At 40.3% G+C, this 288358-nt stretch overlaps 3 protein-coding genes, 1 non-coding gene and 1 pseudogene across 8 annotated transcripts; 3 read left to right on the forward strand and 2 right to left on the reverse strand.

Moving 5' to 3' along the window:
- The first annotated feature begins 16532 nt into the window (after positions 1-16532).
- On the forward strand, positions 16533-102867 carry ARL13B (ARF like GTPase 13B). 2 transcript variants are annotated; one of them, XM_070406038.1, is made up of 10 exons: positions 16533-16844; positions 40111-40181; positions 51398-51647; positions 82817-82922; positions 83963-84165; positions 86987-87101; positions 92219-92441; positions 96130-96246; positions 97222-97290; positions 101048-102867. In XM_070406038.1, exons 1-10 carry the CDS (start codon positions 16786-16788, stop codon positions 101122-101124), a joined length of 1290 nt encoding a protein of 429 aa, XP_070262139.1. In that variant the 5' UTR covers positions 16533-16785; the 3' UTR covers positions 101125-102867. The 2 variants fall into 2 exon arrangements, with proteins under 2 accessions (XP_070262139.1, XP_070262140.1); XM_070406039.1 differs by lacking the exon at positions 97222-97290 and having other exon boundaries at positions 16534-16844.
- On the reverse strand, positions 59848-77203 carry STX19 (syntaxin 19). Of its 3 annotated transcripts, XM_070403508.1 has the most exons (4): positions 77145-77203; positions 76921-76993; positions 65910-66095; positions 59848-61400 (listed from the first exon to the last, which is right to left on the reverse strand). In XM_070403508.1, the coding sequence occupies exon 4, from the start codon at positions 61385-61387 to the stop codon at positions 60503-60505; it is 885 nt and encodes a 294-aa protein (XP_070259609.1). In that variant the 5' UTR covers positions 61388-61400; positions 65910-66095; positions 76921-76993; positions 77145-77203; the 3' UTR covers positions 59848-60502. The 3 variants fall into 3 exon arrangements, 2 of the variants coding, with proteins under 2 accessions (XP_070259609.1, XP_070259610.1); XR_011470122.1 differs by lacking the exons at positions 59848-61400; positions 77145-77203 and adding an exon at positions 61407-61509 and having other exon boundaries at positions 76921-77134; XM_070403509.1 differs by lacking the exons at positions 65910-66095; positions 77145-77203 and having other exon boundaries at positions 76921-77134.
- A 3975-nt stretch (positions 102868-106842) lies between the features above and the next one.
- Positions 106843-175248, forward strand: NSUN3 (NOP2/Sun RNA methyltransferase 3). 2 transcript variants are annotated; one of them, XM_070406042.1, is made up of 7 exons: positions 106843-106935; positions 107685-107794; positions 123262-123605; positions 136511-136665; positions 137431-137552; positions 170663-170896; positions 174157-175248. In XM_070406042.1, the coding sequence occupies exons 1-7, from the start codon at positions 106921-106923 to the stop codon at positions 174161-174163; spliced, it is 987 nt and encodes a 328-aa protein (XP_070262143.1). In that variant the 5' UTR covers positions 106843-106920; the 3' UTR covers positions 174164-175248. The 2 variants fall into 2 exon arrangements, with proteins under 2 accessions (XP_070262143.1, XP_070262141.1); XM_070406040.1 differs by lacking the exon at positions 174157-175248 and having other exon boundaries at positions 170663-172760.
- LOC139004539 (U6 spliceosomal RNA) lies at positions 172562-172668 on the reverse strand. The gene has a single exon (XR_011470417.1). It is a non-coding gene; the product is annotated as a U6 spliceosomal RNA (small nuclear RNA).
- Positions 175249-218565: 43317 nt separating the features above from the next.
- LOC139002586 (peptidyl-prolyl cis-trans isomerase A pseudogene) lies at positions 218566-219049 on the forward strand (annotated as a pseudogene).
- Positions 219050-288358: the final 69309 nt, after the last annotated feature.

Genomic DNA, 288358 nt, shown 5'->3' on the forward strand with positions numbered 1-288358 from the left:
GCTATAAGAGACAGGGAAGGAAACTCTCTTTAAATATTGGGAGTACAGGTATAAATTGGCTACTTACCACCAATGCTGATAAATATGAATGAGCATATCACCTAAGTGGGTTAATTAAGTCTACCTTAATAATTTTTATCCTTAAAGATAAAATAAAATATTCAATAAGAAGAACAGAAATTTTAAAAATCACACAGGGATGATCACATTTACAAAGCAAAACTAATCTCAAGGTTAATGATAAAGAAAAATGCCATTTTAAGGTTACAGCAAATTGTTAATAGTTTATGTGCTCAATGGGTTATTCACATCTATATATGGAAATATAGGTACAAAATTTTGTGTTATTTAAGTATGCTTTTTCCAAAAATGTCACATTCAATTATATATTTCTGTACAATCACACAAACACAAACTAGTGGAAGTCACTCTTTTTTTTCAATTTTTTTTATTTCAAGAAAAATGATTTTAAATATAATAATCTTACATGCAATAAACACCAATTATTCAAGAAAAATGATCTTACATATAATAATATTACATGCAATATACATTAATATTTCAAGAAGAAAAGAATTTTAAGTATAATAATATTACCAAATCTGTACTAACATAGTATATCACAAAAGTTGTAGGAAATATTAAAAATCTGCAAATAACAGGATTACTTCTATTATATTCTAGAATATTTTACCCCCTCTGGCTCTATTTTTGTTCATCAGTTTATGTTGTTCACTAGATACAGCCACAGCAGCTGCCTCAGCCCTCACAGCCCCGGCTCATCTAGAAGGTCATCTGGAAGGATGTCTGAAAGATTGTTATGTTCGGCTTTCTGGTCTAATTAACATATTACGCCTTTATTATTATACTAGAGGCCCGGTGCACAAAAATTTGTGCACTGGAGGGGGGGGGGGTCCCTCAGCCTAGCCTGCCCCCTCTCACATACTGGGAGCCCTCAGGGGATGTCCTACTCCCTGCTCCCTGCTCCCCTTGGGGAGTGGGCCTAAGCCACAGTTTGGCCTCCCTTTGTGGGAGGCAACCGGGCTGATCAGGGGAAGGCACCAGCCCCATCACCCCACTGTTGCAGCCACTGACAGTCACCGCAGCCACAAAGGTGTTTTCATCAACACGGACTCCAGTCCCTTCACCATGAAAATAATGACAATTTTCTTTAGGCATTTTTAAGATGTGCCTTTCTTCCTTCCTTCCTTCCTTCCTTCCTTCCTTCCTTCCTTCCTTCCTTCCTTCCTTCCTTCCTTCCTTCCTTTCTTTCTTTCTTTCTTTCTTTCTTTCTTTCTTTCTTTCTTTCTTTCTTTCTTTCTCCTCACCTGAGGATATGTTTCCATTGATTTTTAGAGAATGCGGAAGAGAAAGGGAAAGACAGAGAGAAACATCAAAGTGAGAGGAACACTTTGATTGGTTGCCTCCTGCATGAGCCCTGACCTGGGCCCCGGCCAGGGAGGAGCCTGCAACCTAGGTACATGCCCTTGGTCAGAATTGAACCCAGGCCCTGTGGTCGGCAGGCCGAGGCATTATCCACTGAGCAAAACCAGCTAGGGCAGGATATGACATTTCTTAGCCCTCCAGCAGCGGACCTTCGTATTTTTCTCCAGGAGTGAGGTAGAAAAACCCTACATCACCTTATTGGATTCTTATTACCCAAGTTACTAAGAATATTACCAGTGGCATACCGGGAACTTAGCCAATGAGCAGTCAGAAAAGATATTTCCTCTGTAGTTCACACCAATTGCCGGCTCTGCCCCTGCCCAAGCCTAACACCTCTGGCCAAGGTGTTAGGCCTGGGCAGGGGACCCCCAGCTCTCCACGATCTTCCGCTCCGCCCCTGCCCAGGCCTAACGCCTGTGGCTGAGTCCTTAGGCCTGAGCAGAGGACCTCCAGCTCCCTGTGATTGCTGGCTCTGCCCCTGCTCCCCGTGATCACCGGCCTGCCCAGGCCTAAAGCCTGTGGCCGAGGCATTAGGCCTGGGCAGCGGACCCCCAACTCTGTCCCTGCTCCCTGTGATCGCTGGCTTTGCCCCTGCCCAGGCCTAACACCTCTAGCCAAGGTGTTAGGCCTGGGAAGGGGACCCCCAGCTTCCCACAATTGCCGGATCCACCCCTGCTCCCCACCATCGCTGGCTCTGCCCCTGCCTAGGCCTAATGCCTGTGGCAGAGGTGTTAGGCCTAGGCAGGGGACCTCTCAGCTCTGATTACAGGCTCTGATCACCGCTGGGTGCCTACATATGCAAATTAACCGCCATCTTTGGTTAATTTGCATTCTCATCTGATTGGCTGGTGGGCATAGCAAAGGTATGGTCAATTTGCATGTTTGTCTATTATTAGGTAAGATTCATGCACTGGTTGGGTCCCTCTGAGTGGCGGGTAGGGATCAGGCCAAAACCCGCAGTCCAACGCTGCCTGCAACTCCTACCAGCCGCTCCCGCTCATCCCGGCCTCATTGTGCCTGCTGTGGGCTCATGCCCGAGTAGTCCTGATCAGAAGAGCCCTGCGTTTGGCACCCTCCCAAGGGGAGTGGCCTGGGGGATCAAACTGAAACTGGCTCTCTGACATCCCCTGAGGGGTCCCTGATTGAGAGAGGGTGCAGGCCAGACTGAGGGACCCCACTGGTGCATGATTGGGCCGGGGAGGGACCGCGGGAGGGCTCCAGGGTGTGTTCGTCCCATCTCACTCAGTCCTGATGGGCCAGACCCCAGCAGCAAGCTAACATACCAGTCAGAGCATTTGCCCCATGGTGGTCTGTGCATGTCATAGCAAGCGATTGAGCAGCTTTAGCATATCATTAGCATATTACGCTTTGATTGGTTATTCTACCATTTGGTCCATTTGCATATTACCCTTTTATTATATAGGACTAGAGGCCCAGTGCACAAAAATTTGTGCACTTGGGGGGGAGGGTGGGGTCCCTGAGCCCAGCCTGTGCCCTCTCGCAGTCTGGGACCCCTCAGGAGATAACGACCTGCTGGCTTAGGCCTGCTCCCAGGTGGCAGAGGGCAGGCCCAATCCCTAGGTGCAGCCCCTGGTCGGGCTCAGAGCAGGGCTGATTGGCGAGTTGGGGTGCCGCCCCCAGTCATGCAAGAGCAGGGTGGATTGGGAGGTTGCGATGCCACCCTCAGTCACGCTCAGGGTAGGGCCAATTGGGGGGTTGGGGCACCGCCCCCTGTCACACTCAAGACAGGGTCGATGGGAGGTTGCGGCATCACCCCCTGTCATGCACAGAGCAGGGCCAATCAGGGGGTTGGGGAGTTCCCCCCTGTCACTCACAGAGTAGGGCTGATAGGGGAGTTGGGGCACTGCCCCCTGTCACACACAGAGCAGGGCAGGTCAGGGGGTTGGGACGCTGCACCCTGTCACACTCAGGGCAGGGCCGATGGGGAGGTTATGGCTCTACCCCGTCACACACAGAGCAGGGCAGGTCAGGGGGTTGGGGCGCTGCATCCTGTCACACACAGAGCAGAGCCGATCAGGGGTTGGGGCGCTGCACCCTGTCACACACAGAGCTGCAGGGTGATCAGGGGGTTTGGGCGCTGCCCCCTGTCACGCTGATCCCAGTGCTGGGAGGCCTCGCGGCTCCGCTGATCCCGGTGCTGGGAGGCATATTACCCTTTTACTATATAGGATAGAGGCCTGGTGCACGGGTGGGGGCTGGCTGGTTTGCCCTGAAGGGTGTCCTGGATCAGGGTGGGGGTCCCCACTGGGGTGCCTGGCCAGCCTGGATGAGGGGATGATGGCTGTTTGCAGCTGGTCACACACCCTTCAGGGTGGGGGTCCCCACTGGGGTGCCTGGCCAGTCTGGGTGAGGGGCTGAGGGCTGCTTTCAGGCTGGCAGTTTTTGACTGAAGCTCCCAACCGCTCCTTTTTTTCTTTTTTCTTTTTTATTCTGGGCCAGCTTTAGCTCTGAGGCTTGGCTCCAGCTCTGAGGCCTTGGCTGCTGAAAGCAGGTATTTGGTTTGTTTGGGTTCTATAATTGAAACACTGTTTCAACTCCAGCTCTGAGATCCTGGCTGGCTGAAAGCAGGTTTCTGGGGTTTTGTTTAGCTCCTATATTTGTAACAATGTTTCAAACTGCAAGCTCAGAGGCTGGCAGCGGCAGGCAGGGAACATTGTAGTCCTCCGTCACTGAAGCAAGCAAGCCTCCTGTTAGCTTCAAGCTGCCTGGCTGCTTTTAAATGTTTTCACCAAGAAGTGACACAACTACTACCACACACATTTTACTGGAGGAAAAAAATCCATGACTTTGAGAGGGTGGGGATAACTATTTCATGTGCTTGTGAGGAAAAGAGAACTAGAAATAGTGAGCACACTTATGCTTACCAAATCACTTACTATATTGAAGCTAATAGTCAACTTAATTAACTAACTGACGGACTGACTGTATGTTGGCACCACAAATGTTTGTTACTGGATCACTATCAGAACTAGGAAAGCCATGAAGTAGAGCTGGTTGAGAATATTTTTGGAAAGAGGGTGTTGAGTATGGATCCAAATGCTCAAGCAACATCACATAATAAGTCCCACAGAAACAAAAGTAATCATTGGATTCTCTAAGAGAAAATTTTCTTTAAGGGAAGGCAGAGAGTCTTAACCGGTGTGGCTCAGTGGGCTGAGCATCATTCCATGCACTGAGAGGTCACTGGTTCTATTCCCAGTCAGGACACATGTCTAGGTTGTGGGCTGGATCCCCAGTAGGCAGCTGATTGATGGTGCTCTCTTATTGATGCTTTTTTCTCCCTCTCTCTCTCCCTTCCTCTCTCTCTCTCAAATCAATAAAAACATATTTTTTTAAAAAAAAAGAAAAAAAGCAGAGGGATATGATTGGATCTTGAAAATACACATAGGAAGCTGAGAAGGAATGACCAGTGAGATCAGAAGGGAACCAGAATAGTGCATTACTGTGAAAAGCTGAGGGAGGAAAGAGCTTTAGAAGAGTTAACTGTATTAAAAGTATTAACTGATGTGAAAGAAAATGAGAACTGATTTGGTAAGGAAGACATAAGTTATATAAAAATATGTTTTGAGTAGCTAGATGGGACAGAAACCTAATCACAGTAAATTGATCAAAACACTTGAACAGGAGGAAGCAAGATGGCGGCGATATAGGCAGACGCGTCCCAGGTCTTGTCCCGGAGCAAACGGAGTAAGCAGCTGAAACTAATAACACCCACCCCGAATTGGCAAATTTACTCAGCTGGTGAGACGGCTTGCAGCCTGGAAGGGCAGACCTCCCCTGGAAAGGTTAAAAACCAGGGATCTGGGCAGGAAAGTTTGCCAGACCTGAGCCCAGAGGGTCGGAGGGAGACCGCATGGCAGACAGCCGCGTCTCTTGGGACAGACACAGACCCTGACCAGGGTAAGGAGTTCCGCGGGTTTGCTGGCGCCAGGAGATTTGAGATTTGGATTTTGTGATTGCGGAGAACTGAGACTAAAGGGGGCATCCTGAGGAGCTGATCAGACCATGCAGTGCCCATAAGAGAGGAGCGTTTCCCAGACCATGCAGTGCTGGTAAGAGGAGCGTTTCCCAGACCGGTAAGAGGAGCGTTTCCGCGGCCGGCCGGCGTTTGTCTGTTTCTTTGTTTTCACTGAACCCTGCTCATAGGACAGTTCGGATACAGACACTCACCTGTGCTGAAGAGAGGGTGAAGGTGCAGACGAGGGGAATCTGGGGAGAGGCTGAGGAAAGAGGGGGAGCCGGAGGAGGTGGCAGCGAATTGAGTGCTGAGACCCCCCTGGGCCCAGGACTGGGGCAGCCATTCCTCCAGAGGGTGGAATTCCTCCCCCCAGCCCCCCAGGCAAGGAGCACAGCCACACCCAGATTCCACCCTGTATGAGATAAAGGACTAAAACAAGCTGATTAGTCCCTGGGAGTTACCAGGGTCTGGCCTATAGAGGGATTTTCAGTCCCACCAACAACACAGAGCAGGGTAAGGATTAAAAAAGGATAGAGAAGCTGTATAGCCTCAGAGGCCAACCCAAAAACACTGCCACCCAGAGGTTGAGCCACAAACTGACTCTTAGGGGAATACAAATTAAGGCAGACTGGATCACAAATACGGCCTGCTTTAAAATCAGGACTGTGATTTACAACACGGAGGAACAGTGTAATGCAGGCAACACTCTCCTAAATACCTGGCAGGACCAAGGCGAACCAGGCTGAAGAGTAGAAGAACCGAAAGACCATCACTACTGCAAATTTTTTCTTTTTCTTTTTCTTTTTAATTTTTTCACCTTTTTACTAAGAAACCAATTTTTTTTTTCTCTTTTTCTTCTTTTTCCATCACCTGATTTTACCCTTTCAATTACCACATTTTTATTTTTAACCAGTATTATTACTCCTACCATTTTACCATTTTTTAAAGTGCCATTTTATTTTCTCTTTATTTTCTTTTGGGATTAGTGTTCTCCATTCTATTTTCATCGTTCCTTTAGCATTAATTTTCCCTATCTCAATTCCACCTCTTTGCTAAAACCCTCTTCCTTACTTTTCCCCTTTTGGTGTCCTGTTTCTCTTACCCTATTCCTGCTCCAGACTTTCCCAATTCCCTCTTTTTACCCCCTGTCTAATTCCACCCTACTTATATATCCTATTTCCAATCTACTGCTCTAAATCCTTATACACCTATTCTTTATCCTTCTTCACTTTCCAACCATTTTTTTTTCTCTCTTATCTTTCTATTGTTTTCTTGATTGTTGAATATATTGGGCTTTTTTTTTTTTTTTTTTTTTTTAATTTGTTTGTTTGTTTTGTTTTGTGTTTTTTCTTCTTTTTTAGGACTGGTTGTGAGGTTGTTTTTCTTTTTCTTTTTCTTTTTCTTTTTTTTTTCTGCTGGTTTTTCCCTTCCCTCCCCCACCCCACCCCAGCTATTTTTGTGCTTCTGTTTTCCCTTACCCCTCTGGATATTATTGGTGGTTTGTAGTTTGCATTCATCTCCAGGGATCTGTTGCTGGAATTTGTTGAGATTAGTGGCAGTTCTATTGGAGTTTGCTCCTCATACGGGGAGTCTCTTCCCCACTTCTACTTCATTCTCTTTTTTCGCTCTCTTTTTTTCCCCCCTCTTTTTTCCCAATTCTATTTTTGCACTCCTTTTTTGTTTGTTTTTTTCTTATTTTTCTTTTCTGTTCTCTCTTTTATCTTCTTCTCTTCTTTCTCCCTTATCCCCTAATTCTCTTAATTCGGGTGGTCACCTTTATTTGGAGTTATTAATATTGTGAATATACTTGTGTTCAGTGCCTGGTACGTTGTGCCTTGCTCTGTTGTATTTTGTGCCTTTAAATCAACGCAGCAGATCCAAGCAACAGCAGCCCCCTGATCACCGCAGCCTCCTGATCACCACAGCCTCCTGATCACCACACCCTCTGTCTGTGGAACAGCAACTGTACGTGAAGCCTCCCCCCACCAGCCAGAAGAGCCAACACAGCTGTGAACAACACCCACCAGAGGAGCTGCTGCCAACTGGAAAGCAGCTGCTACCGCAACCGTCTGAGCAGCAACCACAACCCAAGGAGCCCCTGCCACCCAGGGAGCAGCCACTGAACACCTCAACATCTACATATGTCAGCGAGATCAAACATGGGTAGGCAAAGAAACCCCCAAAGGAAAGAAAAGGAGGACTCGCCAGAAAAGCAGCTAAGTGAGACAGAGATATGCAACATGACGGAAAAAGAATTCAGAATAAGGTTCCTAGAGTACATGCACCACATGTTCAAGAAGCAAGAAGAAACAGATGAAAAACTCAACTACTTATGCAAGAAGCTAGAAGAAACAGATGAAAAAATCAACAACTTAAGTAAGTCCCAAGAAGAAATGAAGAGTGACATAGCTTCAATAAAAAACTCCATTGAAAGTATCAACAGTAGACTGGGAGAAGCGGAGGACCGAATTAGTGAATTAGAAGACAAGGAAGCAAAACACACTCAAACTGTACGGCAAATGGAGAAAAAAATTAAAAGACAGGAGGAGAGCCTAAGGGAGCTTTGGGACAACATGAAACGAAACAACATACGAATAATAGGGGTGCCAGAACAACAGAAAGATGAACATGGATTAGAAAACCTATTCGAAGAAATAATATCAGAAAACTTCCCTGAGGTGGGGAAGAAAAAAGTCACACAAGCCCAGAGAGTCCCAAACAAGGTGAACCCGAAAAGACCCACACCAAGACACATCATAATTACCATGGCAAATGTTCAGGATAAAGAGAGAATCTTACAGGCTGCAAGAGAGAGACGGAAAGTAACATACAAGGGATCTCCCATTAGATTATCAAATGATTTCTCAACAGAAACACATCAGGCCAGAAAAGAATGGACGGAAATCTACAAAGTGATGCAAAGCAAAGGACTGAATCCAAGAATACTCTATCCAGCAAGGCTATCATTCAAAATTGAAGGGGAAATAAGAAGCTTCACAGACAAAAAAGGGCTAAGGGAGTTTATCACCACCAAGCCAGCCATGCAAGAAATGCTAAAGGGACTGGTGTAAAAAGAAGAAATATCAAGCTCAGAAAGAAAACAGCCACACACACACACACAAAAAGAAATGGCTACAAACAAATACCTTTCAATAATAACTTTAAATGTAAATGGACTAAATGCTCCAACCAAAAGACATCGAGTGGCTGAATGGATAAAAAAACATGACCCATACATCTGCTGTCTACAAGAGACCCACCTCATTAGAAGGGACTCACACAGACTGAAAGTGAAGGGATGGAAAAATATCTTTCACGCAAATGGAAAGGAAAAGAAAGCTGGGGTAGCAATACTTATATCTGACAAAGTACATCTCAAAGTGAAGGCCATAACCAGAGATAAGGAAGGCCACTTCATAATACTAAAGGGATCAATACAACAAGAAGATATAACCCTGGTAAACATATATGCACCCAATGCAGGAGCACCCACATACATAAGAAAACTTCTGGAAGATATCAGGGGAGAGATCGACAACAATACAATCATAGTAGGGGACTTTAATACACCACTGACATCACTGGATAAATCCGCTAGACAAAAACTCAGCAAAGAAACAGCAATCCTAAATGACTCACTAGATCAGATGGACTTAATTGACATCTTCAGAACACTTCACCCCACAGCTGCGGAATATACATTCCTCTCAGGTGCTCATGGGACATATTCAAAAATAGACCACATATTGGGTCACAAGCAAAGTCTCCACAAATTCAAGAAGATTGAAATCATAAAAAGCTTCTTCACAGACCACGATGGCATAATGTTAGAAATAAACTACAATAAAAACAACCCAAAATACTCAAACACTTGGAAGCTGAATAGCATGTTATTAAATATTGATTGGGTTACCGATGACATCAAAGAAGAAATTAAAAACATCCTGGACACTAATGACAATGAAAACACAACAATCCAAAACCTCTGGGACACAATGAAAGCAGTCCTGAGAGGGAAGTTTATAGCTCTACAGGCCTATCTCAAAAAACAAGAAAAAATGGTAGTCAATCATCTAACTCTACAACTCAAAGAATTAGAAAGAGAGCAACAAGAAAACCCCAGAGTGAGCAGAAGGAAGGAGATAATAAAGACTAGAGCAGAAATCAATGAAATAGAGACCAAAAAAACAATACAGAAAATCAATGAAACCAAGAGCTGGTTCTTTGAAAGGATAAACAAGATTGACAAACCCCTAGCCAGGCTCACCAAGAAGCAAAGAGAGAGGTCCCAAATAAACCAAATCAGAAATGATAGAGGCGAAATAACAACAGACCCCACAGAAATACAAATGATTGTTAAACAATACTACGAGCAACTCTACTCCAACAAACTGGACAACCTGGAGGAAATGGACAAATTCCTAGAAAAATACAACATTCCAAAACTCAATCAGGAAGAATCTAAAAACCTCAATAGGCCAATAACTATGGAAGAAATTGAAGCAGTCATCAGAAAGCTTCCAGCAAACAAAAGCCCAGGGCCAGACGGCTTCACAGGGGAGTTCTACCAAACATTCAAGGAAGAACTAAAACCTACCCTCCTCAGACTACTACAAAAAATTCAAGAGGAAGGAACGCTTCCAAGCTCGTTCTATGAAGCCAGCATCACCCTAATACCAAAACCAGGTAAAGACATCACAATGAAAGAGAATTACAGGCCAATATCCCTCATGAACATAGATGCCAAAATCCTCAACAAAATCTTAGCAAATCGGATCCAGCAGTACATCAGAAGGATCATACACCATGACCAAGTAGGATTCATCCCAGAGATGCAAGGATGGTACAACATCCGTAAATCAATAAATGTGATACATCACATAAACAAATTGAAAGAAAAAAACCACATGGTCATATCAATTGATGCAGAAAAAGCATTCGACAAAATCCAACACCCATTTTTGATAAAAACTCTCAGAAAGGTGGGAATAGAAGGATCATACCTCAACATAATAAAAGCCATATATGACAGGCCCACTGCCAACATCATACTCAATGGACAAAAACTAACACCATTTCCCCTAAGAACAGGAACAAGACAGGGATGCCCACTCTCACCACTCCTGTTCAACATAGTACTGGAAGTATTAGCCATTGCAATTAGGCAAGAAGAAGGAATAAAAGGCATCCAAATTGGAAAAGAGGAAGTAAAACTGTCCTTATTTGCAGATGACATGATATTATACATACAAAACCCTAGAGACTCCATCAAAAAGCTACTAGACTTAATACATGAATTTGGCAATGTAGCAGGATACAAAATTAACCCCAAGAAATCTGAGGCATTTCTATACACCAACAGTGAACTTTCAGAAAGGGAGATCAGAAAAACAATCCCATTTACCATCGCACCAAAAAAATTAAGATACCTAGGAATAAACTTAACTAAAGAGGTTAAAGACCTCTACTCAGAAAACTACAGGACGTTGAAAAAAGAGATAGAGGAAGACATAAACAGATGGAAGAACATACCATGTTCTTGGATTGGTAGAATCAACATCATTAAAATGTCCATACTACCCAAAGCAATCTATACATTCAACGCACTTCCCATTAAAATACCAATGGCCTTCTTCAAAGATCTAGAACGAACTCTCCAAAAATTCATCTGGAATAAAAAAAGACCCCGAATAGCTGCAACGATCCTGAGAAAGAACAAAGTAGGTGGGATCTCAATGCCAGATATCAAGCTGTATTACAAAGCCACTGTTCTCAAAACTGCCTGGTACTGGCACAAGAACAGACATATAGATCAGTGGAATAGAATAGAGAGTCCAGAAATTAGCCCGAACCAATATGCTCAATTAATTTTTGACAAAGGAGGCATGAACATACAATGGAGCCAAGATAGTCTCTTCAATAAATGGTGTTGGGAAAATTGGACAGACATATGCAAGAAAATGAAACTAGACCACCAACTTACACCATACACAAGAATAAACTCAAAATGGATAAAGGACTTAAATGTACGACAGGAAACCATAAAAATTCTAGAAGAATACAAAGGCAACAAAATCTCAGACATATGCCAAAACAATTTCTTCACTGATACAGCTCCTAGGGCAGTTGAAACTAAAGAGAAACTGAACAAATGGGACTACATCAAAATCAAAAGCTTCTGCACAGCAAAAGAAACCATCAACAAAACAACAAGAAAACCCACCTCGTGGGAAAACATATTTGCCAACGTCATATCGGATAAGGGCTTAATCTCCAAAATTTATAGGGAACTCATACAACTTAACAAAAAGAAGATAAACAATCCAATCAAAAAATGGGCAAAGGATCTAAATAGACACCTTTCAAAAGAGGACATTCAGAAAGCCAAGAGACATATGAAAACATGCTCAAAGTCACTAATCATCCGAGAGATGCAAATCAAAACAACAATGAGGTACCATCTCACACCTGTCAGAATGGCCATCATCAACAAATCAACAAACGACAAGTGCTGGAGAGGATGTGGAGAAAAAGGAACACTTGTGCACTGCTGGTGGGAATGCAGACTGGTGCAGCCACTATGGAAGGCAGTATGGAGGTTCCTCAAAAAATTGGAAATGGAACTCCCATTTGACCCTGTGATCCCACTACTAGGAATATATCCCAAGAAACCAGAAACACCTATCAGAAAGGATATATGCACCCAGATGTTCATAGCAGCACAATTCACCATAGCTAAGATCTGGAAACAGCCTAAGTGCCCATCAGTAGATGAATGGATTAGAAAACTGTGGTACATCTACACGATGGAATACTATGCTGCTGTTAAAAAGAAGGAACTCCTACCATTTGCAACATCATGGATGGAACTGGAGAGCATTATGCTAAGTGAAACAAGCCAGTCAATGAAGGAAAAATACCACATGATCTCACTCATTCATGGATAATAAAGACCATTACAAACTTTTGAACAATAATAGATACAGAGGCAGAGCTGCCTCAAACTGATTGTCAAACTGCAGTGGGAAGGCCAGAGAGAGTTGGGGGGCAGGAGGGAGGGGAGTAAGAGATCAACCGAAGGACTTGTATGCATGCATATAAGCATAACTAATGGACATAAGACACTGGGGGGTAAGGGAGGGTAGTGGTTTGTCAAGGGCGGGGGGGGGAAAAAGGATACTTATGTAATACCCTTTGTAATACTTTAAGAGGAAAATAAAAAAAAAAAAAAAATAGTGTGGTGGATGCCTGGGGCGTGGGGTGGGGGGTGGGTTCAGGCTAGAATGGGTCAATGGGGAAAAAAGGAGACATCTGTAATGTTTTCAACAATAAAGATTAAAAGAAAAAAAAAAAAAAAAAAAAAAAAACAAAACACTTGAACAGCAAAAAATAGTGCTTTAGGGTTTGTGAACCATTAGTTTAAGAAGTTGGGTTGTGAAATTAAAGAGTTAGCAGAACAGTAGTAACCTCATAGTTAAGGAGGAATTGTAGCCTTATCTTGCTCTGCTCTCTCACCTCCATCCCACCCTGGTGACTATAGCCTAAGATCTAGGGGGAAAAATGAGGAGGGATATATTTAAAATGTTGGAGGAAGAAGAAATAATTGAAGGATGAGGGTTTCAGAAAAGTGGAAAATTATGTTTGTCAAAGTCCCAGGAAAGTAGTTAACCATGGAAAAGAGGAACTATAGATATCTTGAGATATTAGAATTTAAGAACAAACAGGAATAACAGAGAAGGAAGAAAATGTGTGGAAGGTGTCATTCAACTTTCTTCATTAGTACTGTATTATAAAGACATTTTAGTATATGGACAGAACAGTCTGGGCAGAGGCAGCACCTCTTGTTGATGAGGAAGGCAGGTTAAATTATGAAAATCAGTAAAGGTCATACATCCATGAGTAATCAAAAAGAAAGTTGAAGTTATGAAGGCAGGAGAGTGAGAATCGATATCTTCTACAGTAATAAAAGAGAAACATGGTAATTAGTGTATGACCGCTACCCTTCCCATTGGCTAATCAGCATATCCTTATGCAAATTAACTGTCAGCCAAGATGGCGGCCGGCAGCCAGGCAGCTGGAAGGGAACATGAGGCTTGCTTGCTCCAGTGACTGCAGACTCCAATGTTCCCCGCCTGACTTGCCGGCCTCTGAGTTGCAACTCTAAGAAACTTTGTAACAAATATAGAAGCTAAACAAAACCCCAGAAACCAGCTTTCAGCCAGCCAGGATCTCAGAGCTGGAGTTATACATTGTTTCGATTATAGAATGCAATCAGCAGCGGAAGCCTCAGAGCTAGAGCCTGAGCTAAAGCTGGCCCAGAATAAAAAAGAAAAAAGAAAAAAAGGAGCAGTTGGGAGCTTCAGTCAACAACCGCCAGCCTGAAAGCAGCCCTCAGCCCCTCACCCAGACTGGCCAGGCACCCCAGTGGGGACCCCCACCCTAAAGGGTGTGTGACCAGCTGCAAACAGCCATCATCCCCTCATCCAGGCTGGCCAGGCACCCCAGTGGGGACCCCCACCCTGATCCAGGACACTCTTCAGGGCAAACCAGCCGGCCCCCAGGCCTCTATCCTATATAGTAAAAGGGTAATATGCCTTCCAGCACCAGGATCAGTGGAGCCGAGAGGCCTCTTGGCACCTGTTCAGCGTGACAGGGGGCAGCGCCCAAACCCCCTGATTGCCCTGCTGCTCTGTGTGTGACAGGGGGCGGGGCCACAACCTCCCTATCTGCCCTGCTCTGTTCGTGACAGGGGAAGGCGCTCCAACCCCCTGATGGGCCCTGCTCTGTGTGTGACAGGGTGCGGCGCCCCAACCCCCCCTCCCCCACGGGCCCTGCTCTGTGTGTGATGGGGTAGAGCCATAACCTCCCCATCGGCCCTACTCTGTGCATGACAGGGGGGAGCTCCCCAACCTCCTGATGGACCCTGCTCTGTGCATGACAGGGAGCAGCGCCCCAACCCCCTGATGGGCCCTGCTCTGTGTGTGACAGGGGGCGGTGCCCCAACCCCCCAATCGGCCCTACCCTGAACGTGACTGAGGGTGGCATCACAACCTCCCAATCCGCCCTGCTCTGTGCATGACAGGGGGCGGCGCCCCAACTCCCCAATCAGCCCTGCTCTGAGCCCGACCAGGGGCTGCACCTAGGGATTGGGCCTACCCTCTGCCACCTGGGAGCAGGCCTAAGCCAGCAGGTCGTTATCTCCCGAGGGGTCCCAGACTGCGAGAGGGCACAGGCCGGGCTGAGGAACCCCCCTCCCCCCCCCCCCCCCCGCCCCAAGTGCACAAATTTTTGTGCACCGGGCCTCTAGTATATATATAAAAGGCTAAGTGATCATCTGACCATCTGGCTGGCTGGTAGCTATGACACAACTGACCACCAGGGCCAGACACTCAACGCAGGAGCTGCCAAGCTGCTGTGACTTGGTAGTGGTGGTTCTCTGGTGATGCACCCCGGAACCAGAGAGGAGGGAGCTCTCACACTCCGGGACACCTTGGGGGGTGTCGGAGAGCTGGTTCTGGCCTGATCCCCGCAGATGAGCCCAAGGGACCCCACCTGCTAGAGGGACCCTGCTCACTCCGCAGACACCCTTTGAGCCACTGTGCTACCCCAGGTGTGGCAGCCAGGGAAGGACCATGGGAGGTTGGCTCCAGGGTGTGTCTGGCCCATCTCCCCCAGTCCTGCCCCGCCGGCCACCTTCTAATTAATTTCCTTTCAATGTGCAGGAATCCATGCACAGTGTCACTAGTGGTAAATAAGATCCTAGCTGTTTGGAAAGAGGTACGAGGATATGTGCCATTAATGTTTCTGAGACAGGTAACACCAACTTCAAAATCTGCTCTCATTTGGTACAAATAGCACTTGAGCTTTATTTCTCTCATTTCATCATCATAGCAACCTTGTAAAGGAGGTATTATTATTCTCCTTTTATAGTTGGGGTACTTTGTTTCAGAGATAGTAAACTGTAAGTAATGTATATGAGTTTGAATTAGGATTACATAGTAAAGACAGAGAATAATTTAAAAACTCTAAGTTCCAAACCACTATTTTCTCCTGGTTACACTGGGTTTCCCAGGGCCCTCTCTCCTTTTACCAGGATTTGAAAATATATTAGTAGAAACTGAATGCATACACAGGCCCTTATATATTATGCATGATTTTTTCCTATAGGAATGCACTTGTCATTTGTTTTTCCAAGAATATTAAAAAAATATATCACATATCTCTTTAAATAATACAAAACAGGTTGCAAAAGAGCCAGTCGATCACCAACTCCATCTTTCAGAAACCAAATAGCTAGCAATCTATGTATCTAAAATACCTGGAAAGAACATATATCAAAATGTTAACACTTGTTATCTTTGGGTAGTGACATCTTATTTTCTAAATCTTATTCCTTTTTTAGTGGTTTTTATTTTTTTTACATTTTCTACAATAAACATATATTTCTTTAGTAATCATACCTCCCCACACAATAAATAGACAATTCCATTTCACATTTATGTAACAAATAGCAATAACATTATACAAATGAACATGTCACTCTCATCTGAACTATTGATATAATTAGGAAGTGAGTTTTTCCCCTTGTCTTCGTAATAATTCCCCCAATGCATTGTTTCTATAGTTGTGCAGTCAGTCTGCTGTAATCCCAGTGGATCCCTATCCCTGGTGCATAAAACAAAACAAAACACGCACAAGACCTGAGATCTTTGGATCTCAGCTGTGACTGGAGACGGAGGAGGAGCAGCACCCTCGGCTGTAACACACTGTTGCATGGATGCACAGGTAAACCTCGCCTGAGATTTGTCCGGGATCCCTCCGATCATCGCTGGACGCTCCCGTTGCCTAGTAACGAGAATCATCTTCCCGGGACAACACCTCCTTCTTCTAGACCCCTCCCCCTTCTTCCTCCCACCTCTCGGGCAGAAACGGGGGGGGCGGGAGGGGAGGAGAACCTGGCCCTCCAGCCACTCAGAGGCCCCCACCGCCGGCCCGCGAACGATGATTGGAGGGGCGTGTGGGCGGTGCTTGGAAGGGCCCGCCACGCCGGGGAGGGACGTCAGCGCGTCAACGCGGGGGTTTTCTCCGGTCGGCCCGCTACCCAGCTCGGGTCTGTGAATCTGCGCCTCTTCCTCCGCCGTCCCCGGCCGGGAGCGCAGTCGTCGGCTCGCGGGCCGGCGCGATCATACCGGCTTCTGCTCGGACTGACCGTCGCCCTCACCCCCCTCCTGCCCTCTCCTCCGAGGCTCACCGCGCTGAGGCTTTTCGTAGTGAAGGCTGTTCGGGACGCGGCCCGGGGCCACTAGGGGCCCATCCCCGCTCCAGGCTCGGATGGGAGGCGGAGGGAGGAGCGGCCTGGGATGCTGAGGCTGATGGCCAATTGCTGCAGCTGGTTCAAGCGGCGGCAGGAGCCCGTCAGGTAGGCTGAGCCGCCGGCCCGCGCCTTCCCGGGGACCGGGGGCCGCTGCGCCCCTCGGCGAGCAGTTGGGCGGGGAGCCGCCCCTCTGGGCCCGGGCGAGCCTGTCCCAGGCCGCGGGGGATGCTGTCGCTCCCGGTTTGATTGGTCCCCGGAGGGAAGGACAGAAGGATGCCGCCTTCTTGCCGAGCTGCGTTAAGGCTTCAGCAAGAGCGCTTGTTGTTATAATTTAAATGGGTTCAAAACACTTTAAGAGCTGTGGATTTTGTACACGTGTGTATTAATCCTCTGAAGTTTTTGTAATGAGGATTTTCTTTTTTTAAGTAGAGAAGCATGGGATATTGTTTTCATAACATTCACACACCCCTTTCCAACACAGTCACACACGTTTTGTTTGAGGACTTCCTTGGGCTTGAAATCTGGCTCCACTACTTCATAATTACAGTGTATGACTTTATAGATTTTTTGGCCCCACCTTCCTCATATATTTAATGAGGGGTGATCACATCTGTGCCTCAGGAGTGTTGTATTAAATGCGAGTAACTGATGGAAAGGGTTTTCTTAACTGTAGGTTCGCTTCAATTGAAATCTAGTTAATCCTTTTCATTGAAAGAGTCTAATTCTTAACTTTTTATTTTGAAATGCCAGATATATTAATATTCATTGCCCGATACCAGATATTCATTCATCCACTTCTCAACAAGTATTTGTTGAGAAAATCTTATGTGCCAGAGGCACTGTACTAGGAAGGAATCAGTGAAAATGATGTTTTGGTTTTTTTTTTAAATTGAGGGGCTCAACCTATAAAGAAAGCTTAAGTTGGTTACTCTTTATAAAAAATAACGACTTCTTACAGTTCTACTTTGGAATTAGGCCAAGGGTAAATTGTAGTAAAATTTTTGTGTGTTTTTTTTAAATTAACATTTCAAGCATAGTGTTTGCAGTAAGGATGAGCTATCCTTTAAAGAGTAAATCTGAAAAGCTATACTTGTATGTTATAAGGAAAAAGTGTATGTCTACATTTGGAAAAGAAATGTGCTCTAAACAAAACTTTTAAAATTATTCCCTCTTAATTGGATTTGAATGTTTTGTTTTTTTTAATATATTTTATTGATTTTTTACAGAGAGGAAGGGAGAGAGATAGAGAACTAGAAACATCGATCAGCTGCCTCCTGCACATCCACTGGAGATGTGCCCGAAACCCAGGCACATGCCCCCAACCGGAACCGAACCTGGGACCCTTCAGTCCGCAGGCCGACGCTCCATCCACTGAGCCAAACCGGTTTCGGCGGATTTGAATGTTTTAAATATAAGTAATATGATTGACTGATAGAGTCAAAGATGTGTTTGGGTGTATAGATTTGTTCTAATCATCTTATGTGCTCATAACAGAATCTCTACTGAGATTTGAGGATCACTCATAATAAATGGTTTCTCTTCTTTTTTTCCCCTATTTCTGCTTTTTTAAAATGTATGTTGTTTTTAGAAGAGGGCACAATACCATGTCTTCTTTTAACTAAAACACCCAAAAAGCTTGCACTCCAAAGAAGTTTTCAGTTTAATTCATCATTCTTTGTATTTGCTTCTCTTAGCAGGTATAGTGTAACATCGGGGTTAATTGTTTAAAGAAAAGATAGAGTTCAGAGAAAGGAGAATGTATCTTTGTCTAAGTAGCATCTAGAACTGTGTTGTCCAGTAGAGTAGTCACTTGCTGCATGTGGCAGTTGAGCATTTGAAATGTGGCTAGTCCTAATAGAGATGCTGAAGTATATAATATAATACAAAGTGGATTTAGAAGATTTATTATGCAAAAAATAAAAAATAAGTAAATATCATGTCTTTTTTTTCAGCGTGATTACATGTTAAAATAACTTTTGCATGTACAGGATTAAATGAATTATAGTAAAATGATTGCATCTTTTATTTTCACTTTTAAAATGCAGTTACTAGAAAATTTAAACTCACATATATGGTTTACAGTGTAATTCTATGGGAACTCCCTGATCTACATGGCCTAATGTAGAGGCATAGGTAAATACTAGTATCTCTCACTGTTGGATAGAGTTAACAGCCAAAGGAATTAAAAACAAGTTAGATTACACCCATCTTTTAAGTATCATTGTTCAATGCCTACTTCATAATAGTGCCTAAATAAATATTTGCAAAATATTGTATGTATTTTGATCACTCCTTAGCAATAATCATCTTATGTAAATAATATTGGCATATGTAGTTGCAGTTACTGGAATAAATGAGAAGTGAGCAAACTGATTTAAAGTATATATGAAATTTTTGCTTATCATGCCAGGTAATTATCATGCCAGATAATTCAGGGACAATAGGCATGCTATTGTTAACCAACAGTCAGAATCTGAACTAGGCTTTCAATCTATGTAAATTACTTTTGAATAGACTAATAGCTAGACCCATAGTTATATAAGTGTCGTGCTCCTATAGAAGCAGTGCAATGTAGTGTTGGGCTTTTATTTTTATTTATTTTTTAAAATATATTTTTATTGATTTTTAGAGAGAGATAGAAACATTGATGAGAGAGAAACATCATCGATCAGCTGCCTCCTGCATGCCCCATACTGGTGATCGAGCCTGCAACCTGAGCATGTGCCTTGACTGGAAATCAAACTGGTGACCTTGGTTAATGGGTTGATGCTCAGGCACTGAGTCACAACAGCCAGGCAGTGTGGGTTTTTAAAAAACTAACTTTTATTTTGAGACCACAATATAGTGGTCAAAGCTAAGAAATTAACTTTGATACAATGCTATTAACTAAATTATAGACTTTATTCTGAGTTTACCAGTTTTAACACCTAATGCCCTTTTTTTAGTCAGAGATCTATCCCAGGATTCCATATTGCTTTGCCATGTCTCTTTGGTCTCCCTCAATCTGTGGTAGTTCCTCAGTCTTTCCTTGTTTTTTAAAACCTTGAGACTTTGAAGAGTATTTGTTTGTTGTTTTGTAGAACCCCCTTCAATGTGTTTGGTGTTTTCTTGTGATTTGGTAAAGGTGTTGTTGCATTAGTTGGGCAGAGGGATACCACAAAGGTGAGGTGTCCTTCTCAGTACAATACATCCAGGAGTGTGTGATGTTGATATGTCTCGTGACTGGTGGTGTTTACCTAGGTCACTTGGTATGGTGGTGTCAACCCAATTTCTCAGTATAGTGTTTTGAGTCAAACAGATTCAAGTTTGAATCCTAGGAGTTTTGGCAATTTTTTTTATGTGTCAAGTGTGGATAATTTCTGTCATGCAGCATTTTGAGAAAGAAAATTTACCCAAGTACTTGATGCTTTGTACATAGTATTTACTCAGTAAATAACACCTATGATTCTAGGACACACGTGCTGATTAGTAAATTATCCTCCTCGATTCATTTTATACTTATCATTTTCTATGTTAATGGAAGAAGGGTCCATTTTCTTTTCTCAGGCTAATTCTTATGCCTGTGCTCTTTATTTCATTTCTTCCCACTTCCTGGTGAACTTTAGTTGCTCAGCATTTGGCTAGAGATCAGTGATAGGACTTCTGGGATGCAGGAATCAATCTAAACTTTTATCCCAAAATTTATTATTCAATTTTATTATCCAAACTAAATAAGTCTTTCTGTTTTTCCCTCAGAGCTTCGCTTCTATTTCTTCTTTAGTACATAAACATGTTCAAGCTTCTCTTACTGTGGTTATAGAACAGGAAGAGTTTGTTCACTCGGCTCTAGCAAAGCCAAACACTAGACCCTGAGAATTGCAGTGGAGAAAGACTATTTTATTGATGAATGGCACCATCCAGGAGAATGGGAAGCGAATGCTCAGAAGCTGGAACTCCTCTGTGGCGTGTAGGTTACAGATTATATAGGGCAAAATCTCAAGACATGGTGGATTAGGGGTTTGGGTTGAGCTGGGAGTTGATTGGTTGGAGGTGGAGTAAGGGTAGTGAATCATCACTTCAGGTCATGAGGACAGCTCTGCGGTCTTTTCCAGTGTCTGTCTGGTCTCATGGGAAAATAGCCAGTGGTGGTTCCACCTTAGGGCTCAGGAACTGAAATGTTATGGGTCAAGATGTTGTGGTTAGCCCGCCAGAGGTCCAGATGGTGTGATCATTTGTCAGGTCTAGGCTACTGTCTTCTGCCTTGGGGGTTGCTGATTATGTGGGGGAAAGCCTGGGTCTCTGAGGGGTATATATAGAGATAGATATGATTTCTAGAACTAGGATTTAAAACTAAATTTAATTAAAGTCATAAAGACCCTCAGCTTCCTTACCTAAAAAAAGCAAAGCAAACTAAATGTTTCTTTTTGCTGCTGTAGCAAATTATATTCACTTAGTGATTTCAAGCAGCACAAATTTATTATCCCATAGTTTTGACTCCAGAAGCCTGAAATTGGTCAGCAGAGTTGCATACCTTCTGGAGGGTCTATGAGAGAATCTTTTTTTCTTTGTCTTTTCCACCAAAGGAAGAGGCTGTCTGTTATTTGGCCCATGTCCCTCCCTCCAACTTCAAAGCCAATAGCATAGCATGTTCTCCTCTGATCTTCTGTCTCTCCCTTATAAGGAATCTTGTGATTTCCTGGATGCTCAAAGATATACTCCCCCTCCAAGAACCTTAATCATTTTGGCAAAATTCTTTTGCCATGTATGGTAACATATTCACAAATTCCAGGGATTAGGATGTGGACATCTTTGGGGGCCATTATTCTGTGTCTACCATATTAAATAACCCTCTTTCCCTCTTTCTCTTACCCTTTCTCCTTCCCTTCACCCCAAACTCAACAGTTGGCAATGGCTTACAGGCACAACCAGCTCCCTCCTCTCTCATATATTCCTTAACATCTTTCATTAGAAGACTTCTCCTAGACCAAGCATGTCAAACTCGAGGCCCACAACGAATATTTTTGCAGCCCAGCCAATATAACAGTATGTATGAAATCTATAATAATAAAAGTGTAATATGCAAATCCACCGAACGGCTGAACAGCAGAACGACTGTTTGGATGACCTTCCAGATGAAGCCGGGGCTGTGAAGGCCTACTTTTGCATGAATTTTGTGCATTGGGCCTCTAGTCTATATATATAAAAGCCTAATATGCAAAGTGTCCCCTTGGGAGTTCGATTGCTCACTATGATGTGCACTGACCACCAGGGGGCAGCATGGAATGAAGGGAGGCCCCGGTTGGCAGCCGCTAGGGACCCTACCCATGCATGAATTTCATGCACAGGGCCTCTATTGTTTTAGTAAAAATTTCATAACTTAACTTTTACAATATCCTTTATACATAATTATTAATAACAAACTATGTTTGCTAATAACTGATTACTGTAATCGTGTTGCATCCATTTCCCTTATGTGCAGGTGCACCATTTCTCTTCACTAATACTAGCAGTGAATATTTTAGCAGCCAATTGGCAAGTCATTAGTCTTGTTCTGACTTGTTTGGTGTGCACAATAGGAAATATTTCGCTTTTGGAGAACAAGAAAAATAGGTTTATTTGCATTATGCTTATTTGTGCAGTTATTCAGTGTCTAGCAAGTTAATGTTCAAGAAAAAATATCAGTTTTTATTAAAATGTTCTATTATTTTATGTTAACAATTACTCATTTATTTCAGCCCTTTGTATTCAGCATGTCTCTATCAAAATAAACCTATGTTTCTATGAAAATTGAAGCTTTTGTTTTTTTGCAACACACATAAACTTAAACCTTATATATTTGGCCCACGTTAGCCTTTGAGTTTGACATGCTTGACATAGACCCTTCAATTCAGTTGTTTGTACTATATTAGATGCAGCATGGTTATTATATACAACTAGAGGCTTGGCGCACAAAATTTGTGCGCAGGTAAGGTCCCGAAGCCTGGCCTGCCATCAGGGCCATCTTCCCCAGCTGCCTGCAGCCTGCCCCTCTCCCCCCGACCCACCCCCGGTTCCCCGTTCACTGTTGGGTGATTGGTGCCTGATGGCCGGGGGAAGGGACTAAGAGGTGGTCAGTGTGCCTCATTGTGACTGGTCCAGCGGTCGTTCTGTGGTTAGGGTCAATTTGCATATTAACCTTTTATTATAGAGGATGAATTATTTTCAATCTCTTGGCATCATCTATACTAATAAAAGGGTAATATGCTAATTAGACTGGGTCGACCAGCCATCTTCCGGACATCCGACTTCCTTCCGCACAAAACCATGATGGTGGGGGCCAAGTCAGAGGCAGTTAGGAGCGATCAAGCCGGCAGGGGAGGGCAGTTGGGGGCAAGACCAGGTTGGCAGGGGAGAGCAATTGGGGGGGCGATCAGGCTGGCAGGGGAGGGCAGTTAGGCGCGATCAGGCAGGGAGGCAGAGGCAGTTAGAGGGATCAGCCAAGCAGGCAGGTTAGAGGCAATCAGGCAGGCAGGCAGAGGGGTTGGGGTAACCAGGCAGGCAGGCAGAGGCAGTTAGGGGCGATCAGGCAGGCAGGTGAGCAGTTAACACTTGGATTGCGGGAAACGAGTTAAGTCGGCTCGCGTGAATTGCACGTACTCCGCGGGAGCCGTCTTAACTCGGTTCATATAGATTTGCGGTGGAGTGCGGGAAACGTGTAAACTCGGGCCGATTGTAACTGCGTATTACCAAATATTTGTTTGTTTGCCGTTCACAAAGATACCTACCTGCGTATGCGAACCGTTTCATACCCATACTTCGAACCCATACTTCAAAAGATATAGGCATTTTAAACTAACTCTGATTTTGCTCGGGAAACCTAAATAATTGCCCGCGCCATCTTATATTTTGGCGGGAAATTCACCCGACACCGTAGTGTTAAGAACCAGCGGTCCCAGATTGCGAGAGGGATGTCCGACTGCAGGGATTGGGCCTAAATCGGCAGTCAGACATCCTCTAAGGGGTCCCTGATTGGAGAGGGTGCAGGCTGGGCTGAGGGGGAACCCCCCCCCCCCCCCCCCCCCGCACAAATTTCATGCACTGGACCACTAGTTTGACATATAAAACCAATCTCTTATTGAGGAGAACCAAGATGGCAGTGTAGGTAAATGCCGGTCCATGCCGCGTCCCACAACCACATCAAAATTACAACTGAAATACAGAACAGTCATAATTTAGAACCTTAAATCTGGCTGAGTGGAAATCCTACAACTAGAGAAGTAAAGAAGAAAGCACATTGAGACTGCTAGGAGGGGTAGAGGCGTCGAATGTGCTGGTCTGACACCCAAGTGTGTCATTTTTTAAATTAGGAGTGATATATAGGCTGCAGTGGTTTTAATAGAAGCAAGGGGTCTCACCCCACACCAGACGCCATTAGACCAGTGCTGGGAAGAGAAACCCTTGTAACTTCGGGCTATAAAAACCAGTGGGGAGAGTGACTGAATGACAGGGAGCTTGCTGGAGTCCCACACAGTTCCTCTTAAAGGGTTGGTGCATGGACTTACTCAGACTTGCTCTCTTTAAGCTCCAGCACTGGGGCAGCGACTTGGGGGACCTAGGGACATACTGGGAGGAATTAGCTTGTCTGGCAGCAGGCAAGAACTTGGGGGAGCCTTTCTCCCAGACGAACGTGCTGGCAGAAGTCATTGTTCTGATGCTGAGTCCTCCCCCTTTACAGAGCTGACTGGCAGGTACTATATATGAGTTTCCATCAGCCTAGCTCACACTGTTCACTCCACTTTGATGATTCCTTGACATCCCACCCCAACCAATTTGCAGCACCACCCAAGCTGTTTGCAGCAGCTTTTCCATATGAATGGCCTGTCCTGGCTCAGGCTTCAGACTTTCCTAAAATCTCTCAAGTAGCAGCTGGCATCAGCATGCCCCATACCACTCAATAAGTGGCCCCAGACCCAGAACTAATAGCAGCCTGCTTTGTTTCACAGATTGGCCTCTCCTGGGCACTTCCAAGCCTAATATAATTATCAGCCATCTGAAGATCACTCTGTAACTCCTGATAGGTGACTCCAGGCAGGGCATAGGCAGTGGCTGACTTTGCACCTTCATGGGGACCCAAGATACAATGCACCAGTGGACAGCTTCAGACCACACCAGATTACAGCTCTACACATCCACGAGCAACACACTCGGGACAGACTCGCTGAGCACCAAGCCCCACTGAAGCAAGTCCTGCCCTGTAGTGATGTCTCCTGCACAGCAGCTCTTCCACCATAGTCACAGCTGGTCCTCACAGCCAGTTGCCCTGGGGATCAGTTCCGCTGATCCCAGTGCTGGGAGGCCTCGTGGCTCCACTTGACACCGGGGCAGTGAGGCCTCGCTGCTCAGCTGATCCCGGTGCTAGGAGGCCTTGCTGCTCCGCTGATCCCGGTGCTGAGAGGCCTCACGGCTCCGCTTGACACCGGGGCATGAGGCCTCGCGGCTCTGCTGATCCCGGGTTTGGGAGGCCTCGTGGCTCCGCTGATCCCGGTGCTGGGATAGAGGCCTGGTGCACGGGTGGAGGCCTGGTGCACGGGTGGAGGCCAGCTGGTGCACGGGTGGAGGCCAGCTGGTTTGCCCTGAAGGGTGATCCGGATCAGGGTGGGAGTCCCGCTTGGGTGCATGGCCAGCCTGGATGAGGGGATGATGGCTGTTTGCAGCTGGTCGCACCCCCTTCAGGGTGGGGGTCCCCACTGGGGTGCCTGGCCAGTCTGGGTGAGGGGCTGAGGGCCGTTTTCAGGCTGGTGGGTGACTGAAGCTCCCAACTCTCCTTTTTTTCTTTTTTCTTTTTTTACTATTCTGGGATTTATTTACCTTCTATGGCTGTTACTGGAACTGAGAGCTGGCTTTAGCTCTGAGACTCGGCTCCAGCTCTGAGACCTCAGCTGCTGAAAGCAGGTATCTGCTTTTGTTTGGCTTCTATAATTGAAACACTCTTGCAGCTCCAAGTCTGACGGCTGAAAGCAGGTTTCTGGGGTTTGTTTAGCTCCTATAATTGCAACATTGTTTCTTATAGTGCAAGCTCAGAGCCCAGCAGAGGCAGGCGGGGAACCTTGACTTCCTCCATCACTGGAGCAAGCAAGCTTCCTGTTTGCTTCAGCTGCCTGGCTGCCGGCCACCATCTTGGTTGGCAGTTAATTTGCATATCTCACTGATTAGCCAATGGGAAGGGTAGCAAAGTTACGGTTAATTACCATGTTTGTCTATTATTAGATAGGATATATATGTATATATGTATATATGTATATATGGATATATGGATATGTATGTATATATATTCATATTATAAAGGTTAAAGCAAAGAGAGAATCTTAAAAGCAGGAAGAGAAAAGCAGTTAGTTACCTATAAGGGAGTGCCCATACGACTATCAGCTGATTTCTCAACAGAAACTTTGCAAGCCAGAAGGGAGTGGAAATAAATATTCAAAGCGATGAATAGCAAGAACCTACAGCCACTCTACCCAGCAAAGCTATAATTTAGAATTGAAGGTGAGATATAGATCTTCACAGACAAGAAAAAACTAAAGGAGTTCATCAACACTAAATCAGTATTACATGAAATGTTGAAGGGTATTCTTCAGGAAGAAGAGGAAAAGAAGGAGAAGAAAAAACATGAACAATAAAATGGCAATAAATACATATCTATCAATGATTTAATTTAAAAATCAAAATAAATAAAGAATCTAATGAACAAAATAAATTGATGAATAAAATAGATCCAAAGGCATGGAAACATGGAACAGACTGAGGAATCTCAGAGGGAAGGGGGTGTGGGGGAGAAGTAGTTAACCAAAGAACATATGCACGTATGCATTAACTATGAACACAAAAATTAGGAAGGCCTGGGGCAGGGTGGGAACTTGGTGGAAGTGGATATTACATTTGTAATACTCTCAACAATAAGTTTCCTGAATTTTTAAGTCTTTGCTTTTCTGCCTTTTTCCTTTTCTGTGTCTACTTGCCAGTTAGCCTTTCTTCATCTGACTCCCCAGGTTTGCCCCAGGGTTTGTCTTCAACTATTTTCTTCTACATATTCTCTCTTTGTGGTCAATCTCACCTAATATTGGACTTCAGCTACCACCTCAACATTCACTCCCAAGTACAAGTTTCCAGCACAAAGACTCATCTACCACTTGAAGACTTACATAGCCAGTTCACAGAACCCTCAATCCCACCACATCCAAATTGCGCTTAAGTCTCTGATTTCCATGACAAATTGCTTTTGTCCTTCTGTTACCCAAATCAGAGGCCAAGAGTAATCCTGGACACCCTTTTGTGTTTTATTCTCTTAAATCATTAGAATCCTTTGATTTCTACCTGTTGTTTTAACCACTTAATTATCTTGCACTCTTTTCAGCTTTGCCATACCCAATGCTCTATCCATTATTCCATTCTCTCCCAGATTTCTTTTTTTTTTTTAAAATATATTTTTTATTGATTTCAGAGAGGAAGGGAGAGAGGGAGAGAGATAGAAACATCAATGATGAAAGAGAATCATCGATTGGCTGCCTCCTTGCACACCCCACACTGGGGATCAAGCCTTCAACCAGGGCATGTGCCCTGACCAGGAATTGAACTGTGACCTCCTGGTTCATAGGTTGATGCTCAACCACTGAGCTAAGCCTGCTGGACTCTCCCATTTCTTTGGCAGATTTTCCACTATCCCCTTTTGATTAATCCTTCACACTGCGGTCAGTGGTCTTTTGTAGTATACAACGGATTTTAAGTCTTCAAAATCTTTCCTAATTGCCTTAGGAATAGCATCTAATCTTATTACTTACAAGTTACTCATGATTTGTCCTTAACTGGCTAAGTGGACTGTTCATAAGCCATTCTTTCTCCTACTGTCATGCCAAATTTGGGATACTTAAGTTCTCTAGTTCCCCCTTTCCTCCAGATGCCTTTCTTCTTTGGCTGTTCCTTATCATGCTTCAAATTTCAGCTGGGAGATTCTTTTTTTTTTTTTTAATATATTTTCTTTTTAAATATATTTTATTGATTTTTTACAGAGAGGAAGGGAGAGGGATAGAGAGTTAGAAACATCGATGAGAGAGAAACATCGATCAGCTGCCTCCTGCACATCTCCAGTACCTGCACAACCCAGGTACATGCCCTTGACCGGAATCGAACCTGGGACCCTTGAGTCCGCAGGCCGACGCTCTATCCACTGAGCCAAACCGATTTCGGCCAGCTAGGAGATTCTTTTCTTTAGGAAACTGTCTTTGAATTCCAGCTACATTATTCACCCTTTTATTGTATTTACCTAGCACCTTGTATTTGTCTCTATATTTAATCATTTATTATAGTGAAACGTTTAATCTTTTCACTAGTTCTCCAAGATACCTTGTAGGCAGGAGCTATTGTTATTTTTCAAACATTTAAAAATAATTTATGTTTATTGCTATTTAAAGCTAATGTATGTTTATTGGAGAACATTGAAGGCTCAGTTAAGCTAAAAGTAGTATACTAGTATTTAAGTTACCCATAAGCTCATGCCTCTAGAGATTACCATTTTTAGTATTTTAAGTGCAGAATTTCTTACATACATGTAAATTTTAAAACAACAATGAAGTAATAGTGCTGTTTCACAGCTTTTTATTTTTGCTTTAATGTATAACTCATATATTTTTGCATCCTTACATATTTTTTCAACATCTTTTTTTAATAGCAGCAGAGTAGTGTGTTGCATACATTTATTAAAGTGTGTTTAATCATTCCTGTTATTATATATTTAGAATGTTTAAAATAGTTCACTATTTACCAACAATGCTTTGGGGAGCATTTTTACATAAATATCTTTGAAAATTCCAGATCAAATAATATGAAAAAGTTTAAGGCATTTGATATATATTGTCAAATTGCTCTTCAGAAAAGCTTTTTTTTTTTTTTTTTTTTTAAATATTTTATTGATTTTTCACAGAGAAGAAGGGAGAGGGATAGAGAGCCAGAAACATCGATGAGAGAGATCAATCAGCTACCACCTGCACGTCCCCGACTGGGGATGTGCCCGCAACCAAGGTACATGCCCTTGACCGGAATCGAACCTGGGACCTTTCAGTTCGCAGGCTGATGCTCTATCCGCTGAGCCAAACCGGTTTGGCAGAAAAGCTTTTTTTTAAAAACTAATTTCTACTCCTACTAGCAGTGTTTAAGAGTGCTTTCTTTTCCCTTAAAAAGTTGGAGTCGTTTTGTTAAAGGAAAACACTAGTTTTAGTTTTTTTCTTTTTTAAAAAATATATATTTTTATTGATTTCAGAGAGGAATGGAGAGGGAGAGAGAGAGAGAGAAATATCAGTGATGAAAGAGAATCATCAATCAGCTGCCTTCTGCATGTCCCCTACTGGGGATTGAGCCTGCAATCTGGGCATGTGCCCTGACCCAGAATTAAAATGTGACCTCCAGGTTCATAGGTTGAAGCTCAACCACTGAGCCATGCCGGCCCGGCAGTTTTTATTTTCATGTTTACTGGTAAGATTAAACATTTTTTCCTTGGACATTTGTATTGTCTGGGGAATTTCCCAATGATTCTCTTTGATGTTTTTCTATTGGGGCAGCTGCACTCATTTTCTTATTGAATTTTCTTAGTTTAAAAGAGGATTTTGTTTATCATAGGAACTGTTTCTCTGTAGTATATGTTGAATATATTTTTCTTCTATTATGGTTTGAAATTTTTTGGTGGTTTTTGTGAATCATAAAATTTTAAAATATTTTATTCAAATATATCATTCTTTCAGTGTAAAATTAGGAAGTTCATTACTACTCCAAGATTATATTCACTTATACTTTTTTCTAGTACACTTATGTTTTAACTTTTAACATTTAGATCTCTATTCATATTTATTTTGTGTATCGGGAGCAGTCTTCATCTTGGGCTCAACACAAGGTCTGTTAAACCATGCTGCTCAGTAAATATCTGGACCAGTAAATATCTGTAAGCAGGTCTTCATCCTTAGTCTTCATCCTTACATATTATCACCTACCTACTCTGAACTCCTATTTTTATATCAAGTAGCATCTAGTTGATGAAATAGTGCATATAAAGTATGATAGAATATTCAGCAGTTGAAAGATGATCTTCAAGATTTTTATCAGGAATTGGTAGCAGGATTTTGGGAGGGATTTAATTTACCTGGGTCATGAAGAAATTTGTACTCCCTAAGCTTACTATGAGCATGATTTCAGGAATGGCCCACTTATGAGAAGCAGACAATTCACAGTAATTTAAGTGAAAGAATGTTTACAACAAGAATTTAATGTAATACTAGAGGCCCAATGCATGAAATTCATTCTGCTATTTGGTTTAATTAACATATTAGCTCTTTATTATATAAGACTAGTAGCCCGGTGCATGAAATTCGTGCACATTAAAAGGGAATCAATTGCCCTGACCAGTTTGGCTCAATGGATAGAGCATCGGCCTGTGGACCCAAGGGTCCTGGGTTTGATTCCGGTCAAGGGTATGTACCTTGGATGTGGGCACATCCCCAGTAGGGGGTGTGCAGGAGGCAGCTGATCAATGTTTCTCTCTCATCGATGTTTCTAACTCTCTATCCCTCTCCCTTCCTCTTTGTAAAAAATCAATAAAATATATTTTTTTAAAAAGGGAATTAATTAGCAGAGATGTTTTAATATTGCTATTTGCCCTTTCTCTATAATAGAAATGTGAGAGATGAAAGGAAATTAGTAAAATGTGTATGAAAATAATATATAAATTTATTAATAAATAAACAGTAACAAAAGGATATAACAACAACAGAGGCATGATATAAAAACGACAAAAACATGATATGAGAACAACAAAAATAAGATATAAAAACAACAGGGATGCAAACAATGACTGATAAAGTGATTAAACTTATTCTAATATCTCCTTGTACACCACATTAAGAGTGAAAACACTTTCGGAGTGCTTGACTAATTTCCCTTTGTGATGAAGTACTTAGAACTTTAACTGTAACATCACATGCTCTTCAGACTCGAGAGAAAGCAACATATAACTGACCATGTGCAAAAACAGGTTGAGGTAGGAATATGCCTACTTTGTCTAGAGTTTGTCCTTGTGATTTATTAATAGTCATCACAAATGCTGGCATCATGGGAAACCGCTGTTGTCGAATCAATTTAAATGGGAGGCCAGTGTCAGATGGGGACAAATTAATTCTTGGAATCAGAACAGCCTCTCCCTCTGCAGATCCTGTTAATACTTCAGCTTTGATAATGTTAGGTTGTAATCTTTTTGTTTTTTAAATATATTTTATTGATTTTTTTTACAGAGAGGAAGGGAGAGGGATAGAGAGTTAGAAACATCGATGAGAGAGAAACATCGATCAGCTGCCTCCTGCACACCCCCTACTGGGGATGTGCCCGCAACCAAGGTACATGCCCTTGACTGGAATTGAACTTGGGACCCTTCACTACACAGGCCGATGCTCTATCCACTGAGCCAAACCGGTTAGGGCTAGGTTGTAATCTTTTGATAATAAATCTGGTACCATTACAAAGACCCCATTTACTATTGAGATTTCTCAATAGCATGATGATTGCACCCACTTTCAATTTTAATTTATGACACGGCATTCCCGAAGGAGTAATACTATTAAGAAATTCAATCGGAAAATTTTCCTTTTCAGCATCATCTGTGGAATCAATGGAATCATCACTCAAATATGTGTGAAAATCTCCATCAAGTATATCCAAATTTTCTTCATTTAATTTTTGAACATGCTCATTTTTTGGAGAAAGAATTGCACGTTTAGATATATTTTTAATATTATCTATAGCAGTGGTTCTCAACCTTGGCTGCACATTAGAATCACCTGGGAATCTTTTAAAAATCCTGAATCCTGGGCCTCATCTTCCGGAAATTGTTTCTTTGTTATGGGGTGGGGCCACAACATCAGTAACAAAGAAACAGAATTAAAACTTTATTGTGGGGAGCCGCTACAGTGTTTTGGACAGGTTCAAGCTTTGGACTGATGAGAGGGCACAGTCCTCTCATTGCCACGTGCAAGTCCCAGCTTGGAGGGCAGGGCCCTCCCAGCACAATTATAGCCAACAGCTATAGTTGTAAGCTTGAACCTATGGTCCGAACACGTGGCCCCATCTGCCTGAGTGATGTAGGCTTGATAGAGTTCAGGTGCATGTAGTTGAGTAGGATTGAAACCCAGGAGAATGTTGTAAACATCTTGGTCATGCCCTTATTTTGCCTCATAGCATCTGCTATAAAATAAAGGCATGGCTGTGGGCATGGTTGCTGTCTCTCAGAGAAGCAGCGTCCCATCGAGACGCAGATTTCATTCTCTGTCTTTTCTAAGCCTTTCAGCTGCCCACACTCAGGTTCACCCCGGCTGTGCTGGCATGGCACACTTTAGAAAGATATGCCTCCATGCTCCCAGGGCGGGTTCCTGCCTCAAACCTCGCCCTTACAGGAAACAGCTCGGGAGGAGGGCGCAGCCGTTGCCAAGACAACCCCTGCAGGACTGACTTCCTTCCGTTTGGTCAGGGCGGTTGTGGTCGTGATGAACACCACCCGTGGTTTTTATATAAGTAGATTATAATGTAAAAATAATAAGAGTATTTTTACCATCATTTAAACAAAAAGAAAAATATAGTAAGTACTCATGTGCTTATCACCTAAGTTTTAAGAATATTTATCTTTGCTCATGAGATGTCATTTTTTTTTCTAAAGAAAAGGCAATAAATCCTTGAAGTTCCCTGCACTCTATTCATCTCCTACCATTCCTCCCCACAGTTACTCCCTGGAATTACTAGTTCCTTGCCCATCTGTTTTTTTGATGTCATATTTCAGACAAGCAAAGCTTTCCTTCAAATTTCTAAGTAAATTGCTGTTCACTGTGACCAAGTCTGAAGGAAGAGCCTCAGATGTCACAGTAAGCAGTGTGCATTGACCAGTGTGGTGTCTGGGAAACATACAGTGATGTGCAATGTCATCCTTGCTGTGAATTTTTTTTCAGTGGGGGAACAGTTAGTACTCTAATAGCCATCTTTCTTGTTCTAAATAAATATAACTATAAATCTATACCATTTCTAGAAATTGCTGAGTTCCTAATTTTTTTAAATTAAGCTGTACATACAGATTAGCAGGGATTATCTGATGTGTTGTATGCAGAACTGGAATATCTTACATTTCTTTTTATCCCCCTACAACTTCTTGTTTATTCAAATTAAGAATTTTAGAATTTCAGGGTAGGCTAGGACCTAGAGATATCCTGATTCTATCCCCTTATATTTTAGAAATCGACAAACTGACACTAAAAATTTCATTTGATCAAGATTTAAAAGCATATGATCCCAAGTTTGATCCTCTTACTACTTATTAGTACTCCATGAGTCCAGATAGTGTTTTTGGTGTGCTGTTGTCCTGGGCTGTACTATCTGAATTAAAATCTCAGAAAGTCATACACTTGCACAATAAAATCACATCATAATTTTTTTCATTGTATCATTTTCTTTGTGGTAGGTTTTTTTCATTCTCTTAACTATCTGTTATAAAACAGTGTTTCCAAATCCCTTTCCATGTATGTATTTGTTACTTGTAAATTTAGAACCTGCTCCATATAGTTTTAAATATTTTAGGTAATACATATCAGTCTTGATGTCTCAAATTTTGTTTTTTAATGAAATATTTTATTTTGACTTGTATAATATTTTTTTAGAAATAGCTTTTATGTAATGACCTCCTTTGAAGTATTGTCTTCCTTAGTTGGCAGATGCAGTTTAGAGTTGTAGATGTTCAAATGATTGCAGTAATGTCATTCAGAAAATATTCAAATTCAAGTGTTTTTTGAATCTAAGTTAAAACTTCAATATTATGTTGCTTATATTTCTGGTATGCTACGTTGTACATTTTTATATAAAAAGAGACCATGAGATAAAATATATAAAACAGGCCTTTACTCTCTTAATCCCTACTTTCCTTTTTTTTTTTTTTTTTTACTGGAAATTATTTCAGTTTTAAAAATATTTTTCACTGTTAATTGAAATAAACACTGTTAATTATTACCCCGAAACCATGAGCTTGTAAACTTTTTCAGAACTAAACTTTTTTTAGTCAGTTTGATGTTAGAAGATATGTGATTTTAATTACATTCTTTAATACTGAACTTTTACCTTGAGGTAAAAAGTTTTATAAATTCTATATGTACCTTTTTGCTTAAAGTTATATATTTTAATTTAGCTTAATTTTTACTCAGCAAATGGGGGAATGACACATTATATTTATGTTTTTTCATTCAGTAAAGATGCCTCACACATTTGATCCTGGGGCTACAGAGTTGATGAAGAGAGCTTTTAGTAGAGGAGACTGTATGATAAGTTGCACGACAAAGTTAGGATCTATTTACTGTGGTCGCAAGATAGTCAGGAAGGACTGGGAGAATTCCTGGTCTTATAGGCCTGCTGGGGAGTGGCAGAAGAAGAGTATACAGAGTTTGGTCTTGATTCTGTTTAAGGACTTTAAACAGAAAAATACTATGACTTGATTTTCATCAACATCATGGGTAGCTTTTATTTATTTATTTATTTTTATTTTTTAAAAAATATATTTCATTGATTTTTTACAGAGAAGAAGGGAGAGGGATAGAGAGTTAGAAACATTGATGAGAGAGAAACATCTATCAGCTGCCTCCTGCACACTCCCTACTGGGGATGTGCCTGCAACCAAGGTACATGCCCTTGACCGGAATCGAACCTGGGATCCTTGAGTCTGCAGGCTGACGCTCTATCCACTGAGTCAAACCGGTTAGGGATTTTTTTTTTCCTATGGGTAGCTTTTATTAACAGTATGCAATTTATGACTTTAGTTAATTTACCTATAACTAGGTAATATACCTTCTATTACGTCCAGGAACTAGGTTATGATTCTGATGGGCCTAAATGTGGGGAAAAAATTATAAATTATCTTGATGGAAATGAGGCAGACCACCTGGATACCTGATGTCCTAGTATATCTATGTGTATATCTAATCTAATAAAAGAGAAACATGCAAATTGCCTGTGCCTCCACTATGCCGCAAGCCATGCCCACCAGCCAAACAGAGTGACTATATGCAAATTAACCCAACCAAGATGGTGGCCGGCAGCCATGGAGCTGGAGCAAGCAAGGACGCTTGGTTACCCCAGCGATGGAGGAAGCCAAGCTTCCCGCCTGACCTGGCCGACTGTGGCCTCCGCTCAAGGCAGCAAAGTTTCCATTATAGAAGCTAAATAAATCCCAGATACCTGCTTCCAGCCAGCCTCCACTGGGAGCTTGGGTGGCTGGGGGCCGTGGCCAGCTGAAAACAGCCATCAGCCCCTCACCCAGGATGGCCACACCTTCATGGGGTGAGGGTCCCCGCTGGGGACTTAGCCAGCCTGCAAACAGCCATCAGCCACTCACCCAGACTGGCCAAGCACCCCAGCAGGACCTCCCACCCTGAAGGGGGTGTGACCAGCCTACAAACAGCCATCAGCCACTCACCCAGGCTGGCCAGGCACCCCAGCGGGGACCCCCACCCTGAAGGGGCTGTGGCCAGCCTGCAAACAGCCATCAGCCACTCACCCAGGCTGGCCAGGCACCCCAGCAGGACCCCCCCTCCCTGAAGGGGGTATGGCCATCCTGAAAACGGCCCTCAGCCCCTCACCCACACCGTCCAGGCACTCCAGCGGGGACCCCCACCCTGAAGGGGTGTTGCCAGTCTGAAAACGGCCCTCAGCCCCTCACCCAGGCTGGCCAGGCACCCCAGTGGGATCCCCCCCCCCCCCGATCTGGGACACCCTTCAGGGCAAACCAGCCGGCCCCCACCCGTGCACCAGGCCTCTATCCTATATAATAAAAGGGTAATATGCAAATTGACCCTAATAGCAGAAAAATTAGAAATGACTGGTCATTATGACACACACTGACCACCAGGGGGTAGACACTCAATGCAGGAGCTGCCCCCTGTAGATCAGTGCGCTCCCACAGGGGGAGCTCTACTCAGCTGCAAGCCAGGCTGACGGCTGCCAGTACAGCGGTGGTGGTGGGATCCTCTCCCGCCTCCTCAGCAGCGCTAGGGATGTCAGACTGCAATGGGGACCCTTACCCCATGGAGGTTTGGCCAGCCTGGGTGAGTGGCTGATGGCTGTTTTCAGGCTGGCAACACCCCCTTCATGGTGGGTGGTCCCCACTGGGGTGCCTGGCCAGTCTGGGTGAGGGCCTCAGGGCCCTTTTCAGGCTGGCCAAGCCCCCCGGCGACGGAAGCTCCCAGCCTCTCCTTTTTTTTCTTTTTTTTTATTCTGGGATTTAGTTACCTTCTATAATTGAAACTTTGTTGCCTTGAGAGGAGCTCAGAGCTGGCCAGGGCGGGCGGGAGGGAAGCCTTCTGCTTGCTCCAGCTCCGTTCCCACGGCCGGCTGAAAGTAGGTATCTGGGATTTATTTACCTTCTATAATTGAAACTTTGTTGCTTTGAGTGGAGCTCAGAGCCACCGCGGCAAGCGGGAAGCTTGGCTTCCTCCATCATTGGGGCAACCAAGCCTCCTGCTTGCTCCAGCTCTGTGGCTGCCGGCTGCCATCTTGGTTGGGTTAATTTGCATATAGTCACTCTGATTGGCTGGTGGGCGTGGTTTAAGGCATAGCAAAGGTATGGTCAATTTGCATGTTTGTCTTTTATTAGTGTAGATATGCATAACCCATGGACACAGACAATCAACAATTGTGTGATGAAGGCCTGAGGGCGGGGTGGGAGTAGGATAAAGGGGGTTAACTGGGGGGGAGGGGAAGAGGAACATCTGTAATACCTTCAACAATAAAGATACATTTAAAAATATTTATTTTTATTGATTTCAGAGAGGAAGGAAGAGGGAGAGAGAGAAATATCAATGATGAGAGAGAAGCATTGATTGGCTGCCTCTTGCACACCCCCTGCTGGGGATATTCCCGCAACCAAGGTACATGCCCTTGACTGGAATTGAACCTGAGACCCTTCAGTCCTTAGGCCGATGCTCTATCCACTGAGCCAAACCAGCTAGGGCAAGATACATTTTTAAACAATGAAAACATTTAAGGTAAAAGCTAACATTCTTGGTAGCTAGCTTTAAGAACAATGTGTAATAGTAATAATTTGGAATATTTTTACAAAAATATTTTCAGAGAGTGAGGAAGAGGGAGGGAGGGAGAGAAAGACCTTGATGTGAGAGAGAAACATGTATCAGCTGCCTCCTGCATGTCCCCCCCCCCCCCCCCCCCCGGGGATCGAGCCTGCAACTCAGGCATGTGTCCTGACCAGGAATTGAACCATTGATCTTTTTGGTACACGGGATGACACTCAACCAACTGAGCCACACCAACCAGGGCTGGAAGTTTTTTTAAAAACTGAAATATTAACAAGGATGGAGTTGGGGAGGTGGACATAAGATGCTACCCATTTAAGAGAATGAGGGGCCATTTTCTTTAAAAGGTAACTTAAGATGTTTTACTTTGTCTTATAAGGGATGTGAAAGGTTTTATGATGTTTCTAGGAACTGCTGACCCAGCTGCTGCATATTTGTAGTGTGGTCTTCCTTGACTTCCAGAATAGGCACAGTTGCCTGTTATCTCTTCCTGTGGCTGCCTGTGCTTTCCCTCGACAACAGTCATCACACATAATTACCTCTCCATCGCCTATTTTCTTGCCAGGCTCTATGGTTTATGAGGGCTGGGGATTGTGGATGTTTATTTGCTATTGTATAATAGGTGCTTAATCAATATTTATAGAATAAATGGTGCAAATAAGCAGTGAATGGTGATTTGTTCCCAAAAGTAATTGTTTTGGCTCATGGAGATGTTAGTAGCACTGTAGATCTTGAACTGCATTATAAATTAGTAAAGAGCAATTGAATTAACTTTAATATAATTTTATTCTAATTCATTGTATATGTAGTGTCTTGAATTTTCTAAAATATTGCTTAAAATGCTACATTATTCACCTTTTTTAGTATAGTCATTTACTATATTTTGTTTAGGAAAGTATTTTGCATTTAAATCTCATTCCTTAATATTTGGTAGTTACAACTTCTTCAAACAAAATAATAAATTATACTCTAAATACCTCACAGCTTTCTCAAGAAGTAAACTGATATTTTTCAAAATTGATAATGCAGGTAAAATTTTCACATGGATAGTAGTACCTACATACTATCTCAGCTCCTTAAATTCATAATCTGCTGTTGATCTCTTTGGCATTCTTTCTGATCCCGGCACTGGCTGACTGGTCATGGTGTATGGGGATGCTGCTAATTGTGGCTTGCTTTGTTCTTTCACTGACTCAAGCATAGACATCCTTCCAGTTATTCCCCATTGTGGGTAGAGATGGTTGAAACATTTGGAAAAGACTAAGGCTTCAGGATAACAAAGGAAATTAACGTGGAGAGTACATTAATTTCACTCACAAAAGCCAAAGTCCTCACCCTAGTGTATAAGGTCCTGCATGATCTTGCCTTTGATGTGTTTCTGATCTGCCCTTCCCTGCCCCTTTCTCACTGTTTTGTTTTGTTTTAACCCTCATTGGAGAATATGCTTTTATTGATTTTAGAGAGAGGAAGGGAGAGAGAAAGAGAGGAGAGAGCGAGAGAGAGAAACAAACATCAATTGGTTGCCTTCCATATGGGCCCTGACTAGGGATGGAACCTGCAACATGGGTATGTGCCCTGATCGAGAATTGAACCTGCCACCTTTTAGTGCAGCGGGCGACTCTCTAACCAACTAAGCCATCGGGCCGGGGCTCTCACTGAGTTCTACCACAGTGGCTTCCTTGCTGATACTGGAACATGCCAGCATGTCCCCACTTCAGTGCCTTTGGTCCAGCTGTTCTCTTTTGCCCCAGATGACTAACTCCCTCCTTCAAGGCCTTGCACAGGCTTTACCTTTTCAATCAGACCCACCCTGGTCACCCTACATAAAACTGCAACCCACCTCCTATCCCCACTACTGCTCCCTTTATCCTGCTCCGTTCTTTTTCCTATAGTACTTAATCACCTTCCAACATACTATATAACTTATAATTTACTTGTTTTATTTTTTGTTAATCCTCACCTGAGGATATTTTTTCCATTAATTTTCAGAGAGAGTGGAAGGGAGGGAAGAACAGAGAGAGAGAGAAAGAGAAACATCGATGTGAGAGCAACACATTGACTGGTTGCCTCCCATAGCCTTGTGCTTTTTTTTTTTTTTAAATATATTTGTATTGATTTCTGAGATGAAGGGAGAGGGAGAGAGAGAGAAACATCAATGATGAGAGAGAATCATTGATTGGCTGCCTCCGGCATCTTCCCTCATTCCCTCCCCCCCACTGGGGATCAAGTCCGCAAACCGGGCATGTGCCCTTGACCAGAATCAAACCCAGAACCCTTCAGTCCACAGGCCAACACTCTATCTATTGAGCCAAACTGGCTAGGGTGCCTTGTGGTTTTAACCCAGCAGCTAACTGTGTTATGCTGTGGCTTTCTCTCTGTATTCTCAAATCCATGCTGTTAATGGACGGTCTCATCTCATATTGTGCAGTAGTGTAGCCTAGAACAGAAAAGAGTTTTAGGGATGGACTGAATTGTCATGTTAATAGGACCAGTATAATAGGTTTGTTCCTTTGTACCTGTCCCAGATTAAAGAATTTTCTAGGATTTAGGTGAATTAATTAGGTTTTGGTTCTCGTTAAACCTATTCATTGTCTTACGTCTTCCAACCCTGGGCTTATGACTTTTCAGCTGTAAAATTGAATTAGACTGTATTTTTTTTCTGATTCTGTGAAGTTTAGCTATATCATCAGATACACTTTAAGCTTTATAATTGTAGTGCTTTTTGAAAATATGTTAGCACTTAATAGTCATGTGACTATACTATATGTAAGATTTGTACTTGGTAAGGTGCTACATATTTCTAAAAACAGAGTTTAGCACACAAGTAGTGCCTAGAATATAACAAAATTCTTTTCTTATGTAATTTCATAAGAAAAACAGATTTCTGATAATCCTTAGAATTCAATTAACTAGAACATTTAATCTTTAGTCATGATATATAACTCATGTCAGAATCCATCTCCCTCTCTCCATTTTTCTCTTTTTTTTCCTTATTTCTTCTCTATCCTTTGGGTTTCTATTGTACAATCCAACCCTCCCCCCTCTTTTTTTTTTTTTTTTTTGCTTAGAGAATGAAAGAATAATACTTTAAAGGTATTCTTCATGAATTTTGCTTTTTAATCTACATTTATTCATCATTTTACCCTTAATATCTAGCTGATTGTCTTGTATAGCAGATCCTCCTAAATGTTGCTTGAATGAATGTATTTGCTTTTATTTTTTCCAGTATTGAATTAACAAAGTAATTTTTAAATTTTTGTTCTTTTAAGAAAGGTGACTCTTGTGATGGTGGGACTTGATAATGCTGGTAAAACGGCAACGGCAAAAGGAATCCAAGGAGGTAAGCAGAAAATATTTATTACTAAATTATTCCGATTTATTTATCTATTTACATTCTCTGTTACATATTCCTTGAGTACAGGTAGCGTGCACTCTGTTATTTTATATTCTCACTATACTGTGGCTAACGTGGTGAATAGACTCCACCTTTATAATACCAGCCTGTTTTCATGTTTCATATTTGAATAAATGCAAAGATGCAGAGGCTCCTTGAGGTCTTTTATCAGCTAATAGGGATTACATTGATCTTCTAGCCCATAGGAAGGAAAAGTAAAAAAGCTACATGCCCCTGTTTTTAAGGATACCCACCTTCTACTTTTATTTTCTTGGCCAGAATTTATTCACAAGGCTAAACTAAATGAAAGGGAGGTAGAAATATAATAAGCCAGCACAACTGTCTGCATCTTTCGATTTTTTTCAATAGGATATGTAAGTTTTAGAATTATTTTAAAGACTAGGGGCCCATTGCACGAATTCGTGCACCTTGAAAGGGACTGTGGGCCGCCAAGCTGCGGTGGGCACAGGAGTGGGTCTTGGCCCATCCTCTGCGCCCTCGCCTGGCCCCTCCTGCTGGGGCCTCTGGTCCCCTGTCTGCCGGCAGCCCTACTCCCGCTGCTGCCGCTTCTACATGCTGACCTTGCCAGCTCCGCTTGCACCCACTGATGGCGCACATTGATTGGGGTTGGTGCCAGCAGTGGGTGCAAGCGGGGCCGGCCCTGTCAGCGGGAGCGAATGGTAGCTGCTGCCCCAGTAGCCCCTCAGGAGCAGGGGGAGGTGGAGAGGTCCTGAGGGGCACTTGGGGCCGGCAGCCGCCGCTCGCACTTGCTGACAGGGCTGAGCGATCGGGGATGGGGCCGGCGCCAGCAGTGGGTATGAGCGGCGGCTCTGGCACCAGCAGCGGGTGCAAGCAGGGCCGGCACCGCAGCAGGTGCGGGTGCCGGGCAGAACCGCCGTACGTGGGAGCAAAGAATATTTAGTAACAGTCAGAGACTCGCCCCAGTGACAGTGACCAGTGCCCCACCTTGGTCTGACGCCCCTGCTCACCTGATCCACCATCCTGCTATGGCCAATGCCTGCCATGTTCTGCACTCTGCCGCCTGCTGCCGACGCTCACCATGTTCCGCACATGCTCCTCCTGGTGGTCAGCACACATCATAGGAACCGGTTGTTCGGTCTATTTGCATATTAGGGTTTTATATATAGACTAGAGGCCCGGTGCACAAAAATTTGTGCACTCGGGGGGGAGAGGGGGTCCCTCAGCCCATCCTGTGCCCTCTCGCAGTTTGGGACCCCTCAGGAGATAATGACCTGCTGGCTTAGGCCTGCTCCTGGGTGGCAGAGGGCAGGCCCAATCCCTAGGTGCAGCCCCTGGTCGGGCTCAGAGCAGGGCCGATTGGGGAGTTGGGGCGCCGCCCCCTGTCATGCACAGAGCAGGGCGGATGGGGAGGTTGTGATGCCACCCCTAGTCACGCTCAGGGTAGGGCCAATTAGGGGGTTGGGGCACCGCCCTCTGTCACACTCAAGGCAGGGTCGATAGGGAAGTTGCGGCGCCACCCCCTATCACGCACAGAGCAGGGCCGATCAGGGGGTTGGGGCACTGCCCCCTGTCACACACAGAGCAGGGACCATCAGGGGTTTGGGGAGCTCCCCCTTGTCATTCACAGAGCAGGGTCAATCAGGGGTTTTGGGAGCTCCCCCCTGTCATGCACAGAGCAGGGCTGATCAGGGGGTTGGGGAGCTGCCCCCTGTCATGCACAGAGCAGGGCCAATCAGGGGGTTGAGGAGCTCCCCCCTGTCACGCACAGAGTAGGGCCAATAGGGGAGCTGGGGCACCGCCCCCTGTCACACACAGAGCAGGGCCCGTGGGGGGGGGGGGGGTAGTTGAGGTGCCACACCCTGTCACACTCAGGGCAGGGCTGATGGGGAGGTATGGCTCTACCCCGTCTCACATAGAGCAGGGCCCGTGGGGGGGTTGGGGTGCCGCCACTGTCACACACAGAGCCGCAGGGCAATCGGGGTTGGGGCGCCGCCCTCTATCACCCACAGAGCCACAGGGCCGATCAGGGGGTTGGGGCGCTGCCCCCTGTCACACACAGAGCCACAGGGCGATCAGGGGGTTTGGGCGCTGCCCCCTATCACGCTGATCCCGGTGCCGGGAGGCCTCGCAGCTCCGCTGATCCCGCCCGGCAGGGTCACAGATCCGGGTCCCAGACCGCAGACAGCCTTGCCTGCTGCCGCCTGCCTTCAGTGTGCAAATTAGCCGCCATCTTGTTGCTTCAGGGTGGGGGTCCCCACTGGGGTGCCTGGCCAGTCTGGGTGAGGGGCTGAGGGCCGTTTTCAGGCTGGCGGGCAACTGGAGCTCCAAACCTCTCCTTTTTTTATTTTTTTTTTATTCTGGCATTTATTTACCTTCCATGGCTGTCACTGGAGCTGAGAGCCGGCTTTCTCTCTGAGGCTCGGCTGAAAGCAGGTTTCTGGCCTTTGTTTTCTGTATTCGAAACAATGTTGCGACTCCAGCTCTGAGATCCCGGCTGACTGACAGGAGCTTTCTGGAGTTTTGTTTATCTTCTGTAAATGTTACTATGTTTCCAACTGAAGCTCAGAGGCTGGCGGGAACGTTGGAGTCCACAGCAAGCAAGCCTCCTGTTAGCTTCCAGCTGCCTGGCTGCTGGCCGCCATCTTGGCTGACAGTTAATTTGCATAAGGATACGCTGATTAGCCAATGGGAAGGGTAGCGGTCGTACGCCAATTACCATGTTTCTCTTTTATTAGTGTAGATAGGACCTCTGTATCATTAAAGGGTTTTATGCCATCTACACTAATAAAAGAGAAACATGGTAATTGGCGTACGACCGCTACCCTTCCCATTGGCTAATCAGGGAGATATACAAAGTAACTGTCAGCCAAGATGGCGGCCGGCAGCCAGGCAGCTGATGCGAACAGGGAGGCTTGCTTCCTTCAGTGACAGAGGACTCTAACGTTCCCCGCCGGCCTCTGAGCTTCAGTTGGAAACATAGTAACATTTATAGAAGATAAACAAAACTCCAGAAACCTCCTGTCAGTCAGCCGGGATCTCAGAGCTGGAGTCGCAACATTGTTTCGAATACAGAAAACAAAGGCCAGAAACCTGCTTTCAGCCGAGCCTCAGAGAGAAAGCCGGCTCTCAGCTCCAGTGACAGCCATAGAAGGTAAATAAATGCCAGAATAAAAAAAAAAGAAAAAAAGGAGAGGTTTGGAGCTCCAGTAGCCCGCCAGCCTGAAAACGGCCCTCAGCCCCTCACCCAGACTGGCCAGGCACCCCAGTGGGGACCCCCACCCTGAAGCAACAAGATGGCGGCTAATTTGCACACTGAAGGCAGGCGGCAGCAGGCAAGGCTGTCTGCGGTCTGGGACCCGGATCTGTGCCCCTGCCAGGCGGGATCAGCGGAGCCTCGAGGCTTCCCGGCACCGGGATCAGCGTGACAAGGGGCAGCGCCCAAACCCCCTGATCGCTCTGCAGCTCTGTGTGTGACAGGGGGCAGCACCCCAACCCCCCCCCCCCCCCCACGGGCCCTGCTCTATGTGAGACGGGGTAGAGCCATACCTCCCCATCGGCCCTGCCCTGAGTGTGACAGTGGCGGTGCCCCAACCTCCTGATCGGCCCTGCTCTGTGTGTGACAGGGGGGAGCTCCTCAACCCCCTGATCTGCCCTGCTCTGTGCGTGACAGGGGGGAGCTTCCCAAACCCCTGATTGACCCTGCTCTGTGTGTGACAGGGTACGGAGCCCCAACCCCCCTGATGGTCCCTGCTCTGTGTGTGACGGGGCAGCGCCCCAACCCCCTGATCGGCCCTGCTCTTTGCGTGGCAGGGTGTGGCACCACAACCTCCCCATCGACCCTGCCTTGAGTGTGACAGGGGGCGGTGCCCCAACCCCCCAATCGGCTCTACCCTGAGCATGACTGAGGGAGGCATCGCAACCTCCCCATCCACCCTGCTCTGTGCATGACAGGGGGCGGCGCCCCAACTCCCCAATCGGCCCTGCTCTGAGCCCGACCAGGGGCTGCACCTAGGGATTGGGCCTGCCCTCTGCCACCCGGGAGCAGGCCTAAGCCAGCAGGTCATTATCTCCCGAGGGGTCCCAGACTGCGAGAGGGCACAGGCCAGGCTGAGGGACCCCCTCTCCCCCCCCCCCCCCCCCCCCCGAGTGCACAAATTTTTGTGCACCGGGCCGCTAGTTTATATTATAACTTATTGGATGTATTTATTTAGTCTTAATTCAGTGCTTTGTACTACAATCTATATATATAAAAGGCTAATATGTAAAGTGTCGCCTCGGGAGTTCGACCAGGAGTTCAATTGCTCGCTATGAGATGTGCTGACAACCAGGGGTTGGCGCAGATATGGTGGGAGACCAGCAATGGTGGCAGCGGGGCACTGAGGGAGGGAAGGAGGAGGCGGGGAGGCAAGGAGGTGGGGAGGTGGGGAACCTGATCGGCCCTGATCACCACCCAGGCCTAGGGACCCTACCCATGCATGGATTTCATGCACTGGGCCTCTAGTATAGAAATAACTGTGCTAGGGAGTTTTTGTGTACTTAGGAGATATAGCATCAGCCAGGTATCTGAAGGGAATGAAGTGGGAGAAAACCTAACATATATTTGTTTCTGAAAATGGATGTTTCAAGAAGATACCATGTATACAGACAGTCAGGGAGCTTTTATTTATGCAAGTTTATAAAAGAAAATTAACATTTTGCAAAACTTGTTGTTGGAGAAAAATACTTTGTCACCCCAAATTTTACTATGTGACATTAGATGTAAATGGCATATTGTCTGTGGATTCTTCTAAAGCAGCGGTTCTCAACCTGTGGGTCGCGACCCCTTTAGGGGTTGAACGACCCTTTCACAGGGGTCGCCTAAGACCATTGGAAAGCACATATATAATTACCTATTGTTTTTGTGATTAATCACTATGGTTTAATTATGTTCAATTTGTAACAATGAAATTGGGGGTTACCACAACATGAGGAACTGTGTTAAAGGGTCGTGGCATTAGGAAGGTTGAGAACCACTGTTCTAAAGCTTTTATGGTACCTTCATGCTATTTCCTAGATATTGTAGAGCACTCGCTGTCATCATCTAAACCAGGCTTGGCAAACTTCTGCGGAGCCAGATAGTAAATCTTTTAGCCTTTGAGGATCATATGCTCTCTTCCAACTATACAGTTCTAACATACTAGTATGAAAGCCATCCATACACAGTGTGTAAACAAATGAGCATGATCATGTTCTAATGAAACTTTATTTGGTGTGTTATGAACTTTTCTTTTTTCTTTTTTTGCAATTATTTTAAGATGTAAAACACATTCGTAGCCTGAGAACTCAAAAACTGCAGTCATAAGAGCAGAAAATGAGAGAGGATTTACACATTCTTTGCTGTAGGCGCTCAATGAAAAAGTCAATGGCAGGCATTTGGTGCCTTTGGAAAATTAGAGATAAAATTACACAGGCTCCTATATTTCAGAATCAAAGATTCTTGCAGCAAAGTATGTGATGATCAACACCTGTTAAAAACAAACAAATAAACGAAAAGTTGGCAAGCCGTAGCTGGTTGGCTCAGTTGGCGTATCATCCCATGCACCAGGTCGGGACATGTGCCGGAGGAAACCTATTGGTGTCAATCCCACATCCATGTTTCTCTCTCCCTCCTCCTCCTCCCCCTTTCCTCCCCCTTTCCTTTCCCCTCTCCTTTCCCCTCTCCCTCTAAAATCAGTAAAAGCATATCCTCAGATGAGGATTAAAAAAAACAACAGCATTGGTGAGCCAGATTTGGCTTTCCAGTCATGACTCCTTTATCTAAACATCTTCCCTTCTTCTATTCTTTCGAAGTCTTAACATTGAGGGGAACAGATTCTAGGAATCTGCTCATCAGATCATCTAATTTGTTATGTGTACCTAGAGTATCCTCCTTCCATTAGACCAGGGGTAGGGAACTTCAGGCCTGCGGACCATATAAGGCCCACAAAATCGTTTGGTCTGGCCCTGCCAAGGCATTAGCTGTGAGTTAATTAAATGTTTGATAAAATACTGGCTAATTTTTAAGTTGATAATTTTGTAAGGCCCACAAATGATGTTATAAATATCTAAATGGCCCTTGGCAGAAAAAAGGTTTCCTCTCCTATGGACCTTCCTCTTGTGATTTCCACCTTCATGTATCCATTAGTTTCTTTATCGGAGTTAGAAAATGTTCAAGGTGTCAAGTGAACAAATAGTCAAAACTACCTTTAACTTTGGCTCTGATTTTGTTCTTTACCTCATATTTACTATTCAGCATACTCCAGAGACTAATTTTTTTCTTTTTTAAAGATTCCAGTTATATAGAACTACTTGAACTTTTTCAAATTGAGCCTTTAAGATAGAATAGCTACTTATTTCTGAATATATATTTTTGTAATACAGTCTCCTTCTTAATGAAATCCTTTCTGATCTTCTGCTGCCCTCATCTGTTATCATGAGTAGAACTATTTCCTCTGTTTTGGTCTACTCTTACCTTTACTAAACTTGCTTGAATCACTACTTAATTGCCTTTTTGTTTATGTATCTCTCCACCTCTCCAAACTGTAAATTCCCAAAGGATAGTTTTATTTGTTTTACAGTTTAGGCCACATCTTAAGTGTTGCAGCCAATATTCTTAAAACATTTTACTCATGACTTCTTTTCAGCTTATTTCTGGCTCTTCTCTGTTTGTTTCTTTGTTTTTTTGATATTTGCTTGTTTCTTTTGAGATATATCTCCTTCCTCTTTAACTGTATTGCCATTGTCTAAATCCAGACCTACAGTGTCTTTCATCTATAGCATTACTATAGCCTCCTAAACTAAGAATACTTTCCCTATCTTGAGCTTAATTTCTCTCTTTTTAAAAAAAGTCTTCATTGTTGAAAGTATTACATATGTCCCCTTTTTCCTCCCATTGACCCCTTCCAGACCACCCCCACCCCAGGCCTTCACCATCCTATTGTCTGTGTCCATGGGTTATGCATCAACTTCTCTTCTTCAGGGTTGTCAAAATGTTTGTATTAATTGGGTATAGCTGTGGTTGTTCTAACAGAGACCTAAAGTACCAGTGACTTTAAAAATAGAAGTGTATTTCTCTCTCATAACAATGCAGCCAAAAGCAGTCTATGGCTGGTATAGTAGCTCCATGGTGTTAGGGACTCAAGTTCCCTCTCCTGTTTGCCATTACAAGTATTCTCCCTTGCCTACGCGGTCCACGGTGGCTCATGACCCTAATGCATTTCAGCTGGAAGGAAGAGATAAAGGGCAAGGGGAGGCCATCCTCCTTTCCTTTAAGTGTGGGACCAGAAGACACCACCTGCCATTGACTGGAATCAGTGGTGTTCTGGATCTGGCTCCTACTTGTGCTTATTGCCTCTTATCAGTTAAGCAAGAGCCAAATGTGCACATTTCTTTTCCAACTCTTTCTTCTGGTATCTCATGTTGGTAGTTTGAAATTGTCCATAGTGGGAGTATTTTCACCGTGGACATGGTAAACACTACCTATCAGAGTTCCACTGACCCAATTAAACGTCCAACAATATACCACCAGCACACTACCTAGAATCTGCTCTCTCAGCCACACCTGACTGCTATAGAGACTAGGGACTGTGTAGTCTTTATCCTAAAAAGTCATGTGCTCAGATAAAATAATCCAGGATTCTCTATCCAGTGTTGTTTCCTAAAATTTCCTAAAGAACTATCGGTATTTTGGGTGGGAAAATTCTTTGTGTAAATTGGTCCCTACGATTGTTGGATATTAATACACATTCATTATATTATAGTTATTTGTTTATATATGTTTCCTCCTATTTTTCTTATGTAATAGCTTTTTAAGATCAGACGATTGGGCCTTATTAATCTTTATATACCTAGTACCTTACACAGTGCATAGCACATAACAGATGTTCAATAAATAGTTATTGATTATGTATTTTCATTTTATCTTAGACTTTATAGAGATTGTTTTCTTAACACATACTGTATGAAATCCTCAGGGTTGGGAACCATATGTTTTTTTTATCCCTGATTCTTGTATGATGCCAATATATAACAGGCCCTCAATAAATAATTATAAGCATGGGTGGATGGATAAATATATGGAAGGAAAAAGAAGGATGGACATAAGGATAGCAGCTTCAGCTATCTTAGCAGTCTGGTGTTATGGATTGAGCCACTATATGCTTAGTGCTGAATGCTAAGCCTACAGAGATAGGTCCCAGGTATTAGGAAGGTATAGGCTATTGTGAAAACCAGCAAGAAGAAAATTTATGATGCTGAAAGTAGGAAGGAATCGCCAGAGAAAGATTTAGGGGAAGATTGTAACCTGAATATTTAGTCTTGAATCTTGAAACACAGAATCATGCGTAGGAACCAGAAGAAAGAATAGAGAAGGGTAGGACGTTCGATGTATCAAAATAAGCAGGCTTTTAAAGTCCTGTATTTGAACTGGGGGGGTGGGGGTGGCCAGGGAGTGGTCAATGGGGGAAAAAGGAGACATATGTAATACTATATGTAATACTTAAAAATACTTAAAAATAAAGAATTAAAAAAAAATAAAGTCCTGTATTTGAGTTCTGGCTCTGCCTACCATGTGACCTTGAAAAAATTAATCTTCATTGGGTTCCTGCGAATATGGCCATCATTTTATCTGTGTTTACATTGGTTTCCTGTCTAGAATGTTCTTCTCCCTTCTTTGTTATAATTTTGTAGCTTTTCAGACTTTAGTCCCATTTCCTTTCCTTTCTGAAGCCTTTCTAGACCATAACTCACCCCTTTTTTTTATCCCTTTCCTCTTGAATGCCCTCTGTTTTAGTTTGGGCTGCTGTAATAGAATGCCATAAACAATGCTCACTGTCTTATTAGTTGGATTGCTATAACAGAATGCCATAGACTGTGGCTTCAGAAACAAACAGTTATTTCTCAGGATTCCAGACACCGGAAGTCCGCAGTCATGGTGCCAGCACGGTCAGATTCTTGGTGTTTCCCTTTTCCTGGCTTACGGACAACCATCTTCTCATTGTGTCCTCAGGTGGAAGAAGGAAAGAAGGGAAACAAGCTCTCTGTGTCCTTCATAAGGACACTAGTCCCATCATGGGGGCTTCACCTAAACCTAGTTACCCCCCAAAGGTCCACCTTCAGATATCATCACATTCGGGGTGGGGTTTAACATAGAGTTTTGTGGGGACACAGAAATGCAGTCCATAACCCCTTCACAGTCTAATGTATTGGTTCTTATGCTAAAATCGTGCTAATATGCTGTCTCTGTATTGAACTGTGTATTCTTGGAGGACAGCAACCCTATCTGACTTACCTGTACATCCTAATGCCTAACAAATCCTGGTACAGTAGGTGTTCTGTACATTTTAGTTCCCTTGTCCCTACTCCAGCATAGTTATTTATTTTCACTGATAATGTCCTGAGGCTATCTCTCAAATCCTACTCAAAGACCAGCTGCCTATTTTAACTGTGGAAAGCAGTTCTGGCCTGGACTAGATTTCACATTTTTAAATGTCTAGTGTAATCCTGTTTTTGGAATATCTGGCTGCTTATATTGCTTCTAAACTTGCCTTTTTTCCTTCTAAATAAGGAAGTCTTACAAAAATGTGACCTGTAACTTCTCTAGGAAGCTGCGTAAAGTGCCCTAGAGTGCTTAGTGGAAGGGAGTGGTGCATTGCAAGTCTGTTTCTCAGTCACACCTAAGCTTAGCAGCAGAAGCCTTTCAAATTATCTTTGTAATGCACATGTTGAGGGGGCGGGGTAAGACCCTCTAAACCAGGGTTATTCATTAGAGCTTTCTGCAGTGAGGGGTATGTTCTAGATTGGCTGTGTCCAGTAAGGTGGGCAACGAGCCACATATGATTTTTGAGCACTTGAAATGTAGCTAATACAGCTGAGGAACTGAATTTTTTATTTTATTTGATTTGATTGGTTTAAAATTTAAAAGCCCCATGTAATTTGCAGCCCTGCAAGTGTAAACAAAGTCCAATGGAATAATATTGGTTGTGGATTTCAGTGGTGGAGAGAGAATGGAAGAAACAGACATGCAATTTAAACTTTTCTCCATAACCATTGAGACACCAGGTCCTATTACTCTTTCATAATCTGTCTTTTTATTTTCATTTCTCTTTGAAAAGTGGCTATCACTTGTATTTATAGTCAATTTTGTAGACTTTTGCAAAGATGAATCTTAATAAATCACACTTTAGTCACCTTAATTGTATTATTGGTCTGCTCAAATATCTTCTATGGCTCACAATTCTCTCTCTTCAGAACCCTCTTTAGTCTGCATTAACAGTCTTAAGGGTTTGCTCCAACCACGGTGTTCAACTTGTCTGTACTTCTTGCCTTTACCATTTCTGTTACTTAGATCACTTTTCTGTCTAAATCCTTCCTAGCTTTAAGGTATAAATCCCAGCTTCTAGTTGGTCTTTCTTGAACCTTAGTGATCTTTTAAATCTTTTATTGTCATTACCAATCCTTAGTAGTTATAATCATATACTTCTAGTACAATCTTGGACATATACAGAAGTAAAAAAATTCAATTATAAATTTACAAGAATATCCAAAACATGTTCCTGTAGAAATAATGAAATCTACTTTTTATATTGATAAGCTGCCCTCACAAGTCTTATTAATTCTAATTATAGCTTGAATTCAGTTAATTAAAAAAGAGTGATCCTTAGCTTCTGCCATTCTTTGGTTCTTTTAAACTGTTCTCTAAGTGTTCAGATTTTAAAAAAATAACTGTGTAGATGTTGTTATGGTTCCTGGAGATGTCTGTGGTGTTGAAAGATCGAAATTTTTGTTTGTAACTTGGAGAGTAAATATCTTAAAGGCAAAAGTCCATTTATTTATTCATTCTACAGATACTTATTAAGTACTTGTTATACAGTAGGGATGATTCTAGGAGCTGGGTATATATTAATAAAAGCAAATGAATAAAAACAGACAGAAACTCTTATCTGCATGGAGTGTGAATTCTAGTTGGGTATTTTATATTATCCACCCTTCGCCCAGACCAGTATGCTTAGATGTAATGCTCATTGTGTAAGGAAATAATAAACATTCTATTCCAACATTCCATTCCATCACATTCCATTCCATTGTACGTTATTTAAGTTGTGAAGTTAAATTGTTATTAATTTAAAGTCTAAAGATTTTTTCTTTCATATCATTCAAAACAGAATATCCTGAAGACGTAGCTCCTACTGTTGGATTTTCCAAAATTGACCTTAGACAAGGGAAGTTTGAAATCACCATCTTTGACTTGGGAGGTGGAAAAAGAATTCGGGGAATCTGGAAGAATTACTATGCTGAGTCCTATGGGGTAATATTTGTCGTGGATTCTAGTGACGAAGAGAGAATGGAAGAGACAAAAGAGACAATGTCCGAAGTGCTAAGACATCCTAGGATATCGGGAAAGCCTATATTGGTGTAAGTAATGTTAGTGTCATTGCAAATGTACCTGCAGCAGCATTAGCCAATGAAGAAATTTACGTAAGTTACAAAATACTGAATAAGCTAAAATAGTCACACCCTAGTATAATAAAATGTTTTTTAGTTACCTGGGAGCTCTTAATCTACTGAGGCCTTGTTATAATGCTATCCATAGGGATTAAGGGTTGAGGCTATGTTATGAAAAAGCCTTATAATTATATCTCCTGGGTATTCAAAGATAAATTCTTTGAGTTATTTGATAATTTACTTTTATCAAATTTTACATTTTGAAATGGTTTATTCACAGAGTTCTAGAATGTTTTTCAAATTTTTCCTTCTTTAATAACTAATTTGCCTTTGTCCTTTTTTTCTTGAAGAGTATTCTTGTTTCAAAGTTATTTAAATGGTTTATTCTTCTTATGCCACCTTGATTTATCAACTTTCCTTCTATATTTCAAAATTAAACATGTGATCTGTCACTTAGTCATGTGCTTATATCATTTTGTCCAGCTGCCTAAATTTTTTTAAAAAGCTGACAAGATTTGCATTATTTGTTCTCATAGCATTTCTGCATAGTAAACACTAGAGGGTGCCATAACTCCAAGACACAGTAAAGTAGTTTTAAATTGCTCTTATATTTGAAGTTGAATGTGTGCCCTTGCCTTCTTGTGCATTTGCCCTCATTCTTGTTGTTCATTACTAACGATTAAGAAAACTAGACAAACGTGGTTAAATGAGAAATTGTGAGCATGGTTTCTCAGTGTCCTCAACCACAAATGAATATCTTTAAATAAGACAGTTTGGTATCTCTAATTACAAAAAGTGAAACTTTATTGCATCATTTATTGGTAAAGCTTATACTGTTTAATTTTTATACATTTAATTAATTAGAGATATTATTTTCTTAATACGATCCTCACCTTTTTGAATCTAAAGAAAACTTTAATAGATATATATAAGAAGAATGAACTTTATTGAACCCCATAGGCTAAATTAGTCTCTACAAATGTTTAAGCGGAAAATCAGCAACTTCTAAAGTAGAAAATAGTAATGACTGATATTCATTTGTAAAGTAATTGCATGTGATTGTTTAAATCTAATAGTTATTTAATTTATTCTTTCATGCATTATTCATTTATGCATATGTTAATTCAACAAATATTTATTGAGTATCCATTATGTGCTAGTAGTGTTCTGGTGCTGCGGACACGTTTGGGAACAAAAACAATAAAAATCCATGTATGACTTCAGGAACTTATATTCTAGGGGGTGAAACACACGGAATAAAATAAATAAATTATGTCACATATTAGGGGATAAGTGCATTGAAAACAAAGCAGGTAAAACAATATTGGGAATCCTGTGGTGGTGGTGGTGACAGGGACACGTTATTCTTATAATCAGGATAAACATAGTAGATGTTATTGAGAGGATGACACTTGAGATGAAAGAGCCAGTCACACAAATGGAAGTGGAAAAGTCCCTAGGCAGGAGCATGCAATTCATAAGTGACTACAGTGATTACTGAGTAATCCAATGACTGTTGGCAATTCCATCACCTCTCTCAGCTGTGAATTTCTAGACCAGAAAAAGAAGACCCACAGCTAGGGTGATTGCTTCACCATTCCAATTTCATAGTCAATGAGATCTCACAAAGACATGAAAATTAATTATAGTAGTATAACGTGTTATGAAATATGGTTTGCCATTTGGTTTGACCAATTTTTCTCAAGGGAGTTTTACAACCATAGAATTTTTATTAAGAAGGTAAACTGCTTTTGAAATGAATGTGCTTCAAAAATATACAGAATGTATAAAATGTATATTTTTAATAAATTTAAGATTCAGGGAAGGAGTTTTTTTTTTTAAATGATTGACTTACCATATAGAGCGAACCACTTCTATTTTGATGAATTCCTGTGCTTATTTTTGTAAAAATATAATGTATGCAGTGACCACATAATAAATACAATTTTGTATCCTATTCTTTTTTATGTTTATATTCCTCTTGAATATCTCCCCAAGTCCCATATTTGAAAGTTCTCCTGCTACTTCTTCCTCTTGATGTTACTGACTGAATATTGTTCATAGCCCTCCTACTTTCTGTTCCCTTTGTTGTTACCTTCTTTCATCCCTTCATCACTTCCTCCATGTCACTGAGAGCAGTGGTTTTCTAACAAGTTTCTCTCCCTGCCAGCAGACTCGCCTATTCTCCAATCTCCTCTATGTTTCTAGCAGGAGCTCTTTTATTTGATGTTTTTAAAATTAAAAAGCCGGTATATGCTTTTAGATTCTTTAACAAGTGATATAAAGCAAGTGATATGAAGAATATGAGCTTTCTTTTTTAAAATGCAAATTTGATCATTTTGCTGCTCCTCTGCTTAAAGACCTTCAGGTTGCCTTCATAGGGTCATGCAGCTAGTAAATTCTGTTTTTTAACTGATATAACTCTAGCACCTACTAGTTGTAGCATTGGAAAGTGTAGTGGATAATAAGTGGGAAGGGCCTCCAGCTGAATCCTACTAAGCTCAGTGCTAAGGGCTGGTAGATTATGGAGAAGTATGGGGAGGGCACCTGACTTAGGAGGCAGTCTACAGTACTCCTTGTTGCACACAGCTGCTTCCTTCCTGCCCACAGACATTTGGGCCTCTCAACTGCAAAATCCAATTACAGCATTGATTTCTTCTGTTCACCCCTTGTCTGAGCCTACACTAGTTTACTAGTAGGTCCCACAAAGCCTCTTAGAGCTCACTTAAACACCTAGATAATTTTCTTTTCCCACCCTGTTATGAGCACATAGAGAACAACCACAGACCTCAAGAAGAGCCAATCATTCAACAGAAGAAAAATAAACCTGAAGAATGAGAATCTTGTCTATAATCATAAAATTACAAATCGATAGAGCCAGATTCATTCATATTATGGGAAGCAGGGTAGATGACCACAGAGGTCCTGGACAGTCTACCTCTGCCTACCTTGCTCATGCACATGAGTCTGACAGCAACTGTCATTGCAAATGAAGCCTCAGCCAAATTTCACTTTATGTCATAGACTTGAGGGTTCTCCTGAAAGATCAAAATCATACAATATCACTAGGCTTCTGCGTTTTATTAGCTCAGAAGTTCTGTTCTGCAGATAGTGGTTGAATACCTCTTCTATAATAAGAGCAGCTGTAAAGTATTGTAATTATGCATTTGCATTCCACCATATATAGTAACATGAACCATACTGTAGTTATCCCAAGAATCCATTTCAGTAAAAAGGTAAAAGTGATTTGTATTCCTTCTAAAGAGAGCAGAAATAGATGCCATGCAAACATTCTGTTCTGTAATTAACCTGTTTATTTTCTGAGAAAGTCTTTTTCTCTCATATCTATATAGAGATGAACTTTAGCCTATATTCTGATTTATTATGGTGTGAATTATGTTATATACCCTCGTGCCTATTTATAACTTAATTTTAAACCTAAAACTTGGTCATCTTGACATAAAGAAAACATTTCCAAGAAAAAGTAAATAACTTTTGCAATTTTAAAAAGTACTAAAATCAAGCAGTAATTCCAAATTTGAAGCTCAACATCCACCATAAAAAGTTTCCATTTGTTAATGATCCATGGAAAGAACTGAGCTAGGAGCTATTTTAAACATCTCGGCCTATTGAATTTTCAGAAGCCCAAGGTTACACTGGTGTTATAAGAAGGAACATGCTCTTTCTACATCTCCTCTCTCTTGTGTAGTCTTGAAAGTTAGCCTCAGAGAAACAGTAAATTACCCTCCTTTCTTATGGCTGAATCTCCTAATATTTGTGATTGGAATAATGCTGGAGATCCAGTTAAAATTTCCTCCCAGGATAATAACAATTCTACCTGTGTTAGCACATTTGAACTCTTGGAACGGCGCCACTGTCTCATTACATACTGCCTGATTTTCTGTGGAGTCATATGACTTAAGTTTTGGCCAAATCTCACAAATTGGATGCTTTACAACAAAAGTGATGAATAAGAGGGATTTCACTAAGGGAAGAAAACATAATATCTCTGACATGATCTTACTAAATATTATGAACATTTCAATAAAAAAAGACTTTTTCCACATTCAAAATTCATTTATTAAGTCCCCTTGTTCTCATTCAGGAGATATCAGAGGGGCCTGGGTACTTGTTCTGGAAGCAGATGGATGACACAGCATCAATATCTAAAAAAGGGATTTTTGATTTAGAGGTCTGTGTACCTGGGTGGCCTCCCGGACCCTGTGAAATCACATACACAATTCTAAGTGCATGGACATTTTTCCTGGGAGCAGAATGTAGCTCTCATCAAACACTGAAAAGAGTTTATGACCAAAAAGCTTAAAAACTATGACAGTGAGTTTCCATATTAGATGACACCATAACTAAACTTTTATTATTACTTTTTCCAATATGGGATTTTCATCTCTGATCTTTATATGCCTACTTGACTCACCTTCTTTCTAGATAGTATTAACAGGCAAATATTACTTTGCAAGTTTTGGGTTTTTTAAAAAAAGTCATATTCTTTATCCTATGTATCCAGAAGAAGTTAACTAGGTTATGATTTTACTAATACTCTCACTAGAATTTGAGTCAAATGTACTTTTACTAAGTTAGACCTTTAAATAATAAGTAGAAGGACCTGGGTCCTTTATAGAGTGCTGGAGACCCAGAGGTATGCAAGTATGGATTACCTATGTCACTGATTCACTTCATCCTCAGATCCAGTGTTGAGTCCCCTAATTTACTATTGTTACCATCTGAAACCCCTACTCACTAGATTGATAGGGTCCATTGACTTAACATTTCTCTTATTTCAGTGAAACTTTACCAAGCTTTCATGTTCATAAATCTTATGCTGTTGATTCACCTCCACACTTCCTTGCTGAGGGCTTCCTTTGTCTCAGGGCATCCAGCTTCACTCTGGCAGCTGTAGTTCACACTAAAGCCTCTCAGTTCGTTGATTTCCTAGGTAATTTATGCACAAGCAACCTGCATAGGTGCCCATCCTTCCCCACCCACATCCCAACACATTCTATTTAAAGACAAAATAACAAAGAAAAGCTTGTTCACAGGGTTGTTAGGCAGCAAGATGTTGTTCAGGGAATGCCTGCTTCAGTATCAGCCCAGGCCCCTAAACTTGAGAGGGTGGGGCCAGGAATACATCTGTTTTTCTTTCACACGTTTTCCCCAGATAATTCTGGTACACAGCAAAAACTGAGAACTCCTGGGATATGGGAAAGTGTGGGCTTTGGAGTCAGTCCTTTGATAGCTTACTTAATCTTTCTGAGCTTCTGTGTCTCCACTTGTAAATAAGGTTTTTAATGCCTGTGTCGTCATGCCAACTCCAAATACTGTGCTTAAAGCACCTAGTGTAGTATTTTATTAGTGTTCTATAAATGTGATAGTGGATATGAATAATTACATTGATGATATGTTGTGTCCAAATGGAGATGAATTAGGAGATTCAGTTTGGCAGTGTCTCATCATATGAATTTAGGCAACATGAAGCTTCTGATTAGAGGAGACAGTAGAGTGGGTAAGAATATGAGCCCAAGTACTCATAATACTTTTATTTTTAATATGGCATACTTTCAGAACTAGTAGTTTACTAATATTTTGTGCCTCCGATGATTAAGAATTTTTTCCCATTAAGGTAGTGATTTTAAGGAAAAATTACTATTAGTGCCTATTAAATATGTGAATAAAATATACAAAATGTTCAGCAACTAATTAGTTAAATATCATGTTATTTTTGTTGCTTAAGTTAGGATGATACTATGGTTTTAAAATATAGCAAAGTTGTATGTGATTACATTGCTGTGAAAATTTCTGTGCTGAAGTCTTGCTTTAAAATGCGAAGTATAGCTATAAGTGCTGTTAGAAAATTATTATTTTATAAATCCATCTGGATATAATTATGCTAATGAACATTACATAGTACTTAATATTCTCTGTTTTCATGATAAAAAAATTAGGAACAGTTGTTAACAAATATGGGGAAGGCACTAGATAAAAGGATAGAGCACAGCTTTGGAAGGGGCAGAAGAAATATATCTGCTACCTCTCATTACCTGGAGAGTTCATCATCAGTTCTACATTTATCTTTGTTATAATGTTCCTGAAACATTTAAAGCTGGCATATGTGAAACATCTTTTTCTTCAGTAATAGTTGATAATTGACAGAGTGGAAAGCTCTTCAATTTCTTTATATTTTATAAATTAAAAATTACAGTGTTAGGAGGTATGTGTATGTATATTTCTGTTCTCTCTTAATCCGACTGTGCTTTCAGTTACTAATTTTGCCTCATGCTTCCTTGAGGAAATAGAAACCGTCATTTATAAGAATTCTCACTTCCCACACCAAATTTGCTCAACTATCCGATTTCATTCCTAGCCCTCTCCTTTCTTCCTATAATATGGAATAATTATTTCTGCTCCTATCCTAGGCCAGCTTCTCCATTTGTACTCCAGATCCCACCCCTTTCTACTCCTCCATGTTCTCTCTTACCTTTGTTATTTTAAGAGTTTCTCTCTGGATTATTCCCAATAGCAGAATGTGCTCTCATGTTTCTTAGCTTTAATTATTACAGAGTCCTGACTCCACATCCCTCCCCAGTTCTTGACTCCTTTTTATAGTCGTCTATTCAAACTTCTGGAAAGAATTGTCTGTAGTGGCCATTGTAGTTCTTCATATCATATTCTTTCCTCAATATACTCCACTTGTGCTTCCATCCCTAAAATTGCTTGAAACTGCTCTTGTTGGATTCAGCAAAATATCCCCATGTTCCCAAATCCCCTGTCACTTTGCCATTCTTGTTTATCACTTGGCCAAACTGTAAAATTGACAGTTTCCTCAACTTTGTTCCCCTTAAACACACTTCTTTTGCATTTTGTAGCACATTTCTTGGTTTCTACATTATTGATGGTTTCTTCTCAGTAACTCCTTTTATGCTTTAAATACCCCAGGCTCCTTTCTGGGCCTCCAGTTTTTTTAATATACTTTTTAGATGACTTCATCCTAAAGTCAGCTGATCTTAAATACCATTTATTTACTCAGATAACCCAAATCTATACTTTCAGCCCTGAGTTGCTACTGATTTAACTAATATCTTAGAAACTTCCACTTGGACATTTTATTATCATCACAGATTCCCTTGATCAAACCTTCATTTCTGTCTTTTCCCATCTCAATAAATGGCAATATCATCTAATCAGTACCCTGTAGTTTCTACCTCTTAAATCTATCACAGTTTAGTCTAATTTTTTTTTTTTTTTTAAATCACCACTGTGTAGTATATTGTAGTTAATAGCTGATTCTGGAATCATACTGCCTGAGTTCAAATCCTGATTCTCCACATACAGTTTCTGTGACTTGGGACAGGTTACTTAACCTCGCTGTATATCTGTGTTCTTGTTGGTAAACTTGTGAAATTATTAGAACTATGCTGGAACATAGCAAGTACTTTATTCATCTTGAGTATGAGTACTGCTTCTACTACCATCACCACCTCCATTCCCATCCTAGCATAAGCCTCTGTCATCTCTTATGAGGACTACTTCATTAACCTTCCAATTGTTTTCTATACCTATATGCCTATTTTCCACTCACCTGCCCCAAATCCATTCTAACCTACTCTGCATACAATAGAATGACTTTTCTCAGATATAGATTATATAACATTTGCAGGCCAAAAAATAATCTGCGGGCTTTTCATTGATTATACTTGCTGTAATTTTCAGACTTACATGACTCTTAACTGTAGCCCCTGCTGATCTTTCTTAACTTCATCTGTTGCCTTAGTGCTCTTCTAGCCACTGTGATATAGCTGTACTATTCATTTTTCTTTGCCCAGAGTAAATTACCCTCCTCAGGGTCTTTCTACTGTTTGTATCCTATGCCTGGAAGATACCATCCCTTGTCCTCATCATTGAGATTTTCACTTAATATTACCTTTCTTACCACCCAGCCCAAAGATGCCACTCTGGTAGTGATATTCTCTAACTCACCATACCCTTATTTTAAGTTTACCAAGACAGCATGATCTGATATTTGTATTTGTTTGTTATCTGTTTTCTCCACTAGAATGTGAATTACAGATTTCTATGCCTTTGTGAGTTCCAGTTATATCCCTAGCCCCTAGTGTAGTGTCTGGCTTTACAAAAAAGTGATGGAGAAACTTTTGAGAATACCTTTATTTTTTACTTCGTTTCCCAACCTTCCTGCTCTGTATGTTACACGGTGTCCTGCATGAACCCAAGTTCAGGAAAACAGTGCCTTAATTTGCCTTCTTAGGCTTTAAACTAGATTCAGCTCCCAGTTACCAACTAGAGTCTTCATCAAGTACATAGCTGGATTTTATCAGGATTTAGTTGACCACTGAATTATCTGCAATATCTGAACATAAAAGATTTGATACAGCTGCCGTTAAATTTGCTTGAATATAGTATCCTTTGAGGTCTTATTTTAAACAATTCTTACCTACCAAAATATTCTCAAATGAACCAAAAGAATGTTTAACTAGTTGTCACTTACTGATGTTCATCTCCTAAAGACATTGGAAATTACAAAAACATATGGTAGAGCTTGATACCTGATTAGAAACAAGATCATTCACCTCACTTTCAACAGCTAAGCATAATGTTTTTAATTTAGTAAATGAAGATGTTTTATGTCACTGGCTTTGGAAGGGTATGCAATTCTAGTGGGTAAGGACCAAAGGAGGAAATTATAACAATAATAAGAAAGTATGTGAATGAATCTGTGAAATGAAGAAAAACAAGATACTGAAATACAGGGCATCCTTCATTCTAAAGCTGAAGAGTTTTCTAAAACAGATTCTTTATTTTGAGCCACAGCATGGACAACACCAACAACACAGTGCCCTGCAAAGATTTCTTTTTTTATATTTCACAGCTAGGCCAAATTTCTCTTTAGTAGTGTTAACATACTCTTTTGTACCATTCACTGTCATTTCAATATTGTTGATGTTTTCTCCTTGTTCTTCTACTAAAAGAGATATGTGAATGAAAAGCTCCCTTAAATCCTTCATTTGGTTCTCCAAATTAACAAGTTCTTTGTGTCTCTGTTCTATCTCTGAGAGTTGTGCTTTAGTGATATTGATTTCTGTAAGCAAGCTTTCATTGAAAACTTCCCATTTTCCTTGATGAAGCATATCATTTACTTCTTCTTCGGGCACTTGCTTTCCAGCAACTTCAAGCTGACGGAAAATAAATTTCTTGCACTTCTCTTGTTTTGCTGCTATTGTGTCATTGTATATCAACATGGTTTGCTGAAAGTGGTGGAACATTGCGGCATGCTGAGATTTAAGTATCCTTGTGACCACTGATGATGGACCAGTTTCAGCCTCTGATTTTTTTGCTTCTTTTACCAAATCATCCAAACCTCTCTTGATGTATTCTGCTTGGATTTTAATCTCTTTCGTAATGCCCGACTCTCTCTTAAGGAGACTAAATCTTCTCATTGAAGCCAACAGACTTTTCTGTTGCTGCCCAAATTTTTGAACATCGTCTGTCAAACTGTTAATACTCTCCTGAAGTTTTTGGATCTCATGTAGGTGTCTCTCGGCTACAGGCTCTCTTTCATAAATAACAGCTTGCTGCAGGATCCTTCCTTGTTCCTCTGCTTCTGTAGTTGACACATGCCTGTCTCTAGAGAGTTCGAGTTCCTTTGTTCTTTGCTTTAGTTCTTGAAGTCGATCCTTCATCTTCCCTTTATTCCTAGGAAGCAAAAATGGTTGAGTTGAACAAAGAAAAGGTGGGCATTTCCCCATGGATCAGTTGGCTTCACAAAGCTGTATCTATATCCCAGAGAAATCCTCCTAGTCTTCTGAAAAGAGGTTAAAAAATTAGAAAAATCAGTAAGAATTTCCTCATAAGCATCAATAAAATAGTGATGTAAAATAATGTCTAAATTACTTTGCATGATTGTGGGGCTACTGTGAGTCCATTCAGTTGTGTGAAGTAGCTGAGAAAGTAGTGACAGAGATAGAACTGCCCCAAAATAATTTTAAATAAGTTATTTTTTATTGATTTTTAGTGAGAGAGAAAGGGAGAGGAAGAGAGATAGAAACATGGATCAGCTGCCTCCTGCACACCCCCTATTGGGGATGAGCTTGCAATTGGGGCATGTGCCCTGACTGGGAATAGAACTGGTGACCTCTTGATGCTTGCATTGATACTCAGCCACTGAGCCACACTGGCTGGGCTGCCCCAAAATAATATTTTGTGTCATGATGCTGTCACATAATAATAGATTTTTTTTTATATGGGAAGATATGTCCTAGAATGGAAGATTCTACTTGACCATATCTTTAACTTTTAAAGTGGAAAGGGCACCTGGATGTGCCCTTATTACTAAAGCTACTGTTATGGGTTAATTTGGTCCATGTACTCATTTTGCTAAATATACTTGATTTAATTAAAACCAGTATAGTGACAGGGAAGATTTCATATGAGAGGTTTAAGCAATATAGATAATGTTAAATTTATCTTAAAATAACTGAGGCTTCCAGAGTAACACACTATTTGATATAGTTTTGTTCTCTTATCCATTGCATACGTATGGAAACCTAGTCTTGGTCTGATTTTGCTGATTTCTCAATTGTAGCATTATTCTGCAAAGATATCCAGACTGTCTTAGAACAAAATTTATATTAAGAGAATTTTTACAAACATGAGAATATCTACACTAATAAAAGAGAAACATGGTAATTAGCATATGACCGCTACCCTTCCCATTGGCTAATCAGCATATCCTTAAGCAAATTAACTGTCAGCCAAGATGGCGGCCGGCAGCCATGCACTGAAGCGAACAGGGAGGCTTGCTTGCTCCAGTGATGGCGAACTCCAACGTTCCCCGCCTGACTTGCCGGCCTCTCAGCTGCAACTCTAAGCAACTATGTTGCAAATATAGAAGCTAAACAAAACCCTAGAAACTGGCTTTCAGTCAGCCGGGCTTCAGCCAGCCGGACCGCAACATTGTATCAAATACAGAAGGTAAAGGCCAGAAACCTGTATTCAGCAGCTGAGGCCTCAGAGCTAAAGCTGGCCCAGAATAGAAAAAAGAAAAAGAAAAAAAGGAGCAGTTGGGAGCTTCAGTCACCCGCCAGCCTGAAAACGGCCCTAAGCCCCTCACCCAGACTGGCCAGGCACCCCATTGGGGACCCCCACCCTGATCCAGGACACCCTTCAGGGCAAACCAGCCAGCCCCCACCCATGCACCAGGCCTCTATCCTATATAGTAAAAGGGTAATATGCCTCCCAGCACTGGGATCAGCAGAGCAGCGAGGCTCCCAGCACCGGGATCAGCGTGACAGGGGGCAGCGCCCAAACCCCCTGATCGCCCTGCGGCTCTGTGTGTGACAGGGGGCGGGCCACAACCTCCCTATCTGCCCTGCTCTGTTGGCGACAGGGGAAGGCGCCCCAACCCCCTGATCAGCCCTGCTCTGTGCCTGATAGGGGGGAGCTCCCCAATCCCCTGATCGCCCTGCAGCTCTGTGTTTGACAGGGTGCGGTGCACCAACCCTCTGATCGGCCCTGCTCTGTGTGTGACAGGGTGCGGTGCCCCAATCCCCCCCCCCGCCCCCCCGCCCCCTCCCCACGGGCCCTGCTCTGTGTGTGACAGGGTAGAGCCATAACCTCTCCATCGGCCCTGCCCTGAGTGTGACAGTGGCGGCGCCTCAACCCCTGATCGGCCCTGCTCTGTGGGTGATAGAGGGTGGCGCCCCAACCCCCCTCCACGGGCCATGCTCTGTGTGTGACAGGGTAGAGCCATAACCTCCCCATTGGCCCTGCCCTGAGTGTGACAGGGTGTAGCGCCCCAACCCCCTGATCCGCCCTGCTCTGTGTGTGACAGGGGGCGGTGCCCCAACTCCCCTATTGGCCCTACTCTGTGAGTGACAGGGGGGAGCTCCTCAACCCCCTGATCGGCCCTGCTCTGTGAGTCACAGGGGGCAGCGCCCCAACCCACTGATTGGCCCTGCTCTGTGAGTGACAGGGGGCAGCGCCCCAACCCCCTGATCGGCCCTGCTCTGTGCGTGACAGGGGGTGGCGCCGCAACCTCCCCATCGACCCTGCCTTGAGTGTGACAGGGGGCTGTGCCCCAACCCCCAATCGGCCCTACCCTGAGCGTGACTGAAGGTGGCATCGCAACCTCCCGATCCGCCCTGCTCTGTGCATGACAGTGGGCGGCGCCCCAACTCCCCAATCGGCCCTGCTCTGAGCCTGACCAGGGGCTGCACCTAGGGATCGGGCCTGCCCTCTGCCACCCGGGAGCAGGCCTAAGCCAGCAGGTTGTTATCTCCCAAGGGGTCCCAAACTGCGAGAGGGCACAGGCCGGTCTGGGGGACCCCTCCCCCCCTGAGTGCACAAATTTTTGTGCACTGGGCCTCTAGTCCTATATAATAAGAGCCTAATATGCTAAGTGTCCAGTTGTCCGGTTAGCTGTTCAGCCAATCAAAGCATAATATGCTAATGATATGCTAAGACCGCTCAACTGCTTGCTATGACATGCCATGACCACCAGGTGGCAGACAGTCGACCAGTCGACGTGATGTACACTGACCACCAGGGAGCAGACGCTCCGACTGGTAGGTTAGCTTGCTGCTGGGGTCCGGCCGATCGGGACTGAGCAAGAGGGGCAGGACAAGCCCTGGAGCCCTCCCACGGCTCCTTCCCAGCTGGCCAACCTCCCACATCCTCCCCTGGCCCCGATTGTGCACCGATTGTGCACTGGTGGGGTCCCTTGGCCTGGCCTGCACCCTCTTGGAATCCGGGACCCCTTGGGGAATGTCGGAGGGCCAGTCTTGGCCTGATGACAGAATGACCGGTTGCTATGACACGCACTTACCACCAGGGGGCAGACGCTCAAAGCAGGAGCTGCTCCCTGGTGGTTAGTGTGCTCCCACAGGGGGAGCGCCACTCAGCCAGAAGCCCTGAGCCTGGCTCACGACTGGCGAGCGCAGCGGCGGTGGCGGGAGCCTCTCCTGCCTCCGTGGGCAGTCGGACATCCCCTGAGGGCTCCCGGACTGCGAATTTCGTGCAGGGCCTCTAGTATTATTATAAATTCTTATTTTAGGGGCACTGATAATATTGATATTGTGTTGGTAGTTATCCACAGGATTAAGTTGATGTGCATAATTTATATGTAATGATATATACTTATATATATATATCCGAAATGAAGTGAATAAAAAGCAATCTTTGTTAATAAAATATTTAATTTTTATAGAGCATCTTGACTTTAGAAAGGCATTTAATAGTATCTTTCATCATATTTTTGCAGCTAAGAAGAAGCTGTTAAGGGAGCTACAAATAGCTCATTGAACTACACATTGAATCAATATCAATCACAAGAAAAGAACTCTAATGTTATGCTGTTATGCTATGGGACTCAGTTTTAATATATTTATGCAAATATTTTTTAAATATATTTTTTATTGCTTTCAGAGAGGAAGGGAGAGGGAGAGGGAGATAGAAACATCAATGATGAGAGAGAATCATTGATTGGCTGCCTGCTGCACACTCCTTACTAGGGATTGAGCCTGCAACCTGAGTATGTGCCCTTGATGGGAATTGAACCTGGGACCCTTCAGTCCGCAGGCTGACACTCTATCCACTGAGCCAAACTGGCTGGGGCTATTTATGCAAATATTTTATCAGTGATTTAGATGTTCTTATAAAGGCATGCTTATCAAATATGTTGATGGCACAGAATTTGGAGGGGTCTTTATTATGTGGAAGTACAGAGTTGAGATTCAAAGATTAAAATAACATGGAACTCTATACTAAAAGTTACAACAATGTGTTTAATCAGGGTAGATATAAAATGTTCACCAGTTGTTTAGAAAACAAACTCACATCTACAAAATGAAAATTACTGGAGATTTTAGTTAAATACAAGCTTTCTATCAGAACTATCGGAATAGTCATTTTGCTCTCATGAGTAATAGTGCTAAGAAAGGTATTTGTTCCACTGACTCTGTTAGCCAAAGCAAATGGGAGAGGGATTGTGTTAAGTTCTGAATGTGGTATTTTGTGACGAAAGTTCATAAATTAGAAATTTCCAAACTGTCATGGAAAGGATGAGATTGGAAGACCATACGTAATATATGGAGAATTATTCAAAGAAATGGAAATATTTGTCCTGCAAAAGAGAAGATATGGGCAATATCTACAACTGTTTTCTAAAATGTGTAAGACTGGATATGTAAAAGGAATTCGACTTACTTGGCCTAACTCCAAAGGTCGAAATTATATGGAGAGAGGTTTAATTTAGTATAAAGAAGACTCTTCACGCAAGCAGAACTGTCCTGAGATGGAATGAGCTGCTTCATGAGGTAATAAGCTTGCCATCACTGGAGATGTTCAAGATGATCTTCAATGATGACCCAGTTGAGGATGTAAAAACGATGCCTGCATTGCATAAAAAGTTAAACCAATGTCCTGATAATATTCCTTTGTTTTTAAAGGACTGATGTTTTAACAATTAATTACTATGGCTTACTATATGCAAAGTTTTAAGTGCTGTATTGTATTTTCAATAATACCTGTCCTTGAATAATTTACTATCCAAGGGGAGATGGACAATATACAATTAAAAATGAAACTATCACATTGATGTTTCTCTCTCTCTGTCTCTTCCCCTCCAAACAAAATAATCCAGTCAGAGAAAGACGAATATCATGACCTCACTCAAATATGGAATCTAATGAATAAAATAAACTGATGAACAAAATAGATCCAGAGACATAGAAGCATGGAACAAACTACTGAATCTCAGAGGGAAGGCAGTGGTGGAATTAACCAAAGGACTTATATGTACACATGCATAACACATGGACACAGACAATAATGTGGTGAAGGCCTGGGGCAGGCCGGGCGGACAGGGAGTTGGGGCAGGCTAGAAGGGGTCAAAGGGGAAAAAAGGGAACATCTGTAATACATTCAACAAAAATAAATTAAAAAAAAAAACTGTAAAAGCAAAAAATAGAAAATAAATTTCTTGAAACCGTTAAAAAAATATGAAACTACACCACCAACTTACACCATACACAAGAATAAGCTCAAAATAGATAAATGACTTAAATGCAAATCGTGAAGCCATAAAAAATCCTGGAAGAAAACATAGGCAATAAAATCTCAGACATCTCTCGTAGCAGAATTTTCATTGGTACATCTTCTAGGCCAGTGGTCGGCAAACTCATTAGTCAACAGAGCCAAATATCAACAGTACAACGATTGAAATTTCTTTTGAGAGCCATTTTTTTTTAACTTAATCTATATAGGTAGGTACATTGTTATTAACTTAATTAGGGTACTCCTAAGGCTTAGGAAGAGCCACACTCAAGGGGCCAAAGAGCCGCATGTGGCTCGCGAACCGCAGTTTGCCGACCATGGTCCTAGGCCAAGAGAAATAAAGGACAAAATAAACAAATGGGACTACATCTAACTAAAAATCTTCTGCACAGCAAAAGAAACCATCATCAAAATGAAAAGGGATCCCACTATGAGAGAACATATTTGCTAATGATATATCTGGTAAGGGATTAATTTCCAAAATATATAATGCAACTCAACAAAAGGAAGACAGTCCAATCAAAAATGGGCAAAGGAGCCCTAACCGGTTTGGCTCAGTGGATAGAGCGAAGGCCTTCTGAATGAAGGGTCCCAGGTTCAATTCCGGTCAAGGGCATGTACCTCAGTTGCGGGCACATCCCCAGTAGGGGATGTACAGGAGGCAGCTGCTTGATGTTTCTCTCTCGTCGATGTTTCTAGCTCTCTATCCCTCTCCCTTCCTCTCTGTAAAAAATTAATAAAATATATTTTTTTTAAAAATGGGCAAAGGACCTGAATAGACACTTCTCCACATAGGACAGACAGATGGTAAATAGACATAAAAAAATGCTTGATGTCACTAATCATCAGAGAGATGCAAATTAAAAATCACAATGAGGTATTGCCTCATGCCTGCCAGAATGGCTACCATCAATCACCAAACAACAAGTGCTGGTGAGGATGTGGAGAAAAGGGAACCCTAGAACACTGCTGGTGGGAATGCAGACTGGTGTAACCATTATGGAAAACAATATGGAGTTTCCTCAAAATATTAAAAATGGAACTGCGTTTTGACCCAGTGATCCTACTTCTGGGAATATATCTTAAGCAACCAGATACACCAATCAGAAAGAATATATACATTCCTGTATTCGTAGCAGCATTATTTATATAGCTAAGATCTGAAAATAGCCAAAATGCCCATCAGCAGATGAATGGATTAAAAAACTGTGGCACATCTACACAATGGGATACTATGTTGCTGTAATAAAGAAAGGACTCTTATAATTTGCAACAGCATGGATGGGCGTGGAGAGCATTATGCTAAGCAAAATAAGCCAGTTGTAGAAAGATCCAGAGACATAGAAGCATTGAATACCATCAAACCTCAGAAGGAAGCATGGGAGGGGGGAGAAGGGGTAGGAGATCAACCAAAGGACTTGTATGCATGCATAGAAGAAGCATAACCAATGGACACAGACACTAGGGGGTGAGGGCCTGTGCTGGGAAGCCGGAGTGGGCTGGGAGAGGTCAATAGGGGAAAAAGGAAACATATGTAAAACTTTAAACAATAAAAGAATTAAAAAAAAAAGCTGTGGTACATTTACACATGGACAACTATGCAGGTGTAAAAAAGAAGGGTCTGTTACCCTTTGAGACAGCATGGATGGACCTGGAGATTATGCTAAGCGAAATAAGCCAGTCAGAGAAAGATAAATGCCACACGATCTCACTTATATGTGGAATCTAATGAACAAAATAAACTAATGAACAAAATAGGTCCAGAGACATGGAAGCATGGAACAGATTGACAGATCTCAGAGGGAAGGGTGGGGGCTGGAAGAGATTAACCAAATAATTTATATGCATATATGCATAACCCAAGGACACAGATAGTAGTGTGGTGAAGGCCTGTGGTGGAGTGGGGGCTGGGTGGGAGGAAATAAAGGGGGGGGGGGGGGAGAACAGAGGACATCTGTAAGACAGTCAACAATAAAAGATAAATTTTAAAAATTAAAAATTTAAAAATATATTTTTAAAAAGTGTTTAAGATATCATGTCACTTTTGATATAGCCATAGCTTTTCCTTTTTTAAATTGTTGCTTTTTAAATTTTTTTTATTTTTCCTGCCACCATTTATCCCCTCTATGCCCTCTTCTACCTCCACCCATCCCCTCCCCTCTTGCAATCACCACACTATTGTCCTTAGCAATGAGTTCTCTCTTTTTATTTTTATTTGTTCAGTCTTCCATGCCCCACCCACACCCACATCCAGCTGTTAGCCTGCTCTCTATGAGTCCGTCTCTATTTTGCTTGGTAGTTCAGTTCATTAAATTCCACATATGAGTGAAATCATATGGTACTTACTAGTGTCTTTCTTTGACTGGCTTATTTCACTTAACATAATGTTCTCCAGGTTCAGACATAATGTTACAAAGGGTAAATTTTCTTCCTTTTTATGGCAGAGTAGTATTCCATTGAGTAAATGTACCACAGCTTTTTTTATCTACTCATCTACTGATGGACACTTGGGCTGCTTCCAAATCTTGTCTATTGTAAATGACACTGCAATGAACATAGAGGTACTACGTATATTCTTCCAAATTAGTGTAAGTGGAATCGTTGACAGTTTTTGTTTGTTTGTTTGTTTTTGGTTAAGGCCATACTGCTTTCCATGTGGCTGCACCAATCTGCATCAAAGGAAACCATGAACAAAATGAAAAGACAACCCACTGAATGGTAGAATATATTTGCCAATGATAGATCTGATAAGGGGTTAATATCCAAAATTTATAAAGAACTTATAAAACTCAACACACAAAAAAACCCCAATCCAATTTAAAAAATAGGCAAAAGACCTGAATAGATACCTCTCCAAAGAGGACGTATGGATGGCCAATAGACATATCAAAAGCTGCTCAAGGTCACTAATTGTCAGAAAAATGTAAATTAAAACTATAATGAGAAATCAGCTCATACCTGTCAGAATGGCTATCATCAACAAATCAATAAACAACAAGTGTTGGTGAGGATGTGGAGAAAAGGGAACCCTGGTGTACTGTTGGTGGGAATACAAATTGTCTCTCTTTTTTAAAAAATATTTTTTTATTGATATCAGAGAGGAAGGGAGAGGGAGAGAGAGAGAAACATCAATGATGAGAGAGAATCATTGATTGGCTGCCTCCTGCACGCCCCCTAGTGGAAATCGAGCTCGCAACCCGGGCATGTGCCCTTGACCAGAATCGAACCCGGAACCCTTCAGTCCACAGGCAGACGCTCTATCCACTGAGCCAAACCAGCTAGGGCCAAATTGTCTCTCTTCAAATGCTTTTCGTTTTCATCAAGTTACTACATATACACAGCTTAAGAAGTCAAATCGTTTCAATGCTTATAACGATATATACAGCCAACCTCTGCCTGCCCCATCACACCTCATTTTCAGTCCCCAGTTCCCAAAGGGAATCATTGTTCCTAAGATATGAGTTGCTTTTAAACTCCCTATTTCTTGGTAATCTGCTTATGTAGGTATTTCTGCTTTTTTAGATTTAAAAATTATTCTGAATATCTGTTGTGAAAGATGTGGACTTAACCTTTTTTTATATCCCACCATCTCCTCAATTTTTACTTCAATATAGTTATATCACAGTCTTGGGTTAATCAGTGGTCTGCATTTATAACCAAATATCATACACATTAGACGCAGGGGTGGGCAAACTTTTTGACTCGAGGGCCACAATGGGTTCTTAAACTGGACCGGAGGGCCGGAACAAAAGCATGGAATGGAGTGTTTGTGTGAACTAATATAAATTCAAAGTAAACATCATTACATAAAAGGGTACGGTCTTTTTTTTTTTTAGTTTTATTCATTTCAAATGGGCCGGATCCAGCCCGAGGGCCGTAGTTTGCCCACGCTGCATTAGAGTCACCTAACGTACTATTTACTTTCTTTCTCAAATAAGTTTTTTGTTTGTTTCTAGGCCATTTCTGTGGTGCCGCTAGAGCTAAGAGATTTACACTTTTATTGTAGGGAAGCTTTTCAATGATGTACTTTCACATATACAGAAAGTGCCTAAAACAAAATGTGTAATTTGATGATTTTTCACAAAGTGAACATACCCATATAATCATCACAATGATCAAGAACCATTAAACTTTTTAATTTTTCTTGAAATTATTAATTACCTAAGTTTTTCAGTTGCTTCATTTTCTACATATACATCACTAATTCCTTCCAAAACTCTTAAGTTGAGCTGAAAATATCCTCTTAATTCATTTACTAGTAAATATAGCAGGTATTGTGTTTTTTCCTTTCATTGTAGTATTTCATCTTTTGAGACTTCTTCCCTGGATCCCTCTATCTTGACCTGATTTACCACATAGCTGTTGTGTTGGAATTTTTTTTTCTCCTTTCTAGTATGTCTCCTGCCATATACTTCCTTTTAAAATGTAAATGTGCTAACAACTTCTATTTTTGAAAATATTTTATTCTATTTTTACACCTTAATGATATATTTTCTGTGGATATAATTCTTACTTAAAAATAATATATTCCTTTAGCATTTTGAAAATTTTGCTGTTTTTCTCTAACTTCTTTTGTTGCCCTTGAGAAATCTGCCGTCTGATTCCTGATATTTTGTGTAAAATCTGAGATTTAAAAAAAAAATTTCCTTTCATGAAACTTTTTTCCTTTTCTCTTTATTTCTGGTGTTCTAAAATTTCACAATAAGAAGCCCAGGGCATGTCCTTATGCAGTATTTGCTAGACACTTAGTAGCTTTCTCAATCTGAAAAGTCATGTGTTTAGGATTTTCTTGGGGGCCACAGATCTTAATTTTTTAAAAGAACTTCAGCTTCTCCATTTTCTTTGTATACTTTTTCTTTGAAGTTCCCCTTATTTGGATGGTGACTTCCTTAACTACCTTAAATATTTCTAGTGTCTGCAGGGTAAAGTTTCTTGCCAGAGGCCACACAACTACAAAGTGGCAGAGCCTACATTCAGATATAAATCTGCCTGACTTGTTCTTTTTTCCTAATCCATAGTGATGGATTATCCTAGTGAAACATACAAATGAAGTTGATCTGTATCAAATATTATTATAAACTAGAAGCCCAGTGTGCAAAATTGTGCGGCCCCGGCCACCCACATGCGCCTCACCGCGCACGCAGCCCTGCCCACCCGTGCGCACCTCGCCGTATGCACAGCCTCCTGGTGACCGGTCTTTGGTCATTACAGTGTCACAACCTCTGGGTTTTTATTATATAGATACTATGTTTAAAAGGAAAAAATTCTTATAGAAGGTAAAATAGCGTATCAGATCCAAAATAATTATGTTGTTTGTAGCTTTATTAGGATCTTTAATCAGACCAAACTAAACACTTTACAGTTGAGAAAAGGAAAAGGAATTAGTACTGATCTCATAGACCTAGATCACAGGAAGTCTCTGAGAAATTTTGAATTCTATCCTTGACATCATGTAGAAACTGTGATTGTTATAATTTCTTCTGCCTTAGCTCATAGTCATAGCCTGAGATAACATAGATGGAAGTGAAGTATACTTCATTCCTATTTACATACAGAGATTTCTGTTTCCTATTCTTTTTTATAAATATATATGTACTAGAGACCTGATGCATGAAAATTCGTGCACTCTGGGGGAGTCCTTCAGCCTGACCGGCACCCTGTCGCAGTCTGGGATCCCTCGGGGATGTCCACCTGCTGGCTTAGGCCTATTCCCGGGGTATTGGGCCTGAGCTGGAAGTCAGACATCCCTCTGGCAGCCTGGAGCCCTCAAGGGATGTCTGACTGACAGCCTAGGCCAGCTGTGGGCAAACTACGGCCCGTGGGCCGGATCCGGCCTGTTTGAAATGAATAAAACTAAAAAAAAAAAGACCGTACCCTTTTATGTAATGATGTTTACTTTGAATTTATATTAGTTCACACAAACACTCCATTCATACTTTTGTTCTGGCCCTCCGGTCCAGTTTAAGAACCCACTGTGGCCCTCGAGTCAAAAAGTTTGCCCACCCCTGCCCTAGGCCCACTCTCTGCAGGGAGTGGCCCTAAGCTGCAGTCAAACATCCTTAGCGCTGAGGAGGAGGTGGGAGAGGCTCCCACCACCACCACCACCGCTGTGTTGGCAGCCATCAGCCTGGCTTGTGGCTGAGCGGAGCTCCCCCTGTGGGAGTGCATTGACCACCAGGGGGCAGCTCCTGCATTGAGTGTCTGCCCTCTGGGGGTCAGAGCACATCATAGTGACTGGTTGTTCCTGGTTGTTCTGCCGTTAGGGTCAATTTGCATATTACCCTTATATAGGATTGATTTCAGAGAGGAAGGGAGAGGGAGAGAGAGAGAGAGAAACATCTATGATGAGAGAGAATCATTGATTGCTGCCTCCTGCACGTACCACACTGGGGATCAAGCCCGCAACCCAGGCATGTGCCCTGATCTGGAATCAAACTGTGACATCCTGGTTCATAGGTCAACACTCAACCACTGGGCCATACTAGCCGAGCCTGTTTCCTACACTTGTACTAACCTGAAACTATGAATTCTTATAGCTTCAAAGTATATAGCAGATGTGCTGTTTGTGCACTGTTGTTGTTTTTTAAATGGTCTTGTGATACTGATAATATGGGAAAAAGAAAAGAGCAACAGTATTGGAGACTCAAATGAGCTATGAGGGGGAATGTAAACAAAACATTTTGATTTTTTATTTATGAGAATCAACTTCTATCTAAGATGTTTATATAACTGCTAAGAAGCATCTAGCAACCTTTAAATTTCTCAAAAACTACAAGGTCTCCAACTTTCTGAAACAACCCCCTCTAACATTTTTATGGCTGGATAGATCTTCCTTTTTAAAAAAAAATTAGAAATAAATGACCAATTCCATCAAAAGCCTATTTTTCTAAAGCATCATAGATTAAATTTTTTGCTTTTAAGAACTAGAATATTTCAAATTGATATTGTAGCACAGTATACCTTTACAAAATACTTTAGGAAGGTGAATGTTACTGTCACTGATTGTGGAAACCAAGATTTTTGACTCTGACCCTTGTAAAGGTTGTCTTTCCCTGGGTTCCTGTCTGTGGAAGAACAGTTTCCTGAAAGAGTACCATACTTTCATATTTGAATAAAAGTTACTTTGAGGAACTCTTCAACATATATTGATATGTATTTTGTATTCATTAATCTTAATAATTTGACTAGGAAAAAAACGAAGTAAAGATGCTGAATCTTTTTTTTTATATGAATCTCTGTATGTTACTTATACTATAGGAAAAACATTTCCTTTTAGGTCTTTATATCATGGCATGCATAATATAGTAAGTGATGTCTATATAAAATTAACTATAAAGCTTATATACTGTGTTCATCTTAGTTTATGGGTCCCATGTCTTCATTTATTTCTTTTGAATAGTTAAAGGGTATTTATGTTAAAGATCCTTTACATTATTAGGTTATTTTGGTCTCTGAGGAATAAATATCTTTGTTGTAGTCATGAACTGTTTCTCTTGGTGGTGGACAAGTGGACTTAGTGAAGTTTGTCAGTAGTTTATCTTCAGTGGGGAATTACATTATACAAGAATGCCTGCAGTGCTCTGCATGTGGATACATTCTTATCTAATTTGGGGGCCCCATGGAGTAACTCAGGCAGTATAAATATGGGCCTAATTTTTATAGCCTGAGTGGATCCCTCACTTCTTGTTGTAATCCTGGACAAGCCAACAGAGATTTTCCTATCTCTGTATATAGACTGTGTTCTATTCTTTCTGGTTGATGCTTCATCTAGGAAGCTCAGTTTTAGTTCCCTATTATGCAAAAAAACCTAAAACTCAGCTTCTAGTAGCTCATGAGGTTGCTTTAATTGCTGCTCTCTGCTTTGGTTATGATTATGTTCCCTCCTTATCTCTGGTAGTTGGAAATTTCTTTACTTCAAATATGATATGTAGTTTTAAAATTTGTCTTTTCTTTCCTCAAGATCATATCAAACACTTCTGTATGTAGAAGAGGGAAGAATTTCTGTTCTGTTCATCCTGACTGAAGGTCATAATGATTATCTTTTTTGTTGTTATTAATCCTTACCCAAGGATATTTTTGCATTGATTTTTAGGGAGAGTGGAATAGAGAGGGAAAGACAGAAAGAAACATCGATGAGACATTAATTGGTTGCTTCCTGCATGAGCCCCAAGCAGGGTCGGGGCCGGGGAGGAACCTGCAACTAAGGTACATGTCCTTGAGCAGAATTGAACCCAGACCCTTTGGTCCGCAGGCTGATGCTCCACCCACTGAGCCAAACTGGCCAGAGCCATAATGATTATCTTTACAGAGCTAACAATTCAGAATGCTCCTCAAGTCCTTGTTCATTTCTGCAGAAATTGACTTAATGTAGGTACTCAAGTGCACTTAACATGCTGTATGCAAATTGTACTTTCTAGTAGTTACATACTTATAAGTACATGTATAACTATTTGCAATTTAATTGCTTAATTTAAAATATATCTTTATAAAATAGAATATTAGGCAAAGTGAGACATGTAATCATATTAGAATTTAAAAGGTAGAAGAGACAAAGTTTATGAACGTAAAATATTAAGCTCCCTGTTATCATTTAATTGCTTAGGTTAGGTGAAATAGATGAGACTACCATTTTATAAAATCTTTACTATGCCTTAAATTTATTTTCTTAATGTTGGAAGAGTTCTATTCAAATATGAATCATATTTCAGCATGTTTAACTTAATACATTACTATACTGTTTTGAATTCTACTGTCAATAATTGACTATATTTTTTAGGTTAAACATATTTGCAAAAAGAAAGAATATTAATTTTTAAACATGCTAATCAACTTTGACAGTTTGTTTTGGGAAATAGAAAAGTAAACTTGTATGACTCAACTAAAAGTTTCTCCACCTTAATGCAGACAGAGAACATTTTCAGGAATAGGAATATAAATAAAAATTATCTAGTGCTTTAAGAAATACACCCTGGGATAGATACATTATAGATTTATAGATTTTTAAAGGTATTTTCTTTTTATAGTTACTATATTGATTAAATAAAATATTTCAAGAAGTGTAACCAGAACCAGTTCTTATCTAACATAAAATGGGGCATTTTATTTTATTTTTGGCTTTTGTGAATGAGACCCGCTTGCAGAATTTCCCTAGTTCAAGGTGAAAGGAGCTGATGTTATTGGAATAGTCACCACTTTGGCTACTTAAATGAGGAAAAAAACAACTTATTGCAAGTTGTATATATTTTCTCAAAGTTTGCATTAAATGATGTTTTTGTAATGCAGTCCTTCAGGGCCTTTTTATTTTATTTTACTTTTTATTTAGTTTAAGTAAGTTAATTGTTAACTGACTTGCTTAAATATTAAGACTCTTACCTGATGAAAGTATGCTGTACATACATTCTCTGGTAGCAGTTATAACTTTGAAGAAATGTCAGAAAATAAACTGTGTTTTGGTTAAGCCTCTCTATATATATTGCTTTATTTTGAAAGTGTTAGAAATCATATATATGTAGCAATTAAATGATTCTGAATTAAAAATGTAAAACTGTCAAATCAAGTATAATATATTAAGTTTTACAATTACATACTTTTAATATACTAGCTAAAACATTTTAAAAGTTAATACTTTCATATTTCACAGTGGTCCTTTTACAAGATTATGTTCTAATTTCCTCAGATTAACTTTAAAATATTCTGGGAAACAACAATGAATAAATTTATTAAGACCTTCTACAAAATTAACTTAAGTTTTTAAAGGTTATACATATGTGTCAAATTTGGGCATAAGCTTCTTTTCAGAATTCGATGTTAATTGTTCTTTAAAGCAAGCACAGTATGACTAATTTATAACCAGTCTATAAAAGAATTTTAAGTTTGTTTTTATAGGATTCTAATTTCCAGTGTTTCCAAAATGAGAAGCTCCTTTTTAAAGGACTTAAAAGAAGAAGTTGATTTTATTATGGTCATCTATTTCTGAGATCTCTAAACCCAGATCCTGTTCAATTTATTAGCAATATATATGAGCAGATCAGCTGCTGGTAGCCTGGTCCAAATCTGAACAAAACAAGTGATTTTAATTATCTATTGAGCTATTTTTAAATGCCACAAATTTCAGGCTACGGGTGTCTCACATTAAAAAACACAGAAAAGAGTGGTTTATTACCTTTGTCTTGTTCCTTTTGTTGCTTTTCCACCTGCGGTGTTGGAGTCCTGCTTGTGAGAGGAAAACCTATCATCTGTAACGTTTTGATCAATTTGTCTCTATCTTATAGTTCACAGGCAATTTCTGTACATTTTCATATCATTAACTTAATTGAAAGCCAAATTATGAAGCCAAATAAGTTAGAGATAAAGTTGTCCTTTTGCTGAGAAGAACAAATTGCTTACTTCACACCTGGAGAATCCGGTTCTGCCAGTTAACCGCCCATTCTTTAGATTAAAGGAAGATCATTTTCATTGGAGCTAGTTGGTAACAGGAAGTCCTTGTTAAACTGCCTACATAGAGTATTTGGCACAGGCTCTGTAACTCCATTTCTATATTGCATATAAAATACAGTAGTTAATAAAAAGGGGGTTGTAATTAAACAAAGGTTTCTTTGGGTTTTTTTTTAGGTATCAAAAACTTGCTAAAATATACAGAATTCAGAATAAATAGGAATGGAAAGAAGCTTGGTGTAAAAGCTTTTTGTTCCATTTACTTTAAAATGATTGAATTCTATTCTATTTTAGGAAATCCCAAGGGCTTCACTCATAAGATCATTGATTTTCAGAATGACAACTGCCAGAAAAGAGCTCCTATCTTTAAACCTTCCACCCCACTTTTCTTGTTATTGTACTTGGTATTTTTATTTTAAAATAAGTTTCTTCCAGAGTTTTCAATAGAAAAACTAAAGTTGGGCCACAATGTTATGCAGTTTATTTTATCAATATAACAATTCAAAATTAATTTTTACCAGAGTGAGACATTTGAAAAATTAGAAATGAAATGTCTCTAACATTAGTAAATTTCCTTACCGTCCCTTTTTTTCTGCCTGATTTTTGTGATTTGAGGGTAAGAGGAGGGACACTGGTATAATTTCTATCAAAGTGACATTTGCCTTTATTCTTTGATTTAATATCCCTACTTCCTGGAATCTGTTCCGAAAATAAGAAATAACTCGTTCCCACAGTTATTCTTCACAGCACTCCTTGTGAAAACAAAACACTGGAAACAACCCAAAAGTTCCTTCAGAGTGGGCCTGGATGAATAAACGATAAAACAGCCTATGAGCATTTTGCTCATTTATAAAGACTATAATAATAAAGAAAACGTCTTTACATTACTTCAGGGCACTTTTAAGATTTACTGTTTAAAAAAAACAGAAGGTGGTACACAAGAGTATATATAACATTCTAGTTTTTGAGAAAGCAAGGGAGTGTGGAGACACACATACACAAACATCTCCCAATCAGTCAATAGCAGTGAATATCTATAGGGCCCAAATTGTGACCTTTATCGTTTTCCACAAACACATGTTTATATTTTCAAAAAGAAATAATGGGGGTGGGGGGCGGCGGTGATGGTGAACTAAAAAGGAATGAAAAGGGTTACTTATAGGAGAATGGATGGAATAGAAAGAAGAAAAGGGACCGAGTTGGGTAATACTTTTGGTTGTACTTTGTTTTTATAGTTTTGACTTTGGAACCACGCAAATGTTTTAAAAATTCAATCTTAAAATAAAAAAATAAAACTAAAAAGCAAAAGCAGCCTGAAAAAGCGAACCTAGCTATATATCTAGATGGTGTTGTAACCAGAGAGGGATTATTTAATTGATTTAAAAGTCAGTATTTTGACTGTGCATTTCTTGTGGAATATATTTTAGAGACAAGAATAATCACAAAGAGATTTTAACCTACATTTAGTAATCTTATTTTTAATAATACTGGCATTGTTATCGGAGAAATGTGTGGATAGTCTTTCTCCATAGTGGGAGTGGGGTTCTTGGAGTGCTGCTGCTGGAATAAGCATTTCCGGAGGCACTCACAGGAGGATGAGATGTGGTAGAAAGCTTTATTTGTGTGGAATTATACCCCTCTGTTTCCAAAGTCCCATTTCCCTTAATCCAGTCCTGGATAATGTGCAGCTGAGGATTCAGTAGAGCTAGAAGCAAAGCCAGTGTCCAGAGTTTCTGTTCCATGTTGTAGCTGGGTCTGGTTTTGCATGAGGCTAGTTGCAGTCCAATAGTCCATTGTGTGTGTGGTCTGGCAAATGCAGGAGCATGAGAGTCCTGCAAGACAGGAGCAGGAACCAAGAAGCAAGAGAGCAAACGCTTGTTTAGGAGCTTAGATATCTCAAATCTTCCTATACTTGCAGTGGCCACACCTATCCTGGCCAATGACCTGTCCCCAGGTGTGACTGACAGGCAAGTAAGTACCTTCCGTATTTACCCAGACTTCATTGGGCATGCCTCTAACATTTGGCCTTTCCTTTGCCCCTTTCCAGTTACTCATAAGAGTATATTACAACGAGTTAATTACAACGATATCATTATTCTTGTGTTGACATTTATATATATTGTAGGACTAGAGGCCTGGTGCGTGAAATTCATGCAAGGGAGTGGGTCCTCTCAGCCCAGCCTGTACCCTCTCCAATCCAGGATCCTTCGGGGGATGTCTGACTGCCGGTTTAGGCCTGAACCCAGGGATCCAGCCTAAACCGGCAGTCGAACATCCCACTTACAATCTTGGACCACTGGCTCCTAATTGCTCACCTGCCTGCCTGCCTGGTTGCCCCTAACTGTCCCCCCTGCCAGGCTGGTTGCCCCTCACTGCCTCTCTGTGCTGGCCTGATCTCCCCTTACTGCCCCCCCACCGGCCTGGTCACCCCCAACTGCCCTCCCCCCTCCACTAGCCTAGTCCCTCACTGCCCCCCTTCTGGCCAGGTTGCCCCCAACTGCCCCCCCCATGCTGGCCTGGTCACTCCTAACTGCCCTCCCGCTGGCCTGCTCACCCCCAACTGCCCCCCTCTGCTGGCCTGGTCACCCCTAACTGCCCCTGCTGCTGGCCTGGTCACTCCTAACTGCCCCCCTGCTGGCCTGATAACCCCTAACTGCCCCCCTCTGCTGGCCTGGTTGCCCCTAATTGCCCCTGCTGCCGGCTTGTTTGCCCCAACTGCCCCCCTCCACCAGCCTAGTTGCCCCTAACTGCCCCCCGCCAGCCTAATTGCCCCTAAATGCCCCCCTGCTGGCCTGGTCACCCCCCAACTGCACCCCCCCCTGCCGGCCTGGTCACCTCTTACTGCCCCCCTGCTGGCCTGGTCACCCCCAACTGCCCCCCTCTGCCTGCCTGGTCGCCCCTAACTGCCCCCCCTGCTGGCCTGGTTGCCCCCAACTGCCCCCCGGCTGGCCTGGTTGCCCTTCATGGCCCCCCACTGACATGGTCGCCCCACACAGCCTGCTGTTCAGTTGTTTGGTCGTCCTTCACTAACCCCCCTGCCAGCCTAGTCATAGGCAGCCATCTTGTGAGGGTGTGATGGTCAATTTGCATATTACTGCTTTATTATATAGGATAAAGCAAATAGTCAATGTCAGTGTTATTAGGAACTATAGTTTTCAGCATAAGAAAAAAGTGATACAATTTAAGAAGTTAAGTAGAACGTAGTAATATTTGATTAAAAATGGAAAAATTAATATGGGCTCATGATTTAAAATTTTATTTCTTAAAAAAATACACCCCTCCCCTCAGTTTTGTCCACTGAAAGGGTCTAGAAAACAATGGCAAGTCAATAGCAGTAAATGTTCATAGCACCCAGATTATGGTCTTTAAAATATCAGTCCTCACTGAAAGGAACAAGGGCTTCTTAGGGAGATGGATGATTCCATCTGGAATATTGGAATATTGTTTCTTACAAAAAAAGCAAGAAGATATCAGAGACTCTGGAAGTTGTACAGGAAGAACACAGAAGCCAACACCATGGGGACTCCCACTGACCAAATTGTGTAACTTTGAGCCTCAAAAATAACCCCCCTCCCACCACTCAATCTTCAGTATGGGCAGTGTGAGAGGCAGCTGATCAATGTTTCACTCTCACATCAATGTTTCTTCTTCTCTCCCTCCCATTTCATCTCTTTCTCAAAATATCAATGAAAAAAATCTTTAAAAAGTAACTACAGTAGAGTGAAACATATATTTTAAAAATCTATTTCATAATTGTGTGCCCCACAAACCAAAGAAAGCAACTTGATCACGTTTGGAGGTTGATAGAGCATCAATTTATTATTATGAAAGTTAGGAAATGAAGCCAAAGGATCACAGGTTTACCTCGACTTTTCTCTGAATTGCATTTAAGTAAGAGTAAGCAAGTAGTTGATGAAAGCTTACTTTTTAGCAAAAATTCGGCCAGTAAATGCAAAAGGAATATAGAACTAGAAAAGTCATATTTTATAAGCTCTTATAAAATAATGGAATTTAGCAAAGGTCATCAGTGGATACTAAATTCATTAGATGGAATTATTTTGGCTGAATCAGGCTGACTCCAGCTGAATCCACTGATCCGTTTTACATCACTAAATGGTACAACCAGATGCCTTCAAAGTAACCAGCACCATGTGGATAATTTAAAGAAAATATATATATATATTTTTGTTGATTTCAAAAAGGAAGGAAGAGGGAGAGAGAGGTAGAAACATCAATGATGAGAGAGAATCATTGATCGGTTGCCTCCTGCACAACCCCAGCCAGCAAACCAGGCATGTGCCCTGACTGGGAATTGAACCATGACCTTCTGGTTCATAGGCTGACGTTCAACCACTGAGCCATGTCAGCCGGGCCATGTGGATAATTTTTAAAAATAGATGATAAGGGTTCATTAGACAGCGTGTTATTAAACTTTTTGACCTCTGCCATCTGATAGCAAATTGTGTTATTTTGTGATAACTCTTTTTTTTTTTTTTTTTTTTTTTTAAGAACTTGTTTTGGCCAAACCGGTTTGGCTCAGTGGATGGAGCGTCAGCCTGCGGACTGAAGGGTCCCAGGTTCGATTCCGGTCAAGGGCATGTACCTTGGTTGTGGGCACATCCCCAGTAGGAAGTGTGCAGGAGGCAGCTGGTCAATGTTTCTCACTCATTGATGTTTCTAACTCTCTATCACTCTCCTCTCTGTAAAAAAATCAATAAAATATATTTTTTTTAAAAAAGAACTTGTTTTGGTCTGGCTGGCATGGCTCAGTGGTTGCTTATCAACCTATGAACCAGGAGGTCACAGTTTGATTTCCAGTAAGGGCACATGCTCGGATTGCAGGCTCCATCCCCTGTTTGGGACGAGCAGGATGCAGCGGATCAGTGATTCTCATCATTGATGTTTCTCTCTCTCCCTCTCCCTTCCTCTCGGAAATCAATAATAATAATAAATTATATATATATATATATATACACACACACACACACACACATATATATATATATATATATATATATATATATATATAAAGAACTTTTGATATTTTTTATTTTGTTGTTTCCCAGTTTGTTTCTAATTGAATATAATGTTCTTTATGTGCAATGCTATACAAAGTAAATGAGACAGAAGTGGCTCCACCTCTCCAGTAAATTGCATGATTTATGCGGACACATTCACACACTGGAAATACAGATGAGCTCAAATATTACAAGCTCAGAATGAACATTTGAGTATTTAAAAAAAGAATATTTTGTATTTTCAGAAGATAAGGACATAAGATAAGCATATTTGCATCATGATGCATGTATTTTAAGAAGATAAAGACATAGTGTGAAAATTAGAATTGATGGCTGAGGGGTATGAAAACTAGTCTTTTTCTATCTTGTTGGCCTATTGACCTATTGCTTGTTTTCTTAACCTACCTGACTTCTCTTTCTTAGGTCAATTCTCACGAACTTATTTTAGGAAAAAATGGTGAAATAGATTCTGTAGTACTCTCTTAAACCAGTATATTCTGTAGTCAATAGGTTTAAAACTTTGGGATGAGAACATGGTGAAAATATTTTTAAGTGGCTGTCTGATTACACATTTGCTATAAAAACACTTTATTTATGTCTCTATAGGTTGGCAAATAAACAAGACAAGGAAGGGGCTTTAGGAGAAGCTGATGTGATTGAATGTCTGTCTCTGGAAAAAATGGTCAACGAACACAAGTGCCTCTGTCAGATAGTAAGTGTTGGGGTTTGTTTTCCTTTTTCCCCTATGAAATATGTTCAGTATAACTTAGTTTTTGTAAAGGTGAAAGGCAATTAGGTGGCAGACAGCTAACAAAATAATGTGTTAGTGTTTTAAAAGAACTTTTTTTTTTTACCCAGGAAATCACATTCTCACTGATTTGTTGCTATTATTTTATATTGTAATATTTGTTTTCTATTTAGTTGTTATTGATTTCCATAAACTGTCTTCTGAGATTTTAAAGACTCTAGATTTGCTTTTTTAAGACATTGCTGACAGGATTTGTAAGCTATACAAACACGTCTTGCTATAATTCTTAAAAAATATATTTTTATTGATTTCAGAGAGGAAGGGAGAGGGAGAGAGAAGAAACATCAATGATGAGAGAGAATCATTGATTGGCTGCCTCCTACTTGCCTGCTGTTGGGGATTGAGCCCACAACATGGGCATGTGTCCTGACCGGGAATCAATGAACCGTGACATCCTGATTCATAGGTTGATGCTCAACCACTGAGCCATGCCAGCCAGGCAGATTTTTTAAATGGTAAATAAAACATATAAATACAAAATTTAAACATATGAGAGGTTTGCAATGAGTTTTGAAAAATCTTATCAGGAGAGTTATATAATCTTAAGAAAGATGGGCAGAAGATTTAAGTATTAATTCTGGCTTCAGAAGATGGACATTAGACTGTCAATCTTAAAAGATGTTTACTCCTATAAATTCCTTAAGGACTGGAAGTTTGATTTTGTCTTCCAGTGAGTTTGTTTTAACTGGCACTGTTGACTTCCTGTGTTATAGTATCTCTCATAGCTTACAGATACTGTACTTGAAATATTTCAGCTCCTATGTACTAATGTTAGTGGTCATTTCAATGGTATGTTTTGTAAGTTAAATAAGCAGGTGCTTTATATAATTAATTTAATGGGTTAATTTTGATTTACCAATAATTATACTTAATGGTTTTTGAGTAGATTTTTGTGGAGAACTTTTAGTTTTAATGTTTAAGCCAAATAAATTGGTGTTTTTCAGGAACCTTGTTCAGCAATCTTGGGATCTGGAAAGAAAATTGACAAGTCCATTAAAAAAGGCCTTTATTGGCTGCTAGATATCATTGCAAAAGACTTTGATGCCTTAAATGAACGCATCCAAAAGGACACAACAGAACAACGTGCTCTTGAGGAACAAGAGAAACGAGAAAGGGCTGAACGAGTGCGAAAATTACGAGAAGAAAGGTAAGTAGATTAATTTTGTACCACGGTGCATTTGAAACATAAAAAAGAAAACAAACAAAAAAATCACCACGATTTTATGAATAATTTATTAGTTCTGTCTATTCAGTTTCTTTTTTGTGTCTGAAGGAAGACACTACACAAATTTTCTGTTTTTATGGATTTTTCTCTACACAAGTTTGGGGGATAGGATTCTACTTTTCCTGGTGGTATTATGGTAGTTAAATTTATTCCTTATGTATTTATTATTTCTAAGAAATTTAAAATTTTTATCTTTTATTTCTTATGAGTACCTTTATTGCAGTGGTTTTCGATCAATATGCTGATTTTGCTTCTCAGAGGGCATTTGGCAGTGTCTAGAGACATTTTTACTTGTCACAGCTGGGGACGAGGTGGAGTGCTACTGGCATCTAGTGGGTAGAGGACAACAGCTAGTGCCGCACAGGACAGTCCCCTACAACAGAGAATTATTGAGTCCACTGTCAATTATTGAGAAATGCTTCTTTAGTCTCAGCAAAGACAGAAGGCAAGCTGATCGTGGATCAATCAACTGAAACAAAATCTGATCTTCAACACTAGTTTTCTCACAAAATAAACTAAATTATACTGTCTCAGGTTTTTTAAATATATTTTTCAAATTATTTTAAAAATGTATTTCCTGAAAGGAACCTTTTAAACTAAATTTAGCAAACTTTGAATTAAAAAACAATGATTTCATAAATTCTACCACAGAATCATTTCTAATAAACTTAATGCTGTGAAAAAGTACTCATATTTGATTAAAAGTCGAATTTAGTACTTTATCCCAAGATTTCTCTTTCTTTTCTCAACTAGATAGTTGCATAGTAGGGGAGGGGAGAAATCAAAAGATATTTAAGTGAGCTCTTGCAAGATCTAAAGTTGTCTTCCATCTACCTAAGAAATATTGGCCTTCCATGTGCTCTAACATACTTGCAGCCTAGTAGACATGAACCCACTAAACTGCCGTTGGTGGTGCCTTGGTGAGGTATTCTCTTACACTGAAAGGAAATCCTCTAATTACAGGTATCTTTCATTTAATTTAGAGGTAGGACTTAAAGAAATACTTGTAGAGATAACTCCCCATCGCCAAGTGCTCAATAATATGAGCAGATAATTTATCTAGGATCTCTCTTGATATTGATATGAGGTTTTAGTTCCTCTGAGAAATTTGGTATTCTATCCTACTGTATATTTTCATGATATAAAGCTCAGTAAACCAATCATTCATGTAGGTCTACCTTTTATATACTTATAAAAATAAAATATATGGCCATACTTTTCTGAAGACTCCTTTGCTTTTTTCCCATTAAGAAAACAAACAAAAAGAACAAAAAATAATGGGTTGGATAAAAGAAATCTGATGTTAGTCATCCCCCTCCCCCCCAAGTTCTTACCTTTTCCATAAAGATGTTCTAGGTCATGTGATGGCAGGCTTTTCTAATACCCATTCCCCTTTCCTCTTTTCTCCTAGCCGTGGTTGGCCAACTGCGGCTCACGAGCCACATGCGGCTCTTTGGTCCCTTGAGTGTGGCTCTTCCACAAAATACCACGTGCGGGCGTGCACGTACAGTATGATTGAAACTTCGTGGCCCATGCGCAGAAGTCGGTATTTTGTGGAAGAGCCACACTCAAGGGCCAAAGAGCCACATGTGGCTTGCGAGCCACAGTTTGCCGACCACTGTCTAGCCATACTACGTGTGGTCTAAGACCTCTTCTGTTGAGCATAGCCTCCATAATTAAAAGTAAATTGGCATTTAGGGAGGAGTTATTAAAAAAAAACAACCTTTTTACTTCATTAAATCCAATCTAATAGATTCAGATATTTTTGAAAAACTGTAAAAAAAATTGTTGGTATCTGAAAATAGTATTATAATACTAGATACCTGAAACTGCTTGCTAATAAATTAGTAATATTAATAACATTTACTGTCCTATAAGTATGTTCATTTACAGTGTGCTTTCACATATATTACTTTAGCTGAAACAACCCTATGAAGTAGATATTTTTATCCACATGGAAAAACTGTCATTCAAAGATCCAGATACATGTCCAAGGTCACAGAGGCCGTAAATTGCAGCCCTCTAAATCTTGGCTTGCTAGGTTCAGAATGAAAGGATAGATCTTTCCATCAGAGGACATAATTAATAAACTTCATAGTAATGAGCATTCACATTGCTGTACTATACCTGCAGCCCAGTTGCAGATCTACACTAGTCACCAGCTAATTGTTTTATAACTTAATTACTCTTCATGTATGGGGTAACATTAACTAAAAGTCACAGAGATAGTAAATGTTTCAGTAGTAACAAATATGGAATTACTTAATATAAGTGATATAGTGCAACTTATCTTTATGGCTTCTTCTATTATGCAAAGCAGCAGTCATTACCTAGTTCATATATGATAAGTAATTTGACACAGCCCTTTAGAAGAGGGTTAACAAGAGGACTCATTTATCTGTTAACATCAATGAAGAGGACAGAATTGGTTTGGAATGGTAATTAATAAATTGCTAAATATAATAAATAGCACATAGGATAATTAATGTGCACTGTTGACATTAAGAAATCAGTCATAGGGAATGTTATTTTTGTCATTTCTGTCTTTTAAAAATTCAAATGAATAATCTTTACACAGGGGTAGAGGCCTGTAAACTGCATAAGGATTTTTGAAAATCAGTAATTAAAGCCATATCCAGATGTTTAAATTACTAAATTTAATAGCCTTAAACCTATTGCAAGTGTTCTTAAACATGGTTCAGCATTTTCTCAGGAATTACAATTTTTTCCCCTCAAACAATAGAGAACAAAGAGAGCGAGAGCAGGCTGAACTCGATGGAACCAGTGGTCTGGCTGAGGTGGATCCAGAGCCAATTATTGTTAATCCTTTCCAGCCGATAGCAACTGTAATCATTGAGGTATGGATAGTGGCACATGTGATTTTTATATCGTAAGTTTTAAAGTTGGCAGGGAATTGGGAAAGGAGGTAGGGAGGTAGAAATAACTATTTTATCAGAGACCAGTTATTTCTAAAAAAATTAAGTGGGAAAGACAGGTTAAGGTTTGCTGCTTTTTCATCCTCTTCAAATTTATCTTCGGATCTAGTATAAACAGGAAAGGTGACTTCAGAATTAACTGAGAAAGAAAATGAAGATTGATTGTAGCAACTGTAATAGTTACTGTTCTGATAAATGCTGTGAAAAAGCATTGATAGATGCATATTTGTTGTTTTTTGGCATTTATTTCAGATAATAGTAATATATTTACTCTTATTTACATTGTCTCTTTGTCCCTGTATTGCTGTTACTGTCATCTCTTTACAGTAATGTTTAGATGCATAAATGAATTTCTAATTGTTTACCCAGGATACTTAAGAGTGTTTGAAATGATCATAAATTCTATATGTAAATATGATTTATTTTTTATTTTAATTATGAGAAATTTTACCAAAATTAATTTGTAGATTATAATCATGAAGAAGTTAAGTGTGTGTGTGTGTGTGTGTGTGTGTGTATTTGTGTCTTTGTTTTCATTTTCGACAGAGACTTTGCGTTAGACTTACTTTAATTGCCCTGCTTCAGCAGCCAGGCCTCCTCAGAGGCAGAGCTTCCTCAACTTCCCCTCCATTCACCAGAGCTTAATGTTGGTCCCACTGGCGGCATGTTCTCCATTCCTCTTCCCCTGTCACTGCCTCCTTCCACGCACGTGCTCATATGGAAAGGTGGATGATTGTTTATTCCTGGGGCTGCTGCTGAGGAGGGAGGCAGCTCCACAGGTAAGAAGATGATTGGATAATTTTGGTATTGCTTTGTTTTGCAAATTAATTGGTAACATGAGCTATTTGTACTTAAGTTGCTTAGGTACCAGAAGGTTAATGGTACTTAGTTTTTTATTAATCCCGTTGCATTTAACTGTGTGCTTTTCTAAGTACAGTAAAGTTGTCTTAATAACTTAAGCTCTCCTTTTGTCTCTATCCTATTAAATATTATTTTGTCAAGTTTTCTTTTATGCTCTAAAAATATTGATGAAGAAGAGAGAAATCAAGTTTGACTTTTAACTTAGAAACATTTATTGTGTGTGTAATAAAGCTCACCTTGTAAATGATGACCAATTTTATAATACCACTAGAGGCCCAATGCACGAAATTCATGCAAGGGGCTCGGCCCTCACAGCTGAGGTGGCTTGCCTCAGCCCTTCCAGCCACTGCTTCCTCCGGAAGGTCCTTCGGTCTAATTAGCACATTACGCTTTTATTGTTATACATCAGTGGTTCTCAACCTCTGGCCCTTTAAATACAGTTCCTCATGTTGTGACCCAAACATAAAATTATTTTCGTTGCTACTTCATAACTGTAATGTTGCTACTGTTATGAATCGTAATGTAAATATCTGATATGCAGGATGGTCTTAGGTGACCCCTGTGAAAGGGTTGTTCGACCGCCAAAGGGGTCGAAACCCACAGGTTGAGAACCACTGTTATACATGGTTACTTAGAAACGGCCTTAGTACTTCTACCAACATTGTATTTTTCACCGATTAAAGATGTAAACAATATCTTATATTGAAAATCCCTGAATTAATTAGTGGCATGGGGAACATGCACTTATTATGCTGTTAAGCTACAATAATTTTAAGAAGATGATCAGTAAATATATGAAACAAATGAAAACCAATTACTTGTAGTCTATTTTATACCAAGTATATTTTCTTTTTTTTCCCCACACAATTTCAAAATGTGGCATTTTAGAGAAGCACCTCACATTCCTTTTATTTTTTTTTTTTACCACAAATAATACAACTGGTGAGGTATTGGTTCTAGAACAGAGAGATTAATGGAACATTGATAAACATTCAATAAACATAATTATGACTGAACATTTTGTATAAGATAAAGGTGACATTTCAAATGTGGAAGAAGAGGATATTGGGACTGCTGAACAATCATTTTGAAAAATGTAAAATTAGTAGCACTGTGTATACTAAATTAAACCCCAGAAGACTTAAAGGTATTTTTAAAAAGTAAGCCTTAAAAATACTAGCACATAATATAAACATTTGCATATATGTGGAGGAGGAAAAACTTTAAAAGCAGGACAATCAAACCACAAGTCAAGAAATAAAAATAGATAGATCTTATTATATTCAATTTTTTAGGAGCTTTTCTACAAAGTTACAGGCAATGACCAAACCCTAATGAAAAATATTTGAGACACATAGGACAAAAAAAAACCTTAAAAATTACTATGAAAATAATGATAATCAAATAGAAAAGTGGATATTGGGTTTCCATGGGTAATTCCCTAAAGAAAAAGAAATATGGCAATAACAGTATTTAATAGTTCACCTTCAAAGTGCTAAACAGTATTGAAATCAGTATGTTAATCCAACACTAAGGTAAAAACATGTATTAGTTTCAACCTTTTATTTTTTTTATTTTTTATTAAATCTTTATAGTTCAGATTATTACATTTGTTCCTCTTTTTTCCCCCCATAACTCCCCTGCTTCCAGCTCCCACCCCACCCTCTGCCCTCACTCCCCACCTACTGTGTTCATCCATAGGTGCACGATTTTTGTCCAGTCTCTTCCCACATCTCCCACACCCTTTTTCCCCTCAAGAATAGTCAGTCCATTCCCTTTCTATGTCCCTGATTCTATTATAATCACCAGTTCATTCTGTACATCAGATTATTTATTCACTTGATCCTTAGATTCATTTGTTGATAGATGCATATTTGTTGTTCATAATTTGTATCTTTACCTTTTTCTTCTTCTTCCTCTTCTTAAAGGATACCTTTCAGCATTTCATATAATATTGGTTTGGTGGTGATGAACTCCTTTAGTTTTTCCTTATCTTTGAAGCTCTTTATCTGACCTTCAATTCTGAATGATAGCTTTGCTGGATAAAGTAATCTTGGTTGTAGGTTCTTGCTATTCATCACTTTGAATATTTCTTGCCACTCCCTTCTGGCCTGCAAAGTTTCTGTTGAGAAATCAGCTGACAGTCCTATGGGTACTCCCTTGTGGGTAATTGAGTCTCTTTCTCTTGCTGCTTTTAAGATTCTCTCTTTGTCTTTTGCTCTTGGCATTTTAATTATGATGTGTCTTGGTGTGGTCCTCTTTGGATTCCTTTTGTTTGGGGTTCTCTGCGCTTCCTGGACCTGTAAGTCTATTTCTTTCACCAGGTGGGGCAAGTTTTCTGTCATTATTTCTTCAAATAGTTTTTCAATATCTTGCTCTCTCTCTTCTTCTGGTACCCCTATAATTCTGATGTTGGTACATTTGAAGCTGTCCCAGAGGCTCCTTACACTATCTTCGTATTTTTGGGTTCTTTTTTCATTTTGCTTTTCCAGTTGGGTGTTTCTCGCTTCTTCGCATTTCAAATCTTTGACTTGATTCTTGCGCTCCTCTGGTCTGCTGTTGGGAGTCTGTATAATATTCTTTATTTCAGTCAGTGTATGCTTACTTTCTAGATGGTCCTTTATCACACCATCGAGGGTCTCATTAGATTTCCTGTACATCTCATCAAGTTTATCGACAGACTCTAGAAGCCTCTTGAGAGACCTCAAAAGTGTGGTTCTGAACTCAATATCCTCCCTTGATAGTTTTGTCCTGTTTCTTTGTCTCCACATTTTTTTACGCTTTCTTGGTACACCCCCTAGTGGTCTTTGTGCGCAGTCTTGTTGTAGTTAAGCCTTGATTGTTATAGTTAATACTAGAGGGATTTGACCTCCAGGCCGACTGTCTGTGTTAATCAGCTGTGTCTGCAGTGGGAGAACTTGTGTCCTCTAGGGAGGTGCTAATCTAGCCTTTGCCTGAGGCTATCCGGCAAATGCCTCTGTGCAGGGCTTGGGCGGGGCGGGTCCCAGGGGATCAACAGGGCAGAGGAGGGAGCAGTTATGGTAGCTCTCAGTCCGTCCCCAGGGGCTATGCCTCTCTGTCCCAGCAACAGCTGCAAACCTCGGAGGGACCGTAGCCAGACAGTCCTGCTTCTCCCGTTTGAGTCTGGGTCCCTAGAGACTCACCCGGATCTGGAGCTCTGAGTCTGAGGCTCCCTCCGGATTGAAACAGACAACCGCGCCCTCAGCCACCAGCCCACGCCGCGCGCACTCCACACCTTAGTATTTTACTTCAGCACTGCGCCTTCTCTGATTCTCGGTTCCTCCTAGTTGTAGAACTTCCATTCAGCCAGCCTTCCTGTGGTTCTGGATGACGTCCATACCGTCTTTTAGTTGTATTTTTGAAGTGGTTGTTCGAGGCAGCAAACTCCAGCGTTAACCTATGCCGCCATCTTGGTTTCTCCAGTTTCAACCTTTTGCCTAGAATGTAAATTGACTAGTTTTTCTGAAGTGAAATTTGTAGTGTGTCACATTTTAAAAAATGTGCTTACCCATTACCAACAATTCTAGTTTTAGGATTTTATCCTAAATAACTAATTCAATAGTTGTGTTTTTTTAATAGTGAAAATTGAAAGTAACCTCTTAGTTCATTGATTATGAATTGGTAAAATAAGTTATGATATAACCATTCAAAATGATAATGTAATTGGTGAAAGTAACCATAGCTAACATATATGTCACTTACATAGCTAACATTTTATGAGGTGTCAGGCACTATTCTAAGAAAAATATATATATTCTTAATTTAAAACTTTAGTTCTTTTTTGTTTAAAAACAAATACATAAATATGCATATATTAAGAGAAACAATCTATCATATTTGTGTATGTTTGTGGGTGGTGTATGTCTGTGTGTGTGCGGTTAGGCAAAGAGAAGCATCTCTTAGTGATTATACACCAACTAGTGGTCATCTCTAGATTGTGGAATTACTGGTAGTAGTTGTTTCATTCCTTTAATACAATCTTTTTTCTGAATGTTTGGCAATTAGTATGTTTCAGTGATGTTTTTAACAAATAGTTTTTAATGGAAATATCACAGTTCCCTGAAGGTACAGAAAGCTCTTGGATTACTTCATTTTTCCCTTAAAACTATCTTAGATACAACTGTTATATTAAAGATGATATATTTCATTTTTGTTAGAATGAAAAAAAACTTGAAAGAGAGAAAAAGAGGCAAAATGTGGAGAAAGACTGTGATGCTTGCCCCCTGAGAAATAAAATGGAGCGTGAGCAAATGGAAACACAGAGCCAGATCAGTGACAGTAGCCAAAAAAGCAATGAGGTTGGAACCGTAGAAAATTATAATGAAGCATTAACACAGCAGTTGGAGAATGAAGAGACAGACCAGCCATCATCAGAATCAGGTAAATCTAGTTATTAAATAAAAAAGATATACATATATAATATATATATATAACTTAATTATACTTCTTTCACCTGTCATGATTATTTTCACACACAAATTTTTTTTTTATCTGCAAATGCAGTATTTATCATGGTTTTCTCATGGTTTTTACTCATTAGCTTGCTAACTTATGTTTTTATTCATGATGTCTTAAAATGTACTCTTTTGTAACTTGAATTTCAGCAGAAATTTTTCATTTTACTTTCATAAATTTGGAATATAGCATAGCCCAGGAATCCTTGGAATGTATTAAATACCTTTAAGGCTTTTTGAGGTTTTTGTTTGTTTCTTTTTAAGCCTGATAATGCTATAATCAGCCTCACTTTATTTATTCACATGCTATTTCTGTAGGATGCAAACATAATTAGTTGAACATTCTAAAAGTCTTATCACATAGTCATTTTCCTCTTATTTTAATATCAAAAAATTTCAATTCATAATTATTTTTCTTTTTCTCAGTGGTTATGTAATTTAACAGGAAATTCATGTCTTTTGGTATCATAAAGACACATCCTGTGTCTGGAATCAGACAACCTGGGATAGAACCCTGACTTTTCCATCTACTAGACAAGTGGTCGGCAAACTTATTAGTCAACAGAGCCAAATATCAACAGTACAACGATTGAAATTTCTTTTGAGAGCCAAATTTTTAAACTTAAACTATATAGGTAGGTACATTGTTATTAACTTAATTAGGGTACTCCTAAGGCTTAGGAAGAGCCACACTCAAGGGGCCAAAGAGCAGCATGTGGCTCTCGAGCCGCAGTTTGCCGACCACGGTACCAGACACATGGTATGTTATATGATGTTCTTCAGTCTTCCTCATCTCTCAAATGGAAATAAGCATCATTTTTTTACAGAGATTTTAGGATTACTTATAGTAAGAATAACTCTACAATGTTTGAGCACGGACCTGACACATGGGAGCTACCTAATTAATTAGTTCCTTGCCATTCCTCATTAGCAGTATGGTTCCATTATATATGAGAATTTTTATGTAGTATCAAAAAGTTTATAAAAATAAGATTTCAATCTTGAGGTATAGATTAGCTAACATGGATATTTTGCTATATAGCAATAATTAGATTTGAAAGTTATACTTTTTGTAAGTTGGGAAGTTAGAGTAGCCATATTCGGACCCATAGGTCAGTTAGCAGAGTTACACAGAAGGTAGACTTAGAGTAGCCTCTCAATATATTGAAAGCACTTTTTCTAACACAAATACATTTTTAAAGAGCAAAGTCATTTGACAGATATTTGAAAATAAAGCGTAGGAAGATCTAAGATAGTCAATCATATCACTACTAGACGCCTGGTGCACAAAAATTTGTGCACTCAGGGGGGGGTCCCTCAGCCCGGCCTGTGCCCTCTCGCAGTCTGGGATCCCTTGGAGGATGTCCACCTGTTGGCTTAGGCCCACTCCCTGGAGAACGGGCTTAAGCTGGCAGTCAGACATCCCTCTGGCAGACCGGGAGCCTTTGGGGGATGTCCACTTGCCAGCGGGAAGCAGGCCTAAGCTGCAGTCAGACATCCTTAGCGCTGCTGAAGAGGCGGGAGAGGCTTCTGCCACCACCGCTGTGCTGGCAGCCGTCAGCCTGGCTTGTGGCTGAGCAGAGCTCCCCCTGTGGCAGCATACTGACCACCAGGGGGCAGCTCCGAGCTGCCCCCTGGTGGTCAGTGTGTCATAGTGACCAGTCATTCCCAGTCGTTCTGCTGTTAGGGTCACTTTGCATATTACCCTTTTATTATATAGGATAGAGGCCTGGTACACGGGTGGGGGCCGGCTGGTTTGCCCTGAAGGGTGTCCTGGATCAGGGTGGGGGTCCCCACTGGGGTGCCTGGCCAGCCTAGGTTAGGGGCCGATGGCTGTTTGCAGGCTGGCCACAGCCCCTTCGGTGGGGGGGGGTCCCGCTGGGGTGCCTGGCCAGCCTGGATGAGGGGCTGAGGGCCATTTTCAGGCTGGCCATGCCCCCCCCCCCCCCCCCCCCCCCACCGCGACCCAAACTCCCAGGCTCTCCTCTTTTTTTATTTCTGGGATTTATTTATCTTCTATAATTGAAACTTTGTAGCCTTGAGTGGAGCTCAGGGCTGCCAGGGCAGACGGGAAGCTTGGCTTCCTCCATCACTGGGGGCAACCCAAGCCTCCTGCTTACTCCAGCTCTGTGGCCGCCGTCATCTTACTTGGGTTGATTTGCATACTTGCTCCTGATTGGCTGGTGGGCGTGGCTGGAGCATAGTGGAGGGGCGGTCAATTTGCATGTTCCTCTTTTATTATATAGGATAATAATAATTATTATAATTAACATTTTATTTTATAATTTAGAACATGGTTTCAGATACCTTATGTCATTTAGCATAGCAATCCTAGGGTATATTATTCCCATTATACTGAATAGGAAACCAGGGACTTGGAGAGGTTGAGTAACTTATTGAAAGTTAACTGCCACATGTCCAAAATGAAAACCATCCCCACATGCCACGATATTTTGAATTTAATTTAAAAAATCAATTTGCAATGAATATTATAAAAGTAAATATATTACTCATAATTCTGGTGTTCTTGAATATTTTCAGTTGAATTTTCTCATGAAAAATTATTTTTTTAAGTGTCTATTGACGGTTATGGCATTTAAAATCATACATCTTGTCTGTGGCTGTGCTGAGACCGCACCTCGGATCATGTGGTCTTTTATGCTCTTTCATGACCCAAGCTATTGTCCATCCTAAAGTACCATATCATTCTGGAGGCTCTCTTTCCTTTCTTCTAGCTGTAAAGCTTGCAGCTCTAACTATAGAAAGATGTCTTTGTTTCTATCTGGAGTAAATGTGTCAAATTACACTAACTGATTTAGAAAATATGTTTCTAAATATTGTTGCATTTCTCATTGCTTTGTAGGTTTTATAGATGTTGACTGTAGGGTATCCCCCCAAAAGGTATACACACACTTTGAGTAATTATAACGGCAGTGTTTATTAAAATACATTTCATTTTCAAAATTGAGCTATCAGCTGTTACAGTGTGTATACATTTTAAAAAGTAGTTTCTTAAGTAATAGATAATTCCCATGTTAGAAAATATATTATATAGTATATAAAGTTAGTTTGGGATTATCAATGAAAATATTTCAGTAACTTTAATGTTTGTTTATTTAATGACGATGCCATCTTGACTTACATTGTTAAAGTCTACATGTTAACAGCATACATGTCCTTAAAATGTAATTACACTGTAATTAAGTCTAATGTGGGTTTTGATTATATATATATTTGGGCATACCTTATTTGGGGGTTATTTTAATGGGTAATGTGTTTAGGTTTGATTGGGGTCTTTTTCACATTTCAAAGAATTATTTTGGACTATTTATACCAAGAATATATTATATGAACTTTCTTTGTATTCTGAATAACTTATTTTAGAACTTAGAATACAGGCTTTTGTTATTTGTATCATATTCATTAATTATTTAATAAGGAAACATTAATAGTTTAATTCTTAGTAAAAGCAAGTTCATATTTCATTACTAGTAATAATTTCAAGGTTGAATTGAAGGTATATTTCTATGGTAATAATATCAATATTCTAGTTCTGTTCTTAATTTTTATTATAGAAGTTTAATTTTTCCCAATTCCATGTTTCTATTCTGTAGATAACAGTAAAAAGAAAACTAAGAAACTAAGAATAAAAAGAAGTCACCGTGTAGAACCTATTAATACAGATGACTCTGCTCCTAAGAGCCCAATACCACCCCCGCCGCCCCCTCCTGGTGAGTAATTTAATATCGATACTGAATTTAGAAATACTGCTTTAAACAATGAAGAAAAAGGAAGAAATTGTGTAGTTTTTATTCAGTATATTCATTATCTTGTAAATTTGTGAAAAGTTAGAGTTCTTTGCTCTCTTTTGTTCATATTTTATCAACATAAGTTACCTATTGAATTTTTAACAATAAAAAATGTAAAGTTTTGTAAAAAAAATAAGTAAAAATTAATTTAAAAATCCTACGCAGGCACTTCCTAGAATGGATTCAAATCTTATTTAAAATATCAGTGCACAGATGCTAAAAGGAATTTAAGTTTATTTAATGGATGGCTAATATGAGCTTTTAAAAAATTGCATCTTACATCCTGAAAGTAAACATTTGAAACCAACATATGTGAATTTTTCCATTATATTTTCAATTTACATACTGGCCTTCTAAGTTTGTTATGAGAATTAAATGGAATATTGCAGGTAAAGTCCTGGGACTTATTAGCTGCATAATATTTGTAATTTTTCAGCACTAGACACAGAACCTCGTATACTATAGGTGCTTAATAAATATCTAAACATATATGTTTATAGTGTCCTTTTAGCTCAGCCAGAAGGCTTTAGATGGTAACATTTTCCTTTGAGAATTATTTGAAGACTCATTTCTAGTATTCCATTTAATAAGTAAACATTTCTTATAGCTTTTGGTAGGGGTTACAACAATAGCCTAAGGTTATTTATGGTAGTAGTGAAGATGATTATATTTTCAACTGAAGGCAAATAAAAATTTAAAGCAAATGTTATCAGCCTACAGTGATATTTTAAAATAGAAGTCATTTAAAATGGGATTATGGCTATTCAGTACTGTGTCATTCAGTATATATGAATTGACATTAAATGTTATATACATTCCTGTCTAGGGAGGGATCCTCTCAACCAACCTAAAGATACATTATTTAACAGTGTTTTAAATGTTTTTCTTTTTCTTTAGTTGGCTGGGGAACCCCCAAAGTCACTAGACTTCCAAAACTTGAGCCTCTTGGTGAAACACGTCATAATGGTAATGCAAAAGGAACAGTTTTCAAATATCTGTATATATTACATTCACTTTTCTTTACCTCATTACTTCAGCAAACTTTTATTTTTGGAAGCCTTTCAAATCTACAGCCATCCTTTTTCATTATACATCTTCTTTTTCTATTTAATTTTTTTATTCTTAATGCCCCTTTGCCACTAAATAATTTGAATTGATGTTTACCTTAGAATACAGAGATAAAAATGTTTATCCATTATTTATTTATGTACCTTAGAATACAGAGATAAAAATGTTTATCCATTATTTATTTATGTAAATAGTAATGGATAGGGAAAGGCTTTACAGCAATTTAAATTAAATAGACATTACAATTATAGTGCTTAAAAACTGCATTGTCTTATATGTATGTACTCAATATACTCAATGATGTCATATAATTATTCTTCCTCTGCTTCTAATAAGACACCAACCTGCTGAATATTAAAATGAAGTAAAAAGATCAACACAGTTGTAGAATCAGACTAATCAAAGTATACCAAATAAACTTCAGCTAACTAGAAAGTTACGAGGGCTTTATTGTCTCAAGAAAGTAATTTTCTTTAGATGAAATTAACATAAGGTATAGTCTAGCCAGCATATGGCATTAGAACTACACAACTGGAAAACTAGAGAAAGGGCCTTTGGGAGTAGAGGACTGCCTTGTACCAGGCAGAATTTCTGATTTTAGACCATCAGCCCAAATTCTTTCAAAGATACATTTCTGGAATGCAAAAAGGATAATATATGTATATTAAAGCTCAATAGATTTCTCCATCAATAACATCCAATTTGCTTTTTTTTGTATTTATGCTTTTATTTTTTTATTGATTAAGTTATTACATATGTGTCCTTATACCCATGTTACCCCCTATCCCCCCCAACTCATGCCCTCACCCCCATTGTCTGTGTCTATTGGTTAGGCCTATATGCTTGCATATAAGTCCTTTGGTTGATCTCTCCCACACTCCCCTACCTTCCCTCTGAGGTTTGACGGTCTGATCGATGCTTCTCTGTCTCTGGACCTGTTTTTGTTCATCAGTTCATGTTCATTATATTCCACAAATGAGTGAGATCCTGTGATATTCATCTTTCTCTGACTGGCTTACTTCACTTAGCATAATGCTCTCCAGTTCCATCCATGCTGCTACAAATTGTTAAGAACTCCTTTTTTACTGCAGCATAGTATTCCATTGTGTAGATGTACCACAGTTTTTTAATACACTCATCTACTGATGGGCACTTAGGCTGTTTCTAAATCTTAGCTATGGTGAATTATGCTGCTATGAACATAAGGGTGCATATATCCTTTCTAATTGGTGTTTCTAGTTTCTTTTCTTTTCTTTTTTTTATGGAATTCAAACTTTATTTGTAGGTAGTAGAGAACCAGTGAACAAATTTTGAGTATCTTATTCTTTTAAGTATCACATTATTCATTTTAAAGTAGTAACTCCATTCCTAATGTAGAGACAGTGCTAGCAAAGTGGAATGTTTTTTTTTTTTATTTTTACGTTTTTTAAAATTTTATTTTATTGCTTAAAGTATTACAAAGAGTAGTACATATGTCTCCTTTTTTCTCCCCCTTGACCTTCTCCCATCCTCCCCTACCCCCCCCCCCCCCCCCCAGTGTCTTGTGTCCATTGGTTATGCTTATATGCATGCATACAAGTCCTTTGGTTGATCTCTTACCCTCCCCCTGCAACCCTCCCCGGCCTTCCCGCTGTAGTTTGACAGTCTGTTCCATGCTGCTCTGCCTCTGTATCTATTTTTGTTCATCAGTTTATAATGGTCTTTATTATCCATAAATGAGTGAGATCATGTGGTATTTTTCTTTCATTGACTGGCTTATTTCACTTAGCATAATGCTCTCCAGTTCCTTCCATGCTGTTGCAAATGGTAAGAATTCCTTCTTTTTTGCAGCAGCATAGTATTCCAATGTGTAGATGTACCACAGTTTTCTAATCCATTCATCTGCTGATGGGCACTTAGGCTGTTTCCAAATCTTAGTTATTGTAAATTGTGCTGCTATGAACATAGGGATGCATATATCCTTTCTGATTGGCGTTTCTGGTTTCTTGGAATATATTCCTAGAAGTGGGATCACTGGGTCAAATGGGAGTTCCATTTTTAATATTTTGAGGAAACTCCATACTGTTCTCCACAGTGGCTGCACCAGTCTGCATTCCCACCAGCAGTGCACAAGTGTTCCTTTTTCTCCACATCCTCGCCAGCACTTGTGCTTTGTTGATTTGTTGATGATAGCCATTCTGACAGGTGTGAGATGGTACCTCATTGTCGTTTTGATTTGCATCTCTCGGATGATTAGTGACTTTGAACATGTTTTCATATGTCTTTTGGCCTTTCTTCTGTCTTCTTTTGAAAAGTATCTATTTAGGTTCATTGCCTATTTTTTGATTGGGTTGTTTATCTTCCTTCTGTTAAGTTGTATGAGTTCCCTGTAAATGTTGGAGATTAAACGCTTATCGGTGATAACATTTGCAAATATGTTCTTCCATGCAGTGGGGTTTCTAGTTGTTTTGTTGATGGTTTCCTTTGCTGTGCAGAAGCTTTTTATTTTGATGCAGTCCCATTTGTTTATTTTTCTCTTTAGTTTTCATTGCCCTAGGAGCAGTATCAGTGAAGAAATTGCTTCGGCATATGTCTGAGATTTTGCTGCCTGTGGATTCCTCTAGTATTTTTATGGTTTCCCATCTTATGTTTAAGTCCTTTATCCATTTTGAGTTTATTTTTGTGTATGGTGTGAGTTGGTGGTCTAGTTTCATTTTCTTGCATGTATCTGTCCAATTTTCCCAACACCATTTATTGAACAGACTGTCTTGACTCCATTGTATGTTCATGCAATTTGCTTTTTGATGACTCTGTTTACCTAATCTAGAGTTTGGTTTCCTACAGAGACCCATCTATTAGGAAAAAAAAAGTCAGAAGTGTAATCTTTAAAAAAGCTTTATTTTACTATATAATTTGGAATTATATAAAACTGTATAAAATACTTTTATTCAAAGAGTATATAAATATAAATGTGCTGGTTGCTTTCTTTTTCAGAATACTATAGCTCAGTAATGAAATATTTCTTTAAAATATTTATTTTCATTTCCAAAAACAGAAAAGTTTGGCCCTGGCCAGGTAGCACAGTTGGTTAGAGCATGATCCTGATATGCTAAACTTATGGGTTCAGTCTCTTGTCAGGGCACATACAAGAAGTAACCAATGAGTACATAAATAAGTGGAACAACAAATTGATGTTTCTCTTTCTCTCTCTCAAAATCAATAAAATAAATACAGACAGAAAAGTTTGTCCTTAGGCCTTATCGGAATTACAGTGAAATCACATCTGTTTGGTTGACTGACTTTACATCACAATGCTTTTATTGACTATGAAAGGTTAGTTCCTATTTGATTATACTCTGAAATTTTGTAAGTTAAAATACATTCTAATGTGAATGTGTAATTGGAAACAAAAAAATAATGTGTACATTAGGTGCAGCTTTTTATTAAATGAAGTAGAGATTAATTTATAATCTAGAGTTAAGAATTTACTCTATGGTTGTCTTTTAAATTTATTCAAGTTTTCTTTGAGTTTGATTGTGATTTTCTCCCATTGCTTCATCTGTCAAGTCAGATCTCTTTTTATTTTTTAAGGTATTAGTTGGCAAATAATGAATTGTGTCAGAAATATTTATTTACCATAACTGTTTGGTATTTTTATTATTCCTTCTCTACATAGATTTTTATGGGAAGCCACTGCCTCCGCTGGCGGTGCGACAGAGACCAAACAGTGATGCTCATGACATGATCTCATAACCAAGTTGCATGGATGAGCCGTCTTAATATCAGCAAGATGACCTAGAAGACCTTCTTTCTCAAAAATGAAAAACCCTGTACATTGATGACTGGGGCAAGATTACCATAGCAATTTCAGCGAGGAGATTGATAACCAAAGATCTCTGATCTGATAATTACTTATACATGTTGTTCATGGTTTAATAAAAAAAAAGGAAACAAAAAGACCAGCAGATGGGATGAGCATTATGTATCAAATTAGCAGGAGTTAGTATTGACTCTGGTTTATACATCCCCACTCTTGGGCATATTCCTGAAAGAAAACCTTTCAGAAAAAGCCAGTGGACTTTGCACACTTTCATTACTATTTGTTTAATAGTCTTTATTTCTGTACCGTAAACCTTTTTTGTAAGATACATGTGCATGGAAGGGGAACTCTTGGGAATTTATAACCTAAATTTTTAACTTTTTATATTTTTCTAAAACTTTTGTTTAAGAATTTTAATTACTATGAGATTGACAGTATACTTTTCTATAGATGCTTTGTTTAAATTGTATCTGGAAAATAGAGTTGGTATACTGGACAAACATTAACTATACAAATGATATATTTATATGTTTTGAGGTATGTTTTATAATAGTATTGTTCTTGACGTATACATACTAATTTGACCTAATTTTAAAATAATACTTTTTAAAAATAGATTCTCAGATCTTTATTCTAACAAATTATATTACTTGAAAGCACTACCCAAGCAGAAAGTTCAATTTTTTGTTGTTATTTTCTTTGATGATGATCCTAATAAAAGAGACTCAAAAAATGAAATAAAAAGGTTATGTGAGATATTATTAAAAGTCCCAATAAGCCCCTCTTTAAAAGGTGAAACCCTTCAGAGATCATTTCTCCTTGTCACTCCTTTGTCTATCAGCAGCTGCAGTGACTCATAGGTTATTGTAATTCTTTAGTGCCTTGAAATTAAAGGCAAAAAGACAGAAAAGCTACTGAAGTTTCAGAAACTTGTGTTTCATAACAGGGATATACTTGGGTACTAAAGCAAGAATAAAGAAACAATTCCAAAATAATTTCTCAATTTAAAAATAATAGCATTTCTCTCACACAGAAGAATGGCATCTATAGGATTCTCTATTTGTCTGGCTTTTAGATGTATGTTTTGAGGAGTAGATTCATAACGTTGCATTTAACTGAAAGCACATATTTCTATCATGGTAAAAACACTACAAACAGTATGATTCCTATATAACCTTTTCAAAATTGGTCAACTTGGTAACTTGTACTGACAATAATATGAGAAGTATGTTGAAGGCAGTTTAGTGTGATTATTTGAAAGTTTTACTTGAGAGCATCACCATTTATTTGCATTTTAAACTTCCTGTACTTTCATTAATCAGGTCACTTATTACTCGAGTCAGCTTTTTTGAGTTTTGTACATGGAACCCACCTAGCATTCTACTTCAGATATAAAATTCATAACAACCTAAATGTGATGGGCAGCTGAAATGTAAGGAAAATCAACACAAGGAGACAGATGTAAATTTTGAACTGGATTTTAGAGAAAAAACTCATTTGTATATCTTTTTGGTTTCTTTTATAACATTTACATTTCTTCATTTAAAAAAACTAAACTCATACTTTTGCCATCTTTTTAAAATACATCTAATTTGAGAATAAATTTTTTTTTAATTTGTGGTTACTGTAGTATACAATAATCACTGAGCCCATTTAATTAAAATAATTTTGAAATTAAATATTTAATGAAGCAGAATTCATGTTTTATATATCTCAAAAATTAATTTGTATTCTTAAAGGATTCTAAAAATACTTTAAAAGAAGTTTTGTAAATCCAGATGGCTTTTAACAGCTAAATGTCTATTTTGTTATGTGCTGCATTTTTATTAATATATCATAAATTATGACAATTTCAACAATAAACATAATTTATATTAGTATGCTGTTTTTCTTGTCATTTGATAAATTTAAATTATTTCTTTGGGGTAATAAAATAATAGAAAGCTTTTAAAATATAATTGTTGAAAGACATTTTAGTGGATAGATTAAAATAATTTTTTTGCTATTTTACATGGAAAAAAATTGCAAAAGGTTTCATATATGTGGGAAATAATTTAAAGACAGTTAAAAATCAGATATCATCTTATGATTCTCTATGATTTGATGTCTGTCATTTGTTAAGTTAAACCTACTGACCAAAAGATATGTTTTTACTTATATGAAAGATAATTCTATATGCCTTTATATGTAAAATGCATATATAACATGTACAATCCTATATAATAAAACCCTAATAAGCAAATCGACTGAATGGCGGAATGACTGTCAGAATGATCAGTCACTGTGACTCGCACTGACCACCAGGGGGCAGGCGCTCAACACAGGAGCTGCCCCCTGGTGGTCAGTGTGCTCCCACAGGGGGAGCACCGCTCAGTCAGAAGCCAGGCTCACGGCTGGCGAGCTCAGTGGCAGTGGCAGTGGCAGGAGCCTCTCCCACCTCTGCTGCAGGCGGGAGGTAAGGAGCGAGGGGTCCCAGACTGCAAGAGCCCCAGACTGAGAGAGGGCACAGGCTCGGCTGAGGGACACCCCCCACTCCAGTGCCCGAATTTCATATGCCAGGCCTCTAGTATTGTATTTAATTGATTTCAATTATAAAGCTGTATGGAAACAACATTAGAAAGAAGTGTTGCAAAATGCTAATAATATGTTTTAGAGTTACTGGTTGTGTTTTTTCCTCAAATTTTCAAACTAATTTTTGTAATTTTGCTTACTTTTATAATAGGAAAGAAAATTTGAAATTTTTATGCAAGTTTAAAATTAAATACTCTTTTAAGTGTCATATGAAGGACTATATAGAATTCACTTAATATGTAAAACTTCCTGTCAGTAGCTCAGAAACATTCAACTGTAGAATATGCCAGTCAGTATATTTGCAGTTGATTTCTTACTAAGTGTTCTTTTACTAAGACAATATTTTAGTTTACTTAGTTCTATATGCCAAGCTATTTATATTATTCAATTTATCGCATTCCACACTAAAGAAACCAATGCTTCCAGGTAGCAAAAATTTATCAAAACTGAAGCTGAAGTTGTAACTTATAAATTGTAATACCTTTTGCTATAAGTTTTTCTATACAAGGAGTATATGTTGCAAATTCTGTTAATAATGACTACTTAATTTACCAAGAAATATAGTCCAAATATATATATATATATATATATATATATATATATATATATATATTGTCCAGTTCATCCAAAGAACAAAAAATTCAGATATTTCAATATGCATATTAAAATGTGGTATAAATTAACAACATAGTGATAATTCTATAGCTTTGTGGAAACAGAAGAATAGAAGCCCTCTTTTGAGAAAAAAATAGGAAATCATAAATGAATTTCCTTTAATAAGGGGATTAGCTTATAATTAAAGGAAAATCAGGACAAAAATCATTTGCATGTTTAGAACCTGAGTTGTAAATTTCTTCTGTGTGCTGATGAGGAAACAGAATATACGACTTAGGGAATGAACCAGTGGTCTTCAAATTTTAAAATAATGCATCCCTTTCAGTAAGCATTTTGAATATACATAACAAAGTACCACAGACTGGGTGGCTTAAATAACTGCAATTTATTTTCTCATAATTCTGAAGTCTGGAATGCCAGGTCAAGGTGTAGGGATGGTTTCTTCTGGAATTTCTCTTCCTTGGCTCACAGATGACCTCCTCCCTGTGTCTTCACATGGCCTTGTCTCTGTGTATGTTCTATCCTCGTGTCCAAATTTCCTCTTTTTATAAGGACTCTAGTCAGATCCACCCTAACGACCTCCTTTTAACTTAATCACCTCTGGAAAGACCCTTTTCCAAATATGTCACATCCTGAGGGATTGGGAGTTAAGGGCTTCAACATATGAATTTTGAGGGGATATGTTTCAGCCCGTAACAGTTAAATGCGTTGGTCTATTGTACTTCATACATATATCCCCCTAAACATTTTTTAAAGATTAGATAAAATTAAAATACAAGTTATTACATTTACTTCCCACTCCCAGTGGGTTGTCTGCTGGGATTTGTACACATGGCTTTGGAAGCCTAAATTGAGAGCCTCAGCTAACTAGCTGCTCACCTGAAGTCCAAGACCAAGTGCCTGTAACTATGCGTGGTTCTCCTGCTTTGATGGCAGGTGTCTCCTGTGTTTGTCTGCCATCTTAATGTTCTCTTTTTTTAAAAAAGTATTTTTATTGATTTCAGAGAGGAAGAAAGAGGGAGAGAGAGATAGAAACATCCATGATGAGAGAGAATCATGGATCGGCTGCCTCCTGCAAATCCCTCACTGGGGATCGAGCTCACAACCGGGGCATGTGCCCTGGACCAGAATCGAACCTGGGACCTTTCAATTCGCAGGCTGACGCTCTATCCACTGAGCCAAACCGGCTAGGCTTAATGTTCTCTTAATGTCAGACTGTTTTACTATAAAGTCTATCTTTACTTTTTGACACGTAAACCTCTATATAAACATGAAGTTTTTGGAGAGATGTCTTATGTAAATATGAATATCCATAAACAGTATAGGAGAGAGTCTATGAAGTATACTTATTCTGAAACATTTCTTAGATAAATGACTTCACAATAAAATTGCTTAAGATTGTAAAAAAAATACTTTCCTGTTTAGTAGTAACTTATTAAGATGTATTCTAGAAAGTGAATATGCTTTGTAGTTTAAGCATATTCACAGTGCTCATTTCACTTCTTAATACTATATATTTTTTTACCACCAAATCTAAATTTATTTTTAGATTGCTGGAGAACTTGTTTAAATAAATAAATTAAGCTTCAAATCACATTAGTGGTAATAACATTTACTCGTTTACATGGTCCTAAGATTTGCACCTATAGTCTACACACCTACACTGATACTTTGAGTGTCAAGGGTCTCAAAATCATGATGCTCATTAAATATCAGGGATCACATTAAGCACTGTTTTCTCTGTTAGGCTGCTGATTGCTGTTACAAGGGAGCAGCTGGAAAGTAGCCTTTAAAGAACAAACAAACTGCGATCCCTCACCTGAGAACCGGTAACACCGCCCCTAGCACAGGCGGGGGCCGGGGCCGGTGTGCCGGTCATTTTGACCTTCAGGCATTTGGTATCAGAACTTGATAATCATAAAGATCATGACAGTGAAAATAATGCACAGCAGCAGCTAACATTCGAGCGTTTACTGATTCCTAGCCTTTGCGCTAAGCGCTCTACTTGTTTATTTTAATCAATTCGATCATGTAACCCTCATTAAAAGAAAAAGATTACCCCATGGGCCACCTCTAGGAAATGTGACCATTTCTCTTTCACCTTATCCATCCTTTTTTCCTGAGTTCTGCGTCTCTGGGCTAACGGAGACGAAATGAGATTTGGTAGATTGATTCGGCAACTAGCTTCGCTTTTGAGAACATTTAAAAACAATTTTTACGGAGCCCCAAGAGCACAAAAGTCAATGTCGGCTCAGCGCCCGGCCGGAGTTCCAAGGCGGGTCCGCCCAGGGGCCCCGGCCACGCCCCCAGGAGTAGGCTCCGCCCCCTCCAGCCGCGGATGGAAGGAACTCCGCGAGTGCCTCTCGCGGGACCTACGCCACTTTGGCGAGATTTCGATAACGCTGGCAAAGCAGTATCTCGCGAGAAGTTAAAGTACGTCAAGGAAGGGAATTCCGGCGGAACTCCGAAGCCGGGCGCTTTTGGTTCCCTGGTGCTTTAGATGTTGGACGGTGGAGACCTCTTGTTTGGCATCTCCTGGCGGGATGATGTTGGCCCGGGTGAGGGTCGGGCCGGACGCTTATGGAAGGGCCTGGGCGGGGCCGCAGGGCGCAGGGACTGGGGAACTGGGGGGATCTCCGGGTTTCTCTGGTTTCACTGCCCACAACGCTAGCTCGTGAGCGCTGCCCGTGGTTTTCGTCCGAGACGCACCTTCCCCGCAGGTAACCTGTGCTCCCCGCGCGCGGGCTGCAGGACCTGCGCCCTCGGCTGAGCTGGATGGCGGCTCCTCGGGGGCGGGCGCCGTCGCCCCGCTCAGCCCTGGGAGCGCAGAGCAGTGCCGGTTACTTAGTCGGCCCTCCATAAGCCTTTCCTGGACGCGTAAATGAAACAGAATTGCAAGGAAGTCCCCGAGGAAACCAGTGACTTTTCTTCTAAATGAACTTTATTTCGGAATAACTTTACATTTACCAAAAAGTTCCAAAGATCATACAGACTTCCCATATGCGTCTCCCCCAGTCCCCCCTAATGTTAACATCTAAAATGACTTGCCTCCGTTGGCTTTCTGCGTTAACAGCGCTAGACTGCTTTTGCCATTGCTGTACATCGGAGCCGTAGTCGCCTGGAGAAACACTTTTTAAAACCAGTAGGCAGAGCACGGTAGTACAGTTTGCTCGTGTGTGAGGTGCTGCTCCCATTGCAAGAACTGGTAATTATCTGACGTGTCCTTAAGAAAAAAGACTGCTAATGCGGAGGTTCAGTAAATTTGTAATATCAAGGGTGTGTCAGCAACTTTTTCTTATCATCATAGCTGACAGCAAAACCAGAGAGGAAGCTTGCCAAACAGCTTTGCAAAGTGGTACTGGACCATTTTGACACACAGTATTCCAGAGAACTTGGAGATGCCTGGAGCGCAGCAAGGTTAGTCTGATTCACCTCTGAATTATTCAGTTCTTTGCCAGAGAATAAGAAAGGAGCTGTCGTGGGGGAGGGCGCTGTGAGGATGAAAGAGAGGAGTCTAACCTTGGCTGCGATGTCTACGGAGGCTGCAGAAGGGAAGGGCCAGGGGGAGAAGGATTCGGTCATAGGGACACAGTAAGGGAGGTAAAGCTGCAGTGACAGCAAACACAAGTCGTTGTGCCTTTGCCTTCAACAGTTGCTTTGATCTTTGACACAGGCATGCCCACCAACTTGACAAAATTAGCTCTACTGTAACAAATCCCTCTTAAGCTTTTGAGGATATTTGACCTGTTTCTGGAATCCAGAAGATAATACAGCACATCTTTAAAGCCAGCACTGCTTTATCTTCATTAAAGTTTTTTTTTTTTTTTTTTTTTTTTTTGGCAATCATATTTCTTCCCTCTGTATGGCCAGCGATGTTTTGAACACACGTGGGAGCTTGCGCACACATATAGACACAGATTCCTTAAATGTATCGCAGAACACAGATAAGCATTGGACCCATAGAAGTAAGTGAGGGAAGTCTGATTTGTATGTTTGGTGAGTTTTTCCTTTTTCAGAATGTTACTCTCTGGGCTCTTCATACTGAGTTCTTCACATACCGTGCGCTGTGGGATGCAAAGAGCAAGACAGTCCCTGTGTTCACTGCGCTTTTAGTCTGTGGTCACGGGGGCGAGGGGACATGGTTAAAGCTATGTAAACCTCTAATTCCGTAAGTATCCTGATAGAAATAGGCAGAGTACCTGGGCTTATCTGACGGTGCCAGCAAAGGCCTGGGGAGCAGTCAGGTCTTGGTGACTTATATACAGTAGGTCCTTGGGTTACGTCGGAGATCCGTTCCTATGGTGCAACATAAAGCGATTTTCTCCGTAAGTTGAACCCACCTACATAAGCACCTACGTCACTCACATGGAGCACATACACAGCAGTAATGAGTGAAACAGTAAAAAAAATTTAAAACAAAGATAATTCCTGACCTTTACTTGTGGCAAATAAATAATAAAAAACATAAAGCACATATGTACATACGTCAAAATGATGGAACTTTTTTTTATATAAATAAATGGGAGATGGCCGAACCGGTTTGGCTCAGTGGATAGAGCGTCGGCCTGCGGACTGAAGGGTCCTGGGTTCGATTCCGGTCAAGGGCATGTACCTTGGTTGCGGGTGAATCCCCAGTGGGGGGCGTGCAGGAGGCAGCTGATGGATCTTTCTCTCTCGTCAATGTTTCTAACTCTCTATCCCTCTCCCTTCCTCTCTGTAAAAACCAATAACATATATTTAAAAAAAAATAAAAATAAAAAATAAATTGGAGATGGCGATGTAACCACGAAATGACGCACGTCGAGTCCGACGTAACCCGAGGACCGTCTGTAGTCACCTTGGCAAAAGGAGCCAGGCATTTTAGACGGAGGGAAGAGAGCATTGCTTGTGAAGTTAGGGACAAAAACCTGGTGCATTCTGCTCAGGGAAGAAAAGTGACACGGCTACAGATAATATCTGGAACTTGATCAGATGGCTGTCTTAGTCATCTCTTGTTGGGTCAACTCAGTAGCAGTTCCTTCTATACAAAGGAAGTTTAAAGCACTTTTTAAAACAAAGAGATTAAGTCGGAGATAATTTTAGGACAAATTAAGCAGGTTTTATAACTTGTAAATACTGTAATATGAAAATGTACTTTATTTTTGTGCTTTTTATTTCAAAACTAGTTTTTTGTTTTTTTTTAATATATTTTATTGATTTTTTACAGAGAGAAAGGGAGACGGATAGAGAGCCAGAAACATCGATGAGAGAGAAACATCAATCAGTTGCCTCCTGCACGCCCCCCACTGGGGATGTGCCCACAACCAAGGTACATGCCCTTGACCGGAATCGAACCCGGGACCCTTGAGTCCGCAGGCCGACGCTCTATCCACTGAGCCAAACCGGTTCTGGCCAAAACTAGTTTTTAAAATGGGTATTTTCTGTCACAGAATAAATGAGAAAGAATGGATAGTGAAGTGAACAGTAAATTCATGAGGTTTTCAGTATGCAATGTATTGACCCAAGTAACCAAACTCCTGTTGCGTGCTTATTACGTGCCGCCCAACACTAACTGTGATCCTCAGAATGAACTTAGGAGGTTTGTTTCCCATTTTTCAAGCCTGAGGGAACTGGATGGAGTTTAAGTAACTTTCCTAAGTTCATCCATCTAGTAAGTGGCAGAGCTGAGATTTGCGTCCAGGCTCTGACTCAGGAACTCCCACTGCCAACTTCTATTCTGTATGCTTCTTATACCTGTGATGTAATTATACATACATGGATGGTTTTTTAAAAACCACAGATTTCAGGAGGTATATTGTCTGCAGACTTTATAGTAATCTGGCTGCCCATACCCTGTAATGAGTTATTTTTGTATTTAATATGCTCAGACAAATTTATAAAGTATTACTTGACCCTAAACAAAATGAGCAGTGAACCTCAAATCCATTTAATTAGCTGTGCCTTCTGCTTCATCTACCTTTTTTGTTGGGTTTTCGTGGTAATTTAAGTGTTGCATAAACATGTGCTAAATTTGCCATAGGCAACATAAAGGCTTTCTCAGCTTAGAAAGTAGTCTGAGCATGAAAAATAGCATCGGGGGGAAAAATATTTTTGTTTTTTGACGGTTTATTTGCAAGACATAATGTTGTGTACAATCTAGTTTGCAGTCTACGTCCTGGGAAAGGCGAGGGTATTTTAGTCCTACCGAGAAAGTAATTTGCTCAATATTTTCAGTTTCCTGTGGTAGAGGAGAAGATTTAGTATTTATTTTAGTTTTATTGTTTTGTAATGAACACTCTTGCACAGTCACCCTCTGAGCAACCCTATAAGTTGGAGTTTACCCTGGTTCTGTTTTTGCTCTACCTGTTGCCTGCATGTTCTCCTTCAGAGAGGCCCCGCATGGCATGTCTGTAAACTTCCCTCACTGTGCTGTCATTTCAAGCTATCCAGTCCTTCCCAAGCTTCAGCCCCGTACTTCTAGGTGTTTTCTGGTAACTTCATTTAGTTCGATGCCAAGCAAACTCAAAAGCATATTATTATTTTTCCTTTCCAATTCTATTTTGTATTTGCTACTTGCATACTTTATCTCAGTTGAAGGCATCCCATCCATCTAGTTTCCTCTCTTTTCCACACCTTCACTGCCTTTGCAGTAAAGAATGACTTTTACTCAAAAACAGGTCTGGCATTTTCCCTCAGGTCCTTAGAGGTGGTCTCAGTCCTTGCCATACCCTGCCTAAGAGTGTCTGTTTTCCTGGGGGCTTAAGTCACACAGTAGAGTCTAACTATGATTTATGGTGAGGTCTCTGGGCCACAACATCAGCTTGGCCTGTGACCTTTGACCTCCAACCTCTGGAGGGGTCAGCAATCGGCCACATAAGGCTGTCTATCATCTCTGTATGGCTGAGGCAAAATAAAATGTAGACACTGAGGCTCTGGTGAGCCTCCATAGCTGCAGTACTCCTATGCGAATTATCACACACTGTGGCAAGGAAAAGTTATCCTTACCCATGTTTCACACACTTGCCACTGGAAACTTCATGCTTTGAAATTTTCTGTCCTCTGCCTCATGCATTTCTTACCTTGACTGGTTTTAATCCATATCTTTTTGCTGTAATAAACCATAACCATAAGCGTGACTATAACAGTGAGTCCTGTGTGTCCTCCTAGCTAATAAGTAAACCTGAAAGTGGTCGTGGGGACCCTGATCTTATAGTTGGTGTCAGAGCTTAGGGTGGTCTTGGGGATTCCCCTAGGTACTACCACACACCACTACCCTGCCCCCATCCAAGTCTAAATGCCCACCAAATACTTTTGTTCTACCTGAGAAATTTCTTAATTTGGATCTCCCTTTGTCTCCACTGTTACTGCTTACTTAGGTCTTCGTTATTTCTTACCTGGCTTATTACAACAGCCCCCAGCATCGTCTCCCACTTGTAGTATTCATCTGCTTGCTTATTTTAGCAAGTACGACATGCCAAGCAACGTCCTAATCACTTTATACATAGTAATATAATCCTCTGTACAAAATTCTGGGGTAGTTATTGTTATTTTCATTTTACAGATAGGAAAGCTGAGGCACACAGAGCTTAAGTAACTTGCCCAATGATATACACCTCACATTTGGAAGAGCTTCGGGAGTGTGTCTTACCCACTCTGTCAGGCCGTTTCTTAATGGACCATACTGCATTGTGTCACTACTAGAGTACAGCCTCCTTTGCTCCTCGGCTGTTTGCATTGTTAAGACTAAATATTTATCATGACTAGACAAGAGTCCTTTATCCTTTAGGTCCTTTTCCCTCTGCCAGGAATGAGCTCCCTTCTTCCTCTGTACAGTGGTCAAAGTGTGGGTTCAAATTTCACTTCTGCATATTACAGCATATGACTTAGTGAAGAGACTTAACATCTCTGCCTCACCATTCTTCTCTGTGAAATGGGAAAAAATAGTACCTATTTCATATAGTTATTTGGGAAGGTAAATGAATTATATATATATATACACACACACACATACATATATATATACACACACACACACACACACTATTCTAAGCCATATATATATGGCTTAGAATAGTATTTGACATATGGTATGCCCTTCATATGTGTTAATGTTCTTTTTATTATTGTTACTGTGATTATAACCAGTTCTCCATCAAGCTGTCTCATATACCCTTGGCAAAATTAGTTCTACCCTTTGTGTTTCCATTGCAATTTATTGACACAACTGTTGTAGTTCTTTCAAGATTGAATTGTCATAATTTAGTAACTTGCTGTCTCTTGCCTGCCAAGGGAGGGTCTTTAAGAACCAATACCTTAAGATTTGGGAAGGTCATCTACTTATTCACAATTTAGGCAGTGTTTATATACCAGGCATTTTGCTAAGCACTGGGGATACAATGATGGATTATATATTCTGCCCTCAAATATATATGAGGGGAGGATTAATTGGAAATATTACGAACTTTGGGAATTTTGTGGGCACTTTGTAGAAAGCTTGGGGTCGGGTCGGGGTGGGGGGCGGGGCGGTGCGGGGGTGGGGGTGGGGGCAGGGAAGCCTCTGTTAAGCCTGGCCTGTCTGTAAATATTTTTTATTTGGATACTGTCTTCACTAACCCAGCATTCACATAGTTCACATTTAGAGGGGAAACTATTATATAACCAGATTTCATTACCAGAATCTAAAGGTGGTGCGGGGGTGGAGTGGAGTGAGGTAGTTGGGGGAAGCAGAAATGACTAGTAGCTTGGTTTCTGTTTTGTCCTTATGTTGGCTCTATGTACATTTTCAACATTAATCTGTGCAAATCACTGGGAGATAGTAACTTTCAGCCCCTCTTAGTCAGAGGTTAGAAAAATTGCCAGGTGTATCAGTTTACGGCCAGTCAAGACCTGTGACTCGAAAGTCTGTGCCTTTTCTTCTACCTAACGTGCTGCTGTGAAAGGGCTGTAGTCCAGTCTTGGGAGTATACCCACCTTTTCCTCACAGATGCGACTCCTTGTGTGCAGTGTGTTCAGTCTTGCCACCAGAAACAAACCTTCACTCAGGACTTCTTATCTGAGATGCTGTGGTAACAAATATGGACATAGATGGCCCTTGTATGAGAGACAAGGAGGAAACAATGCCAAGAAAGCGTAGGAGGAAATTCTCATCATTAGAATTTTTGAAGAATTAAAAATGAAATGGCGGGAAAACATACTTAGGTGTACTTGCATAAATTGATTTATTCTTCATTTCTAAACCAGATTTTAAAGTGAGGGAATGAGCGCCCTCTCATGGAAACAAAAGGAATTTTTTAAAAAATTGTTTTTCTTTTTAAATTTAAAATATTTTTTTAATTAAATGAAAATATGAAAGTATGATTTTATTTAACCTTTTACTCTTAGAATTAACATTTTGGTACAGTTTTAGAAAGAAGCCAAAGTTCTACAAATGCTGGTTACATTTTTGCTGAATTTCAGGTTTATTTCCATCTCAGTTATATTTTTATAAGATTACTCCTAACAATATATATTTAATATATCTTTAAAATGTATCCAATCAACTTCTTTGTGGGTAAAATTTGGCATAGATATTTTGTGGCATACCTACATTTTTGATAAGACATATAGGTTTTTCTTTAAGAACCTCTCAATAGTTATGTTTTAGGTTTTATGACCTTGAACATTTCTTATATATGTATCATTCATTACAGTTTACAAAACCTCCTGTTTTAACAGTTTATCTACTTTATGTCAGTTGATCCTTACAATAGTTCTGTGACTTAGACAAAGCATGGCTAGTTCTGAATTCCATGAACATATTCCTGTGTCTTTTTTAACTTGCTCTTTAAATGGCCAGATGCAGTGCACTCAGATGGCTATTGAGAGTATGACATTCCAAAGAAGTTGTCAGGGCACCGTGCAAGATCATTGATCAAGTGGCATAGTGAGAGCAACACCGATGGACAGTGAGGCATGCAGCCAGGGTTTCAATCAGTCTTGGTCCTTTCATCACCCCGATAAAGACACTGGACCTATCACCAGACTTGTCTGGGTCTCAATAAATCATATCTGAAAATGAGTTGGAAGGGAAGAGATGAAATCATCTCCAAGTTCCCCTCTAGTTCAGATCTCTGAGATTTGATTTGAACTTGAAAGTAAATGAATAAGAATAAACACAACCATTAGAGGAATCTTGTAGAAGATTTTCATGAAACATGAAGATTGTAAGACCTTGTGACACCTGTGAAGTGCGTTTGGACTTGTCATACTAGGCATTCTGCAAATGCAACATCTCTTCATAGGAAATGTCCCGAAAGCCAGTTTCATATCAACATTGGCCCTTTTTGATATATGTGACCTGAAGTGTACTTTGATAAGGCAGTTGTATCATTTAAGTGAACTGCTTCTATTAGGAATTTTTTATTTTCCTTAATTATACTAAATAATGTTTTCTTCTAACAACTTTTTTTTTCTTTCCTAGTTCCCATTGACCCCCTCCTCCCTACACCCACCCCTCTCAAGCCTTCATCACACTATTGTCTGTGTCCATGGGCTCTGCATATATGCATACAAGTTCCCCGTTAATCTCTCTCCTCCCAGACCCCCATAGAAACTCATCAGTCTGATTCATGGTTCTATGTCTCTAGATCTATTTTGTTCATCAGTTTATTTTGTTCATTAGATTCCACATATGAGTGAGATAATGTGGTACTTACCTTTCTCTGACTGGCTTATTTCGCTTAACATAATATTCTCCAAGTCTATCCATGCTGCTGCAGATGGTAAGAGTTCCTTCTTTTACTACTGCATAGTATTCCATTGTGTCTTCTTAAAATTTTTTACTGATTTTAGAGAAAGGAAGGGAGAGTGGGAGAAACATCGATTGATTGCCTCCTGTACAAGCCCGGACCAGGGACTGAACCAGCAACCTGGGTATGTACCCTGATGGGGTATACAGGACATTGCTCTAACCAATGGAGCCATACCAGCCAGGGCAGGGATTTCTTTTTTTAACCATGAAAATTGAATTGGTTTTGTAATCTAGAGGGTGATACCAATTGTGCTTAGCAATTTTTAGATAAAACATTCTAGATAAAATGTTCTCATATAGGAAGCTACAATGGATAATAGAAGAGTAAAAGAATAAAGTCACAGAAAAATTGAATGAAAATTGTGTTATTAAATGACAAACATTGTGCAAATAATACACTATGCAATTTTTTAAGGAATATGTAGGCCCAATCAAATTATAATAGTCAACTTTCATATCCTTAACTGCCACATAATTTTTCAGAAAATTACTCTGCTGTCTATGTGCCTAAGGGGGTAATATTCTTTCCCAGCTTGTCCTTATATAATTGTCTTTCTCCTTCTTTACAAAGATTGACTCTTCTGTTTTGCATTCCTCTGAGTGTCAGAACCTCTACATGCCAGTCTACTGGAATGTCATTGTAAGGGTTTAGAAAGTAAGTGACTTATGACTAAAGTTCTTTGACCGGTCAGGTAGGTTCCATTGTTTTCCCTCTCAGCTAACAGGTCATTTAAAATATTTTTAAAGACCTTTTTAAAAATAATTTATTTTTATTGATTTCAGAGTGGAAGGGAGAGGGAGAGGGAGAGAGAGATAGAAACACCAATGATGAGACAGAATCATTGATTGGCTGCCTCCTGCACGCCCCCTACTGGGGATCAAGCCCACAACCCAGGCATGTGCCCTTGGCTGGAATCGAACCTGGGACCCTTCAGTCCACAGGCCGACACTATCCACTGAGCCAAACCGGCTAGGGTTAAAATATTTTTGATGATAATAAGTTATTTGGGAATATAACTTAGAAAAAATTTCAAAAGGGAGACATTGCTATAACAAATGTATTTAATTCTCAGCCACTTATTTAAGTGAGCCTTTTTCTCGGCCCTTATAAAATCACAAAATAGAGCTAAAGTTGGTGTTGAATATCTGAATCATAGCACCAGGTATATTTATCCCTGGATATATGAAAAAACAAACACTAATTTCATTAAGAGATTCGTTTTCTATCAGTCTTTCCTTTTTATGTTGAATAATTATCAAATTTGTGATGTTATTTTGATCAACTAGTGTTAATAATTATATTTATAACTGAATCCAGAAGTCACCATTTTAACATTTAGAGATTTAAGGCCACAGTGAAAGCAAATTTAGTATATACATATATGTGTGTGTGTATGTGTGTGTGTCAAAGAAGTATAGGATAGTAAAAAAAGATATAAAGCACAGTAATATTTTAGGATAAAGTTATATAGGAAAATAGAATGTAAGTAAAAGAGAAAAAGGAACAGTGTAAAATTTTCATCTGTTCAAGAATAGTCCATGAAGTTTTAAATGGACAATAATGGGTTTCAAAATCACTCTGATACTTAGGTTCTATGTGATACACTTGAAAAAGTAATATGACATTTTAAATGTCAGTTTTTTTACAATATACTAGAAATCACATTCTTGAACATATGGTGAAGATTTTGATGTCAACTGAAAATGTACCAGAGGGTACATAGTTGTTACTACAATGATATCAGTGAATATCCTAGCAAAATAGTTGGCAGCCACTGACTTTTTGGGTCCCCGTTCTGCTGGCTACTGGTGTACTTGAACTTCTGGCTTTGGAGATCAGTAACTGTGTGGAGCAGCTTCAGTCTCCTCCTCGTGAATCTTGGGAGGAGGCCTGGAGTATGGCACCTGGCCAGTGTTGTCTTGAGTCTTCTAATGTGTACTCACTCTGCTATCTGTTGGGCTGCTAGTCCATCCATCAGAGCTTTAGACTTGAGTAGCCTCTGTCCTGCCAGCCCCAGGTTGTCATCCCACCAGTTCAAGCACTGGAGGGTGTGTGCCTGTCTGTATTGGGGGGAGGGGAGTTCACCTGCAGGGAGTGGGTGGAGGTGTGTGTGTGAAGGGGTAGCTCAGACCCACATTAATATGCCAGTTTGCTTTCTCAGGGCTAGGAAGCACCAACCTGAGCAGCCTGAGCAGTATTTTCACTGAGTTGGTCCTGTTGCAGCATGTGTCAAGTTCTTCCCTTTTTTTAGAGACAATAGCAGGAAGGCGGGGCCACAGGCACTAGGTCAGTGATGGCGAACCTATGACACGCGTGTCAGAGGTGACACGCGAACTCATTTTTTTTGGTTGATTTTTCTTTGTTAAATGGCATTTAAATATATAAAATAAATATCAAAAATATAAGTCTTTGTTTTACTATGGTTGCAAATATCAAAAAATTTCTACATGTGACATGGCACCAGAGTTAAGTTAGGGTTTTTCAAAATGCTGACATGCCGAGCTCAAAAGGTTCACTATCAATGCACTAGGTGAAGGTTAGAGTAAAAGTTCTCTGTTCCTTTCTGTTGTGTACATTAGTGCTACAGTACCAGAGTCTCACACCCCTGTTAAGCTTTGAAGCCAGCCAGATTTTGAATTAGGTACTTTTTAATAGCAATGTGTCCTTGGGTAAGATGTCAAATTTCTGAAAGCCTCAGTTACCTAGCCACAGTTGTGATGGTTAAATGAGGTAAGCATGCAGAATGCACATTGTAATCGTCTGTCCAGTAATTTTAATTATCCTATATAATAAAAGAGAAACATGTAAATTAACCATCCTTCTGCTACGCTCATACCAACAAGCCAATCAGGAGCAAGTATGCAAATTAACCCAACTAATATGGCGGCGGCCACGGAGCTGGAGTGAGCAGGAGGCTTGGGTTGCCCCCGGCAATGGAGGAAGCCAAGCTTCCCACCTGCCCTGGCCGGCCCTGAGTTCCGCTCAAGGCTACAAAGTTTCAATTATAGAAGATAAATACCAGAAAAAAAAAGAAAAAAAGAAGAGGCTGGGTGCTTGGGTTGCCGGGGGGCGTGGCCAGCCTGAAAACAGCCATCAGCCCTTCACCCAGGCTGGCCAGGCACCCCAGTGGGACCCCCACCGTGACCTGGGATAACCTTCAGGGCAAACCAGCCGGCCCCCACTCGTGCACCAGGCCTCTATCCTATATACTAAAAGGGTAATATGCAAATTGACCCTAACAGCAGAACGACTGGGAATCACTGGTCACTATGACACACACTGACCACCAGGGGGCAGACGCTCAATGCAGGAGCTGCCCCCTCGTGGTCAGTGCACTCCCACAGGGGGATCTCTGCTCAGCCACAAGCCAGGCTGACGGCTGCCAGCACAGTAGTGGTGGCGGGAGCCTCTCCCGCCTCCTCAGCAGTGTTAAGGATGTCAAACTGCAGCTTAAGCCTGCTCCCCACTGGCAAGTGGACATCCCCCGAGGGCTCCCGGGCTGCCAGAGTGATGTCTGACTGCCAGCTTGGATCGGGCCTAAGCCAGCAGGTGGACATCCCCCGAAGGGTCCCAGACTGCGAGAGGGCACAGACCGGGCTGAGGGACCCCCCCGAGTGCACAAATTTTTGTGTACCGGGCTTCTAGTTGTTAATATAATCTGGGTGAGGTGGATTGGGTAGGTAGAAAGCCTTCCCTGGGGAAATAAAGCCTGAATTGCCCTCCAGTAGAGAGTAGGAGAGCCAGCCAAGCTACAAGTGGGTGAAAGAGGAGAGTTCATTCTAGGCAGAGGGAACACTTTATATTGAACCTGGTAAAGACTGAAGAAAACTTGGTACAGGAAATTCTAGAACTTCAGTAGGACTGGGTGTGAGTTAGGAGGGATCAGAAAATGTATTTGTTCTAAGTAGGGCTTTATTTTGATGGTGTTAAAGAATGAGAGATACTTTCAGAAGATTCTTGCTTTCCTCTGCCATAAGCACTTGTTTTTGGGTCTAACAAGCTTCCCCCCTAAACTCTTCCAGTGACTTCCCATCACTTATAAGATACAGTTTTAAAACTTTATCATATTATATTTCACCCATATAATTGTCTCTCACAAGTCACAATGGACTGCTTTTAATTCCCAAAATGCACTGTCCTTCGTAACCTCGTGCCTGGACATGTGCCGCTGCCTTCACCCTAGAATTTCCTTTCTCACTGCGTCCTATGGCGAGTTCCTCTTCATCCTTCAAGATAGTGGATGATATACAAAAATCAGTTGTGTTCCTAAGCTAACAGTCCTTTTATACAATAAGGCTAAAAGGAACTGTGCAAGATTAATAATCTTTACTAAGGGATCTGAAAGAAAGGTGAATAAATACTGTGGTTAGGTTTGGAAGTACTGAATACAATAAAGGTGTTAATTCTCCCCAAATTTAGTGTATTTAATATAATTCTAATCAAAGTTACTAACTAGCTATACAGATATTTTATAATTATTTTAAACTGACTACCTGATTCTAAAGTTCATCTGAAAGAATAAGCATAAAGTAGATTTGGAAGGAGAAACCAAGATGGCGGCATAGGTAAACACCAGAGATTGCTGCCTCGCACAACCACTTCAAAAATACAACTAAAAGATGGAACGGACATCACCCAGAACCACAGGAAGGCTGGCTGAGTGGAAATTCTACAACTAGGAGGAAAGAGAAAAGCATACCGAGACTCAGAGGAGCTGCGGTGCGGAAGTAAAATACTAAGGTACAGAGGCGCACTCGGACCAGGCTGGCGGCTGAGGGCGTGGTTGTCTTTTTCAATCGGGAGGGAGTCTCAGGCTCTGAGCTCCAGTTCTGGCTGGGTGAGTCTCTGGGGACCTAGATTCATACGGGAGAAGTGGGACTGTCTGGCATCGGTCGGAACTTGAGGGCAGCTTTCTCTCAGAGGTACTTGTAGCGATTGCTGGGACACTGAGAAGCGGGACCTCTGAAGGCAGGACTGAGAGCAGCCATAACTGCTCGCTCTGCCCGCCCTGTTGATCCCTGGGACCCGCCCCGCCCAAGCCTTGCACGGAGGCATTTGCTGGATGGCCTCAGGCAGAGGCTAGATTAGCACCTCCCTAGAGCTCCAGGACAGAAGTTCTCCCACTGCAGACACAGCTGATTCTCACAGCCATTTGGCCTGGAGGTCAACCCCTCCCAGTGTTACTTACAACAATCAAGGCTTAACTACAATAAGACTGTGCACAAAGACCACAAGGGGGAGCACCAAGAGTGTCCTCCTCAGGTAATTGGGGAGGCTGAACCACTGGGCCCTAGAGGATACTTAGCACAGAAAACCACTTTATTAACACAAGGAAGCATAAAAAATGCGGAGACAAAGAAACAGGACACAAATGACAGAAATGGAGGAAAGCAAACTACTGGATATAGAGTTCAAAACCATACTTTTAAGGTGTTTCAAGAACTATCTAGAAGCCGCCGATAAATTTAGTAAGTCCCTCGAAAAGACTGGTGAGACCGCCGATAAATGTAGTGAGATCCTCAAGAAATCTAGTGAGACCCTCAATGTTGTGATAAAGGACCAACTAGAAATTAAGCATACACTGACTGAAATAAAGAGTATTATACAGACTCCCAACAGCAGACCAGAGGATCGCAAGAATCAAGATAAAGATTTGAAATACGAAGAAGCAAAAAACACCCAACCGGAAAAGCAAAATGAAAAAAGAATCCAAAAATACGAAGATAGTGTAAGGAGCCTCTGGGACAGCTTCAAGCATACCAACATCTGAATTATAGGGGTGCCAGAAGAAGAGAGAGAGCAAGATATTGAAAACCTATTTGAAGAAATAATGACAGAAAACTTCCCCTACCTGGTGAAAGAAATAGACTTCCAAGTCCAGGAAGAACAGAGAACCCCAAACAAAAGGAATCCAAAGAGGACCACACCAAGACACATCATAATTAAAATGCCAAGAGCAAAAGACAAAGAGAGAATCTTAAAAGCAGCAAGAGAAAGAGACTCAATTACCCACAAGGGAGTACCCATACGACTGTCAGCTGATTTCTCAACAGAAACTTTGCAGGCCAGAAGGGAATGGCAAGAAATATTCAAAGTGATGAATAGCAAGAACCTACAACCAAGATTACTTTATCCAGCAAAGCTATCATTCAGAATTGAAGGTCAGATAAAGAGCTTCACAGATAAGGAAAAGCTAAAGGAGTTCATCACCACCAAACTAGTATTATATTAAATGCTGAAAGGTATCGTTTAAGAAGAGGAAGAAGAAGAAAAAGGTAAAGATACAAATTATGAACAACAAATACACATCTATCAACAAATGAATCTAAAAATCAAGTGAATAAATAATCTGATGAACAGAATGAACTGGTGATTATAATGGAATCAGGGTCATAGAAAGGGAATGGACTGACTATTGTTGGGGAGGAAAGGGGTGTGGGGGTTGCGGGAAGAGACTGGACAAAAATCGCGCAACTATGAATGAGGACAGTGGGTGGGGAGTGAGGGCGGAGGGTGGGATGGGAACTGGGTGGAAGGAACTTATGGGGGGAAAAAGAACAAATGTAATAATCTGAACAATAAAGATTTAATAATTAAAAAAAGTAGATTTGGACATTATAAAGAAAAAAAAAAGAATGGAGATTTGCCCTGTCAGATATTAACCAATTGGAAGTTTTCTACCCTTGTCAGTTAAGGGGTGGACACATGATGTAAGCCAAGGCACTCCAGTCTGTATTAATTATGTTTCTAATCATTATTTCCCTGTTACTACATGACTCAGAACCTTGGGTAGATTTTTACCCTGTTTGCAGAGTTAAGATTAGGATGGACTGACATAAGATTTACATTAGTGGCATTCACGGATTTCCCTTTGAGGTTCATCTTAATGCAGTGGTCCCCATAGTGGTCTTGGGATTGCAGTATCAGTATCATATGAGACCTAACTAGAAATACAAATTCTCCGGTCCCACCTACGACCTACTGAATCAGAAACTCTGGCATTAGCACCCAGCAGTCTTTTACGGACACTTGATGCATGCTAAAGTTTGTGAAGCACATTATTAAAGAAAGGGTTTGTCATCCTCTAGAATACTGAAACAGATGCACGGGGCTCATATGATGCACCATCATAATAAAAAGGAGAAAGCAGACTTACAAATAAGCTCCTGATGGAAATTCACGTGGCACACTTCAAGTCACAGGTGTTACATTTCAATTCAGCCATTCCTCACATGGACACCTCCAGGGTGAGCAGCAGCTGGAATTTATTTAATTGATGATGGTTAATGAGGCTGCCAAATAACTCAGCTAGAAAGGTCAGCTCATAGATCAATTAAATATTTCCTGCTGTATCATCTGCCAGTTGATGTGAACCTGTGATTGTCAAGAGACCTAACTGTTGGACTAAATAAAACATTAGGAAGGTAAATTTGCTGCGGGAAGTGGTGAGAGCCTGCACTATCCGTAAGAGATTTTTAAGCCATCCACTGATCACTTCATTAACTCTGTTACTGTACAGTTCACTGTAGTTAGCTTTCCATACTCTTATCTTCATAAGGAAAATTTTAACACATAATTTAAACACCCTTTAATGATAGTAATTTTCCTTCTGATATTAATAGTCTCAGGTTTTAAATTTTGTCTCTAAGAAAAACACTTCCTTGTGCAAAGAATGATTGACTAGAATCTATTTTGATGGATTTAGAGGTATGTAAAGGCAGGCCATGTTTTGTTTTGTTTTGTTTTGTTTTTGGCAAGATACTCTGCAGGGAGGGACTAAGCTGAAGCAAGCGAGGCATTTCTCAACGTTGCAGAATTTTAAGGGCATCTAACATTTATCTATACTCAACATAAATAATATTTTAATGGCCAAAATTGATATAAAAGGAAAAACCAAAAGATGAACAAAATGTCAAAGATTTAAATAAAGACAGGATTATAAGTGCTGGGTTGAGTCATATCGGAGCCTGAGGCAAAAGGAAAGTCAGTAATACTGATCTTGGCTCTGAAAATCTCAGGTAAGTAAAATGTAAAACTAGGACCACAGTTCCTAGATTAGTAATATAAAATTGTATTAGCGTTTATAATAACATTCTTTTGTTTTTGTATTTCTAGGGATATATTAATATCTCCATCATGCTGGCAACATGCTGTTCTTCTTAACCGATTCAATTACCCTTTTGAACTGGAAAAGGATTTACATTTCAAGGGCTATCACACACTCTTTCAAGGATCTTTACCCTATTATCCTAAATCAATGAAGTGTTATCTTAGCAGAATTCCCCACCGGATACCTTCAGAAAGACACCAAGTTGGAAACCTAAAAAAATACTATCTCCTGAATGCTGCCTCTCTTCTCCCAGTACTGGCTCTTGAATTAAGGGACGGAGAGAAGGTTCTGGATCTGTGTGCTGCTCCTGGAGGCAAATCAGTCGCTCTGCTGCAGTGTGCTTGTCCAGGTAGTGTGCTTTGCTTTCAGTTATCAACCACTTTTCAATGTCCATCTGTATAAAGTGCTTTTAACATATCTGGGGGAGAAACGTGAGATTGAGTTTGCAGACTTTGAAAGCATGAAACCAGGACAATATGGAAAGAATGGAAATTTTAGTTGAGGAATTCAGTGTAAATAATATTTTTCCCCAGTTACTTAATCCGAGTAGGTAATTGGGAACAAAATTACATGTTGGGAATGAAAATCTATCAGATAATATGAATTCTGATATACTAATAACAAAGATTTAAAAAATTTTATTACATTTAAACTTAAGAGTCATATTGACTTCCTTGTAATAGTACTGTGAAGCAGAAACATATACATTTAAAATCATTTTTTTGTATCATTGGACCATAAGGTTCTATGGCAATTCTGCTCAATCCTATATAATAAAAGCCCAGCGACCAAATGGCAGAACGATCAGAACGACCGGTCGACCAGTCGCTATGATGCACACTGACCACCAGGGGGCAGACACTCAACGTAGGAGCTGCCCCCTAGTGGTCAGTGCGCTACCACAGTGGGAGCGCCACTCAGCTGACCGGGATGAGCAGCTGCTCCCACTGCGAACCCCAGGCTGACAGACAGGAACCTGGGCTGTGATCATCGTCTCCCTGCCCCAGGCTCCTCCTCCTCACTCCCTGATGCCTCCTCCAGACACCCACAGGCTGTACAGTGCTGCCACCAGGCTCCACAGAGCTGACCCTGGAAGTTGGGAGGCGGGTTTGTGGCCACCACGGGACTGAGACCTACTCTGCTGCCTCTCAGTGCTATTGTCCTGGGGCCCAGCCTCGATCAGGTCCCCTGGAGAGGCGAGTGCTCTGGCTCCACGGAAGATGCCGGACCAGGGAGCAGCCACTCAGTTGGCAGGTCCACAGCCACTTGGCTGACCAGGATGAGCAGCGCTCCCACAGTGGGCCAATCCCTGCAGGCCACGTCCCCCACCAGTGCACGAATCCCGTACTCCGGGCCTCTAGTAGGAATATAATGTGACATCTATATATATATACAAAACCCTAGTATGCAAACAGCGGAACAACCGAACAACCGGTTGCTATGACGTGCGCTGACCACCATTGGGCACGTGTGGAACATGGCAGACATCGGCAGTAGGTGGCAGTGTGTGAAACATGGCAGGCATCGGCCGCAGTGGAATGGTGGAGCAGGTAGCGGAGGCGCCAGACCACGGCGGGGCGAGCCTCTGGTGGTTACTGAAAATTCTTTGCTCCTGTGTGCTGTGGTCCTGCTCAGCGCTAGCACCTGCTGCCAGCACCGGCCCCGCTTGCACCATTGCTCCATGCCATCAGCGGGTGTGAGCGGCGACTCCTGGCCCAATTGCTTCTGAGGGCTTCTCCACCTCCCTCTGCTCCTGAGGGGCAATTTTGGGCAGTAGCCGCTGCTCGCACCTGCTGATGTCACTGGCCTTGCTTGCACCCGCTGCTGGTGCCAGCCCCAATCGCTCTGTGCTGTCAGTGGGTGCGAGCGGGGCCAGCGCCGTCAGTGTGTGGGAGCAGTGGTAGCAGCAGCGGGAGAGGGGCTGCTGGCAGACAGGGGACCAAGGGTCGTGGCGGGAGGGGCTGGGTGGTGGCGTGGAGGATGGGCCAAGACCCTCCCCTGTGCCCACCTTATCCTCAAGGCCCATAGTTCCTTTAAAGGTGCATGAATTCATGCACTGGGCCCCAATTTTACATATAATTTAAAACTTTTGGGTAGTCTTTTGAGGGCTAAACAAATAGTTTTATGTTTTTTCCCAGTTAATAATTGTAAGAAACGTTCACTTGTACAAATTCAAATAATGGACTCGGAGACAGGAATGGCGAAAACAAGACTTTTAATGCGGTCTTGCAAGATCAGTTGTCTGGTTGAACAGGCACACACTTGAAGCGGTGATCACAGGCTATTTATTCCTAGTGTCTGAGAGTCCCTCCCTCAGTTCCTCATTGGTTGAGTACTATGGGGTTAACAGTTTTCCCCATACTTCGCCTAGGTCTATTGTCTCCCATTGGGTTATTTAAAAATAAATGAGTTGAGGCCTTTCTAGTTGTCTCCACCTCCCTTTGTTTAGCTGTGGCGGATCTTCCTGGAAAATGTGCTACTGGTCACATATACAGTTCTTTGTTCTTATACTCTCTCCCCTCCTCCCTACATCCTGTTTGTCCTGGGAAACTTCAGTAACCAACTGGCCACATGCTTTTAGTTTTCTCTAAAAGTGGTCTATGCTGAAGATGGATCACAGAGGCCTATTTCCTACAATAATCAAATTAACAAAGACAGATTAACAGGAGAAAACGTCCAAAGTTTATTACATGCCAGGGGTTGTCATGAAATATGAGACCCCAAAATGCATTGGGCTGTTGACGTTTATATGTCTTTGTGGACAAAGGAGAAAGGAGGCAGGAGTCTGAGATTTCACAGCTAGTTGAGGAAGAGCAGAACAAGCTTCGTCGGTGCATTTTTTTAAAATATATTTTTATTGATTTCGGAGAGAAAGGGAGAGGAAGAGAGAGATAGAAACATCAATGATGAGACAGAATCATTGATTGGCTGCCTCCTGCATGCCCCATACTGGGGATCGAACCTGCAATGAGGGCATGTACCTTGACTGGGAATGGAACTGTGACTCCTGGTTCATAGGTCGATTCTCAACCACTGAGCCACACCAACCAGGCCGTAGGCACATTCTTACTAGGCAACCCAGAATCAGGGGGACACAAGAGTAATCTAGTTTCCAGGCCCCTGCTTGGAGCCCTCCTATCCATCATACTTAATTCAAATTAGGGTAAGATGAGTAAGGTAAGATTTCTTTCCTACAGCAAGTCTTTCCATCTGAATTTTATAGACAGGAAAAGAGGAGAATCAAGTTGTTATTGTGCTGGGAGTGGAGGCCTTACAGTATCTTAAGAAAAAGAATTTTCTGAGATTCACACAGGAGGATAAGTGATTTTTATTTGTATAGACTTTCATCTCTGTTTCAAACATGCCATTTCCCTTAATCCAGTCCTGGAAGAAGTGTAGTTGGGGATTTGGTAGAGCTAAGAGAAAGCCAGTGTGCAGAGTTTCCATTCCATATTGCAGCTGGGTCCAGTTCAGCATCAGGCTAGTTGCAGTTCATTAGTCCATTGTGTGTGGGATCCACATGGCCGTGGGCCGCACAGGAGAATGCCAGGAAGCAGGAGCCAGAGCCCTGCAAGCCAGGAATCAGCCAAGAGGAACCAAGAGAGCAAACTCCTTTGCTTTGGGGATTAAATATCCCAAATTTTGAGCTTTTGCTGTGGCCATGCCCATTCTGGCCAATGACCTGTTCCCAGGTATGATTGACAGACAAGTACCTTCCCTATTTCACCCAGACTTTACTGGGCATGCATCTATTCTCCCCTTGTCCAGTCCCTTCCCCCAGCAATCTGTGGGGATAAACTGGTGATTCCCTGGGGAGTGTTAAACTGCAGCTCCCTGGCAGATCTGCACAAATAGCACACCTATAATATTTGGCCTTTCTTTTGCTCCTTTCCTGTTATTAATAACTAGGTTGATTACAACGGTATCAAAATGTCCTTTCTGAGTACTAAAGTCAGTATCCCAAAAGTCAGCTCTGGGGTTGCAAAACTTGGGTCCCTTTCGTCTCATTAAAAAGGTAGAAAGAAACAGATGAAGTTAATTTTTATAATACATTGTAATCCAGTACATCCAAAATTTCATTTCAACATGGAATCAGAATAAAAATTTTAATGAGATATTTTGCATTCTTATTTTCTTAGAAAATTTCCAAAATTAGTGTGTATTTTATATTTACAGCTCATTTCATTTGAACCAGCCCACAAGTGGGACAATGCAATTCTAAAAGATTTAAAGTTCTTTTGAAGTGAATTGTCATTTACCATTATTCCTAGCACAAAAATGATGAAATGTATATAATGTATATTTTCATAAATATTTGTTAAAAGTAATTAGTCAACATTCATCATCATTTTTTTAATGAGACCATGGGACTTAAAAAAATTACTTATAGCTAGATGAGATGAGGTTTAGCATTAATTCTATCTCTTTTGTTTGTTTGATGGTTTTGTTTTTATAAATGCAAATGCTGTTGTTCACATAGGTAAGAAGATGGAAGTAGTGGGAGCTGTGTTATATAGTAGATTCCTAGTTTTTCAAGTTCCGGAGTTATAACCCACATCACACAGTTATCTTTCATCAAGCTTTATTTTAATTATCAGCTAGGTGAGCACTCTCTAGGTTCCCTTTTTATTTTGTTGAAGGCAAAGTATTGGAACCATCTCAGTTACAAAAGGCTGTGTCTGTCACCTAGTTGTTGGACTCATTCACTTTCTCAGCCAAGGCTCCAATGTGTTGAACTTTGGTGCTTTGGAGGCTTCTACGCCCTGGCACAGTTTTCAGTAATAAGGTTCTGGATGGCTAGGAAGTTGGCTCCCCATATGTAAAGTTGGTGAAAGTGCCCTGACTCAAGCCTTCTCCTCCTTTAGGAAGTTGATCTGAAAATTGATTCTTACGAAACTGTCCACGCCCATATATCCCTTAGAACATTGTGTGTATCCCGGGCCATGCGTATCCCAGTTTGAAGACTGCTCATTTATATCTCCATTGGAGAGCATTCCCTGTTGAAACAGATTACAAATATTTTTATGAGAACCAGGAATCCAGTTGTACTAAGCTTTGGTACAAATATATAGTTAACAGTATATTTAAGAGCAAACATCCTGTGTGTTTCAGAATGGTGATTAAAACTCTGATATTACAGCTTGCTGTATTTTTATATAAGAAATAACAAAAGAGATTATTTTGTAATAATTTAAGTTGAAGTTTTATGGAATCATGTGTCATAAGGAGTACTGGGCTTTACTTTCACTCTGTATTCTTTGACAGTATTCTTATTTTGGCTGTTACATCAGTTTTGAAAATAGAATTTTTAGTATTACAAAAGGTGGAAAAGAAATGTCAATTTTTGGTATCATTTTAAAGAGAGGGTGTTTTAATCTTAAATTATCTTTATTAGTAAGCTGTAAATATTTTACATGCTTATGGTAGGGAAGATGATTTGAAGGTGATTGAGGGATTCTAAGACAAATTGATATATTCTAGGACTTTGAAGTGGAGAATAATCTTCTGTTCTTACATCAAGGGTAATGAACTACGGGCAGTGATCCAAGTAAAGTAGCTTTTCATCTAAGTAGGACTAATGATAATGGTTTACTAAGAAGTACAGATGTCTTCATGCTGATGCTCAAAGCCCAAATTAGGTTAGCTATAGTGCTTGAATTTGGAATGCAGAAGCAATGCTAATCAAAGCTTTTATAAGCAAAATTTAAAGTGATGGCTTGGCTATATGTGCATTTATACACCAAATTTCTTTGGATCAGTACTGAACTTTATTCTGGGCCAAGAGGCTTACAGCTTTGAAGGATTAAAAAGCTCATATTTGAGGTTGATTAAAAAAAATTATTCTACTTCTCTGTTGGTCTAGCTGCTCCCACCTGTAAGCACAGTGACAGACTATCCATTGGTTTTGTTGTTGTTGTTGTTGTTGTTTGTTTGTTTGTTTTGGTCAACATAATCTGTGATAAGTCCTGGTGTTTATAGAAAAAGAGCAAACAGTTCAGATTCAAATAGGAAAACAATAATACATGAAGAATGACTGACTTTGGCAGAGTGGCTTGATCAGTTTCATGCTGTATCTCTCCAGGCATGAAATTCTCTTTGTTGTTAGTGATATATTTTTGACATCAGGTTAATCTTTGGTGATAGAGAAGATTATAAAGATTCCTTTCTTTACTGTGAATTGCTCTTGGCTTCCTTCATACCCTATAGGTGCTATTTCTCCCCTCTTCTCCTACTAACTCCTTTCCATTCTTCAGGTTTTCACTCAAGAATCCACTTCCCTAAATTCCCTGCATTAGTTGCATCTTCTTTGTGGGATAATAAAAATAAAAACCAACTTGGAACACTCAATATGTGCTAAGGAGTAAATTAATCACATTGCATAAATCTATGTTTTTCAAACATTTTTAGTAGTCTCTGCTTCCAGCATGTTAGATTGAATCTCCTTATAAACATCTTTCTGAAGTCCTAGGGCTCTGAGGAGCACAGTGCATATGATCTCATTTAATGCTGCAACTCATTATTTGGGCATTGTCCCCATTTTAAACAAAACAAAAAGAAGTTGCCTAAATTGCCCTAGGTGAGTGGCAAGTTTTCACTAAAATATTAGCTGTTGCTTCTGTTCTACATTCTCCCAGTGTTACTCAACTGCTGTCTTGTCCAACATCCTCCATTAGCCAGCTCCTGGAGGTTTACCTTTGTGTCTGTAACAACTAGCACTGTGCCGGTCCATAATAGGTGATTAATAAACCAGATCCTTAGGGTATTTATACTCTCAAATGTATTTTAAAATTCATTATTATCATTTTGTATTTTTGTGTAAATTTGTTACATTGTTTCCAGATAGCTTTTTCAGCACGTTTACTCTATGGACAGTATCATTATTACAATTTTTACATAGAAAATGACATATAAAACAATCATATTATGAGGAAATACCATAATGTTTTCCACAGTGGTTACTCCAGTCCTCCAATCTGTATTCTCACAAATAGTGCATGAGAGTTCCCTTTTCTCCACATCCTTGCCAAAACTTGTTGTTTGTTAATTTTATTGATGATAGCCATTCCGACAGGTGTGAGGTGATATTTCATTGTGGTTTTAATTTTTCTGATGATTAGTGATGTTGAGCATCTTTTCATATGTCTATTGGCCATCTGTATGTCCTCGTTGGAGAAGTGTCTACTCAGGTCCTTTGCCAATATTTTAATTGGATTGTTTGGGGTTTTTTGGTGTTGAGTTTTAAAAGTTATTTATAAGTTTGAATATTAATCCCTTATCAAATGTATCAGCGATTATGTTCTCTCATTCAGTGGGTTATATTTTCATTTTGTTGATTTCCATTGCTGTGCAAAGACTTTTTAGTTTGATTTAGTCCTTTTTGTTTATTTTCTCTTCTGTTTCCCTTGCCCAAGGAGATACATCAGAAAAAAATATTGCTACGAGAGATGTCTGAAGTTTTACTTCCTATATTTTCTTGTAGGATTTTTATGGTTTCAAGTCTAACATTAAGTTTTTTAATCCATTTTGAGTTTATTCTTGTCTATCATTTAAAAAGGTGATCTATTTTCATTTTTTTGCATGTATCTGTCCAGCTTTTCCAACACCATTTTTTGAATGAACTATCTTTATCCCATTGTATGTCCTGGCCTCCTTTGTCAAATATTAATCCCGGGGATCGGGCCTAAACCGGTAGTCGGACATCCCTCTCACAATCCTGGACCGCTGGCTCCTAATCGCTCACCTGCCTGCCTGCCTGGTTGCCCCTAACTGCCCTCCCCTGCTGGCCTGATTGCCCACAACTGCCCTCCCCTCCTGGCCCGATTGCCCACAATTGCCCTCCCCTGCTGGCCCGATTGCCCACAACTGCCCTCCCCTGCTGGCCCGATTGTCCACAACTGCCCTCCCCTGCAGGCCATCTTGTGGTGACCAACTTGGACCACATGGGGCTGCCATCTTCTGCGAGGGCGTGAATGTCAAATTGCATATTACCCATGTATTATATAGGATGTCACCCCAATAAATTCAACTAGACAAACAAAGAAACAATCACATTATGACTTAAGGCTCCAAGGAATAATTAGCAGGACAAAAAAATAAGCAGAATTGTTTTTTTTCTAAATTATGTGTGCCAAAATAAATTAATGAGTGAAACATCTTTTTTTAGTTCCTTTTCATGGACCAAAGGCTAGCATGTATAAATGCCTTAATGACTCTTTCAGGAATTTGTTAAATTCATCTCTCCCCTTCTACTTAGATGAAAAACATCAATATTTTGTTTAGTTTTTGACAATCTCAGCATGAAATTTATCTCAGTGTAATAAGACTTAATATTTATATGAAACCTGGGTTGCGATGCCTTATAGTGCATATTTTTAAAAGTTTAACCAACCTAAGACTATTTAAAATTAAATTCTCTAAGCAAAACAGTAATTTATAATAAAATTATATTTCAACTGGGAGCTGTTTTAAAGCACTGAATTGAGAATCGCTACTAAAACTATCATTTAATGAAAAACTACCTGATTTTCAGTTGTAGTAAATATTCTATTATGTTTAAGTATTTTTATTATAATGGCATGTTTCAAATAAACTCAATCACATTTAGTGAGTACATATTTTGTGAAAGGCATTGGATGGTAGGTGTAGAGCAGTGAGGGATATAGAAATTACTAAGACTTCTGTTTCCTGAGATATGGCAGACTAGGTACGATAGCCAACCCTCCTGGTGAAAACAACCAAAAAGGGTAGGGTATAATATTAAAGAAAGACAAAATCTTTTTAAATGTATTAATCATTTTCAAATACTCAATGGCCAAAATCTAAGAGATAGGAGGAACCTAGAAGGTAAATTGAGCATTGAAGGTGGCTTTTGACTTACTTGAGTGCATTTACTTAATCTGAAAAAACTTACATGTTGATTTTTATTACTTCATGAAAATGCAGGAATAGAAGACAAAGCCAGAAACTGCCTAAATAAAACATCTACTAGATTAAGTTACATAAAAGTGCTGTTCTCTCCATGTCAGGTAAACTAGGAAGAAATTGTCCTCTCCAAGGGACTGAAAAGAAACTGTGTTCAACTTTGGTGGTGGGTGAGGGTGGGAAATACCCTCTGAAATTTTGGAACCACAATTAAGGCAATGTATACCATTATGTGAAGTTGCAGAACACTGAAACTAAAAAGATCTTAATTGAAGCCAGGGAGGAAATTTTACCTGCAGAGGAACAACAGTTAGACTGAGAGTTGACCTTGAGAGTAACAACGGAAACCCTGCATTCAGAGGAATGATGATTTCAATGGGCTAAGAAGAGATGACTGTGATTCCTGAAGTATAGTCACCTAAAAATCTTGGAGAAAAAAAGTGAAATCCCGCCCCCCCCCCCTTTTTTTTAAGATAAAGACAAAGAGATAAGAGTTTGCCACCAACAATTCTGAAGGATATGCGTCAGGAAAAAGAAAAACTCTATCCTAGGTGAAAGATAGAAGATACCAAAAAATAAAGAGCAAAGCAGATGGGAAAATCTAACAGACATTGACTATAGAAGCCAATGATAATGTTTTGTGCAGTTAGAAATGTAAGCCAAATAAAACCCACATATATAATAACAGTGGCATCTAATTGGGTAAGGATTCTTACAAGATTCTTGTAAGAATCTTTTAGGAAGAATTGTAAAGATTTACTTAATTTAGATTTTTCTTTTACATATCCGTGTTAAAACTTTAAGGGTTACTATTAAAAGACTAGAAATAGACTATGAAATCTGTAAACCATAAAATGGAGAAATAGAATAGAAGATAATTAAGACATGTTTGTTTGTTTTTTCCCTTTGCGGCTCTTGGTACCTACTAAGCAGTGGCAGAGACGGAGTAACTTTGGGGGGCTCTCTTTGCCCCAGTTTATGAACCACACAGATTTGCTTGGCTTGGTGTTTCTTCCCACCCCTCACCTCAAAGCTTGAGTTGCTTTGATTTATTTCCAGACTGGAGAAACCTAGCCAAGGCTCATGGCCTTCCTGCAGGTGTCTGCTGCCAATGCTACCACTGCCACCAATCGAGGAGCCTCTGGAAAGGGGCCAGCTGACAAGCAGAGATGACCACATCTGAGTGCTTGCAATACCTCGCCTTGGCACTCTCTGGCTTCCTTAGCATTTGCCTGGAAGGGCCAGGTAACTCAGACCCACTGTGTGTGGGAGTTACCAACACTTGGAATGAACATTAACCAAGGAAAGGCGGGAGACAAGAAGAAACTAGCAGATTGTTCTTTGTCTTTTCTTCCAAGGCTCAGTAATTCCAGACTGTGGACATATCCTGAGAGACTGAGCTAAGCTGTAGCCAGCTTGGTTACAGACCCTCTTACATTAGTGCTCCCTCCTTGAATGACTTACTTCCTTTTTTTCTCTCACTCATGCTTTCCTGGGATTACACCCTTTTGATAACATAAACATTTGTCTTAAGCTGTGTTCTAGTGATGCCAGGCTAAGACACAACTTTTAGACACCTCTCCATAAGCTTCATTAGCAAATCCTCCAGAAACCATTCAAAATAAACATGAAAACTAAATAATAAAAAAATATCCTACCTGTGTATATGCAGCTCTAAGTTGATTTTCTACCTCTTCCTCCCTTTAACAAAATTGATGCCATCTCCTGAGCTCTTGTCATATAGAAATTTGGAGTCCTGGTAGTAGAAAAGATAAGCAATACACTTGAACACCTCTCATCTGAGATAAAAATATGGTAAGTTCTATAGTAGAGGCACAAAATATGTTTGAGAAACAGACTAATCAGCCAGGTTTGGCGGAGTACAGAGTATGTTGGTGAATAGTGAGAGGTTAAAATGGAAAGGTTGTCTTGAGGTTTCAATATCACAGACCTGGAATTGGAGGCTAGGCGCCTGAATTTTATTTAATGGATGGTGGGAAGTCAATTAAAAGTTTTTAACAATAGAGTGACAATCAGAAGAAGATAACACATGTTACAAATATATAGAGATGTATATACACATACACACATTTGTACATACATGTATGTATTTGAGACAAGAGTTTACAAAAATGTATCCCCCTCTGCATTAGAGTTTCATCTTCAATTAGTTCTCTTACTTTGCTTCCCTGGTAACCTGGCAGAGATTATCACGATGTTTCTAGGCAACATTGCTTCTGATAAAAATGACCTGATTGGTAAAATGCATGTGCACTGGGAGAAAGAATAAATAAACCCTAAATGCAGTGATTCTTAACTTAGCATGTCCCTTGTGGGGGCCCTGGAAGCTATGCCTGTGGAGTTGTTAGACCAGGTATGGGCACCTGTGGGATGTGGGGCTTTTAAGCCAGGACAGCTCCACCTGCCCAATGTGAGTCTCATCCTGGATGGACTATCAGAAGGCCTTCCATGAAAGAGCAGTGTCTCACCCTGCCCTCTTGGTAAGCTGGTTCCTGTCCTGTGTAGGTTGGTGACAAATGTGATCTGCTTGAATGTTTAGACAAATCAGATGAAAATCAAACGGTGAAAAGAACACTTTAAGACCAAAATTATAAAAGTGATATGACTGACCATAAGAATATTGTGAAACATATATTAAAAAAGATACTTCAAATGAATTCAGAAGACAATTTAGGAAACATTTACAAATCAGATGGAAGATAAAGGGTTAATAACTATAATATATGTCTTGTTAATGAGAAAAATATAAATAATACAATAGAAAAAGGGGGGGCAAAAGCTAAGAATAGGCACTTAACAGAAAAGCAAAACCAAATGGTGAATAGACAAATGGAAAGATGCTCAATTGTTAAGAGATCAAGGACTACACGACAACATCGCATCCCATGTCAGGCTAATAATAACACTTCTTGTGGGAGTTTGGTGGAGGGCCATGGTAGTAGTATTTACTAAAATTAATAATTTCCCTACTCAAACCTATCCATTCCTCTGGTACTACCTCTAATAGTAAAACCACATTATGAAAATAAACAAAGATGTTTATTGAATGTTGTTATTACTGACAACAATGTGAATGCCCAATAGTTGGTAATAGTTGAATAAAGGATGACACATCTATTCCATGTACCACTTAGCAACCTTTAAAAATTATATCTCTACCACTTAACTTGATGGTATTCCCTTTGAAGTAGACGTATGTGGAGAGTAAGAGGGCAGAGATGTGTATAAATATAATCCTGGATATTTAAATAATTATATAGGTTCCTTTTGGGGGAGTGGTTGGGCAGTTGGTGGAAGGGGTAGATGAAGAATGACATGAAAAAATGATATCACAAAAGATAATCCTATTTGTGTAAATTTTTGTGCTGGTGTATGTATAAAGATATACAGTATGCTTATTTATCAAAATATTAAATGGCAGTTATCTGAAGACAAAGTTTCAGGTAATTTTTAATGTGTTTCTTTATACTTGTATGAATTTTAAAAAAATACTTGTATTTAAATATATATTATGTAATTATATTACATATAACTTATAGCACAATGAAAGTACATATATTCAAATAAAGGAACATCAAAACATTGATTTTATTAGGGAGAGAGGCATTTACTAAGTGCCTTCTGTAAAGTAGTTTTCCCTTATCCACATTTTCTCTCTCTGTGGTTTCAGTTGCCCAAGATTAACCATGATCTCAGAATATTAAATGGAAAATTCAAGAAATCAACAGGGAGTTCTAAATTGTGCTCCATTCTGAGTAGCATAATGAAATCTTGCACTGTCCTGCTCCATCCTGCCCCAGATGTGAATCATCCCTTTGTTTGGCTTAACTATGCTCTCTCTATACCCCACCCACTGAAGTCTCACAGCTCATAACTTGGGCCCATGTCTTTCTAACCATAGTGATAATTGCATTTTACATGTGTTTCCTCCCATACCACATATCTTCCTTTATTTAACATGAAGCTGTTCTGTCCTGGAAGGAGCTCTGTATATGTAATAGAATATGTCATTTACTCTTAACAGCTTTAAGGGAGAATTGAGGTATTGTATATTACAGGTTTTTACTTCCAAAATTAAGTTTGAATGAGTAATACTGAGAGTTCCTGAGAAGCTGTATAAAAGCAAAACTATTAATGTTTTATGTAGTGTGTGTGAGTTTCTGTTTTTTAAATAATAATAATACTTACCTTTGAGCCCTATTTCTGCATAAATATAATACATTTATTTCTTTTTAAATTTAGTCAACTAAAAGTAGAAGTTTAACAATTCGATTGCATTCATTTTAAAACTTTTAAATTCTTTATCTTTAGGTTATCTTCATTGTAATGAATATGATAGTCTGAGATTGAGGTGGCTGAGGCAGACGTTAGAATCTTTCATCCCGGAGCCTTTGGAAAATGTAATTAAGGTGTCTGAATTGGATGGCAGAGAAATGGGAGATGCCCAGCCTGAAAAGTTTGACAAGGTACTTTATTACATTGTGACAAACGGATGGACTCCCAGTGATACCACTGTTGTATTGTTTTGTTTTCCATCTGTTTCCAGACAGAGCCTGATACAGTTTCTTAGTACCCTGGAAAATTCTGATAAGTGAACCTGGAAGTAGTTTTCATATGATGGTCAGCATGGTTCAAAGGAAGTGGTAACATTGGGATTGGAGATTATAGAATGTTTTTTATTTCCAGTTACTTCAAAGATATTTAGGAAAAGATAAGATATTACTTGTGTCACTATACAAACATGTGCATTGTATTGCTCCAATTTGGTAACATTTCATATCAGAATGTGATAGTTGAAGAAAAAGAACATTTCAGTAAACTGAAATTGAAATATTAGTTACTAAAAATAAATGCTGAGAATGCAGAAATATAATATCTGTTTAAAATGAGTCACTTTAATAAAATCTTTTGCTATAGTTGTCAAATATATGAAATATTAGGGGACATTAGTAGATTTTTAGTCCTCCCCCCATTCATTCTCCCTCCCTCTACCTCCCCCCCGTCTCTCTCTCCCCTCCAAAAATCCAAACACTGAAAGTGCACAGGAAATTTGTTGAAAGTATTAGTAAAGAAATGTCATAAAGAAGAATTATCATGGTGTATTTTTGGCTTTAAAAGAAATGTCTTTATTTGCTATTTTTGATCATGTTTTACATAGCTTCCCTATATACTTTGTGTCTGAGGATGTATTTTCAGCACATATTTGCATTATGTATCCTCTTTTTCCCCAGGTGTTAGTTGATGCTCCATGTTCAAATGATCGAAGTTGGTTGTTCTCTTCTGATTCTCAGAAGGCAGCCAGTAGGATAAGCCAAAGGAGAAAGTTGCCGGTTCTACAGATAGAACTCTTAAGGTAAGGGCTGTTAATGCAAACATTTATTTTGGTTCTAATGTAATTTAAATAGATGTGACAAAACATGGCACGAGGAAGTCCCCAAATAGAAGGTTTCCTATGTAGATGTCCGAAGACTGCACCCAGATAATTCTCAGTCTTATTCCTCCAAAGGCTACACCCAGAAAATTCTCAATCTTATTCCTCAAAAGGCTGTACCCAGAAAATTCTTAATCTTATTCCTCCAAAGACTGCACCCTCATAATTCTCCATTTTATTCCTCCAAAGATTGTACCCACATAATTTGCAATCTTATTCCTCCAAAGGCTGCATTCTCATAATTCTCAATCTTACTCCTTTAGAGACTGCACCCAGGTAATTGTCAATCTTATTCCTCCCAAGACTGCACCCAGGTAATTCTCAATCTCTTCCCTTTCAGTTCTCATGCTGGAATGTTCCTTCTGCCCCTGCCCTGATAATGAAATACTGTATTACTGTGCATTGTCTTTTAAAAGGCACAAGTGATTTTACTGTGGTTTAAAATTGTTTTCTTATTGGGACCATCCCAAACCTAGGTTTCATCACCTTATTCTTTCATGAGGATTTGAACCAGAATGCAGCTTTGGATCCTATGTTTTCCTTCTATTTATATTCTTAATTTGCTCTTAATTAGCTTATCCCATAAATTTTGGGTTTCCTTAGGCAACTGATGTTAGTTAGAGCTCTTTTCTATTTATCAGATGGCTTCAACTGATATAAGACACTATCTCCCAAATATGGGTCTAAACTCAGATATTTCTCCTTTGTCTCAGAACTTTATATTCAATATTCTACCAGAGATGTCTATTTGGAAGTCACTCAGACATACAGAACTCAATTTGTCAAGAGAGAACTCATAATTTCTAGTGAACTTCTGCCCCACCCATTAACAAAACAAAAAACAATATAGAAACCCCACCAACCTGTCTCTTTTCCTCTCTTCTATCCTATATAATAAAAGCCTAATATGCCAAGTGTCTGGTCGTCCAGTTATCTATTCAACCAATCTAAGCATAATATGCTAGTGATATGCTAAGGCTGCTCAACTGCTCACTGTGACGTGCACTGACCACCAGGGGGCAGACAGTCGACTGGTCGACCAGTAGCTATGACGTGCACTGACCACCAGGGGGCAGATGCTCTGACCGGTAGGTTAGCTTGCTGCTGGGGTCCAGCTGATTGGGACTGAACTAGACGGGCCAGACATGCCCTGGAGCCTTCCTGCGGTCCCTCCCTGGCTGGCCAACCTCTCGCATCCCTCCCCGGTCCTGATCGTGCACTGGTGGGGTCCCTTGGACTGGCTTGCACCCTCTCGCGATCCAGGCTAAGGGACCTCGCTCCCTGAGTGCATGAATTTGGTGCACCAGGCCTCTAGTACAGTGATGGCGAACCTTTTGAGCTCGGTGTGTCAGCATTTTGAAAAACCCTAACTTAACTCTGGTGCCGTGTCACATATAGAAATTTTTTGATATTTGCAACCATAGTAAAACAAAGACTTATATTTTTGATATTTATTTTATATATTTAAATGCCATTTAACAAAGAAAAATCAACCGAAAAAATGAGTTCGCGTGTCACCTCTGACACGCGTGTCATAGGTTCGCCATCACTGCTCTAGTATCTCAATAATTGCCATGCCTACCACCTTGCATTTGCCCAAGTCAAAGTTCATCTCCAACTCCCCTTTCTCATATGCAATCTATCACTATGATATTTTAGTTGTATCTGTATATTTCTCAAGCCCATCTAACTCTTTTCATCCTTATTAGCCTAATCTAAGCTACCAGCATCTGTCCCCTAAATTATTGCAACTGGCTCCTAACTGTCCTGAATATCTCCAGGTGTGAGCTCTACTTCACTCACCATGATAAAGCCAAATCTGATATGAAATGTAGATCTGATCTTGTCATTTTTCTTTTTGAAATTCTGCAGTAATTCCCCATGGCCATACGATGTCAAATTCTTTAGTATGATATTGAAGTCCTTTTTGGATATGGTTCATTCTTATTTCACTTACCTCATGTTTCAGGACTCCCTTGCATTGTGTTCCAACTGTGCAGCTCCTCACACTCACTTTACAGTATCTCATTTCTGAGGCCAGTGCATTTTCTGTTCCTTTTGCTGAAAAGTTCTTCTAACTCATTCTCTCCTTTCTCTTGATTAACTCTACTGGTTCTTACCTGACTCCCTAGGATTGAGATTGATATCCCCCTTCTGTCTTTCACTTTACTTAAAAATTTATTGATTGTTAGTTCCTCTGCTTGACATTTGCCCAGTACTTGTCTCTCTCCTCAACATGACCGTAAGCCCCATGGGAGCAGGCATTGTCTAATGGTTTTTATTCCCATTATATGATTTGTTTTTTGGAATGTAGAAGGGGGTCAATAAATAATTTTTTAAAAACATGAAATTACAAGGGCTGAGTATTTAGAATTCACATCTGTAATTAAATTTAGAGCAAAGTTAATCTGACAAAAATAATGATATGATCATTATCGTGCTGTATGGTAGTTAGACTTAAATGTAAAGCAATTCACATAATTTATTTTTATTAGTATTGCTTTTACTTAAAGCATGGTTTTAGTTTAGTTTAGGTTTTCCCCATGTAATACATTTCCCTTAACGTCATATAACATTTCAATCATCATGAAGACCCTGCATTTACATAAAGCTCACATAGGCACCTTCTTATGTCCTAACAACTGGGCTCTTTTTTAGTGGCCTCGCCTCTCTCCCATCATCTTACTCCCGCAAAGGATTGGCTTTAGCACCACATCACTTTAGTAGCGTATCCACAGGGCACAGAATTGACATCTCAGTCACAATGGTTGTAGGTGTTCATGCAGTCATATGTGATGGGAAAAGACCATCATACAGCCATCGCCCATTCTCCTTGAGCAGTTAAACTATATTCCTTGACTCTGCTGCCTGGTCCGTGTGAGGTTTTGGAGCCACTTGAAGCAGCTGAAATTCTTGGACCCCTTGGCTGTGTGGTTATAATGATAAAGGGGACAGTAGGGATTCCCCAGCTATAGGCACAGAAAATGGTTTTAATTCTCTGAAATCTACAAGCCTGGGGATTAAAAAGATAATGGGACAAAAATAATTCTAGCCACAATCTCTCTTTTATTTTCTGACTCCAAAAAATGAAGAAAGTCTATAGTATTTTTCTCATCAGGGATGAATCTATCACTGTATCACATACAAAAAAGTTTCTCTTTCTTTTGGATTGATAGTGGATCCTCATTTGTATTTGCAAAGAACAGTTAGAAAGCTAGCAAGTAAATACTGCCTGACCTGGTATTGTTGACAGAAGATGGCACTCAGAGGGAGAAAAGGAGTAGAAAGGATATGTGAGAAACAAATAAGGAAAACTTTTAAAATATATACATATATATTATTGATTTCAGAGAGGAAGGGAAAGGGAGAGAGAGATAGAAACATCAATGATAAGAGATTGGCTGCCTCCTGCACGGCCCCAACTGACTGGGCCATGACCTCCTGGTCCGTAGCTTGAAGCTCAACCACTGAGCCACTCTGGTCAGCCAGGAAAACTTCTTGATTGCCCTAGACTTGTATCTGCTTTTGTTTGCTGACAGATATGGTATTCAAAGGTACTTGATGCTCTCTATGGCTATATATTCATTTACCTTATCAGAAACCATTCATATTTATAGTAAATAGGCAGCCTGCATAGTATTCAGAATTTTAGCTTATGAAAACACTATATTCTACAACCAAATATTAATCTTGTACAAATTTTTATGAATGTGATACTTAAATGAAAATAGACACTTTATTTATTAGAAGTTTCTTGATGTTAAATTTTTTAGAAAGACTAATGTTAGTGGATATGGTATAGTAAAATATATGTAATAGTCTTTCAAAAATTCTTTAAAAAATTAATGAATGTATATAATCATGAAAATAATCTAACCTGATATTTCAACATGAAAAGCATACTGGAAGGCACAGTGATGACAAGAGAAAGATCTCAAAGCAGATGAGCTCATTGTACACTTATTAAGGACTCTCTGATTTGTCCACACAGGATTAGAAAAATTAGAATCTTCCATTTACTTGATAAAACATGAAGAAAAAAGTTACATACAACTCTCTCAAACATCTGTCCCCTCAAATCATTTTCAGAAGTTGAGAATGTGGGAAGGGATATAAGGAATAATTGAAGAGAAGCCAATTCTAATTAAAGAGTGCCAATTGAAAGTATACCTTTATTGTTATTATCTCTCAAAATAATTTCTGAGACCATTTCTGTTACATAATATACATGTACATACTACATAATCAGATTGTCTGCCTCATTTTTAATTTAAATATATTAAGAAAAACTGGGGAAATATGCTAAAAATGATTTAGATGTAGTCTTTTTAGAAAGTGACCATGTTTTCTGTGCAAGAGAAATTTACATGATTTTTAGGTGGGAAAGTATGAATTGAAGAGTATGATTTATAACAAAAATATAGGTATCTTATTGCAGTAATGTATCATGTCATCCATTTCCTCAGAGGAAGTCAATCACATTTAAAATACTGACCCCTTTGGGTTTTCTTTTCTCATCAGTTGACAAGTAAAATCCAGTTTGTGAACTCATTGAAAAAGGAAGCTTAGATTATTTTGTAACATTTTGAAAATTCATATAAATCATCCATACAACAGTCCTTACTCCCGCAAAGGATTGGCTTTAGCACCACATCAGTGGTGCTAAAGTGGTTCTTTGTGGTTCTTTGACAGTGAAAATTGTATTTCAAAAGAAACATTGAAAAAAACAGCACCAACATTGCATTTGTTATGCTCTTGAGCTAAGAGATACCTAGTGACTGTGGAGCATGGGCCTTCATCATTCATCAACACAGCACTCAAAATGTTGATGTATTCATAGTGGAAAAATAATCTTTAGACATATAATTATACTAGTGGCCCGGTGCATGAAATTTGTGCACATTAAAAGATAATTAATTAGAGGAAATATTTTGATATTGCTATTTGCCCTTTCTCTATAATAGAAGTGTCAGAGATGAAAGAAAATTAGTAAAATGTATATGAAAATCTTCTTCCTGTCAGAGTCTGGGGCGCGCCGTGGGACCCAGAGTCAAGTCCCTGCCCACCTACACACACCTCGAAGTTGCGCGAGACCCAGACCCAGCTGGCCCCACCCCCATTGGGCTAGATCCAGGCCTGGCTGGCCCCACCCCCATCAAGCCCCGCTGGGCAGGGGGTGCACCCTCAGGTCCCCCGACCTGGCGCCGGGAGGGGGGCATAGCCTCAGGTCCCCCATCAAGCCCTGCCAAGTGGGGGGGCACAGCTTCAGGGCCCCTGGTGCACAATGGGCATGGGGTGCAGCCTCAGGTCCCTGGGCCGGGGTGGAGGGCACAGCCTGAGGTCCCCCATCAAGCCCCGCTGGGTGGGGGGTGCGGGGCCTGAGGTCCTCTGGCCTGGTGCCGGGGCAGGGTCATGGCCTGAGGTCCCCCAGCCCAGAACTGGGGTGGGGTCATGGCCTGAGGTCCCCCGACCCCGGTCTGGGTGGGGGGGGCGCACCTTGAGGTCCCCCATTAAGCCCTGCCGGGCAGGGGGCATAGCCTCAGGTCCCCCATCAAGACCTGCCAGATGGGGGGGAGTGGCCCGACGTTCCCCCTCCTGGCACTGGGGCGGGGGCATGGCCTGAGGTCCCCCAGGTCGGGGGCGCACCTTGAGGTCCCCCGTCAAGCCCTGCCGGGCAGGGGGTGCATCCTCAGGTCCCCTGCCCCGGCCCAGTGCCACACAGCCTCAGGTCCCTACTGATCACTCGTTATGGCTCATTATGGGAACCCTGCCTCCACTGTGGGTGCAGCCATCTTGTGTTACAGGAACCCTACCTCCGCTGTGGGCACAGCCATCTTGTGATGGTGTGAGGGTTAATTTGCATATTACCTCTTTATTATATAGGATTAGAATGGAATATTCCCAGCACTGTTTCAGATATGTATATATTTTATTTTTAAAGTTAACTAATTCAGTTAACTTTGCATACTATCATCATATGCTTAGTCTTATGTTTGAAATCTCTAAGACAAAGGCAAGCCACTGTTAATACTACTACTACTGTTGTTAACTACTAATTTTCTTCTTCTTCCTCCTCCTTTTTCTTCTGTTTTCTTTAAGTTAGGTGTCAGGAGTCAGAGATTCTGAAATTAAAAGTCTGTAATTTGTTGGGGCAAAGTTCATGCTTCTTTTCAGTAAGAGTATACAGATCAAAATATTCCACATTAAGTGAAATTATAAAAGGTTGAGGAGACATCCATAGCTATAACGTGTAGCTATTGTATTTTCTGTCATAAAACTATGTGTTAAATGTAGATTAACAGTATGACATACAATATTTAAAATAAGAATTTATCAGCTTTATTGATTTATCCAACATTTATACAGTATCTACTTTGTATTAGGAATGTTACTAGGAACTGCAGATACTAAAATATATAGGAAATGATCCTTGTTCTCAAGGTCTGCAGGGCAATTATCATAAACGTAGTAAGAATGTAATAATAGAAGGAATAGTTAGGGTGCAGAGGGAGCAAGAGGGGGTCACCTAACTTTGCTGAGGATAAAGATATGGTATGGGCCTAAGAAGGTCTATTTTACCAAACAAGAAACAGGTAAATATTTAAACTGAAAATATATTTTCTAATTTTTTTTTTAATCATAAAAGTAATATAGTCTCATAAAGCCATTGGAACATACAAAAAATATAAAGAATAAAATAAACCATCTATTGAAAGAAACTGTTATTTTACTGACATTTCCTTTGACTGCATATAGTATTTATAAAATAGAAACCATAGTGATACACAATTTGATATCTTTTTCTACTTAATTTATTAGGAAAATTTAATTATTAAATAGTCCTTGAAATCATACTTATGAAATGGCATCATATGAAATCACTTCATTCATTCACTTATTCAGGTAGGACTATGAAAGACTGCTTTTTGTAATAATAGAATCTCATTGATTAAGAAATAATTACAAAACATATCTTTTTTTTTTTTTTTTAAATATTTTATTGATTTTTTACAGAGAGGAAGAGAGAGGGATAGAGAGTTAGAAACATCGATGAGAGAGAAACATCGACCAGCTGCCTCCTGCACATCTCCTACTGGGGGTGTGCCCGCAACCAACGTACATGCCCTTGACCGGAATCGAACCCGGGACCTTTCAGTCCGCAGGTCAACGCTCTATCCACTGAGCCAAACCGGTTTCGGCCAAAACATATCTTAATGGAGATTAAAACATGAGGTTTTTTTTAATGATCCAAGCAAGAGCCTGATAACTTTTTGGGGATGAAGTTAGCAGGTGGCCTGTGATCATTTCTCTTTTGATTTCCCAGGAGACACTTATGGAAAGAAAGTAGGTAACCCAGTTAAACATGTTGATAACTGACCTCTTTGGTAAATAAACTAATGAATTTTACTAAGAGGGAAACTCTAAGAGGAAACCTCTTGCTTATGGGATGCTTTGAGGAGGATGTCCTTGGTTAGGACTGCCTGTGATAAACACAACTTAGAATCTATACATTTATGAGGCATGGCTTCTTGGAGAGTATCCTAGAAACTATTCAACTCTTGAGATGTGACAAGCTAAATGCTTACCATGTGTGAGGTGATCAGTGAACTTTGCTTAGATAGCTCCTCTATTATTACTGACTAGAAAACATTCTGAGCTAGAAACAGGATTTAGGAAGCTACATTGAATGTCCCTGCTTCTCTTATGCCACTTGGTTGCTTGTATACTTGAGATTATTAGTTAAGCGTGATAGTAGGTAAGATCTCTGGTTCATGAGAATCTGATTTGACAATCCAATCCTTTGTTTTAGCTCACCCCTAAATCCCAACTAGGTACCTCTATTGAAGCTAAATTGAAAACATGATTTGGATCAGAGTCCCAAGTGCAAACCTCTTATTCCAGCTCCACTTCTAAATCTTGGAACTCAATCATCTCATGCAGCCAGCTGCTAGGAACATGATTATATCCTGTTCATGGAATCATGATTGAGAGGATGAAGGGATAGGACCTGTTGTACCAGAGCTCAGGTAGGTCCAAGAAAACAAGAGGTCATTAATGCTAATGAATAGTGACTTGATCCATTTGATCTCCATCCACTAATCAGATAATAACAATGGATACCATTCATTGATGACATTAGCTACTTCTTTCCTCTGGCAACAACCACACTGCGAGAGGGCACAAGCTGGGCTGAGAGACCCCTCCCACCCCACAGTGCACGAATTTTGTGCACTGGGCCTCTAGTGTTGAATAATATTGGTGAGAGTGTGTTCCTGATCTTAGAGGAAAAGCTTTCAGTTTATCACCATTAAGTCTGATATTAGCTGGTCTTTATTATTCCTTCTATTCCTATTTTACTGAATGTTTTAATCATAAATGGATGTTGTATCTTATCAAATACTTTTTCTGCACCTATTGATAAGATCATATGAGATATCTATATATATAGAAAGCCAGTGACTGGAATGCTGGAATGACTGGAACGACCAGTTGCTATGATGGCCACCATGGCCAGCAAACTGCCCGATTGAGGGGGTTGGGGACGGCCAGCCAACCTCCTGTGGACCCTCCCCTCGGCTGGCCCTGGCCCTGATCGGCCTCTCCCACCCCAATTGAGGGCGGATGGCCGGCCAACCCCCCCCCCCCCCCCCCCGCTGTGGCATCTCCCCGTGGCCAGCCCTGCCCCTGATTGCCCCCCCCACCCCGATCAGGGGTAGGGCCTGCAGGCCAACTGCCTGCGGCCCCTCCCCCCAGCCAGGCCCGCCCCCCGATGGGCCCCCACCACCCCAATCGGCCTGTGTCCCCCCCCAACTCTGCCTCTGACTAGCCCTCCACTCCAATCAGGGGCAGGGCCGACTGACCAACCACCCATGGCCTCTCCCCCAGGCCGCTGGCCCCCGATCGGCCCCCCCCCACCCCATTTGGGGGTGGGGCTGGCCGATCCACCACCCGCAGACCCTTCCCACAGCCAGCCCCACCCCCGATCAGCCCCCATGACCCTGATCGGCCCGTGACCAGCTCTGTCCCCAATTGCCTTCCCACACACCAATCAGGGGTGGGGCTGGCCGGCCAACCTCCCATGGCCCCTTGCCCGGCCGCTGAACCCCGATCAGCCCCCCACCCAATTTGGGCATGGGGCTGGCTGGCCTGCCACCCACAGCCCCTCCCCATGGCTGGCCCCACCCTCAATCAGCCCCCCCCCCCCAACCACAATCGGGGGCGTGGCCCACTGGCCAGTTGCCCACAGCCCCTCCCCCCAGCCAGCCCGGCCTTGATCGGGCCCCTGTCAGGGCAGGCTGGCCAGCCAACCTCCTGCTGTCTCCTCCTCCCGACAGGCCCAGCCCTGATCTGCCCCAATTGGGGCTGGGCCAGCTGGACCCCACCCATGCACGAATTTATGCCCTGGGCCTCTAGTGTGTGTATATCTATCTATCTATCTATCTATCTATCTATATACATATTGGTTTTTTTTTCTTATTGATTTCATAGAGGAAGGAAGAGGAAGAGAATCATTGATGAGAGAGAATCATTGATCAGCTACCTCCTGCACGCCCCCTACTGGGGATCAAGTCTACAACCCAGGCATGTGCCGTGACTAGGAATTGAACCGTGACCTTCTGGTTCATAAATTGATTCTCAACCACTGAGCCACACCAGCTGGGCCCTCTGCATCAGTTCCTAATTCCTATCTTAGATATCACTAATTCTTTCCTCTATCTTGTTGGTTCTGTTTTTTATCCTCAGTATTTTACTCTTAATCTCCTTAATTGCATGCTTCATTTTCAGGATTTCTTATTGGTTCTTTTTTAGTTTCATTCTCCTAGGACCTAAAAGGGTCCCCGATTGGAGAGGGTGCAGGCTGGGCTGAGAGAAACCCCCTCCGTGCACTAATTTTGTGCACCGGGCCTCTAGTGTGATATAAATGACAGAGAATTCAAGATTGTAGTTCTGAAAATACTCAGTGAAATGCAAGAATACTGACAGGCAATTCAGTGCACTCAGAAAATCAATCAGTGAACAAAACAAGTACTTTACCTAGGTCCTAGAAGTTCTGAGGTCTCTGGCCTTGCTCTGAAGTTACTGGCTGCCCAAGTTATCTCTCGAGGTGGTGAATTTTTCTACATTGTCTTGGTCTTTTTCTGGATCATTTTTATTCAGTTCCTCATTTGGCCTGTGATCATGGCCACATATTGTTGGCTTTATAGCTTTCGTAGGTTTTCTTGAAGGGTTAGAAATTTTTCGAAAGGCTCCTTTCCTTGAACTCCCTTAAAGACATCTTTTCACCCCCATGGATGTCTTTAGTACCTGAAAGGACAACAGAGTGAGCACAGAGTGTGGGGAAATGGCTGGGATGAAAGGGAAAAAAGTCTTCATGAGAAAAAGTATGGGTTGAGGATGGAATCATCCAGGCAAGACCAAGGAGTCTTGGGGATATGCCACTAAAGAAGAGGAGGAGAAGTTTAGGTGTGGTCCTTTCATCCTGGACACTGGACCTGGGTTAACAGGGCTTCTTCCTCTTTTACCTTCTTTTGGTGAATGGGGTTGGTTGTTGCATAATTGTGCTAGGAGTTTGTGGTTTCTTGGTCATCTTCACCATGTCAAAATTTCCCAGGGCCCTATCCCAGGCCTCCTGAACATATGCTTTTCTTTAGGACAATGAGGGGCCACACCCCCTAGGCTTTCATTAAGCAGGAAGCCTCTCCTCCAGCTAATGGTAGCTCTGGGAGAGAAACTTAGACATCATACAGCACCATCCTGACACTTGCATGGGGAGAGGTGAGGAGGCCGAGATGCTTTGGTAAGAGAAAGGGGGCATTTCTTTAGCACTCCTAAGCCTTCTCAAACTTATTGACCCCATGTTCAGTTCTGATGGGTCACATGGTAGGGAGATGATGCTTCCTCCAAACGTTTCCCGAGGCCACCCATTTCAGTGGCTCATTGTTCTTTCTCATCCTTCACCATTAGCTAGTGTTCATAAGACTTACCTAAAACCTTTTCAAGGTAATGTGACTGTCTCTGTGGAGATGTGAATCATCCTGCTTCCCTAGTACAGGTTGCTCTTATGCACCTTGAAAACCATTCACTTCTTGGCTCCTACCAGAGAAATTTTCCATCTCACCCCCCTTTTTTCACTGTCCATGTGGCTCTCCCCAACTTTCTGTTCTCAAGGTTGAAATCATTGCCTTTAGGCTGTCTTTAATGAATAGAGTTGCTCAACTGGTTATCTTAGCTTTGTTTACAATCTTGGGGGTGATCATAGTAGATATGGTATCTAGATTTGGGGTTTAACAGTATAAGGTGAATGAGGCAGGAATTTAAATTCCAGAAGTTGGGCATCCTGTTTGTATGTTGAAAACTGCACCTTCCCCCGCCCCACCTCCTCAGGGAACTCGGGTAGTCAGACCCCTGGTCTGAGGATTGCAGACTCAGGCTCATAGAGGACAGGAGGTGCAGGCCCTGTCAAATGTGGATCAGAGGCCTGGCTAAAGGACCCTACGAATCTATCTCAGCCCCTGCCATCAGGCTTTGGAATTGCTGGGCTTGGTACCGGATGTGAGGTACACTGACTTCCTGCGGAAGACTCAGGGCAGTGAGGCCCTGATCTGAGGAGCTGGCCTTGGGTCAACAGAGGGAGGATCCTGGGACCTGCCAGGGATCAAGGTGAGGAACATGAGGGAGAAGGGAGGGAGCCTGGAACCTAGAACAGAATCATCCCACCCAGGGCGAGATGACAACAGGCGATTTCTTTTTCTTTTTTCTTTTCTTTTTTTTTAAGGGATCCGTGGTTTAATCGCAGTCCATGGTTCCAGAAGAGAACAGAATGATGAGAAGTAGATGCAAAAGCCAAGTCAGTACCTTAGCACGTTATTGACTGCACTCGGGAGGGATTTGTCCCTCAGGAGAGAAAGAAGCAACAGGGCTGCCTACAGGGCAGTCTAGGGCTCCCCAGGGGTGCGAGCTCCTGGAGCGGGTTGGCCGCCTTCTGTCCACTTCCTGGGGTGCAGCCTGGGTGCTCGGCGCTGGTGCAGGCGGCTTGGGCTCAGCGCGGGGCCAGGAGCCCGCCTCCCTCAGTCCCCTCTGGGGCTGGCACCTCCTGGCTGGTTCAGGAGCCACAGGGCTGTGCGATCTGGTGCCGGGGCCTCCCCTTGGGTGACTGCGGGTCTGGGCCACATTCCTGGCCCCTCTCAGCTCCGGGAACCTCCGGGTCCCAGGGGCCAAGCTGGTGCAGCCGCCCGAGGGCCCTGCAGCTCCGCTTAGGGAACCAGAGGGGGTGGGGGGTGGGGTCGCAGGAGGGGCGGCTCAGCGCAGGGAAGTTGTCCATGGCCCAGGCCCAGGCCTGTTGGCAGTTCAGGCCCGGGGGCAGGCTGGGCTCCGGGCACACACACCGCATCCCTGACGGGTCTTCCAAGGTGGATGGCTGCGCTTCCATGGCTTCAGCCTCCTGAGCGGCGGAGAGGTGAGGTGGGTGCCGGGGAGGAGGGAATCGACAGCAGGCGATTCCTGCATCTGGGTCTCAGGGACTCGGGGCTTTGGTACAGGGAGCGGGACCTCAGGTACGCAGAGGACCGGCCCAGGTCCTGCCAGAGGCAAGGCGAGGACCCCAGGAAACACTAATGAGACTCTGGAGCCACAACAGAGGGGACCCCACCGAGCCCCCCCCCCCCCCCCCCCCCCCCCCCGCCAAGCTGTGGGAGTCCCAGGCAGGATGACCACACGCAGTGTTTTCTGACTTCCACAGGCGGGTCTGAGAGATCCTGGGGACATGGTATCAGGAAAAGGGCCTCTGGCCCACAGAGGGGAGGGCCCAGGTCCTGCTGGAGTCAACCTCCCAGCAGAGGCGAGGTCCTTAGGCCTCCATCAGGCTCAGGCCGGAGGCTAAGGACCTGGCAGCGCCCGCCCCTCCCCACCCCTCCCCTCCTCGTTTGGTTGTCCCTCCAGTGGTGATGGCCCCTAGGCTGCTATTAGTATAGATATTTCCATGTGTTCCTGCCTGCTTTCTGGGGATTTTTCATTTTCTTTCTGGTCATTGTCATTACTGTGGCTCTTCATGGTATTTTCTGTCCTCCTCTGATTTTGCATTTATCTTTAAAGAGATCTTTCTACTATTTCCCAGTAGATGGTGCTGAATCACAAGATTTTTACCTATGTGGTCTCCCAGTCTTGAACCTCCATGGCTTCCATAAGACAGTACAGCCATGCTCCTTGGGGGTGGGGTTTGTTTCACCCTCGTGGTAATGGCAACCCCTGACCTCCATGGAGTCCCGCCCCCAGCTACCCTCCTGGGGATCAGTTGCAGAGAGAAACAGCTGTTCTATTGTAACAGCTCTTAGTTTACAGATAATATGCTCCTGGACCCGACTACAATGGCAAAGGGAGGCGAGTTTTGGGAGTCCAAGCAAAGGCAGGCCTCTGTGGTTCCATTTCTTTGTCTGAAACACCACCACCCAGCCCGACAGTGGGGAGCTGCACAGCAGAAGCCCATGCTCTGTCAGGCATCTACTGTCTCAGACATGGTTCACACTCCCACTTGCCACTCACCCTGCTAGGCTGCCCCTGCCCTCCCTTCTGCAACTCTCTGTTCTACTACTGGCTTTCTCCCCTCTCCCACCTGAGCCACGAGCTCCCAGCTGCAGGGCTGTGTCTGCGGGCCATCTGCACTTTCCTCCCTTCTCATCTCTCAGCCTTTAGATGTTTAACTGCACAGGCCTATCAGGCGTGCATCTGTGTTGAGCAGGGATTTCTTTGTTGAATTATAGATGGTTAACTTGTTGAAATGTCAGGGGGAAAGGAAAAGTTGCATCCTTATAACAGCCATTCCTCTGACGTCTTAATGAGGAAATTAACTGTTGTGAAGATGTATTAAACTAGAGATCTCCAAGTAGAAACTGATTTTAAATATTATGCAAAAACTTGTCATTTTTAATCTGTATCAGGAGTATCTAGTGTCATTATTCTGTTCTACCAGTACTGTATAAAGATACCCTTCTTCAAGATAAAAACTTATTGCTAGTGGAGAAAGATAATTACAGCATTGTTTTCATTTCTTAGGTTGACAATGGTATAGCTGCTGGGTATGGTATCTCTGAAAATTGCAAGCGGAGTCATGTTTCTCTTAAATTTACAGAACTTCTTCGGTATCTAGAAATTTTCAGTATCTAGAAACAGTTCAGTATCTAGAAATTTTTTTTCCCTTTTTAAAAATGGAAATAAATATAAATCATTTCTTAATACATATGTTAACGTGAAGAATCATTCAAACCTGTAAAGGCTTTGTGTGAGTTTATTTGCTCCAAACTGTTGACAGTTGCTTGGAAGCAGAATATCAATGAATTAAGATAATGCTCCCTGGTATCTGGAATTTTAATAACTTATTGTGAGCACAGTAAAGAGTACCCTCAGGGCTTGTAAAATACTTTGAAAACACGGGGCCCAGCCAGTGTTGCTCAGTGGTTGAGCGTCAACCCATTCACCAGGAGGTCACTGGTTCGATTCCGGTCAGGGCACATGCGAGGGTTGCAGGAGTCAGCCATTCGATGTTTCTTTCGCATTGATGCTTCTATCTCTCCCTCTCCCTTCCTCTCTCTCTAAAATCAATAAAGAAAATATATTAAAAAACAAACAACAACACAAAAAAACGATGCTAGCACTAGGTAACTATCAACCCAGAAATACAATATCTGTTTTACATACTTATAGTACCTGAAACTTAATTTTAAATCTGCATTTAATTGATAGATTGTACATGAACTTCTACTTTTCACCTTAATGTTTTCTTTGGTTTTAGTGTATAATAGTGGTAGGAATTTTTTATTTGCTTTCTTGCCCAGACTGCTGTTTACCAGCAGAAATAGTAACTGATACAAATGTATCAAATGAGTGAAATGATGAGAAACAAGCAGTGGAAAAATGAAAACTGCTGAAAAGGAGCAAAAATAGAAAAATTGGAAAGGAATACTAGAAGCCAACAATATAACATAGAAAAAATATATGGAATGGTAAGAAAAAGTAAATGAAACAAAAATCTCTGAAATGCTGAGAGGGAAAAAAAGATATGAAATGTAGAGTAATAAACATTTAGGGTGGGTGAGGCAAAAAAGGAACAACTTAGAGATAAAAGCTTTGTGGAGCTCATAACAATAGGTTAAAGGTGTGGTTTTACCATTTATTAAGTTATCTTTTAGTAATTAAAATATATCTATTGGGCCCTAGCCAATTTGGCTTAGTGGATAGAGCGTCAACCCACAGACTGAATGGTCCTGGGTTTGATTCCAGTCAAGGGTATGTACCTTGGTTGCAGGCTCAATCCTCTGCCCTGATTGGAGCATGTGTGGGAGGCAACCAATCGATGTGTCTCTCTCATATTGATGTTTCTTTCTCTCTGTCTCCCTCCTTCCCACTCTCTCTAAAAATCAATGGAAAAATATATCCTTGGTGATGATTAAGAAAACACACACACACACACGTATATGTAGGTACATCAAATTAGGCTAATATATTTTTTTAAAGACTAGATTTATTTTTTTTCTTTTAAGTAAGATTGTCTGCTCCCTACACTAACCTCTGCTCTGTTAGATTTCCCTTGTTTCCAGAAAGGTAGTGTCATGGGGATAACTTTTGTTTTTAAATATGTCTTGATGGAATTTTTGATATCTAAAAAGCATACTGGTACAAATTTCAATGTAGTGGTGGAGAGTTTCCCCCAACACCCCCAAGCAATTTCCTTCAACACCAGCTGAGTGTCCTACAGTTTAACTGTCTACCAGGAGATAGTGTCATATCCCACAGGTTAAGGACTCAAGTCAGTCCCACCAGATTGCCGCCACCCCACTTCAGATGCCAATTGCAAATTCAGGTTGTCACCTGTATTTCTAACCTGTCAACTGTAAATCAGAAGTTCCCAACACCTCCTCCTTGGGTTTGGTTAATTTGCTAGAGCAGCTCACAGGGCTTAGAAACACAATTTACCTACATTTACCAGTCTGTTAAAGGATATAATAAAGGTTACAGATAACATCCAAATGGAAGAGATGCATAAGGTAACGTACATGAGAAGGGGCACAGAGCTTCCATGCCCTCTCTGGGTATGTCACTTTCCCAGCAACACCACCTGGTCCACACCTAGAAGCTGTCTAACCCTTACCCTTTATGTTTTTTTTATGAAGGCTTCATTACATAGTATGACTGGTTAAATCATTGGCCATTAGCACTTGATTCAACCTCCAGCCCCTTTTCCCTCCCCAGAGGTCAAAGGATTGATCTGAAAGTCCTCTAGTCCTGTGGTTATTTCCCCTGGCAACCAGCCCCCAAACTTAGGTCCCCTCCCAGAGTCACTTTGCTAGCATAACAGAAGACAATTTTGTTGCTCTGATCATTTAGGAAATCCCATGGTTTTAGGAAGCTGTGTGCAGAAAAGGGGATGAAGACCAAATATATATTTCATATTATAAATCACAGTATCACAGTACCACCTATCTCAGTTTAAAAGTGGTGGCCATAGTTTTCATAGAGTCCATTTCACTTTCTGAAAGTTACCAAACTTTTCAGTTCAATCAGAAATGAGACCATAATGGCTAAGTACTAACCTTCATTAGCAGATTATTTTACTTCTGTAGGAATTTATCTATGTTCCCTATTGGCAAGAGGAAAAAAAGTCTTTCTTACTTTTATAAATTACTGTTGACAAAATTTTTATTTTCTTTTTTCCTAATAAAGTCTCTGGCTTCTATAATTTTTATGTGTTCTAAAATTAAGAGTTGTAGGTTGTGTGAGTTGTTCCCTATTCAGAATCTTTGAGTGTTAGATGCTTGCTATATTGCCAGTGGAAATGGTGTCCTTTCATGGGGTCAAGAGAAAAGCATTTTGGGAGATCCATGCATGGTTGTGGTTTCATGGTAGGAATTTTTGCGGTGGAAATAGAAGAATGCCCCCAGATTCCCGACGTCCCATTGTTGTCAGCAGTGGGAATGGCACCAGGTGTTAGACCTGTGGGATCAGACCAGACCTGGGTTCAGCAACCTCCGACTTGAGTTCTGCTAGGAAAGAATTCAGAGCCACGAATCAAACTGTAAGATGACATTTATTTAGAAAATTGCTGAGGTAGTAAAAGTAATTCCTAGAAGAAATAGACTGAGAAATAGGTTATAGAGGCAAAGGAAGGGCCCTTGGAGCTTAGAAGTGAGAAAGGTAAAGGTGAAGCGCCTGGGGGGATGGGAAAGTGGAGGGAGAAGGGAAAGGCAGAGGCTTGCTCCCAGAAGGGAGAGCAGTCTGGGTCCCCTGTACTAAGGGTGTTAAAGGTGGAGTTTTAGGGGAGGTCACAGGGGAAGATCTCAGAGAAATATTAAGCAGCTTTCCATGTGTGTCCTTTCAAGGTCTAGGTCTCCACTGATTGACTGGTTGGTTCCAGCGCAGGGGTCATTATTCAGTGCAGCTTGACCTGAGGTGGTGTTGATTATCTGGTTTTGCAGCTTTTCTGGGCCTGGAGCTGAAATACAACTGAGGCTTGGATGTTATCTCTAGGGGAGAAAGGTCAAAGTCTAAACTCTATGAGCAGTGTTATGCTAGGAGAGGAAAGGTTGCCCTTGGGATGAGATCCCACCCTACAGTTGTCTGCTGCTAGGCACCTGAGGCTTTCCTCCCTGGTCCATCTGTGCCTGGTCCATCGCCCTGGCCTTGCTCAAGTCTGTCTAATTGCTTACCACAGCATCTCTGTATGTCCCATCATGGAAAAAGTATAGTTCTGTCTTCATCAAGTCCAGTACAAAGGCCTAGATCAAAAAATTCTATGCCATTGGCTCAGTCCAATCCAGTGCTTGTCACTGTTCAGCTATCTTAGTCTGGATTCCCAGCTGCACTCCGTCTGGCTTGCCTGGGCCCACATTTGGAACCCTTGAGGCCAGGTTGCAGACCCCAGGCAGCTACTAGTGCCCACATGGCTGCTATGGAGAGAGAATGCACAAATGAGGCAAGTGCATGTTGCCAGGCAAGAGGGAGTGAGAGCTGTTTGTTAAGCTTGGGTTATATTATCTCGGGCTTGAAAAGGACCAGGCACTTCTTCAAACTAACCAGTCATCTTCCCAAACTTTCTCAGGCTGGTACTGGACCCTCCCCCTAACCCATTTTCTAGATCTTCCGGGGTTCTATGTCCCTTATCCAATCTATTCTTTTTTCAGGCTAAAATGACAGGTCTCTGGTCATCAACTTGGCTCCTATTGCACATGTGTCATAGTAGAAGCACCTTCCATGTGCCACCTTGGCTTTTACTAGCCTTGTGCCCAGCAGAGGAATTTCCCCTTTATTGTTTTAATCCTTCCCCCACTCCTCCACCCCCATAATCTGTGAGGAATGAGCATTTGTACCCTGGGGAGATTGGAAAGCTGGTCTTTTCTCCCTACACAGGGAGGGAGGGGTGTTAATCCCCTTGTCAGAGAAATGCTGAGATCCTCTGGGGTGCCTACGAATGCTGCAACTTCCTAGGAAAGCAGGATTATGCTTCCTAGTTTGTTAGGCTTGATGTCTGATTCCCTTTACTCCCTTCCTTTATTAATACCCAGCTACCTATGCTAAAAGATATATCCCTTTGTTTTACACTGAAAAATTCTCTGCCTGATCTGCCTCTTAAAATAGCACTCATTCATTTACTTGTTTAATAAACCGATTTTGGGAACATTCTTTCTAGTCATGTTACATATAAAACAAAATGAATATAATATAAATCCTGTTTTAAGAAGCTAAAAATGTCTTGCTTGGGAAAAACTGAAAAGGGAAGAATTCTATGGGGAATCAGGGAAGGTTTCAGAGACTATGTGAGCTTTGAAGTGGGTCTAGAAAGACGAAGAATAAAAGTTTGCCTGGTCAAAAGGAAACTGAAAAATAATTATGTAAACATTACAACTTGCTAAGCATCAAGAAAGATGAGGCAAAGAATGAATTTTAATTCCTTGATTTGATAATTAATTATACAACTGTGTCTGTCTTACTCTACATGGGGCAGAGGTATTGCTGACTGTCAGGGTTTGGTCAGAGAGGAATCCCTGCAAGTGATGTAAGCAGTTTCTTTTTTTTTTTTTAATATATTTTATTGATTTTTTATAGAGAGGAAGGGAGAGAGATAGATAGTTAGAAACATCGATGGGAGAGAAACATCGACCAGCTGCCTCCTGCACATCTCCTACTGGGGATGTGCCCGCAACCAAGGTACATGCCCTTGACCAGAATCGAACCTGGGACCTTTCAGTCAGCAGGCCAACGCTCTATCCACTGAGCCAAACCGGTTTTGGCATAAGCAGTTTCTTATAGGAATTAGATCTTAATCATGGAAGCTGTTAAGCAGTCTATAGAAATTGTGTGTAATTGTTCCCTACTTCTGGTGTGGGGCTCCAAGTTAGCAGGATCAGTGGCCAGCACATGAAGCGGAGGGGAGGACAAAGGCACACTAGAACCCAGGAGGAGAAAGAGGAACCATGCCTTTCTATCGTGGGTATTGAGAAATTTTAATACTTTTCCTCCTGCCTTCTGAGTTCTGTGACTGGGCTAATACTCAAATTTAATAGAGAGATTAACAGGGGAAAAAAATCAAAGTTTTAATACATGTGCATGGGGCATCCCATAAAAATTTCCAAGACTGTGATAAGAGATTTTTAGACAAAGAAGAAATGGGGTTGGGCGGGGGAGGGTGTTAGATATAAGAGTATAGACGATTTACAAGTGATGAGGAAGAGGGAACATGTATGGCAGGAACTTGCGAGGCAGCTCAGAAACAATGGGACTCATGGGCTATCTAGCTGACAAGCTTGGAGTCTTTCTGCGAGGGCGAAGTTTCTTAAGGTGATTAAACCAAGGCCCCCCACCACACCCACAAGTTGAGCCAGTGGATCTGTAAAAACATGTGGGTACACTAAGCTACATATTCATTTCAAGGAATGTTGACAGTTAAAAAGGCATATGTAACCCATGGCCCCATCAAGTATAGGACATTTCCATCACCCCAGAAAGATTCCTAGTGCTCCTTTGGAATCCTTTCACACCACTCTCCAGAGGCAACCATCGCTCTGATTTCTTTCACTGAAGAACAACTTTGTCTGTTCTCAAACTACATAAGAGTGCAGTCTAACTTGTATTCTTTTATCTGGGGTTTTCCCCTCAGCATAATGTTTTTGAGGTTTATCATATTGTGTGTATCAGAAGTTTGTTCGATTTTATTAGGTGAGGTAAGAAAACAACATCTTTGCTTTTGAACTGAATCCTCTTGTCCACACAAGAACATTTACTCAGAAGGGCTTGAGCAAGGCTTTGGGCCACCATCTCATCTCTGTAAGAGCTGCCTCCTCAGGGATACCTTTTCATCACTGCTTCGCTTTGGGGCACAGAACCTGTTGACTTTTCCAATCCTACAGGGCCCAAATTACTGAATTTGTAGTTGACTTAGATTATAATCCACAGGCTGTATTCCTTCCATCTCTGCTTCCAAATTCCCAAGATATTTCCTGAACCTTCTCTTGTTAACACATACTAGCATTTTGAGATTTTCTTCTAGTCATCCTAGTGTTATATAAGCTTTGTTTAGCATGTGATCTATTGTTTAGTTGTGATCTGTCTTAGCAAGATATCATAAATAGTGATTTTATTAAATGTTTTTCCATGGCTGTATTAGGATTCTCTAGAGAAACAGAACAAATGGTGTGTGTGTGTGTATGTAAAGGGATTTTTAAAAGGAATTGGCTCACATGATTATGGAGACTGACAAGTTCAAAATCTGCAGGGTGGGCCAGTAGTCTGCAGATGCAGAGAAGAGTCTATGTTGTGGGTCAAGTCCGAAGGCTGTCTGCTGGCAGAATTCCCTCCTGTTCAAAGGAGGTCAGTCAGCCTTTTCTTTTCAGACCTTCACCTGACTGGATGAGGCCCACCCACATCGGGGAGGGAAATCTGCTTTACTCAAAGTCCACCAATTTAGGAGTCAATCATATCTGAAAATACTCTCACAGAAACATCCATAATAATGTTTAACCAAACATCTGGGCACCATAGCCCAGCCAGGTTGACATATAAAATTAGTGATTACTGTAGTATATGTTTGACTTTGTCCCGTATTGCCTGCTTACATAATAAGCCAGATCTGCATTTAATTAATTAATTAATTAATTAGGCATATTTTTATTGATTTCAGAGAGGAGGGGGTGGAGAGAAAAATCAGTGATGAGAGAGAATCATTGATTAGCTGCCTCCTACACACCCCCTACCAGGGATTGAGCTGCAACTCGGGCATGTGCCCTGACTGGGAATGAAACCCTGACCTCCTGGTTCATAGGTCAACGCTCAAACACTGAGCCATACCAGCTGGGCACCAGTTCTTCCTTTTATATCCTGCTGAAGCAATTCCACATTTGGTGCCAATTTCAGTATCAGTTAAGTTTTTGTGTTTTTTTTTCTACTATAACACACAGAGAAAGAGATAGGCAGAGAAAGACACAGAGAGACTCAAAACAACAGTGACTTAAGTAAAAGTCTGAGCAGGTTTCTCAGGGTTTCTCTGGTGATCAGTTGAATGCCAGACTCCACAATTATCAGGGATTCAGGCCCCATCTATCTTCTACCTCATGGTCCAGGGTTGCTATTCCAGCTTTTGCTATTTAACTTGCATTCCAAAAGAGCATACTGCACATTATTTTCACTCACATTTCATGGGTCAGACTTAGTCATATGACTACCTTTAGTGAAAGGCAGTTTAGGAAATTAGCCTTAGCTATGCCAATTAAAAATCTCATTACTACTAAAGAAAAATGAGAACAGATATTGAAGAACAATTAGAAGTATCTGTCACAAGTTCGAAATTCCTTGATCAGAGAACACTGAAAATTAATAAGAAAACCAATTTGAAAGAAGTAGATGACAAAGGTCTCATGTGGACAGATTTGTTGCAATATATTTTCAATGGAGAATTAATTAAATTTGGTAATTGATTGGCTCTGGAGTGGGAAGGAAAAGAACATGTCAAGGATAACTGTGGTTGATATATGCAAGAAAATGAAACTAGCCCACCAACTTACACCATACACAAGAATAAACTCAAAATGGATAAAGGACTTAAATGTACGACAGGAAACCATAAAAATTCTAGAAGAATACAAAGGCAACAAAATCTCAGACATATGCCAAAGCAATTTCTTCACTGATACAGCTCCTAGGGCAGTTGAAACTAAAGAGAAAATGAACAAATGGGACTACATCAAAATAAAAAGCTTCTGCACAACAAAAGAAACCATCAACAAAACAACAAGAAAACCCACTGCGTGGGAAAACATATTTGCCAACGTCATATCTGATAAGGGCCTAATCTCCAAAATTTATAGGGAACTCATACAACTTAACAAAAAGAAGATAAACAATCCAATCAAAAAATGGGCAAAGGATCTAAATAGACACCTTTCAAAAGAGGACATCCAGAAAGCCAAGAGACATATGAAAACATGCTCAAAGTCACTAATCATCCGAGAGATGCAAATCAAAACAACAATGAGGTACCATCTCACACCTGTCAGAATGGCTATCATCAACAAATCAACAAACGACAAGTGCTGGAGAGGATGTGGAGAAAAAGGAACACTTGTGCACTGCTGGTGGGAATGCAGACTGGTGCAGCCACTATGGAAGACAGTGTGGAGTTTCCTCAAAAAACTGGAAATGGAACTCCCATTTGACCCTGTGATCCCACTTCTAGGAATATATCCCAAGAAACCAGAAACACCAATCAGAAAGGATATGTGTACCCATACGTTCATAGCAGCACAATTCACCATAGCTAAGATCTGGAAACAGCCTAAGTGCCCATCAGTAGATGAATGGATTAGAAAACAGTGGTACATCTACACGATGGAATATTATGCTGCTGTAAAAAAGAAGGAACTCTTACCATTTGCAACGGCATGGATGGAACTGGAGAGCATTATGCTAAGTGAAACAAGCCAGTCAATGAAGGAAAAATACCACATGATCTCACTCATTCATGGATAATAAAGACCATTACAAACTTTTGAACAATAATAGATACAGAGGCAGAGCTGCCTCAAACTGATTATCAAACTGCAGTGGGAAGACCAGGGAGGGTTGGGGGGCAGAAGGGAGGGGGGTAAGAGATCAACCGAAGGACTTGTATGCATGCATATAAGCATAACTAATGGACATAAGACACTGGGGGGTAAGGGAGGGCAGGGGATTGTCAAGGGCGGGGGAATAAAAGGACACATATGTAATACCCTTTGTAATACTTTTAGCAAAAAATAAAAATTAAAAAAAAAAAATTAAAAAAAAAAAAAGGATAACTGTGGTTAAGAGCATGCTTTGTACAGCTCTAGTGTCCAGATTTGAATCCTGGTTTGGACACTTACTGAGTCAACTTGTACAAGTTGCTTAATTGCCTTACCTGGGTTTTTTTACCTGCAAAGTGAAACTGATAATTCATGTCTCAAAACTTAATTGAAAGATTGAATGAAATAATATGTAAAACATCTAAGTTTAGGAAAATAGATAAAGCGAGGATAAAGTTATAGGGAAAGCAGATATTTAAGGGATAGGAAGAAAAGGAAAGGTACAGAAGGAGGCCAGAAGAAAACTTCAGAAAAGTGAGAGATGGACAAAGAAAGAGTCACATCCAGGAAGCCAAAGTGGTACCAAGTTTTGAAGGGAAGAGTCCAATAGTATAGTTATAGTAAGATGAGGGCTGAAAATAAGCCTTTTAACTTAGGTTGGTTTTGTACTGATTTTATCAACAAGTTTCTGAGGGAAACATATCTACCTTTTAGAGTTAAGGGAACAAAATTTGGTTCAATGAATTACCAGATTATTTGGAATTTAGAATAATTACCAAATTACTCCAGATTATTTGGAATGTTAATGAAGTAACTACCTTTGAGTTTCTAACTTAAATCTAATTCATTAAAATTCTTTAAAACTATGATTTAGATGACAGTCTATAATGAAAAGGCTCAACTTATGTCTCAGCTTGAGTTATTTACTTTCATTTATCTCATCATAAATTCTGTGCAATAGTACTTTAATAGGTGAAGGTTGTATACTTTATAAAAGAAGCAGGTAGCCCAGCTTCTCAGGGTATAGCTTCAGACCTATTAATTCTTAGTTCTTTATATTAAAAGTGCCTAAAAGTACATAGTTATTCTTTACCTTCAGTGAGTATTTGGGACAGTTGGGAAGATAAAATGTATGCATGCAGCGTCCTCTGTCTTATTGCCCCAGATTCCATCTTATTTTAGCAGTGGTAATATTTGCTTCAGGATATGTAGCACTGGGAAAGTTTGTAGTCCATTTCCTGGTATTAGATTAGGTTGGCAGTCTTTGTGCTAAATTAACTGGCTGTGTAACTTCAGACAAGTCACCGAGTCTTTGTGACTCTCCATTTGATAAGTTGGGTCAGACTCTTCACCCTGCGCACCTCATAAGGTTTTATTAAGACTCCATGTGTGAAGTACTCTTTAAATTAAGCACCAAATAAACATAAGGTAACATTCTTAATTAGGCTGATCACTTGTCCCTCACTCGATAACATCAGCATCTCATTTTATTCCTGGACCAAATCCACATTCCCATTGATTCAGGAATATTCTATTCTATTCTATTCTATTCTATTCTATTCTATTCTATTCTATTCTATTCTAGATATTCTATTCTAGTCTATTCTATTTTTAAAATAATAATTTCCTCATGGAAGAATGTGGGCAGTGTCCTCTGTAAGCATTTCACCTTCTTAGTTTTGGATTTAGTTAAATTGTCATTTAAGAAACAAAGACTGCCAGGAGCTTTCATACATTTTTTTTCCATTTTATTAATTATAAAACTGTTTTCCTCTCAAGTTGTAAGTGACCTTATAAAGTAGCTTTATATAGAATCTCAAATATCAATTGAATATTAAATGGTTACAAAGAATCAATTGCAGGATTGATGCTCCTATGATTTTAAATTTTTTAATTTACTACAATCATACTTGGTTTTAAAAAATGTTTAGTGCCAGAGTTTCTAAGATAAGGGGGACAGGGACAGGCTTGCTAATTAATATTGTGCCCTAACCGGTTTGGCTTAGTAGTGGATAGAGCGTCGGCCTGCGGACTGAAGGGTCCCAGGTTTGATTCTGGTCAAGGGCTTGTACCTTGGTTGCGGTCACATCTCCAGTAGGGGGTGTGCAGGAGGCAGCTGATTGATGTTTCTCTCATCGATGTTTCTAACTCTCTATCGCTCTCCCTTCCTATCTGTAAAAAATCAATAAAACATATTTTTAAAAAATATTGTGACCATAAGGAATCTTTAATTCTATTTCACTTGATTGCTTCCCCATATTTACATCTGAAAGAGTGGTAGGTGTTGCCTTGATGCTTTAATTATAATAGAAAAGTCAAGAAGAAAAAGAAAGAATAAGCATATTAATTGCGGTAATGTTTAGCTATAATCTTAAATTTTTCAAGAGTATAGGCATGTATGATTGCTTTACTTCTGCATCACAAATTATAGGAGAGACAGTAGTTGTAGCTTGAAACATGTTACAAGGAAGACATAAAAAGAAGTCAATATATCTCCTGATGATAAATCATGAGGAATTAATGAAAAAGGGGAAAGTTACTTTCTGCTTCGGACAAAAGATGGCACTATTGCTGTGCTGATTATTTTCTTCTGCAATTTGGGCTCAGCCTTTTTAAATGCAGAAAACAGTAAAATTTAGTGATCTAATTTATACTGACCCTCCCAATAGAATGCCAGATTTCTAATCAAGGACCTGAAGAATGGACCAGAAAAGTGGAATTTACATTTTAAAAATTGTTAGCTTGTTTTAATAGCTAAGTATAAAAATAACATTCCCTGAGACTCAGAGATTTGCCATAGGAACAACAGGACACCCCGCCTCATGTTTTCAGTTATCATCAAGTTTGAAATACCCTCCCTCTGGAACTTGGATAATTGTCAGGGTTCCAAGATGTTTTAGTTTTTTGTTTGTTTAGTTTTTCAAGGTCATTGAATTTAATGCTTTCATTAGGATAATACTTATTTTCTTCAAGGTATTAAAATTAGGTAATTATTTTTCTTTTATTTTCCTGGGTCATTATATTTTACTTGCTTGATAGTTGGAAAGCTACATGGACCATAAATCTGGAAATATAAAAGTAGTCTCTCTTCTGCTGGGAAAGCAGCACTTTCTCATGTTGTTTCTAAGCCAGTATTTTAAATGACTCTTGAGACTTAGTTCTCTATTTTTTTCTAAGCAGATCTTTCAAGGATGGAGAAATTTAGTGAAAGCACTGAACAAAAAGACAAAATGAATTCCCGAAAAAATGGCTTTATTATTGATTGTACACACTGTTCTTTAAAAAATAACAAACATATTGCCTAGCCAGTGTGGTTTAGTGGTTGAGCGTGGACCTATGAACCAGGAGGTCACAGTTCCATTCCCAATCAGGGCACATGCCCAGGTTGTGTGCTCTATCCCCAGTAGGGGGCATGCAGGGGACAGCCGATCAATCTCTCATTTCCCCCCTCCCTTCCTCCCTGAAATCAATTAAAAATATATTAAAAATAATAACAAACATACAAATTAAAACACTTTTTTTGTGGAGTAGGGTTGGAGGAGGCTGCAGAGGAAGCCTTGATGCATTGAGAGAACACAAAACAATCCAGTTTCCTTCTAACTTTGTGCTAGAATAAGAAAACACTGATGGATTCCTGCATCTAGACTGCAGATTTGCCTATCTGATGCTTTTAAAGTTAACATTTAAATAGTTAACTTTTAAAAGGTAATTAAATTGAGCTTTCATCATATAACTATGTGACTAGTTTATTATATTGATAGAGTATATAATATATTTATAACTCATTTGAATCTAAAATACAAGTACAAAATCTTATTTCAAGCCTTTGAGGCCAGATGTGTTTCAGAATTCCAAATTTCTTTTGTTTATAAAAAGGTAATGATGTAGCCCTAACCAGTTTGGCTCAGTGGATAGAGTGTCGGTCTGTGGACTCAAGGAACCCGGGTTTGATTCCGGTCAAGGGCATGTACCTTGGTTGCAGGCACATCCCCAGTGGGAGATGTGCAGGAGGCAGCTGATCGATGTTTCTCTCTCATCTATGTTTCTGACTCTCTATCCCTCTCCCTTCCTCTCTGTGGAAAAATCAATAAAATATATTTAAAAAAAAAAGGTAATGATGTACATATTTGGCGTATCACATCACCAGCTTCCCCAGTAGTTTCTAGGGCAGCAAGCACCCTGAAATAAAAAATAAATATGTTTTCAGCAAAATGTATGAAGAGTTATACCACAGGAGGTAAGTCTTGACCATAAATAGCTTTACATCAGTTTAGGTCAGATTTTGAGGCTGAGTCTGCCACAAACTTAAGAAAAAACTGTAGGTTGCAGAGCTTTTTGGCCTTCACAACAGTGTGTAAATACTAGTATTCAGGTCTACTCTGCGAACTGCCAAAAATCAGTAAGGTTTTCTGTTTGTAAATAGGGAAATTTTAATTTAACATTATATTATTTTTAATGGTTTTATTTTTTAGTATATGTGTTCTTCTGTTTTATTAACTAGGTGGTTCAAGCACAAGAATGTATTTCAGCCGATTCCATAAACACTGAAAGACAATCAAAGATTTGGAGAAATGTGTACAGCCAATCTCTGCTATAAAGCAACAGGGTATTAGGCATACATTCTGCAAGGAAGCCATCATTCTTTTTCTGTTAGGAGTACTTTGGGTAAAGCATTTCCCATTCTATTTTATGCTATATTATTAATCAGGGTCAGTTTTATTTCCTGCAACAGTGTTGTGAGATAGAATCTTATTTCTTATTTCAAGTAGGGCTAAGTCTGATCACTTACATAAGAGGCTTCTGAGGGGAACATACATGTTTCAGGAAAATGAGTGAAGGATTGTATTATGTGGCAAGTCTGCTTCCCCCGGCCCTGTATTACAGTTGGACATTGTGTAGTGAATTATACATAATATTTTAAAGCCTAAGATGATGTCTACTAGTTCCCATTTCTGTTTAAAGTATTAGGTTTGCCTTCTCCCTAATCTGATCAGAATAATACTTTTGGTTCATCTACTGTAGTTAGTCATGACATCTTTTGTATGATTACAAAGCTCTGCTAACCATCACTCATAATTCAGTGGTAAATAATTCCAATCATAATACAACTTATTATTTAGTAATTTCATGCAATATAGTTAGTGGTGTAGCACAGGTGAAAAATAATCCATTACTCAGGATCTTCTTAAGCCACAAAATTTACAGTCATTAAGAAATCAGGGGGCACGGCTCATTTGGAGAGTAGCAGAAGATAGCATTATGCCAAAATGGATGTTGCTTAGTTGTTTGGTTTTTCGTCCTCTTATTTAAAAACAAACAAACATAAGAATAACTTTGCATAGCACAGAAATTGACACAAGCATTGAGAACTCTTTGCCTTCTTTGCTATCAGAACCCAGATCCAACATGTCTTATTTTTCTTCTGTGATCCGGACTTACCTTTTTATATGGTCATTACCACAACTTTGCCAGTGTATTAGTGCTACTCCAGTCTCTCTAACTTCTAAATGTTTTTTTCACCTTCCAGAATTTTTAATTTCTTACTGGGCTTGTTAAGAACTAGTAAGTAGTATCTTTCTTCCATTTTTATCATTTCTCTCCAGAGCAACACAGTCTTTCTCACACCCTACTGCCTGTCTTGCAAATACATATACAGTCTTCTTTTTATGATTTGGATGAAACCTATAATAACAGTTACTAGAATCTGATGGACTGTTTCAAAACATGTGTGAATTGTTATGGGAGCAGATGATTTATCCTAGGCACTACTGTAGTGGGCAAAATACTATATATTTAGGTACTTATATTTTAGGCATGTGTTAATTTTCATTTAATATATTGTAAAACACATACTACATTTATCTCTTTTTTTGTAAGAGAACATTTATTGGATAAATTATAGAAGTAGAAAAAGCAATTCCTAGAAGAAATGGGCTTAGGAAACACATTATGGAGGTAAAGGAAGGGCCCTTGGAGCTTGGAAGTGAGGAAGCTATGGTAAGAGGCCTTGGGAGTGGGGGAGAGGAAGGGTAGGAAAAGACAGGGACATGCTCCCAGGAGTTAGAGCGCACTGGATCCTCCTTCCTAAGGGTTCAAGGGTGGAGATTCTAGGGGAGGTTCTAGGGAAGATCTCAATAGAACATTCAGCAGTTTTTCATGTGTGTCCTTTCAGGGTTGTGGTCTCCATTGATGGATTGGCATTTCAGTGCAGCTGGTCTTGACATGAGCAGTGGCTGGTTTTTCTATCATTTGATTTTTATTGAAATACCAAAAGTATTGGTTTTAAATCATTTGATTGTAGAGTGGTTAATACTCTAGCCTTAATTAAAATTGAGTACTTAGTGCCATTTATGTATCAAAAGCAAAGGAACTCTTATGTGTATTTATAAATGCTAATGTAGAGATAGATTTACACTTTCTGCATAACCAGTGTGACCTCAGTATGAGCTGGTTCAATTCATGAGAAAAATGCCTTCTATGGCATAACATATTTCTTAGTATAGAAAAGTCTTGGTTATATGAATCCTGGAAGTGATTTTTTCCCCCCACATTGCCTATTTTCCTTGATCTTTGAATACAAATTATGATATTTTTAAAATGTATAACTACTACCAGCAAAAGGATAGAAATGGTATTTAAAGAACAGTCATGAACAGGAAAACAGCAACAACCATTTGACGAGGATTCCTAACATTTGCCCTAGGGCAGGGGTGGGCAACCCCTGGCATGCGTGCCAAACATGGCACGCCAGTAACTTTTGCTGGCACGCAAAACGCTCTCTTATAATCTTCCATTCACAATTTTTTTCTTAATATCGACTTTTTTATTTTTCAGATAAATTCAGTGTAGGTGCATCTTAGATAAATAAATAATTTTACATAACAAATGTAAGGTATCTTAAAGATAAATAAATAAATAGATAGATAAATAAATAATTTTACATAACAAATGTAAGGTATCTTAAAGACCATAGACATGGATTGATGAGAGAGGGGAAGAGCAATTTCTATGCCTCTGCCTTAACTCTCCCTGCCTTCCTAGATTGGACCAGTGTTTTGGTTTCATCCACATACGCTTGTGAATCTTTGTTCTCAGTGATGAATTTTGTTAAGTCTCGTAATAGGAGTAGCCTGACGGATGAAAGTAGTAGCTCGTGCATATCTCTGAAGGTCACGAAATATAAACCTGATGTAAAATCTCTGTCATCAGTGATGCAGCAGCAAAAGTCCCACTGATAATATCAAACGGAGTCATAAAGTTTTCTGTCGGACTATCAGTGTACATGTATACATTAAAAAATAAATGTATTTTTCATCATCATATACTGTGTTTTTGTCGCTCGAATGAATTTTATTATTTCTTTAAAGTTCTTCACATACGTACACCTTAAGAGATATCAAGTAGGTGTAACATGTTCTCAAAAAATTAGGGTTGGCACGAAGAAGAATTTTGAGTCAGAGATTTTGCTGGTTTTGGCACGCACTCACAAAAAGGTTTCCCACCCCTGCCCTAGGGTGTTGAGATTAACCCAATTTGTAAAAAAGCCTTTCCTTGTTTAGAAATTAATGAGATCAGTTAAGTTATACCAACCTAATTTTAGAAAGATAAATTATGAATGTTGGAATGAAAACAAAGCAGAAGAATTAGCCAACATTGGCAACATTATAGAAATTAATTTAAATTTGCATCAAGCCAGAAACTTATTGTTTGTGAATGATGAGGCTTCTGTATACTTTTGTACAATTGTAATGAGAAAGAATTATACTTACTTGATTAAGGACTGGCTTTGCTAATTGTGAAACTAGAATAAAAACAGTCTTTTTACTATAAGTTTCAGATATCCGTATTCATATCTGCCTATATCCCTTGCACAATACTCTAACTTTTTAAAAGAAAGTCTTTTGTCCATTGCTGTAGTCAGTTGAAAGTGATCCAAACGGAGTGTAGCTGTAACTTGTACAATTGTAGCAAAATATAATGATGCCTTAGTATATCATTATTAAAAAAAAACACCACATCACCGAGTGTGTATTTGTTTCTTATTGCTGCTATAACAAATTACCACAGTTTTAATGCCTTAAAATAACACATATGTATTATCTTATACTTCTAGAGGTCAAAACTTTAAAATCAAGGTGTGACAGAGCTGTGTTCCTTCTGGAAGCTGTAGGGGAGTGCAATAGACAGAATGTTTGTGTCCTCCCCAGATTTATATGTGGCACTCTAATCCCAAAGGTGATGGTATTAGTTAATGGGGTCTTTGGGAGGTGATCAGGTTATGAAGGTGGAGCCCTCATGAGTGGGATTAGTGCCCTTATAAAAGAGACCAGAGAGCGCTCCCTCTCCCCTTCACCATGTGAGGACAGGTCTCCACCAGATGTCAAACCTACCAGGACCTTGATCTTGGACTTTCCAACCTCCAGAACTGTGAGGAGTAGATGTTTATTGTTTAAACCACCTAGTCTATGGTGTCTTTGTTTTAGCAGCCTGAACTGACCACACAGGTAAAGTCAGTTGATAATCATTTCCTTACCTTTTCCAACTTCTAGCAACAGCCTGCACTCCTTGGCTCCTGGCCTTTAGCCAGCAATCCTGCCATTCCATCCTTAGCACCAGTTATCGCCTTTCTTTCTCTGACTTTCTTACTTCTCTTTTCCATTTGTAAATATTTTTGTGAATATGTTAGGCCCACTCAGATAATCCAGAATCTTTCCATCTCAAGAGCCTTAATTTTATCACATCTGCAAATGTCCTTCTGCCATGTAGATCTTTATTGTTAAATCTCAATTATTGGGGATGCGCTTTAATTGTTTAAATATAGATGTGAGACATGGAGTTGACTGGACTCAAATCCAGTAGAGGTTGTGGAACATGATTTTTTTTTAAGTTACTGATTAGTAATTGCTCTGGGGTTATCACTACAGCATCAAGATTAAAACTTTTTTAGTTTTATGTCTCAGTAGATCACCTTGCCTCTCACTCTACTCTTCTTATTGAGGCTATCATGAACTTTCTTTAAGGAAAAACATGGTTTTTTTTGTTTGTTTGTTTTTATTTGAGATAGATAGAAACATCAACATCCATGGGCTGCATCCAGGGATGGAGCCCGCAACCTGGGCATGTGCCCCGACGGGGAACCGAACTGGCAACCTCCTGGTGCATGGGTTGAAGTTCAACCACTAAGCCACACCAGCCAGGCCTGTCATGAACTTTTGTTACCTTAAAACATCCTGGGTTCCTATCCATGCTCCCATCCTGTTTTTCATGAAGAGCTGAACTCCATCTTTTCAAAAACTAACTTCTCCATTTGTAGTCTGAAACTTGGGACTGCTCTTCTCTTGGATCTGCATTTACAAATATTTGTAAGTCTTCTCTTTCAAACAGACAGACAGACAGACAGACAGATAAATCTTTCTTCCTATCTTTTCCCTGAAGCTACTCTTTCATCTAGTGAAGACTTAATTTCTTTTTTAATTTCTGCCTCCCTTTAAATAGGCATTCTCTCAGGGTCTGTCTTTAGTCCACTTTTTTTTTTCTTGCTCTTTTCCTGGGAAATCTTACTTATTCCCATGACTTCATCTATCACTGAGCCCTGACCTCTTTCCTGAAGGTCAGCTGCTCTGTTCCACCTACCCGTACATACCACTCAATATAGTCTAAGATAAACCTATTTTTTCATCATGTTCTACCCTCATCCTCTTATCCTTAAAAGATCACCAGCGAACAAATCAAATACACTCTGTCTTTCCCATGTTGATTGATTTGATTACCATTTTCCTAGTCACCTGGTTAGAGAGAAATAGTTGTGAGGCTAGAAAACATCCAGAGTTATTGCAGTCTGAGTCAGGATTGCAAAAAAGTTTCAAGTATGTAAGTTTCCTTGCCCTCAAACGCCGTAGCCTGTTTTTAATGTACCTAACCAATCTAATGTGTTTTCCTGATTACATGCAGGTCTGCAATTAAGGCGTTGCGTCCTGGAGGGTTACTTGTGTACTCTACATGCACACTTTCCAAAGCAGAAAATCAGGATGTGATCAGTGAAATTTTAAATTCCTGCAGTAATATCATTCCTGTGAACATAGAGGAAATGGCAAGGACTTGCTCCCGAGACTTCGCATTTGCACCCACTGGCCAGGAGTGTGGACTTTTGGTGATTCCAGAAAAGGGCAAAGCGTGGGGCCCAATGTACGTAGCCAAACTGAAGAAATCATGGACTGTGTGAACTTGGTGAAGTGCACTTTGGAAACTATGTCAGTGTACTATTGTATTTATTTTTCTGGGCTTTCTACATGTGAACATTTAAATAATTATGGAGTCAGTTTCCCTGGATCTGTTTTGGAATCCAGGATGCTAGTTTTGGATGCTAGTTAATACTCCAGCATCTCAGAGTTTAGGCTTGAGAATTTTAAGGTGTATATTTTTCCTAGAAATACATCTACAGCAGTGATTTAAGGTGGTGCAGATGGTGTTTGTTCTGTATAATAAAATTGCTGTCTTTTACTTGGCATTTTGTAGTTAAATTAATCTACATGGTTTTGTGCATAGGATGTTTGGAAGTACATCCTCTCCATGAGGTTGGTACTTTGAACCTTTAAAAATGCACATTTGCTGGCCCTCTTAGGATTTGTCTCCGTATCAAATATACAGATTCTTTGAGAGTTTTCCTCCCCCTTTTTCTTAAGAACTGATTGGTATTCTGAGACTAACTTCTTAAGCAGCTCTATTTCTAGTTCTAGCAAAATATGTTTCCTACTTGCTAAGTTGTTTTTTGTTAAGGACTGTCTTCTGTTTACTGCAAAGGTCAGTGACTTTACTGACATCAGCTTTATTTCTGCATGTTTTTTGTATTCACAAATACAAATTGAAAGGGGGAATTATATTGAAAGGCCATTAGAAGAGTAGATTCACATGCATATGTTTGACTTTCGACATTCAGCTAGTAGAATAATGGAGTCTATCTAGCAGACTATAAAGCAAGTGCTTGAAACAAAACCGGAATGATTAATAACTGCAATAACTGGAACTATATTCAGAGAGTTTTGTTACATAATTGCAGTTATAATGAGCACCACAGAATCTGATTATCTTACAGTTGCAATCTGGAGGGGCTTTTTATTTCACTGTGTTATGAAATGTTATGTGAGAGTATGATGTCACATGTTAATGCACAAGAGGGAGATGCCTAATGAGAGTGGATTATATTATTACCAAAACCCAATACATTTACTAAGTGGCTCTTCCTGTTTACATATATCTTGGGAATGTTGTACACGTTTCTGTATGTGTACTTAGAGTTTTAGTTTCAGGGTGGATCATGTGTTTTCTCTAGAAATTGCTTCACTTAGAGTCCAAATATATTTTTCCAACTGTTAAGAAAAAGTATGCACACTTCAAAAGATTATATCATTTTGGAAATAAGCATTAAAAAAAAAACTCTGACTATCCTATATAATAAAAGCCTAATATGCAAATTGTCCCCTTGACCGAGAGTTAGACTGGAGTTCAACCCAGAGTTCGACCAGGGGGCGGGGCTGGCCAGCCAATTGAGGGAAGGCCCTGGCTGGTAGCAGTGGCAGGCAGCTAGGGGCAGGAGAAGGGAGGCCCCGACCGGCTGCCGGAAGCTGGTAGGGACCCTACTCATGCACGAATTTCGTGCACTGGGCCTCTAGGATAAATATAAAATTCTGCTGAAGTTGAAGCTTTTTGAATTGTTTATTCTGTTCTGTGCACGTAAATAGACTATTTACCTATTAACTTTTTTTGTTTTGCAAGCAAAACAACTGGGTTACTGTAACTGGGAAGTCTGAGGAAGAATGTTTATTCTATACTTTCATTCCATTAACCTTTTTATTTTTTTTAGAATGCTTCATGAATTTGCATGTCATCCTTGCACAGGGACCATGCTAATCTTCTCTGTATCATTCCAATTTTAGTATATGTGCTGCTGAAGCGAGCACAACCATTTTTTCTTTATATCTAATCAATATATTTAAAGAAAAGCTGGATCTCTTAGACTCAATCAGATATACTGGGATAATAAAGAAGACTAACGATAATGGAAAAAGATATTTGTTTGTATGTGTGTGCTCATTAATTTTTTTCAATATGAAATCCTGCCTTTAGATACTGTAGGTTTAAGAAGTGCATTCATTCTGAGTAGGTTAATCACAAAGTAAATTTTCACAGTGCACTTCATTGAATGTCATTATTTCCCCAACACAATGCCATGAACCTATTCTGAGTACTCAGTGTGCCATTGGATTAGACCTTCCTATGATTACTTTAAAAATGCAACTATATGTGTGTATATAAATATCTCACTTTATTACTAACAATCATTATAATGAAACAGCTGACATTTATCTATTGACCATTAAATATTTGATTAAGTTATATATACATATAACTTAAAAAAAAAGATAGATAGCTTTTTTGATCTTTTAAACAGTTTCAGAGTGAGTATTGTAACTACCTTTTGTAGATGAGAAAACCAAGCTCAGTACTATTCTTGGGTCCAAGATTAAAACTAGCCCCAAAGGCCAGGCCCTTGTCCCTCTCTGCACTCTGCTGTCTCTCAGGATATCCTACATAATAAAAGGCTAGGGACCATAAGCGGAACGACCAGAACGACGGCTCGACCAGTCGCCATGAGGTGCATTGACCACCTCTCAGTCCCTCTCCTCCCCCACCTCCCCTATCCTCCACCTCTGCCTGCAGGCAAATGAGGAACCATGGGGAAATGGGTGGGTGGCGGCGGGGTGGGACTGGGGACTGGCAAGCAGGCAAAACAGCTGACCTCCCCCCGGCCTGCAGGCTCCGATGGATCAGTGATGGTGAACGGGGGAACCCGGGTGGGTGGTGGGAGGACCAGGCTGGCTGTCAGGCAGTTGGGATCCCCAGCTCATCCCCAGCTGCTCAGGGGGCTCAGGCCAGTGGGAAAGAGCACTGGCGACTTCACCTCCAGGCTGGCTGCTGATGGAATGCACTGCCTGCTCTGGGCCGCTCACGCGGGTGCCGCTGCTGCTGCTGCCTCTGCTACTGCCGCTGCTGCTGCTGGGGCTTGCAGCGCTGACAGAAACTGTGGGGCACACCTGCGACCTACCCGCCCCCCAGGGAGGAGGCAGTGTTCGGCTTGGGACTGGCGAACAGGCAGAAGATGGCCCTGATCGCAGGCTAGGCCTAGGGACCCTACCCACACGATTTCGTGCACAGGGCCTCTAGTAGGTTATAAGAACCCTCAGGGTCGCCCACTGGCTTTACCCTTATTCTCCATTGCTCAGTTTTCTAAAGCAATTCCCTATCCACAGGGCATCTAGGGTTAGTCAATATTTGTTTGTTTGTTTTACCCCAAATATTTTAGGGTGTTTTCTAAAGAAGTACTTCTTGTGATTGTCATACCCAGAAATATCCCAAGGACATACTCTGTGCCTTCCTTTTCTTTGCAGATGCTGAACTGAAGAATAGAAATTTGGAGCAGCCTTGCAATGTCAATTGAAAAGCAAGGAGTAATTGATATTACTTTCTGTGGCATTGAGTTACTTTCAAAATAGCTTTATAAAAATTTAGGTTGCTTACCAACACATTAACTTCTCTCTGCCATCAGCACACTGAACAGCCACTAGTTTCAGAAATAGACTATGAATAAATGTAATGCATTTAAATGGTGTGTACTGAATTTTTAAAGCATCAGATACTATCTGTGGTTTGGAATCAAGGCAGTCTGCAGTCCTTTTATCCAATTATATATATCCATCTAGCCTTATGCTCAAGATTGCATGTTATCCCCTTAGCAGTATTGTGAAAAATATCCTTTTATACAGGGTGAGTAGACATAAAATAATAGAGACCAGACCACTGGCTATGCAACTAAATAAAATTGTTGCAAATCTAATAGGCCCTTATCCAACTAGGCTGTATCTTGGGAGATAAGCATCAGATAATCTGCATAGGCTAATGTAACTCATCTGGAATACAAAGAAAAAATTGGAACCAATAACAACACTTTTATTAGATACCTGGAAGTCCTTTGATGCAATTGAATGGGCTACTTGTATTATGTGCTAGGTAAATTTGACTTTGGGGACAAATATAACAGCACATTTTACTTTCAACCCATTTATATGGTTCAAATAAATGGTTTATAGTCTCTCTATCCTTGCCTTATTACTGCATTGTGGAGGGAAGAAAGGATGGTGCCCATGACTGATGGAACTCTTCAGGCTGACATTGAGCTATAATATCACCCAGGTCCAATGGGTATCTGAAGGGTATTCAGATGAAAGTTCATAAGTTAACTAATATTTGCTGATAGTCTACTTTTTGTTCCAAAAGCCCTAACAACATCTGTCCTGAAAACATTAAAAGTATTATCATAATTTGAAGTGGCTTCAGGCTGCAAAGTCATTGGGTGTGAATCAGAAATACTGTTTTTACAAGTGGATGTTTTCATATTTTTCTACCCAGTAGAGGAATTGCTAGATCATATGGTAGTTATATTTTTAATTTTTAAAGGAACTTTTATACTGTTTTCCATAGTGGCTGTATCAATTTACATTTTTATACCTGAAATTTATATGTTATTAACCAGTTACTTCAATAAATTAAAAAACGAAATACTATCTTGATAGAATAGTTTCTATTCATATTATTGTATGACATTTAAAATAAAGAAGAATTGATTTGGGATTCTCACTAGGAAATACTTAAACAATAGAGTAAAAAAAAAAAAAGGTAAAATTAACCTGTAAGGTTTTTAAGAAATAGGTTTCATTAAATCTAGGGAGGAAGAAAGCCTAGAGTGTATACTTCTTTATTTATTTATTTTTTAAAACCTTTACTGTTGAAAGTATTACATATGCCTTCTGTTTCCTCCATGTGCCCTTTCTAGCCCACCTCCGCCCCCCGCACCAGATCTTTACCATTCCATTGTCTGTGTCCATGCTTTATGCATATAAGTTCACTGGTTGATTTTCCCCCACCTACCCACTCACACCTCGTCACCCTCCCTCCTTCCCCCACCTTCCCTCTGAGACTAGAGTATATACCTCCTTAAAATTTAATTAGCTCAATCAAATATTAACTTCATACCTTTCTGTAACTTTTCATAAATGAAGTAATTTCCTCAATTATGTGAGACCATACAGTCATGTTGAAATTGTGCGAAAGCATATGCTACCTTAGGAAAAGGACTATTTTCCTCACTGGAAGCTATTTGATGGAATACGTCATGACTCAATTAAGCTTGCTATGGCTTGTCAAAAGGAATTTTCTGCTGTATATTGCTGTGGAAGAGCCCATTATTCACAAATAACTATTCAACCTAGCAGATTCAACAAAGACTAAAAATGTATAGCCTATTGAAAAATAAGAAACAGGACTATAGCACACAGCTATTCCCTAGTTCTTAAAAATAAGTAGGAGTAAAAGTACACATATTAACAAGAATGAGTAAATTTAAGAGGGATTAGCACTGGTGACAGGAGAAAAGAGGGACTGGGCTTATTCCAGTTTATAATTAAGTTATAGAGAGATTCCTCATTTACTCACCTAAACAAGATGTTAACAACTTTCCAAAATGGTAAACCTTTCTCCCCTTCTAGTTTCACAGCAGTACACTGGCTTGAGGGATAGAAGAATTGAGAGGACCGAAGAATTTGTGCTCACTCATGATTTGTTAGTGGGAAGGATTACTGTCTGTTTGTAGCTCAGAGCTGGCAACTCTTAAGAAAAGGAAAGTTGGGGATGTGGTAGTGGCAAGTAGCATGATGCTACCGGAAATTGTTTTGGGTGATGTGTGATATTTTTAGCCATGAATAGCCAACATAACAAGCTATACCACATTTCCACATTGATAGACATCCGTCTTGACTTAATCATAAAAAATTTATGTGTAAGTCTTAAATTATAACAAGTGTGTTTAATAAATTCAACAGAATACACAAACTACCTATGCTCTTTAATAAAAATATTTCTTTTTTTCATATATTCTGGTACAGATAATCTCTGTTACATTTTCCTTATGAAGCTATAGCTATGCCCATAGATCAGCCGTGGGCAAACTACGGCCTGCGGGCCGGATCCGGCCCGTTTGAAATGAATAAAACTAAAAAAAAAAAAAGACCGTGCCCTTTTATGTAATGATGTTTACTTTGAATTTATATTAGTTCACACAAACAGTCCATCCATGCTTTTGTTCCGGCCCTCCGGTCCAGTTTAAGAACCCATTGTGGCCCTCGAGTCAAAAAGTTTGCCCACCCCTGCCATAGATGCATTATGTTTAGCTATCTAGTTAACCTGACCACATAGAGTTAACTCAGCAGGCTTCTTTTCCATCCCACAGTATTGAGTTGGCTGAAGCAATTTGATAGTTTCAGAAGAGGTGTTTTTTTTTTAACCAAGAGAGTGGTTCTGAAGAGGTTTAAGTGGGATCTGGAATATCACTCTGGGGTAGGGTCTGGAATGAGTCGGTCAAACATGCTTCAGAAGTGAAGGACACTATGATAGGCCTGGAGGGTTTAGTATACACAGGAAGCACATTACAACTCCCAACAAGGTTTATGTGTTCATCTAAACTGGTCACACACTCTATATTCACTGAGGATTTCAGTGTCTAGCTCATATCTTCTCCATTGCAACTCCTGCCACAGGATGAATTGAACATCTCTGAAAAACTTGTCCAATATCCTGCCTTCCTGATTCCTCCTCAGTGGCTCTTGTCTCCATTGTCTTCAGCAACTCACACTCCTAGGTATTCCTTAGAACTTGGCATTTTCTGGAGCCACACTTTCAATTGACCTTCCTACATGTTGGAAATTTTTTTAACTGCTCTGTCCAGTATGGTAGCCATTGCAAGTCTATTGAGCACTTGAGATGCCGCCAGTATGATAGAGGAAAATAATTGTAATCTTAATTATTTTTAATATAAATAGCCATATGTCGCTAGTGACCTCCATACTGGATAGCACAGATCTAGAATTTCTCCACTTAGGAAAATTTAATCTCAGTACCTTCTGTTCTTCCATCTCTCTTATTCTCATTAAAAACTGCAATCCAATTTTCTTGACACCTGTTGTTTTTAAACCTTTATTCCCTAAGACTATAGTTTCCTCCCCTGGTCTCCTTCCCTTATTTTTTTTTTTTTAATTTTTTTTTAATTAAATCTTTATTGTTCAGATTATTACATTAGTTACTCTTTTTTCCCACCATAACTCCCCTCCACCCAGTTCCCACCCCACCCACCGCCCTCACTCCCCACCCACCGCCCTCACTCCCCACCCAGTGTCCTAATCCATAGGTGCACGATTATTGTCCAATCTCTTCCCTCACCTCCCACATCCCCCCCCCCCCCCAAGAATAGTCAGTCCATTCCCATTCTATGTCCCTGATTCTATTACAATCACCAGTTCATACTGTTCATCAGATTATTTATTCATTTGATTTTTAGATTCACTTGTTGATAGATGTGTATTTGTTGTTCATAATTTGTATCTTTACCTTTTTCTTCTTCTTAAAGGATACCTTTCAGCATTTCATATAATACTGGTTTGGTGGTGATGAACTCCTTTAGCTTTTTCTTATCTGTGAAGCTCTTTATCTGGCCTTCACTTCTGAATGATAGCTTTGCTGGATAAAGTAATCTTGGTTGTAGGTTCTTGGTATTCATCACTTTGAATATTTCTTGCCATTCCCTTCTGGCCTGCAAAGTTTCTGTTGAGAAATCAGCTGACAGTCGTATGGGTATTCCCTTGTAGGTAATTGAGTCTCTTTCTCTTGCTGCTTTTAAGATTCTCTCTTTGTCTTTTGCTCTTGGCATTTTAATTATGATGTGTCTTGGTGTGGTCCTCTTTGGGTTCCTTTTGTTTGGGGTCCTATGCGCTTCTTGGACTTGGAAGTCTATTTCTTTCACCAGGTAGGGGAAGTTTTCTGTCATTATTTCTTCAAATAGGTTTTCAATATCTTGCTCTCTCTCTTCTTCTGGCACCCCTATAATTCGGATGTTGCTACGCTTGAAGCTGTCCCAGAGGCTCCTGACACTATCTTCGTATTTTTGGATTCTTTTTTCATTTTGCTTTTCCGGTTGGGTGTTTTTTGCTTTTTCGTATTTCGAATCTTTGACTTGATTCTTGTGATCCTGTGGTCTGCTGTTGGGAGTCTGTATAATATTCTTTATTTCAGTCAGTGTATGCTTAATTTCTAGTTGGTTCTTTATCACAACATCGAGGGTTTCACCAGTCTTCTTGAAGATCTCACTACATTTATCGGCGGCTTCTAGACAGTTCTTTAAAGACCTTAAAAGTGTGGTTTTGAACTCTATATCCAGCAGTTTGCTTTCCTCCAATTCTGTCGTTTGTGTTCTATTTCTTTGTCTCGGCATTTTTTATGCTTCGCTGTGTCGATAGAGTGCCTTTCTGTGCTAAGTGTCCCAATTACCTGAGGTAGACACTCTTGGTGCACCCCCTTGTGGGCTTTGTGCACAGTCTTGTTGTGGTTAAGCCTTGATTGTTGTAGTTATCACTGTGAGGAATTGACCTCCAGGCCAATTGGCTGTGGTAATCAGCTGTGTCTGCGGTGGGAGAACTTCTGTGCTGGAGACACCCCTCTGGGGCTAGACTTGCTTCGATGGGGCTTTTGTGCTCCCCTTCCCTTATTGATTCTGGATGCTATGGTTGATTCCCTAAACTATTTTCTCACAGTACTTTCATCTCCTTCATGCTCTTATACTCCACTGCATCTGGTATTTAAACTTTCATCTCTAGATCGGTCCAATAGTCCATGTTTCTACTGACATATCTAGATAGTTGAGCATTGTTTAGAAAAGAAAATCATAGAGCAGTACAGATTGATGGCACTGTAAATTTACACACCTGTGCAGATTGATTTCACTACAAATTCATGTTCACCTGCCTCCTGTGACTTTCACTGCTCAGTAACTTTGGCTCTTCTTTGGCCAGCTTCCTTTTCCATTCTCAGTGGGTTGTCCAAACTTCCACTATTCTCTGTTATTCTCTTATACAAACACTCTCCTCTTTTCCCTCAGAAGATACCCCTGCCTCCTAGTTTCTTCTGAAAATTGCGGTCATCAGAGTGAGTGTCCGTAATCATTCCTGTTGCATACACCTTATATTTGGAAGCACCACCATCTATCTGACCCCACAGGTTAGAAAACAGGAAGTTGTGTGTAGTTTTTATGTATCTCTTTCTCTCACTTCTAAATAATAACCAAATCTTACCTTTTATATTGTTCTCTTATTGTTTACTACTATTGGCATTGCCTTGGTTAAGACCATCTGGCCTATTAAATTTTCTTCCCAATTCATCTTCCCACCTGCTACCTCACACCTCACAGTCCACACTGCCTGTTGCTGCAGAAGGGCTCATCCCACAACAAAATTCTAATATGTCATTACCTGCTCAGAATTCTTTAATGGTTCCCTGTTGCGTACAGGATGAAATCTGAACCCTTAGGACCCTTAGCATTTCATATTAGGTCCTCTAACTTTGAGATTTGTATCTCTCTTGCACACTCTTATTCTCTTACACACACACACACACACACACACACACACACACACCTGCATCCTCTTTAACTTAATAAACCAGTAATGAAGCCCTGCTGAGATCAGGTTCCAGACAGAATCTGGGACAGATTGAGTTGTATGGCTCTAGGACAGGGGAAATATTTCCCTTGCACACCTGACCAGTACAAAACCCTCCCTTCATCTGGCCAAATCTTGGTCTGTTTGGGCCTTATAAACTCACCCTGATGAATCCTTGAGATACCCACCCCACCAAAAAGGTGTGCAAACAACCAGAAGGTGGCCTGGGGTATTTGCTGAGTGGCCTCAGACCTAGCACTGGCACTGAATTTGAACCTATATCAATCTAGCGAACACCACTGGCCTCCCCTGGTGACGCACTGAAAACCTACTTCATTCAACTTGAGAACTGCCAGAGGCTCTTTCAGTGACTGAGCCTAACAAGCATCTGGCAGGCAGAGGCCATGTTGGGGTGTCTTGGGGCTTTTTCTGACCATCCCCTGGGCCTGGTGCTGGTAAAAGCTGGCCTTGGTATGCAATTTGGTCCTTCCCTCACACATCCAGGTCCAGGAGAGGCTGCCACAAACTGTGGGTGGTTTTGTAGTTCCAAACAGGTTGGGTCTGACATTGCCCTACAGCAGAGTCTTTACCAAGAGGCACCAAAACCAACATGCCCAGGAGCCAGCTTCAGACAACATCAGAGTAGGATCCAATTACCTTCACAAGCAGCATATCTAAAGGAAGATCTTAACAGGCACAAATCCCCGCTGAGGCAAATTTCCGCTTAGTGTGGTCAGCACATATGGAATAGCTCGTACATTGTGGTCAGGGTTGAGCCTTACAGTTAGCCAGTTAGACAGATTGTATCGGCTGTGCACTACTGTCACCAGAAAAACATTGTACACAGGGACCTGAGGGCCGAGAACCTCTGAGGGTCGACCCCACACATGAACATGCCAAGAGCATCAAGACTCACTTGCAACAGGAGAGCCCACATAACCCACACAAGGGACATTCCTGATGCAGCCAGCTCAGGTAATCAAAGAGAATGCATCGCTGCTTCCCATAGGACACCTGCTACCAAGGCCACCCTACCAAGACTGGGATTCATAGCAGATATAATTAATACATAGAAACACACACAAAGAGGCAACCAAAATGGGGAGACAGAGGAAAATTCCCCAATGAAAGAACAGGAGAAATCTCCAGAAAAAGAGCTAAATGAAACAAAGGCAAACAATTTATCAGATAGTTTTAAAAAATGGTTATAAGGATGCTCAAGGAACTTAGTGAGAACTACAACAGTATGAAAAGGACATAGAAACCACGAAAAAGAACGTTCAGAAATAGAGAATACAATATCTGAAATGAAGAATAAACTAGAAGGAATAAACAGTAAGTTGGATGAAACAAAGGATTGAATCAGTGATTAGGAAGACAAGGTAGCAGAAAACACCCAATCAGAGCAGTAGAAAAAAAAATGTATTTAAAAAAAATGAGGCCAGGGCTGATGTGGCTCAGTTGGAGCATTCTCCCATACACTAAAAGGTTGCAGGTTCTATTCCAGTCAAGGCACATATCTAAGTTGTGGGTTTGATCCCAAATGGGGCATGTATGGGAGGCCCCTGATCAATGTTTCTCTCTCTCCCTCTCTCTCTCTCTCTCTTTCTCTCTCTCTCTCTCTCCCTTCCTCTTTCTCTCTAAAAAAAGGTAGTTTAAGGGACCTTTGGGAAAACATGAAGAAAACATCTACATCATAGGGTTATCATAAGGAGAAGAGGGAGAAAAGAGATTGAGAACATATTTGAAGAAATAATGACTGAAAATTTCTGTAACCTGGTGGAAGGAAAAAGAAACACAGTACAAGAAGTGCAGAGTCCCAAACAAGAGGAACCCAAAGAGGCCCACACCAAGATACATCATAATTAAAATGACAAAGATTAATGAGAAAGATAGAATCTTAAAAGCAGCAAGAGAAAGACAGTTAATTACCTACAAGGGAGCTTCCATAAGACCATCAGCTGATTTCTCAACAGAAACATTTCAGGCCAGAAGGGATTGACATGAAATATTTAAAGTGATGAAAAGCAAGGACCTACAACCAAGACAACTTTATCCAGCAAGGCTATCATTTAAATTTGAAGGAGAAATAAAGAGCTTCTCAGACAAGAAAAAGATAAAGGAATTTGTTACCATTAACCAACCCAGTACTACAAGAAAATGTTAAAGGATCTTTTAGAAGTAAGAAGGAGGAGGAGGAGCACAACAGAAGGAGGAGAAGGAAGGGAACATAGTTAAACGTAAAATGGCAATGAATACCTACCTATCAATTATCACATTAAATGTAAATAGCTTCAATGTTCCAATCAAAAGACATAAGGTAGCTGAATGAATAAGAAAACAAGACCCACATATATACTATCTGCAAGAGACCCACCTTAGAACAAAAGATACACACAGACTAAAAAGTAAATAGATGGAAAAGGCTATTTCATGCAAATAGAGAGGAAATGGAAAGGAGAAAAAAAGCTGGGGACGTATTACATATATTTGACAAAATAGACTTTAAAAGAAAAGCTATGGTAAGAGAAAAAGAAGGACACTACATAATGATAAAGGGAGCAATCCAGTAAGAAGATATAACCCTTGTAAACACTTACGTACCCAATATAGGAGCACCAACATATGTAAAGCAAATCTTGATGGTCATAAAAGGAGAGATTGACAGTAATACAGTCACACTAGGCGATTTTCACACTCCATTGACATCAATGGATAGATCTTCCAGACAGAAATCAACAAGGAAACAGCAGCCTTAAATGACACACTAGGTCAGATGGATTTCATTGAAATCTTCAAAGTATCTCGCCTCAAAGCAGCAGAATATGCATTCTTTTCACGTGCACATAGAACATTCTTAAAGATAGACCATATATTAGGATATTAAACAAGTCTCAGTAAATTTAAAAAGATTGAAATTATATCAAGTATCTTCTCTGACCATAATGGTATGAAACTAGAAATCAACCACAAGAAACAAAACAAAACATACAAAGACATGGAGGCTAAATAACATGTTACTAAACAATTAATGGATTAACAATGAGATTAAGGAAGAAATCAAAAGATACCTTGAAACAAATGAAAATGAGAACAGAGCTCAAAATGTATGGTACACAGCAAAAGCAGTTCTAAGAGGGAAATTCTTAGTGTTATTAGGCCTATCTAAAGAAACAAGAAAAATCTCAAATAATCTAATTTTATACTTAAAAGAACTAGAAAACAAAACAACAAATCCCAAAGTGAGTAGAAGAAAGAAAATACTAAAGATCAGAGCATAAATAAATGAAATAGAGTCTTAAAAAAACAATAAAAAAAGATTAATGAAACCAAGAGCTTGTTCTTTGAAAAGATAAACAAGATTGAACAACCTTCAGCTGAGTTATCAGAAAAAGGAGGGGGTGGGGGAGGAAAAGAGAGAGAGAACCCAAATAAATAAAATCAGAGATGAAAGAGGAGAAGTAACAACTGGCACCAAATTTATATGAGAACTTTAAGAAAGTATTATGAACAACTATGCCAACAAATTGGACAATCTGAAAGAAGTGGATACATTTCAAGAAACAATCTTTCAAAGCTGATCAGGATAATCATAAAATCTGAAAGGACAGATCACAAGTAGTGAAATTGAAGCAGTAATAAAAAAAAAACTCCAACCAACAAAAAGTCATGTACCAGATGGCTTCACAGGTGAATTTTACCAAACATTAAAAGAAGAGCTAATACCTATCATTCTCAAACTATTTTTAAAATTTTAAGAGGAGGGAAGACTCCCAAACTCATTCCATGAGGCCAACATTATCCTAATTTCAAAACCAGGTAAAGACACTATAAAGAAGGATAATTATAGGCCAATATTCCTGATGAACATAGATCTTAAAATCCTCAACAAAATATTAGCAAACCTGATTCAGCAGTACATTAAAAAGATCAGACACATACTCAAGTAGAATTTATACTTGGGATGCAAGGTTTGTACAATATCCTCAAGTCAATGAACATGATACACCACATAAACAAACACAAGATATAAATCCATGATCATATCTGTAGATGTGGAAAAAGCATTTGATAAAATCCAGCACCCATTTATGATGAAAACTCTCAGCAAAGTAGGAACAAAGGAAGCATACCTCAACATAATAAAGGCCATTTATGACAAACCTGCAGGCAACATCATACTCAGTGATTAAAACCACTTCCCTTAACATTGGGAACAAGATAGGGTGTCCACTTTCACTACTCTTACTCAACATAGTACTAGAAGTTCTAGCCACAGCATTCAGACAACAAGAAGGTATAAAAGATATTCTAGTTGGGGAAAAAAAGAAATAAAACTGTCACTTTTTGCAGATGACATGATACTATACTAGTATAAAGAGAACCCTATGGATTCCACTAAAAAACTACTACAACTGATAAATGAATTCAGTAAAGTAGTAGGATGCAAAATAAATATTCAGAAATCAGTTTTATTGTTATACACCAATACTCAACTATCAGAAAGGGAAACTAAGTAAACAATACCCTTTACAATTGCATCAAAATATTTTTAAAAACTAAGAATAAAATTTAATCAAAGATGTAACAGACCTGTACTTGGAAAATTATAAGACACCGAAGAAAGCAATTGAAGAAGATACAAATAAGTAGAAGTTTATATCATATTCATGGATAGGAAGAATTAACATCATTAAAATGTTCATACTACCCAAAGCAATCTATATATTTAGTGCAATTCTTATCAAGATACCAATGGCAAAGAACTAGAACAAATATACCAAAAATTTGTATGGAACCACAGAAGACACCAAATAGCTACACCAATCTTGAGAAAGACGAAAGTTGAAGGAATCATGCTAGTTAATATCAAATTATACTGGTAGTACAAGGTCACAGTAATTAAAAGAGCATGGTACTGGCATAAACATAGACATATAGATCAATGGAACAGAATAGACAGCCCAGAAATAAACCCATACCTTTATGGTCAATTAATATTTGACAAAGGAGACAAAACATACAATGGATAGTCTATTCAATAAATGGTGTTGAAAAAACTGGACAGATACATGCAAAAAAATGAAAATACATGTATACAAGAATAAACTAAAATGGATTAAAAACTTAAATGTTAGACTTAAAATTATAAAAATCTTAGAAGAAAACATAGGCAGTACAATCTTGGACATTTTTCATAACAATATATCTTCTGATGTATCTTTCTGGAAAGGACAACAAAAGAAAAAATAAACAAATGGGATTATATCAAACTAAAATGTTCTTGCACTGCAAAGGAAACCATCAACAAAATAAAAAGACAACCCACTGAATGGGAGAACATATTTGCCAATGATACATCTTAAAGGGGTTAATTTCCAAACTTTATAAAGAACTTCTACATATCAACACCAAAAAAACCCCCAAACAATAAAATTAAAATATGGGGGAAGGACCTGAATAGACACTTCTCCAAAAAGGACATTCAGGTGTCCAATAGACACATGAAAAGATGCTCAAGTGCCGGAAGCCGGTCCATCCTTGCTGCTTGACACAGTCACTAATTATCAGAGAAATGAAAATTAAAAGTACAGTGAGATAACACTTGTTTGTTGATTTCTTGATGATAGCCTGTCAGAATGGCTATCATCAAGAAATTAACAGACAAGTGTTGTCGAGGATGTGGAGAAAAGGGAACCCTTGTGCACTGTTGGTGGGAACACATTTTGGTGCAGCCACCATGGAAAGCAGTATGAAGTTACCTCAAAAAATTAAAGATGGCCCAGCCAGTGTGGCTCAGTGGTTGAGCATCGACCCAGGAACCAAGTGGTCACTGGTTTAATTCCCAGTCAAGGCACATGCCCGAGTTGTGGGCTCAATCCCCTGTGAGGGAGTGCAGCCAATTGATGTTTCTCTATCATTAATATTTCTATCTCTCTATCCCTCTCCCTTCCTCTCTCTTTAAAAAATCAACCAAAACATTTAAAAAATTAAAAATGGAACTTCCTTATGTCCGAGTGATTCCTAAACACTAATTAGAAAGAATATATTTACCCCTATGTTCATAGTAGTGTTATTTATAATAGTCAAGATTTGGAAGCAACCCAAGTGCCCATCAGTAGATGAGAAGATAAAAAAACTGTGATCCATTTACACAATGGAGTACTACTTGGACGAAAAAAGATGGAAATCTTACTATTTGCAACAGCATCGAGGGACCTGGAGAGTATTATACTACGTGAAATTAGCCAGATAGAGAAAGGTAAGTACCATATGACTTCACTTATATGTGGAATCTAATGAACAAAATAAACTAACAAAGTGGAGATAGACTCATAGATACAGACAATAGACTGAGAGCTGTAATAGGGGTGGGATTTGGGGCTAGGTAAGAAGAGTTAATGGATTAAGCAAAGGAAAAAAAGAAAGACTCATGGACACAGACAACAGTATGGTGATTACCAGATGGGGAGGGGTATGGGGAGAGGTAAAAATGGGAAAAGTGGAGAGGGGGCGGAATAGTAATGGAAACAGATTTGACTTATGGTGGTGAACACACAATACAATATACAAACGATGTATTATAGAACTGTTTACCTGAAACCTAATTTCATTAACTAATGCCACCCCAATAAATTCAATAACAAAAAAAAAATTAAAAAACAAAGTGTCCCAAACTTATTGTTTGGGATACTGTTTAAGTAACGGGCTACATTTTTCACTCTATAATTAGCTAGAGTTCTACTAGAGAATCTGATGTTATTTTTTATCTAATTGTTCTAGATATTTAAAAGTATAGTCTTGTTGTTACTTACCCTTATGTGAAAAAGGTATTCTGTACTGCTTAGTTTTTCCATAGAAATTTGAAATAAAAGTGAAACTATTTTCAAAGCTTGTGCATTGGACTGAGAGTTGTAAATTAATAGAGAATCCACTATATTATGGGCATGCTTAGTCATGCATACAGTGTGGGAAAATTTCAAAATGAAATAGGTTCAATAATAAGGTTGGAATGCCAATGGATAAATTCGTAATTGTCTTCTGGAGGATACTTCAGACCCACAAGGAATATCAAGGGCAGAACAGCAGACAAGAATGTCTTAAAATAGAAAAAGAAATTGTACTTCAGCACATCAAGGGCAGTCAAAAATAGATTATTAAAGCAGACTTGCAGAAACTATAAAAAAATCTTATTCTATATAAACTTATCAGTTACTCCAGAGGTTTTTTTTCTCTTTTTGAAATGTGAAAATTAATATGACTCAGAAATACTTGTACCTTCAACTTGATCTATGACATTAAATGAGTCTTGGACTTTCTAAACCTTGGTTGCCTAATTTTTTAAGTAAAAGGTTATTTTTAAGAAAATTGAGTATATTTTGAGACATTACTCTATTTCAGGCATTGTTTTAAGTATTTATATATTTGTTATTTTATGTACTCTAATCTTTTTTTTTTCTAAAAGTTCTCTAACTGTAACTGAGATTCAGGTAAAGGGCTAACTCTGTTTACAAAAGTCAAGAAGTAAAATAGACAGTATGGAGAACCAAAGCAGACCTAAGAGGAGTTGATAAACAGAAGAGTAAGTCTGAGTAGGCAATGGGGCTGATTAGGGAGAAGCAGACAGAAGGGCCTGGTTGGAGAGGACAGCTGCCCGATTTAGTTCACGTTCTTGGCAATTAACATTCATTTTGCTAAACTGGCATTCCTATTAAGCCAACATGCCAGCAAGCCTGGTTGCTTCTGTTTATTTTTTGCAGAAAACCAGTCTTTGTTTCCAAGCATGCAGTTTTTCACTCTTATGTACCTCACACTTTGGTAATATAGGTCCCCCTTATTAAAAGCAAACAGTCTCTGAGGCCTCAGTGTTTTATCAAGTATTTAAAATAGAATGGTATGTTAAGTTCTGTATGTGTATAGTTTTATACAACTCTAAAGCCCACAAAACCTTATAAGGTTTTTAAAAGTTGAAATTAACAGCATTAATTTAACAGCTCAGATGATACTGCCCTGTTGAAACTCTAGCACCACTTGAAATCCAAGCTGGTACTTAATATATAGGGCTTTGAAGTTCAGCCTGTCTCAGCTACCATGCATCATATAATCTCTCACTTCTTTCACCAGTTTCTCTCTTTGGACTGTAGAAGAAAAACCCTTCATTTTTGTGGTGTCCTATTTTGTCTCTAACTTTTCATGAGTACAGAATTTATATATTAAGAACACTTTTGGGGTTTTAAAATTATTATGTAACAGATATTAAAATAGTACTGCTTGATTTAACTAGATGATAACAGAAACATCTTTAGGACTGTAATATTATTGTAATCATCTAGATGATGCAGAGTATGCCTACATTTTACTTTTTAAATTTAGAATAGCTTTAAATGGAATGTAAAATTACCCAAATTCTTATAGGGAGCTCAGTTACTTGAGAATTATCTGAGAACCATCAAGTCCATGAGCTTCGGTCTGAGAAACATTTCTCTGGTCTTTATGAACACTCCTGAATAGGAAAATGTGGAGTCTACTCTGACAAGTATGTCTCAGAGGGTTTGCCAGGAGAAAGAAAGCACAGGAAAATCATAATTTGAATTAAAAAAAAAACACATTTTGTACACAGCCTTTCCTTACAAAAGTTTCTTTCCAAGCCAGGGACATTTTTTTCTTGCTAATGGAAAAGGTGGTCATGTAATTTATTGTCCAACCAGGATATGTTTGAGAGTGGAAGGGCAAGCTATTAATAATGGACAACCAGCCCTAACTGGTTTGGCTCAGTGGATAGAGCGTCGGCCTGTGGATTGAAGGGTCCCAGGTTCGATTCCAGTCAAGGGTATGTTCCTTGGTTGCGGGCGCATCCCCAGTAGGGGGTGTGCAGGAGGCAGCTGATTGATGTTTCTCTCTCATCGATGTTTCTAAATCTCTATCCCTCTCCCTTCCTCTCTGTAAAAAAAAAAATCAATAAAATATATTAAAAAAATAATGGACAACCAGTGTAACTAGGACTCTCATGGGCACACAGATCACGTGGTCTTCCCAAATGAGCATGGGGCAAGGTGAGGGTGGGCACTCATTCGTTTGAATAGATCAATAGCTCTCGTGCTTCACGAGAAGGGCTGGTGTCCTCCCTGCACACTTTCCTTCAGCCCCCTTTCGGCAGAAATAAGATGCTCCCCCATCTGAGCACAAATAAAAGTCTCTAATTACAAAATGACTTCTTTTCCACTTCTCTGCCTGAAATCTAAAGCATGAGGATCTCCTTTTAATCAACAGCTCAGATGTGGCACTTCGAGCACTCGCTAATGACTTTCCTCTGATGTTATTTTTTTAAGGAGCTTTGACAAGATCCCAGCTGAGATCATTGATAGCCAAGATGAATAGTCCAACCTAGGGCAGTGGCTTTCAAACTTTTGTAAAACGATGTGAATCACATTTGCCAAATGACACACACATGCAAACCCATAGACATACAAAAATTTCTACTCCACAATATCCTTAAACTTAAGATGTACCTGCCCATATAAAAATTTTTTAAAAAAAATGGTGTGACTCATTCAGTTGAATTCATGACCCACTAATGGTTTGTGGTTTGCAGTTTGAGAACACTACTAACCAGCCATTCCCTGCTGTATGAAGTTAAGTAAAAGGGTACATAACTGTACTATGTTAATTGATTTCCATGTGTCCTTACAGAACTTCAATTTACTCTTTTGTTCTTGGTTTAAGTAAGAGTCACTTTCAAAACATAAAAAAAACCCTTCTATAAGACATGGTGCATTATGTCATTCAAAGTCTTCCCCTTATTATGAGTTTCTGTTAGATTTCAATGAATGTTTTTAGGTTAGGAAACCTATGTAAATTAAGATTTTTTTCCTCATTTTGCTTGGGGTGGTAACATAGCAAAATACTATCATCAGTTGCAGCAGATATTTTTATCTCCCTTCACATACCCCATTCTCCACATGGAGAATCCCCCTTTTTTGATAAAATGATCATATTGTGGAAGATGTACTGGCTAAGGGAATATGTACCAGAGTTAAACAGCTGAGTTTGTGATGTCAAGCAAATACTTAACCTCTTTGTATCTTAATTTTCTCACCAGTAAAATTAGGATAATAATAATATCTATATAATGTAAGTTTTTGTTATAGCTAAATGAGATAATACGTTTAAATTCTTAGAATATTGCTTAGCCTATAGTAAGGAGAAAATGATGAAGCAATTACCAGTGCCATCTTTAGAAGCAAATATACAATTAGTTAAGGATTCCTTATTTCCCAGTGTTACAGAATCAGGCAAGTCCTATAAGCACCTGAGTGAGCATATAAATGTGTCCCTGCATCTCATTTTATAAATATCCCTTTGTCAAATGAATTAGAAGATGAATGTTTTGTCTTGGAATCTTGAGGCTGGGTAATTCCACCCTACCTCTTACTTACTCCTTCATGATATTTATGTCTGAGTTTATTTTCCCATCAGTATGAAGGAAGCTTGAGGGTCAGGGACTGTCTAATTAATTTTTGGATTCCTCTGGCGCTTCATTCAGTGTTTTCCTATAGTAGGCATTTTATAAATCTTTAATAAAATTAATTAATTAAACAGGTTCCTTTCAATGTCAATAAAGCAAAAACAATCTCAGTAAAAAGGAGTGAAAATCCCCACAGAGTTTGATGAAAGCACAGAGAATTTGATATTCAGAACATTAGCTGAGGCCATGAGACCAAAGGAGAATGCTCAACTTTCTTATTAGCCATGTTTAAGAACATGGGCTTTGTTAGTACATCTGGATAAAAAATCCTTTCTCCATCACTTCATAGTTATGCAAACTTGGGCAAATTATATAACTCCTTTAAATGTCAGATCCTTTACCTCTACACTAAGGACAGTTAAAAGATTGTGAATTTAAAGTGCTGAGCACAATGTCTTATATTAAGTTTTCTTTTACTGTGTCACAAATTATTGCAAACTTAGCAGCTTAAAAAAACAAAAATTTATTATCACAGTTTTCATAAGTCAAGAGTTAAGCATATTTTCATTGGGCCCTCTGTATATGGTTTCAAATGGCTAGGGAGAGATGTATCTCTAAGCTCCCTTAGTTTATTGGTGTAATTTTTATGCTAGCTGTTGGCTCGAACCACTCTCAGCAGCTAGAAGTCACTGATAGATTCTTGCCACATGGCCCCCTCCATAGACCCTCTCACTCTATGAATTTTTTAAAAATAATTCTTTATTGTTGAAAGTATTACATATGTCACCTCCCCCCCTATTGACCTCCTCCAGTCCTCCCTGCACCCTCCCCCACCCAGGCCTTCAGCACCCTATTGTCTGTGTCCACGGGTTATGCATATATGCATACAAGCTCTTTGGATGATTACTCTCACCCACCCGCCCTCCCCTGTCTTCCCTCTGAGGTTCTGCACTCTGTTCCATGCTTCCATGTCTCTGGATCCACTCTGTTCATCAGTTTATTTTGTTACTTAGATTCCACACATGTCACTCTATGAATTTCTTAATCTCTTCCTTCAGGAAAGCTTCCCAGTCCCTGCAAGTACTCACTTGATTAGGTCAGACCCACCTAGCATAATCTCCCTTCTGATGAACTCAGTGTCACTTATCAGTAAACCAATCATGGGAGGAATATTTCATCATAGTCTCAGTTTTGTCTCACACTCAAGAAGAGGAAATTATATAAGGGTGTGGGTCACAGGAGGTGGTAATCTTAGAATTCTGCCTAACACAAGAAGTAATTTCAGATCCTCTCTGAACAAGCATTTAAGTTTTGGGAAACAAGTGACTAAAAAGAGAGAATCACATTTGATTCCACCATTCCACACTCAGTGAGAGTTTATACTGCAGTGAGTATAAGAGAGAGGCTTGTGGCTGATGTACTCTCACTGTAGGCCTTTGTTACTGTAAACATCTTGCCACTCTGAGTATGATTCTACTATTTATATACACATATTAATTAGATAACATGGCCCTTAACTATTTAATCTAGGGTGCTAAATTGAAGAACCAGCATTTTTTTCTAAGATTGGAGGAAAAGCTGGATATATCACATTTATTGGCAGCTTGTAGATCCCCAATATAGCAGTTTCCTAAGAGATTTTTAAATTTTTTTCAATATTTTATATGCTATTTACATTTAATACTCTGTTTCTAGACCCAAAATTTAATAAAGAAACCACCTTACTATATTATTCCTATTACAATTATTATCATCTAGGACACCTTGAGATAACCAGTGAGAGAAATATGATTGAAATGGTAAAGAGTTATGAAGATATTGGTTCTCTCTCTTTTTAAAATCTGTACTGTACCAAGTTCTTTAGACAGAAAATTTGTTATAACTTTCAGTTGAGTTATAGTCAACATTGTAGGAAGTACAAATTATGCAATTACCTTTATTATCAATAAATTTTCCATCCAGTTGTAAAGGTAAGATACAAATGTGCAGAGTTAAGTGTCTGTAGAAAGCAGTATATGATTATAAGCCAAATGAATAGAGAGTGTTAAATGATGGAGTTGTAGTCTAGAGATGTCAAAGGTGGCTGTGGGAAGTAAGGACTACAGCTAAACTACAGAGATGGGCAGGGTGTCGCCAGATGGAGAAAATAGAAGGGGATATTCCAGGAGGTTGGGGTGACATGAGCAGATGGCACACAGTGAAATATATTGATGGCAGTCTAGCTGCAGTCCACAGTTCAACTAAATGAATGGGAAGAGATAAAGTAGAAAATGTAGATATTATTTGAATCCTCAAATATGAATCCAAGGATTTTGGACTTAATTCAATAGGCAATGGCAATCCTTTGGCCTTTTTTCAGAAGAGGGATGCCACACAGAGTAATATTGAATAAGTATTCTTAGATAAAAAGAATGAATATATACTAAAAGTATTATTTCAAGGAGAGTAATAATTGGGGGAAGGTTGAATTGGAGGAAAGAGAATATTGCTCTGGTCTATATAACACTATGGATCTGAGACATGGCCTATGGAGTAATAGGATCTGTCTTAGGTCATATCATAGCAATGGTACTTCAAAAGGAGGTAGAGAAGGAAAGGAATAATTAAATGGATTTGAAGACTAATTAGGTATGGGGAAGGAAGAAAGAAGAGAACTAAAGATGACTGGGTTTCCAACCTGGCTATTAAGAAATGATGGTAGTACTTTATAGTTTTCCTGCGTATAAAATAAGGTAATGAGAGTATTTAACTCATAGTAAGCACACATTTGTATTATTATTGTTATGAATATAAAATGTCTAGCACAGTGCTTGAATGCTTGTTGGTTTCTAGTAAAATAATTTTAAAATTGTTATGACCATATTCTTTAATTCACAATTCCCAAACCATTAAGCTCTGAAAATATATTTTTGATCTACTGACTTGAAATCTTTTAGTAGCATGACCTTTCCTGAACTCAGGAATTTTTAAATTTTATTTACTGTGTAGATAACAATATGTTTTACTCCCTGAATATTAATATGTTTAGAGTAAGAGAAGACATTTGCTTCAACTTCATGACCTCGATTTGTCTGTTTTCTTGACTCAACTCCTTAGCATCTTTGTAAATACATAGCCCTCATCTTGTTATGTAGCTCAACCAAAGGAACAAATTTGAATACTGACTGAGATATTCCTAAACATTTTTAAAAATACTTGGTATATGTAACATATTACTTTCCTAATGTTTGAAAATATCTAATTTCAAATCATATACAGCTTAAGGGTTTTAGATATAGGATAGTGAACTTGTATTATTGTTGATGCAAAAACTAAAATAGAACTACTTTGAGGGGACAAAGAGTTCATTTTGGATATATTGGGTCTGAGGATGGATTCTTACGTGCAAGTGAAACTATTTTTCGGGCAATTGGAAATACCTGACTGCGATTTCAGGTAAGCAAATGATATATATATATATATTAGCTGTACCCGGCCATGTGTTGCTGCAGCTCAGTCTGGTTAAATGGAAAAGAAAGAAAAGAGAAAGCGCACGTTTCTTTTATTTATTTATTTATTTATTTATTTATTTTTTATTTTTTATTTTTTTTAAATCTTTATTGTTCAGATTATTACATTTGTTCCTCTTTTTTCCCCCCATAACTCCCCTCCTTCCAGCTCCCACCCCACCCTCCACCCTCACTCCCCACCCGCTGAGTTCATCCATAGGTGCATGATTTTTGTCCAGTCACTTCCCGCATCTCCCACACCCCTTTTCCCCTAAGAATAGTCAGTCCATTCCCTTTCTATGTCCCTGATTCATTATAATCACCAGTTCATTCTGTACATCAGGTTATTTATTCACTTGATTCTTAGATTCATTTGTTGATAGATGCATATTTGTTGTTCCTAATTTGTATCTTTACCTTTTTCTTCTTCTTCCTCTTCTTAAAGGATACCTTTCAGCATTTGATATAATACTGGTTTGGCGGTGATGAACTCCTTTAGTTTTTCCTTATCTGTGAAGCTCTTTATCTGACCTTCAATTCTGAATGATAGCTTTGCTGGATAAAGTAATCTTGGTTGTAGGTTCTTGGTATTCAGCACTTTGAAAATTTCTTGCCATTCCCTTCTGGCCTGCAAAGTTTCTGTTGAGAAATCAGCTGACAGTCGTATGGGTATTCCCTTGTAGGTAATTGAGCCTCTTTCTCTTGCTGCTTTTAAGATTTTCTCTTTGTCTTTTGCTCTTGGCATTTTAATGATGATGTGTCTTGGTGTGGTCCTCTTTGGATTCCTTTTGTTTGGGGTTCTCTGCGCTTCTTGGACCTGTAAGTCCATTTCTTTCTCCAGATGGGGGAAGTTTTCTGCCATTATTTCTTGAAATAGGTTTTCAATATCTTGCTGTCTCTCATCTTCTGGCACTCCAATAATTCTGATATTAGACCGCTTAAAGCTGTCCCAGAGGCTCCTTACACTATCTTCACACTTTCGGATTCTTTTTTCATTTTGCCTTTCCAATTGGGTGTTTTTTGTCGAATCTTTGGTTTGATTCTTGTGCTCCTCTGGTCTGCTATTGGGTATAATATTCTTTATTTCAGTCCGTGTATGCTTACTTTCTAATTTCTTTATTGTAGCATCGAGGGTCTCATTAGTTTTCGTGAGGCTCTGCACAAATTTATGGCAAGCCCTCAAAATTGTGATTCTTAGCTCCATATCTTCCATTTCTGTCATGTTTTTTTGTCTCCGCATCTTATATGCTTTCTTGGTGCCCCCCCTTGTGGTCTCTGTGCGCAGTCTTGTTCTAGCCAAGCCTTAATTGTTGTAGTTAACACTAGAGGGATTTGACCACTAGGCCGACTGGCTGTAGGAATCAGCTGTGGAAAACGTCTGTCTTCTGGGGAGGCGTTATTCCAGCCTTTGCCTGAGGCGATCGGCAAATGGTTGTGCGCAGGGCCTGGGCGGGGCGGGCTCAACTGGGCGGGGGGAGGGAGCAGCTATGGCCGCTCTCAGTCCGTCCCCAGGGGCTCTGCCTCTCTGTCCCAACAACCGCTGCAAACCTCGGAGGGGCCGTAGCCAGACAGTCCCGCTTCTCCCGTTTGAGTCTGGGTCCCTAGAGACTCGCCCGGATCTGTAGCCCAGAGTCTGAGACTCGCTCCTGATTGAAAACGACAATCGCGCCCTCAGCCGCCAGCCCGCTTTGCGCGCGCACCCTTACCACCGCACCGCCGTACCTTTAAATTTTCCACACTACGCCTCCGCTGAGCGTCGGAATGCTGTTGTTTTTGCTTCTAGTTGAAGAGACTCTCCTCAGCCAGCCTTCCCATGGTTCTGGTTGATGTCCGCTCCGACTTTTAGTTGTATTTTTGAAGTGGTTGTCCACGGCGGCAGTCTCCGGTGTTTACCTATGCCGCCATCTTCCCGGTCTCCCCCCGCACGTTTCTAATATGTTTAATTTCACAATGCTTGTGGGTATACAATATTTTTGGTTGTTCCATTGTCTGTGCAGATATAGAGATTGTCTGGTTTGCCGACTCTAGAACACGCAACATATAATTGTCCATGTGAGAAGCAATCCATGTCTAGATCTAAACCGCACAATTCTAAAGATTGGCCCTGAGCTTTGTTGATGGTGATTGCAAACGCCAATCGAATTGGGAATTGCAATCTCTTAAATTGAAATGGCATATCCGTTGGAATCATAGGAATGCGAGGAATGAGGACATCTTCACCTTTGAAAGGTCCTGTCAAGATTGTTGCTTCTACGACATTGCTCATTAATTTTTTTACTGCAAGCTGTGTGCCATTGCAAAGCTTTGGCTTGTTGATATTTCACAACATGATAATTGGCACGCCAATTTTCAATTGCAGTACGTGCGGTGACATCCCTGGCAGATCGAGTGAATTCAAAAATTTTGTTGGATAATTAACCGCTTCATCTACTTCCACAACAGTGTTGATGGACTTGTATGTGACTGCCTTGCTTTGAATGTTAGACTGAATAATATTGTTAAGTTCGTAGACGTCTTTGTTCTTGGCCGCAAGAATAGCTCGTTCACTCAGCCAATCGTGATTCTTATAATTGGTTTGAATATTGGGAAATACTTTTTCAACCAATTCTTCTTTTGATGTCACTAAATTGCAGAAGTTATGAGGCAATGAAATTCGTCCTGAGGTCAGATCAACCGGCACCTTTCCGTTCCCAATTTCCAGCAATTGATGTGAGAATATCTCAGCTGATCAATTGTTTTGCAGCTGGACATGCATATTTGTAGTTAATTTTATCTACAATTTATAATTGTAAACAGAAACATTGAAATGGAATCGTAAAATATTTAGTATAGCGTGTGTTGCTTTTATGTCCAACAGAAGGCGCTGTTTTTCAAAAAAGCATGTTTTTACCTGTCACAGGTGTGACATCTATATAATAGTAGGTATATAGGTATATAAAAACACATGCATATTCGAATGCAACGTTGTGTCAAAATTTCAAAGCAATCAGTGAAGAACTTTCAGAGATTTAAGATTTTGAACAAACGAACATTTACATTTTTATTTATATAGATATATGAAATTGTAAACCACTAGTAAGAATGGAATCTCCTGGAAAGACTTTGGGGAGAGGGAGAAAAGCAGTGAGGTGACTACTAAAGCGTGGGGTCTGCATGCCATGCTCAGATGAGAAACCCTAGCTGAGCTATCACAGCGCCAATGCTTAGTCAGAGCTCAGTCATAGGAATAGTTTGAGATGGAAGCAGGATGGTTCCATAGTTGCCAAGGAAAGAAGTAATTGTAAAGAGGAGCTATTGACCACCAGCATCAAGTGCTATAAAGAGCTCACAGGAAAACACAGTAACAACAGCGCTTGGATTTGGTAATTTTGAGGTTCAGAGATGGTGACTGTGTATGCTGAGTTGTTAACAAAGAAGTGAGAACAGAAGGCTTGAGGATTTAAGAGTGCAAGAGCAGTGACCTATCTGGATTTTATTACTTTTTTTTTTTTTTTAAAGAACAGTTTATTGATTTTTAGAGAGGAAGGGAAAAGAAAGACACATTGATATGAGAGCAGAACATCAATGGGCTGCCTCCTGCATGCCCCCCCAACAGGGGATTGAGCTTGCAACCTGGGCATGTATCCTTGACTGTGAATCCAACTGGCAACCCCTCCAACCAACTGATTTCAACCTGCCAGGGCTGGATTTTATTACCTTTTGATTATATGCATTACTAGTTGATTCAGGAACGCAAGATATAAAGAATCATAGAACTTCATAGCCAAATCTTATATATTCTATCCCTCTTGCTTTGCAGTTAAGGATACTGATATACCCAAATTGGTTAAGATTCTGATAATGGTGAATTCGTGGTAGAGTTAAGACTACAACATGAACATTGAGTTTCCCAGTTTAACGCTGTTTCTGCATGTCATAGGTGTCGAAGCAAGAAATTCATCTAAGGGGACCCCCTCATACAGAAGCAAGTACTCCTCCACCAACCAGCTCAACTATAAAAGAGCAATATATATTGCCTATATATATGTATATATATATATATTGTATGTGGGAATAAACATTATCGCCATTCTTTTCCCCCCTCAAAGTTGATAATTTAATTCTTGAATATGATAAAATACTTTCATTATCCTCTCACACAATTATTACTTTATGAGGAATTATAATCTTACACATTCATATATTATAACTTCCAGTGAACTCATTGAGCAGTTCCTTTGTATCAATATCCATGACAGAGGACCAGCCTCTCTGTCCATAGACTCTTTCAGTAATTTCATTTTTCTTAGGCTTAATCTCTGTAATTTGCAGAATCCAAGCAGCTTGAGAGGAGTGCCACAGGATAGTGAGCTCTTTAAAGGAAGGTATTTTATCTTACTTAGTTTTTATCTCTGGCACCCTAGAATGATGGAACGTAGTATGCATTCAATAAATGCTAGCCGGTGTGGCTCAGTGGTTGAGCATCAACCTAAGAACTGGGGAGTCGCAGTTTGATTTCCAGTCAGGTCACATGCCTAGGTTTCAGGCTCCATCTCCAGTGGGGGCATGCAGGAGGCAGCCGATCAATGATTCTCTCTCATCATTGATGTTTCTATCTCTCTCTACCTCTTCTTTCCTCTCTGAAATCAATACAAATATATTTAAAAAATTAAAAAGTAAATGCTGGTTAAATAAATGAGGGAATGAGGGAGTGAGTGAATAAATGAGTGAAGGAAGGAAGGAATGCAATGTTCAATAAACCTCATCGCAGAACAGTTTTGAGAAAAGGTATTTGGGCCCTGACCGGTTTGGCTCAGTGGATAGAGCGTCGGCTTGAGGACTGAAGGGTCCCAGGTTCGATTCTGGTCAAGGGCATGTACCTTGATTGCGGGCACATCCCTAGTGGGCGGTGTACAGGAGGCAGCTGATCGATGTTTCTCTCTCATCGATGTTTCTAACTCTCTATCCCTCTCCCTTCCTCTCTGTAAAAAATCAATAAAATATATTAAAAAAAAGAAAAGAAAAGAAAAGGTATTTGGCACAACCTTCACCTAGCTTGTGCCTGCTTTTCTGATTCAACTCCAGTAGAAATAGCCCTCAGCATGTTTGTAAATACAATAGTAGCTCTCCATCAAAGGAACAAACCCAAACTGTCCCTCAGAATTATTAACAGATTTTACTTCTGTGGGTGTCAATAACCTTTACTAAGGACTTGGGACTCAGAAAGGAGGTGACAGAGAAATGCATTGAGCCTGTCTCTCTAACATTCTTGTAATGTATTTTTTTGCCACTCTGTCTCCCTTTTGGCTGTTTGTTTTTTCTGAAATGCAGCCAAGAGGGCAAAAAGATGTACCAGAATGTCCAACCTTATGTGAAGGTCTCTGTCAAAAATGGCTTATCAATACTTAAGCAAATTCCCAAATGGAGAGCACAAATATGCCTTATTTCAAGAAATGGGCAAAGTACTAATCATATATTTCACTCTTCACTATAAGAATATTTTATTTCCCGAGTGTGATGTGTCTCTACTCATAGCATCTAATGTCACAAATTTCAAGTGCTGCCAGATCAAAATACCTCAAAGGCCTAATGACTCCCAAGAGCCTCACCATAAGCTGCTATTGCTAAGCAAATGCCCGGGCTCTGCTCAGGGAGCCATGCATTATGCTGGCAGGCTGCCTCGCTGGTGAATACCTTGGAACAAAAGCCTGTCAACAGTAGAACACTCTTTCTCCTTAAAGCCCTTTATTTGCTCCCAACCCCCTCCCCCATCTACATAAACCTGTATTTCTAAAACAGCAATTACAAAGTACCTAGTCATTTTGTCGGGATTTCTAGATAAATTAGCTTCAACAGCTACCCTAGTGGAAATGTACCTCCTGCCTTCTCTGTCAGCCTACCCTGAGAACATTCTGGCTTAATTCCTATCTTTAACAAGTGCAAGAAGACAGTCTTTTACATCTCCATGTGCAACATATTTACATATTCAGAACTCAGCTTGGCAAACCGGAGATAAGAGTATGTGGAATAAACATTATCTCCATTCTTTTCTCCCCCTCAAAGTTGAGAGTTTAATTCTTGAATATGATAAGAGCTGAACATTGGTTAAAGGGATTTGACAACAGTGATGTGACAGCTGTCAAAGCTTGTGTTGATTGCCGAGGCCTCTGCCTGCCCTGGGTATCCTCAGGCTCTCAAAGGCTTGTCTGGTGTTTCGCTTCTTCCCCTTTCCTCCCCATGGACTGGCTTCTCTGGGCCTGGCAGGGGCAGAGGCAAGCATTCCACCGCTCACACTGCTGGGTTTAATAATTTAATATGCATGGTGGGTAGGAATTAAAATTAAAATGAGTTCTTTTTAAAGCAAAAATGTCACCGTTCTCTTTCAAAGATGAGAACCTGAGTAATGACTCTCAAGAGAAAAGATTGGTATCAAATTCCGAGGCTGAGCTTAGTGGCTTTATGGTTTATGAATAGGAATACATAATTTTTTTGACAAAGAGAAAGATGAGGTTGTAGCTGTATTTAGTCAGCAAGTTACTGTTGGCTTCGTTTGCCTTAAGCCATCAGCATACATTTGGTATGCCATGCACAATTATTTAATACCATGCAGCAAGGGCATGGACTTGGATGGGTGCTTGGCCACGGGACCATTGCAGGAAGTCTCCAAAGAATCCCATGGGATGGGAGCTGCCTCTATGTTGTGAGGAATACTCTAGACCACTCATTTTATCCTAGGGGCATGATTTCTTTAGCTGTCACCCCTGCCTCTCCCCCTTTCCTATTAAGGCTACAAAAAATGGTCTTTACCTCTAGAAAGTAGAAAAATGACATAAGGATCACCAGCCCTTCACAATTCTTTGGCAATACATATGTAGGTCTCTCTATCTCTGTCTCCAGTATAGCATGCTGTTTTAGCAGTCAAGCTATTTGTGTATAAAAAATAAGAATTATAAATCGTCTAGTCCAACTTCACTAAGGAATAATCATGAGTATGAGCACATAATGGAGTTTTCTAATGGGCTATTAAGGATTAGTTGTATTCTGTGTACTTGTCAACAGAGTTGGTTACGTGAGAGCCATTTGATCCAAATTCATAGTCACGGGATTGAGGACATGCTACTCCCAAATACTGACCTATTGGCATATTGAATATCTTAAACTGGAGGAATTTGAGGATCAGCAGGTGACCTCCCTCTTCTCCCACAAGCAGGTCATAAGACCTGTGTGAGAGATGCCCTCCCTATACCCAAAGGAAAGGATCCTTTCTCTGGAGGGTCTCGGAGAAGAATCTAAAGGAGCGGGTGTTGCTGTTTCCCTCAGTTTGTATCCTTAGCTTATATCCTTTTATCCTATCACATTTCCCCACAACTTTCCACTCTTCCTCAAACCTACTCAAGGTTAATTATTTAAAACACTCAAGGTTAATTATTTCTTCAGGTCTTCATTTTCGTATGAAGGCTTTCATGTCATGTAAATACACTTGTTGAATATCTCCTGCTACTCTTTGTCCGTTTAATTTGTGGGCCCAGCCAGGGACCCTAAGAGGGTTGAGGAAAAGTTTTCCTCCCCTACACTAGCCACTGTTGCCATGTTGAATGCAGGTTTTTTTTCGGGTGATCCTCACTTTCCTATTGGCACATGAAGAAAAGTCCTGTGCAGAGCAATTTCTGTGTTCTGTTACTTGTACTTTCCATGACATGTATAGCTCCTTCAGTAGAGAGCAAGAGAGACAGGAGGCTCTCAGTCATGTTTAGCCTTATGAAGCCTCATGAAGCTTAAGAAATCTTGTTTGAGATGTTAAGAAGAGATCAGCACAGACACTACATGCCATACTGCAGTTATAAATTTTAAGTTTGTGGTCCCTTCTCGAGTCCCACATTTAGAATCCCACACGATGCCTTTGTACATTCAGGAAGAAGAGATATGCCCTATGGGAAGCACACCATAAGTTTTTGAAAAGAGTCAGGTGCCTAGTAAGCCATTTAGCTTCTGAATAGTTGTTTTTCTCTTTTGTGTAATATAGATGCTAATTCTACCTTAAAGGTTCCTGCATGGCCTACAAGTTGGAGACCTCCAGATAGGACGAAGCTTCCAGTCCACCACACTTTCTCTTGGCTGGGCCTCACTCACAGTGATCGTACTACACTGGATAATTGCTGTTTGCCACACACATTGTCCAGATCCACAGCCTCTGTGTGCTATTCCTAATGTGTCCAGTCTAACAGCTACGCTCATTGGTGTTCTGAGGCCCAGCACCATATGGAGTATGTGTTCCAGGTTCTATAAGCTACAGCTTTAATTAGTGTTTTAAGTTATTTTCCTCAGTGTATATAAACTTGAAGTTTTTTCTCTCAGATTCAGAGGTAGGCTTATATGTTATTTAGCCCTGCACCAGCCCCTACTCAAGCCCAACATTACAGATCCCCCTAATACTGTGCACCTTCTTTTTCTTTCACTTATCATTAACATACCACATAATTCGTTAGTTTTTATTGCTTCTTTCTCCACTATAATAGATGCTTTACTAGGGCAGGGATCTTCATCTGTTTTGTTCACTGATGTATCTCAAGAAGAGTTCCCAGCACTTAGTAATATTTGTTGAGAAAGATTAGAATATGTTATATTTTAGGAACCTGGAAAATGGTAAGTTATATAGTTCTTCAAGAGAACAGTTCACTCAGGAACTTTCTCCAGGCACTGTAAAATGATCAGAGTGTCACATTGCATACCCAGCTTCTTCTGTAGTCTGAGGCAAAAGGGAGTGTCACTCATTTGGGCTGGGTTCTGTGTGAGCTCTTGAATCCTGGAGTCTGCACCATCAACACTGTTGTCATCGCCCAGTCTTCAAGATGGCTCTTATGATACTTGCCTCCTGGAATTCACACTCTTTTGTAGTTTTCTTCATGTTGAATCAGGATGACCTGTGCAACCAAGTGGGATATTGTGGAAATGATTACCTGAGGCTAGGTCATAAAAGAGACTGCAGCTTCAGGCTTTCTCTCTAGGATCATTTGCTTTTGGGGGAAGCCAGGTGTCATGTCATGAGGTCATTAAAATAATACTCTGGAGATTCACAGGGCAAGCAATGAGTCCTCCTGCCAACAGCCCTGTGAATAAACCAGCTTGGGAGTGCATCTTTCAGCCCCAGTCAAGCCTTCAGATGACTGTAGCCCTGGACAACATTTTGTATACACTGTCATGGAAGACCATAAAGTAGAACCATCCAGCTAAGCTGCTCCCAACTCTTGACCCATAGGAACTACAGTGGGGCCTTGACTTACGAGTGTTCCGACTAATGAGTTTTTCGAGATATGAGCCATCTCTCTGCTGATTTTTTGCTTTGAGTTGTGAGCTAAAATTCGGGTTACGAGCCAGCTTCAGATACCCCACCGCTAGTTGGCGCAGCGAACGTCACAGTGAACGCCACAACATCAGCCCAGCATCACGTGTCTCACTCGTTCACTTTTTGATTTGACATACGAGTAATTTGAGTTATGAGCTCCGTCACGGAACGAATTAAACTCGTAAATCAAGGCCCCACTGTATGAGATAAAAAGGTTTTCATTGTTTTAAGCTGTTAAGTTTTGAAGTAATTTGTTACATAGCAGTAGTTAATGAATATAATAATCGCTGCACTTCTTGAATGCCTTCCATGTACAAGCAATGCTATAATTCTCATACTAATCCTCTGAATTGGCAGCATTAATCTCATTAAATGATGAGAAAATGGAGGCCTAGAAAGGTCTTCTCACACATCTAGTGAGTGGAAGAGTTAGAATTTTATCACAGACTTTATTTTTAACCACTATGCTGTCCTGAGTAGTACAAGGCTCTTGCTGGTAGTGTCTGAACATGGTACCTGGGAAATTGGCAACCACAAACCACTTTCATTATGTTTCTTTTAAGGCACAAGGTGAGAGCATCTAGGTACTTTGAGTTTCAGGAATTGTCCAAAGCTTCCCACAGTCCCCTAAGATCAATACATAGGTTCTCAAAAATAACAATCCTTATCTCATGCTAAGTTATTAATTAGCTAGTCAGCTAGCTGGTTCCCAATGGAACAAAACACAAGAGGGGGAAGTTTAGATGGTAGAAGGAGATCAGGGAAAATTACATTGAGAGAAGAGAGAGATACACAGGAATCATGATTTTAAAATGTGAAATATAATCTGTCATTTTACAAATTCTCCATCAAGTATGGCCTTCCAAGAAAGATACAATTCTTCAAAGCAAGTGGCACATATTTCTCCCAGTTTTTCTTGGTTTGCTACCCAACTATTTGATCCTAGAAATGTTTATATGCAGTAGTGGAGGGGAGAACGTAAGAAACACATAAGAACATAGAAAATCTCTGACCTGAACTTTACATCTACCCCTCTCCTCCAGTATTTTACAATGCTTCTCTATCAGTCTTAAATATGATTAAATGTAATTAAAGCAATTCTCCCAGCGGTACTCCACCAAAGCAATATAGATATATAATCTGAGTGTTTAAATACTTAAGTGAGATTTAGACACAAAACTTATGTCTGTGGAAGAGGTGCAAAGTTAAGATCTAACTAATGAGTGCTTAAAGATGACAGTCTAATTTTGCCATATGTATAAACCAACTCATATTGCCATTTTTGTGCTTAGTACTTCTATTGTCCTTTGTGTTTTAAATTCTTTTGCTGACTTATTTCCTGTACCAGTTTTCTATAGTCAGCATCCTTTAAAATTGGCTTAGAATTTTGCTACAGAAAATGCTGAAAATTCCCTTGCTGACCGCGTATGGCATGTACCCCATATACCATGTTTATATTTCTTTTCTTTTTGAACAATGTTTATCATAAGCATGAGATTACAATGGAGTTGGGAAAACTCTCTAGAAATGAACAAATGGTTTTTATGGAATGAATATTAGTCTGTTTTCTATGAGAACTAACACTATGCAAGACCTGGAACCTAATTCCAAAATACAGGGACATACATATAGAGAAGAGTGGGTTGGGTGTCAGCACAAATTGCCAAATGGGAGATAAATTCAGCAAGAAACTTAATGAACCACAGGGTATTGTGGCAGCCAACAAAACCAATGGGTATTAACAGAAGAATGCTATCTAGAATGAGAAAGGGGATAGCATACTCTGCTCAGACAGTTGTTGGAATATTGCATTATATTTTGAATAGTAAATTGTTAAAAGAATAGAAACAAAGGTATTCTCAGATAAGAACATTCAAAATGTTAGGATATTTAAAAATCTATGTCATATGAGAAACATATTCAAATATTTAGTAAACACAATGGACTTAAGGTTTGTATTTTTAGTTAAATTTCAAAATATGGACCTAGACCAGGGGTGGGCAAACTTTTTGACTCGAGGGCCACAATGGGTTCTTAAACTGGACCGGAGGGCCGGAACAAAAGCATGGATGGAGTGTTTGTGTGAACTAATATAAATTCAAAGTAAACATCATTACATAAAAGGGTACGGTCTTTTTTTTTTTTAGTTTTATTCATTTCAAACGGGCCGGATCTGGCCCGCAGGCCGTAGTTTGCCCACGGCTGACCTAGACCCTATGCATAAAAGAAAATAGACTGAATCAAAAGAAATAAAAAGATAATTGGCTGCTTCAGGAGGTGTGTGTTTACAATTCCTGAAGGTGCTCCAATAAAGAAAACTACTTGAGAGAGAACGCACATAGATGCCACATCTTTTAATATAGTACAAAGTTGCCTCATTCACTTCTATGTTTTTACTATGTTTTGACCAATTAATGTCCAGGATTTGGATCAGATTAGCATATCCCCACTGCTTTGTGGGTTGGCACAGCAGAAGCATGGAGGAGGGCTGGTTGTTGATATTTCACTTCACACTCCGACCTCTCACCCTCCCCCCCCCGCCCCCCCCCCCCCCCCATACACACTATACAATTTATCTTCCCTAAGAGAGAAACTTTCTGGAAAACTGTTTGGCAATAAATAGTAGGAACTTTAAAGGCGCTCTCATCATTTAATCTAACAATTTCTAGGATATGAAAGACATAAATACGTATTGTGAGAAATCTTTACATACAGAAATGCTTGTCACCACATCCTATATAATAAAAGCCTAATATGTAAATTGTCCCCTCAGGTGGTTGTTTGACCAGGAGTTCGACCACTCGCTATGACGTGCACTGACCACCAGGGGGTGGCGCAGAACATGGCAGGCGTTGGCGACATGGTGCTGGCAGCAGGCAGCAGTGGAGGCGCTGCCGGCCCCGATGGGCTCTGAGAGCGGGACTCCAGCAGAATGGTGGAGCAGGTGAGCGGGCAGCACCAGGCCAAGGCAGGTGTGAATTGGGGCCAGCGGGGGCCTGATCGATAGCCCCAAAGATGGTGACCAGCAGTGGCCGGCTCCCAGGCACTGAAGGAGCCAGGCAGGGGGCCCAGCCCTGACCGATTGCCCCATAGGCAGGATGGTGGAGCAGGTGAGGGGACAGTGCCTTGACAAGGCAGTGTGCCAGGAGGGGCTGCAGGTATGGGAGGCTGGGGGCATGACCTGGGGCTATGAGCCTGGGGGCACAAGCTGGGGCTCAAACCACACAGGCCACCCCGAGGGACCCCACCCATGCACGAATTCGTGTACTGGGCCTCTAGCTATTTATAATAGTAAAAAAGAGGAAAGAACCCTTTTCGTTTAGCAAATATTTACTGAACACATGCTCTGTAACAGATTTTCTTTTAGGAATTTGAGGCATATCAGTGAGCAAAATCATTTCCCTGATCTCGGGGAATTTATGGACCAGTGGAGAAGACAAAGTAAATATAATAAATTGATATTTATAATTAATATTTATAGAATATGAGGGCTTTGGGGAACATAAATTAGAGCAAAGTATTGCAGGCTGGGATTGGTGGCTGAAAAATGGCCAGGGTGGGTCTCACAGAGAAGGCAGTATGATCAAATATTGAGTGATGGTGCTAGCTATGCAGAAATCTGAAGGGAAATAGTAATATGTAAACTGATAGGAATGATTCAGTAGAAAGTGAAAAACTGATGAAATTAGATTTCTTTTATTAATGTAGAAAAAGTTAACAATATACTATTTAGAGAAACAAGCAGGGTATAAACTCTATATTCACTATTACAGTTTTTATTATGTGTGTACACATATATTTATTTATCCAACACATATTTATTAAGCACCTATTTGTTTATTTTATTTATATTTATCTAGCACTTATATTCCAGGGACTATTCAAAGCATGTCCAAATATTAATGTCACTGAATCTTTGTAACTTTGTAATGAAGTAGGAGCTATTTTGACCTTATGAGTAGGGAAGACATTAATTACCTAAGGTCACATGGTTAGTACAATCAGAACATGGTTTTGCTTTAAGTCTGTGTGTTTGTTTTTTTTAAAACATATTTTATTGATTTTTTAATAAAAGGGAGAGAGATAGAGAGTTAGAAACATCGATGAGAGAGAAACACCGATCAGCTGCCTCCTGCACACCGCCCACTGGGGATATGCCCGCAACCGAGGTACATGCCCTTGACCGGAATCGAACCTGGGACTTTTCAATCCGCAGGCTGACGCTCTATCTACTGAGCCAAACCGGTTACTGCTAAGTCTGTGTTCTTAATCCACATAGGCTCTTCCTTTTCTTTGCTAGGTACTGTTTGGGCATGTGAAGGAAGCAAAACACACAAATGTGTGCCTAGAAAAAAGTTAAGATATGTCAAATGTTAAAATCATTTTTATAGATCATATTTATTATTTGGCATGCATTTGTGCATTTTCCAATAGTATAAAAGACATTTAAAATTATAACTAGAATACTATATATTTTTAATAGTACAGTACCTTTTACAGTGTGTATAATAATCTATATGTATAAAACCCTAATATGCAAATAGACTGAACAGCAGAACAACCAACCAAATAACCAGTTGCTATGATGTGTGTTGACCAACAGGGGGTGTGTGCAGAACATGGCAGGTGTCGGCCACAATGGGATGGTGGAGCAGGTGAGCAGGGGTGCCAGACCAAGGCGGGGCTCAGGTCGCTGTCATGGGGCGAGCCTCTGGTGGTTACTGAAAATTCTTTGCTCCTGTGCGCCGCAGTCCCACCCAGCGCTCGCACCTGCTGTTGGCACCCAGAGCCAGCCCCAATTGCTCAGCACCATCAGCGGGTGCGAGTGGAGCAGGTGCTGTCAGCACATGGGAGTGGTGGCGGTGGGAGTGGGGCTGCCGGCAGAGAGGGGCTGAGGGGCCACAGCAGGAGGGGCCAGGTGGGGACGAGAAGGATGGGCCGAGACCCGCACCTGTGCCCACCACAGCCTCATGGCCCACAGTTCCTTTCAAGGTGCACGGATTCATGCCCTGAGCCCCTAGTAACAGCATAAGCAGTTGCCAAGTGATATAAGCTAGTTGGAGAAAGATAACTATCACATGATCTCACTCATATGTGGGATATAATGATCAACATAATTTGATGAACAAAAATAGATCCAGAGATCTGGCAGGGGAGGTTGGGGGGGGAGGGGGTGGTAAGAGATCAACCAAAGGACTTGTATGCATGCATATTAGCATAACCAATGGACACAGACACTGGGGCGGTGAGGGACTTGCCCAGTGTGGGAATGGCTGGTGGGGGGGGGGGGGGTCAATTGGGGAAAAAGGAGACATATGTAATACTTTAGATAATAAATTAAAAAAAGGAAAAACAACAACAAAACAGTTAAAGCTTAAAGGAAGAGCTCGAACATGGCTTTCATCTCTTATTTTAGGTCAGTTTTTTTTTTCCTTAGCTGTTCCTGGTGCATAGCGTATTCCACATAATATGAAGGAAAGACCACTCTACTGGAAGCCAAGGTTGGGACCTACTTCTGACAATGGGACGCTCTACACCTTCAAACAAGTCGCTGAACCAGTCTGGGCTTTGGTTTACTCTTTTATAAAATTAGAGAATTGGACTATTTGATACCTGGTACTTTGCATTTATGACTTTTCATGATTATATGTATTACACTAAATTAAAGGCAAATGGTTCTGAGGTAACACTAGAATATCAGTTTATTTGCTTGCAAAATAAATTAAGTGACATGTAGAATAAAATTCTTGATGCCTGTGTTTTCAATTCATTTTATTGATGTAGTCAAGTTATAAAGGTATTATTTTGTAGATTAAAAATACTTAAATATTATCACATTTATAAGGCATAACTCAATACATGAAAAGACAATAATAATTAATAAGTACTTTATTAAGTTTAAAATTACTATAACATGCATAGAAATACTTGAGGTTCAAATAATTAGAACATTCTACAGTATAGACCTACCAACTTTGGAGTCAGACGTTTGCTTTTGGAATCAGAATAAGAGAACAGACTGACATCTCGCAGAAGGGAGGGGAGTTGCAAGGCTGGGAGAAACACTGAAGGGATTAAACTAAAAAACTCTCCAAACTCACAGATTACAGTATGGTGATTACCAGAGGAAAAGGGGAGTGGGGAGGTAGAAGATGGTAAAAGGGGATAAATGGTGACAGAAGTAGACTTGACTTGGGGTGATAAACACACAATACAATATACAGTGATGTATTATAGAATTGTACAATTGAAATGTATATATTATTAACCAATGTCACCCAAATAGATTCAATAAAACAATAAAACAAAAATAAAATAGATTATCCAAAGAATCAAGCTGTCTAATGACATCAGAATACCATAGTCTGAAATGTCTGTGTACCTACCTGGAGATTCAAAATCTGTTGCCTGTAGCCTCCATATGCCACCTTCGTCCAACCTCACCAGTGGGATGAGTACTCCTTGAAGGCAGTTGAAGTTTTGAGTGTTTTTTTGCTAAAGTTAGACTCTGCCAAGACTGAGTCCCCGTTCCTTCCTTTTTCTTTGCTTGCTGGCTGGACGCAAACTCCTGTCCCTAGAGGATTGGCTCCTTTGAGTGACTTTGCACATCTATATCCTTATCCAGGTACAGTTTAACACTCTAAAGGCTTTTTCATTTTATGAATTTCCTAGATTTTTGTTGGGGCCCAACCCCAACAGTTCCAGTAGTTCCCAAAGGTGTGGACGGAGTCGGCGAAGAATAAATGACACGGAGACAGCGTTCAGTTGATCATCACACCTAGGTTCTTTTTTTATTGTCCTGTTACATCTATATTTATACCATTTGATCCTGTAAGCATGCCTCTATAATCACATCATGGTATGTTTTGGGTAACATTCTACAGTTCCTTGTTTCTTATCTGACCTTTGCCAAAAATCCTGTCTCTATCTAGTTCTGTTGATTTTAATATTGTCTAGGTTAGTCTCTGTGTTCCATTATAAGGCCTATTCCAAGGTCACTGCTCTACTGATAGGCTACAAGGAAGTGACTGAAGGAGATTATCCTACCCAGTAAGGGTTATGTCCTCCCAGCCTCGCTGCTTGCCTTCCCTGGGACTGCCCTGTGTCGGTGGATCTCCAGGGGTATAGGCTTTGGTGCTTTCCCTGGTGGGCAGACCCCTGGGGATGTAGGCCCAAGTCCCACATTTATTGCCAACAGTCTTAGTCCAAGTTCTTCATAAGTCCTTTCTCGGGGAGGTGGCCCTGGCTAGAACACATAGCACTAAGAAGGGGAGCAAACATATTAAGAACAGTATGCCAGGTCCCTTGAAACATAAGCTGTGCAGATGTTTCTTCCCTGCAGCGACTGTGTCAAGCAGCAAGGGTGGACCGGCTTCCGGCAAATGCCCCCATTTTTATTTTTTAAACGACAGCGCGTGTAAATCAGCGGCCACCTCTCGGATTGGGTAGTTTAAGACTCGGAAGACCAGTTTGTGACTTTGCTAACAGGTCAGTCCGAGGCTTAACCCTATATCGGCTCCCCACAGGTTTTGAAAAAGGGGACCATTCACTATAACCCCAAGTACTAGTGGCACAGTTTGCTCCTTTGTGTGACATGATACTACTGGGCTAGAAGAAGCCACTTTTCCTCAAAATTCCAGGCTGAGTAGTAACCTGTGAAGCCACTAGAGCACCCAGGCACCTCCAGAAAGCTGTTACTACTGACTTTGCTGTCCAAGAAAGGAAGCATCAAATGCACCCACAAATCAGCCTTGTAATTCACAGATGGGATGATTAACAATGTGCACCACCTGGCAGCTGCTGCTTTTTGACTAATTTGTCTTGCTAACTAGGCTCAGTTACGGTCTATGCTGCTGAAGAAATGCATGTGCTGTCAACATGTATATGTAACTAATTTTAAGATTGCACAACCTTGAAATCATTATTGTAAAAGTTGTCTCTACGTTGTTTTTTTTTTTTTTTTAACATTTTTATTGACTTTTTGAGAGAGAGAGAGAGAGAGAGAGAGAGGAAGAGGAAGAGAGAAAGAGAAGCATTGATCTAAGAGTGGAACATTGATTGGCTGCCTCCTGCACACCCGCTTCTGGGGACCAAGCCTGAAACCCAGGCAAGTGCCCTGAACAAGAATTGAACCTGCGACCTTTCTGTGCACAGGGCGTTGCCCAACCAACTGAGCCACAATGACCAGGGCTCACTCTTTAAGTTTTGACTCCCCAGTCCTAGATGTTGCTTTTCTATCATGAATATATCCTCAGTTTTCATCTATCCTACATTGACAGGGAACTTTTAGAGAATTTTTCTTTTTTTTTTTTTTTTCTTTTAATAATTTTTATTTCTTAAAGTATTACAAAGAGTATTACATATGTCTCCTTTTTTCCACCCCTGGACATTCCCCCGGCCCCTACCCCCCGCCCCCCCCCTCCCCATGTCTTGTGTCCATTGGTTAATCTTATATGCATGCATATAAGTCCTTCAGTTGGTCTCTTAATCCACCCCCCCAACCCTCCCCAGGCTTCCCACTGTAGTTTAACATTCTGTTCAATGTTGCTCTGCTTCTGTATCTACCCCTGTACATCAGTCCATACTGGTCTCCTTTATTTGTCCCAACATCACTGGAGTAGTCTCAACCTCACCGGGGCCGTCCTTACCTCACGGGGGCCATTTCAACCTGACCGGGGTTGTCCCTACCACACTGGGGCCGTTTCGACCTGACCGGGGTCGTCCCTACCTCACGGGGGCCGTTTCAACCTCACCGGGGTTGTCCCTATCACACCGGGGCTGTTTCAACCTGACCGGGGTTGTCCCTACCACACCGGGGCCGTTTCGACCTGACCAGGGTCGTCCCTACCTCACGGGGGCCGTTTCAACCTCACCGGGGTCGTCCCTACCTCACGGGGGCCGTTTCAACCTGACCGGGGTTGTCCCTACCACACCGGGGCTGTTTCAACCTGACCGGGGTTGTCCCTACCACACCGGGACCGTTTCGACCTGACTGGGGTCGTCCCTACCTCACGGGGGCCATTTCAACCTCACCGGGGTCGCCCCTACCTCACAGGGGCCATTTCAACCTGACCGGGGTTGTCCCTACCACACCGGGGCCGTTTCGACCTGACCAGGGTCGTCCCTACCTCACGGGGGCCGTTTCAACCTCACCGGGGTCGTCCCTACCACACCGGGGCCGTTTCGACCTGACCAGGGTCGTCCCTACCTCACGGGGGCCGTTTCAACCTCACCGGGGTCGTCCCTACCTCACGGGGGCCGTTTCAACCTGACCGGGGTTGTCCCTACCACACCGGGGCCGTTTCGACCTGACCAGGGTCGTCCCTACCTCGAGAATTTTTCTTTTAATCTATATGGAAATATCTATGTGGCACTGAAATAGTAAGCACTGGAAAATTATAAAAGCCCCCAAATTCTGAAAATTCAACAAAATTAGTATGCCGGCTATTGTCTATTTTACAGTTTTAAACTCTTCATCTTATGTGAATTCTGTGGACTCCCTAAGTTGGCCAGTTCATCTAACATTATCCTATGGAGCTAATATTCTGAAGATAGCTATCATTAATCTTCTTTTTCTTCCTGCTCAATATCCTCTTTATTTTAACTAGAAAAGGGCAAATTATATCATTCCCTGGTATACAGTTGCCATGGAGTTGATTACATACAGTTTCAATAACTTTCTCATTATACCTAGACCTCGCACTCTTTATGAGAGATTATCTCCCCCATTGACAGATTGTCAGACCTTTTTAAGTTATAAGAGACAGATACTCAACTCAAACCAGCCGAAGCAAAACAATGCACTTTATTGATTAAGCACCTGGTAGAAAGAAAAGAAAGCGGTACCAAAGTATGACCAGATCCAGGATACAAACGGTATCTTCAGATCTTTTTCTCTCTACTACTCAGCTCTACCTCTTTTTTTTGTGTTAGCCGCAATCTCTCCTATTGCTTTCCAGCTCTCTTCTGCTGGCACCACCACCCCCGTCCCCAGCCTCTAGAATACCAGCTTGTCATCTTCAAAGAGAGCCAAGACTTTCCCCCCAGTTTCCATTTGAAATGCCAGGAAGAGTCTCTGTTGGATCTTTGCTTGGTCGCTCACCCTCCAGTGAAGGAGTCACAGAGGCCAGGATGGTGTGATGAGCTCCCATGGCCAATCCTTGTTCATTCTTTTGGCAGGGGGTGGGGGACTGGGCAGTATTTGTCAACAGAAAAGGAGGGGACGGGATGCTTGCATATTATGCCGACAAACGCAGTAGGCACCATGGTTTACTGCACTAAGAGTGAATGCATTTGCAATATTATATTTAACTTTATATTATGGTAGCCAAATATCCTGGATTTTCTGGAACAATCCTGATTTAAATATTCTGTTCCGCTGTGTGACCATGTGTTCAAAGTTTTGCATTGGAAAATTTAATCATTCTAGTTTGAGGCATATAGTGATTGGCTCTCACAAAAACATTTTAATAGCTTTTATATGACAATTTACATATGTTTTTAAAAGCCTTAATTAAAATGTTTTAGACTCTAAATTCAAGAGAATTATGATCAGCAATGGGTGGTAAAGAAAGTAGTAAATACCTTTATGAAAGAAAAAAATTGTTTGAGGTTTTGGGTAAACCTTCAAACCTTGCCAGCACATATCCTCCCTGCCACATAGAAACTCGTGTCACACTCAACACTGACATTTAGGCTACTGTTCTCCTGGCACTTTCCACAAGCTCATCAATTATGCTTTGAAATTTTACTTTGCAAACTATTGCTTTTTAATGAGCGAGCTCATTATTTTGCATCGGAAGCACTTTACTGCCAAGTGTTACCATTTCGTAGCGGGTAGGCAGACTTTAATTTTAAGTGGCAGCTCAAGGTTCCAATCTGCTGTCCTTTCCCTTGCTGCCAAAACAAACATTTCTCCCCACCAGGCATACACGTTCAACTCATGGAACTTGAAGCCAGCTCTCAGGAGTCTACCATTTAATCGATCCCACCTTTGCTAACAGATGCCACGCTGGCACTGGGGGCACAGGTTGAACTCTAGGGATTTGCAACACAAAGAGTAAGTGCGAAAACTACAAGCATTCAAAAGACACTCATTTTATTTAATTCTCCAGACCTTGACACAAAAATGGAAGCACAAACCCCTTCCTCATTACCCCTCTCAAGTGACTGCTCCTTTATTGAAACATAATGCTCTTTTTAATAAGCTCCCAAATGAGCACAGCAACCAGAGGAGAGCAGAGAAACTGCAAGAGGCCATAAACACGAAATATCATAAAATGCCACCAAAAGCTTCTGGAGCCAAGGGACTTTCCTGAAGGTCACTGTCCACCGTCCTGCTGCAGTACATGCACTGTGGGACAGGGAGGACCACCAGGCAGCTAGGAGTAAGACACAGACAGTTGTGTGCCTTTCAGCACAAGTTCCTCAGAGGCGCTGCCAGTGTGGCTATTTAAAAGCGACACTGTGTTTTGGAAAGAGAACTGAAAGTAAAAGAATAAGTTTGCCATCGTAAAGTCATAAAATGGACAAAGTACACTGGGGGCTTATAGGAGCCATGAGAGAGGCTGGGTAGGCAGTGTTCTGATTTAAACTCCTGTTAAGGACTGCCTGCTTTTTTCTTCCTCTCTTTCATTTCCTGATGATAGAACAGAAAGCACTCCATGGTATGCAAGTGACACCTCATTTTATGCATCCAAGTGCTTTATTTGCCTCACCATTTTCCCAGCAATTTAAATAAATCACAGAGATGGAATTAGATTTTCCTGAAGAGCTAGAGAAAGGCAGTGAGAGGCTGAGTCACCGCTAATTTCTACTGAGCAGACAGGAATTTCACTCCCTCCATTTAGGCGACACTCCTGCAGTTGGAGAGTAATGCCTGGCATCTTATCAGCCTACTTACTACAAAGGCTGCTTGAACTCCTAATGCATCTCTGAAACGTTTCTAATGAATGATGGGGGGAGGGAGATGAAGTGTCCTCATGTTTATTCATTTCCTAGTTATAACGCTGGCTGATGGACTGAAAGATTGAGCACTTAAATAATTAACTCATTTACAATGTGAATTTTATGTGTGATTTGCCTGACATGCTACCTGTGATGTGGAACACACGCTGAAACCTCTCCACACGGCAGTAGAGGTAGGGACGGGGCGGGTTATGTTAGGTCTGCTTCATTTGAGAAGGAACATTAATGGGAACAGAGGAGCAGAGGATCAGATACTCGGTTTTCTTCCTCCAGAACAGGGATTGGGGATCTTTTTCTGTAAAGGGCAAGACAGTAAATATTTCCAGCTCTGCAAGCCATATGGTCTCTGTCGCATCTACTCAACACCGCCAGGGTGGCATAAAAGCAGCCAAGACAGTCCACACAGGAAAGAATGTGGATTATGCAAAAAAGCATAATCTATTGGCATTAAGATGTGAATTTCATATAATTTTGGAGTGTCACAAAATAGTCTTCTTCTGACATCTTCAACCACTAAAAATGTAGAAAACATTCTTTGCTCACAAGCAAGGCCAAAACAGTTAGTGGACCTGTGGGTAGGAGTTTGTGATCCCATTCTAAAAGACCAAATAAAAGTTTCTCCATTTAGTTACAGAATGACTGGGTCCAGGGCTGAGGTAGGACAGAGTTATATGCAGAATGTTAGATTGAAATGGCCACTAGAGGTTGCCTAGTCCAATATCCTCAGTTCAGGATCACCCCTAGTATTTCTAGCTCACTATTAAGTATGGGAGGATATCTATGTAATTTTACAACACAAAGAGGGGCATATCCATAGTAATTTTACTTGGTTTAGGATCTGCTTCTTAGCTTTGCAAGTCCAATAACTCATATCAGTGCTTTAGATTTTATTACACCAGGTAAGGCTGGCTTATGGTAACTCAGGATATTAACCTTTTAAAAGCCTTTTCCTCCTTTGCAATCCTTTAAGCTCAATGATCTGTTTTCAGAATAATTTTTTAAAGTCATAAAATAAAATACATTTGCTAGTGATTATTTGTAATAAAAATTATGTTACAATACAGTTATAAAACTTTATGCTATGGTAATCTATGTCTCTTTATCAACTCACTAAATAACAAGTTCTGGTGAAGTAGTGATGAATATAAATTGTATCTTGCAAATATTTCATGTAGTAATGTGATATGAAAAGATCTGTGATTTGTTTTGGAAATAAAACCTAAGGTACTGTTAAGATCTCATACAATAATGAAATCTATAAGCCGCAATGCTAATGTAGTAATTTTTACAGAGGAATAGATATGTCAAGCAACCAGATCTTCATTTCGTTTTTACTGTATTGTTCCTTCTATAGAATAAATTCATAAGTTAAAGTGCAGGAGGTTTGCTTTATGAACAAGACGTCGGGCAAAGGTGCTTGTGATTCAAAGAACCTGATTCCTCCATCTCCACAGGTGGGTATTCATGGCCACAAGAAGGTCTGTCTGGATTTTATGGGTGTCCCTCTCCTTGACAATACCTGCATAGATACTGCCAGTATTGGTCACAGTGTCAGCTTTGTCTGTTTCTTTTTGAAACAACTATTCTGAATAATATACTCTTTCTTTACACAATAGGTTTTCCTCTGGTTCACATACATCCATAGCAAGCCTACCAGTAATTTCTGGAATCCTTCTGCAGGTGCCTTACAAGAACATTTCCTGTATTATATTGCAAAAATGGCCATGAATACACACACACACACACACACACACACACACACACACACACACCCTATATCTGCCCTATTAGCATCCTGTCCCCCACCCCTATCCTCACACATCACTTCTCAGCTTGGCAGTGTGATTTGCTTTGGCCTATGGGACATGAGCAAAATAACACAAACATGGCCTGAAAAAGCACTTGCACTCTGGGGATTGCTCCCATGCTCTTCTTATAAATGGAAAAGAGAAAGGTTTTAAGCCAGGACTTGCCTGCTGGATGATGGAAGACACATGGCCCACTACAGTGAGACTATCCAAAACCATGCAGCTCCTGTCCAAACCACACATGAGTGAGCCGAAGGGATATCGGTTGAGTCTATCCCAAATCAGCAGAACCTGTCAGCTGATGCGTAGATTCTTGAGTGGTAATGCGTTTGTTGTTTTAAGCCTCTATGTTTGATGATGATTTGTTCTGCAGCCAAAGCTAACTGTTTACAATATCATTTCCTTTACCCTCTCCTACTTTATCCCTTTCCAGTGATATTGTCCTCAAAATTTATGAAGATACCATGATGCTTTGAAGGCACTCTGCTGACGTACAACATTCCCAGAGAAGTTGCCTCAAGCATCCCAAGTCTCACACAGATAATATGTGCAAATAACCCACTGGTTTGATTTCAAAATGCATCTGGTCCTAGCCAATTTGGCTCAGTGGATAGAGCACCAGCCTGTGGACTGAAGGGTCCCGGGTTCGATTCTGGTCAAGGGTACATGTCCGGGTTGCAGGCTGGATCCCCAGCATGGAGTGTGTAGAAGACAGCCTATCAATGATTCTCTTTCATCATTGATGTTTTTCTCTCTCCCTCTCCCTTCCTCTCTCTCTAAAAACCAATAAACATTAAAAAAAGAAGAAGAATGCTATCTTAAAGTTAAAAAAAAGACAACAAAAAACAAAATGCATCTGTTCTGTAGGAGCAAAGATTGTGATAGTTTAATAAACTCCTGTAGGGGCATTTGAAGGTAGGAAAATAACAGAGAGAGAAGGCAAGGCTTTACACAAAGGAATAAACTGCTACTGATAGAATTTTAAGAATCAGTTGAGATATTTATGGGCAAATGGGTTTCCTAACACACCTTAAAAATTAAAAAATCCATTTATTGAGCTTGTACTGTGTCCACAGCTAGCAGCAGGACTAGGTTGAAGCCAGCAGGGTTCCTAGGACACAAAATTTAAGAAGTCATCTACTGTTAGGGTCAGACAAGTGCAAAGAGTAAATGTCTTGGCTTTGCAGTTGCCGCCACCCCTGCCCAGCCATGGTGAACCCCACCGTGTTCTTTGACATCGCCAATGGCGAGCCCTTGGGCCTCGTCTCTTTCGAGCTGTTTGCAAAGTTCCAAAGACAGCAGAAAACTTCCGTGCTCTGAGCGCTGGGGAGAAAGGATTTGGTTATAGAGGTTCCTGTTTCATAGAATTATTCTGGGATTGATGTGCCGGGATGGTGACTTCACACGCCATAATGGCACAGGCGGCAAGTCCATCTATGGGGAAAAATTTGAGAATGAGAACTTCATCCTGAAACATACAGGTCCTGGCATCTTGTCCATGGCAAATGCTGGATCTAACACAAACAGTTCCCAGTTTGTCATCTGCACTGCCAAGCCCGAGGGGTTGGATGGTAAGCATGTGGTCTTCTGTCAGGTGAGAGGGCATGATGTGGTAGCCACAGAGCGCTTTGGGTCCAGGAATAGCAAGACCAGCAAGAAGATCACCATTGCTGACTGTGGACAACTCTTATAAGTTTGAATTGTGTTTTATCTTAACTACCAGACCATTCCTCTGTAACTCAGGAGAGGAGCGCCTCACGCCCATTAGCTTGAAATCTATAATAATAAAGCGTAATATGCAAATCTACCGAACGACCGAACAACAGAATGACTGTCTGGACTACCTTCCAGAGACCGCGCTATGACATGCACTGGAGCCAAGGCGGGTGTGATGTGATTGGTCAGGGGGGCCCTGCCATCTCCCCACAATTGCCCCAAAGAGGGAGGCCCAGGTTACCCAGCCGTGGCACTGTGGCGGGTGGGTGAGGCCTCCCTCTGCGGAGCCATCAATTGCAGAGCTCCAGCCTGGTGGGCGGGGCCTCCCTCTGTTGGGTGATGATTGATAGGGAACTCCAGGATCTATCACCCCAAAGAGGGAGGCCCAGGCTAGCAGGCTGCGGTGGGTGGGCGGGTCCTCCCTCTGCACAGGGATGGATTGTGGAGCCCCAGCTGGGTAGCCTGGGCCTCCCTCTTTGGGGCAGTTGATTGCAGGGCTCCCCATCAATCGCCTAGCAGAGGGAGGCCGAGGCTATCCGGCTGGCGGCACTATGGCTGGTGGATGGGGCCTCCCTCTGCCATTGATCGATCTGGGGGCCCCATGATCGATTGCCCCACTGGCTAGGGACACTGTGGTGGGTGCCAGAGGCTGGCCAGCGATCACCCCACAGAGGGAGGCCCAGGCCAGCCAAGTGATTGCCCCCCATGCTTGTCACCCGCAGAGGGAGGTGACCGGTGGTGGGGAGGGGAGGCAACACTGCACAGATGGCAAACTGGCAGTGCGGGGGAAGGGCCAGCTGCCGGCAGCTGGGGGAAGAAAAGTCCCAATAGGTCCTGATCCCCAGCCAGGCTTAGGGACCATACCCCAGGGGTCCAGGATTTCGAGAGGGTGCAGGCCGGGCTGAGGGACATCTCCCCAGTGCACGAATTTCATGCACTGGGCCTCTAGTGTTCTATAATGTTTGTGCTCTTGGCCCAGTTCATTGGGTTCCATAATTACCCTTCCCAGTCTAGCTGGATTGCAGAATTAAGTTTATGATTATGAAATAAAAACGAAGTAACAACAACAAAAAGAGTAAATGTCGCCTTAAATTTTGTGCTTCAGGAGCTCTAATCTAGGCTCTGATCCACTGCATTATGCCGGGGAATAGTACTTAACCAATATTTGCTATGACTGTGGCAAGACACTGTAGGTTGCAACTCTAACAGCCACTTCTTTTTGTCAAGCTGATACAGCCTGAGTTTTATTCAGCTGCCTCCACAGAGTTCTGTGTTCAGGAATGAGCTTCTGTCCTCCTCTACAGGGTGTGTCATGATCTTTGAGTCAGGATAAGTCTAAGGCAAGCATGGTGCCCAGGCCTCTTGCCAGTGATTGGTTGCCATAAATATGTGATCCAGTCCTGGTGAGTGGGACCTGGAGGAATTCTGCTGGGGTGCTCCTGGGAAAAGGGTCCTTCCTAATAAAAAGGAATACACAGGGAGGAAACCTCTGTTCTTTGCTAAACATGGTCTTGTTGGTAAACGATGCCTAGCTCTGCCACAGCTGTTTTATCTGTGAGGCATGGATGGCTGACATGCAGGACATGGCAGATTAGTGCAATGCCAAGCCCCTGGGTCCTTAGTGACAAGGCTGCCCCACCAAATTAACCACAAATGAATGCTACTTCTGGATTCTAAAACATGAGATAAAGTTTGAAGCCACTTTTAGTGAATTTTCTGTTAATAAGCTGAAAGTGTATTTGATGCAATCAAATACCCTGAATTTGTAGAGTTTTTTTCTATGGAGGAGACTGCCATTCCCTTAATGGTTTAATTAAACAGCACACAAAATATCTCCTTTCTTTTCTAGCATGGTTAAAGAAACAAACAGCTTTGGAGACCTGAGATCTTATTAATCTACCTAATTTAATTTATGGAGTGAGCTGCATAGCTACGGGCTTGGTATTAATGAATGCAGAAAGGAACCTGCAACCTTTTCTTATAGAGAAGTTGACTCAGTACACAGGGGTGAGAAACACAAGCATTAATGAGCAGATCGCCTCTGTCTTAAAGTATGGGGACAAGAGGAGCAGCATAGAAAAGTGGTAGAGAAAAAGGAGACTCACTTATACTTAATCCACTGAGATACACATCAGTAATGATTTAGAAATGCTGACTAAGTAGCTATTTGGTGGCTATTTAGCTATAGAAATAAGTAAAGATATGTCTTGCTCCGGGAGACTGTATCTTTATAAGAAATGAGAGACATGAGAAGAAAACTGTGATATCATAACTGTACATGTTTTACAATCTAGGTTTCTCTTCACAGCTCTACCTCATCTCTGCACTGGGAGTATGAAACCAGAAAGGAGTTACTCAGGGAGGGAAACTGGATGAAGGAATAAAATCTCAAAAAAATATGAAAGCAGAAAAACAAAAATGAAATGCACTATGAAGAAGAGATGAGAGCTAGAATTAAAGAGAAGGCAGGAAGGGAAAGACAATGCTTATTGTCTACCTACCACCTTCCACACTCTTTAACCTGCTTTCTTGTTTAATTTTCATGCCAATCTAAAAAAAGGAAATATTTTTATCTTTATTTATATTTCCATATTCCGGTGGTAGATTTGGGATACAAATCCAAGTTCACTGTGTCACCTCACCACAAATAAAAAGTCCTTGAGTTTACAAAATGGGCTGCAAAGTCTGTAATATGGGAGGAAAAAAATATGTTACTAAATAAAATCTGTATCCAGAATCCTTCATGTTGTGAGTGAAATGCAAGACCAAATGAGCTGACTGATCTGGGGTGGTGGGTGAGGCAGAGGTGGCAGAGGGACGTGTCTGGCATGAAGCACGGAAGATGGAAAGGTGGGTGTCTGGGACATGCAGTCAGACTTGAATGAGGTCTTGAGCAATCCCTTCCATTGGAAGGGATTCTGTGATGAGGTTGGGAGACAAAAACAGAAGAGGCTACAAGATGTGCTGGGATAGAGGGTATGGGAACATGGTTGGCCACCCCATTGACTTCGGTACCTGCAGCTATCCCACATGGTCAGTAGAAACAGGTTGAGAGAAGTAACTGACTGTGGTGTCCTATGAGACACCACAGTTTTCACCTGCCACGCAATCCTACTGGAGTCTCTTGGTCCCTATTCAGAGACTAGCTTCCTAGCCTCGCTGGAGAGGCTTCCCAGGAGGGAATATATTCCAAGTGCAAAGGGAATACGCTTCCAGCTGGATTCTCTGGGTGCGTTCTTCCTGGGGCCGGTGTCAGGAAGAATTGCCATAAGCTACTGGACAGGAGAAAGATAGTCATCCCAAGGAACCCCAGAACATCAGTCTTAGTGGCCTCTATCTGCCAGACCACTTACTTGAATGTTTCACAGACACCTTACTTTCAACATGTACCAAATTGAACTCACTTCCTTTCCCCTTGCCCTGCTCTTTCTTGTCTTCCTAACCATAGGTAAAACATCAAGGCACACATGCTAGAAACCCTCGACCTCCTAGACTCCCCCCCTCTCCTCCTCGGACACATCATGGCTTCCTCCAAGCTTACCTCCTTAATTGCTCTCTCATCTATGAACTCCTTTCATGCACACTTATTATCTTGCATGAGATCCTCACCATATCTCATCTGGACCTTCTAGCTAGTAGAGTCCTTCTTGTCCAGCCCCTTTTAAATTCACCCACCACACTGCCCAGAGAACTTTCTACCACTTGCTCCTGCCTGATTGGCTCCTTGTGAGCTACAGAATCAAGTACCTGAGTCTCTCCAATAACTGGCCATAAATACTTCTTAATCCTTCTCTCTTTCTACTATGTGCTTTGAAATGTATTATTTCACAGTACCTAACAGCTTGCAGTTTTCAGAACATATTATACTGGCTCATGCCTTAGGTCTTTGTTTGTGCCTAGCTGCCTTTTTAAACTTTTACTACCTTGCTAACTCTTTAGTCATCCTATCCAGTACATTAGTCATCTTCTTCAGGAATCCTGAATCAAAGATGAGGCTTAATACTGCCCACCCTCCCACCCACTTCCCTTCTGTGCTCCAAAATAGAGTCCTCATTATATCTCTAATTTAACATATTGAAGCTATCTGTTTTTGTGTCTGTGTCCCTGAGAAGATTATAGAATTCTGGATGGCAGGGCCTGGGACTTTCTTAGTTTTGTATCCTCAAGGGCCTAAAAAAACTAACACATAGTAGGCAGATTAGGCAGATAGTCTTTATTAATCCAAATTACTCGTAAAATGTTTGCATTGACCAAAGCTGGCTCTTCACATTGACCATACATGCTGTGCACACACTCCATAAACATACCTTGAGCTGGAGGGATGCCCCTAGGCTGGTATGCTGTCCAATTAACAATCCTCAACTTCTTAGTGTTTTAAAAGAAGCAGACAGAAGTGTTCTTTTTGCAAATAACTTTAAAATTGTGCAAACAAGATTTGGGGAACTGATGTCTAAATCATCAGAAGAAACTATTCTGCAGTTATTTCTTTGCTAAATTATCATCTGCAAATTGAACTCAAACATGGACCTCCAGGGAACATCATTTTCAGGTTACTCTGTATCTCCTTGTTTTTCACCTTGTTCACCTCTAAACGCTAGTTTGCGCCTTACCACATTAAGTATGGAGTCCCTGGGCTAGGCTTGAGTTCTTTAATAACTGGGAAATTTTTTTCCTGAACGAATTTACATCATTTAGGCCTGTTGATAAGGCACAAGGGCCCCTGGGATTGAGTTTTAAGAGCTACGAAGTGGATGACTTACAGCCATCATGCTTTCCTTGATATCAAGGACAGTTGAAAAAAATGATGTTTTTCTCTTGCAAAAATAGACTTTTTGCAAACTATGATATTGGAGGAAATGAATTTTGTACAGTTTATGCTGCAGGCATAGGTATAAGGTGTTTTTTTTCCACTTTATTTAGAAAGATTGTCTTTTTGCTGATCTACATGTACACTTTCAATTGGTTTCTTAATAGGTGTGAAATTATAACAAATATGATTATACACCCAGAGCAGTGAATGCCCTGAGTATGTGTGGACTCAATAAATATTGGTTGTTGACAGTGCAGGGTTTCACCCACCTCATCACAGCGAGTGGAGAAGCACTGGAGATGGAAGACCTCAGTGCTCGCCCAGGCTCTGTAACTAATAAGCGTTGTGCTCTTAGGAAAGCCAGCTGTATTCTGTGCACCTTAGTTTTCTCATCGGTAAAATGTAGGGATTGAACTTTATGGCCTCAAAGTTATAAAATTTTACATTTGGTATTAAAATATTAAAAGTTTTAATGCTTGGGTGCTGGATTTTAAAAAATCACTTTAACCTTCTTTCTTTTATTTTTCTGTGTGCTCTATTTTTTCTCAGTATTTCACTGGCTTTTTAGTTTGTTGTTTTAGAAAACAAAAAAAAAATGGTATATGGAATGATGTTGCTTTAAGGACAAAATTTAAATAGCATTATTATACACGCCATGATACCAATATATAAATGATCTCATTTAATGATCGCATCTACACTGAGTCGGAGATTAGTGTCCTCTTTTGATAAGGAAGCTAAGGCACAGAGAGATGAAATAACTTTCCCGAGGAAACTAGTGAACCAGGACACTGTGCTCTACTTACAAATTCCTTATAGGCCATGCTGTTTCTGTTTAAAGCATTTTAAGAAAATGGCAGTTTCTTGTACATATTTTTAAGTAAAAATATAAGGAACTTGGGAATAGAAAGGACTGGTCTAAAGAAGTTAACTGGATTATTAAGGAAAATGCAAGAATAGGCTTCGATAAAAGCACTGTAGGGTGTTTTCTGTTTTCTAGTGGTTGAATTTTAAAAATTGACCAGTGTCATCGGTAGCTGAAAGCACTTTTGCCAGCTCTGGTAAAATCTCCATCTCCTGGCTGAGTTTTCGAATCAAGTCGTGTAGGCAGGTCTCATCCTTAGTGATGTATGCTGTGCTTTCTATGAGCCAGTGATTCGCCATCAATCCAGCTTCTCTGCTAGCTGTTACCCGGCATCAGTGACAGATTTCAAGCGAAACTACAGACTTGGCCTCCTACCAATTCACACTGCCTGACTTTAATTGCTTCTTAATCCTTTCATTAATCTCTTGTTGATCCTCTAACACAGTCTGCACAAGAGCTTTCCAAACCTTCACTCACTTCCAATTCAGGGGCCCATCCTTCCCTCTCATTTTGAAGTGGACAACTTCTCTTCTTTATCAAGAAGTTAGAGATTATATGTGAGCGTTAAAAAAATATCCTCTCCTCTCTCCATGTTCTTTTGTCTTTGTCTTTTTCTTTTTTTAACAGTCTGAGAGTAAAAGTATCTTTCTTCAGGGCCAACACTTTCACTTAAGCTCCAGGTGCCATGCCTTCCTCACTTCTTCCTTCAGCATCATTAGTACTTACTCAACTTCATTCCTTCTTTCTACTTCCACCATCTTGAAATATGGTTTCCTTAATCCTCATTCTGTATCACCCAAGTTCCATTAAACAGTTCTTCTTTCCCTAACTTCCAAAAATTATTCTGTTTATTTATAGTCAGTATCTCCAAATTTGTACCATCCATCCTCTCTCAGTTCCTTACAATATTGATTCTGAAGTTCCATAGTCTAGAGAAGCTGCTCTCAAAAGGCCCAGTGACACTTTCCATTTTTTATGACATACTAGAGCCCTGGTGCATGAAATTTGTGCACGGGTAGGGTCCCTAGGCCTGGCCAGCGATCAGAGCCAATCTGTGGGGCAACTGGCAGGGCCATCAGGGGTCCCCCTACTGGCATCCGCCTTGGCTGGCCTGGGGCCTGTGGGCTGAGGCAGCTCCTGCATTGAGCGTCTAACCCCTGGTTGTCAATGCATGTCATAGCAACCAGTCATTCTTCTGTTCAATCTATTTGCATATTAGGCTTTTATTATCCTATCTAATAATAGAGAAACATGGTAATTAACCGTAACTTCGCTACCCTTCCCATTGGCTAATCAACGAGATATGCAAATTAACTGCCAACCAAGATGGCGGCTGGCAGCCAGGCAGCTGAAGCGAACAGGAGGCTTGCTTGCTCCAGTGATGGAGGAAGCCAAGGTTCCCCGCCTGCTGCTGCTGGCCTCTGAGCTGCAGTCTAAGAAACAATGTTGCAAATATAGAAGCTAAACAAACCCCAGAAACCTGCTTTCAGCTGGCCTGCCTCGGAGCTGGAGCTGAAACAGTGTTTCAATTATAGAATCCAAACAAACCCAGAGACCTGCTTTCAGCAGCCGAGGCCTCAGAGCTGGAGCCGAGCCGCAGAGCTAAAGCTGGCTCTCAGTTCCAGTGACAGCCATAGAAGGTAAATAAATCCCATAATAAAAAAAGAAAAAGAAAAAAAAGGAGAGATTGGGAGCTTCAGTCACCCACCAGCCTGAAAACAGCCCTCAGCCCCTCACCCAGACTGGCCAGGCACCCCAGTTGGGGACCCCACCCTGAAGGGGGTGTGACCAGCTGCAAACAGCTATCATCCCCTCATCCAGGCTGGCCAGGCACCCAAGCGGGACCTCCACCCTGATCCGGGACATCCTTCAGGGCAAACCAGCCTGCCCCCACCTGTGCACCAGGCCTCTATCCTATATAGTAAAAGGGTAATATGCAAACTGACCCTAACAGCAGAAGGACTGGGAATGACTGATCACTATGACACACACTGACCACCAGGGGGCAGACACTCAATGCAGGAGCTGCCCTCTTGTGGTCAGGGCGCTCTCACATGGGAGGAGCTCTGCTCAGCCACAAGCCAGGTTGATGGCTGCCAGTACAGCGGTGTTGGTGGGAGCCTCTCCTGCCTCCTCAGCAGCGCTAAGGATATCTGACTGCAGTTTAGGCCCGCTCCCCGCTGGCAACTGGACATCCCCTGAGGGCTGCCGGGCTGCCAGAGGGATGTCTGATTGCCATCTTAGGCCCAATCCCCCGGGGAGCGGGCCTAAGCCAGCAGGTGGTCATCCCCTGAGGGGTCCCAGACTGCGAAAGGGCACAGGCCGGGCTGAGAGGCCCCCCTCCCCCTGAGTGCACAAACTTTTGTGCACTGGGCCTTTCATAATTCTTCTTTTTGAGATCTCCTAAGCACTTTACTTGGTTTTCAATTCTCTTCTTCATGAATTCTTTTCCTCATTTCCTAGACTTTCTCATGACTCCTGGCTTCCCCATAGCTCTTCTTTCCAACCTCTCTGTGTTCTTCTGTTATATGACATTTCATTTAATAATGAGTCACACTCAAATATTGGACAACAAATGTATGTCTCTTTTAAGTTTTAAGCATAAGATATTTTTTTTTTGTTTCAGTCTTGTAACTTCATTCCATCTAAAATTAATTTTCTCTCCCCCTCCCAGTTTTCCCCCTCATGCTTTGAATGATAAAAATAGCACTACCAGCGCCCATTTATCCAAGTTTCTCTTCACCCAAATCCAAGCAGCTACCGCCTGTCTGATTGTACTAGTTGTTTATGTTGCATAACAAATGACCACAAATTTAGCCACTTAAGACAACATACATTTGTCATGTCACATTTTCTCTGGGTCAGGATTCCAGGCATGACTAACAGGGTCCTCAGTTTGGGGTCTCATAAGGCTAAAGTAAAGATACTGGCTGGGAGCGAGGGTGCATCTGAAGGCTCATCTGGGAAAGGGTCTACATCTAAGCCCCCACAGACAGGCTGTTGGTAGAATTGTTTCTTTCTTTCTTCTTTTCTTCTTTCTTTCTTTCCTTCCTTCCTTCCTTCCTTCCTTCCTTCCTTCCTTCCTTCCTTCCTTCCTTCCTTCCTTCCTTCTTTTTGCGTTAGAATATCTGGTGACTTGTTTCCTCAGGGCCAGTGCAAGAGTAAATTTGCCAGAAGATCAATTGCCTATCTGTGTGTCTTTCTATTATTCTATCAGAATCAAGAAAGTGACATTCAATCATGCTTACCATATTTTTTTGATTAGAGGCAAGTCATAGGTCCTGCCCAAACTCAAAGAATATGGATTATACAGGTCATAACACCAGAGAGTTACCTTAGAATTTTGTCTCCCACACTATATTTTCTACAGGACTCAGGCAAGGGAAAGAAGTGCCTTTTATCTTTGCGATAGAAACAATTTTGGAGCCAAATGAATAAGCATACAAAATTTAAAAAGAGGCTTTAGTTTACTATTGGGATCCCAGAGAGGGAATAAAGTTGGTTTAGAAAAACAGTTAAGATGGAAGAATAGAAGGTAAGAATGGGTCAAAGAGGAGCTGCTATAAACATTTTCCCCAAATGGTCTAATTCAGCACTTAAACTACCTGTGGCGAGGGACCAGGATTTTTTGTTTTGTTTATTTGTTTGTTTTTAAATACAACCCATTACAGACCAATGCTTTTGTAAAAATACAAAGAGAATAAATTACTAGAAAAATGCAATTTAAAAAGGAAAACAAAACCATAGAATACTAGATCAATTTCTTTATGTTAGGTAAAACAAAATTACTCTGTTAAATTGCTACAAAAATCTCAAAATGCTTATTTTTAATATCTCTACTTATCTCATTGAGAACAGGTGACAGTTTGAGGACCAACCAGCATTGTGTGCAGTCCACACTTTGAACAGATTGGATTTAAATTCTTCCAGGTATATATTAATTCCCTTTTCTGCATTTAAGTCCAGGTCTCTTTACTAAGCTTCTTTTGTTCATTCACAAATGAATTATTGAGCACTGATTGCTGTTCAGGCACCACAGAGGACTAGACAAAAGTCTGGATAAGTGGATGGTTTCTCTTTGCACATCTTTACCTCAGGATGCAAATGATCTCAAACACATGTCAAAAAGTGAACTTACTATCTCCCCTCTAGCCTGCTACCCCACCTCTATCTTTTAGTTTCATGATTGACCTTTCTACTCACAAGTTGCCCAAATCAGAATTTTATTTACCTACTCTTTACGGCCTCGTATTTCCTTTCTAAAATGGCAAATCTATCTATATACATCCATCTTCAGTGCTAGTACGGTCATCAGGCACCCACCATTTCTCACTGGGAGCACTGAGGCAGTTTTCTGAATGTGCTCCTTGACATCATTATTGCTTCTCTCCAGCCAACCCCGATGGTACATTTGGAAGATCTTTCTAAACTCTAATCCTCATTATGGAAACATTTTGTTTAAAAAACCTTGGAGGTTTCTCATGAAACTGAAAATTTATTGATATCTCCAAGGTCCTTTATGGACTAATCCCTGATTACTTCTTCTCTTACCTCACTTCCTCTTGGGAGCTTTACTTCAGCCAGACTGAATTATTTGCAATTTACAAATGCGTGTTCTCTCTTGCCTCAGCTCTTTGTGTTCATTGATTCTCCCCTACACATCCTTCACCTGGTCCTTTATGTGGGTATTTCTTTTGGCTTCAACAACAGATCACCTTTTCCCAGGAAAATGCTTCTGCTGCATCCCCATTTTCTGCCTACATTTCCCTTCATCATGGCACTGTCAAATTGAGTTGTAATACAAAGAAGCCATGGCTAGAATGTTTGCATTATTAGACTGTGAATACTTGAGGTTGGAAACTCTATCACATTTTCATTATTTTTTTGAAGTGGATAGATGAAGGGATTCTAGAGAATGGGTTGTTACACATATTTGGGGGGCAAGTGCAGCCCATTAAATGGGGCCAAATTGATCTTTCCTTCCTCTTCTGTTCTTGCTGTCACCACTCCAATTTAAAATCTCATTATAGGGCAGCTGGAATGTCACTGCAGCATTCTATTTTCCTCTTGGACTCTACTCACTTCCTCAGAATCCATTTAAATGCCTTTTCCGAGGCTTTAACTCTGCATTCAGAGATAATCAAATAAATATTTGCTTAAATGCATTTATTTTATCGACAACAACAAAACTTTTTTGAGCACATATTCCGTACCAGTCACTCTTCTTTATGCTTGGGCTCCATCAGTGAAGAAAATAGAAAAAAAATACATGTTTTTGTAGAATGTACATTTTTCTTTACTACATTTCTGTTCATAAAATTTCATTTATTTTATTTTATTTTTAACATTGAAATATATAGACAACTCAAATTACAGATATGCAGTTAGATACTACTGGTAGAGAAAGCCATGGCTCCCCATGAATTTGCAAGTGCTACATCCACTATTCCATATCAGTTACGTATCATCACAACAATACATTATTTCATGCAATAAACTATCTCAAGCTCAGGGGCTCCAAAGAATAAACTTGTATTATTGCTTATAATCCTGTGAGTCATCTGGACAGTTCTGCTGAACTGGACCAGGCTCAGCGGTTCTCAGCTGGGCTCGCTCACATGTCTGTGGGAATCTGGCAGATCTGGAGGCTGCCTCATCTAGAGTAGCCTAACTCATATCTGTCTGTGTGCTGGTTGCTGATTAGCGTGATGGAGGTGACCGGGCCAGGTGTATCTCACCATCTAGCCATCTAGCTTGGTCTTGTTCACCTACTGTTGGGAAGGCTCCAAGGCAGAGGAGAGTGATCTAAACCTCTTGAAACCCAAACTCAGAACTGGCACATGGACTCCTCTGGCACTTTCTGTTTTCCAAAGCAAGTTAAAAGGCTAGTCCAGATTCAAGGGGCAGGGAAATGGATTTTACCTCTGGAAGGGAGGAGTGGACCACACTGCAAAGGGCATGAATAGAAGGTGAGGAATTGAGGGCATTTTGGCAATCTACCACAATTTCTTTCTTTACAGATTCAGTATCTGATAGAATGCTTACACAGAGTTTCTTGCTTGCCAAACATTTCACACAATTGTCTTATTTCTGTATGTTTCATAACTTACTGTGATACATAAAACTAAAATGTGAACCCTTAGGTTTTTTGAGCTCCTTGAGGAAAAGGAACATACCTAACTCGTCTCCTCCTCTTCCATGGCACATTGCACAGAACAGACTCTCAGAATATTTGCTGAATCAATTATATGAATCTGCAATAAAGAGCACAGGGAGTGCCATATTGAGATGTCCTTCCACATCCACATGGCTTTAAAGGAGCATGGACATACTGTAACTCAAAGTGCTTTCCTATTATTAGTTGGATAGTTGAAGTACTTCCCTATTTATTGAGGAAAACTGAAACACATTAAACTTGACTTAGTAACAGTCATCTGGTGCTTCTGAGAAGAGATAAGGATTGATTTCTTCAGATTGTTAAAATGCTGGTTAAGAACAACAACAAAACAACTAGGAGGGGAAGCAAAGGGCTGGAAGTTCTGCCTTGAGCCACAGCGAAGTTAAAATTGGTGGAGCCAAAGCCATACAGACTTGTGCTTGGAGAACAGGAAAGGTGCGGTTAAAAAATGCTTCCCTTAGTTGAACCAAGGTAATGACGTTAACAAAGGATAAAGCAAGCCTTTTACAACAAGCATTTAAATTATTCCCATGAGGACCTAACTATCTGGAGATAAGTTCCAGGTAAAATACAGTTAAATTATAAAGACGAGAGATCCTCACTTATAGAATTTTAGAGACACATTTCTGCTAGAAATTTTGATATTAATAAAGGAGTTATTTTACTCATTTTCCTCCAAGGATTTATATATATATATTCGCTGAGATAAGATTAAAAAAAATAGAAAGAGGAAAGCTTCTTAACTGTAAATAGTTGCTTTTTGCATTTTTAAATGTGAATCTGTCAATTTTTAAAAGTTAGAAGAAAATGAGATAGATGTATGTTTTAAAAAAGTGAACAAACAAGAAAAACAAACAAAAACTCATAGACACAAACAACAGTATGTGGTTACCAGAGGGAAGGGGATAATTATGGGGAAAGGAGATCAAATATATGGTAATCGAAGAGTCATCTGTGAGTCATCTGGACAATTCTTCTGATTTGACTTTGGGTGGTGAGCACACAAGGCAAGTACAGATGATGTATCATAGAAATGTACACTTGAAACTTATATGATCTTAATAACCAACTAGAAGTCCGGTGCACAAAATTTGTGCACTGGGGGGGGGGGGGGTGTCCCTCAGCCCAGCCTGCACCCTCTCCAATCTGGGACCCCTCGGGGTATGTCCAACTGCTGTTTTAGGCCCGATCCTGCAGGGATCCTGCAGGGATCAGGCCTAAACAGGCAGTCGGACATCCCTCTCACAATCCTGGACTGCTGGCTCCCAACCACTAGCCTGCCTGCCTGCCTGCCAGCCTGATCGCTCCCTAACCACTCTCCTTCTTGCCTGGTCATCCCTAACTGCCCTCCCCTGCAGGCCTGGTTCCCCCCCCCCCCCCCAACTGCCCTCCCTTGCCAGCCACCTTGTGGTGGCCATCTTGTGACCACATGGGGGCAGCCATCTTTGTGTGAAGGCGTGATGGTCAATTTGCATATTACTGCTTTATTATATAGGTTTTTTAGCTTACTATTGGAGACAAAAGCAAACATAATTCTATAGGCAGAATATTTTTAGCTAACTATATAGGAATACAAAAAATAGCCATTGAGGAATATCTCTAAGTGTTTAAAAGTTATTGGTTATTGCAATAAATGCAAGGAAAAACCAATTATATGCAACCTAAGTTTTTTTAACAATCTGGGTACCTGTGTCATGCCACATTCCTTATGAGACCACTAGAGGCCCAGTGCATGAAATTTGTGCACGGGTAGAGTCCCTAAGCTTGGCCAGCGATCAGTGCCGATTGGGGCCTTTCAGCTGCCAGCTGGGGCCTTACTTCCCTGGCTGCTGGCTGCTGGCTGCTGGCTGCTGGCTGGGGCCTCCCTTCATTCCACACCGCCCCCTGGTGGTCAGCGCACATCATAGCAAGCGATCAAACTCCAGGTCTCCTGGTGGAACTCCCAAGGGGACAATTTGCCTATTAGGCATATATATATGTATATATAGATAGATAAGAGATGTAAAGAAGGGACACAGGTCTCCTAGGCTGTGCCTCTCTTCTTGTATCATCATGTCTTGTATTTTCTTGATGATAAGAAAGGAGACAGTGTGTGTTGGGGAGCTGTGTCCTGGCTGTGTGTAAATTTTTTTTTTTTTACCATTCTTAAAGCATGCTAGGCAGAATCTTGTAAATAGCTGAAAAGGCATGCAATTCAGTTCCACTTTGCTGAACTCAATTGCTAGGATTGACAGCATGCCTTTAACAGATTCCTTCAGTAGATAATTAGACCAGTTTAACGCAAGCACTGCATGAATTAACATTTGCACTTGGGTATGAATATTCAGGGCTACAGGGCTTTCTGTGGTGCAAGGTGTTTCCCCAGGATTTGCAGGAGTGTCTGTTAGGTGCTTGTAATGTATTGATTAGTACAGAATGGCACCAATGAGAGGGTGTGGGAACATCCCTGGAGTCGGAGATGATATGCTTACTGGTGAACTTAAGCTTTTCCTGTAAACTCTAACCCAGACAACAGATTGCCTTCTTTGACTAGTCATATGTTTCAGTTTTGATAGGTATTTTACTTTAAATTGCTATGCAGAAAACTACTAAGTTTCCTGGCCTTTCCTGGAATTACGCCATCTGTTATTTTCTCCAATCTCTGAGATTTTTCATCTGTAAAATTAACCCAAAAGATCAGATGCTCTAGATGTTATAAATAAATAATTGAATAAATAAATAAACAAAAGATTCATCAGGCCATTGAAACTTGCCTTTTATGCTAATAAAAATTGCTTTGGCACAGCTTGTTAGCACATCAAACATTGACTCAGAATTTTATTTGCATTTAGTTGGGAATTTCAAAGAATGTTATGCTATTTACAAAAAAATCTCTGAGAAAATAAAAACTTCAATGTGCATACTTGTATGATAAACTCAGGGCATTTGGAAATGGAGGAAAGGATTGAGTGCTGAGAATAAATCAAGTTAATATCTCTATATGGTGGTTTACAGCAAAAGTAAATTGTAATTATTTTCCAAAAACTGAAAAGAGGTTGTATAGTGTGATGGTTAAGAACATGAACTCTAGAGCTAGAATGCCTCAGCATGAACACAGCTCCACCAGCTAGTTTATTAGTTGTGTGACCTTGAGTAAGTGATCTAAACTTGTAGCTCTCTACTCTATAATAGTATGATCAAAGCAGTTTCCACCTTGTAGGGTTGTGAGGATTAGGGAGTTTAATATATGTAAAGCACTTAGAACAGCGACTAGTACTAAGTAAGCACTGTGTGTTTGCTCTTCATATTTGCTCATTAATGTACATATAGTATAGACACTTTGAAATGATCTCTTCTAAAATATCTAAAACATTGAATGTAAAATTTAAAATATTTCAACTTCTTACTTAAAAGAGGTAACAACTATTCCCTGTGGACTAAACTTCGGGTCTCCCTTTTCACATCTGCAAGCCCCCAGGCCTCCCCTGCTCCTCTCCTCACCCAAGACTTCAGATGCATTTAATGGTGAATGTCAGGTCTGCCGCACTGGAAAAAATCCAATGACTGTAAGTGTCCCCTCACCATCATTCTCAGTGTTCCGATCTTACGTTTTTGTAGTGTAGCGAGGATGGATATATAGATTGTGTATAAACACCAGCTTCCAATCTGTGTGTTGTCCAACCCAGGGTATTAGGGCAGTTGGGTCAAAATAATAGTAAGAATCCTAAGAAGCCTCTGCCTCTTCTAATTAAAATTACCCCCAGGCCTGAATCTCAGTAGAAGACCCAAGCTGCTGTCAATAAAAGTGAAAGGGAAAGTAGAACTCCTCTCTGGAAATGTAAGTGGATTCCCTACCCAGCAGAATTGAAGAGTTGTATTATTCCTGCGGTAATTTAGGAATAGCCTGAAGGCTACCTGCTCTTTCTTTATGAGCTTTCTAGGTGTTAAGTAAATAAAAGTTACTTAAATTGAGTTGGTGAGAGATCTCAGCTCGCAGAGTTCTAATGAACACTGCCTGCCAAGCTGAGCACAGCTGTCCTGCCTCTTACACATTCTAATGGCAGAATTCTCACCTTTGAATTTCTGCTTTAGCTCAGGCAGGGACATGGAAGCTGGATGAGGCTACGTTCCCAAAATGTCTAAGAGAATTGAAGGATGCTTTCTGACCAATACAAATTACATTAAACAGAGTTTATCTGTGGCTTTTAAAATTGGGATTCATCACATATAGTATAATCATGCCTTTTTTTCCTTTTAATAGTGTGAGCAATGAATGCCAATGTCTTGTATTTGTTAGAAAGTCATTCATTTTAGTCACTATACTGCATGTTGCTAAATCTAAAACTCCTGATGCTCAGTAAATGTAAGGCCATACTATTCTAGTATTTGTTTATTTGGAGCGATTTCTGTCAGAGGATTAAAATAATTGATTTGATATAAGAAGTGCTCTAGTTGAGATGAGTGCTGAATAAATGACATGAGGTATTCCAAAGGTTTTCTGTGAGGAAGACAGGAACCCCCTGTGTGTGTGAGGGAGGGTAAGGGTGGAGGAACACTTTGGACTTCATCTTAGATAGAAGATAACCACCCTATGTGCATTGGTGCACAGGGTTCTGGAAGATGCTGTTTGTCAAAGCATGGTTAAAACTGTTTTCCCACAGTATCCTATATAATAAAAGCCTAATATGGTAAGTGTCTGACTGTTCATCTGACCATTCTACCAGTCGCTATCATGTGCACTGACCACCAGGGGGTAGACACTTTGACCGGTAGGTTAGCTTGCTGCTGGGGTCCGGCCAATCAGGACTGAGTGAGATAGGCTGGACATGCCCTGGAGCCCTCCCGTGGTCCCTCCCTGGCCCAATAGTGCAACAGTGGGGTCCCTTGGCCTGGCTTGCGACCTCTTGCAATCGGGATCCCTTGGGGGAGGTCGGAGAGCAGGTTTCGGCCCAATTCCCACAGGACAGGTCGAGGGACCCCACCAGTGCACAAATCCATGCATCAGGCCTCTAGTAGATAAATAAGAATGAAGATCTGCTTTTCAAACAATTATTAGATTAGATGATAATGCCAGTATAACTTCTGCTCCTAAATTTTTCTCTTTAGGCTTTTATGTACAAACAGAAAAAGAAAAAAGACATGTCTCTCTCCCAAGTGTAAGCAAGGATTTTCCTAGTTTCTTTCTTTTCTGACTTTAATTTTCCATTTTGTAAAGCAAAGTTGTGAGACAAAAAAGCAAGATTAGCTTCCTATGAATTTTGAGAATTTCCTATAAGAATTGGGTCACAGCATATATTTTTAGAAAAGGTTTTGATAGGAGGAAAAGGGGAGAAGGCTGAAAACATTTTGTGTTGCTCTGCCTACTTCATTCAAATGCCAAGAGTGATCACTTCTGCGGGAAACATAACTGAAGTTATACATGTTAGCAAGATACTGCATTGGGTATTACAAGAGGGTAATTCTCTTTTCAAAATTGTGACTTTATGATTAAAATGCAACATTAAAAAAAATCTGAGCCCTAGCTGGTTTGGCTCACTGGATAGAGCATCAGCCTGCAGACTCAAGGGTCCCAGGTTCGATTCCGGTCAAGGGCATGTACCTTGGTTGCGGGCACATCCCCAGTAGGGAGTGTGCAGGAGGCAGCTGGTCTATGTTTCTCTCTCATCGATGTTTCTAACTCTCTATTCCTCTCCCTTCCTCTCTGTAAAAAAATAAAAATAAAAAAAAATCTGAAAATGTAGTCAACAAAGGGAACCTAAATAGTTGGAGCAAATGAAGTCACCTAATTATTCTAACAAAAAAATGTGTTTTCTCCTGCTGCTCGTTTTATTAACACTAAGTGTGAGAACAGCTATTATAATTGACAGCTAAGTCTATTACTTAAGATGTTGCCTTTCACAAGGGTGTGTGGGATGTGAGTTATGCATTAGAAGTTGTCACTATTGTTCTTAAGTGCATATTCCTGATGTAAAGCATTGATTTCTTAGCTTTCATTGTGCCTTTTTATTTTTCTTTGTCTATTTCTCAAGGTGCATATCATTAGTAAGTTAAAGTTGTTTTTTAATTTAAGGCAAAAGTGTGTAGCTTATAATGTTTTTTCCCAAAACCCATTTGAAAAGTTTTATGTCTCAAACTTTGAGAGAAGTGTTACAGAGCATGAATGACCCCTGAGTTGAAAATTATGTGAAAACTAGAGGACTGTTGCACGAAGAGATTCATGCAATAGGCCTTCCCTTGCCCTGGCTGCTGGCACTGGTTTTCCTCCAGCACCCAGGACCCAGGCCTTTGCTCCGGCTGGAGCCTTCAGTCTTCGCAGCTCTGGCCAGAGCCTTTAGTTTTCGTAGCTCCAGACGGAGCCTTCAGTTTTTGCTCTGCCGCTTCTCGCCTATGTATGAAAATTAATCGCCATCTTTGTTGGGTTAATTTGCATACTCTCCTGATTGGCTGGTGAGTGTAGCAGAGGAACAGTTAATTTACATGTTTGTCTATTATTAGGTAAGATGTTACAAATTAATATCGTTCCTAATTTACTCCCTAATTGCTTTCTGTGTTAACAATAAATGATATATATGTTGAACCAGGTATTTCTTCCATACCTGAGACATTGCATTACATGGAACTCAGCAAGGTCATGTATCACTAACATGGTAGCCAGTTGGGAATCTGGTGAATAATCTGAATGAGAAAAGAACATGGTGTTCGACAAATCTACCTGCACATCTCAGGTCGTCAAGGTTATCTAGGTAACCTTGGTCAATATACTTGACCTTCATGAACTTCAATGACCTTATCTGTAACATGGAGATAATATGTACCTATTACTAAGGTCATTAATAAAAACTGAATGGAATACCTTATGTCAAGGTACTGCACAATGACTGGTCCATTATTGGTACTCCACAAAATGTAGTTAGTTTTTTCTTTCCTCCCAAGAAAAGGAATTTGAACAAAGCTGGTACTGGTGTTAGTACTTTCACTTTTCTAACTTTTATTTTCATTAATTAGAATGTTTAAAATAGTGTCTCTCTTTTTTTCCTGTGGCGAAATATAACCATTATAAATGAATGGTAATTTTACTATATTGTGGGTAGGAATACATATTGGTTCAAACTTTAGGATGATGCTTTGGCAAGAGACTTAAAATCTGCATCCTCTTCAACCTCCTTATCCTAAAGAATTAATCACAGAAGTGCATACATGTTTATGTAGCATATTTATAACACTGAGAAATTGGAAGCAAATTAATGTATTTTTAGGGGATTGGTTAAAAAACATTTAAGGCATGCCCAAATTGGAATATTTTGAAGCCATTAAAAATAATGTTGCATGGACACAGAGAGTAGGGGGGTGAGGATATGTGCTGGGGGTGGGGGCGGCTGGGGAGAGGTCAATGGGGGAAAAGGAAGAATTATGTAATACTTTAAACAATAAAGAATTTAAAAAATGTTGCAGAGGCTCATACATTTATATGGACAGATGGTCATTATGTATTATTAAGCAAAGAAATATATAACTACTCAGAGGGAAGGTGGGGGTGGGTGGGTAGGTGGGAAGAGATCAACCAAAAAACTTATATGCATATATGCATAACCCATGGACACAGACAATAGGGTGGTGGAGGCCTGGGGGGCAGGGCAGGCTATAAAAGGTTAATGGGAGGAAAAAGGGGGACATAGGTAATACTTTCAACAATAAAGATTAAAAAAATAAAGACAAATATTAAGAATTAAAATAAACAAATAAAATAAATACATAACTAAACTATATTAGTCAAGTTAAAAGTATTTTCACAATTTAATATGTACGTGCTAATATTCTCAGTTGATGTTTCTAGATGGTAGGATTGCTTTCTATTTTGTATATTTTGGCATTATTTGAATTTAAAAAAACAAGCAGGTTGCTTGTGTTTGCTTATTTGGAAAACTGTCCATTATTTTAAAAATTATTTCTTAATATATAAACTTACTAAGGTAGCACATGCTACTTGAAAATTCAAACAATATAAAATGCATCAAGTAAGAAATGGGAGTTAATCTTACCTTCCCTATGCATTTAATTTATAAGCAATGAAAAACAAAACATATTTTCCATGAATAAAATAATCAGAGCCTTACTAATTAAAAAGCAGCAAGAACAGAGCACAGTATAGCAAGTCTCCTCCTAGATGGTTTGGTGGACAAAGCCAAGATATTTGAGAACCGTGACTGTCATTGTTAACTTGTTCCTCTGTGATATTTACCGTTGTAACCTCATGTGAGGCTTTAAATGAATTCAGAATAAAAGACCTGTTGCGTTGGCAAACAGGAGCCTTTCCTAATATTCAGAACACGTCTGCCCTCCCAGTGTGTGAAATTGCACTGACAAGATTCTACTGGAAGCTTGCTGTGCCACAGTGAACTGAAAAGGATGCCAATCGACCTTGATCAGACCAAACTGAGAGGTGCTACATGGGAAGGGTCTGCAGGGGATCTGTCTAAACACAGCAAGGGTAATCGCACCTGGCTTAAGTATCCACAATCACAATGAAGGTTTGCTTCCTATTAATTGACACTGAACTGTCTGAAAGGTGTCTGTTAAATAATCCCCGGGAAGAGAAAATGCGTCTAAGTACGCTTGTTAGGGGGCAATGTTCACTTTTCCTCTTTAATTACATTAAGCGTAAAAAGATCTCAAGGGATCTTAATCATTAGGGAAGGAAAATGACCCTTCTTAGCAGCTTTGCGAAGTAAGGCAGCCGTCAGAAATGTCATCACTAGTTTACTTGCGCAGGATGTTATCACTATGGTAAATGGCATTTTCCACTACGTATCCTACTCATTAGGTTTCACTCTCTTTGAGCCACCTTTCATTTGAGGAACAGAAGAAGCCTGTAGTCTTTCTAGGAAGCTGCCTAACAAGAATGCAGCATCAGGGGCCTCCCAGACCTTACTGTGGGCGAGGGCGAGGGGACTGCTGATGCCGGCCAGGCTTGGGATATGCCTTCCCACCTGGCACAAGCCCCTGCACCTCTGAATTCAGATTCCAAGTCTGTGAAACATGGGGAATTTACTTGTTGCTGTCACATTTATTGAGACCCTACTGTATACCAGTAACTCCACTAACTTAAGAAAAGGAAACAAATGCAATGATGCAGTTTTTATCCTTAAGACATGTTACTGAGCCAGAAGGCAGCATGAGGCAGAGGGTATGTGGATCATACATATATGTTCTTAGTTCATCATTGGGGTGGTTGTGATTGGGAAGGACTCAAGTACTTAAAACATCAGTATTATAAACCTTTCCATTCCCTTCCCATGGAAGCTGTAAAATAAACCAACAAGACAGCATGCTGTAGGCACTCCTTTGTTCAAATACTAGTATAAGGGCTTCTCGTGAATTTTGTGATGTACCCCGCATGCTTTGAGGCTGCAATTGAAATCTCAGGAAATGATTTACTAGCAAAATCAACTGTCCATAAACTCATAAATAGTAACACTCACTCTGCCATGTTATCCATTTTTCTCGTTGCAAAAATGTATCTGTTATATCTGTTACATAGGTTAAAGTCAAAGAACAGCAAACATAGCAATGAAAATAAAGTCCAGTTACTTATCTAGAAGGCCTTCCTAATATATACTTTTCTATAATTAGAAGGTATATTGTTCTTGGTCTTTTATGAATCTTTACATTTTTATCTGGATATGACATTAGATCCCACCTGGGAGTCATTGCACTGCAATGCAAGCCCCCAGAGAAGCGAGAGCCAAACTATTAAAGAAGCAAATAGTTTAATAGTTTAATAATTCAGGGTGTGTTTTTTTCTTTAGCCCTAGAACTGAAAGCTGATAACATGACATTTACTTTTTGGCGCTTTATGAAATGTAAAGTCAAATATAATTGGAATGAAATTGTGTAAAACCTCAGAAATGAAGGAAACCATCTCCTTCCTTCTCAGGCCTTGCTCTGTAGGGAATGAGGGGACCTGTGCGGGTTGTGACAATAGCATTTGAGAACATTGTTGCCTTTCCATCTTTTCATTCAGTTCAAGGAAGAAAGAAGCTTTTTCAGCTTTGAAATATCTATAAACCAATATGTGAGAAATGAATAATAGCACAAGAATAGAAGGAATAGGGAAGCTAATCCAGAGGTTCAAGAGTTTTTCTTGAACACATTTCTCTTGGGATTATAGCTGGCTCTTCTATTCCTCTCGTGGCAATGCTATCCTTGGATGCTCCTGCAGCAGAACTGTTCACCATGTCATCGTCCCTCCTGCAGAAGTTCCGCCATCAAACACAAGGTACAAAGTTCCTGCATATTAATTTAGACTCTTACCTAGGAATGATTTTTAATTTCTCAGTTCAGGATGAAAGGCTAGGCTTTCATTTACTACTATGAGTTATAAACTTACAGATGGCAACTCCGCATAATTTCAATTCCTGAGTGAAGTCTCATCTAATAACTAGAGAACCAAATACAATCTTGTGTTTGGTATACTCAGTTTCTGTCAGGTTTCGCCTCTTACTGAACAGTGAAAGATGATGCCTGGAGGCATTCTTTCATTTTCATGATTTGGGGATTCATGGCTATGTATTTTTCTTACAAATTTGTGTCCTGATGTTAGATCCTGTTTTTAATTTTTTGTTAAAATCATATTATTACAAAATTTCTTCTATTCTACCTGTAAAATTCAAGAACAGTCCCTTGCCTATGCCAAGGATAGGTGATAATGAGAGAAAACATATTTTTAAAATTGCTCAATTTTATCACATTTCTTCATAATTCAGAAATCTTTCAAAGAATGTTATATAAAATATAACACTTTTGTTCTACTTGCTTAAAACAAAAAGCCCTGGACAATGTGGCTTAGTTGGCTGAGCATCATCCCATGCACTGAGAGGTCACAGGTTTTATTCCCAGTCAGGGCACATGCCCAGGCTGCAGGCTCACTTCCCAGTAGGAGATGTACAGGAGACAACCCATCAATGTTTCTCTCTGTCTCCCTTCTTTTCTTTCTCTCTCTCTCTCTCTGTCAAAAAAAGTCAATTAAAAAACATATTTAAGCCTGACTGGTATGGCTCACTGGTTGAGCATTGATTGAACTATGAATCAGGAGGTTACAGTTTGATTCCTGGTCAGGGCACATGCCTGGGTTGTGGTCTGGATCCCCAGTATGAGGCGTGCAGGAGAATGATTCTCATCATTGATGTTTCTATCTCTTTCTCTCCCTCTCCCTTCTCTAAAACCAATAAAAATATATTAAAAATTTTTAAATGAAATAAAACTGCAGATTAAGCTGAAACTACCCCAGGTACCTGTCCCCAATCTAATCACCTCCCTCTCCTGAGATGAACCCAAGTTAGTATTTATCATTTCTCTGCAAGTTTTTACATAATAACTAAAACTGTATGTATTCACAAACAATAGGGAGCACTGTTCTGCAGATTTTCTAGCTTTAAATAAATATTCTTATACTATATACACCTTTCAATTACTCATTCCCCCCTCCCCCAACTCAACTCTGGTTTTGAGATTGGCCCATGATGAGACATTGAATTCTAATTCAATAATTTTAGCAGTTGTACAGTGTTTCATTGAATGAATATATAGCAATTTACTTTATCATTTCCTGCTGGTGGACACTTAAATTAAACTATGTTGTAACAATAATTTTTTGTACATACTTTTTTATTCACAAGGGAAAAACTATCTCTAGGAATGGCTGAGTGTTTTCATCTTAACTTTACAAGATATTGCTAAATTGCTCTTTATCCTGGATGTGCCAATTATTCTCCCATCATTGGAGAGAAGATTTGTATTTCTCCATACCCACACCAAATATTAGTAATTTTAGAGTTTTATTTTTTAAATTTTTTTATTGATTAAGTTATTACATATGTGTCCTTATCCCCACATTACTCCCCATGCCCCCCACTCATGCCCTCATTCCCCTGTTGTCTGGGTCCATTGATTAGGCCTATATGAATGCATACAAGTCCTTTGGTTGATCTCTCCCCCTCACTCCCACCCTCCCCTTCCTTCCCTCTGAAGTTTGACAGTCTGATCGATGCTTGAGTTTTAAAAATTTTTCTGAATTGATGGATGTGAAGTGATATCTCACTGAGGTTTTAACTTGTATTTTCCTGATTACTAGTGAGGTTATGCATCTGTTTTATTTCTATTTGGGTTTCCTCTTTTGTGAATGCCTATTCATTTCCTTTACTACTTTGCTATTGAATTGTTTGTACTTCTTTTATAGTTGTTCTGGAAATGAATGAGTTACAAATATCTTCTCCCAGAATGAAGTTCCTAATTTTAATGTAATCAGGTAATCAATATTTTCATTTTTGGTTGGCACCTCTTGTGCCTTGCTTACGAAGTATTTCCATAAGCCTGGCCATCATGACCTATGAATCAGGAAGTCATAGTTGGATTCCTGGTTGGGGCACATGCCCGGGTTGTGGGCTTGATCCCCTGTGGGGGGTGTGCAGGAGTCAGCCAATCAATGGTTCTCTCTCATCATCGATGTTTCTATCTCTCTCTCTCCCTCTCCCTGCCTCTCTGAAATCAATAAAAAATATATTTAAAAAAGTATTTCCATAAAATGCCATATTCACCCATTTTTTAATTTAAATTTTTAAAAGTTTTCAAATTAACCACTTTTTTTTAGAGCAGTTTTAGGTTCACAGAAAAATTGAGTGGGAAGTACCCTGAGTTCTCATATATTTCTTGTCCCCACAATCCACATCCTGCACTAGAGTGTTGCTTTTATTACAATTGCTTAACCTACATTATCACATTGTTGTTACCCAAAGCCCTTAGTCTACATTAGGGTTTACTCTTCTTGGTGTACGTTCTATGGGTTTTAACAAACATACAATGACACGTATTCATCATTGTACTATCACACAGAATAATTTCACTGCCTTAAAAATCCTCTGTGCTTTGCCTATTCATCCCTTCCTCTACCCTAACCCTGAAAACCACTGATCTTTTTACTGTCTCTGTAGTTTTATCTTTTCCAAAAGATTATATAATTAGAATCATTCAGTATGTAGCCTTTTCAGACTGGCTTCTTTTACTTAGTAAATGCATTTACGTTTCCTCCATGTATTTTCATGTCTTGATAGCTCATTTCTTTTAAGCTCTGAATACGATTTCATTGTCTGGATGTACCACAGTTTACCCATTCACCAACCGAACAACACACCTTAGTTGCTTCCAAGTTTTGACAATCTATCAATATATATAAAAAGCCAGGGGCTGTCATATCCGAAACAACTGAATGGATGACCAAACAGGGCTGTATGGGGTGACCAGGCCGGCAGGGGGGTTAATGAGGGATGACCAAACGACTGAGCAGCAGGCTGCATGGGGCGACTAGGCTGGCAGGGGGTGCAGTTGGTGGCAACCAGGCTGGCGGGGGGGGGGGGGGGGGCGGCGGGCAGTGAGGGGCGATCAGGTCAGCAGGCAGAGGCAGTTAGGGGTGATCAGGCTAGCAGGGGGGTCAGTTAGGGGCGATCAGAAAGGCAGGCAGGTGAGCAGTTAGGAGTCAGCGGTCCTAGATTGAGAGGGATGTCTCAACCGGCAGTCAGATTCCCCGAGGGGTCCTGGATTGGAGAGGGTGCAGGCTGGGCTGAGGGGACCTTCACCCCCATGCATGAATTTGTGCACCGGGCTTCTAGTATATATATACAAAAGCCTAAGTGACCATTATGACCGAACGACTGGTCATTATGATGCGCACTGACCACCAGGGGGAAGACACTCAATGCAGGAGCTGCCTCCTGGTGGTCAGTGCCTTCCCATAGCCAACCTCCCATGGCCCCTCCCCCTGGCCAGCCCTGTCAGGCTGGTCAGGTTGAGGGACCCCAGGCATGTACAAATTCATGCACCGGGCCTCTAGTTGTGAATAAATATGAATGGAGCTGCTATAAACATCCACATGCACATTTTTGTGTGAAAATAAGTTTTCAATTAATTTGGGTAGATACCAGGGAATGTGATTACTGGGTCATATGGTAAAAGAATATTTACTTTTCTGAGAGCCCACCACGCCATCTTTCAAAGTGACTATAGCATTTTACATTCCTATCAGCAATGAATGATTTCCTGTTGCTCCACATCCTCACCAGCATTTGTGTTGTCAATGTTTTGTATTTTGGTCATTCTAATATTTGAGTAGTGGGATATCATTGCTGTTTTAATTTGCAATTGCCTAATGACATATGATGTTAAACATATTTCTATATGCTTACTTGCCATCTGTATATCTTCTTTTGTGAAGTGTCTGTCGAGATATTTTTCCCATTTTAAAAATAGGGTTGTCTATTTTCTTATTGTTGATTTTTAAGAGTTCTTTGTGTACTTTGGATAACATTCTTTTATCAAATATGTCTTTTGCAAATATTTTATTCCAATATGTGGCTCAGTCTTTTCATTCTCTTGACATTATTTTTCACAAAGTATAACTTTCTAATTTTAATGAAGTCCAGCTTATCAAGTCTTTCATTCATGGATCAAGACTTTGGTATTTTATCTAAAATGCCATCACCATACCCGAGGTCATCTAGATTTTTTTCTATGTTATTTTCTAAGAGTTATAATTTTGTGTTTTAAATTTAACACTATGATCTATATTGTGCTAACATTGAGGGGTATAAGGTCTGTGTGTGTGTGTGTGTGTGTAAATATATATATTGCATATGGATGTCTAATTACTCCAGCACCATATGTTACAAGGACAATCTTTGAGCCATTTTATGTCTTTCCTCCTTTATCAAAGATCAGTCGACTATATGCATGTGGATCTATTTCCAGACTCTCTATTCTGTCCCATTGATTTGTCTGTTATTTCAACAATATCACATTGTCTTGATTACTGTAGCTTAATAATAAGTCTTAATGTCCAATAATATATGTCCTCCAACTTTGTTCTTCAGTAATGAGTTGGCTTTTCTAGGACTTTTGCCACTCCATATAAACTTTAGGGTCCTTTTATTTATATCAATAAAATGACTTGCTGATGTTTTGATTTGGATTATATTAAATCTTTGGATGAAGTGGGAAGAAATGACAAGTTGACAATATTGAATCTTCCTATTCATGAATAAGAAATATCTCTCCATTCATTTACTTCTTCTTTGATAGTTTTCATCAGAGTTTTGTAGTTTTCCTCACAAATATCTTGTAAATATTTTATTTTATTTATATGTAAATATTTTTTGAGTGCTAAAGTAAATGATAATGTACTTTCAATTTAAAATCCTGCTTGTTCTTTGCTGGTATATAGAAAAGTGATTCAGTTTTGTACATTAATATTGTATCCTGCAAGCTTGCTATAATCACTTATTACTTCCAAGAAGTTGGGTGTGGTTTTTTTTTTTATAATATTTTTGTAATTTTGGGGGGAATGTCTGCATAGACCATCATGGCATCTGCAAACAAAGATAGCTTTATTTCTTCTTCCCTATATGATTCTCTTTTATTTATTTTTTTCATCCTATTAGATTACCATGAGACATAATAAAAAATGTTATTGATTGTAGTGATTTATTTTACAACAATATATAACCACAACACAAAGGTATTGTTTACTGAAGTTTATGGGGGTGGGGGATATAGATGTACTTATTTAAATTGGCTTTGATTTGAAATCTTACACTTGCTAAAGTTGCAAAAATAGCACAAAGAGCTGTTATATGCCGTTAACCCAGCTTCTCCTAATGGCAACATCTTGCATAATCATAGTAAAATTAATGACATCAGAAATGAACATTTATACAATAATATCATGAACTAACCTAGAGACTTTGAATTTTTCCAGTTGAACAATTAATGCCGCTTTTCTAGTCCAAGATTCAATCCAGAACCCCACTTTGCCTCCAGTTATTATATTTTGTTAACCTTCTCAAATCTATTATAATTCCCCAGTCTTTGTTTGTCTTTTATGACCTTGACATTTTGAAGAGCATGAACCAGTTATTTTGTAGAATGTCACAATTTGGGTTTATCTGATGTTTCCTCATGATTGAAAGGACAGAACGGGGCTGATAACCATGTTCCTAACTCCTCTTCAAGCAAAAGCCATAGAATGTATCAGTTGCTCAGCCAGCCCTTATCTCAGCCAATAGGAACACAAGGAAACTTGCCCAAGGCCAAAAGTATGCTAGCCACCTCCTGTCTTTGTGTAACCAGACCCTAGCTGCACCCTGCCCTTGCGTCATTAGCCCCCGGCCCTCACTCAACCAACCGGAATCGGCCAAATCAGTGGTCCGAGTGAGTCCCCACCCCCTGACCCAAGCCCTATAAATTCTTTGTTCTTCCAAGACTCCAGGCTCTCTCTTGCATCCAGTAATGGAGGCAGGAGGGGGACCAAGTCTCGGGCTTGAATAAAAGACCCTTTGCTTTTGCATCGGAAAAGGCTCCCTGGTCGTGGATTATTGGGGACCCCGAACTCTGGGCATAACAATGATTAAATTCAAGTTATGCATTTTTTGGCAAGAATATCAAGGAAGTACCTTCTCAGTACATTGTGTCAGGTACAGCATTAAGATCTGTCTTAATTCATTGTGTCTTATTATGCAATTTTAACTTTTGTCACTTGGTTAAGGTGATATCTACCAGTCTTCTCTATTGTAAGGTTATTGCTTTATTTGTAATTGTGGAGGGTTAAAAAAATCTTTCCACCTTCTAGTTAGACTAATAATCAAATTAACAGAGATGGATTAAAGGAAAAAAAATTAATAAACAAATGACCATTTGGGGGGAGCTATAAGAATGTGACCCAACACTCATTGGAAAGTTGAGGCTTATATGCTATTGTGGACAAAGGAGAAAAGGGATTAAGAGTTTTGGATTTTGAAAGGGAAATTAAGGCAATTCATACGTAGCTGAAAAGAGCAGAACACATATGGCAAACAAATTCCTGTTAGGTAACCTAGAAACAATGGAACACCTGAGAGAAATCTAGCTAACAGCCTCCTGCTCGGACTCTGCTTATCTAATGCTAAGTGAATATAAGATTCCCTTCCTGGAATTGAACTTTTCATCTTAAATCTCAGACAGGAAAGGGGGGAAGTTCAAAGGTTCTTTCTGAGGGTTTTTTTTTTTTTCATTTTCTCATCGGGGCCCATCGAAGGCTGGCAGTTCCTCCACTGCTGCCCTCTGCCAGCACCGCATCACCGAAGCCCACCATGTTTTGCACTGCCCCCTGGTGGTCAGCACACGTCATAGCGAGCTGTTAAACTCTGGGTCTCCCAGTTCAACTGGTGGTCAAACGACGGAGGCTTTGTCCGATGGACATCTGGATGGACATCCGGAAGACATCTGCTCTAATTAGCATATTACCCTTTTATTAGTATAGATCTTTACATATGGAAATTGACTTTTGATAGTTACCAAAGAGTCACTCTCCTCTTGTAGCCCCCTTGTCTCTACTTCTATCTTCAACTTTCCTTGCATTTTAGATCTTATAAATAAGTCTGTCAAGAGACAAATGGATATTTCAGCTTTGTAGAATTATGCAATTAAACAGTGCACAGGGGATCAAGGTTAGTGAGCAAACAGACATTTAATTAATGTTTTTAAGTAATTCCATTTTACTAGGCTAATGTCATACTGGTTTAAGAAAATCGATCATTTGATGGATTTGTTGAGTACAATGCTAACACCCCTTCATCAGGACTTACAATAAAAATAGCAAACTGAGAGTGAATATATCCAGTTATATATGTCAGACATGTTATAGCAACTGAAAACAAACAAAATTAATATTATGCATTATTTTAATTTTGTAAAGGATGTTGGAACACTCTTCCTGTGAATGATGCCATACAAAACTAGTTTTCACTGTTGTGGTTACATAGTGACAGGAATAAATGAATATCAATTAGGTACTTGTTTTTAATTTATTTTAAGCTTAAAATGTTAGCTATCTCATTTGAATAATATATGTACCTATTTTAACTAATAGTCTTATTTTTTCAGCTACTTAGTTTAGAAATGATAATTTTAGCTTTAATGCATGTTTGGATTTGCCAATTTGTTACCCAGTTTATTTTCTTTAGAAATGTATTTCTAAATATCCATAACTTTAAAAGTAAAGTACTTCTATTATGTTCATGAAACCCCTTATCAGTGAGTTGAATATCTTCCATAATTAAAAAAAAAAATAGAAACACCAGTTGCCATGGCAAGTGTGAGTTTTAGGCTCAATATTCATATCAGGGTTGTCTTCAGAACTGTCTTCAAATGAATAAAAATTTAATGTTGAACACATTGTATCAACTTTTTCCTGATATGCACAAAAGAGCCTGAGACTTAAATTAGGGTAAGGAATTGAAATTTAATTCTCAGGTGCTATTTTATAGTGAAGGCTGTTAAATTCTCTGATATAATTTTGCAGGCAAGGATTTAGAATTTATTCTTCCAGGGTCTTTATAAAGAAATACATTAATAACTTCAGGATAGTTTATGTGATATCTCATCTTAATGTAGAGACATAGACTTACGAGCTTCCAAAGGCCCCACCCTGTGTTAGGTAGGAAACTAGACATGAGCAGCTGGGATGTGGACTGCCCTGGGGCCAACATTGCCTTCAGATTCCTCTCTATGGGCAGCCCTACAGTCAGCAGGTCCTGAAGAAGACTGCCCGCGGGCAGGTTCAGAATGAGCTGGTTTTTGGAGCAAGCACAGAGGAAAATACATGGCCTCAATGTGACCTTACTAGGGCCCTGGATGAATTATAATAAAACTAGAGGTCCAGTGCACAGATTTGTGTATTGGGGGGGCTCTCTCAGCCTGGCCTACGCCCTCTCACAATCCGGGACCCTTCGGGGAATGTCCGACTGCCCTGGCCTGCAGGGATTGGGCATAAACCGGCAGTCAGACATCCTCCGAGGGATGTAACAGTGCTCCAAGGGGCAGGTGGCCAGGGAGGAACCCGAGTTGGGGCTGGGTGCTGCACGGCTCACTGCTCCTGCTCATCCCGGCCCACTGTGTTTGCCACAGAGTTGGGAGAGGCTCACCAGCCATAAGCCCGGCTTCTGGCTGAGTGGCAATCCCCCTGTGGGAGTGCACTGACCACCAGCGGGCAGCTCCTGCATTGAGTGTCTGTCCCCTGGTGGTCAGTGCGCATCATAGCCACTGGTCGACTGGTCGTTCGGTCGTAATGGTCGCTTAGGCTTTTATGTATATAGATTTGTATTATAGTTTTGACCCTCCCCACTGTGGGTTTTTCTGCATTATGGGTAAGGGCATGCGCAGAAGAAATATAGTTATATAATCCTTTTCTGTCAGTCATACCTGGATGCAAATAAAAGTCTCCACCCAGAAAACCCCTATTTAAACCAAATAACCGAGGGAGTTTGGGGCCATTTTCTCTCTTGACTGGCCTGCTCCTTGCTCCTTGTATTTTCTTTTTTTTTTTTTTTTTTATTTTTTTTTATTTTTCGCTTACAGTATTACAAAGGGTATTACATAAGTGTCCTTTTTTCCCCCCCCGCCCTTGACAAACCCCTACCCTCCCTTACCCCCCAGTGTCTTATGTCCATTAGTTATGCTTATATGCATGCATACAAGTCCTTCGGTTGAACTCTTACTCCCCTCCCTCCTGCCCCCCAACTCTCTCTGGCCTTCCCACTGCAGTTTGACAATCAGTTTGAGGCAGCTCTGCCTCTGTATCTATTATTGTTCAAAAGTTTGTAATGGTCTTTATTATCCATGAATGAGTGAGATCATGTGGTATTTTTCCTTCATTGACTGGGTTGTTTCACTTAGCATAATGCTCTCCAGTTCCATCCATGATGTTGCAAATGGTAGGAGTTCCTTCTTTTTAACAGCAGCATAGTATTCCATCGTGTAGATGTACCACAGTTTTCTAATCCATTCATCTACTGATGGGCACTTAGGCTGTTTCCAGATCTTAGCTATGGTGAATTGTGCTGCTATGAACATCTGGTTACATATATCCTTTCTGATTGGTGTTTCTGGTTTCTTGGGATATATTCCTAGTAGTGGGATCACAGGGTCAAATGGGAGTTCCATTTCCAATTTTTTGAGGAACCTCCATACTGCCTTCCATAGTGGCTGCACCAGTCTGCATTCCCACCAGCAGTGCACAAGTGTTCCTTTTTCTCCACATCCTCTCCAGCACTTGTCGTTTGTTGATTTGTTGATGGTGGCCATTCTGACAGGTGTGAGATGGTACCTCATTGTTGTTTTGATTTGCATCTCTCGGATGATTAGTGACTTTGAGCATGTTTTCATATGTCTCTTGGCTTTCTGAATGTCCTCTTTTGAAAGGTGTCTATTTAGATCCTTTGCCCATTTTTTGATTGGATTGTTTATCTTCTTTTTGTTAAGTTGTATGAGTTCCCTATAAATTTTGGAGATTAAGCCCTTATCAGATATGACGTTGGCAAATATGTTTTCCCAAGAGGTGGGTTTTCTTGTTGTTTTGTTGATGGTTTCTTTTGCTGTGCAGAAGCTTTTTATTTTGATGTAGTCCCATTTGTTCAGTTTCTCTTTAGTTTCAACTGCCCTAGGAGCTGTATCAGTGAAGAAATTGTTTTGGCATAAGTCTGAGATTTTGTTGCCTTTGTGTTCTTCTAGAATTTTTATGGTTTCCTGTCGTACATTTAAGTCCTTTATCCATTTTGAGTTTATTCTTGTGTATGGTGTAAGTTGGTGGTCTAGTTTCATTTTCTTGCATATATCTGTCCAATTTTCCCAACACCATTTATTGAAGAGACTATCTTGGCTCCATTGTATGTTCTTGCCTCCTTTGTCAAAAATTAATTGAGCATATTGGTTCGGGCTAATTTCTGGACTCTCTATTCTATTCCACTGGTCTATATGTCTGTTCTTGTGCCAGTACCAGGCAGTTTTGAGAACAGTGGCTTTGTAATACAGTTTGATATCTGGCATTGAGATCCCACCTACTTTGTTCTTTCTCAGGATCGCTGCAGCTATTCGGGGTCTTTTTTTATTCCAGATGAATTTTTGGAGAGTTCGTTCTAGATCTTTGAAGAAGGGCATTGGTATTTTAATGGGAAGTGCGTTGAATGTATAGATTGCTTTGGGTAGTATGGACATTTTAATGATGTTGATTCTACCAATCCAAGAACATGGTATGTTCTTCCATCTGTTTATGTCTTCCTCTATCTCTTTTTTCAACGTCCTGTAGTTTTCTGAGTAGAGGTCTTTAACCTCTTTAGTTAAGTTTATTCCTAGGTATCTTAATTTTTTTGGTGCGATGGTAAATGGGATTGTTTTTCTAATCTCTCTTTCTGAAAGTTCACTCTTGGTGTATAGAAATGCCTCAGATTTCTTGGGGTTAATTTTGTATCCTGCTACATTGCCAAATTCATGTATTAAGTCTAGTAGCTTTTTGATGGAGTCTCTAGGGTTTTGTATGTATAATATCATGTCATCTGCAAATAAGGACAGTTTTACTTCCTCTTTTCCAATTTGGATGCCTTTTATTTCTTCTTCTTGCCTAATTGCAATGGCTAATACTTCCAGTACTATGTTGAACAGGAGTGGTGAGAGTGGGCATCCCTGTCTTGTTCCTGTTCTTAGGGGAAATGGTGTTAGTATTTGTCCATTGAGTATGATGTTGGCTGTGGGCCTGTCATATATGGCTTTTATTATGTTGAGGTATGATCCTTCTATTCCCACCTTTCTGAGAGTTTTTATCAAAAATGGGTGTTGGATTTTGTCGAATGCTTTTTCTGCATCAATTGATATGACCATGTGGTTTTTTTCTTTCAATTTGTTTATGTGATGTATCACATTTATTGATTTACGGATGTTGTACCATCCTTGCATCTCTGGGATAAATCCTACTTGGTCATGGTGTATGATCCTTCTGATGTACTGCTGGATCCGATTTGCTAAGATTTTGTTGAGGAGTTTGGCATCTATGTTCATGAGGGATATTGGCCTGTAATTCTCTTTCATTGTGATGTCTTTACCTGGTTTTGGTATTAGGGTGATGCTGGCTTCATAGAATGAGCTTGGAAGTGTTCCTTCCTCTTGAATTTTTTGTAGTAGTCTGAGGAGGGTAGGTTTTAGTTCTTCCTTGAATGTTTGGTAGAACTCCCCTGTGAAGCCGTCTGGCCCTGGGCTTTTGTTTGCTGGAAGCTTTCTGATGACTGCTTCAATTTCTTCCATAGTTATTGGCCTATTGAGGTTTTTAGATTCTTCCTGTTTGAGTTTTGGAATGTTGTATTTTTCTAGGAATTTGTCCATTTCCTCCAGGTTGTCTAGTTTGTTGGAGTAGAGTTGCCCGTAGTATTGTTTAACAATCATTTGTATTTCTGTGGGGTCTGTTGTTATTTCGCCTCTATCATTTCTGATTTGGTTTATTTGGGACCTTTCTCTTTGCTTCTTGGTGAGCCTGGCGAGGGGTTTGTCAATCTTGTTTATCCTTTCAAAGAACCAGCTCTTGGTTTCATTGATTTTCTGTATTGTTTTTTTGGTCTCTATGTCATTGATTTCTGCTCTAATCTTTATTATCTCCTTCCTTCTGCTCACTCTGGGGTTTTCTTGTTGCTCTCTTTCTAATTCTTTGAGTTGTAGAGTTAGATGATTAACTACCATTTTTTCTTGTTTTTTGAGATAGGCCTGTAGAGCTATAAACTTCCCTCTCAAGACTGCTTTCATTGTGTCCCAGAGGTTTTGGATTGTTGTGTTTTCATTGTCATTAGTGTCCAGGATGTTTTTAATTTCTTCTTTGATGTCATCGGTAACCCAATCAATATTTAATAACATGCTATTCAGCTTCCAAGTGTTTGAGTGTTTTGGGTTGTTTTTATTGTAGTTTATTTCTAACATTATGCCATCGTGGTCTGAGAAGATGCTTTTTATGATCTCAATCTTCTTGAATTTGTGGAGACTTTGCTTGTGGCCCAATATGTGGTCTATTTTTGAATATGTCCCATGAGCACCTGAGAGGAATGTATATTCCGCAGCTGTGGGGTGTAGTGTTCTGAAGATGTCAATTAAGTCCATCTGATCTAGTGAGTCATTTAGGATTGCTGTTTCTTTGCTGATTGTTTGTCTGGCGGATTTATCCAGTGATGTCAATGGTGTATTAAAGTCCCCTACTATGATTGTGTTATTGTCGATATCTCCCCTGATATCTTCCAGAAGTTTTCTTATGTATGTGGGTGCTCCTGCATTGGGTGCATATATGTTTACCAGGGTTATATCTTCTTGTTGTATTGATCCCTTTAGTATTATGAAGTGGCCTTCCTTATCTCTGGTTATGGCCTTCACTTTGAGATGTATTTTGTCAGATATAAGTATTGCTACCCCAGCTTTCTTTTCCTTTCCATTTGCGTGAAAGATATTTTTCCATCCCTTCACTTTCAGTCTGTGTGAGTCCTTTCCAATGAGGTGGGTCTCTTGTAGACAGCAGATGTATGGGTCATGTTTTTTTATCCATTCAGCCACTCGATGTCTTTTATTTGGAGCATTTAGTCCATTTACATTTAAAGTTATTATTGAAAGGTACTTGTTTGTAGCCATTTCTTTTTTGTGTGTATGTGTGGCTGTTTTCTTTCTGAGCTTGATATTTCTTCTTTTACACCAGTCCCTTTAGCATTTCTTGCATGGCTGGCTTGGTGGTGATAAACTCCCTTAGCCCTTTTTTGTCTGTGAAGCTTCTTATTTCCCCTTCAATTTTGAATGATAGCCTTGCTGGATAGAGTATTCTTGGATTCAGTCCTTTGCTTTGCATCACTTTGTAGATTTCCGTCCATTCTTTTCTGGCCTGATGTGTTTCTGTTGAGAAATCATTTGATAATCTAATGGGAGATCCCTTGTATGTTACTTTCCGTCTCTCTCTTGCAGCCTGTAAGATTCTCTCTTTATCCTGAACATTTGCCATGGTAATTATGATGTGTCTTGGTGTGGGTCTTTTCGGGTTCACCTTGTTTGGGACTCTCTGGGCTTGTGTGACTTTTTTCTTCCCCACCTCAGGGAAGTTTTCTGATATTATTTCTTCGAATAGGTTTTCTAATCCATGTTCATCTTTCTGTTGTTCTGGCACCCCTATTATTCGTATGTTGCTTCGTTTCATGTTGTCCCAAAGTTCCCTTAGGCTCTCCTCCTGTCTTTTAATTTTTTTCTCCATTTGCAGTACAGTTTGAGTGTGTTTTGCTTCCTTGTCTTCTAATTCACTGATTCGGTCCTCCGCTTCTCCCAGTCTACTATTGATACTTTCAATGCTGTTTTTTATTGCAGCTAAGTCACTCTTCATTTCTTCTTGGGACTTACTTAAGTTGTTGATTTTTTCATCTGTTTCTTCTAGCTTCTTGCATACGTAGTTGAGTTTTTCATCTGTTTCTTCTTGCTTCTTGAACATCCGGTGCATGTACTCTAGGAACCTTATTCTGAATTCTTTTTCCGTCATGTTGCATATCTCTGTCTCACTTAGCTGCTTTTCTGGCGAGTCCTCCTTTTCTTTCCTTTGGGGGTTTCTTTGTCTACCCATGTTTGATCTCACTGACATTACTAGTTGTTGAATCGTTCAGTGGCTGGACCCTGGGTGGCAGTGGCTGCTCCCTGGGTGGCAGTGGCTCCTCGGTCTGTGGTTGCTCCTTGGGCGGTTGTGGTAGCAGCGGCTCCTCTGTTGATAGCAGGGCCTCTGATGGGTGCTGTTCACAGTTGTGGTGGCTCTTCTGGCTGGTGGAGGGAGGCTTCAGACGCAGCAACTGTTCCCCAGGCAGAGCGTGTGGTGATCAGGAGGCCGCTGTTGCTTGAATCTGTTGCGTTGATTTAGAGGCACAAAATACAACACAACAAGGCACAACGTACCAGGCACTGAACACTATTGTATTTACGATATTACTAACCCCAAATAAAGGTGGCCACCCGAGCTAAGAGGGTTGGGAGATAAGGGGGAAAGAAGAGAAAAAGGTAGAAGAGAAAAAAGAAAGAAAGAAAAAAAAGGAGTGCAAAAATGAGATTGGAAAAGGGAGGGGAAAAAGAGGAGGAAAAAAAAGAAAGAGAAAAAAAAGAAAAAAAAAGAAAAAAAAAGAAGAAGAAAAAAAGTAAGAGAGAAAAGAGGGTGAAGTGTAGAAGGGGGAGAGACTATTTATGTGAGGGGAAAACTCCTATAGGTCCGCCACTAATAACAACAAATTGCAGCAACAGATTCCTGGAGATGAATACAAACTACAAACAACCAATAATATCAAGCGACGCAAGGGGACAGAGAAGCGCAGAAATAACCAGGGGGGCGGGGGGGAGAGGGAGGGGCAGGAAAATAAAAATAAAAAGAATAAGCAGTCTAACCTCACAAACGATCAAAAAAATGAAATAAGAAAAAGAAAAACAATATACTCGTCAATCAGGCAAACAACGATAAAACAATAGAGAGAGGAAAGAAGAAGAAGAGAGAGAAAAAAAATGGATAGTGAAGGAAGATAAGGGAAAGGTGTATAAGGATTTAGAACAGGGGATTGGACATAGGATATTTAAGCAGGGTTAAATTTTGACAGAGGGTAAAAAGAATAGGGAAGATCTAAAGCTGGAGTAGGGTAAGAGAAACAGGACAGCAAAAGGGAAAAAGTGGGGAAGATTGTTTAGCACAGAGGCAAATTGAGGTAGAGAAAAATGTTGCTAAAGGAACGATGAAAATAGAATGGAGAACATTAGTCCCAAAATAAAATAAAGACAAGATAAGATGACACTTTAAAAACTGGTAAAATGGTAGCAGTAATAATACTAGTTAAAAATAAAAATGTAGTAGCTGAAAGGGCAAAATCGGGTGATGGAGAAAAGGAAAAAAGAAAAAAGAAAAAAAAAAAAAAGAAAAAAAAGAAAAAAAAAAAAAAAAAAGAAAAATGTTTTCTTAGTTAAAAGGAGAAAAAGTAATTTAAAAAATAAAAATAAAAATGTGCATTAATGCAGGTGCTTCAGATCTTCTACTCTTCTTATTGGCATGCCCGGAATTCAGGAGAATGTTGACTTTCGCTCTGATATACTGCTCCTCCTTGTTGCAAGCCACAGTCCTTAATGCCTTATCTGTATTTATAGAGGAGTCAGTTCGTGGCTCTGCCTCTGGGTGGCAGTGTGTCTGGGTTGACCTCCGAGGCTATAAGTTCTCTCCAACCAGTTCTCTATTGTACCTGAACCAGCTCCGCCCAGAGGTGGTTCCCCCGGCGCCACTCCCAGCTCTGTTTCCCAGGCTCCCCAAAATCAATCTTCCCCTACAAGCTCTGCTAGTGACCCCAACTGGGCAATCACATGTACTGGGGTCAACAATCAAACTCACAGAAGTAAGAGGAAGTGTGCAAACAAGAGCCTGGGAAGCTGTTTGAACTCGCAGGGTTCCACCCTCCAGAACCGCGCGGAGTGTCTGCGTGGAGTGCCTGCGCGCGCTCAAGCCCCTGGCAACAAGTAGCCGGCTATCAGGGAAACTCTGAGGCAGCCCTTTTGTCCAGTCCAACTATGGGCTCATTTATAGTGTTACCTTCTGGCAGCAGCCCTGCGGGAGCCCTCCCCCCTTGCGAGACACGCTGGCCTCTATAGGCACGGATTTTGGAGAGCGCGGATTTTGGCGGACGCAGATTTGCCCCTGCGCCCGTGCGCGCGTTCCTCGCTCCAACCTGAACTGCGAAACCGCACCTTTGAGGTAAGTCTAACCTTTCCGTGGAGGGGTGCAGGTCTTCCCTTGGCTCTTGCAGTCGCGCTGTTTGCGAATCGTTGCCTCCGGGTTAGTAGCCGATCTCTGGATGCTGGTAAACGCTGCCTGAGATGGCGAGGTCTCGCCGCTGCGCTGGCGCCCAGAGGGAGGTTTCAGCCTCAATCTCTAACCATCCGCATTTTTTAGGAGTTTTCTGTCTTTCCTGGCTGCAGACTGACTCTCAGCTGAACCTCCCCAGCTTGATCAGGCTGATTGTTACCCGTTTCAGCTGCTCGCCCCTATCTGGTCCGGGACGAAGCACCAACACGTCCGTCTAAGCCTCCGCCATTTTCTCCTCTCCCTGCTCCTTGTATTTTCAACAAATCCTACTTTGCTTTACTTTTGTTTTCGTTGGCCTTGAATTCTTTTCTGCATTGACGAGAACTGAGGTTCCAGCCAGTAACCCTAGTTGCTAACACTAACATTAAGATTCTGAGAATAACATTTGCACTTAGAATTTACATTGAAATGGCATCAAGAAGCCTGTTTGGTTTAACTTGTCCACAGAGACGTGACATTTATAGAAATGATGTGCAAGAGCTCAAATGCACACACCCACACATTAGTAAGTTTGGGACCAGGGTGCCCTCTGGAATGGCGGAATAACAAACAGTAACAGTAAGATCTTTCATGTAGTGTTCTACATAATTAGGATTTTTTGGGGGGCGGGTTGTGGTGGCGTGTATTTCATTAACCATTATAACAACTCTGTGAAACAGAAAACATACTATTACTACTGTGCTTTTAGGGAAACAGAGGAATTGATTTTAGTGTACCTGCCTAAGGTCAAGAAGCAGAGTTGAGACTTGAATGCTTATATTTTGACATAAGACATTGCTCTTTCCAGTTACCTATTGCCTTTCATGTGAGAATACTTGAAATGAAATGTAAACACCAAACATAGGTGATGATTCCGTGTGTTTGGACTCAGACAAAGATGCACTTGTTGGGAGGAAAGGGCATGGAGTTTCAGTGGCTGAATTTAGATCAGCACTTCTCGGTATTTCTGAAGAACACTGTTCTATGAGATGAAGGTAGGCATTGCATTGTATTAGCTATGGTTTGATTCAGCCTTGAGTAACAGAAAATAAAACACACCAAAATAACAGTGCTTTATGCAAGATTGAAGATGAATTCTCTCTCAGTTGAAGGAGTCTGGAGGTAGGCACTGTGTGCCATGTGGTGACTCCACAATGATCAAGGAGCCAGGTTCCTGCTCTCTTGTCTCTCGTGAGCTTCCTACAGACTCAAAGGCTAAGGCTGTAGCCATCACGCTGCGTCCCAGCAAGCCAAAAGGAAGAAGGTAGGTGGTGCCAACAAAGGAGTGCTCCTTTCTTTTAGGGCTGTTTCCAGATTGTCATGCACATAATTTCCACGTATATCTCATTGATCGGAACTTGGTTACATAGCCAGGACAAGCAGCAAAGGGAGCTGGAAGTAAAACCATTTGGCTAAGCAGCAATGAGTCCAGCTAAAACTAGTATTCCACTAGAAAGGAAGAAGGTACTAGTATAGATGGCTATGGCAAATGATGCTATCCATGAATGCTTCATATGCCTGTAAAAGTAGTCTCTGTTTAAAAAATAAAATGTTTTTGTGGTCAAATAAGCCTCAGAAATGCTGAGTTAAATAAAGTTGTGTAGATCTCTTTAACACCAGGCTTCTCAAAGATACAAATGTGTATTGTGACAAGCTGAGTGCAATATAACATTTAAAGTTCTCACGCTTGTTTGACCACAGAACTCTCGACTCAAGGAGCATCCTTTGGAATTAATAGTCCACAAAATGTACTTTGAGGAAATACTGCTGTACACTGTTGAATCCAGGATGTATGATTCCTGTCTGTTCCCTGCCGCCAGCATGAGCTGAACGAAGCCCTGTGCCTCCCGACTTACTTCACTTGGTTTTGTTCTATGTGTAAGTCAGTCAGTGGTACAGTGAAGCAGACATAATGAGCATGACTGTGGAGCAGTTTGCAAATATAAAGGATTATGGAAATGCCAAGTAATTGGATATTAAAGAGGAAATTCTTAAATTTCTGCCTAAAAAATGTTGAGCAATTTTCAGGTAGATAATCTCGTGCCCTCTAACACCTCTGTTAAGAGAGAGAATGGTTTGGAGTAACACAACAGTAATAGCTACCACTGCTGAGCACACAGGGACTCTTTGGTGCTGCTGCTAGGCTGCCCACCCTGGACTGTGGCCCTGGACCAGGCGCAGCAAGTACATCCTTAAATTTACCCTGACAATCGTGCTGTCTGTGCCTAGGTTATTCATTCACCCACTCTTTTACATGACTGTTTTACACCACTGTCTCTCTCCTCTAACTCTCAGCTCCTCCTCCTTAGTCCTCATTTTCTGCATGTGACCCACTTCCTACTTCACTGTGCACCCAGAAACACTTGGAGAGAACTTGCACGGACTCCCCATCAGCCTCCTGCCCAGCAGCCCTTGTACCTGCATACTTCACTTTCCCACCCGCTACACAGAAACGGCACAGCTCTCGTCCGAATGTCAATTCTTTCCCTTGGGCACTAGTTTTCATCCCTCTTGCCAAGGGCATTACCCCGTCATTCTTTCCTCTATTTCCTACAACACCAATTTGTTTCCTTTTTGCTAGGCTACTTTCATTCGTACACAAACCTGCTTTTCTCCCATATTGAAAAACGAGAAAAAGAAATCTTTTCTCTTGACTCTATTTTTCTGCTCTAATTTGTAATAAACTCCTTGCTGTCTCCAAGTTTTCTCCTCCCTTCACTTTGAACATCTCCAGTCAGGTTTTTGCCCCACCACTGCCCTGAAACTGCTCCTGTCTGGGTCCGCAGTGATGGTCACGTTGCTAAAGCCCATGTTCCATTCTCAGGCCGCATCCTTCGTGCTCAGTTAGCAGCATTGGGCACAGGAGGTCACCCTCCTCACCCACTTTTTAAATTTGGCTTCCAGGACATTGCTGTCTCCTGGTGTCCTTCCTACCCTACTGGGCATTTTTCTGATTGGAAAATGCAGCACATTAGTCATTCAAAAACCAAAATGCAGTCTCATTTTGGGGAAATTTCTAAAAGATTTCAAAAGTGAAAATGAGTGATTCAGAGCAGGTTACTTGGATTCTCTGAGTTAGTTTCTTCAGAGATAATGTAGAATGCTTTGGACTGCATGACCTTGAAGTTATCTTACACTGATTCTTGGAAAGCATTATGTGATTTAAAATATACCAGGTAAAGAGTCAAAAGCCCAATGTTTTAGGTTACAATCCATTTTAACAATGTTGGGACCTTAGGTTAATCTCATAGCTTTTCTGAGCCCTAATCATCTCATCAGTTACATGGGAAATAAACATTTCCTGCCTTTCTATAACAAATGGTTATAAATATCAAAACAAATGAAAATTTGCATATGAATGTAGATCAAAATGCTGAAATACTATGTGATAAGAAAGAGAACAAATACTTCAAGTCTTAGAATCAAAGAGGCAAATTCAAAACACAGGTTCTAAATTTGTACTAGACAATTATTTTTAATATTTTTTATTGACTTCAGAGAGGAAGGGAGAGGGAGAGAGAGAAACATCAATGATGAGAAAGAACCATTGACTGGCTGCCTCCTGCATGCCCCACACTGGGGATTGAGCCCGCAACCCAGGCATATGCTCTTACCGGGGAATCAAATCTTGACCTCCTGGTTCATAGGTCGACGCTCAACCACTGAGCCAAGCTTGCCGGGTTACAGATTTTATTATGTGGCATTCATTCCCTCCACCAGTCTTTCCCATCGCAGAAGATGGCAGCCTCATCTTTCCTGTTGCCCAGGCCAGCCCAGCCTGGGATGATACACTTATTTTCTGTTGCTCTGAGAGCCAATCCAATCAGAAGATACTTTCATTTCTACCTTCAAAATCCACCTGTAGTCCCATCACTGCTTACCACTTTTACCACAGCTTGCTACCATCTTTCTGGTACGTGCCACCATCCTGTTCCACCAGGATTGCTATAATAGCTCCTGAGTTCTGGCTTTTGTCCTTACCCCATGTAGTCACTCTCTATGCATTAGCCACAGTGGTCCTGTTACAACACATTAGACATGATGTCACCTCTCTGCTCAAAACCCTCCACAGGCTTTGCACTTTACTCAAGAGTCAAAGGCACATCCTCACAATGGCCTACAGAAGCACACCCCATGCTTTGTTACCGCTCTGAACCCATCTCCCACTGACCTTTACGCAGTCTGTTTCTTCTGCCAGAAACTGTCTTGTCTCAAATTTCTACATGATTAATTCCATCCCTTTCAAAGTTTTTGCTCAAGTGTCATTTTCTCAATAAGGCCTCCCTATTGAAAGTTGTAATCCATTCTGCCACGGTGACTTTCAATCCCTCTCCCTGGCTTCTGTTTTTCTACATCACAATCACCCCCTAACATACCATGTCATATACATATTTGTTATACGTATTTTTTATTGTCTATCTGTCCTTTCCAGTTCACTAACACAGGGACTTTTTTTTCTCTTTTTCTCTAATGTATCTCAAGCAGACAAGAGAGTGCCTAGTACATAGCAGGTGTTCAGTATTTCTTTCTTTTTTTTTAATAAATATATTTTATTGATTTTTTACAGAGAGGAAGGGAGAGAGATAGATAGTTAGAAACATCGAAGGGAGAGAAACATCGACCAGCTGCCTCCCGCACATCTCCCACGGGGGATGTGCCCGCAACCCAGGTACATGCCCTTGACCGGAATCGAACCCGGGACCTTTCAGTCCGCAGGCCGACGCTCTATTCACTGAGCCAAACCGGTTTTGGCTTCAGTATTTCTTAAGTATTAAATGATCGAATTCTGAAGACAGCACTGCTAAATGGGCATTATATCTGTTTTTGCAGATACATAAACTGAGGTGTGTAGAGACCAAACAAGTTCTCTAGCCCCACACAATGAAGAAACCGCATGGCTGGAGTCAGGCCACGATCTCTGCCTTGTACCACTGCAGTTACTCACCTCTTATGACGACTCCCATGTCCAAAGCCAGAGGATGGGAATGTTTCAAGAGGAGGGGATTGTCAATGGGCTGAGAAGCTTTCAGAAATACCAGAAAGAAGGAAGATTGAGAACAAGGCTGTAGTTCTCTGTCTCTGGATGATAGTGACCTTGGCAGAAGTTATTCAGTAAGTAGTACTGGAGCCAAAGTCAGAGAGCAGTGGCCGAGGGAGTAGAATTGAAAGTAAATAAGAGAAGGGTGAGTAATTACTACTCTTTACAAATTCTGGGGATGAAAAGGAGAAAAGGCTATAGTTACATGGAAAGGAAAAGTTGTGTTTTGTTTGTTTGCTTTTAGGATAAGTTGAACATATTTATTAGAAGAAGGAAAGGAGGCAAAGACAGGTTAAAATATAGGTCTGAGGATAGAGGTAAACAGAATGGAGTGCTTTCTGGGAATGTAGTGAATAAAATCGTGCATCAACATTCATGGAATATCCTGGCCAGTTGTTTTGTTGAACTGTGAGGCATGTGGTCTGTGGTCAAGCACGGGTTAAAGTCTCCCTCCACTTTACTTTTCCTTGTCCCTTGGAAGGAACTGTTCTTATTTTCCTTAGTATTTTTTCCTATAAGTTACCATTTTCCTAACTGCCTACCTCAGTTCCAAATACCAATGTCTTCTCACTTCTGATCTGATCTCACTTGCATCATTACTGATTTCGTTTTCCCCCTCCCATCTCAATGGAAAGACATCCCTATTTTCCCCCAAGTTCAAACTGTAAGGCTAGAATAACTTTTCTCTCATTCAAAACTCTACTCACCAAGTGCTTTATCTATACTTATAAATAAGATCTCCTATATATAGAATATTCCCTCTGGATATTACTTTCTTGAGTTTCCAAAGAAAATGTAATGATTTCCTTTATACAAGTATATATATTCAACTTCTACTACACTGGGCATTGTGTTTAACTTTGGGAAATCCTAAAATGAATAACTTCATGCATATAGATGGAGGAAGACAGATGATAAACACATGATAATACCATGTATTAAGTGTAGCAATGCAGGTTTTTTCCACAGTTAAATAGGCATCTATAGTATGCTCATTCCATAATTCGTTTTTGAGTGACATAGATTTCCTTTGTTCTCCTAAGCTCACTTGACTTGGGTTTCTGTGGCTTGGAGAAAAGGATTATTAATTAATAGGCTCAAGTTATCAAACTCAGCAGGTGGCAGGGAAGGCTTCCAGGAAAGCTTTGTGGAAGAAGTAACGTGTGAAGTGAGACAGAAGTAAGAGAATAAGAGTCAGACTCTAGCCCGAGGAAGTGAGGGGAGAAATGTGAGGGTGAGGAGGCAGTCAGGATGGAGGGAATAGCAGAGGTTCTGAAGGAACACAGTTCTGTAGGAAAACATCAGACGGCGTTTCAGGAGAGAGAAAGTACAAGGCAGGGAGCAGCAGGTGAAAGACAGGAGAAACGGTCCAGGACCAGAGCCTGGAGGATCCCAATGGGCCATGCGAATGGCTTTGAGCATTGTTCAGGCAGTGGGCAGTCAAGCCAGGGAGTGACAGGGGCAGGTTTGTGGGTCTGTAGAGGATGGATATAGGGAACAAGTCTTGAAACATAACACCTTCAACATCAAACCTATCTTCTGGTTGCCAGCTCCCCTAAACTTCCTGTTGCTTCAATTTTCTTTCTCTATTTAAGTAAGAGAGCATTTGTGACTTGTGCTGCTTAAAGATGGTGACCTTTATTCTTCCTTTCCCTCAACATCTCACATCAGTATTTTAAATAACATTCATAATATTTTTCTGTAATTTAAAGAAGAGAACAAAACTGGGGATGAAAGTAAAGGCTAAAAAGAAGAAAAGTGAAACAGGAGGGAGGGCATTTGTCTCCCTCCAGTTCCCTGAGGTTGTCTCTCTCTTGAGAGTGAAAGACAACATAACCAGAGTGATGGCCTCAGAGTAGAAGACCTTTTATCCAGGAAATTAGGGGCCAGTAGTTGTTTAATCAAAAGGTTTTATTAAGTATGGAATAATCATCTTAACAGATACATCTTTAATTCATTTTAGCATAAATAAATATGTGCATAAAAATGATTTGCCAATCTTTTATATTATTTTAGATTTATCTTTATTGTTGAAAGTATTACAGATGTCTCCCTTTCCCCCCTTTAATCCCTTATTGCCCCCCCCCCCCCCGCCCCCAGACCTACTGTGATTTGTCAATCTTTTGATTTAGGATCAGTATCTAATTAGCTCACTGATTAGAATTCTTTTTCTTTTCTTTAAAGCTCAGCCTCAATTTGTCACATATTTAAGTTTATTTAAACTGATGTACAGTTAAATTACTTGTGAAACAATGAGTTTAGAATTCTAGATTTTCTTCAGTCTTTTACAGTTGCTTCCCATAGGCCTCATTAGACAGCAGTATTTGGAGCAACTTCTCTTTGGAGGGCAGTGGGTGCAGTGATCGAAGGGCAACGTGAGGGATCTGTGTGGTGACAGGAATGTGCCTTGATTTGGTTGCTCTAGCATCAATATCCTTCCTGGATGTGATATTATTCTGTAGTTTTTGAAGATGTCACCACTGGGGAAGATTGTTAAAGGGTACATTGGATCTTTCTATTTTTTTTTTTAATTTATTGATTTTAGAGAGAAAGAGGGAAATGGAGGGATGGATAGATGATAGATAGATAGAAACATTGATTTGTTGTTCCACTTACTTATGCATTCACTGGTTGATCCTTGTATGTGCCCTGACCAGGGACCGAACCCTCAACCTTGACATATCTGGATGATGCTCTAACCACTGGGAAGCTACCAGGGCCTTTCTATTATTTTTTTTTATAATTGCATGTGATGTTACAATTACCTTAAAATAAAAAGTTTAATTACAAATATTTATTGAGCACCTGTTATGTGGAAAAAACTGTTATAGACACAGAAGATATTGCAGTAAATGACACATAAAAATTTTTGTACTCAGAACATACATTCTAATGTAGGAGAAATTCTTGTGGGTGAGCCCACTTTTCCCAGTGTTCTGCCTTGGCATCGAATGCAGTGCCATTCTGGAGACTGCCGACATGGAAGCCTTAGATATAGTGTCATTGATTTGGTCTTTGAAAAAGCATGTTCTTATGGCAGAGGGGGAAGCTGTGCCAAGTTTCTTTGCAGACAGCACATGTGAGTTAGTGGGAGCCCAAGCAAGTCCTCTCTAGAAGACTGGAGGTACAGCATAATGATGGTAACTGACTTATCACCGTCTGTGGTTACATTTAAAAAAAAACTTTGAGGAGGAAGCTGAGGATCTACTGTTATCAGATGGAAGGCTACTCATTTGGGCTATATTTTCTGTCTTGGTTGAAAGCATCACCATCTACTTTGTCCCTTAAGCAGAGAAATCTTAATGTGCTACTTGTCTATCCTATCTCCCTTACACTCTATGAATCTAATCTGTATACCTAGGACCTCCTCCTCCTTCACTTTTCCTCTGCCCATCTTCTCTTTCATTCTGTACTTCCAGTACAAGTTAGATTATTAAGATCTCGTGACACCTTAGCATCTATTCAGTAGTTTTGTTTGCTATCTAGAATCTCACCACCACCTTAATTCATGATTTATATTGTTTTCTGACTTACCTCTTAAAGACAAAAATCTGATCATGTCACACTCCTGCTTAACATCAGTGCCAGGTCCAAACTCCATGGACTGGCTTTCAAAATACTTCCGTATCTCACCCTATCATACATTTCAAAACTCTATTCTGAGCACTCCCCACAGCATGCCCTGTCCTCCTGTAGCTAACCTCCTTATCATTTCCTAAATGCCCTCCTTGTTTCTGCATTTGGTTTCCCTACCATCGAAAGTTTCTATCCTATCATTCTTTTAAAACTCAACTTATGATTTAACACCTGCTCTAACACAACCTCTTCTCCGGTACCTTTTCTGAAAACAGCACACTTCAAAGTCAAAGAAGGGTTTCTCTCTTCTATACCATAGCATTACAACACTTGTCACATTGACTTACGGCTATTTCTTGCTCTGTCTGTCTCCACCATTAGTCCTGCTACTGAGTAATATAGGAAGTTTCAGAAGGTAGATTCCTTCCCATAAGTGTCTCGGGAAGAACTTTTTCTCCCTGTGCATTTGTCCTTTTCTGCTTAGGCAGAAAACCCTTGTTTGTTTTGATGTTCCAATTTTCCTTGGAAGTAAAACAAGATCAAGCCCAGCAGCACCCCCTGCTCCCCCCTTTTGTAGTGCCCCAGAATGTGTGCTTGTGTCACTCAGGCCCAGAATTGATCTGCTTGAAAAATCACTATCTCGTCTTCTTCATTTGCTACTTTGATTGACCTTGTACTAAGAATAGCAAAAGTCATCCCAACCATGTCCACATTTGACCTTTGATTCAGGAAAGTTTGTGTTAATCCAAGTATTACTGTATGGTGAATGCTGTTTCAGAGGTCACTAGTTTTCAAATATTACTCATACAAAGAACACTATTGTGAGCTTGAGATCTCTGTCTGTAAATCTGGCTGTCATCTATAAAGTGCTTTGGGGTTCTTCAACATTGGAGAAATGTGTAATGCTTTAATTTACTGACATCCTTCGGATACCCCAGCAGATGCTACATTGCCATGCCAACATACTCAAAACATCTTAGAGCCATGCAGACCTTTACACTGCTCTGTGGAATAGTTATCAGGGCTTCTTGCATTTGCCAGCACTTTTGTAGTGACACATGGATAGCAGCGGATATCAAGGTACAAAGAAGGAGAGTTAGAATGCCCCTGGACTACTTCATATTTTTATTGCTATTTATTGCAGGGCTCATGCTATATTATTGTGAATGTTATTACTATGGTTCATACACTGTAATCACGTGCACACACAGAGGGATGATACATATATTTCTACCGTTCTCCTGAAGAGCCTCAGTATTATGCATATTATTCCACACTTAAAACACTTAACATCATTACATTGAAAACAGAAGAAGCAGGGGAGGGAACAGAAGGTGACAAATGAAGAGGAGGAGGGAGAGTGGGAAGGCAATGTGTAGCAGGAAGAGGCCAGACAGGGGAGAACAGGGATATGTCAAATTCATAGAAAATAGCAAGCCAGTCTCTGACTGATGACATGCATTTGCTGTGTCCCTCACAGTGCTTCCCCTTACGGGGTGCTGTTAATGAGGAAGGCCACTGTCTCCCTGTGGCAGAGACCTCTGTACACATAGCAGCACTGACAGGAAATCACTCATTAGAAGTGCTCTCCAAAGATTGTTGCACAATGCTGATTTCCTTTTATTTTATGATTTCAATTCACATTGGGGAGAAATTTCATCTTTTCTGTCCCAGGTCCCCTGAAGGCAGGTTTACTTACCTGCAGTTTCTAGAAGCTGTCTGATTATAATCACCATGGTAAGCCCCCAATCTCTACACTCAACCAACAGTAAAAACCTTTCAGAGAACAAACAGCCTGAACGCACCCAGCTGTTCACTTCGGTGGCACTCTCAGTGGACTTGCTGCTTCCTGGACACTAGACCCTGCAGATGTGCACAATGGAATGAAGGGCTTTGAAAGGACACGGACCTACATTGCAATTCTGGTTCCTAAGGAATGTGACCTTGGTACAGCCACTTCACTTTTCCAAGTCTCCGTGTCCTCAACAAGATTACTGTAAGGACTAACTGAATAGGGATGTACCAGCATTAATGCCTCACATAGCAAGTCCTCTAAATGTGTGTGTTTTTTTCTTTATAGCTACCTTAGCTGCCCATTACTAGGGAATCCCAACTCCCAATATTCTGACTTGTTGAGACATACCTGCAGACTCAGGCAGCTTCTGCCACCGTCACAACCAGCAGTGGAGGCACCTTGGGCGGGTGGAGGTGGCGGCTTCATCGATATGATAACTTCAGAAGAAGCTATCACAAGGAGCCGTGTAGCAGGGAAGGAAGAAAGCCACAAGGTTATTGCTGAGAAAACTGTGTTGTTATCTAAATATGTAGGCATTGTCTGTAGGCCAAAAGAATAGTTGGAGGAAACACTAAAGCCAGACTGGGGATATAATGCCTGGGCAGAAGAAAAACTGTTTTGTGCTGCTAATTATGGACTTGGCTTCACACCAAAACAATCCAGGAGATTCCTCCCATATAATGAGATGTCTGGCCCTGGTCAATTTTGCCCCACCTGCCTTACTCCAGCGTGATTTACATGGATTGATAAGGGCAATGCTTTAACAGTCTGAAAGGATACGAAAAGGTTTTCAAACTTCCTTTCGTTCCCTATTCCAAAAAGCATGCATAACCTTGGTCAGAAAATATTTCCCAAATATCAGCACTGTCTATTGTGTGACTGGTATCCTTAGGAATCTCTAAGGTTTTGGAGCAAGAAATTCTAAATATCGCCTGGCCAGTGTGGCTCAGTAGTAGAGTGTCAACCTATGAACCAGAAGGTCACAGTTTGATTCCAGGTCAGGGCACATGCCTTGTTTGTGGGCTCGATCCCTAGTAGGGGGTGTGCAGGAGGCAGCCGGCCGATCAATGATTCTCTCTCATCATTGATGCGTCTATCTCTCCCTCTTCCTTCCTCTCTGAAATCAATAAAAATATATTTTTAAAAAGAAATTCTACATATGATCCTAGGAAGGCACATCTGAATTCTGTCTGAAAAATGAAATCATGGAAGAGTTAATCTTGAGTGATGGACAAGTTAAAATTTTTTAAAAATATTTTCCATTACAATTGACATACAATATTACATTAGCTTCAGCTGTACAACATAGTGATTAGACATTTAAATAATTTACGAAGTGATCACTCCGATAAGGTGATTGAGAGAGTGAGAGAGGGTATTGAGTGAGAGAGGAAAATGGGCAAGTCATTCTCTTTTAAATTTATTTTAATTAATTTATTTTAATATATTTTTTTATTGGTTTCAGAGAGGAAAAGAGAAGGAGAGAGAGAGAGAGAGAGAGAGAGAGAGATAGAAACATCAACAATGAGAGAAAATCACTGATCGGCTGCCTCCTGCACACCCCATGCTGGGGATGGAGCCTGCAACCCAGGCATATGCCCTCGACTGGAATCGAACCCAGGACCCTTCAGTTCACAGTCTGACACTCTATCCACTGAGCCAAATCAGGACTGGTCAAGTCATTCTTAGTTGAAAAATAAACAAACTTATGCCAGTGGGGATAATCTTACTCAAAATCTAGAGACCAGTCTTAGCTAGAAGTGAAGGAGGCAGGAGGAAATCTCTGTGAGAAGATCTCGGTGCCCACAGCCTTTCCAGTCTCTCATAACTGGCATGATTAGCAATGTGTTTTTTAGCACTAAACAATGTACTTTATACCAGCGTCCCAAGGAATCAGAAGGCAGTTATGTTCAGACTATTCCCAGACAGCGCTTTCACAGTCACCTTCATGAGAAACACAGGACCTTAGATGCCATGGCGGACTCTGAAACCTCTTAACTTGATTTCGGTTAATATCAGGGTCCATGCGTTACTGAGAGTGCCTCTCAGGTTGGTGATACTGTGTGCAGAGTGACCTGGTTAGAAACAGGAGACTGTAGATTTCTGCTTTCATCTAAGACCTATTTATTTTTTGTACTTGATACTACTTTGAAGGTATCAAGGAACAGCAAAAACACCACCTTTGAAGGACGGTGAGATATCAATTACTTTGAATTACTCCCCAGCTCCCTCCCTTAATTACCTACTCTGTTAGCTGGGATTTATTACAGAGTAACAATAGTGATGCTTTGCATTTACATACTCCTTTTCTCCAAGGAGTTCAAAGCTCTTATAGATATGACTTCACTATTAATATAATTTAAAATGTTGAGAAATAGTTACATGAATAAGGAAATTATAAAGTAACCTATATTCCAAATTTTTCAGGTGAGACATAATCAAAGATAGTTCACGGTGACATTCAAATTTGAGAGAGACCCTTATAATAATAACCTTTCTTTCTTTATATTTACCTGTATTGCTTATTATACATGGCTCTCATGTTTGTTTGCTGATTGAAAAATATATTCCAAGGTATATAAAATGAAGACATCAGAAAGTATTAAATGATAATAATACTGCCACTAGTGCAATACACTGCCCACTCTAAGATTTAAGTAATGGCTCCCAACTTTTTTATAGTATGAAAATCCTTGCATTGTAACAAAATATTTTGAAGATGCCAGGAGGTAGAACTTGCATTTTTAGGTTCATTGACTAGAAAATACATGATTAGGAAATCTACTATGAATCATGCTGGAATGTTTAAAATTCTATCCATTAACCTGAAAAAATCCTATGAGATAAGTGAGGATAGCTCTAATTAACCTCGTTCTGTAAATGCAAACTATCATTCCCTCAGTCTACATTCAATGTGCTTATATCCCTACTAGAGACTCAATGCATGAAATTCGTGCACTGGGGGCAGGGGAGAGGTCCCTAAGCCTGGCCTGCACCCTCTCACAATCTGGGACCTCTTGCTCCTAACCACCCACCTGCTTACTCCTAACTACCTGCCTGCTTGCTCCTTACCGCTTGGCTCTCCGCTCCTTAGTGAAGCCACAGAGGCAGGAGAGGCTCCTGCCACCATCGCTGCACTTGCCAGCAGTGAGCCCAGCTTCTGGCTGAGCGGTGCTCCTGCTGTGGGAGCTCATTGACCACCAGGGGACAGCTCCTGCATTGAACATCTGCCCCCTGGTGGTCAGTGTGCATCATAGCGACTAGTCGTTCTGGTCATTCAGCCGATACCGCTGCTGGGCTATATATATATATATGTATATTGCTCTTCAGAGGTTTGTTTCCCATTGGTGAGAACAACTGGTCTAAATTTTAAAATCAGTGTTTTGAGGAGCAGTTGTTCATATATGGAACAATTGTGTTGAACTCAGAAAGAAGACTGAAGGACATCATTCAGTATTCAAGAGCTCCTCAATAGCTCGTGAGCTCTCCTTTAGGGTTAAAAATACTTGTACATTAAAACAATGGAATTTACATGCTTCAGAGGTTTTCTTTTCCCTTATCTTGTCTGTTAGAATTAATAAGTTAGAAGCATTCAGCTCAGAATGGAGGCTTGATTGCATGCCTTTTGCTAAGGATCTGAGACGTGAGGAGACTACAGTTTGAGATACTTACAGAGTATGCGCCTCTTGGACCTAGAGCTGCCATGCATAGTTTTCCTCTTTATATCTTATTATTTGTATTTAAACATGCTCTAATGCTTCTAAAGATATTCTAAAAATTATAAGGCTTTTGTGTTCAGGCTAGAGAGGGTCATGAAAGCTAAGTGTTTTGTTTCTAATCTATCTTATCTGAGTAGTAAATTATGGCACACAAGATCAAAAAGCATAGAATTATCTTCTTTCAGAATTTTGTTTAGTAATCTTAACCTCTGGTTGTTGTTGATAATCCTAAAAAACGAGTCAAGTTTGGAAAAAGGCAATGGAATTTTGATTAGGAGACATTTATTCTTAATTCTAGTTTAGACATTATCTTACATTGCTTTGAGATGCAATTGTATTACCATACACAACAAAAACAAATTTATGCAGCATCTTTCTTCTAAGGAAATTAAGAGGTTGGAAGCAACATTTTGTTTATTGAGTAGGATATTGAGAAGGAAATCCTAAATCAGCGAATGCTTCTAAATCAGTTACTTGATTGTATTAATTATCTCTTATGCCTTTGTTCTCCATTTACAGAAAGAGGTTAATTACAGCTACCCTCACTTACTTACCTCTTAGGACTTTTTAGGAGAAAGAATGGAATAATAAATACACTTGTATATCTAAAGTGAGATATTCAAAATATGAATTATAACACGACAACACTATTTTAGCACAGGAATGTACTGCATTCCTTTAGAAAGAAATTTTTTTAAGTGAGAATGTTTTCTATAAAAGAAAGATTCTTAGATTTGGATTAAAAGAGAGTAAATAGATGAAGAAGATAGGTGCAAATATCAATAAGTGAGAAGGGAGGGGTGAATCCAACAAGAAAAAGAATTTAACGTCTCTGCTGTATCATTTAATTGGAGAGGATTCCAGTGGGGTTTGCACTTTGAGAATGACAGGGCACAGTAAATGGGCAGGGAGTATAGCAGATGTTGCTGAATCTAAGGTGGATATGTCTAAAGCTGAACTTACTAGCTGCTCCAATAAACTAGCTTCCTTCAATTGTTTCTCCTAAATTGTTCAGTTAGATGATAATTCTACTCTAAACGTGGAAATGAACGTTTTAGTCACTGTTCTCTTTTCTTTCTTCTTCTTCTGTATCCAAGAAGTGTTCAGATGCCATAAAATTCTTTTGCTAGATTGTCACTTCTAATTCTCTCTGTCTTTCACTGTCATGCTGCTCTCATCTTGTACCAGGTCATCATGTCACCAGTCACTTTCCTTTTCTGATACTTACAGAATTCAACTAACTAATAGCTCCTCTTAAAGAATTAATTACATCAGGTCAACTGTCTCCTCACAACTCTTTGGTGATCCTCATTTGCTAATGAATGAAGTTCAGGCTCTTTAGTCTACTAGAAATTGCCAAAAGCTTGCCCAAATGCACTTTTCCAAACTCACCATTTTTACTCTAATCAGACTGACCTTGTACCATGTCCCTTAATTCTCTGTGCTTCATCCTCACTCAGATGCTTCATTCCAGCTCTTCTTCTCCACTGGAACTTTTTCTACTCTCCAACATTTTTTTTCCAATTCAGTTTGTCCTTCAAGGCTTCCCTCAAATTTCGACACTAATGGGCTGATGCCTGAATCAAGTGTGCGCACCTCTTCCCAACTTTGTGTTCAGTGATATCTTATTAGCAGTTTGAATTCAGCAGTGGTGGGAATATTTACACAAGAGCAATTGGTAAACAGTAAAAATCAGCCCTCCCTCTCTTACCAGAACCAGTTTTTAAACAAGCACACCACTGCTACTACTTCCAAATCTTTTTTATTGTTCACACCTGCTTACTTTTTGTATCACTCATTTGGACCCTTTTTATGTACTAAAATAAAAACTTAAAGAAATTAATTTATAGCTTGACTTTCTAACCTGAAAGTTCACCGGCCAAGTCCCATATTTTTTGTGTATTCGTCTCAGTCTGAAGAAAAGTATTTACTGCATTTTCATTGGTATACAGCTCATCTTAGCTTCTCTAGTTCTCAAGATTATTGCCTTTTACAAATTCAGAAATTATGTCTTATGAATTTTTTCTTTCTACCAATCCAGAGTCTAGTATGATATCTCATTTATCTTATATATCCAAAACTTTTTATTTGAATCACTTCTGTAAGCTCATGATGAGTGCTAAACAAATACTGATTGAAGAGCCATATTAAAGGTTTTCTAAAAAACAGTTTGTTCCAAACATAAGCCAAATTGAAGGGATAACCTAATGATCTTATACTTTTAACACTGAGCCAATATCTTTGGTGTTGACTAGAATTTGTAAGTATCCTACAGATAGACTAGGATGTCCAGTAGGTGAGTAGGTTACAACATGCATTGAATATTTACTATCTTTCAAGCCCTATGCTAAGATATATATATATATATATATATATATATATATATATATATGACATTTAATTCTGATGTAATTTTTTTGAAGTTGGTCTCATTAGTATGCTCATTTTACAAATGAGGAAATTGGCCTTGACATAGTTATGTGACTATACCCAGTAATGCCAGCTCATTAAATGACAGAGTGACTCCAAGCCATCCTAATTCCAGAATTCTCATCTTAACCACCATATGTCTTAATTGCACACAAGAACAACTTTATAGAAGTGGTACAGCATTACATTTTTAATGTTTGCCCATACTAAGCCAAGAAAGTTCTGAATATTAAACTGAAATTTTGGAACCAGTCTTTTAAAAATGCTTCTTTTAATTAGTGAAGTTTTGTTTTCAGCCTACTCTACTATCTCATTTTGAAGTGAAAAAAAATATTGATGGTTGAGGCACCATTTTAAAAAAATAATTCTTTATGGAGATCTTACTTTCTGCCTTAGTGCTACTCCAGATGGTATGGGAATTAAAATGTTTTAAGGGAACTTATGATACCTTTCCTCAAAGATCTGATAAGCTAGTTGAGCAATGGCAATTAGCATGCATGAAACAAGTAGAAGACAATTAGGTGGCAATCTCAATGGTACTAACTGATAGAATTTAAAAACTAGGAGATGTTAGTAAAGGCAAAACAACTGGTAACAGCTTCAAAGGTGAAGTGGGAGTGGAACCTTGCAGGGTGGTTTTAGAGATGGGGGCATTTATACATCATTTGTACAAATTACAGAACTTCAAGGTTATGACTTGTTTTATTCTGAATAAACAATTGCCTTGCTGACAGAGTGCAATTAAATGCAGTGTTTACATTTTTTTATTATGCACATAAGTGTCTAGCTATTCATCATATCCATTTTCCTCCCCGTGCTCCTTGATCTTTTGAGGGTGTCTGGGAAATAAAAGCACTAGAGCCTTTGAAAGAAAGCCCAGGAACCTTTGGGCTAGGAGACTGCAGGCTTGAGAACTGTTGTTTTTGAACCAGTCACTGCCTCTTTTAAAAAAAACAAAACTCAGTTTATTTCTTGGAGTCTGTGAGCTCACAGTAGAGACAGTCATTGTCTCCACAATAATGTTAGTCATTTTCCCGGGTGACTCAGCAAACACCTGACTGCCCTTCTGCTCCTCTCCTATTTGTCTTGCTTTGCTCCCAGACAGGATCCCCAAGTTCACCCTCAAACTTGGTTAAATATAGTAAGTGGTCCTCTGTTCAGCCTCCACACTCCTCCCTCTGCTTCTGGCACATTGCTGGGTAAACAAATGTCCTTGTCTAATTTACAGTGACAGGCTTTTGCAAAAGAGTTCTTCTCTGGAGCCAACAATACAGAAGTGCATGCCCTGAACTGGAAGGGTTACTTTCTTGTGTAGATACTTCCCAAATGAGTTGCTTATTCAGTGACCGCCTACATCTTTCCTTCTTGATTTCCTTGGCTTCCTGCAATCATTTCAGATCAGTGGGTTGCCTTTCTTCTTAGCACTGTGAGAGACTTAGAGGAGAGCACAGTAATAATCATCTGACCTCCCCCTCATTTATGAGCATCTCCCTTTCTTTTCTGTTGCATTTTGATTCCCCCTGTAACTTGGCTATAGCCATGGCCTGCACTCTTTCCTATTTTCTGTTTTTCTCTCTTACATTTTTTCCTTGGGTGATAACTGCTTATCTGATGCTTGCTGGATTTCCTTCCAAGTTCTCAATATTGAATCCGGCTCTATCTGAGTCGATATCTTTTTAAGTAAATTTCATCAGAAAAGATAAGTCCATTCAAGTCATGACACACTGTCTTAAGATTCTTTACTGTATATGCTAGCTATATCAGGTTCTTTTGTTCCAAAAAGGTCTCTTCAGTTCTAGCTCATAGCAGCTAGATGCGGGACCTGAATTGCCCCTCTAAGGCTCATGGCAAAACACACTGTTCTTGGCTCCCTCGTTCCTCAAGAACTCTTCCCCTGACAATCATTTGTAAAATCCCAGAGAAATTAATCATAAGAGAGTTGCAACTTTTTAGTTTTTAAAAAATATATTTTATTAATTTTTTACAGAGAGGAAGGGACAGAGAGTTAGAAACATCCATGAGAGAGAAACATTGATCACCTGCCTCACGCACACCTTCACTGGGGATGTGCCCGCAACCAAGGTACATGCCCTTGACCAGAATCGAATCTGGGACCCTTTAGTCCGCAGGCTGACACTCTATCCACTGAGCCAAACCAGTCAGGGCGAGAGTTCCAACTTTGATAAGACCAATGCTCTCCATTTCTGTGTGTCACAGAGACAAACAGAATGGGATACACTGAGGTGGGCAGAGAGGGATGCATGGATATTTGTTGTCTTCAGCAACCCTATTAAAAACTCTTTTGGAGTCCATACTGGGTAATAGAATAATTCTTCCTTGGGAATAGCCTGGCAGTGAGTTTGTTTGGCTAATATGTATGCTGAATTTCACTATTTATTGCCTTCTTTACTTACATTTAAGGTAAAGTCCAAAGTGTGTGCTTTCTCTTTATTATTTGTAAACCAACATGAGAAAATGAGCAGAAACAAAGGGGCCTCTTGATGACTGTAAAAATATGCTGTGTGGGTAGGATGTAGTTAGAGTTGATGACTATGAGAGATGTGCTGATATTTAAAAATGTGGTAGGATTTGTTTTAATCAGGTTTAGTAAGACCCGTAGACACAGGAATAGCTGTCATGAAGGAGGAAGTATTTATACTCATAGATCCCTAGAAACATGGTGCCTGGCATACCAGGCTTGGCCACAGGGGGAAACAGCAGGGCTGGTCAGAGGTAGAGGGAGTGAAAGGCAATGTGGGCAAGAGGCATTCCTCTGAGAGTCCTCGTTCCTTTTCTTGGAGGAAAGTATTTAGAAACTGAAATCTGGGTTCTAGGCATTCTTTTCCTTTATTCACTTATTTTTGCTTTGTTACTTTAGCTAGGACTCCTAGAACTATGACAGGGAGCAGGTGAGATGTGTTAAACAGGTTTAGGATGAACTAACTTGAATAATTGTAGTGGGCTCTGGGAAATAGGGCTGTCCCTAGCTGGTCCTGAGTAGTGGCTCTGAGCATGAGGGCTAGATAAAGGAGGTAGTTGTGGGGAATAGGTTTTGGGTTGGTTGACTTGCATATGGAAGTCACGTTGCCGGAGGGGTTGTTTGTTATCTCTAGGAACTGGCTTATGTTGGAAGGGGCAGTCTCTTTCAGTGTCAGCAAGGTCCCAAGATATTTAAGCATCAGAATAAAGAAATATGCTTATTACAGCTGGTAAATGTTTTTTTAAAAATGTCAACAAAACACAATCTGATTAGTAGCACTTGCTGAATTCCATAGGTGCTTGAGCAAGGCTGTTGCTTAATGTAATCTGTTTATGCAGGGGGTCATGATGGCATTCTACTTAATGACCTGAGGTTCACCTTGGTGTTGAGAATGAATTTCGGTCATGGTCAAAGTTTAGTGTTTTCCTTCCTCTGAATGATGACTCACTTATATCTCCTGTGCAAACCACTAATGCATTTAGAGTTGCATTACAGTGATGAACTGTTACCTAAAATGCATTAGAGATTGGAGCATGGAATTAGAATTTTCCTTAAGAATTTGAAGAAATAAAGAACAGTTCGTGGAAGGTTTTATATTATCAGCTATCAAATAAGAAAATAAAACAATAATTTTTAAACCATAAAATTTAGAATTTTTAAAAGAAAAAATTTAAAAATTGCCTCTAACAATTCATTTTATGTTTAAGATATATTTGTAAATGGGAATTTTAATATCTTCACAAACTCATGAATACCTCCCATAGATGTTTAAAAAAAATGACATGGAAAAAATGGATAACAATGGCCTTTACCTAATATTGTGAGATGATTCTCCATGTTTTTCTTATATTTGTTTGCATCTTTTGGGCAGAGGCACTAATTGCCTTTTTTTCTGATTATCTTTTCTAGAATATTTGTGCAGAAAACAGACTTGGAGGATAGAGACAGTATCCCTACTGAAGCAAAGGTTGGTTAGGCTTATTGTGTGTTATAAAAACTGGGTTTTCCTGAGCTTAGGGTTCTGCTTTGTAATGCAGTCCACTGTGTCTATAGGCTTCTATCTGGCCCTCTTTGTATCACCTTGTGGAAATGAAGGCTCAGGGAACCAGTGCTAATGTTGACTTTCTTCCTATTACTATTGCTGTGATTTACACATTGTCCTTTGTCTCTGAACAGGAATCTCATGTCTTCCATCAGCATTCATGAAACTGGCAGATTGACTTGTTAGCTTGCAAGCAGGATATATAATCTCAGATCCTCCACAATTTTTCACACCTAGAGAAATTTGTGCACATGTGTACCAAGGTATGTTACAAGAACATTCAGAACAGAAATGTTTATGATATTAAAAAACTGGAAATGGCCCTAACCGGTTTGGCTCAGTGGATAGAGCCTCAGCCTGCGGATTCAAGGGTCCCAGGTTCGATTCTGGTCAAGGGCATGTACCTTGGTTGCAGGCACATCCCCAGTAGGGAGTGTGCAGGAGGCAGCTGATCGATGTTTCTCTCTCATTGATGTTTCTAACTCTCTATCCCTCTCCCTTCCTCTCTGTAAAAAATCAATAAAATATATTTAAAAAAAAACAAAACAAAAAAAACTGGAAATGAACTAAATGTCTGTCAATAGTAGAGTAGATAAATACATTGTGTACATTTATACAATGAAATTGTACACACTGTACACTCAAGGGAACAAGCTACAACTATGCAGCAATATGGCTGGATTATGTAAGCATAATGTTGAAAAAAAGAAGTAGGTCATAAAATAATACATACTGATCAAAGCAGCTGCAGCAAACTATATTTTTTGGAGATAAATACATTGGTGATAATAGCATAAAGAAAATGAAGAGATATTCTGATAAAAGTCATGATAGTGGTATCCCAAGTTGAGAGAGAAGGTATATACAAAAACAAACAAGCAAACAAAAAACTTATGGGAGACATTGGTAGGGCCATCAGCACTCTATGTCTTGACCTGGGTGGTTGATATGTAGGTGTTTTGCTTTAAATTTATTTGCCATACTGTGCATTTGTGTTTAATGTACTTTTGTGAGTACACAAATAAGGGTAGATAAAATTACTTCAGAAAGTATTCCTTAGTCTTTTATTCTTTGGATAATATAACCAACATATCTGTTCACTGTGAAGAACATAAACAGAGAAAAAAAGGAACTTTATTTTAAAATTAATTAAGTTTTTATAGTCATTAACCACCAAGTTTTTAATGCTTTATTAAACAAAATTCCTTGAAAATGATACTCTTATAAATATGCCAGACTATTAAGATGGAAATCAGTTTCCTTTGAGACAGATCCTTGTGTGCTTTCCATACTGTTTCACTTTTGAGAGTCACTACTATGATGCATATATAAGGAATACATTGCTTTGAAGTTCTTTATAGAAGGCAATAGGGTGACATTACTTATTTTCAAGAATACCACAAGATCATCTGTTTACTTACTATTTGAGGGAAAAATATAGCCCATAAACAAAGTAGGTAATTGGAATTATTGATGCCATTTCCATGTGTTGTGCTTTTAAAATAACATAAAATACCAGTATATAGTCATTTCATAAAATGCATATGGTGGTTAAGAAAAATTTTGTTTTTCTACTCCTGCATGTTCATTCCATGCATTAAATGTTAACATTTCTTTGATCTGCTAATGTAAGTGTCTCCAATGCATCCTCTTTTCTAATTATAGTATTCCTTTCTATTTATTAAAAGACAGGAAATGTACTCTTTTCTATCTTAAATATTTTTAAAGGAAAAAGTTTTCTCTGATTTGTCAATAGGATTTAAAATAAAACAATAATAGTAATAATCATGAGACTGATGTAGCTGTGTAGTATGTTAAGTGCCTGAGACATATGAGCTTTCTTTGTATTTTAAAGAAATACAAAGCTTTAAATCCTCTCATCTTATAGCTGCTGAAAATTGTATTAGTTTCAGAGATCAGTTATAGAAGGTGTTTTAGGGATGAGAAAATGAATGTCAAGCAAAAGAAAGGATTAAAATGAGGCCACAGTTGAATTAACAGTAGAATTCAACATCAAGAAGTCAAGACTCAAACACAAGTTCAAAGCTCTTTTCTCAACTAAATCAAGTTCCCAAACCAAAACCATAAATACTTGAAGAAATTCTTCTTCAACACCTGCTCTCTTCCTTCCTTCCTCAGGCCCAAATTTGCCTCCTGACACTTGTCCACTGAAATTTAATTCACAACTATCTAATTTTAGTCTCAGTCCTACTCTTTTTCTGGTTAGGGTGTGTATGAGGAACAGAGAAGCACAAAAGCTTTTGAGAGTTCTGAGGGCTCAGTTTTCATTAGCATAAATAAAAGCAACCTAGAAAACAGAGGACTCAGCAGCAGATGGCTGATAATATCCCCCTTTGTTCAGTATATGCAGAAATGGAATTAATTTTTAATACCACATATTAGCAATCTTCTAATATAGAAGTAATCTCCTTGCAGTCCCTTCCATAAGCACAGAGGCTGCCGATGGAATAAATGGAAGTCAGCCTGATCTAATAGAAAGTGTTTTTCCACCTTTTCCTGGGAGAGGCATTTTTGTTTGAATTTTACTGGCATGTACTTATACGACACTCAATAAGTGTTAGGTCTATTAGGTATGGCTGGGTGCATGGATCATGGTATAGTGGAGACAACACTGGACTGAAAGTCAGAGAAATTAAAATCTAGTTCTTGGCTTTTTTGCTAACAAATGATGTGAGTACAAATCCATCATAGATTGCCTTGGTTTTAGCTTATTCATTTGTGTAAACAAACAAGCAAATAAATGAATCTGATTCTAAGATACTGTTAACTGGCTCTGTGTTCCTCAGAAAATAAATGTTGAATACAATCATTATCTTCAACTATTCAAAGCAAAAGAGAATAAGTATGTTTTCAATTTAATAATTTAAATAGGTTATATTCTTTAATATCCAAAGGCCAGTTGCCTGACATTTTTATTCCACATAATTATAACAGGTATAATTTATAGAGTCCTTGGTATGTTCCTAGTACTCTATTAAGTACTTTAAAAATATGATCTCACTCCTTTATGAATAATAATAATAATTATTATAATTTTACAGATGATGGGACTTAGGCTTTGAGAGTTTGAGCAACACTAACACAACCAAGGCCCAGAAACTGCTCCTGACTGCTCAGACATAACTTCAACTCATTTGCTATACTCCAGAGGCTGTGCTCATAGTCACTGCACCTGCATAGAACCGGTTAATACAGGCTCATTAGGAGGAATTTTTGGGTCAAGATAGAAGAGTTTAGGATTCAGGGTCAACATGGCAGCGTAAGTACATGCAATATAGTATTTGGAACCGCCCACAACCACATAGAAATTACAACTAAACTCAAGAGCACCCATCATTCAAAACTGCCTGAAATTTAGCTGAACAGAGAGGGGTCTACTACTAAGATACAGAGAAGAAGGTGCACCCAGACTGGTAGGAGGGGCAGCGACTCAGAAGGGTTAGAACCACACCCACGTGAGTTGGATAACAGTTGGGAGGGATATCGTAGCTGCGGCTCTGCTCCTGTTATGAAGGTAGTCATTCAGTGTTGCCTGTACCTGGGTGGGAAACCTAATTCTCAGGTTCAGCCTTTAGAATTTCCCTTTATTTAAAGGTTATACTCTCCAATGCCAATATAATATATAATAAATATATTTTTTAAAGTCGCTCATTTACTTTGCTCTTTTGCCTATACAGCTGGTTTAGAACTTGAATAGGGAAGAGGGACTTTGTCTACTGGGCTTCCTTCCTTTTACTCCATTAGGTTATTGAAAGGGGATATGTGACCTAGAAAGACACTAAAGACGTAGGTAGAGAAGAGATAATGCATGGCCCTGTGGGTAATGTTGCAGATTTTGTCATTAATGTAAAGTTTATCAGGAAGTTCCAGAAGGTTTTAAGCACACATGTGGCAATATAGGGCTTGCATTTTTCAAAGAACAGACTGGCTGACATGTAGAGAATACATCAGAGGGTATGAAAACAGAGATTAGGAGGCCAGGTGAGAAGACATTGCAGGAAATCCTGACAAAAGATGATGGTTGATCAAATGAAAGAAATTATGTGATGGTTACAACAATGAAATACACATGTCCTTTCCTCTTATGGTCTGGTTTGATCTCAGGATACATTTTAGAATATTTAAAGCAATGAAACATAAAATGACCTTTAGGCATTCTCTCACTGTCTGTCTTCTGTCTCTGTCTCTGTGTCTGTCTTTCCAACTCTCTCTCTCTCTCTCTCTCTCTCTCTCTCTCTCTCACACACACACACACACACACACACACACACACACACACTTTACGTAAGAATTAAATAGTAGAAGGGATTTTGGATTACATTTCCTGGTAATAATTTTAAGTGCAAAATTCTGTATGTGCTTCAATAGTTAACTGAAATCTCTTCTGACATTTAAGCATTAATGAGAACCACATCACCTCTATTCTTCTAAGAGTTTCTGCAGGCCACTCTATGTCACCTCTGGCCCCTGCCCCACTTTATAACAAGCTATCTCTGTGGAGACCACCGTTATTGCTATAAGGCGCCCTAATCACAATCTTCCGTGAATTACAAGGAACTCCTACACTACACAGATCACACAGATCCCCCTCACAGGAAGCCAATGACCACAGAGAAAGGAAAAACACTTCTTAGAAAAGGGGACCCCTAATCACAGAAGATGTTTGCTTTCAGAAAGGGATCCATGCCTTCTTGTTCAAGCTGGGAGCAGGTCTATAAAGTACCAATGGACAGGTACCAAGTGGCTTGTGGATGTGAGGTGCTGCTGGGCACTACTCTTGCTTTTACTTGCTGTGTAAAGGTTAGCAGTAAAGGGAGAATCTTCTTTTCCACACAGCACATAAGTCTGATTCGAAGGCCACACAGCCTTCTGTGGGTATGTGCCTCACGAGGTTTGGTGTGCAAGGCCAAGATTTTCTTTGTAAGACAATTTGGGTTTACTCCAACACTCAGATGGGCAATTGATGCACTAAAGTTCTGCATCATAAAACATAGGCACAGTGATTTAGGCCTGGAAAGATTTCAAAGGACAGTTACTGATCTTCCATTGTGGTGATAAAAAAAATTCTCAGTAAGATACTCCTAAAACATTTACTTTTGAGCCATGTGAATTCCTGGGGATTTATAACAATAACTAGATATAAAATGTACACCAGGCAACTAAATTTTATTATTATTTTTTTTTACATTGGAAAAGTTAGAAATGATCCCACTTGATATTGGAGAGTCTGAGTCCGCAAGAGTGAGCTTTGTTTTGGGCTAGCCTTTTAAATAGCAATAAAATAATGCAAACCATTTTATGTTGAAGCTGCTCCTAATATAAAAGGGAGAAGAGGAGGAAAGCACCAGGGTATCCATATAATTTCTTCTCTAAGGTGAGCACATGGCTCACTCAGAAGCGTTTCTGAATTACTCAGTTTCACATTGAAAGGGAGCTCATCCCTGCTTTGCCTTTTCAAAATTATCTGACTGACCAATAGATGGCGCTCTGATCTTGATTCTGGTGGAGATTTAATGATGCAGATTACAAACCATGGATCTTTATGGAGTTAAAGGAGGCTCATGATGACTCATTTATTCATTCATTTTACAATAATTTTTGAGGACCCACCATGTACTGGGACTGTATTAGGTTTCCTTTCACATGGGCAGAGACCACTGTAAGGTAAATAAAAGCTTCAATGTATTTCTTCACAGAGTAATAATATTTCAGTTTATAATGCTGGGTAACAAATCCCTTCAAAGCTTAATGGTTTATAGTAACAATGGTTTGTTACCTCTCACCATTTTGTCTGTTGGCTGAGTGGTTCCTATGCTGATTTATTCTGGGCTCACTCACTCATGTGTTGCTTTCTGCTGAGGTATCTCCGGGGCTGGAAGCTCTGATGTGGTAACTCACATGGCTGGCAGTTGGTGCTGGCCATCCTCTGGTCACCTACCTCTGCCCCCACACAGGCTAGACCTGCTCCCATGGTGGTCTCAGAGCAATGCCCCAAGTGGGTGAAGCCAGAGCTGTATGGCCTATTGAGGCCCCTGCCCCAGTCTTTTTTTTTTTAATATATTTTTTTGATTTTTTACAGAGAGGAAGGGAGAGGGATAGAGAGTTAGAAACATCGATGAGAGAGAAACATCGATCAGCTGCCTCCTGCACACTCCCTACTGGGGATGTGCCCACAACCAGGGTACATGCCCTTGACCAGAATCGAACCTGGGACCCTTCAGTCCGCAGGCCGACGCTCTATCCACTGAGTCAAACCGGTTAGGGCCCTGCCCCAGTCTTTTAAGTTATATCATGTCACTTTTGACACCTTCTATTGGTCAAAGTAAGGACAAGGCCTGCCCAGATTCAAGAGGTTAGGAAATAGAACTATCTAACTCTTGATAGGAAAAGTGATAAATCACTTTGCAAAGGGACATGTACGTATTGGGATGGAAGGACTTGGTAGTCATATTTTTTGATCAACAAAAACAAGTTGAGAAATGACAATAGTGGAATAAACATGCTTAGATTCTTCAGTCTCCTTATAGAAACATTATTGCAACTTTAGGAAAGGAAAGTGGTATGAATTTAAGACAAAATGTCTAATGTGCTAATTAAGCCATTGTTTTGGTGGAGGGTAAAGGCTTATATGGATTTGGATTACCCATCACATGTGCTGTGTGAATCCCTTCATTATTAGTCCTTCCCATTATTTCTAGATACTCAATTTTCTTTAGCAATTGACGAACCTCAAAAGAGTCTGTTAGCTCCTAATCATTACTTCCCCAGAGGCGGGTATGGAGATGATGGGATTGGATAGAATGAAGCAGTTGGACTACACTGGCAAGGCAGTGGGATGTAATGCCAGTGTTTGATGACATTACATACATGATCAGATAGTTAGTCTTTCTATAACACCATCCAATAGCTATAAAACTATATTTGAGAAGTTAGAGCTTTTTTTATTGTTTAAAGAATTACATATGTCTCCTATTCCTCCAATTGCCCTCCCGGCCACTCCTCCCCCCAGGACAAGCCCCCACGGCCCCAGTGTCCTAGTCCATTGGTTATGCCAATATGCCTATATACAAGTCCTTTGGATGATCTCTTAATACCTCCTCCCCTGCCTTCTCTCTGAAGTTGGACTGTCTGTTCAGTGTTTCTTAGTCTCTGAATCTACTTTTAAAAAATATTTTCCTGAAGCCAACCTGCTTTATTAGTCAAGCAGGCTTTTAAAAATTTTCTTTATTGATTAAGGTATTACATATGTGTCCTTAACCACCCCTTTACACGCCCCCCCCACCTCATGCCCTCACTGCCCTGGTGTATGTGTCCATTGGCCATTGGTTAGGCTTATATACATGCATACAAGACCTTTGGTTGATCTCTCCCCCTTACCATCCCCCTCCACCTTCCCTCTGAGGTTTGATGGTCTGATCATTGCTTCTCTGTCTCTGGATCTGTTTTTGTTCATCAGTTTATGTTGTTCATTATATTTCACAAATGAGTAAGATCATGTGATATTTATCTTTTTCTGGCTGACTTATTTCGCTTAGCATAATACTCTCCAGTTCCATCCATGCTGTTGCAAATGGTAGGAGTTCATTACAGCAGCGTAGTATTCCATTGTGTAGATGTACCTCAGTTTTTTAATCAACTCATTTGCTGATGGGCACTTAGGCTGTTTCCAAATCTTAGCTATTGTAAAGTGTGCTGCTATGAACATAGGGATGCATATGTTCTTTCTGATTAGTGTTTCTAGTTTCTTGCGATATATTCCTAGAAGTGGGATCACTGGGTCAAATGGGAGTTCCACTTTTAGTTTTTTGAGAAAACACCATACGGTTCTCCACAGTAGCTCCATCAGTCTGCATTCCCACCAGCAGTGCACAAGGGTTACTTTTTCTCTGCATCCTTGATAGCACTTGTCCTTTGTTGATTTGTTTATGATAATCATTCTGACAGGTGTGAGATGGTACCTCATTGTCGTTTTGATTTGCATCTCTCAGATGATTAGTGACTTTGAGCATGTTTTCATATGTCCCTTGGCTTTCCTTATATCCTCTTTTGAAAAGTATCTATTTAGGTCCATTGCCCATTTTTTGATTGGGTTGCTTATCTTCCTTTTGTTAAGTTGTATGAGTTCCCTGTAAATGTTGGAGATTAAACCCTTATTGGTGATAACATTGGCAAATATGTTCTCCCATGCAGTGGGCTTTCTTGTTGTTTTGTTGATGGTTTCTTTTGCTGTGCAGAAGCTTTTTATTTTGATGTAGTCTTATTTGTTTATTTTCTCTTTAGTTTCCATTTCCCTAGGAGCTGTATCGGTGAAGATATTGTTTCAGCATTTGTCTGAGATTTTGCTGTTTGTGGATTCCTCTAAGATTTTTATGGTTTCCCATCTTACGTTTAAGTCCTTTATCCATTTTGAGTTTATTTTTGTGGATGGTGTAAGTTGGTGGTCTAGTTTTATTTTTTTGCATGTATCTGTCCAATTTTCCCAACACCATTTATTGAAGAGATTGTCTTGACTCCACTGTATGTTCTTGCCTCCTTTGTCAAATATTAATTAAACATAGTGCTTTGGGTCAATTTCTGGGTTCTTTATTCTATTCCATTGGTTTATATGTCTGTTCTTGTTCCAGTACCAGGCAATTTTGAGAACAGTGGCTTTGTAATACAGCTTGATATCTGGTATTGAGATCCCACCTACTTTGTTCTTCTTTCTCAGGATTGCTGCAGCTATTCGGTGTCTTTTTTTTTTTTTTTTTAATTCCAGATGAATTTTTGGAGAATTCATTCTAGATCTGTGAAATATGTCATTGGTATTTTAATGGGGAGTGCATTGAATCTATAGATTGCTTTGGGTAATATGAACATTTTGATGATGTTGATTCTACCAATCCATGAACATGGTATGTTCTCTCATCTGTTTATGTCTTCCTCTATCTCTTTTTTCAGTGTCCTCTAGTTTCCTGAGTACAGGTCTTTTACCTCCTTAGTTAACTTTATTCCTAGGTATCTTAATTTTTTTGGTGCAGTGGTAAATGGGATTGTTTTTTTTAGTTTCTCTTTCTGTGAGTTCATTATTGGTGTATAACAAAGCCATAAATTTCTGGGTGTTAATTTTTTATCCTGCTACATTGCTGAATTAATTTATTAAGTCTAGCAGTTTTTTGATGGAGTCTTTTGGGTTTTCTATGTACAGTATCATGTCATCTGCAAATAATGACAGTTTTACTTCTTCTTTTCCAATTTGGATGCCTTTTATTTCTTCTTCTTGTCTGATCGCTATGGCTAGCACTTCCAGTACTATGTCAAACAGGAGTGGTGAAAGTCGGCATCCCTGTCTTGTTCCTGTTCTTAGGGGAAATGGTTTTAGTTTTTGCCCATTGAGTATGATGTTGGCTGTAGATTTGTCATAAAAGGCTTTTATTATGTTGAGGTCTGATTCCTCTATTCCCACTTTGCTGAGAGTTTTTATCAAGAAAGGGTGTTGGATTTTGTCAAATGCTTTTTCTACATAGATTGATATGATTATGCAATTTTTGTTTCTCAATTTGTTTATGTGATGTATCACATTTATTGATTTGTGGATATTGTACCAGCCTTGCATTCCTGGAATAAATCCCACTTGGTCATGGTGTATGATCTTTCTAATGGATTGCTGGATCTGATTTGCTAGGATTTTGTTGAGGATTTTAGCATCTATGTTCATCAGGGATATTGGCCTATAGTTCTCTTTCTTTATGTTGTCTTTATCTGCTTTTGGATTAGGGTAATGCTGGCTTCATAGAAAGAGCTTGGAAGAGTGCCCTCCTCTTGAATTTTTTGGAATAGTCTGAGGAGGATAGGTTTTAGTTCCTCTTTGAATGTTTGGTAGAATTTCCCTGTAAAGCTGTCCAGACCAGGGCTTTTGTTTGTTGGAAGACTTTTTACTACTGCTTCATTTCATCAGTAGTTATTGGCCTATTCAATGTTTTTTTATTCTTCCTGATTGAGATTTGAAAGCTTGTATTTTTCTAAGAACATGTCCAATTTGTCTAGGTTGTCCAGTTTGTTCGAGTAGAGTTGTTTGTAGTATTTTTTTTTTTACAATTCTTTGTATTTCTGTGGGGACTGTTGTTACTCCATCTCTTTTATTACTGATTTTGTTTATTT

This window comes from Myotis yumanensis, unplaced genomic scaffold (assembly GCF_028538775.1).
Source record: "Myotis yumanensis isolate MYYU_CA2020_CCGP unplaced genomic scaffold, mMyoYum1.0.hap1 SCAF_2, whole genome shotgun sequence".
NCBI lineage: Eukaryota > Metazoa > Chordata > Mammalia > Chiroptera > Vespertilionidae > Myotis > Myotis yumanensis.

Excerpts from the sequence above, each read along its gene's own strand:
- ARL13B (XM_070406038.1), top strand. The coding sequence starts at position 16,786 with ATGCTGAGGCTGATGGCCAATTGCTGCAGCTGGTTCAAGCGGCGGCAG. Across the intron at positions 92,442-96,129 it reads CCAGCCATCATCAGAATCAG|ATAACAGTAAAAAGAAAACT; the intron begins GTAAATCTAGTT and ends TCTATTCTGTAG. Across the intron at positions 97,291-101,047 it reads TGGTGAAACACGTCATAATG|ATTTTTATGGGAAGCCACTG; the intron begins GTAATGCAAAAG and ends TTCTCTACATAG.
- STX19 (XM_070403508.1), bottom strand. The coding sequence starts at position 61,387 with ATGAAGGATCGACTTCAAGAACTAAAGCAAAGAACAAAGGAACTCGAA.
- NSUN3 (XM_070406040.1), top strand. Across the intron at positions 107,795-123,261 it reads GATGCCTGGAGCGCAGCAAG|GGATATATTAATATCTCCAT; the intron begins GTTAGTCTGATT and ends TTGTATTTCTAG. Across the intron at positions 123,606-136,510 it reads GCTGCAGTGTGCTTGTCCAG|GTTATCTTCATTGTAATGAA; the intron begins GTAGTGTGCTTT and ends CTTTATCTTTAG.